Source organism: Esox lucius, chromosome 16 (assembly GCF_011004845.1).
Source record: "Esox lucius isolate fEsoLuc1 chromosome 16, fEsoLuc1.pri, whole genome shotgun sequence".
Classification (NCBI taxonomy): Eukaryota; Metazoa; Chordata; class Actinopteri; order Esociformes; family Esocidae; genus Esox; species Esox lucius.
This window is the reverse complement of record NC_047584.1, coordinates 17,619,699-17,861,969: the sequence shown is the minus strand read 5'-3', so window position 1 is coordinate 17,861,969 and position 242,271 is coordinate 17,619,699. Positions and strand designations below refer to the sequence as shown.

The 242,271-nt window shown below is 41.2% G+C and overlaps 9 protein-coding genes across 23 annotated transcripts; 5 read left to right on the top strand and 4 right to left on the bottom strand.

Annotated features, from left to right (window-relative positions):
• The first annotated feature begins 1,922 nt into the window (after positions 1 to 1,922).
• b3galt1b (UDP-Gal:betaGlcNAc beta 1,3-galactosyltransferase, polypeptide 1b) lies at positions 1,923 to 71,526 on the top strand. Of its 2 annotated transcripts, none has more exons than XM_010890897.4 (2): positions 1,923 to 2,017; positions 67,423 to 71,526. In XM_010890897.4, exon 2 carries the CDS (start codon positions 67,667 to 67,669, stop codon positions 68,654 to 68,656), a length of 990 nt encoding a protein of 329 aa, XP_010889199.1. In that variant the 5' UTR covers positions 1,923 to 2,017; positions 67,423 to 67,666; the 3' UTR covers positions 68,657 to 71,526. The 2 variants fall into 2 exon arrangements, with proteins under 2 accessions (XP_010889199.1, XP_034153560.1); XM_034297669.1 differs by lacking the exon at positions 1,923 to 2,017 and adding an exon at positions 65,338 to 65,940.
• A 1,354-nt stretch (positions 71,527 to 72,880) lies between these two features.
• stk39 (serine threonine kinase 39) lies at positions 72,881 to 108,379 on the bottom strand. 5 transcript variants are annotated; one of them, XM_010890898.3, is made up of 19 exons: positions 108,114 to 108,379; positions 106,538 to 106,650; positions 106,071 to 106,179; positions 105,611 to 105,752; positions 105,199 to 105,254; positions 92,940 to 93,049; positions 92,756 to 92,857; positions 90,956 to 91,089; positions 90,641 to 90,689; positions 90,472 to 90,537; positions 88,040 to 88,111; positions 87,651 to 87,773; positions 87,062 to 87,103; positions 86,832 to 86,888; positions 86,148 to 86,215; positions 78,932 to 78,984; positions 78,735 to 78,803; positions 77,504 to 77,568; positions 72,881 to 74,437 (listed from the first exon to the last, which is right to left on the bottom strand). In XM_010890898.3, exons 1-19 carry the CDS (start codon positions 108,217 to 108,219, stop codon positions 74,363 to 74,365), a joined length of 1,611 nt encoding a protein of 536 aa, XP_010889200.1. In that variant the 5' UTR covers positions 108,220 to 108,379; the 3' UTR covers positions 72,881 to 74,362. The 5 variants fall into 5 exon arrangements, with proteins under 5 accessions (XP_010889200.1, XP_019910667.1, XP_010889202.1 ...); XM_020055108.2 differs by having other exon boundaries at positions 88,040 to 88,108; XM_010890900.3 differs by lacking the exon at positions 77,504 to 77,568.
• A 1,241-nt stretch (positions 108,380 to 109,620) lies between these two features.
• Positions 109,621 to 128,189, top strand: cers6 (ceramide synthase 6). Of its 2 annotated transcripts, XM_010890902.5 has the most exons (11): positions 109,622 to 110,019; positions 111,769 to 111,874; positions 112,364 to 112,494; positions 116,755 to 116,812; positions 118,866 to 118,916; positions 119,088 to 119,180; positions 121,387 to 121,515; positions 121,860 to 121,966; positions 126,444 to 126,600; positions 126,696 to 126,719; positions 126,954 to 128,189. In XM_010890902.5, the coding sequence occupies exons 1-11, from the start codon at positions 109,850 to 109,852 to the stop codon at positions 127,119 to 127,121; spliced, it is 1,194 nt and encodes a 397-aa protein (XP_010889204.1). In that variant the 5' UTR covers positions 109,622 to 109,849; the 3' UTR covers positions 127,122 to 128,189. The 2 variants fall into 2 exon arrangements, with proteins under 2 accessions (XP_010889205.1, XP_010889204.1); XM_010890903.5 differs by lacking the exon at positions 126,696 to 126,719 and having other exon boundaries at positions 109,621 to 110,019.
• Positions 128,190 to 128,825: 636 nt separating this feature from the next.
• Positions 128,826 to 136,211, top strand: nostrin (nitric oxide synthase trafficking). 4 transcript variants are annotated; one of them, XM_034297671.1, is made up of 16 exons: positions 128,826 to 128,960; positions 129,162 to 129,247; positions 129,521 to 129,604; positions 129,706 to 129,768; positions 129,849 to 130,026; positions 130,107 to 130,169; positions 130,281 to 130,379; positions 130,524 to 130,649; positions 131,541 to 131,639; positions 131,739 to 131,864; positions 131,974 to 132,082; positions 133,772 to 133,860; positions 133,952 to 134,077; positions 134,782 to 135,019; positions 135,121 to 135,204; positions 135,309 to 136,211. In XM_034297671.1, exons 1-16 carry the CDS (start codon positions 128,934 to 128,936, stop codon positions 135,443 to 135,445), a joined length of 1,734 nt encoding a protein of 577 aa, XP_034153562.1. In that variant the 5' UTR covers positions 128,826 to 128,933; the 3' UTR covers positions 135,446 to 136,211. The 4 variants fall into 4 exon arrangements, with proteins under 4 accessions (XP_034153562.1, XP_010889206.2, XP_010889208.2 ...); XM_010890904.5 differs by having other exon boundaries at positions 128,828 to 128,960; positions 129,945 to 130,026; XM_010890906.5 differs by lacking the exon at positions 128,826 to 128,960 and having other exon boundaries at positions 129,521 to 129,581; positions 129,945 to 130,026.
• Positions 136,212 to 138,836: 2,625 nt separating this feature from the next.
• On the bottom strand, positions 138,837 to 150,060 carry abcb11a (ATP-binding cassette, sub-family B (MDR/TAP), member 11a). The gene is made up of 24 exons (XM_034286881.1): positions 149,999 to 150,060; positions 149,716 to 149,800; positions 149,470 to 149,603; positions 149,154 to 149,325; positions 147,045 to 147,169; positions 146,795 to 146,969; positions 146,581 to 146,694; positions 146,394 to 146,504; positions 146,183 to 146,305; positions 145,867 to 146,094; positions 145,602 to 145,772; positions 145,235 to 145,436; positions 144,467 to 144,539; positions 144,234 to 144,366; positions 143,960 to 144,115; positions 143,743 to 143,847; positions 143,471 to 143,632; positions 143,164 to 143,367; positions 142,821 to 143,062; positions 141,259 to 141,415; positions 140,818 to 141,015; positions 140,444 to 140,650; positions 139,434 to 139,580; positions 138,837 to 139,144 (listed from the first exon to the last, which is right to left on the bottom strand). The coding sequence occupies exons 2-24, from the start codon at positions 149,779 to 149,781 to the stop codon at positions 138,944 to 138,946; spliced, it is 3,606 nt and encodes a 1,201-aa protein (XP_034142772.1). The 5' UTR covers positions 149,782 to 149,800; positions 149,999 to 150,060; the 3' UTR covers positions 138,837 to 138,943.
• Positions 150,061 to 157,093: 7,033 nt separating this feature from the next.
• On the bottom strand, positions 157,094 to 164,038 carry spc25 (SPC25 component of NDC80 kinetochore complex). Its single transcript, XM_010890907.4, has 7 exons — positions 163,919 to 164,038; positions 158,533 to 158,692; positions 158,379 to 158,444; positions 158,112 to 158,258; positions 157,888 to 157,992; positions 157,676 to 157,774; positions 157,094 to 157,564 (listed from the first exon to the last, which is right to left on the bottom strand). Exons 2-7 carry the CDS (start codon positions 158,684 to 158,686, stop codon positions 157,437 to 157,439), a joined length of 699 nt encoding a protein of 232 aa, XP_010889209.1. The 5' UTR covers positions 158,687 to 158,692; positions 163,919 to 164,038; the 3' UTR covers positions 157,094 to 157,436.
• An 8,165-nt stretch (positions 164,039 to 172,203) lies between these two features.
• dhrs9 (dehydrogenase/reductase (SDR family) member 9) lies at positions 172,204 to 178,172 on the top strand. Its single transcript, NM_001303639.1, has 5 exons — positions 172,204 to 172,254; positions 175,242 to 175,556; positions 176,807 to 177,065; positions 177,397 to 177,560; positions 177,815 to 178,172. Exons 2-5 carry the CDS (start codon positions 175,244 to 175,246, stop codon positions 178,036 to 178,038), a joined length of 960 nt encoding a protein of 319 aa, NP_001290568.1. The 5' UTR covers positions 172,204 to 172,254; positions 175,242 to 175,243; the 3' UTR covers positions 178,039 to 178,172.
• A 3,997-nt stretch (positions 178,173 to 182,169) lies between these two features.
• rdh1 (retinol dehydrogenase 1) lies at positions 182,170 to 188,212 on the top strand. Of its 3 annotated transcripts, XM_010890910.5 has the most exons (9): positions 182,183 to 182,249; positions 182,842 to 182,897; positions 183,039 to 183,142; positions 183,336 to 183,407; positions 183,490 to 183,537; positions 183,625 to 183,955; positions 184,818 to 185,076; positions 185,248 to 185,411; positions 186,584 to 188,212. In XM_010890910.5, exons 4-9 carry the CDS (start codon positions 183,387 to 183,389, stop codon positions 186,838 to 186,840), a joined length of 1,080 nt encoding a protein of 359 aa, XP_010889212.1. In that variant the 5' UTR covers positions 182,183 to 182,249; positions 182,842 to 182,897; positions 183,039 to 183,142; positions 183,336 to 183,386; the 3' UTR covers positions 186,841 to 188,212. The 3 variants fall into 3 exon arrangements, with proteins under 3 accessions (XP_010889214.1, XP_010889212.1, XP_010889213.1); XM_010890912.5 differs by lacking the exons at positions 182,842 to 182,897; positions 183,039 to 183,142 and having other exon boundaries at positions 182,170 to 182,249; XM_010890911.5 differs by lacking the exons at positions 182,183 to 182,249; positions 182,842 to 182,897 and having other exon boundaries at positions 182,986 to 183,142.
• A 1,817-nt stretch (positions 188,213 to 190,029) lies between these two features.
• On the bottom strand, positions 190,030 to 239,676 carry lrp2a (low density lipoprotein receptor-related protein 2a). 4 transcript variants are annotated; one of them, XM_020055047.3, is made up of 82 exons: positions 239,526 to 239,676; positions 232,734 to 232,841; positions 232,386 to 232,508; positions 232,078 to 232,194; positions 231,155 to 231,265; positions 230,760 to 230,873; positions 230,464 to 230,580; positions 229,740 to 229,883; positions 229,510 to 229,629; positions 229,233 to 229,361; positions 226,466 to 226,635; positions 225,356 to 225,579; positions 224,122 to 224,328; positions 223,799 to 224,001; positions 223,562 to 223,702; positions 223,170 to 223,373; positions 222,212 to 222,404; positions 221,330 to 221,455; positions 220,893 to 221,023; positions 220,462 to 220,599; positions 220,075 to 220,359; positions 219,448 to 219,687; positions 219,207 to 219,326; positions 218,866 to 218,982; positions 218,755 to 218,775; positions 218,011 to 218,391; positions 217,719 to 217,733; positions 217,156 to 217,404; positions 216,226 to 216,437; positions 215,928 to 216,112; positions 215,611 to 215,839; positions 215,294 to 215,471; positions 215,015 to 215,143; positions 213,400 to 213,566; positions 213,182 to 213,325; positions 212,939 to 213,048; positions 212,229 to 212,406; positions 211,742 to 211,955; positions 211,210 to 211,449; positions 210,882 to 211,070; positions 209,486 to 210,406; positions 209,227 to 209,392; positions 208,898 to 209,056; positions 208,180 to 208,469; positions 207,769 to 207,969; positions 207,518 to 207,544; positions 207,369 to 207,407; positions 207,021 to 207,263; positions 206,773 to 206,898; positions 205,739 to 205,858; positions 204,675 to 204,806; positions 203,939 to 204,140; positions 203,312 to 203,607; positions 202,411 to 203,077; positions 202,144 to 202,314; positions 201,782 to 202,005; positions 201,422 to 201,599; positions 201,118 to 201,314; positions 200,734 to 200,979; positions 199,986 to 200,114; positions 198,849 to 198,968; positions 197,450 to 197,566; positions 196,921 to 197,037; positions 196,632 to 196,769; positions 196,294 to 196,416; positions 196,055 to 196,183; positions 195,762 to 195,893; positions 195,523 to 195,654; positions 195,248 to 195,391; positions 194,864 to 195,029; positions 194,652 to 194,780; positions 194,270 to 194,490; positions 193,733 to 193,912; positions 193,505 to 193,624; positions 193,259 to 193,349; positions 193,066 to 193,133; positions 192,373 to 192,490; positions 192,117 to 192,243; positions 191,650 to 191,760; positions 191,457 to 191,573; positions 191,297 to 191,368; positions 190,030 to 191,101 (listed from the first exon to the last, which is right to left on the bottom strand). In XM_020055047.3, exons 1-82 carry the CDS (start codon positions 239,632 to 239,634, stop codon positions 190,931 to 190,933), a joined length of 14,109 nt encoding a protein of 4,702 aa, XP_019910606.3. In that variant the 5' UTR covers positions 239,635 to 239,676; the 3' UTR covers positions 190,030 to 190,930. The 4 variants fall into 4 exon arrangements, with proteins under 4 accessions (XP_019910606.3, XP_019910610.3, XP_019910608.3 ...); XM_020055051.3 differs by lacking the exon at positions 218,755 to 218,775 and having other exon boundaries at positions 239,526 to 239,675; XM_020055049.3 differs by lacking the exons at positions 207,369 to 207,407; positions 207,518 to 207,544 and having other exon boundaries at positions 239,526 to 239,675.
• Between the last annotated feature and the right edge of the window lie 2,595 nt (positions 239,677 to 242,271).

The following is a 242,271-nucleotide window of genomic DNA, read 5'->3' as shown; positions in this document are numbered from 1 at the left end:
GAAAATAAAGAGGGTTTCAGACTGCATTGTGTTGTATTGGATTTGCCCCAAACCTGTTGTTTTTAGCTCATGCCACAAAGTGAACATCTTTACAGAGTTGTTTTGCATTATAACCTAATGGCCTTCTTGCAAACAGAATGGATGATTTTTAGTAGATTTTTAAAAAATGGGCAGTAAAAGAAATGTTGTTGATTGTTTTTCCTGCTAGACAGTTGCAAATACTGTAAAACAAAAGATACCAAAATTCACCAAAATGGCTTTTCAATGTGTTTAGTGTTCCTGGGTGGTCCAGGTATAAACAATGGAAATATGTTGCAGAATAGTTGTGGAAAGTTCGAAAATTATTAGAAATGATTCACAGCTCTAAAGGCTGTAAAAGGTGCTCCCAGCAAGTATTAACTCTTGAGTGGTAAGACATCTAATCAATACATCCTCATTTCGTATTTCTTAGTAATTTAGAAAATGTCAGCGGTTGTAGACAGCTGAAATGTTTGCTCTAGGAAAGTGCTTGATTTGCAGTTTTACATTTCTTATAATGCATATAATAAAATGAATTAATTTCTTGAATATTAGCCAACTTACAAATGCTCTGTTGACAATGTGGTTCAATCCTTTCCAGAAAATGCTTTGCAGGAATTAAAGGTTTTAATGTCATAAAACATTTATCATTATCCATTTAGATTAATTTGATAGTCAAACCTAAACGCCAGACACCAGTTTTTCAATAATAATACGCACGTGAATAATTTCTATTGAAAATGAGCAAGTTATAAGAGAGAGCACGAATATTCGTCCTTGCAATTCGTGCCTTTTCTATTCCGGTCTGATAGGCCACATCCGGGTTGATAACTTTTGAAAAACTGCATTAGGTGTGCAGAAAACAAGTTCAAGGTGTTTAGGCTATGTCACTCACACTAAAATATATCTGTAAATATATCATTGTTATGAGGAATCAAGAAAGGCAAGATATTCATGAGACTTGGCATGTGGACGGCACATCTCAGCCTTAAAATATACTGTACATGCAACTATGGTTTAAAATAGGCATAGCAGCCGGTCATCCTCTTACGCTACCTTTGGCATGATTCCAGTGCGTACTCCGCTGGTGGAGTCCATCCATTCCAAGCACAAATGTGCAAATCCGTTTCTATCTTTCAACTTGGCCACACTTCTGCTTTGTTTGTATGAGCACAAAATGTATACGATATACATGCTTTCTTCATGTTTTTAGTTTAGTCGACAACCAATTAGCAGGTATGGGAATATCAAATCAACACAATCAAAATTATCAATTGAAAATACATCCTGGAAGTCATCTTTCCTTATTTAAACTATGTTATTTTATAATATTTTATATATACTCTTCAATACTTATAATGGACTAGTTGGCGTTTCGAGCAGTTTCTAGCATGCCGGTCCTGCATGCCTGTCCTGATTCTGGCAGGCTGCATTTATGTGTCATTAATCCTGCCTGGGGATGAACACAGTGTGAGCCGAGTCTTCTGTAATGGAGGCTGCCACTGGGGTACGGATAGAGGGAATGAAATTGACGGTGATTTGCTCTGCAACGTTTTTATGTTAAAAAATCAAGGTAAATATTTGTATTTTCTTTATGTGCTTTCATTTTTTAGTCTTGGTGGGAATGTATACATGTATTCTATACATATAAATGTCACACTTCCCCCGTGATCAAACCTACTTGTGTTACTATTAGAGAGAACTGGACAGCAGTTCGCAAAACACGTTTTAAAAATAAAGCTGACTGGAAATACTCTTATAACGTCATTCGACCTTGCTACACTATGTAAAGTAGCTTTCTTTATTTCATGTGGATTGGCTACTACTCTATCGGATTACTCTCTGATTGGAGGGGTCTCTTGTCAACGTATGAGCTTCAGCTCCATGCTGTACGATCATGCTTCCTCGAGACATATCGACTTTTGCGTTAGGATGCTGATCAAGGCACCGCTGTCGCATCAGGACCAGACGTCTGAATGGGATGAAGACGGTAGAAGAGGTAGGCTCAGTTTGCGTTTCTATCGTTTGTTGCATTGTTTTAGAGGCACGTTCATTTGATGTTTTGCAGCCCGTACTGAGGATTTAACTACCGTTTAAAATATCAATGTAAATGAGTTTACTGCAATATTTACGGTTGCATTCCCGGTGCCAGTCAGCTCTTATGAGGCTACTATTCATTGTTCAAATCGTTTCTGTTCAGTCTCGAGGTATCTCGTTCTTTGACTCCCCTAAATGTCTATGGTGTAGCTCTGGTATCCGCGTGTTCCCGTGCCCTCCGCTGAATGCAAGCGTTGTAATGTAAGATTTCTGCTCAACTGTGCAGCACTGGGCATCCCTTATTATAGAATAAAGACTCTTTTGACCATGATTGGACTTGCCAGCTTCAAAATGAACAGTCCATGACTAAAATAGCTTATCACTTTTTCCCACTATTTTCTCATATTAAAAACTTTCTTGTTTGGGAATAAAACAACTGAAAACATTAGATGACAAAATTCTAAATATTAGAAGATGTTTTCTAATCATGAAACGAATAATTTTATTTTGCATTAATGTATTTTACTATTACTATTAATTAATCCTGAGTTGGTAAAGGGGGGACTTAAGACCATATTTTCACAGGCTGTTGTTACACTCATGCTTCTAGTAAAGTTATATTAGAGCATTCATCCTCTTGAAAATAAAAGTTATACTTTCTGATTTTGGCCTGCCACATGACCATCTCAGTTCCATTTTCAGCTGTGTACAGATGTTTCTTCTCATAGCTCTAGCGCTCTTGCTCTCCTTCTGGCACTTTCATGTCATACCATGGTGTCTGTCATAGCTCCCTCCCTGTGTATGTATAATCTCTTCACAGATGGGGAGACTGAAAGACATGTATGCTTAGGAGGCCTATTTCAGGCTTTTACTGAATGTATAATGTTGTAGGAGCTACTTCATGTAACGTAGTATACACAGACTGTGTCTGTGTACAATACATGATGACAATTTGGTAAAATTATATTATATTGTAGTTGAGTCATTTTAATGGTGTATTTATTAAACCTGCTTTGCTGCCTGCACACACAGACACAGACAAACATACTTTTATCTAGCTATCTATATGCGGCAATCACCAAAGTTGATTGCCCCTGAAAAATCCCTACTAATCTTTACCCTAACAATAAACCTTAACCTCAACGTAACCCAAACATTAACCTGGATAACCTAACATGTATGCCTAAACATAACCTAGGCCTAATTCCTATCCCTAAACATAACCATTATTGCTTAACCCCAACCCTAATTCTAACCCTAAACCTAATTTTTAGTTTTGCCCTAAACCGAACACTTAACACAGAAAAATTTATTTCTCAAAATGGGGACTGATAAAAAGTCCCAATTTATCATGTTTTGATCTAACTATAGTTTGGGGACATTCCTGTCCGCATTATGTAGTTAAATCAGAAACACTAACACACACACACACACACACACACACACACAATACATCCCAAATGGCCATCCATCCATGCATGCATATTATTCTGCATTTGGACAACTGTAGCATACATGATATGAGCTAATTCTCTCTGCATGTTATGTCTGATTCTTAAAAGCATAATCATGACTTAAAACATAAAGTCACTCATGAGAATTAAACAGCTAGTCCATTTTATTAATTACAATAGCAGTTACAGTATTTACCACCATTTCCATGCTAATCCAGTCCAAGAGAGTCACCGAGTCCAAGCCAAGCCAGCAGCATGGCCAGTCCAATACAACCCACATTGGCCTGGTCCAGTCACAGGGTGGTTCGCTGAACTGGCAGTTTTGACAAACATGATGCAATGTAGGACTTGTGAGTGGTGTTAAATCAGTATTCCTTGGTACTAGCACAGGTGTCCCACAGGGATAACATTTAGGGCCTGTGCTTTCTATTGTCTACATAAACAGCATTCACATTCATAGAGAGGACACGGTTGTGTATGGTAATGTGCCCCCATTTGACCCAGATCTTTCGGGAGCTACAATCTGCCTTTATTGACTTGACCAAGTTGAACTGATACTAGTATCTATGATTTATACATAGACTACGTACTTAATGGTGCCCTCGTATTGTGTGACCGCTTATAAATATCTGACCCTAACAATCATGTTGATGAGTTAGGAAATACAAGATTAAACTTCTTCTAGAGGAAACAGCATTGTATTTTGTTGTATAGCAAAAAACAAATTGTTCAGTAAGCATTCATTCAAGTTATAGCCTATGGCCATATAGTCTATATGAATGCAGCTGCCACTTTTCTGAAATCATTGGATGCAGTTTGTCATTCTGCATTACACTTTATTACAAGCAATAGGTTCAGTACAATTCAGTTCACCCAGGCACATGGATAGCTAACTCTAGTGCTTCCTGCAATTTCCACTTTGTTGCTTACTGCCTTTTGTTTTTCTTGAATCTTTTGTGTGGCTTGATCTCCAAAACTCACTAACATTTGAGAAATGAGTACCTCCAGGGAGTGTTTAACAGCTGTTACGGAACCTTTTTACTTAAGATTGTGTTTGTTTTTTCCTCTGTATGTGTTGAATAATAATACATTGTATAATATTGTAATGTGTAAATATGTTGTTTTGATATTTTTATATTCCAGTTGGATATGTTGTTAAAAACAAGGATAATCTGGAACAAATACCAATACTTGTCAGCATTGACTCAATGTTGAAATAGGTTTAGTAAAAAACTAATATTGAATAGGGGGATCAAACATAAGAATCTGTCCCTTAAAGACCAATGTCTGAGGTGCACAGAAGCGGAGGCCAAATGTCATTTCTTCTGCCAGAGCAGATTTTAGATCCTACTGAAGTCAGGATGAAAGACTAACACCTCCTTGGAGAAATTAGCTGGCTTTGATTGATCCATATAACTTACTACTTGTCCTGGCCGTACTGGAACTTAAAGGTACATTTTGGCAAAGTAAAGCATTTCAACTTTTCTCCATTTTAAATCCAAATTTGGATTTGCCTTTGATGGTTAATTAATGTTGGGAATAAGATACTCCCATGGGCCCAGTATAGCTCTAGTACCTGGATGGAGAGGGAGAAGTGTAAGTAAAGCGTAATACAGTCCTCATGAAGATGCTAGTTACAGAATGCTGGTCAGTCTTGCATTGTTGCAGTATTGTTTTGATGTCGCAAAAAGGGGTGACTACTTTTAGTACACGTGGTCAATCTACGCTCTTTTGTGTCACCAGAGTATATAAACTTGCTGCATGATTTCTTGCAAAGCCATGTGAGCGCTTTTGTTGCTTAGTTCCGATCTGATCTTAATATGTGCATCAGCATTGGCCATTTGCCGCCTACCAAACACATCTTCAGTAAACAGTAAACTCAACTGCAAAAAATATTATTTTAAGCAGTTATAATGATAGATTACAGGCTATTGTGAAATGGCAGAACGTGCTTTAGCCTCCTTGTTGACCATTTGCCTTTTTCTCGATGGCCAAAACATGATGAGGTTATTTTCAAAGCTGATATGTGAGTGACATTCAAGCAGCCTATTAACCTACAAAATGGGATGATGTTGTAGGTTCCATTAAGTATAGCGATATTTGCCAGGGCTTATTTTTTTGTTTGTAAATGTGATTATTTAACATGGTACATGTGGGCTTGTCTAGCTCAAATGCGCTCCGCTCCCGCATATGTGCAAAACAATTGTTTGTGGTTGAGCAAGCAGTGTATAAAAATCTGAACAACCTGGTGAGATCTTTGATCTTCAACTCTCCTGAACATACAGTGTTGTTGCAATGAGGCAAGGCAATAATCGCAAATTAGACATCATAAAATTAGTAGGCGAGAAAAACACGAATTAAAGGGAATAAAAAATACAACAAAATAACATATTGGATTTATAATACACTATATTTAATTAAAACAAGTTTATTTCAACCGCGGTGTTTGTACCAAACTGTTTTGATGAGGAGTCGATGAGCCATCCTCCCACACTATTCTTCTCACGTTCACCCGGAATGATTGTTATTTGAAACATAACCATGAGAATGTGATAGGCAGCAACAATACAAAGGCGTGTAGCCTATACCTCCTCAGTGTTTGTTTGACTATACCAATACAAAACTGGCACAATCTTCAGAGATTTACAAAGAAAATGAAAATGTCAGCCTTTGACTCCAATCACTTTCATTCACGTAGTCGTGTGCTTCTGTCAGAGTGCAGTTCCCTTACAAGTTCAGAGCCAATAGGTCTCTCGTCAGTGTTATCACCGCAATGCTTTTCAACAGGCGCTCACAGCCTCATATTAATGTTGAATGTGCTGAGTCCTTGGTTTTTGCCTTTGTGACCTCAAATATGTGGTGAATTAGTTTAGCAAAGAATCTATTCTGTTCTACTATATGTGATTCCTCTTGATGTCTGCACCAGATGGGTGCTGCTATTTCACAAGATCAATTTTCTCCCTTTGTCTTTTCATCCCTGTCAGTCATGTACTGTAGGCTGTGCTCTGCCTCAGCCTTGATGTGGTGTGTTTGGTGTCCAATTTCCTTCTGAGAATGGATTGGTTTGATATCTAACAGATTCTGCTGGGCACCTCATCCATCTTCCTTAGTGCACAACTCGATTGGATTACATAATGCCTTTAGCGATGACATCGATACAAGTCAAATGTCGCGCTCGTTCTCGCCACACATGGACCAACAAAACATGCATCTTTGCAGGCGGACACAGAGACACAGGTGCTTGGGAAAATTTCACACTCTTGTACACAAATACACTTGAAATGCTTTGGTTATGCCCGCATATCAAATTTACAAATAAAAATTTACGTAAAATATGTTTACAGTCTCTGGACAACTAAAACACAGATAGCGTCTCCTACAAATCTCTAGGAAAACACACACTCAAAAATCCAAAAAATATTAGATTTTCATTTCCTTATGTAATTTAGATCTGTTTTAATTAGTGTTAAATCTAGTTCCTTTACATTGATGTATTTATTGTATCTTCAATAACCCGGGGTTAATTGATTCTGCTGTATGTGTTCATATACAGTAACAACTGATGTACCAGGAGGACAAACAGGGATTCATACATATGAATGTGGGATGTGGGTCTTGTGGGGTTAACTACATTATATAATATATTATATAATTAGAAATGTAGCATAATATCTAGACACACACTTTTTATGAATAAAAAAAAAACTTGAATTACAATAAAATGTTATTGAATAATTAGTCACTTAATGAAATTATAGCATTTGCAACATTGCAGAATTTCTTTTATTTTTGTCAACGGTTTTAATTGAGAACATAAAGATTAATGACATGGACAAATGTAATGACACCTCTGAGCTAGTAGATAATTGAAAAGTCATTGGCCAAAATAGCTGCATACAAATTCATTTTGAGGCCATCACTAAGCGTGCTGTAACTTTCTACCAGCAAGCTGTCCAACTTATCAGCAAAAACATCTTGAAGTCTTATGAATGGTGCCCTCCAACTGCTGTTTTCAGATTTTGCCATAGGTTATGGATATGTTTCAAATATAGACCCTTTGCTGGACATTCTATGACCATATTAATATTAATATAATCTCCTCCATTTCTGGTTGCTTTTTGATGTGTGTTTGGGGTCATTGACTTGCTGGAAGACCCACAACCTTCAGTAGACTCTGTGTTTGGACATTGGGTTAAACAGTGGACTTTTAAACACTTCTTGATCTTCTACTGTCATTTCATTATTTATTTCAAGGCCACTATCATTTCATCCAGAAATTGAATCACCTAGGATCATCAAACCTCACCTATAGTTGACTATAGGTATTGTCTTCTTTTCATTTAATGCTTAATTATTTTCAACAGAAAAAAGGGAATTACATAAGAGGGGTATATATAATATATTCTGCCGCATCTGTAAATCTGCCACCTTTAAATTAATCAACAGGATGTAGGTTGGTCAGATTGAATACACATTAAGCAGGTTACCAATAGGCCATTCTGTTAGAGATTTGTTTAAATGCCCTGAGCCTTTTCACCATTGTCTCCTTCCCCCAATGGTTTCCTTTCCGCAACCCGTACTTGGATTGGTGTTTTGGAAAGAAGGTGTATTTTTGCAGTGCTTTAGGAGTTGCCTTCCTCTCTTCCTTTTGGGAGGTGCAGTATATTTAAAGCTTCTTCCTGAAGAGACTGGAGCTATAATTGGGTTTCTCTGAGGGGGATTTGGTAGCTCAGATCCAGCCCCACTGGCATGGTCATTTTGGAGGTTGGTGTTCCACAGCTCTTGGTGAAGTGGACCACAGAATCATTGTTATTATAACTACATAATGTATAGAGGCTATTCCAGCCACCCCTCAGTTCTCCTCTTAGACTGTCAGGTCTGAACATTTCAGCATGTTTCAGACTAGCTTGCTATGCTTGGGTGGGATGCATCGAAACATTTATCTTTACTGAGATCAGTTTCAGTTGCACATCTTCAGTACTTTCATGTTTCCGGACCTTAACGCGCGTATTAGGAATGTTGCCAGTAACCACTGGAATGTCTTTTCGATTTTCCAGATGTTGTTGTTTGTAACGTATTGTTCATAAAATGTGATGCTAAAGTGTGTAAGACGGTATGAGCTTATGAGGCACGTTCACTATTCACTACTTTGATTAGCCCCGATCTCATATGTTGATTCCATAGTTGGTCCTTAAACTTGACTAGGAACTATGTATACACCGTAATGTTTTTAGAAAATAATCTTCTTAGTTTTCCGCTTATCTGTATTTAAGATAGTATTTTGCATTGCTGTGTTATTCCTTTTGCATGATTAACCATAAAGTTAATCATGCAAAAGGAAATGATTTCACTTTAGTTAGACTCCCAGCTACACAGGCTTGTGCGCTACTCAGACCCACTGCACAGGGTTGTTATTTATATTTTCATTTCAATCATGTTTTTTAAATATTAGTGCATGTATGTTTTTAAAAATGAAAATAGAGAATTGCAATTATACTGAGGTGAAGATGCCTTGTTTAGAATGTGGTTAGAGGGCTTTTAAAAATGTTCCTGTAAGCATCCATCATAATTTGTTATAGCAGGGAAATCATTCTGCAGTAACAGAATATGTGAATTGGTATGTGGATTATAATTAATGGACATTTGATACATTCTTCATTAAGCATAATCAAGTCTGACAAGTGGAAATTACAGATATTGGGAGAACCTTGATTGCACAGTTGCAATTCTTGCTGCCTTCAACAGCATGATGGTTGATTTAAAGATATGCAAAATTGAATACAACTCTGTTTCCAAAAACTGTGGGACTCTAAGTAAAATGTAAAGAAAAACAGAATGCAATGATGTGCATAGCATTTAAAGCCTATATTCAATAGAAAATAATACAAAGACAACATATCAAATGTTGAAACTATAATGTTGAAAATATATGCCTCCTTCGAATTTGATGCCCGCAACACGTTTCAAAAAAGCTGGGACAGAGGCAACAAAAAACTGGAACTGGTGCAACATCTCACAACTAATTAGGTTAATTGGCAACAGGTCAGTAACATGATTGGGTATTATTAGAGCATCTAAGAGAGGATGACTCTCTCAGAAGTAATGATGGGGAGAGGTTCACCACTCTGATGAAGACTACATGGGGAAATAGTGCAACAATTTAAGAATAAAGTTTCTCAGTGTAAAATTGCAAAGAGTTTGAGGAGCTCATCATCTATCGTACATAATATATTCAAAAGATTCAGAGAATCTGGAGAAATCTCTGTACACAAAGCACAAAGCCGAAAACCAATATTGGATGGCCGGGATTTTCGAGCCCTCAGGCTGCACTGCATTAAAAACAGCGGCACTGCATTAAAAACACACTATGAATCTGTAGTGGAAATCACTGCATGGGCTTCAGGAACACTTCCGAAATCCATTGTCTATGAACACAGTACATTGCTGCATCCACAAATGCAAGTTAAAACTTTATCATGCAAAGAAGAAACCAGATATAAACAAGATGCAGAAATGTTAACGCCATCTCTGGGCCAAAGCTCATTTAAGATGGACTGAGGTGAAGTTGGACACTGTCCTGTGGTCTGACGAATCAGAATCATTGATGCCGCGTCCTCCAGACAAAGCGGATAGGGACCATCCGGCTTGTTATCAGCACACAGTTCTAAAGCCAGCATCCGTGATGGTATAGGGGTTATTAGTGCATATGGCATGGGTGATTTGCACATCTGGGAATGCACCATAATTGCTCAACAAAATATACAGGTTTTGGAGCAACAAATGCTGCCATCCATGTCTTTTTCAGGGAGGGCCTTGCTTATTTCAGCAAGACAATGCCAAACCACATTCTGCATGTATTACCACAGCATGGCTCTGTAGTAAAATAGTCCGGGTGCTGAACTAGCCTGGCTGCAGTTCAGAACCTGTCACCCATTGAAAACATTTGGCTCATTGTGAAATTAAATATATGAAAAAGAGGTCTGTTGAGCAGAAATCCTGTATCAAGCAAGAATGGGAAAAACTTTCACTTTCAAAACTAGAGCAGTCATTCTCCTCATTTGCAACACAGTAGTTAACATGCTCCTGTCCCAACTTTTTGAAATGTGTTGCTGGCATCAAATTAAAAAAAGAAATGTATTTTTCCCAAAAAATAAAAATTTCTCAGTTCCAACACTTCATATGTTGTTTTTGTACTATTTTCAATCAAATGTAGGGATAAATGATTTGCACATCATTGCATTCTGTTTTTATTAGCATTTCATGCAATGTCCCAACTTTTTTGGAAACAGAGTTTTATTTGAAACACAAAAGATTGCTCCAGTATATCTACCTAGGCAATTTACAAACATAAAAAAATGGAAAGAAATGTCCTTCCTTTCGTTTACTTATTTATCCCTTTAGCTGCCCCAATATCTCATCACACAGAGAGTGCAATCAATGTTCAGACAGCTGCATCGTGAGTTGGAAAGCAAATCCTGTGCCAGTTTCTCTACCCGCTCAATTTCTGACACCTCCCTGCTGCAGAATTGGGCATCACAATTTACTGGGAGGTGTGCAAGCAGGAGTGGTCTTAAAATCAAACCAATAACTCTGTGCACGCCAGAAACGGCCTTGGAATACATCCCGGCATCTAAACACCGTCTTAGGCTCTCTGTCAGCCGTGGGTGTGACTGCTGCATCCTGCCTTTACAGTCGTCCTGTTGTTATCATTCCACTCGTCCTGCACCGGCCTCATTACTTGTCTCTTCCGTCTTTAACTGAAGGTCTCTGAAGGAAATGCCGGCAATCAAATGGAACTCCAGAGCATACAACCCCAGCAGCTCGTGTTCCACTCAGCGCATACTGATGAGCAGGCGGCTCATACAGATGAGCCGCTAACTGGCTGAAACACTGCACTTGTGTGCCGCTGTATTCAAAAGATGTGGCGTTGATTGTGAAATTGATGTTGTTGCCGCTAAGTGTTCCAAAGTGAGGGAGGCCAGTTGTCACCCGTGAGAAAGCCCGGCTGCTTGTCTGCCTCAACACTCAACGTCAGTAATCAGAGCTTGGAGCAGACTTTATTTTGCTTGTTCCCTTGGGTTAAACGTCATCCTGAGTCTGAATGCATCATGTGATAAGCCGCTACACACTGTGTGTTTTATAGCCACAGCATGCAAAACGTAATAACTGACATTTTGATCTTTATTTACCTAACTTTGTTTTCCTTCGATTTGAGCAATTTCCTAATATTATTGAAAACCGTGTTGCACATAAACTAATCCATTTTCCACAGAATTGTGTTAATGCATTCCATCCATCTGTAGTGCAAATGTTCATAAGAAATGAATTCAAAAGTATTGACATTATGGGTCTCCCTCCCTCTGTCTCAGCTGCCAGATGGGAGGGGCCCTGAGGTCTCTGAGGTCTCTGAGGTCCTGAGGGTTGACTTGATTTCCCTTATGACCATGCACATGACACTCAATAAAACCCATGACCATAGCCCCGTTTTATACATGCTTCTACAGTAACATTTGTTCTTTGTCTGGATTTTGTCCACATTCTGATATTCCTTCCTTTCATAGACTACTGTACATGCTGAGTGTGATCAGATTTTGAGTTTATTTGACTAGATCGGGGGCCATCAGGTGTAGACAGGGCACTTGAGATGGTCTAAAGCCAACCGTGAAAAGATGAAAGGACATCAGGTGTTGCCAGCCACTGTAATAAATTAGCAATGCAAAAAAAAAAGGCATTCTGTTTCATAACAAAAGCACAGCAGGTGAGGAACTATTATTGCCTTGTTTGATGGGGTTGATGAGACAAACACAGATGTTGTTGTTTAGTCTGGGTTCTTTCTGGTGGCGTTTTAGACATGCTGCTCGAGCCTTGTGTGTGCGCAATAATGGGCTGTGAAAGACAGGATTTGCTCTTCTCATTGCGCTGCACACTCATTCATGTAAATCTCTGTCCGGTGCTTGCAGCCTGGCTGTTAAGGATTAAGCTGGGGAATCCAACTGAAGAAGCTTGTGACTTTTTAGCTCTTTTGCTTTTTTTGAGTTAGACTCCCAAGAAGCCGCCACCCTGTATGAATGATCACATTTCTTTTTTTCTCTGAACCCCCCCCCCCGCTTTAATTAACATAATTTTACACTATCATTACACTATCGTAGTCATATAAATATGCACATGTAATGTTCTATTTAAAAAAAAATGACTCAACAGTAATGATGCACACAATATGAAAGGTGTGCTTCTTACCGGCTCATTAGAATGCACATCTAAAGAGAGCAGCTGTCTCATTAAGGATAGAGCCCAGAATAGAAGTCCTGCCTCTAAAGGATCCCAGTGGGAAAGAATGGACTCAAACAGAAATTATCAAAGGAAGCATGCTGTATTCTGTCGGTACTGCTGACCATTTGATTAAATTCAGGAATCTGCGTCACATGAAATGGAAAAGAGTGAAAATACAGATGCTCTGGTTTGCACCACACAATCTCCAAACAAGATTTATGACGTTTGAGAAAGGCTAATATTTCTTTATTCAAAAATAAATGATTGATTTAGTTTTAAGGTCTGATGTGGGACCACAATCGGCACATTGCCAATCTTAACAGCTGAATAGGTCTTCTTGTATGTGCCTGCTGTGTTCCCATTGAAGAAGTGCAAACTAGAGCCACCTCTGGTATCAACAGTTTTCACAGTTGATTAAGTCCTGAATAGAATGATAATAGAGTTCAATTTATTTGAAAGGTCAGTAGTTTAATTATGCAATCATGTTGCTTTAATCTAAAACTGATTGGTCTGGCAATGATAATGACAATTGATCATTTCCTTTATTATTTATTATTATTTATTATACTTTCTTTATGCTACCGCATTGCTTATAGGAATCTGCATAAGTGTCTGAGTTTTATATACCATAGCTACAGTAGACATATTCACTTGTTGTAATCCTCTACATTCTCAACATTTTCACATGTTTCCTTCAGAAAGGAAATTTCCCTGCCCTGATGCTCTGAAAACTGAATGTAAGTCTGATTTCTTTTCTCCTCCTCCCAGTGGTTCAATTTGGAAATGGCTCCAGTCAATCATCAAAACTTACTATGTCTAATCTCAAGAGAAGATGAAAAATGAAAAATCTATTTAACAGATTCGGCTGTTGATTTCTTTTGTCCCCGTGTAAACAACCATAACAATTGTGCGTTCTCTACAGTTTTAAGAGACAGAACAACAAAAAAATAAGAGAAAAAATACCAGTGGTGGGGTTTTCCTTTGAAAGAAAGAAAGAAAATGCAAAAGAAGCTATTTTATACTTTTTATCTAGAATATTAATGCTGATACATTTAGGCCAGCATACTGATTATAATGTGTTTTTACTGCCATGTTTGTTTGCCATAGTGCTTCACAGGAGGTCAGTGTGGGATTTGAAGAAACCAGTAACTCTGTTGACAGCACCCCTCTGCCAGTTTCATGTTTTGCCTGACCATTAGTACAAAATGAATGTTGTATGCAAACAACGCCTCTGTAACATGAAGCAAGTATACACAGTTAATTTTGATCTTCCACTGTGTAACTGTGAACAGCCTATAACAGCTGTGGATTGAGTTGGCGTTTTCAGTGAAACTTTACACTGGAGGTATACACTTTTTTATTGTGGTGTATCACCTGCATTGTTGCTTAAAGTCTGTAGACTTATCGACATTTTCTCGAACACTCTTACACACCATACTGTACCATATTTGGCTGGTGAATTCAGATGAGTGATACATAGACACGATCCCTGAAGGTCAATAGTTCTCAAGCTAATAAGTGAAGTGAAGTTAGGTAACGTTCATTGTAAGTGCTGTTAACAATGACTCTGACTATCCACAACTCACAATGTCTGTTCTGGAGTTGTGTGTGTTTAGTTAGAATTGAAACATGCATAATTAAGCTGGCATTTTTGGGGGGGAAGCAAACCCTCATCTAGCGTAGAAGAGCCATTTGTGAAGTCATGGAGTAAATTAGCTCTGTATCTGACAGGAGAGGTAGTCCCACTGGAGTTAGGTCCCCTCATTTAAATTGCATGCCACTAAAGTTCCAATAGAAGGAGTCTGAGGACAGAGCTCAGCTAAATATTTTATATAACACGCCTCAGTGCCCAACTCAACTGAAACATCATCACATCAACCCCTTATTAGGAGTAAACAGCCGTAAGGCAAATTCTACTTCTGGACAGCTTTTCTTCCGCTCAGCTCAGGCCATTTTATGGCGCTCTTCTATATTTTCCATTCTGAGATGAAGATACCACTTAAATTCATGAACTGTACTGTAGTTGTTGTTCCGGGTGCTCAGCGAGGCCTAATGAGGCATCTGAGACGAGCTGCAGTGGGATCCCTGTTCCCTGACAACGTCGCGGGCCCTCTACCACCTGGTAACTGGGGGATCGCTGGTCCTTGTGAAGTTAAGCACTTGAACACAGTTTGACATTAAACAGTTTGAACACAGTTCCCCATTGTATATCTTTTAAGAAGTACAAGCTGTGGTTGCTGCGGGTTGTTGTTGGGAGGTGTTGCGGTAACACAGCTTGTGATTTACAACAGATCAGAGTTCGGAGCTGCCGGAACCCAGGAGAGATGAGAGTAGAGGCACACGCTCTTCCAATCACAGTCAACTTGTCACTGGGGGCCAGGGCTTGGTTTTCTCTGTGGCATCTATAATCTTACTCTCATGTTCCCTGTTCAAGGCTCAAGGACATTTGGATTATTAACTTATGTATAGCTTGCCCTCTGGCTTGTGTAAATTTGACCCTGTTGAAGTTTCTTTTACCACCTTAGACAGAGGGACTGCAGGGCTCAGTATATCCAGCAGTTGAAGCCACTTCACGTGACGAGCTGCAGCATAGGTTCGAAACTGGCCCTCTGCACTTCCAGCAAAAGCTGTCAAATAAATCAAGGAAATGCCTGAAAAAATATTTTTTTTCAACAAGGGGCTGTGTTGACGAAGGTGTTGTGTTTGCTTTAAAGCCTGGCCAATTGTTTCCTTAGCAATTTGTTTGATGCAGGCTCGAGGCAGCTGGCTTTATTTGAAACTTTTGATAACAGGAAACAAAACTCTCTCTGGTTGGAAGCAGCATGCTTGAGGTGTCCTGGAATCCTGGTTAGTTTGTCAATGACAGGTTCAAGTAACTCATTAATGAAATCCAAACTGAAAAATATTCAGAATTCTTAGTCGTTCATGGTGTCCTCCAGGAACGTATTGGTATTGTCCGATAGCTATAAAGGGCTGGAAGTATTCACAGGTCCACTCGTTGTTTACCAATTCCAAATGACGATGAATGAATGAAACGTGTTTGTCTCTTCTTTACACCTTCAGACCGACTAAACCTGGTGCAACGTCATGCCCACCGAGTGCCCGCCCTTGGCCGTTTTCTCCGCCGACAGGATGTCTGAGACTCTTCAGTCTCCATCAGTTGACATATGATACTGATCACACCAAGCACCTTCTGATGGCAGTGAGCCCACCTGTACCAGAGGAATGACTGTGCCTCTGAAGGTGACTCTGTAGCAGACTGCGACCTTTCCCTGGCCACGCCAGAGTCTGTACTGTAATTGATATTCCCAATGAGCGTGTGGCTGATACATAGGCTTGTCGCTGACTTTGCAGAAAATTCACTTGGCATGGTTCAGAAGAGATGACAGAGGTTTTTGCCTGGGTGACATATGATGTCCTTTAGGGCCATCATCTCAGTTGTGGTTACCTACACAGAATATCCAGTGGCGTGGGAGCTTTAAACCTTTTTGATTGCTTTAAACCTTTTTGTACAGTCATAATTGTAAGACTCATTGCTGATACGGCCAGCGGAAATGTGGGAAAGATGTCCCGGCACCACATAATCACTCCTCTCCCGTGTTTGTCAATCGTTTATCTTCCAGTTCTCCTCTGTTGCGGTGACTTGACATGTTTTGCGAGGTGCAGTAAAAGCCACCTATTCTCCGGTTGTATCCCATAGTAGCATTGCATATAGATGTTGAATGCATAGTATTTATCCCTTTTCACTTGAGCAGTTTAGATTATTAGGACCCATGAGCAGAATGATTTTTGTTCACTGAATTTGTGAGGCAACACCTCTCACTAGGACAATTTCACACTGGAGGGAAGAAAAGGTCAGCTAGTCAGCAGCTTTTGGTTTGTGTGCATTGATGGCTGGCTGGCGAGAACACACACAAAGACCTCTTACTGTCAAACTGCAAGAATAAATGTTCTCCAGTTAGTCCGGTTTAACGAGAGAGCATGATTGGTATTAACTGGGACCTGGAGTTGCTATTGATTTGTTATGGGAGACTGTAGACTTGTCATCAGAAGAATGTAGTGGAGAGTAATGGATTGTCCTTACAAGTTCGTCCAAAGAAAATCCTAAATTATGTGCGAGGCTAGAGTCTATGTTGTAATCTGAAACATATGGACTGCAACTGTTACACTGTGTTAATCACTTGAGAACACAACCACACGTCCAAAGATCAAACGGCATGTTGTCATTTGAGCTAATGGCCTGGGTATGTTGTCCATCAGGCCCTGTGGTGTAGTGTTTATTTGTCATCATAACCATTGCCAGTTTCAGCTATTCTCTCAAGGCGGGCCAGTAATTGCATCAATTAACGGTGATACTGAGGCAGAAGTATAAGCATTGGGCCCTTAACAATAGATAATAGTGGCATTTTCAAAGATGGAGGCGAAGGTAAATGCATTGAATCTTCAAGCTCCATTGGAGGCCATTTCATGCCAAGATTAAAGAGCATCTTAACGTAGGGTCTTGATGCCTGGATCAGGGCCATATTGGTTAGTAGAGGCTGAAAAGGGAGAGGAAGAGACAAAGGAAAAGTGAGAGAGAGAAACCAAAGGAGACAGAGAGTCAGGGGAGAAAGGCAGTCCTGCTAGTGGTGGGAAGTGATGAAGGTTGGACTGCCTGCAGTGGGGGAAGAGGCTGCACCACAGGACAGGGAAATTGGCAGCAGCAGCTTTTGGGAGATCAAAGGCATTTTCATCAGGGGAGGAATTGTCTTCTTTTCTCTTAACTATGATATGGTGTTAATGGACAGGGGAAGAAAGGCCTGGTAGAAACAGGCAGTGGAGAACGAGCAGGGTGTTGATCAATTGGAAAGAAAGGGAATATTCATCCCCCTGGTGTCAGCCTGAACGGTCATTAGTCAGAGCAATACAATTCAGCCAATCGTTTTCCCCCCCATGTATGTACACTGGGTTTCAATTGGAGGAAAGAAGCTTAGCCGCCATCATTTCTGCTGATTAAATGTTTTTGTTCTGTTCGGACAGATTTCTTGCTCGGAGTTGTGGTTTTCTTCATAGAAGCTCCATGTGAGTAGGTGTCCCCTGGCTGGGTCCTTCAGACACTGGCTGTGTATAGGTGCTCCATATGAGTATGGAAATGGATGGTTTCCATACGCCTTACACAATATATTAAATGCCTGCTGTAGATCAGAAGATTCAATCTGCTGTTCACAAGAAACATATTTCCATCTGCTTTATTCAGTTGCATAGCCTGCCTGGTTTCTGAATAAAAGCGTCAATTCAGTACAAATTTGCAAATAGATAAGAATCAAATCTAATGACGCTCATGTAAATACATTGAATTCAAAGAGGAAATATTAGCCCAAAAAAATTGTCAAACACATGAAAGCCTGGGTAGATACATAAAATTGAATGGGATAAAGGCTAGCCTCAATATTTGTATTATTTTTTAAAGATATTTTGGGGGATATTTTATTAATTTTAATGACAGGAAAACAGGAAGGGGAGGCTACAGAGATGGCCGTGCAGAGGGAGACGGGCGGGAGGGCCCAGACCTTTGGCTTGAACCCCTATCGCCAGAGTGCATGCGTGGTCTGGTGTGGGGAGCTTAGATTGCTACACAAACTCCACTATTGGCCTCACTATTGACACAGAGAAATGCTTCAAGGATATGAAGCCTTTGCATACATAAATTGCATTGCCAATGGGCCCTAAAATGTGGATGCCTGCATGAATACACTTTATTTAAGAAGTAGTGTGTAAGTCACAGACAGACAGTAAAACAGATGGACAGACAGAGAAACAAACAGACTTACAGACAAAACAGACAGAGAAACAGACAGATTTAGTCATAGACAGACAGAGACAGACAGATCAATAGCCAGATAGCAAGAGGCAGGCAGGCATACGGACAGAGAGGAATTCAGGCAGGTTGGCAAGGAAGCAGAAAGACCCAAATAGTTTATAAAAACAGAATAAAGCTATTTTTCTACAATTGCAAGCTTGTTTTGTCCATTGAAGGTAAAAAACATGCTTTTGAGTGAATTGCCTTAATGTAATGTGTTTGGTCGTGACGGTCCCACAACCTTTCAAATCTTTGGAACTGCTCCCATAACCCCCACAATGAAGCCATTTTCTGAAATTGCAGGGAGGTAAAATACATTGCAGTGATCTGAGCTCTAAGTATTTATATATAAGAACAGTGTTTTTATGTAACTGTATTGGTGGAGACTAAAGAACCAACCCGGCTGCAGTCCGCAGGGTGTAATGGAAATATAAGGCCTTTAGGTAATCCCTTTCTGTGGAGGAAAGTCCTTGTTATGTTGAAGGACGTTGTGACTGTGAACAGTTAGGCTGGTCAGGTACGCTTGGATTCATCGGGACACAAACGATCCGAACAATCCGATATGTACTCCTCAACCCTCCACATTCCCCTTATCAACCCTAACCCTAATAGGAGTTGTACTCCTGGCTCAACCTTAAACCTGTAATCTAAACCCTACCCTACTAATACCAGATAAGTATGACTGAGAACACGTTTCTTATTTTCCGCAATGCCGTAATAGCCATTAGGAGTAATTAGGGTTAACTGACTTGTCACCATGCTTGATTCAATCTAGAAATATTTTGGTCACTAGTCAGATGCTCACTACTATGCAACACTGCCACCCCAAACTGTAACCTAATGTCCACCTCCTGGTTGAACCCTGTCTGTCCATCTGACTGAGTGGGATCTCTTGACTAATAGGTGCAAATGAGACAGAGAGAGAGAGGGAGAGAGAGGGAGCAGAGGGGGTGAGATTAGGGAAGTGTCTGTCTTGTCAGTCTGAATCTTACAAACTTGCCTGAATGTAATGTATTGAGGGTGAGAGAGGAGAGGGAGGGAATTAGAGAATAAATGGAGTTGTCATTTCTCCAGACGTCCATAGTGTGAGGCTATCTTCCCTCCACTGAATGCAATCTATTCAGTTAATTGTCATGTCATTGATAATTATTACTATGTATTATTAACAATAATTGTATGTCATCTTTGGAAAGATTTTATTAACTCTATCCTTAAATGTTGCCAATCAGTAGCAGTACCACTACACCAAGTGCAATTCTGAGTATGTGTAAATGTATTCAGCGATTCAAGTTCATGTTGAAGGCTTGAGCATAGGAGGCTGGTCAAAGGATGGTAGATGATGGGGATGCTGGTGGTCTTGAAGAGCGCAAGTCATTGAATGACCATGAGTCATATAGTCACTGGACTCTGCCTCTTCTATTCTAGCGGCACTTGGTTGATGCCTCAGCAGCTCTGGGCAGCAGGAATGTCATTATACAAAGTTCTGGATAGTAGCCAGCCATGACTATTACAGGCCCTCTGCCCTAAGCCTTCTGTCCCACCCCTTCTTTCTCTGTTTCCTCAAAATGTTCAGGTGGTCGTTTTTCAAAAGTTATCCACTTGGATCTCTCCCATCTGACAAGACCAAATAGGGAGCATAGAAATAGAATGACTAGAGAACTGACAAACCTTTGACTTTATGCAGGACTCCTGTTCGATTTGTTATTTCCTGCTGTAACAACTTTGTGCAATCCAAGCACAGAATCCCTGAAGAAATTGCCCTAGGCGACTACTTAAAAGATGTTCTTCAAAGATCAAGAATTGGCAACACAAAAAAATTGCATTGTTTCAAGATGCTTCATTTAAACAAAAACATTAGCCAGGCGGCTTGATAGCCCAGCCAAAAACTGTATGCAATGTATTCGCTTATTCATCATGCCCTTGACATATTTCTCGATTCATCAATAAATGAATGCAATATATTAATATCTTGTTCATAATGCATATTCATAATGCATTATTTTATTTGAAGCAGATGTTTTCAAATTCAGATTGCACCGACGATTTCTACGATATCATGTTGGCATAGCAGTTAGATATTTGTCTGGAATCATCCAATCATAGAGAACGGAGAGTGTGCCTCACATTTCAATAACCCCATTTGTTTCTTTTAGTATCCAATCTCAGTGTTTCATACGATCATGGAACTCATTGCACTCTTGCATTAAAGGTACAAACTGGAGTTGCTGCAAAGTAAACCTAAACCAACACTACGTGGTTCAAACTATAATTTGGATTGATAGTCAGTCCTTGCATCCATAGCTCTGACTAGGAATGTCAGAGTGGTTATATTTCTCCAACCCCTTAAGCTTTCTTCAGAAACAGGCAGCTAGAACGCTTTATTTTTTCACTTTCAGTTCCACTTTAAATGAACTGAAATGTACCCAGACACTTTCCCACTGCACTCTCTTTGTGCTCTGTTCTGGCACTTAAGCTACCTCTTCCTGTCGGTGCTTTTCTGTCTCTCTGTGAGGGATAACTTTATTAGGGAATATTTCCCCTCCAGAGCTAGGTTAATAATTATCTTTCAATCAATGAACGTCAATCCTTGTCCCAGAGATCCTATAGCCCTAATAGGGAAATATATCACACGGAAATGTAAGGTCACATCTCGCTGGCCTATGGGGTAAAAAAGGACCCTTCATCATTTAATGGACCATGTTGAGGTGTGTCTTGCCTATAACACGATCTAATACACTGCAGGGGAGATATAGATTGGAGGGGACACTGGACACTAACACACGCTGTCCCTTCAAAGCAGAGGACAGCTGACTCTGAGGCCAGGGCGCGAGGTCCATGCATCTCTTCACAAATATTTATAATGATAGAGGCTAGAATGTATGTCTTGGTGTGATGGGTGAAACTGATGATGTGTGAATTACAAAAGACCTTTCAGCTTGACCCTTTCATCACACCCTACTCCAACAAAAACAAACTGAACAAGCGGCTATCTGATCGATTCACCTGCTGTAAACCTATCTGTGGATGTATACATCTTGCAGAATTTATTGTAATTTCATGTTTGGTGTTTATTTCTTTTTATACAGTCTTTAATTGTTGATTGTATTCCTTGTTGTCTTGTCCTCTTGCAATTGTACATCTTCGGCCAGGTTTTCATTAAGAATTTGTTTTGGTTCTCAATTTACTTGGCTGGCTTAATAACAGGTAAACAAGTGAAGTGTTGAGTTAGTGTTGAGAGGTTTTTCTCTAAGGGTTTTGATCACACTATACCCCTCACACTGTGCAGGCCAGTCTGTTATTGCAGCTTTCACCAGGTTGTAATGTATTTAGGTCATCCAGGGACTCGGGAGGTCAGAGGGTTAGGGGGAGGAGGGTCAGTGAGAAGCGGACCTAATGGTGTTACCCAGACCTCGGAACTATCAGCTTAGCCTAAGTGCAATTTAGAGTTTCCTAAATACAATTCTTCACTGACCTCAGGGAATCATTTAAGTGGTCTAAAGCCACTAGTATTAACTAAAGAGGTAAACATGTTGTAGGTGACAAATGGGGTACCTTTGCTTGTTCAATGTTAACGTTTACTCAGTGACCTTGTGCTTTAGTCATTATTTTCTGTACCGAATATCTTTGATAGTGAGAGCAACACAACATGGCATGAAGCTTTAGCAAATGAAAACAGCAAAGGATAACCTAGATGTAGAACCAGATGTAAGACTATGTTACCGTCTGGATAGACTATAGGCTACATGATGTTCCTGCTTGTTTAATGTCATCCATTCTGGAGAACGTCTTTGCCTTAATGATGTCTGACAGGTTTTTGGGGGGATGTTTTGAAGCTGAAGGTTAATCACTGTGTATCCCAAAGCTCACAGAGGACCCAGTGGTATCTCTTTCTGCTGCCATACTGCTCTATGAATTCAAAACCATATACACAGTAATCTGTTTCTGTGTATAATTAGCGTCCAGGAAGCTAACGTTTCAGGACAACATTTAGATGAAGTACTGATATGCTTGTAGCTTTTGAGATGCCTGTAATTGATATTATCTTAGAAGTGATTTCTATTGGTCATGCGGTTTTGACTGGTACTGGATGTTGGAAAGAAATGTTGGTAATGTATGTTTATGCACAGAAAAATAGCTACAAAATGTATATGATCCCACTATTGGACAATGGAAATGTTATTTAGTGTCCAGTCAATAATTTCTAGGCCACTGAAGTGGACTGAGAATGATGTTAATTTGAACTTGAGTGCCTAATTGCCTAAAGAACCTGTCAGCTTCCATTCAAGCTCTCACATCCAGCAGTGTGTGTTGGAAAGGAGAGTGCTGTGAATGAAGAGTAGCCTCTTAGCAGAGAAAAGCACACACAAGCGCACACACAGATGCACACACACAGTAGTATGCTATTAGCAGCCCTCACAGTGCGATCCATCACTTTACATGTCATACTGCTGTAAACTCTGGTGAAATCTGTCTTTACTACTACAGGTACCATATCTTAATTTGACCAATTTCTCATAGCAGTTAAATAACCATGCTGGAACAGTATATGGGAATAATTACATACATTAAAATGTAGTTGTTGACACATTAGGGCAAATCAAGTCTGGCATTTTGAAAATGATCAACTTTAGAAGCCTTTTTTAAACTTAAAACATTACAAGTTTGCATTTTTATGTACGTTTCCTGAAACAAGGCAGTTAAATACAGATCCTACATCAGTGCACAGGCATTCAAAGCAGCCATATTTAGGGTATTAATGACATGTCTCAACAGCAAGTGCCAAGCTGCTGCAAATTCAAACTATCCATATTATTCAAACTAATCTCCTCAGTGACTGCTTTGAGGGAATATGCTTTGAGATATTAGCTTGCTGTTGTCCATTTTTTTTTTAGGTTGAATTAAAGAAATTTTTCCAGTTTGTCAATGTCCCCCTTATAAAAAGGCTTAATGTATTATTATCAAGAACATTAATTTTCTGTAATTAGCACAGAGACTTTGGCTGAATGGTTTTAACTGTTATGTGTTACCTTAACATTAGAAATATTGTAATCAGATTACACATATTTAAGAAAAGTAAACAATTACTTTTTTCATTGAAAGCTTGGTGTGATTTTAGATACTGTTTAGAAAGCAAGGTTGTCATACGCTTTTAGAAAATGAGCAGGAACACCGTTTTAGCTAAGAGGTGGCTGCCAGGATGATGAAGAGCTTTGACTGGACCGAGTTAGAGCTGTCCTACTGCAGGGATGGGACGATCAAGGGATGTGGCAAAACAAATAGCTTGGGTAGGGATGTAGGGTTTAAACATTGGCTGAAGGCAGGGTGAGGAAGTTCCCCTTGCTGCTCCAAAGGCAGACACCAGGGTCTTATAGTGGAAGCAAGTTTTAACTGTAAGCCAGTGTATTGTATAGAGGAACAAGATGACATGGGAGAACTTGGGAAGTCTTAACACCAGACAGCCTGTGGTGTTCTGGATCATTTGCAGGGGTTTGTCACAAGCAGGGAGCCCTATCAACAGTGACTTGCAGTAGTCCAGAAGTGGGACTATTATCCCATTCAAATAAAATACAGTTTAGCAGTCTACTGAGGATGCATCTTTGTCAAAACAATGAAGGATTCATTCATCATTTTCATATTTACGACAGAACTTGCTTGAGTGGCTACTGGCTATGTATAAATATGGACACCTGTTATATTGCACTGCCTGAAAATGCAACATGTTTCAGGGTAATTTTGACAATATCTTAGGAAGAAAATATCTACAACCTTCGCTGAATGCAGGTGAGGCATATGATTCCACTTGCTTCTTTCGGTTCAAGAGGAAGAACCAGGTATACCTAGCTGATACTGGCTGCTGAACGTATTGACTTTAAGGTGATGTTGCAGATTTTAAACACGTTTATTTCTATATATATTGTTGTATGAAATTACATCCCCAGTTGGCTTAATCACAGGGTAGATTCAGGTGTCTGTGTTCACATTAGCATTCACGTGCGCATGAGCTTGCAGTGAGGGACGCAATAGTTGAGCATTTTAATGGTTGGGGTTGTGGGCTAAAACGTTTGAAAACCACTGGAGTAGTGTACAATATGGCTTTCTGTTCTGCCATGAGGTGAATCACACTGCTGATCTCACACATCGCTGATCACTGCTGAACAAGTGTAGCCTACATTGCCTATTAATTGCCTATCAATCAGTATGTTTGATTTGTTGACAGCCAGTGAGAAATGCACTGCAAGAACATACTAGTTTGGATTCAAAGCCATAGGTAATATACAGGTTTGTGGTAGTAGCATACCATCTACACTCCTCTGGCAAGCAGCATGTGTTTCAGAAGGTTTTAATGAGTGAAATAGCTTGAATAGCCCTCTAATGTTGATTTATCTTGCAATAGATAGAAAATAATCAGATGATGTTACTGAGTTTCGGAAATCCAAATGTTATGTTACTGATTGCAGTTTTTGGCACATAACTTGCTGCTGTAACCGAGTACATTTAGTAAGTCACATACCCAACCCTGACCCCTTAATAAGCTACTGCGTCCCAACTGGAATGGTGTAAAATGCAGTCAGTTTCACGTCATTTTGGTTTTGAAAAATCTGAGATCTGTGATCGTTTCATGATTGGTCAATTTACCTCTGACCTGGGGCATACGGCTCATTGAAAATATATATGACCATTAACCACCTGTCACTTACATTGAGTGTTTATGGCTATAGCGCCTTAGATTGCTATTGGCCTTTTGGGGATCTGCGAATAAGACACCATCAGCTATATTAACAGGGCTAAAGAGTCCTGGGTTTTGCCGGCGCTCAGACAGAATATGACCTGCTGGTGCTTTGGAGTGTGAATGGAAGAATTCCTCTGAGTTAACACAGACTTCGTCCTCCTACTGCTTTTCCCCTGGTAGTGACAGCAAGGGTTGCAATGACAGGGCATCTCTCAGTTGTCTGGGCTCACCACAAACTGCTAACCAGGGTTACTAATGCTCTGCTCTCTATCTTTTTTCTTTCAATGCTCTATTCATATCAGATTTGTGGTATGTTTCTGGTAAAAACACTTGGGTAATGTTTATGCTGTGATTGTTGCAAATAAGAGTGTTTTTGCACTACAATGCTGTATTTGCATTAGAGATACATTTTTTAGAAGTGTAAACATGTGAAAATGTCAATAGTTGTAGATCAACTTTCAAGGTAACGTAAGAGACTATCGCAGCAGATACTCCCTGTGATCTAAAGATGATGTTCAATGTGTCCTGGAGTGGAGCAGTGACATAGGAAATCTGTCTCCGGCTCCATGAATACACAGAATCTGAAAACAAATAGATGGAGAGTTTTCCTTGCTAGTGTGAATAGAAAATTAAATGTATATATTATGGACATTCTTCTCATTGCCACTCTCTCTCAAGTTAGACCTAAAGCTGACAAAAATACCATAGAGAAATGTTCACTGGGTGTCTGAGTGTCTGTCTTAGTGCACAACCATCCAGGACCCTGCGATCTAAAGAATGAATTTATGGGTAAAATTAATATTATGAAAAGGGCCAATGCTTCTTACCCTTTTCAAGATTTACTGGTTACATTTCTGTTTACTATATGCCAGTGATTCTATGCAGAGAAATTAGTTTTGCTTAACAGAGTTTGTTGAATAGAGTTGTATAAACAACAAATTAATTGGGACCTCAGTAATGTATTGCACATTCAATCAGCTGTTAGGGGAAGACTTTGTAATTGAATGCTTTTGGAAATCAGAGTCTCATCACTCTCACACAGTGTGTACAGTAATTATGATGAATGTCCCTCATACACTAATGTTACTGTCTACCGAATAATTGAGGTTATTTGCATGCATGAAGTTGTTCTTTAGGAAGTCTTTCATATGTGAGATAAATCCCACATCTGGACCCACTTCAATTTTCATTTGACCACAACAGATCAACAGACAATGCCATTTCCATTGCTATTCACATAGCTGCAACATGTGAGAATACAGTTAATAGAATATTGTTCAGCATTCAACAAAATGGTGTCCTCCAAAGTCACTACATGGTTACTAATTTTATATTGGACTTTATTTATGGGCAGACCTCAGGCTGTAATAATTGGCAACAACACCTCCTCCTCATGGACTCTTAACACTGGGGTCCCCCAGAGGTGTGTCCTCAGCCCTCTAATGTATGCCCTGTTGACCTGATGGAAATGACAAGTTGATTGATCCATACCTTGTGTATCTTGTTCATATGAAAAATAAAAGCTGAAACATTTAAACCTGAGACTATAGGTGGGGACAAAATTTGAAGGGATTTCTAACATGATCTGGTCTATCTCTGATCAATACCTTTCTTCTTTTCAATTTGAACAGTGGCAGCGATTACAGAAAGCTGTTTCTCTCTATCTATGACAGCAATGGAGAATTCATTCAATTATCAATCTGCAAAGGAAAATATTTATAACTTATGTCTCTACAAACAATCATAGCCTACATAAAACTGTCTAATTATCCCCCATGTTGATTTTATTAACTTTTTATTCTGTCAAATTATTTTGGTATGTGACAACCCACAGTGAAGTCAAATACAGAAAAAGTTTAATTAAATTGCCTAATGTTCCATTATAATAGGAATATTATGTATAAATCTATATTATATTATATTAATAAATTGTGACTGGAATCCGTCCAACCTCTGTGATGGATATGCTGGCATGACTAGTTATTTTGCTGTTTTCTCATTCAGAAATAATATTGACTATTAGTGTCCCATATTAATACAAAAACATCCATGGAAGAGTTTGTGTCTGCAGTTATGTGATTAGAAAGAAGGAAGGGTATTCTCATTAAGTAAACATTTTAAATTACTAATTTTAACTAGGGTTCTAGGATAACAACTTTATTTGCAGCTGATGTCTATTAACCAACAAATCAATGTTGCCTCATTTGGTCATGCCATGTATTTTTATTGACAGAAAGCTTTCCTGTAAAACAATGTACTGATGATCAGAGTATAAGTATGTTAAAACAGCACAGCAGCCCAGGAGCTCCGGATGATACTATTTGAGATCAGGACAGATAAGATGGTGGATCAGTCCATTAGTAAACACATTGCTTTTGAAATACCTGTCTTAAGTCAGATTAAATTCAGCCGAGCTTATTTGTTATATCCATTCATAAGTGAATAAATATCAACACTGACGAGTGGATTTGATGTGCATTGCATGTAGTGAGGTAAATGTCAATGCCGTCAAGCATCGAAATGTCTTTATTAGCTCAGAAACACTGTTTCATTAGAAAATATTCCATGTGACATTTTAAGGGGTTTAGAATACCAATATCCCACAGAGGAGCCAGCATCAATACCTTGACATTTTACGTTGGCTAAAAAAGTGATATGCTCCTGCCAAGGCTTGGAAAATAAACCATGTAGATAGTTGTTTCAATTAACTATTTGGACAAAATTGTATTATTCATTCAAGTTGTCAATATTATATTAATAACTTAGGCTTAAGTCTATACTTGCAATTATGATTTATAATCACCTGATGATGAGCATTGTATAACATGGGCCAAGATCAAATACTTACGCAGAGCTGACATTCAAATCGTGATGTTATTGCATCCGTGCTACAGAGTGGAAAGGTTACTCATATGCTGGCATCAGTTTAAATTCAGGATGCACATTCCTCTTCACTTTGTAATGAAGTGGAATTACCACTAGGCATTGAACAGAGACTCCCATTGAACTCAATTAAAGTTTCCCATTTTGAAATAATTCATATTATTGATGTAATGAGCTTTTTCCACTAGCGGTGATGCCTTAAAAAGCCTAATGGTCTGTAATTAACATGCTGAATTAATGAAGTCTTAGTTTTAATGATAATTAATTACATTTCTTATACCAATGGTCTGGCTAAGCCTTAAGACATTTGACAATTACTCTTTGACCATTTTGAACTTAAATCACAGTGCATTATTTCCTATTATTATGTGGAAAACAGAATAATAATGTTCTGTGTTTGTGATGATCCTGCTCAGTTTTAGTGTGCTTGAGTACGGTTGTGGATTTGAGTCCCACAGTGAGATTCAGTACAGAAAAAAGCATTTTCAAAAGTGTATGCATTAACTACTGTAAGTCGCTCCGGATATGCTTGTTAAATTACTAAAATGGAAAGTAATGAAAAGTCTAGGGAATGTGATGGATCAGTGCTGGTCCAATAATAATATAAAGTATATATAAAAATCTTGCCTGAGAAGGATCATGTTAAAGTTTGGTTTTGACTTGCATTTAGGAATTATTAGCATTCCTCACAAAATGAAATACTTTTTAGGTTTTATCTATTTTACCTGCAATGAGCTCTGATTTGCCTGTTTGTGCAAATAGCTATTTAGTCCACTGGAAAAAGAAGAATCAGTGTACAACCCCATTTACAAAAAAGTTGGGACGCTGTGTAAAATGCAAATACAAACAATACACAGTGCAAATCATTTATCCTTATATAATTGAAAATGTGGTGGTACAAAGACAACATATCAAATGTTGAAACTGAGAGATGTTATTGTTTTTTGGAAAAATACATACCCATTTTGAATTTGATGTTTACCACTGTGTTGCATCACCTATTCTTTTAACAATACTATGTAAGTATTTGGGAACTGAGGAGACCAAAGTTCTGAAAATGAAAGATTTTTGATATAGGATTTCAACTGCTCCACAATTCGGTGTCTCCTTTGTCATATTTTTTATTTCATAATGTCCCAAATGTTTTCAATGGGTGACAGGTCTGGACTGCAGGCAGCCCAGTTTTGCACCCAGGCTCTTTTACTATGGAGCCATGCTGTTGTAATACGTGCAAAATGTGATTTGGCATTGTTTTGTTAAAATAAGCAAGGCCTTCCCTGAAAAAGATGTCTTCTGGATGGCAGCGTATGTTGTTCCAAAACCTGTATATATTGTTTAGCATTAATGGTGCCTTCACAGATGTGCAAGTCACCCAAACCATGTGCACTTATGCACACCCATACCATCACAGATGCTGGCTTTTGAACTGTGCACTGATAAAATGTTGAATGGTCGCTCTTTAGTCTGGAGGACACTGTTTTCAAGATTCCCAAAAATAATTTAACATTTTGATTTGTTACATTTTACACAACTTTCAACTTTTTTGGAAACCTGGTTGTACATGTATTTTCTTTGAATCTCCTGGAACAATAGGATAATAATATAATCTTTATTTGACCACTCACTGACCTTTTGCTTTGCTGTTAGATTTACAGTAGGCATACATTCAACTGTTTAGGGTTCCAAAATGGATCTTTGGCAGTCTACAAATAATAACTCTTTATTGTTCCCTGAAGATCCATTTTTGGTTCTAAATAGAACCCTTTTACAGTGGGGAGAACAAGTATTTGATACACTGCCGATTTTGCAGGTTTTCTCACTTACAAATTTTTATCATAGGTACTCAACTGTGAGTGACGGAATCAAAAACAAAAATCCAGAAAATCACACTGCATGATTTTTAAGTAATTGCATTTTATTGTATGACATAAGTATTTGATACATCAGAAAAGCAGAACCTAATATTTGGTACAGAAACCTTTGTTTGCAATTACAGAGATCATAAGTTTCCTGTAGTTCTTGACCAGGTTTGCACACACTACAGCAGGGATTTTGGCCCACTCCTCTATACAGACCTTCTCCAGATCCTTCAGGTTTCGGGGCTGTCGCTAGGCAATACAGACTTTCAGCTCCCTCCAAAGATTTTCTATTGGGTTCAGGTCTAGAGACTTGCTAGGCCACTCCAGGACCTTGAGATGCTTCTTACGGAGCCACTCCCTAGTTGCCCTGGCTTTGTGTTTCAGGTCGTTGTCATGCTGGAAGACCCAGCCACGATCCATCTTCAATGCTCTTACTGAGGGAAGGAGGTTGTTAGCCAAGATCTCGCTATACATGGCCCCATCCATCCTCCCCTCAATACGGTGCAGTCGTTCTATCCCCTTTGCAGAAAAGCCTCCCCAAAGAATGATGTTTCCACCTCCATGCTTCACGGTTGAGATGGTGTTCTTGGGGTTGTACTCATCCTTCTTCTTCCACCAAACACGGCGAGTGGAGTTTAGACCAAAAAGCTCTATATGTGTCTCATCAGACCACATGACCTTCTCACATTCGCTGGCTTGAGCAGGGGGACCTTGCGTGTGCTGTAGGATTTTAATCCATGTTGTGGAGAGGTTGGAGTTTGTTTGATTGAGTGTGTGGACAGGTGTCTTTTATGCAGGTAACAAGTTCAAATAGGTGCAGTTAATACATGTAATGAGTGGAGAACAGGAGGGCTTCTTAAAGAAAAACTAACAGGTCTGTGAGAGCTAGAATTCTTTCTGGTTGGTAGGTGATCAAATACTTATATCATGCAATAAAATGCAAATTAATTATTTACAAATCATACAATGTGATTTTCTGGATTTTTGTTTTAGATTCCATCTCTCACAGTTGAAGTGTACCAATGATAAAAATGACAGACCTCTACATGCTTTGTAAGTAGGAAAATCTGAAAAATTGTCAGTGTATTAAATACTTGTTCTCCCCACTGTATGTTCCAAAAAAAGGAATAAAAGGTTTCTCATAATTTGACAGCAGAAGCAACCTTTTAGTTTCTATATAGCGCTTAATAATATTCACAGTACAAATTGAAAACACTTCTTATTTTTGTATTTATTGACCCCAGTCTGTGTGGCTCTGTACATATCAAACTCATTACTTCACAAGCCTGGCAATGAAACTCTGGAATGAAAATGTTAAACAGTGTAATCAATTCAACTTGGAGAAGATGATGAAAGGTCACCACAGTCACCAGTGTATTTCAGATTTGCAGTGAGCTTTTGAAGAATATGCCATTTGGTATTCAAATTCCACCTGTAATTATGGTGTTTTTTCCATAATTATTGTCATTAAGGCCACATTTGCTAAACATGAATGAGAAACATCCACATTGCATATAGATAGGAGTTGTTTGAAATATTCCACCGATGAACTACTTGACTGTTCATGTCCACACAGTTTCGATTCAGTCCTATAATGTATGAATAGCCAAATTCCCTCTCTGTCTTTCATCTAGACAAGGTGTCAGGACAATTGAGTGGTGGCCCAATCAGTGATGGTAGGCTTCTGTGTAGCAGTGTTTCTCCTCAAGTCCCAGTAAAGCTCAGTTAAAGAAGCCACCGGAACGGCTTAATTAATTACCTTTTTACCACAGCCCTCCTCTTTTTAATTAGTCAATCAATATTACCAATCAATTGTGTCTGACTTATAGAGGGTAATTAAGAATATGCACCATTAACACAGGCCCCTGGGAGTCCTTTTAGCTAACAGACATTTTTTCTGTACACAAATGTGTCCTTTAGCCTAAAGCTAAAATAACAACTTTAGTTTAAAGGTTAATTTGAGTTTTTTTTTTCGTTACTGCTGTAAAGAAGGAATATATACACTATAGAGAACTACAACCAATAGTAATCAGACTGGTGGTGCTGTCCTAACAAATGGTGTTTTTTTAGACTGATTGTCCTTGAAGTCCAAATTCATTAAACAGGTTCTGAAGAACTACACGCTGCAGCATTTTAAATAATCATCATTTGAATGCACTATAATTAATTCACAATATGCAAGCTCTCAGAGAAATAGTGTCTCCAGAGTAGTTTCAGGGCTCTCAGTCTCAGTACTTGATAGCAGTGACTGGCTGGGCAGGCAAGCTGTGGAGTTACTCATGTAAAACATACTCCTGTTTCTAACCCTTTAGGACTGAGAAGGAAAAAAAATCTTTACTTCTCTCTGCTCTAAGCTAAATCAAACATCTGTCTTACATTCCTATATGAGAAGTCAATGTTTTTTATGAGGAACTTGCAGCCAAGCATTTTATGATGGACAGATTCCTGTTTATTGGAGCTCATTCATGTTGGCAGTAGCCCGGCATGTAGATGTGAGAGAGATTGTTTTTCATTCAGCTACTGAATGATGCTGCTTTAGGCATTTAATGTTCCAGTCCATAGCAAACATGGATAGTCTCTTAAAATTAAATTCACTGAAGTAAAATGTTTATGGTGGACAAAAACTATAAAGGAGCTGCTGGTGGTGAAAATTAGGTGTTTTACAGGGTAAGTACTGCTTATGACTTCACTAACGTATTCCATCAGCTCTTAGTGGACACCCATTTATCATATTTTTAAGTATTTATTAGCCAAACATTGTGCTAGTAACATTTGACTTGCCAACTGTAAAACCCACTGTGACTAAAATAATGTTTTCTTTAGAAATAAATGTCTTAATGGGGTAAAAGACTTCTGTAATAATGAATGCCGATGAATCTTGACATCCCAAGCATAATTCATAGGTTTCTATCACCATTAAGAAAAAGTGTTAAATTGTAGCAACCGCCGTAAGGTCAACCAAGAGTCAAGTCCATTTGTCTGGAAAGCAATAAACGGCAATAAAAGCTAAACCGTCTCACATGATGTAATTCTAATAGTAAGAGGAAATTGCTGCTGACTGGAGTTTTTCAGTGTTTAGGAAATGGCCCGGATTGGATGTGTCCCATCCTTACTGTTGAGGTTGCTTGTGTATCATTAGGGATAATTGTCATCAACAGCATCTGCTCCTTTGCTGTTGAGGGTCTCACAACTCAGGGAAGTTCTGAAGAGCAGCACCCAAAGATTAAGACAAAAAATAGTAATGTAATTCATGTAATAAACAAAGTAAGATTTAAAATCACAAACGTATAATAAAGTCTCACTTAAACATCTGAGTCACTGTGTTCTTCATTTCGGGAGGTTTGAAGACATTCCACTTTACACTTATCCGAGCAACAATTGAATGAAACACATAGATTTGGATGCAGCATTTACTGTGTCCACGCTTCCTCCCCCTTCCATTCATCATCTGATTTGAAGGCTGAACAAAGCTCCAGACGTTATGACATACCTGTTTGGTGCCGAACATAAATCAGTTGCTTGTAGTGCCACCAACCAATAGTACAGATAGTATTGACTTTACAGTAAAGCTTTTAGCTGGCAGTGTTTTTTCTCCATGAATGGGGTGATTGGCTTTCAAATGATCTCGAAAATGTATATAAAAGTCAGACCTTTCCCATAGCAATGCACTCTTAAAGGCCGTTATGAATGAAAGCGGTGCCGAAGTTGTTGGGTTGTTGGAGAAAAAGTCCTTTTGCTGTCCCTGGGGCTCTGCCTCATCCCTCATCAGTTCCTTCTCCAAATGCTCCTGTATTGTACAGCATATGGCTGAGTCAGCTCTGGACATTTCTTCCGCAATATAACCAATAGTGTTGCCAGTTGGGATGTGTCCCATCTCACTTCCTCAGGACTTTTATTTGCAGTGGCCATGATTGCTGTGGCCATCTGCTCTTAAATACTTTCCCTATAAATCAAGACCAATGAAAGAACATGATTAGCATAACTCATGTATTTTATACTATACGTTTTCATTATTGGCTGCGCAAAGTGCATTGGGGAAATACCTTACTTGCGCTGAGAATGTGTTCATTAACAACCATACCAGATGCATAATTATGTCACTAGGACTGCAAAGCTTTGGATTGCTAAAATTTGTTAGATCTTTTCAACTTTCTTCATCCAACAAACCTCAGGCCTCCTTTTCTGTCCCTTACTGTTACTCATGTATTATTTCACATACTGTGATTTGGCCTGTAAGTGAAGTTTCACCGAGAGTGCTTTGAATTTAAGCAAGGTTACATTTCAGCCGGCATCACCTCATTTTACCCTGCAATGCCTTTGGACCTTGGTCCTTACATTATTCCACAGCAGCCGAAACCTAGTTGGAGCTACGGTTTCTCCAGAGGAAAACATGTCCTATGTCAGCTCCCTGCAATGTGACAGTGAGGAACGGGCCCAGAGCTCCAGACTCACCGTCCTATTCCCTGCAGCACCAGAGCTCTCAATGCTGATCCATCACCTCTCTGACAACACACACATACCCACACACAAGCACCCACATAACCGCACAGAAGCATTTGGAGGGCAAATTTAATTGAGCATTTGAGTGACCCCTAATATAGACACTCTCTAAACAGTCCCCACGTTTCTATTATAATTCATTTATTATATTTACTATTTATTTTATAGTCATTCAATGTTTTAAAAAGTACAATAATGTAAAGTAAGTCTAGAGTATTTGTATATAATCTGTACTTGTGTTTTTTTGATATTTTATGCTTTATTCAATAGTGGGAAAAGATAGGGCAGAGTATTTCCTGACAGCAGTACATGTTAGCAGTACATGTAGAAAGAACATGTGCGCCAAAGGCATCGACGTAGAACACTGGACTAGCCTAGGCCACACTTTATTCACATTACTTAATTGAAAGAGCCGGGCTAAAATGAGAGGGTGTGATTTAGAGAGGTGTGGACAGTGGAGGGAAGGAAAGGAAAGGGAAGCGGAGAAGCCATTTTTACAGCAAAAGTGTTCCATCTTCATAGCCTGGTGATTAATGCAGACAAAAGGTCTGAGCAGTTGACAGACTGACTTGCAGTGGCCCGTACTGTAATTGTGTTTGCCTCACAGCATTGCCATAAATTATAGAAGTGAAAGCTGTTTCCATGAAAAGGGTAGTGGAGAAATGGCAGGTTTTCCCATATGAGAATGGAAAAGCCTGTTTTGTTTTTGATTCCTAGCCTCAACAACAAATTGAAACTGAATGCATATTTACTTTACAGAGTTGGGAAACTAAAAGGTCAAGAAGGGGAGCACTTCCAAGAAGCTGCAGGCACACATCTTGTAAATAAGTCTAGAAACCAGACAGTGAAGTAATGTGATTGGACCAGATTTTCTCTCTTGCAGCAGCATACAACGAACATGTCAGTACAATTAAGTCACTTTATATGTAATTTGAGAAACCAATGAGTTACCTACTTTGGTTCAATTTAAAACATACCAGTTGTGAGTTAAGAGAGTTCAGTAGTTGATAGTGTTACAGTATGTGAGTCAAACCCTCATGGGAAGTGAAAATGGTCAAAGAAATACCTGCATTTCCACAGATGATTTTTAAAATGCACCTGTAGTCATTGTTGCCCTTTACATATAATGGCTGGCATGTGCCTAATATGTCTCTTGATTTTTGCCACAGGGTACTATTGTGATTAATATCCCTGTGCCATAGACAAGACTACAGACCCAGTGTTGTAATGTCTTGTGTGAAGGGCAGCATCTGCACACTCTGGGTAGCTGTAGCCTTACAGATAATCTGTGATAAAATTGCCAAATAGATCCTAACAAGGCTGGAGATCCATAATAACACTGCACATTTTAAGCTAATTCTTAATGGTTCCCAATTCTCTGCTTGAGTATGCGACACCAAATATTCAACAGGTTTCTATGAAAACCTACAGTCACTTATATGTAGACAATGCAGAATATGTTGTTGGTACCTTTATACATTTCTGTATGAATTTCAAACCTGATATGTAATAGTATAAAACTATTTGATGTGTATTTGTAGTGTAATGAGAAATATCTGTTGAGTAAGAGAGAAGGTGTATTTGATGAAGAGGAGTGTCTGGCCACACCAAGTCTCCAACAGACCAATGGTGATGTTTGTCAGGGGTCCTGCATAACATATGCTTCTATAAAGATCTGGAACACCTGGTGTGGGCAATCAGCCCCCACCCTCCGGAGCTCATCTGGAGAGGTGAAAAACACGGAGTAAACTGGAATGTAACTAAATGCATGCTATTGTGGACATTTATCTGTAGTGTTTGGATTTCCCCTGTTCCCCACAAAGGGATGAATATGGATCATACTTTAGAATGTTGTAGCATGTTATGATGTGTGATGTCCATGTTGCACGGCTGACAACAACAGCCGGCAATCCATTCTGTAATTTTGCATTGGTTAAGTGGGACAGTTCCTGTCCTTTGTGTTCATTGTGTTTGCCAAGGTAAAGTAATGCTAATGATTGTTGGGAGTGTTTTAGATATGTCTGCTTTTAGGATAAATAGCCATATCTCAAACAGTGATTTTAGTTTGTTCTCATTAAAGACGCCACCCAACATGTGTTGTAGCCCTGTTTAGGAGTTTGTTCTTGTTAAAGAGACCATCCAACATGTTGTATTGTAGCCTACTATTTACCCAAAGTCCTGTAACTATGTTCTGCATTCTGTAACTTTATTACTTTATTTCAATAAAGGGTATTACTATTATAGATTACAATTATAGATTACAACGGCATTCCTCGTTCATCTTCATACTTGTGCTCATAGGGCTACTGGTAATTACACACATATAAATATGTCTAAACGACCAGACTTGGCATCCCTGTGTCCTGGATAGTCTGGATAGGCCCAAGAACACATGCCATTGACTTGTCATCCCTGAGTCCTGGGTTAGTCTCATGCTGTGTAGCCCCAGGAGCAACTGCCATTTTAATGTACGGTTTGTGATAAATGACCTACACCTTATGGGCGCTTACAATAACTGATATAAGCACATGCACCTATGTGATCAATTGACTTCTGTGCTTGACTGAAGTGAAGCACTAAGGATTTGTGTAGGCTGAACACATGACCTTTTAATGTTTGGCTTGTGACGAACGTGCTACCTTTACTAAGAACTGTCTACATATTTTGTCACTACGATCGCGTATATTTCCCAACACTATGGAGTCAGATTATATACAGTATCTCACAAAAGTGAGTACAACCCTCACATTTTTGTAAATATTTGAAATGATGGTGGCCACACAAAATCTTGACACTTTGGGCCCAATTTGGACATTTTCACTTAGGGATGTACTCACTTTGGTTGCCAGCGGTTTAGATGTTAATGGCTGTGTGTTGTGTTATTTTGAGGGGTCAGCTAATTTACACTGTTATACAAGCTGTACACTCACTACTTTACACTGTAGCAAAGTGTCATTTCTTCAGAGTTAAAAGATATACTCAAATATTTACAAAAATGTGAGGGGTGTACTCACTTCAGTGAGATACTGTATACATTTATCATAAATGTTGCATTCCCTTGCACTCAGTTTCCTAGCTGTCCCCTTCGTAACCTTCTCAGTGGTAAACCATCAGTTCACCACCCTTACCACATATTTAATAAATGCTCTGAAGGGTTAAACAGATAATGATTTGCTATTTCATGTTGTTAATCATGAGACAGGTATAATTCCTTTCGGTATGGTATGTTCATTTGATAGAGTCATGGTTTTCTTTAGTTTCATACTGCTTTATACTCAAGCATGCATAGGCCTGTCTCACAGGAGTTTTCCATGCTTGTTCAGTACTTGCTGCTGTAGCGATACCAAAGTGGGATGAGATGTTTTTTGCCATCGGGCTGAAGGATAGGGGTAATCTCATGGTGGCAGGGGTTGTCCTAGACTGCAGACTGTCAGATAACGAGATAAAAACGCTGGAATCCCCTGCATAATAATACATAAATTAATACCAGTCCCATCGCTGTAGGGACGTATGTGACAGCAGAGACGAACAGAACCGGGCCTTGCTGTATGCACAGCCTGGCACTTAGAGAACCACAGGAGTGTGCAGAGATGAGGAACGATAGGTAATGCAACCTCAGTGGCCTCCCCGGCCATTTCCAGGTTCCGCCGCTGCTCTTGTTCTGCCTGGCGATGCATCACCATCCCGGGGCTGCCACTCTACCCGAGCTGACCGACATGAGCAGTCCGTTAGTCATTGGCTACCTTTGCCAGGTCACATCAATTCCTCTGCTTTTGCCTGGTCTGTTGTCTGTATGCCATCGTGTTCACCGTCCACGGGTCTGTGGGTTTACTCTTCTCTGATAATTAATTGGAGAGGATATGATAATGATGCATTAAGGCCGCATGGCAGATGTGTGATAACTCGGCTTTGGTGGCTCGTTTTAATCCATCTTCTTGGGCAGAGAGGACGTTGTATCGTACTGATATTCTCTTTGATGAGATGGTAGTCGCTACATTGTCTCCCGTCTTAAATATTCCTTTTGATTATGGTTATGGAAGAACCAGAGTAAAGCGTGTGCTCTGTCTGACATTCTGCCCATGTGGCTAACTGGTAAAGTAATTTCCTCCCAGCAACAAAGCTCAGTCGTGGTTGTTGGCCAGGGAATATGCTCTCCTCCAAGTGTGTGTGCCGGCAAGTACTTCCAGGTTGATGGAGCAATGTAAGTGGAGCAGTATGGCTTGTGTCAGAGGACACGTCTCCATCTCTGACTTTCCACAACCTGCTGTGGAGTTGTAGAGATGAAGCGAGGCCATAACTGCAAATTGCGAATTTGTGAGGGGAGAATAATTTAACATTGGCGACTTGTTGTCTTATTTAATCTGTAGGTTCTGTTCTAGGTCCAGCCTAATGATTTCAAAGAGCATAATAAGCGCTTGTGGTTGTCTGGGCATGACACACTTTCCCTAAGCATTATTATCCTGTGTTAGTAGGCAAGTAGACATGATGGGATCCAATGGATTCAGGATGCGTTGCAAATCTCAGAGTTAGAAGATACTGACCAATATTCTGCTATTTACACTTGCATTTTAACCTATTATCAATATATCGGATATAAATCAATGCAGCATAGACCATTCACTGCCCAATAATTTTGTTTTATGGTAAGTTGCTCTTTAAGGATCAGATGTTTATAAGTGAGAAGATAATCTAACTATATAACTGCTGTAGAGCCAACATTTTTTTTTATCAACACAGTCTAAGTCTGAAAAAACTAATACCTGGAGCTTTCTGAAGATTCTGTGCATGTGCGGATCACATTCAACAATGGCCGCCCTAAAATACACAGGTAGAAAGTTAAAATAGGCCAACAGTTTAACACCATCTCCTCAAAAATGATTTCACTGTAGGTGATAAATCAGATTGAAATTAATCCCCTGGAATGTAATCATAAAGGATAATCCAGAATGAATGGTGAATAATATTGTTGTTAAAGCAGTTACCAGTGCAATCTCTATTTTGTCATAATTCCGGTCAAAAAATTGAAATTGTAGTTTAGTTTCCACTTCTAAAGACTGATATATTCATGAGCTGGAGTGGGTGAATTTTGTTGGCCAACACGGATTGGATGAAGGTTACTGTAGAAATTCACTGGATGATTGCTTATCTTTTTATGTTGTTATAAGACCTTTTTTGAAAGTCGAATGCCCTCTTGCAACACAGTCCAAGAGCCTGACCTGAAAAACTACCCCTGCTCAGAGTCGGGCTGGGCAGACCACAGGATAGTGGCTATAGAAGTCTGCAACTAGAGATGCGGCTATCAGCGTTTTTCCAAAATGCCAGCAAATGACAATTTTTTTATTATACCGCAACACCTGCCTTCTACACAGGCACCTCCCAAACATGCAAAACCCCACTGAAGAATGACCTAACAATTAATACATTAATCATGTTAGCTTATTTGCTTGCCGAGGCTTCTATTGCAGTAATGTGTTGAAGGGCTTTGGCCATATTCACCAGCAAGAATTATGAAGCAAATGCAAATGGAGCCTGACTTCATGTCCAGGATTAGATATCAAGTTCTCATACGTTATCTTTACAGAGTTGTCTTCTAGTGCGACAGATAGTGGTGTGTGGCACTCAGTGGTGAAGCTGAGGAAGAACTAAAGCAACAGAGGAAGTCGCAGAGACCCTTACCACAACCCAGTTATGAAAGGGGTTCCCAAACTTGGGTCTGGCAAATGTGAACTAATATTAGCTGAAGTTATAAGATTGAACAGTCACTGATGTGACATTCTGAATCTATTCTCATGTTTGCATTACCGTGACAGTCATTTCTGTTTGTTTTTGCTGTTCTAGAAATTTCTTGTTAAACTATATAGTAATGCAGTAAATAAGTATGATCTTCCAACTATGCAATTTAGATGATTCCTTAATTTTCTGTTTCAAATCAGAAAATATTACTTCATTTCCTGGTTACCTTTGATGTATTAATTTATTTGACAGATAAAAGCAAATACTTTAATCAACAACAGAAACAATCAGAAACATTCTGAACTCTGGAAATGACACAAGGTTCTTGAGCTTGAGCTCTACTTGAAGCTCATTCCATGTTAGTGGGGCATAAAAAAATAAAAGGAGTTTCATTTAACTTAGTAACCACACAAGGTTTTAAGTCATTTTTAGTTTTACATTTGGAGTGATTTCTTTTGAGCTTGTAAAACAGAAACATCTTTTTTTTTACAGAATAAGCAGTAGAATATAATACTATACCATCAGTCCACACATTTTAAACTTTTTTACAGTATTCCCAACATTTTTAATACGGCTCTGAAAAGAAATATGAGACCACTGCACATTTTTCTTTCCTTTCCAAAAAGTTGAAAAGGAAAGTTTTGAGTGAGGAACAGAAGCGTTCAATTTGCAGTGGTCTCTTACTTTTAACCCTTCTGTTCCTCACTCAAAACCTTCCTTTTTGACTTTTTTTAGAAAGGAAAACCTGCAATGGTCTCATTTTTTTCAGGAGCTGTATATAGCGTAAACAGGAGAGGTCCCAGAATTTAGCCTTGAGGTACCCCTTTACATCAAGAAAATCAGTGGAACTGTTCAGAAAGTCATTATATTCTTATGTGCAAGAAAATTACATTATTTACCATTATTTTCTATTGGGTACAAAATAATCTAATTTCACAACCAAAACCTACTGCACATTTGTCCAATAATGCATCCATCTGAACTAACACACCTGGTTAATTATTGATGATTTGTAGCTCCATATACAAACCTGATTCCAAAAAAGTTGGGACACTGTACAAATTGTGAGCAAAACAGGAATGGAATAATTTACAAATCTCATAAACTTATATTTAATTCAAAATAGAATATAGATAACATATTGAATGTGCAAAATTACATTTTGTAATGTCATGCCAAATATTGGCTCATTTTGGATTTCATGAGAGCTACACATTACAAAAAAGTTGGGACAGGTAGCAATAAGAGGCCGGAAAAGTTAAATGTACAGATAAGGAACAGCTGGAGGACCAATTTCCAACTTATTATGTCAATTGGCAACATGATTGGGTATAAAAAGGGCCTCTCAGAGTGGCAGTGTCTCTCAGAAGTCAAGATGGGCAGTGGATCACCAGTTCCCCCAATGCTGCGGCGAAAAATAGTAGAGCAATTTCAGAAAGGAGTTTCTCCAAGAAAAATTGCAAAGGGTTTGAAGTTATCATCATCTACAGTGCATAATATCATCCAAACAATCTCTGTGCATAAGGGTCAACGCCGGAAAATCATACTGGATGCCCGTGATCTTCGGGCCCTCAGACGGCACTGCATCACATACAGGAATGATACTGTAATGGAAATCACAACATGGGCTCAGGAATACTTCCAGAAAACATTGTCGGTGAACACAATCCACCATGCCATTCGCCGTTGCCGGCTAAAACTCTATAGGTCAAAAAATAAGATCTAAACAGGATCCAGAAGCGCAGGCATTTTCTCTGGGCCAAGGATAATTTTCCACTGTGGCAAAGTGGAAAAGTGTTCTGTGGTCAGATGAATCAACATTTTAAGTTCATTTTGGAAAACTGGGACGCCATGTCATCCAGACTAAAGACGACAAGGACAACCCAAGTTTTATCAGCACTCAGTTCAGAAGCCTGCATCTCTGATGGTATGGGGTTGCATGAGTGCGTGTGTCATGGGCAGCCTACACATCTGGAAAGGCACCATCAATGCAGACAGTTATATCCAAGTTGTAGAACAACATATGCTCCCATCCAGATGTCGTCTCTTTCAGGGAAGACCTTGCATTTTCCAACATGACAATGCCAGACCACATACTGCATCAATTACAATGTCATGGCTGCATAGAAGAAGGATCCGGGTACTGAAATGGCCAGCCAGCAGTCCAGATCTTTCTCCCATAGAAAACATTTGGCGCATCATAAAGAGGAAGGTGCGACAAAGAAGACCTAAGACAGTTGAGCAACTAGAAGCCTGTATTAGACAAAATAGGACAACATTCCTATTCATAAACTTGAGCAACTTGTTTCCTCAGTCCCCAGACGTTTGCAGTCTGTTATAAAAAGAAGAGGGGATGCACAAAGTGGTAAACATGGCCTTGTCCCAACTTTTTTGAGATGTGTTGATGCCATGAAATGCCATTAAAATCAACTTATTTTTCCCTTAAAGTGATACATTTTCTCAGTTTAAACATTTGATATGTCATCTATGTTGTATTCTGAATAAAATATTGAAATTTGAAACTTCCACGTCATTGTATTCTGTTTTTATTCACAATAGTACAGTGTCCCAACTTTTTTGGAATCGGGTTTGTACAAAGATGAGTAGAACTGAAGTGCAGTAGCTCTGATGTCAAATAACATAAAAAAAAACAAGGATTTCTGGAACCAAGGAAAAGCCTGCATTTTGTTGATTGTTAATGCTATTTTTTAGTTGCATAAATTCAATGTTTGAATGCAGGCGATGGAAAAGGAGTTGTGTAATCAGCTACATAATTAGTTGATGTGTTGTATATGGAATGGCTGGGGATGCCTGAAGAGAGGTTTGAGAACCACTGCCGCAAATTGAAGGGTATGTACAAAAAGTGCTATAATATTCACAGAATCGGACAGTGCATTTTAATCCCATAGTCACTGTCATTTTAATTCTCAGGTGCAGGAAAACTGAACCATTACAAAAGAATCGCTGCAAGCAGCGATTAATGACAAGAGGAAACATTGAAGCCCTTTGGAATGTATAGGTTACTGTAACTAAGCAATTGTCTTTACATTTCCAACTTCAATTATAGCTGCAAGCAGCATTTAATGGTTTTCAGCATTTAGTTAGCATGAAAATTATGCAATTTGGTATGTAGGGTAAAAGATGTCTACAAACAGTAACTCAATGTTGGATGTTTCTTCCTCTCCAATGGTGACCCAATGTAGTTTCTTTATGGTTCATACAACACTTCTAGATCTTCATACATAGATACCAAATGTCAAACTACATCAAGATTTGTCATTTGCTGCCGTATTAGTAGTGTTTTAAGTGTTTTTCAAAATAACTAAGATGGCTGATAATCCATGATGGCGATGTTTTGGGTCTCAGTGGCAAAATGTTCATAGTGAGGAGAAACATCTATGGACTGATTTCCAAGACTAGGTCAAAAGGGATGGGTGTGGTGAACTTTCAAAAAGTCCAACTTCACAGGCTTGTGCCACCATGAGGGTGATTGGCATGTCCACTGCACCAGAAGTTGTGTTTCTTGACGCTTTACTATATTAATTTGGGTACCTTTACACCATTTTAACTCACAGGAATTTGCCAGAAGAATAATATTAGTGAACTGGAACAAACAATAGGATTTTGGCATACTGTTGAAACCCTAATGACACATTGTCAATTGACTTTGATTGTGGAATAGCTTAGATTATTACAAAAAAACATTCTCAGCATCAGTGTAATAAAAGTAGATAGTTGAGTGTCACACTCACAGAACATCTTGTATAGTGAAAAGCTTAATTTTTCTAAGCTACCCATTAAAAATGGAAATTACTATTTTAAAGTTAAAAATATTAAAACTAGCCGGGCTAGATAATTTAGTTAATAAATTAGAAAAGTTACTTCTGTACATTAATAGCAATCACAACATTACCAGAACTGAGTAGTTATGTCAAATCATTTTTATTGCCAATATAGCAAGTTTCTAATAAAGGAATCAATTTCCATTTGTTTTACTCCACTTTGAAGATTGTAAATAATAGTGTTTACAGACAATTCAAATGCATTAATATAAAAAATATGTACAGTATACATTTTAGTAATTTAACAGATTCTCTTATCCAGAGTGACTTAAAATAAGTCCAGGTACATTTTCCTGGAGTAAATATGGTAGAGTGCCTTGCCCTAGGACACAACAACATTTGGCTCAATTGGGAATCAAACAGAACTTTACAATTAAATTTCACTCTAATTATAGAGCCACTTGAACACATGCACAGACACACACAAAACACTCAGCATAAATCCAGGTTGGCATGGCATCTATAAAACAAATAATATTGTTAGTCAATTTGAAATACATTTTATGGAAACCTTTATTTTAGCCATGGAATTGATCTGAAATCTAACAGGACAATAAAAGTTATATACTGGGTGCCAAAAGTTTGGAATAATTTACAAATGTTGCAGCTTTGAAAGTACATTATTCACCAACGTGGTATTCAACTTTTCAAAGTATAGTCAGGACATCAATGATGTAAAAACATTACTATTTAAGTATTTTTGATAAAATCTACACAGGCCTCATTTCCTACAACCATTACTCAAACACCTTATCCTTGAGTGATCATGCCAAATTGCTAATGTGGTACTAGAACATCACTTAATGATATCAAAAACAACTAAAAGCTAGTACCAAACAAGTAGGTTAGAATTATTTAAGGATGAGGTGTTGTAAAAACGTCCCTTAATGTCTTTCAGAATTCACCTAGCAAATTTACACACTGAAAATGGAAAACACTTTTGCAAAGATAGTTAAAAAATATTTTTAAACTAGCCAAGCAACATTGACATTTAAGTTAGTCAAATACAGGGTTGGAACTTTTGTTTTTTAAGTGAGGGTGAAACATTTTTGTAAAGCTCCTGAATTCTCAAATTGTACACAATTGAATATCCTGCTGAGACATGGTGTACCAGGTCATGTAGGCTGAATTACCATGATAGTGAAACATGTAGAACGTCATTACAGCGTGAATTTTTTTAATATTAAAGAACATGGTACTTAACTGATAGACCCTCTGATAAATCTCCTTAAACATCTTAATATTGGTCGTCAATCTCTTACATGATTTCATATAGACTGATGCAAGAAGAGTGCTCTATAGCCTGTCTTAAAACAGCTTTGTTAGCTGTAAAGGTGCTGGTCATATAATTTAGAATATCATCAAAAAGTTGATTTATTTCAGTAATTCTATTCAAAAAGTGAAACTTGTATAATGTATACATTCATTCCACACAGACTGATATATTTCAAGTGTTTTTTCTTTTAATTGTGATGATTATAACTGACAACTAATGAAAATCCCAAATTCAGAATCTCCAAAAATTTGAATATTACTTAAGACTAATACAAAAAAAGGATTTTTAGAAATGTTGGCCAACTGAAAAGTATGAACATGAAAAGTATGAGCATGTACAGCACTCAATACTTAGTTGGGGCTCCTTTTGCCTGAATTACTGCAGCAATGCGGTGTGGCATGGAGGTTGCTCTGATAGTGGCCTTCAGCTCTTCTGCATTGTTGGGTCTGGCGAATCGCATCTTCCTCTTCACAATACCCCATAGATTTTCTATAGGGTTAAGGTCAGGCGAGTTTGCTGGCCAATTAAGAACAGGGATACCATGGTCCTTAAACCAGGTACTGGTAGCTTTGGCATTGTGTACAGGTGCCAAGTCCTGTTGGAAAATGAAATCTGCATTTCCATAAAGTTGGTCAGCAGCAGGAAGCATGAAGTGCTCTAAAACTTCCTGGTAGACAGCTGCATTGACCTTGGACCTCAGAAAACACAGTGGACCAACACCAGCAGATTACATGGCACCTCAAACCATCACTGACTGTGGAAGATTTACACTGGACTACAAGCAACGTGGATTCTGTGCTTCTCCTCTCTTCCTCCAGAGTCTGGGACCTTGATTTCCAAAGGAAATGCAAAATTTACTTTCATCAGAGAACATAACTTTGGACCACTCAGCAGCAGTCCAGTCCTTTTAGTCTTTAGCCCAGGCGAGACGCTTCTGTCTTGTTCAAGAGTGGCTTGACACAAGGAATGCGACAGCTGAAACCCATGTGTTGCATATGTCTGTGCGTGGTGGTTCTTGAAGCACTGACTCCAGCTGCATTCCACTCTTTGTGAATCTCCCCCATTTTTAATGGGTTTTGTTTCACAATCCTCTCCAGGGTGCGGTTATCCTTATTGCTTGTACACTTTTTTCTACCACATCTTTTCCTTCTCTTCGCATCTCTATTAATGTGCTTGGACACAGAGCTCTGTGAACAGCCAGCCTCTTTAGCAATGACCTTTTGTGTCTTGCCCTCCTTGTGCAAGGTGTCAATGGTCGTCTTTTGGGCAGCTGTCAAGTCAGCAGTCTTCCCCATGATTGTGTAGCCTACAGAACTAGACTGAGAGACCATTTAAAGGCCTATGCAGGTGTTTTGAGTTAATTAGCTGATTAGAGTGTGGCACCAGGTGTCTTCAATATTGAACCTTTTCACAATATTCAAATTTTCTGAGATACTGAATTTGGGGTTTTCATTAGTTGTCAGTTATAATCATCACAATTAAAAGAAATATACATTTGAAATATATCAGTCTGTGTGTAATGAATGCATATAATATACAAGTTTCACTTTTTGAATGGAATTACTGAAATAAATCAACTTTTTGTTAATATTCTAATTATATGACCAGCACCTGTATATAGCGTAGGTCTCCAGCACAGCACTAATCAACTAGCTAGCGAACTTCATGTAGCTCAATTAGTAAATTAGGCAGCTACAATAACGCATACAAAACAGCTGTAAGATGATTGGTCGTTATCTGCCATCAACCTTATTTAAAACAGGAACTAGCTCACTATATCAATGAGAGAGTGGGCACTGTATGCTTTACCTGCTTGTGTGCAACATTGTGAGAAATTAGGTTGCTAACTAGCTCAATCAAACTCACCTTTCTATGCGATATAATGCTTCGCTTCAGGAAAACTCACGCGCAAGCAGCTTCTGTTGCAAAGAAATCTAGCTGCACATACCAGTACCAGAAACGATTATGAAACAAAGAGTTGAGATGTCAGAGTTTGATACCCCTCCGCCCAGCTCAATTTCATTCGCTGATTTCGGCCATCCTTTTTGAGATATCAACTTTCCTTGTAGAACTTTTAAATATAATGGTTCAAAGGTCCTTCACACCAAATGGCATGCAAATCCATTCAGCAGTCTCGGAGGAGATGTCGTTAACGGGTTTTTCACAAAAGTAAAATGGAGGCCATATTTTTTGAGATATCAACTTTTCTTATATAACTTTTGAAGACAATGGTCCAGTGGTCCTTTACACTGAGTGTCAACCAAATCTGTTCAGTGGTTTCGGAGGAGATGTCGTTTAAGTGTGTTTTTGTTAACGGCAAAATTGTGAGAAACATCAGTGATGTTTATAGCGCCCCCAAGAGGTATTTCTGTATGGGACTTTTTTCTGTCCATTCCTGACAGAAACATTTACGAGTTTGTTTCGTTTCATACCTGTTTGATGTTCCATTTGGTATTAATGGACTTCAAAAGTCATAGACCTGCCCAGCTCAATTTCATTCGCTGATTTCAGCTGTACTATTTGAGATATCAACTTTCCTTATATAACTTTTAAAGATAATGGTTCAAAGGTCCTTCACACCAAATGGCATGCAAATCTGTTCAGCTGTCTCGGAGATGTCGTTAAAGTGTTTTTCACCAAATTCAAAATGGAGGAAAATCCAAGGGGCGAATTTGAAAGATCCAAGAGACTTTTTTGGTCAGCATGAGAACGGGTATATCTGGAACTTGGTTGCATGTCTCTACGACATTCGGTTCATGAGATCTGAGCTTCACTTTTTCCAATTTCGACTGAGTGCTACAGCGCCACCATGAGGAGTATGGGTACCATGATCTACAATCTACATCTACAATCAGGCAAAGTTTGGAGTGTTTTGAGCCAGAGGGGACCGAGCTATGGACCTCTGAAAATGACCCTGGAGAATAATAATAATAATAAAACGTAGAAACATAAAAGGGTTCCAGCAACTTGGTTGCTTGGCCCCCTAATAATAAAACCAACAAAAACAATTGGGTACCTGTACCTACGGTACTTGGTCCCCTAATAATGGTACAAAAAATCCATGTTTTTCACACAGGCCTGCACAGTTAGCTATGAACCGTTTCTAAATTGTTAATTACATTCCTTTTTTATACATGATCTTGCCTCGAGTTAACAACGTCCATGAAATGTATTTTTGACTCATTGATTAAAGCTATTATGATGGTAAGGAACGGAGGGAATTGAAAATGACCTCACAGTTTGCAAAGCTACCTCAGATGAACTATTGTTCCAGTCTCAAACTATAGCCATCAAGCTGGGCTGAAGTTATAGTCCTGACCTAACTGCAGCTAGCAGAAACCATCAGAAACCATCTGTTTGTCCCACTGTAATGTGGCCCTGGTCCCTTGTAAGGCCTCTGAGCACTGTTTTTTTAGGGACTGGATCATAAATCTGCATTTGGTCTTGAACTAAGTCTGTAAGGGCTGCACTAATCATGTTATTTTTTTACCCTTGCTATCAGAATCTGCTGTACATTTCCTCCAACCATTGTTTTGGAAAGTTTTGGTTCCCTCTGAATGCTGACTGTCCGGAGTACATCATTGGTTTAAGTAATTTAAATGTCTTTAGTTTGTTTTCTGCATGTTTTATACAGATGTATTGTTCTTGATGAACCAATGTCTGTAAAAAATTTTTCACCAATGGCAAGCAGTGTAAGACAGAAAGATCTCCTCTCTGTGTGTGTACTTGATTTTATAATTATCTAAGCACATCATTGGATATTGAAAATGTTAGATAATTAACAGTTTAAGACAACTGCTGAGAAGATCATTGCCTACTGTGAAAGCCCTCAGGCCTCGCTCTGCTCTGCTTACTGAATGAATGAGTGAATGAACATTATAACCTTACTCTGAAAATGTAATTAATTTGGCACAGAGGGATTCAGGTCTCTATTTTCATGCACCTTGAAGTCATGCTATTGTGGAAGTAGCGACCAGCAAACATTTTCAAAACTGAATTCTAATGCGATTGTCCCCACTTTACTACACACATCTATCTCACTTCAGTAGTGTTTGTTTCCTCACAGCTTTTGTCATATTCATTATATACACTTAAACTCAGTTGATTGATTGATTGCATGGTAGTGTTTTACAAGCACTAGTAAGCAGTTTGCTCTGTAAAAGACTGCTACAGTGGATTACACAAGTCTTTGTATTCATTTTCTAGAATTTGCTACGGCAGATGATGTGAGGAATGAAAGGATGAAAACACACCAGCGTACCAATCAGCAGAAGAACTGTCTGATGCATTAATGACTGCCAATCTGCTCAGTGCCCTTCCATGTTTAGTGGGAGGGATCTCTTCTCAAACACCCCCACATTTTCACGGGCTCCAGCTCGTGTGTAGGACGGGGACAGAGGAAGGGGTAGCAGATGACCTGGGCTGTCTGATTAAAAACACACCCTGACGCATGGCTTCGGCAGCACCTGCCTCCTAGAACTCATTGACCTCCCCTGAGATCCAGAGGGTTTTACTCTGCATGGTGACACTGTACCATGCATATAGCGTGCAGAAGTATGCACATCTCCATTATTGCTCTGTTTCAAGATAATGTCTTTTGGTTTTAACAGTCAACCAATTAAATGGATTTCCAGTTGAGGGCAAATATTATACCTTACTAGAACCTGAAATATGTATGTTGAACCTTACATTTTGTAAAACAAAAAAATATAGTAATGGATAGCATACTAAAATCTGGACTTTTGGTAAATGAGGATTTTGCTTGATTTCTTTTGTGGGAAAGTCACAGTCTTCAGATTAGGTTATAATGTCACTCAGAGCACTGTTTGCTTGGCATTTCAAGACTGATTCTCATAAATTTGACATTTCCTAAAAGATGAATATTTGCATACTATCTTGATAGTGTACATCTGTCAACAACCTTCTAGTTGTGATGCGTTATTGCACAGAGAATCATTCGGCCATGATGTACATTTCCCTGCTCAAATTTTAGCCATGCTCATTTAGACAAACATTCAGCTCATGATATTTTGCTTTGGGTCCGTGGGTAGGCTAATGCATATTAGTGAAATTGAGCTTGAAAAGACAATTAACAAATGGCTCAATAAAATGCTATTCATGAATACTAATACATCACACCATCACAAACTGGACAATGAATGGATACAACAGTATTTTAATAAGCCTTTTGTGAATGCATTCTTTATGCAGTGTCTAGATTATCTTCCCCTTTCCAAATACAGACAGTAGAAGCATGTTGTGTCCACTGCCTTTAATTCTCTGTATCAGCTCATACTCATGTCCAACACTAATCATCACCTATTGAAACAGACTACAAGAATAGTCAGAATCTGTAATACAATACCAATAGTAGTGCTAGTTTGATGTTAGAAGTACTGTCCCACAAGCTAACCGAGCAATCAATAAGCCGGAAAAGAGAGAACCAGCGATTCCATTTTCTCCTCATCTGAAAGCTGCCTGTCACCTGCTGGCAGATGTCTTTTATGCCAATTACATTTCAAAAGAGACCTGTACTCATTTGCAACAGCATCTGTAGTTGTTTGGGTACACTGGGATGTTTTCCCCTCCAAAGAATAGGCTTTGCTTGTTATGTAGAACCAGCACCATTCTTAGACGTGATTCATGAGCTTTTATCACAGCAGCTTGTGTCTCCCAGACACCAGGGTCAATGAATTCCTGTCATGGTACATTCACTCCAGAGGTTTGGATAATTAGCATAGTTTGATGGAGTTCTGAAACCAGCGTTTGTCTCATATGATTTTCCATATTGTAGATAACAAGTAATACAACTTTGGCCGGTGACTCCTGGCCTGACACCTCAGAGAAAATTTGCTCACTGTGGCATAACTGCATTTTAGGGATAATTTGCAAGGCTGGTGGCTACGCTTGCAAAACATCTTCCCTATCTTTATTTAAATTTGATCCTTTTCCACATTTCAGAAATTGCAATTATGGGGACAGCAAGGAAAGCTGGGAGCAGATTTACTGAAAGCTGAAAGGAAAGTCTCTATTAAGCTGATTCATAAAGAACTAGTCTACTCTGTAGAACTAACTCCTCCTTACCAATGATTATCATAATCTCAGTGTGTTGATAACTTAACACTTTGTATCTACCATGAGGAAGAAGTCAGCCTTGGCTCATTTATAGTAGACATTGTGCTTTCACCACGTTATAACGGATATTTCCCAAATCTCGGCCTACCTCTAAGGAGCTGTTGGGTTTTACCATAGGGATGAAGGCAGGGGGTAGGAGGATTGAAAATGGTTCCACATAGTGAAAAAAGGTCAGTTTCTCTTAAAGTACTGTAGTAACATTATGTACTGAAGGAGTTGGTTTAGGAAAATAAATATCAATATCAGTGTTTTCATCTTAATATGGTTTTATAAAAACTTTTATTTAAACTGTGCATGTGAAATATATATTATATCAACGATCACTGTTAAATGGGAGATTTCATATCTATATTCAAGGAAATGGTAATAGCCTAATGTCTTTGCATGTTTACTATGTTTCAATAACTCTGGTGTCCTACAGTAAAGGTATTTCTTTATAAGGTTAAAGAGTGCCTTTTGGGCAATGACAATTTCTTCAGCAGCTTGTCATTTCCACTTCAGTGAAGTCTGGGCAGCTCTTGTCAAACCAGCAGTGCATACCACAGACACATTACTGTACAATGGCCTACACAGCTGCACCCAGCCTTCACAGGAGCCCCATGGTCACAAGTATTATTTGTGCCACAAAAATATTCCCCAGCTATAAGACCATGTAGGGTAAACAGAAGAGAGAGAGATGGAGTAGGTAGAGGACTTGTAAGACAATGGCACACTATACTGTCAAGGTGTAGTGTATTTTTTAATAAATAGGATGTCCATGACGTGTCCTCCTTTGGCTTGGTACATTATTGGGCCCTACATGCCCTGGGAGAAGAGAACAAAGACCAATGGGCAACACCATCTCTGCAGTTTGACTGTTGGCCTCATCCCAGCAGGTATACAGCTCTGTGTTGGTGAGAAGCTCTGCACATAGCAGCTCATTGCTGCTCAATGTTTCCCCTAGGATTTTTTTCAGCAGCGGCGGCAGAGTTAGCGTAGTAGGCCTGGCTAATGGCATGCTTTTAGAGTCCCTTCTCTTGGCAGCAGAGACAAAACGCTGCTATATCAAAACTAATGTTCTGCAATTCTAGACATTTTCCATGGGGCTGAGAGAAAACGTGTGCTTTTAAAGCTAATTTTCTGCAATTCTACACATTTTGTTCTGATGCTGAGTGGCTCAAACATAAACTGTGTGTGTGTGCCCCATCCAATTTAATTTTTTGAACTTTTTCCCTTTCTATTTTTATTTTGGTGATTTTTATTTTTCAAACATTTGCTTATTTATAGCTCTAATAGTTTTCTCTATTATATCTAGTTTTGCTAGTTCAAATGCACATTGGAAAAGCTTTACCATCAACATTATATTCAGAAAATGATTTTTTTTTGGAATGGCAGTAACAATTTAGCAGAGAAAACTGCTGGTGGAAGGAGTACAGAAGGAGGAGATATAGTATGTCACAAACAATCTTTTAAAATAATAGGTTCCCTGCAGGCTTGGAAGTTAGGATCTTTGACTCATCTCTCTAGACAGACAGATTCCCTCTCTCTCCCATTCTCATCACCACTCCCACAAGCCATATCTCCACACCACTCACTGTGTCGTCTGAGAGATGAGCCTTATTGTTTGAGACATGCTTAATGATTTATTTACAGCCTCTGCTGCGCCATGCTTAAAATTAGCAACAACAGCTTTCCCACCAAGTGGGCCTAGATAGGATCTCCTAGAAAGCTTCATGTACTGCCTGGCATCGGGGCTAAATAAGTGATGCTGTTGGGGAGGGAATTTAATAGCCCCACTCATTCCACTTAAAGTGGATCCTATTTGCCAGTCCTTTGTGAGATTTAAGAGGATTACAATTTATCCACAGTGTGGTGTCATATAACTCACCAACAAACTTTGTATATTATGCCCAGCCATGCCCTTGCTCTGTGCACAGTTTGGAATATAAAAAAAATACAAGTACTAAAAGGTATGTTGTAAATTCTCACACCTAGTTCCGATGAGTTCAGTCTCTTGTTTTCATGGATGACCTGTCTTGACCTGGAAGGTGCTTCCAAACAACTGCCTTTTGATGGTTGTTGTTATGGGCATGCTCCGTTCATTCAGTCATCTCCATATGACATGTCCAACTATATTTGATTGGGCAGGTTCTGCATTGGATGCTGTATTCTCAAGAGACCATGCTCTATTTGTGGGGATGCCCTATCTGTATTCTCAAGAGACCATGCTCTATTTGTGGGGATGGTCTCCGCCCTCCTGATTTGTGAGGTGGTTGCATGCGAGCAACCTGACAGCTGAAGAGCAACCTTGCATGAGACCTAGGCTTTAGTTTACTTGGCTAACCAGCTTCTGAGTCATGCAAACAGCAGCTGAGAGGTCTCTGGCAGGAGTGGAAGTCATGTGGGAATTTTTGCAACCCAGTCTGTAAGTAACACATTTCCCCACTTGTTTTCCTTTTTCATTTGAGAGATTCCAGTTAACCTTCCACCTGCAAATTGATCCTGGTGTACTAACAGTATCTTTATCTTCATTACAGAGAAACTTGTTGAAATCCACTAGTGCCCACTGGTTCAGAGAATTTTCACACATATTTTTTTTTTATTACTTGAGCACCGGCACCTTTTATAGAATACGGTGTCTAAAAAGTGTACCGGCACTTAGTACCGGTAATATTTCCATTCTGCTTCAAGCACTGCTTAGAAGCCCAATAACCAGCCTGTTTGTGTGTTTGCTATTAATTCAGACTTGTTATGTATTATTTATTTATTTTTCTAGCTTTTTGCACCGTAAAGAGGTGTTTCATTTCAGAAACAAAGAGAGTACCAGCCTCAACAAAATGTGACTAATTCACCTCAGGGCATTAGGTGTGCTAAAGATTCAGCACAGCTTTTAACCTCTCTCCAAAATGAATCTTGCCTGTGCATTCCCCCTGTATAGAGTAATATAGCAGTGATGCTAAGTTTATGAGCTTGTTGTTCTTTCTCATTCCTTTGCAATCTATCAAATGTTTTCATTCAGCTCAATGTGGCTTTTCTTGTTAAATGCTTGATACATTTTCTCTTTTGTTTTCCTTGCTGTAATTGCAGAACTCAATTTAAATCAACCACTTAAGCATACCATAGTGTATGTAATTGGCATATATTTCCCTAATGTTGCAGTGATAGAGCTACAAATAACAGAGGAGGCTTCATTTTTCAAAGCAAGGATATGGATCATTTGATTCCCACTGTTTGATTCACAGCGTATCTGCATGTCATTAGTTTGAATCCCTTCCTCTGAAGGCATGGAAGAAAACAGAGAATTTGTCATGTTACCCAGAGATGTAGTGGAATATCGAAAGGTGGAATTCAGAATTATGTATAATTTACTAACCAATGGCATATCTTAAAATTATTGAAATTGGTTTGGATTTTGCTATGTAAAATATCCCACTGGCTGCCAAGATGGCCTATTTTGAGAAAGATCATTGTTTGGTTGATAAGTCTAAGAGCTTTCATAGGCTGCTGCAGAATACGATTACATGCAAGTAAATGTACCATTTAAGGGCTGGTGTGCATTTTGAAAAGGAGTAAAGTTGAAACATATAAAAAAAAGTATGGATCCCTAATGTTTCAGAAAATTGTAATGACAGAATATTAAATCACCATTCTGTTTATTGTTGAATGCCAACTGGCAGAGGGCAATTCCTTAGAAAGGTCAACTTTAATATTTGTAAATTAATCATTTCCAAACAAAACCATGTTCAATATTATCCTTAAAAGCTATTACCTTTTTCTAATTAATGTTCAAGCATATGCACAGCTGTTTTAGTATCACTTGAGTTAAAAAAAACTACGATTCTGGATTTTAATGTAAAGCCCTAGTATTCGGCTATTAATAACAGTATTAATAATGGGAGTTGTTTTAATAACATTAAAATCTCCCTTAAGTAACATCAAAATTAATATTGAATTACTCTTAAATGTTTACATAGTATGTTGGATTTTATTTCATTTAAGGACAACATTTTATTAATTAAGACCATTACAAGGTAGAAAGCTTAGTCAAACTACATTTTCTTTTAAACCGTCTCAAAGAGAGTTTTCCTGCTCACAGCTGTCAAACACTGTAGATTGCCATTACACTCCAAATTGAGTTCAGATGCATTTATGTCCTTTGATCATCCTTGAGATGTCTTTAGAACTTGTTGGAGTCCAACTGTGGCAAATTCAATTGATTGATCAGTATTTAGAAAAGTACACACATACAGCTCCGGAAAAAATTAAGAAACCACTGCACCTTTTTCTTTCCTTTCCAAAAAAGTAAAAAAGGAAGGTTTTGAGTGAGGAACAGAAGGGTTAAAATTAAAAGACCACTGCAATTGAACGCTTCTGTTCCTCACTCAAAACTTTATTTTTCAACTTTTTGGAAAGGAAAGAAAAAGGTGCAGTGGTTTCTTAATTTTTTCCGGAGCTGTGTCTATATAAGGTCCCAGATGTTTGTCCACAAGTCTCCTGGAACTAACCCAGCCAAAGCCGGGCTTAAACCCCATTGAACATTGGTGGGGAGATCTGAAGACCCTATGTCACCAACACAAACCAGCCAATCTGACAGAACTTGAGAGGATCTGCAAGAAACAATGGGAGAAACTGCCCAAATGCAGGGGTGCAAAGCTAGTATATGCATACACAAGAAAACTCCAAGCTGTGATCGCTGCCAAAGGCACTTCTACAAAGTACTGAATGAAGGGTCTACATACTTATGTACATATTTAACATTTTTATTTTCAATAAATTGGCAATGTCTAAACATTTGTTCTCGCTTTTTTATTATGAGGTAGTGTGGGTAGATTGATAGCAAACATAATAGATGTAATTTATTACAAATTAAGTCCATAATAAAACTAAATGTGGAGAAAGTGAAGGGGCCTAAATACTTTATAAAGGCACTGATATACACTGTCTCTGTATTCCAGCACTTTTGAAATGAACTGTTTCATGCCGGAACAGCCCATTTAGACACAGATAAAGCTACAGTACCATTTACATTAAATGGCTCTACTAAATATTCTAATTGCAGCCCAAAGTTCCACAAATAACTTACAAGTACTGACAGCTATGCCACTTTCTATGAGACACCTCCTGCTCTCCGACATTTATGAAATGTTTTCCACACCAAATCATCTCACCTGGAATGGATTTCACGAGGTCTGTCTGCATTGGAACTGTCAAGTTTGCTGTCCTCGTTTTCTATCAAGCTAAATTAAGCTAAATTGGTACTGTAACTGTATACAGTCTATGGTTGGCATGACAAACTTCTTAGCCCTCAAACTCTAGCATGTATATTTTGACTAGATACTGCAACAAATATGACTGTTGCACCCCAATGGTAGGAAAATTGAACCCCAATGGTAGGACGAATGTACCCCAAAGACGCGACAAATAAACCACAGTGGTAGGACAAATGGACCACAATGGCAGGACAAATGCAACACAATGGCAGGACAAATGCCCATTAATGGTAGGGCAAATGCACCACAATGGTAAGACAAATGCACTCTAATGGTAGGACAAATGCACCACAATGGTAAGACAAATGCACTCTAATGGTAGGACAAATGCTCCATATTGGTAGGACAAATGCACCACAATGTCAGGACAAATGCACTCTAATGGTAGGACAAATGCACTCTAATGGCAGGACAAATGCACCACAATGGTAGGACAAATGTACTCTAATGGTAGGACAAAAGCACTCTAATGGTAGGACAAATGCACTCTAATGGCAGGACAAATGCACCACAATGGTGGGACAAATGTACCCCAAAGATGCAACAAATAGACCACAATGGTAGGACAAATGCACCATAATGGGAGGACAAATGGACTATAATGGCAGGAGAAATGTATTATAACGGTAGGACAAATGGACTATAATGGCAGGAGAAACGTACCATAATGGTAGGACAAATGCACCCAAATGGTAGGAAAAAGCTCACTGAAAACACGCCACATTGTCAACTCATAACAATTTTCTCACGTCTCTTCTCTTCCTGGCTGTCTCACTATCAGTATTTCATACCAGTAATAATTCAATTATGTGTTATCATGAGAAAACAAAGAGCCATGTCACATGCCACTATGATTTATCAACACAATTTATAAAGGAAGGGAATTGCTGTAGGAATCCAACCTTGAGAAAGACCTTCATGGTGTGTCATTAAACTTCAGGGGAGCTGTATGATGTTTAGCAAATGTAAAGCAACAGCCAGTCTCACAAGGAATTATAAGCAAGGGATAATCAATGGGAGGCTATGTGTTCTCTGAAAGATGGAAAGACATAGAAGTGTATAACCTTCCACAGAGTTAAATTATTTTCCAAAAAAGCAGAAACTTGAGATGATTTTGCCTTTTACAGATAGTTACAGAAGTTACAGAAGTTGAATGTAAAATTGCAAAGAGTTTGGGGATGTCATAATCTACCGTACATAATATAATTTCTAAATTCAGAGAATCCGGAGAAATCTCTGTATTCAAGCGATGAGGCTGAAAACCAGTATTTGATGGCCGTGATCTTCGGGCCCACAGACGGCACAGCATTAAAAACAGACATGATTCTGAAATCACTGCATGGGCTCAGGAACACTTCCAAAAACCATTGTTTGCGAACACAGTACATCACTGCATCCACAAATGCAAGTTAAAACTCTACCATGCAGAAACCATATATAAACAAGATCCAGAACCGACACTGCCTTCTCTGGGACCGAGCTCATTTAAGATGGTCTGAGGCGAAGTGGAAAACTCTCCTGGTCTGACGAATCCAAAGGTGAAATAATTTTTGGGAATCATGGACACCGCGTCCTCCAGACTAAAGAAGAGAGGGACCATCCAGCTTCTTATCAGTGCACAGTTCAAAAGCCAGTATCCGCAAATGTATAGGGGTGCATTAATGCACATGGCATGGGTGAATTGCACATCTGTGAAGACACCATTAATGCTGATAAAAAAAGGTTTTGGAGCAACATATGCTGCCATCCAGATGATGTCTATTTCAGGGTAGGCCCTGCTTATTTCAGCAAGACAATGCCATGGCTCTCTAGAAAGAGTCCAGGTGCTAAACTGGCCTGCCTGCAGCCCAGACCTGTCACCCATTGAAAACATTTGGCGCATTATGAAATGAAAAATATGACAAAGGAGAACCCAAAATGTTGAGCAGCTGAAATCCTTTGTCAAGCAAGAATAGGAAAACATTTAAATTTAAAATTTATAGCAATTGGTCTCAGTTCCCAAACGCTTACAGAGTATTGTTAAAAAAAAGAGGTGATGCAACACAGTGGTAAACATGCCACTGTCCCAACCTTTTGAAACGTCCTGCTGGCATCAAAGTCAAAATGGGCGTGTATTCTCCCAAAAACAATAATATTTCTCAGTTTCAGCATTTGATATGCTGTCTTTGTACTATTTGCAATTAAAGGTAGGGATAAATGATTTGCACATCATTGTAATCTGTTCATATTAGCATTTTACACAGCGTCACAATCTTTTTGGAAACGGGTTGGTACAATAAATAGATGCAATTAAGAGCTCCATGGAATGCAGACCACTGGTGATAGAAAGAATGTACTGCAAAAAAAACAAAAAATTTAACAGCAGATAATCGTCAAATACATCATTATTTATTTTATAACAGGCTCACAGGTGTGGTCACTTAAGTTTAAATTTGGCAGCTTCGGCTGCAGAAGTTCAGGTTTAAAGGAAGTGATAGTGAACCAGTTGATTGGTGACAATGGTATGAAGATGTATTAGGGTTGACATCGATGTAATTGCCATACTCTGAGTTTTATACAGTACATACAATTTTTCAGACATATGAGATGAAAATGGTTAAAGATATAAGAAATTATTTTTCCTGAAAGGGCAGTAGGTCATATGTGAACCCACAGAGAAGCATTACATATGGACTGGAACAGCAGCTTAGACAGCTGGCCCACCCTAGGCTAAACATGAATATAATGTTAAATACACCCACTAATAATCTCACAAATGTAGGCATATTTTGCTGTGGGCAATGAGGAGATTTGGGATATTTCCCCAATGGCATCTTCCCTCCACCCATGGCATTTCTAATGTTTTTGCTTGTGTTCTACTGACCTCTTTACAGCGTTTGTAGTTGAATGGGAAATAGAGGAAGAGCTGAAAAATACACTCATGAAAACCGGTCTTGTACATAATTTACAGTCTGTTTCGATCAACAAAGTACTTACCTGTCTTTCCATTCCAAGATATTGTTTCTGAAGGAGAAAAGTGACTGAGAAAAGAAAGGTGGTCAAGTGTATTTTGGTGTCCCTTTTCCAATAATGGGTGGATCAGCTACTATCAGCTAGAATCTAGCATCTATTAGGCCAGATACGTTGTTATTGAAAAAACATTTAAAAGTAGTGTCCATAGATCAGCATGAAGCTATAAATCAAGTAATTTCTTGTTGTGTACACAGGAGCGTATAATAGCAATTTTTCCAAACGCTTCACCTGCAGGCTCGGAGAAAGGCATGTCACTTTATGATGAATTGGTTGTCTTTGTACCGCGCTCCTTACACAGCTTTGCCCCTTGCTATACAATAAATCATGGTAAATTGGATCTTTTTGTGTTGCTTTGCCTAATCATTTCACTACAATTGTCATATATATACACACACACACACACACACACACACGACTGTGAGGTGCAGCCCACCAGCCACATTTCAAACCAAAGTTCAGTAGATTAAAGCTCCGGAAAGAAATGTGTGTGTCTCTGTCTGAAAAGGAAAGAGATAAGGTCAGTAGGCTTTTTGTTGTAATGTCCTCTCTGACAGACAGTCAGCAGCCTGTCCAGTCATATGGCAGGCATTATAATCGGCTCTGCATGACATCCAGCATTATGGAGATGGATTGAAGTAATAGCCCTGCAAAGTTCTGGCTGGCTGCCCAGGCCTCTGCAACACGCTACAGTAATCTAAACAGAGTCTAAGACACCAACACAGATCTGACAAACATGCAGCAGCAAAAAAGTGGGAAATGCATTCAGCAGGAAATATACAATGCCAGAGAATCTACAGTACAAACCATTTGATTATTTATTTGAAATGCTATGTCCTCTTAACACCTGTAGTGTTGATGGAAGCAAAGATGCTTTGGTTTTATTAGATTCCTCGAATTGCGTAGTTTCTCTCTTTTCCTATCTCTCTCTGTCTCTCGTCTGTCTGTCTGTCTCTCTCTCTCCATCCCTCATTTCCTGCTTCCATGGCAACTAAAAGCTCCTGTCTCTCACTCAAGTTGGATTTGATTTTGACATCCTAAATTTGGATGGATGCCTTTAATTGCACAAATGTTGTGTTTGAAAACAAGGACACTGAGTCACCTGAATGCCTATGGGCTGTAGTCACTCATACGCTTTGCTGGTAACTCTTTCATGGCTTAACCACTAATGCTACTCTACAAACTTCAGACAGAGATTAATTAAACTTTTTAGGTCTATCACAGCATTTTATAGTGGCATCTTAACCAAGCAAATCTAGTTATGAATGATTTGCATGGCTGGGAATTCATGAGATATCACCTTTGAAATGGTTCAATCTAAATACATACTAAAGGAGTTTATGTTTTATGAATTGCCAGCTAAATGTGCTGTCACGCAATGAAGATTGTCAGAGTCCTCCATTATAAAATGTAGTTAGTAGAACAATGGATTGGAAAGTGACAAATCCAAATGTATTTTTTACTAATCAGTACTGTGCATGTGTGTGGGAGAGAGAGCAGTGCAGGCAGCACTACTGTAATGTCTTTGTCTGTCACCATCCATTGTTTCGTGTTACGTTTAAGCTAACAAGAGATTACGGTTACTGTCATTATGTTTTATACAATAGATGGACGTTCCAGCCTGAAAATAATTCAAATATTTTCTGTTGACTTTCAATTTTGAGTGGAAATTTCTAACAGAAACCAATAATACATTTTCATCTCAAAGACTTTGGCCAGTTTATTTAATAGAGAACATATGAATTGTGAACAAGATGAAGAAGTCAGTTAATAGAAGACAGTGTGCCTTTACAGGGACATAACCCGTTTGTACCACTCGCACAGTGTACTAGACTGATGCTTTGCTTCATCTAGCTCTCTCAAGACTATCTCAGGAATTGCAATCCCAGAATCGTGACAAAAGAACACTAGAGGACAGAACAACAGTGAGGGAGACAGGGAGATGATGGCGAAAGGGAAAGTGTATTGTTGACAGTGAAAGGTGAGAATGAGGAAAGATTTTGTGGAAAGAATGGAGGTACAGTAGCTACAGAACACAGATAGACTGACATTGAGAGGGATTCTGACAGGATGGTTGCCAAAAAGGAAATATATACTGTCTGTGATTCTACAAATGGTGACAGATAAAAAAAATAAAATGTTGGTAAATTGACGAAGAACCATGAACAGTACTTTATACATGAACACTATCCAATGATGTTTACTATTGCTATCTATTGAAAATGTCTGTTTTATTCTCACAATACACATACTTCTTTTTGACATTAACATAACATTTTTCAGTACTTTCTATGTGGTATTTGTTCTAGTTTGAACAAGTTGTTAAATCCCAGACTAGCTTTAATAGAAAACTATATATGTATTTCTGAAATACTATTTATTCCATTGCCTCTGGTAGAATACAACTGTGCACTACAAAACAATCTCAACATCTTCCACTTATGGCTTTGGCAATATATCATGAGGCCAGATGATTTTATCCAGGCGGTATATGGGAGTGTAATATAGTCAGGTTAATATGTCTGTCTGGTGGTGGTTCTGTCTGTTTAAATTCTGAGTTATATGTCAAGATGTTATCAGAATACACAGTTTCACCCATCATACTGACAGACATGCCAGAATGAAACCAATCCAGGTTTGCATTGACATGCTATTCCCTATTATGTCCTGTGTGGGTCTGAAAAAATATCCAAAATAGAATGGCAATGAGACAGCCTAACCTAAAAACATCCCTAATATGGCTGCAGTACAACTTACGTGTTATGCATAGATCTACAAAAGGACAGCATATTCTAGTAGCTCTAGTATACTATCTGACATCTCTAAATGGCTGAAAGATATAAGGCTGTTATATTGGTGTGAGATTTCAAAAGGCTCAGTAATAGCACCATGATAGTAGTGAATTATTCTCCTCGTCCACTCCAGGGGAAAAGCTTATTTCTGAGCAATGTTCCCCTTCACCAGCATATCACTCTGTCATAGAGAGCTGTCAGGCAGAGCACTGCCAAGCCAGAGCTTCTCTGGGGCATGGGTACAGAGGGCTAACACCATCACTGTCATGATGGTACCTGTCGTTTTCTTCACCTCCGATGTTATCTTTAATGGTAAATTTGCCCATGCAAGTTAAATGTAGAGCATTATTCATTGTTGTCGACATGTGCAAACAAATAGGAATCTGTTCCCAAACACGATGAATAGGCTAGATATCTAAATTGATTTAGTAAATACAGAGCACTAGGTGCATATTTGCATACAGCCATAGACATGCTGTTGACTTTTACATTGGTCATTTAATCAGTTTGATACCAACTGGACTTTTTAACCCTAGGTTGTTTTTCCATGGAGAATAACTAGTGGTATAAATCACCAGGGGCTCATAGAGAGCATTTATAGTTATAAATAGCATGCAGGGATGTGTCCTCAGCTCACAGCAGTGTCAATTAACAGTTACTTGCCAAGGTTGCATATTCGGGTGATAAACAATGTGCCTGTAATGTCTCGGTCTGAGGCAAAGATTTACAGGAAACCATGCTACTTCCTTGGAACTCTTTCTCTCCCATACAGGATTAAAATACACTGCTCAAAAAAATTTATGGAACACTTAAATCACACATCGGGTCTCGATCAGTAAAGATCAAAATCTTTACTGTACACTGTGTGATTTGTTGAGAACAAAATGACGTAATAACAGTCAGTGGAAACCAAAATCAACTGACTGAAGGCTGAATTCAATATCACACCGAAAATCTAAGTAAATAATTGAAATCACAGGCTGTTCCAACTTGCGTGTATTTCATCACAGCAACTCATAATGTGACTCAGTAGTGTATATGACCCCCACGTGCCTGTATGTACTCCCAACAACGTCTGGGCATGCTCCTGATGAAACGGCAGATGGTGTCCTGGGTGATCTCCTCCCAGACCTGGATCAGGGCATCAGTGAGCTCCTGGACTGTCTGTGGCACTACTAGGTGGGGTCGGATGCACCAATACATTACATCCCAGAGGTTCTCAATTGGATTCAGGTCTGGGGAACGTGAGGGCCAGTTAATAGCATCAATGCCTTCGTCATCCAGGAACTGCCTACACACTCTGGCCACATGAGGCCGGGCATTGTCCTGCACCAGGAGGAACCCAGGGCCTACTGCACCAGTGTTAAGTCTGAGGATTTCATTCAGGGTACCTAACAGCAGTAAGGGTACCATTGGCTAGCACGTGGAGGTCTGTGCAACCCACCAAGGATATGCCTCCCCAGACCATCACTGACCCACCACCAAACCGGTTATGCTGGATGATGTTGCAGGCTGGATAATGTTCACCACGGCTTCTCCTGACTCTTTCACATCTGTCACATTTGCTCAGCGTGAACCTGCCAATTCTGGTGTTCTCTGATGAATGCCAATCAAGCTGCACGGTGTTGGGCTGTGAGCGCAGGTCCCACTAGGATGTCGGGCCCTCATGCCACCCTCATGGATTCTGTTTCTGACAGTTTGGTCAGAAACATGCACACCAGTAGCACGCTGGATGTCATTTTGTAGGGCTCTGGCAGTGCTTCTCCTGTTCCTCCTCGCACAAAGGAGCAGATACCAGTGCTGCTGGGTTGATGCCCTTCTACGGCCCTGTCCATCTCTCTTCGTGTAACGGCCTGTCTCCTGGTATCTCCTCCATGCTCTTGAGACTGTACTGGGAGACACAACAGGAGCAGTCGAGAAGCTGGACTACTTATGCAACCTGAATGGCCTGCAGGTACCGCCTCATGCTACAAGCACACTAGCAAAACGCAAAACTAGAGAAGAATAATTCGGCTAGGATAAGGAGAGAACAACTGTCTGTTACCGCCACCTGGAAAACCATTCCTTTTTTTGGGCTTGTCTTGCTTTTGCCTCTCCAGTGCACCTGTTGTCACTTTCATTTGCAGCAAAACAGGTGACATTGATTCACAATCACTTATGCTTCCTCCCTGAAGTTTAAATTACTTGATGTTACAGTGTCCCTTCATTTTTTTAACAGTGTATATACAGTGGCTCTCAAAAGTATTCACCCCCTTGCACATTTCATTATATTACAACATTAAATCAAAATGGATTTAATTAGGAGTTTTTTGGCATTGACAAATACAATCTACAAAATGTTAACTATTTTCAGATTTTATATTTGACTTCATGGAGTTTTTGTGTTTTGTTTTAGGATACATGTGCAAGTTACCAACTGATGTCGTTTTTAGGCATTTTGAAATGTATTTTAATATGACCAACATTTAAATGTAAATGTATTTCCAACACATGCATACATTTTGGGGGAAACATGTATTATTATTTGACTAGTATTTCGAACTTATGTAGATGTGTCTCTGTTAATGGATAAAATGTACAAGAGACAAGTTGTTTAAAAGATTGGAAATACTGGAAATATTTAGATTGGAAAATGTTTTTAGTGACAGATGGACAAAATCATCAATCATTTTGAAGTAGTCTATTCTAATAATTGCCTTCGTAAGCCTTAAAAATGTGTTGTGCCAAGTTCATTGTCATTACTTTAATATGCTCTTGTACTACAGATTCCCGTTCAAAATGTGTATGTCTGTCACTCTGTTACTGTTATAGCCATAGACATTATCTGGTGTTCTCTGGCGAATGCCAATCAAGCTGCACAGTGCTGGGCTGTAAGCACAGATTCCACTAGAGGACATTGGGCACTCATGCCACCCTCATGGAGTCTGAGGGTGGTGTTATTCTATAATGTGCATTCCATTAATACAATTAAAATGTTGAGATGTGTGCAGTTGAGCCGTATAACCTTTTACTAACCCTGGCCCGTCATTGTAGGGTTTCATAAAGCCTAAGGGCTTTCTGTCCAGTGGGTAAGCTCTATACTAAGTAGGCGGTCTGTAGCCAAAGCTTTAGCAACATGCACTTTGTTTTAGTATGTTGTGGCTTAGACAGTAACTGTCCAATTATACAAACCCTAGATATTAGAAAGCATGTTTCATAACTACCACTAATACAAATAGAATGTTAACTGTATTACTGCACAACTGTTATTTAATGTAAAAGGTGTTTGTGTTTCAGTGACATTAATATATGCAGTGAATGGAGATACACTCTTGGTGAGAATTCAGGGGAAGAAAATATAATTTGACTTTGGCAATGTTTAACCATTTACTAAATGCATTAGTCAGAGTGTTAGCGATAAAGAATCAGACGGTATTCCTAATCCCTCTGAATATATCCCTCAACACTTCTGATATACAGTGGATATAAAAAGTCTACCCACCCCTGTTCAAATGCCAGGTTTTTGTAATGTAAAAGAATGAGACAACGATAAATCATGTCAGAACTTCTTCCACTCTTAATCTGACCAATAATGTGAACAATTCAATTGAAAAACAAACTGAAATCTTCGAGGGGGAATATTTTTAAATAAAAACCTTAACCTGGTTGCATAAGTGTGCACACCCTTTTATAACTGGGGATGTGGCTGTGTTCAGAGTTTACCAAACAAACATCAAGTCCCCCAAAAGCACGTGGGAAAATGTGGTAAGGTCTGATGAAACCAAGGTTGAACTTTTTGCCCATAATTCCAAAAGGTATGTTTGGCACAAAAACAACACTGCACATCACCCAAAGAACACCATACGCACAGTGAAGCATGGTGGTGGCATCATCATGTTTTTGGGCTGTTTTTCTTCAGCTGGAACTGGGGCCTTAGTCAGGGTGAAGGGAATTATGAACAGTTCCAAATACCAGGCAATTTTGGCACAAAACCTTCAGGCATCCGTTAGAAAGATGAAGAGAAAGTTCACCTTTGAGCACAACAACAACCCAAAGCAGACATGCAAATCCACAAAAGCATGGCTTCACCAGAAAAAGATTAACGTTTTGGAATGGCCCAGCCAGAGCCCAGACCTGAATCCAATTTAACATCTGTGGGGTGATCTGAAGAGGGCTATGCACAGGAGATGTCCTCGCAATCTGACGGATTTGGAGTGCTTTTGCAAAAAAGAGTGGGCTTATATTGTCACGTTAAGATGTGCCATGCTAATTGACTCTTACCCAAAAAGACTGAGTGCTGTAATAAAATCAAAAGGTGCTTCAACAAAGTATTAGTTTAAGGGTGTGCACACTTATGCCACCAGGTTATTGTGAGTTTTATATTTTTTATTTTTCCCCCTCAAATTTGAATGTTCATGTTATAGGTCACATTAAAGGTGGAAAAGTTCTGACATGATTTATCTTTGTCTCATTCTTTTACATCACAAGAACCTGGTATTTTAACAGGGGTGTGTAGACTTTTTATATCCACTTTTTATATCCACTTCAGTAAGCTATCCAAAAGATCAATAGACTTTTTCAATTTCCCTGAGCTTTCTGAACTTTTAAGAACTCATACAGCTCTGCATTACAATTGTATTTCATGGTGCACCTTACTGTTGGTTAGAACGTTTGATTGTACTGATTTTAGACATGATTTTAGACATTTAGACATGTATTATTGAATGTAGGAGATGGGAGAGCTGTTTTTTCCAAACCTTTTAAAGCTTTTCCGTTTGTTCTGTTGTTAATATATTATTTCTATCTTTTGTTTTCAGATGTAAATGGAGAAACACAAAAGTCAAGAAGAAAAACAGCAAATCGGTGCAGTTTCAGATTGGATTTTCATTAAAAGGCAAACAACAACCGTCCCATCACGTGCCTCTAAAACAATCCATTACTGACAATTGATGTCAAGCAGCACGTTGTTGCAGCATAATGCTGCCTTGCGAGAAGAAACACTGCTAATGGACAGAAAGCCTTATAAGATTCAATGCATTAAATATATATAAATGTGGCAGAATGCCTTCAAAGGTCTCATGCTTGTACGTGTTGACAGTCGTTTGCTGGGCAAGTGCTCTTTGGTACTTGAGTTTATCCCGCCCGACGTCCTCCTATGTGAGTGGGCAGCTTTCTTTGCCTATCCGGAAGACTGTGAAAACCCTCAAGAACGGCACATTCAGCAACATCCGCACACGAACGCTGAACCCACACGCCTTTGACTTTGTCATCAACGAGCCTAAGAAATGTGAGACCAACACGCCCTTCCTGGTCATCCTTATTAGCACCACGCACAAAGAGTTTGACGCCAGGCAGGCCATTCGGGAGACGTGGGGAGATGAGAGCACCTACAGCGATATCCGCATCATCACCCTCTTCCTGTTGGGCCGCAACACGGACCCGGTCCTCAACCAGATGGTGGAGCAGGAGAGCCAGATCTTCCACGACATCGTGGTGGAGGACTTCATAGACTCGTACCACAACCTCACTCTCAAGACACTGATGGGCATGCGCTGGGTGGCTACCTTCTGCTCCCAGGCCCAGTACGTCATGAAGACGGACAGTGACATCTTTGTCAACATGGACAATCTGGTGTACAAGCTCCTGAAGCCCGCCACCAAGCCCAAAAGGAGGTACTTCACGGGCTACGTCATCAATGGAGGTCCCATCAGAGACATGCGTAGTAAGTGGTACATGCCCCGAGACCTGTACCCTGAAGCCAAGTACCCGCCGTTCTGCTCGGGCACGGGTTACGTGTTCTCAGTGGACGTGGCAGAGCTCATCTATAAGACCTCTCTGCACACCAGACTGCTCCATCTGGAGGATGTATACGTGGGGCTGTGTCTGCGGAAGCTGGGCATTCACCCCTATCAGAACAGTGGCTTCAATCACTGGAAGATGGCCTACAGCCTGTGCAGGTACCGTCGTGTTATAACTGTCCACCAGATCTCCCCAGAAGAAATGCATCGGATATGGAATGACATGTCCAGCAAGAAACACCTCAGATGCTAAATAGCAGCACCTGAGGACTTCAAAACTTGGACCCTTCTGTTTTCATTTTTATCTTTTTAACCCTGTGTTCTGACAAAGTTACTTAAAGTTTCAGATGTCTTTATTTTCTGACAGCATTAGTTTTCAATAGGCCACTATTACAGCACAAGCCTCGGAGGCCTGAGGAGGCATGTTCTCTGAGGCCCGAGGAGGCATGTTCTCGCGGGCCTGAAGAGGCATGTTCTCGGAGGCCTGAGGCTTGTGAAGTGCATGTTCTTGTTGGAAACATTTTAATATACTGTGGTGTTACTAATCATTTTGCAATCAGTGGTTTCAACCAATGACTTCACAAACTCATTTTGATTAACAATTACTCTGTAAATGTAACATTTTGAAGTAACATTTACAAGCAAGGGAGATATTATTAAATGAAAAATAGACATTTGTATCCACTTTATGCCAAACCCTAATGCTGTTTTGGGGACACTAGTTCAGCTGGACAAAGCTTTGCCCATAGACATGTCTTATCCCTCAAACAGGCTTAAGGCTCATCAACTAAAATACACAGTTCATTGAAATAAATTCCACAATGCTGCAGCACGGACAACATTTAGTATACTCTGCAAAATGTAGACCAAGTGTGAATGTTACTGGTTATTTTCTTATGCCATTTAATAAGACATGAATACATCTCTGCTCAACGTACACGATTGGTAGTGATGTTCACTATTACAAAAACTATATGTGTAAGTGAAACAAATGTTCTAAATGTGAATTTGCCTGGGACTTTTTGTTTACATATTGATGTAAATGTAACTGCTTATTTTGGAAACATTTACATGTAATGTATTATTTCTACACTCAAATAATTTTCTTAAGGGGTTGCTTTGAGATTCTGGCAATGAAAGCCTTTATTTGCTTCCCAAGATAAACTCATGAATAACATTTGTACAGTGCCTTTGTAACGTCCCCTTAATTTTCTCCACACTTTGTTGTGTTAGAGACTCAATTTAATTTAATTACAGTTATTTTTGGACATCTATCTACACACACAACACCTCATAAAATATCTCATGTAACAAGTATTTAGACCCTTTATTCAATACTTTTTTGAAGCACTTTCGGCAGTGATCAAAGCTTTGAGTCTTCTTGAGTATGCCCCTACCAGCTTTACACTACTGGATGTACACAGTTCTTCCCATTATTGCTGGCAGATCCTCTTAAACCCTGTCAGATTGGATTGGGACTGTGACTGAACTGTGACCTTCAGGTCTCCCCACAGATGTTCAATGGGGTTAAAGTCCTGACTTCAGCTGGGCCACTGGGCTATTCACAGACTTGTACCAAAGCTACTCTAGCAAGGTATTCCTCTTTATTTTGCTCTGTTAATCCTTCCCTAAATCCAGTCTACCAGTCCCCTGAGAAGCATAGCATGATGCTCCCACCACCAGACTTCACCGTAGGGATAGTCTAGTGATAAGCGGCACCTTTTCTTTGGACAGACGAGGCTTGACATTCAGTCCTAATAGTTTGATTTTGGTCTCATCAGACCAAATAATCATTTTCTTCATGCTATGAGTCCATCAGGTGACATGTTTACTAAGGTGGCATGTCACCTGCTTCCATCTAGCCACAGAAACATAAATGCCTGATTGATGGAGTTCTGCAGAGATGTGAGAGTGGCCAATGGTTTCTTGGTCACCTCCCTCCAAAGCCCAACTGTTTGGCCAGACACCCAGCTGTAGGAGGTCTTGGTGGTTCCGGTTTCCTTCCATTTCAAAATGACAGAACCCACTGTGGTCCTGGGAACGTCCAATGCATTAGCACATTTCTATGACCTTCTCTAGATGTGCACAAATCTCAAATGTCTACGCAGAGTTCTTTGTAGTTCATGTCCAGGGTTTTGCTCTAACAGGCACTGTGTAGTGTGGGACCTTATACAGACAGGTTTGTGCCTCTAAATAATGTCCAATCAATTGCAATTGGCTCAGGTGGACTCGCGTTGTACAGACATCTCAAAGATGATCAAAGAACAGGATTCATCTGAGCTAAATTTTAAGTGTCATGAGAAAGGGTATAAAGACTACGTATGAGATATTTCTGATTTTGTTTTCCAGATTTCCACAAAAAGTCATTAAGGGTTATTGTGTGTATGCTGATTGAAAAAAATACATATTTAAAAATTAAAGTCTATAACAACAAAATGTGGGAAAAGTGAAGGTGTCTGAATATTTTCCGAAAGCACTGTGTGTCTGCATGCACTGTGTCTCTGTATGAAGGGAGTTAGAGAAACAGAGTTAGTTACATGAGTCAACGCAAGGAGCGAAAGTCTAGAGGAACAGCTTTCATGCCACGACTTAGCAATTGCACTAGTTAGCAATTGCAGACCAGCTGGCAACTTCCTTCACTAAGTGCAGAAACAAAATTGTATCTGTGAGTAAATTTGACTCTGGGGAAGGAGACAAAGGGCTTGATTTCCAAAATGTCTAACTATTCCTAACGTGTATTTTAGGTAAATAAATGTGTCATACTACAAGCTTCTGAATCTGATAAACCTGGCTACTATTACTGTATACTGTATTTAGAGAGCTGATTCATTAACACTACCTTTTATCAACAGACATAAATATCATCTTGTGCAAGTGTCAACTTACAGTGTAACTACTATTTACATTCCCAAGTGAATGTATTACCCTGTGTATTTGGCATACCAGCCTTTACTGAAGCACTGCTATTGTAATGTAAAGTAACAGGAAATAATTATATTTGGTTATGGCCATTTTCAAGTGCTTTTTAAAGTCTAGTATTATAAGCTATTGTGACATTTGACTGTGAAAGCATCCATATCTATCCTGAAGAGGATTGTTGTGATATACAATGTTTGTTTTTTTACATAAAAAATATACATACTTGAACAGTAATGAAACCTATTCTGTTGACCCCTAAAATGCATTCACGTTGACAACCTTAGTTTGGAAATTTGATTTGTAGAAATATAGCTGCTTGTGTGGATTTTCATGTTCATAAAATTTTATTGTGGACAGACTCAAGTATCATCCACACATTTCTTCCAGCAAGCAATATAATGTACATGTATGCATTTGTAAAATGTTGATTTTCAGTGGATCCAGCCACTTGAATTGACATACCAAATAATTTCACTTGGAGGTAGGGCTGGGCTATATGGGCCAAGACTTACATCAAGATATATTCAGGATTTTTCATCAATAAATATTAATGATGATTTATTTATTTTGAAATTTTTGTTGCCATTATAATCTTAAAAAATAGAACCCTTTTTTTAATATATAGTTTAAGCTTAAAGTTAAATGCAAGAAATCAAGAAAGAAAACAGATTTTGTTTTGTACAACTTTTAATAATACAATTCTCTAAAACAAAAACTGAAAATTGGAATAGTGCAAATAAAATAACAATGGTGAGCAGCATTATAACTACTTAAAAACTCAGTAATGATATTTACCGAATTATCGCCCAGCCTTACTTGGAGGACATCTTGACAAGTGTCAGTGTCTGCCAAATGGTGACATTACCAGATTCCTTATCCCGTTTTTAATAAATGGAGGCATTGTTTGGCTGAAAGGACACCTCATGGTTTCATTGTCTCCCCCAAACAGTTGCACTTGGGATATGGAAGGAGTGACCTTGACGTGGTTGTGCACAATGACACAATCTCCGTTTTGACACATGTTGTAAATGAGAAAATCAATGCACATATTGGTTTACATCACCCAAAGCCCACTGTTACATATGTGTAACACACTTTAAAGTGATCATACCACCAAAACTAGAGTTTTTCCTAGTCATGGTAAGAACATTCTACATACATTGCAGAAACTTACCTTTTTGGCAATTCACTAGGCCAGTAGAAGAATTGAAGCAATCTTCTTTTGTGAAGTTTTAATTTCCAGTGTAATTATTCACAGTGTAATTACAAAGGAAGCTCATCAAATGGTGCCACAAGTGTTCATTATGATCTCTTCTTCCAAGTATTGCTTTCAATTTATATACTGATTGCTCACAAACCCTTTACCTGATGTGTAAAGACAGACAGTATTACATACTTTAAACGGTTAATACCATGACGTGTAGATGCTACAGACTTTGATCAGTTATGACTTCAACAATAAAGCTCCCCAAAAAAGGCTATTGTGATAAATGTCTGTTGAGCTAAGTTAGTACATGTTTAAGACAATAAGCAGTTAAATCACTACCAGAATATCACATTTGATTTAATAATAGCATTTTTATTTTATTCGTTGCTCCTTAGCTGAAATTTTTAATAGGCTGATTACAGAAAGGGAACAAGGATAATATGCGGAAATGGTACACATACTTGAACATAGAAAACACAATAACTTACCTCTTAAAATATTTAGTACAAGTTAATATTTATTCATCACTTCAATACTTTAGAAAATAATTTAGAGCTACTGTACTTGTTTGGACAAACAAATGGCTCATCAACTTTCAATAGTTGCCTTTGGGTTTCGTTCGCAGATGCTTTGTTATACAGTACATTTCAGAGAATAATATATTTAGGGAAAAATATGTTGTAGTGCAGAAAGACAGAGCAAGTAACAATTTTTAAAGATTTTATCAATTAATTTTGCTTCTGAAAACACATAAAATGAAGCACATTACAGGATTATGGTTTGTGTTACGGTTCAAATGACCATTGTTGTCAGATAACAAACAGGTTAAATACTCATTACAGTTTATACCGTGAGTCTCCCCGGGCCAAGCATTGTTTTGTAGGGTGCTCTGCCTAAAAGTGCATTGTAGCTTTTTCTTTAGAAGATAACTATTGATTTGAGAAAATACTATAATTGAGTTGTATCAATGCTGGAATATATGCAATTTTGTGAATTGTCCAAACAATTGAACATAAACAAGTTCTGCTGTTTGTGGTCTCACTCATTACCTACGTTCTTAGGCACAGATTAATGAACAAGGCACCTCTAGCATCTTTTAAGCATCAACACTGTCGTATGAAGAAGCAGCAAATTACAGACGGCAGCATCTAGGTTTTACCTGTCCTTTACTTTCACCGAAAAATGGGTCCCCTAAATGTGTTGGTTTATGCTAATTTATAAACCGTAGAGATCATTCTGTTGAAACATTCATTCTGTTTTCATGAAAATGTGCTTCTTCTACAAATTAAATAAATTGTACATTCTGAACAGAGACTACAGAAGTATGGGGAACTTGATCTCAAAATGAGTGGCCTGTGAAAGGAAGCTGAAGAGGCAAACATTTTTACTGCAAAAAGTAACACTGCGAAACAAATAAAATGCCTTTTCTATTCAATGAATAAATAGTAAGAGCTTCGCTTAAAGCAGAGGTAACATAATGAAAAAAAAGGAAAACAACAACATCTCCTAAGCCACTTTGCTTTTCCCCAAGCAATCACCACCAGAGTACATCTTTAGTTTCCTGGGCTGAATCATGGTTTGTGCGCCGGGCCTGGCTTCTGTGGGGCCTGGAGTGCCCATGAGAGGGGCGGTAAGGAGTGGAGGGGGCAGTGAGCCGGGGGCAGGGGAGGAGCTAGCTGAGCGGAGCTGCGACGGAGCTCGGCTTTGGGGCCGTCGAGGGGGGGAGGGGACAGTGGGAGAAGGGCAAGGTGTGTGCGCGGTGCTTTTCAGTCTGTCTGTCTGTTAAGACCTGCCTCCTCCATCTCACCTGCTGTGACCGCGAAGAGGAGGGCATCAGCTAACGCTCAGCTGGGCAAAGCCGACCAGCTTCACATCATCCAGATTCTCTGTGTCATCACAGCCAGAGACCTGATGGGGAAACATAATCAGAAGAGGTATCACCAGACATAATCCAACACCCAATCAAGAGCTGTATCTTTATTGGTTTTGTCACTGATTATTCACTTTAAGTAGTAAGCCACAGTTTAAAGGATTAATAATACTATTTTGACCTCTTAAATTCTTCAAAACCAAGAAAATGTAAAGCCCAGGAGAAATGTGTCCTATTGTAGCAGGGCCATGAAGAACGAACTGAGTGGAGGAATTAAACATACTTAAAAGAGGATTCGCCAATGAAACTTTAATGAAAAAGGTTTGGGAAAATGTCAGCAGCACGTCCCGACAGCCAATGCAGAACCATGTCATTTATCCATTTAATAATAGAACCCGTTTCATTTCCTCAGAGACAGCAGTGTAATAGCGCTTACAGTAACTAAATCGAGTTAGTCTTCATTACGTTGGCGACTATACCATGTCTCTGGCAAAGCTTAAGTGATGCAAAGTGCACCAGGACATTTTTTCTTTTACTTCACTTCGTCTATGAATTCATAAAATGCAACAGGGTCCAATGTGACATACTGTAGTCCACTCCACATCACTTTCATATTTCAAAATGGTTGCGTAGATGTGATCAGTGGCGTAGTGAAACGCTTATGGATTGGCTCCTAAACGGTGCAGTCGGCTTAACAAAGTCTTACATGTCACATAAAACAATTAAAGGGACAAAATGAAACATTTTAAAACATTTCAAACTAGGGATGTCACGAGAACCGATACTTCAGTACCAAGTCGATGCCAAAATTCTGAAAACATGACTGTAATCGTTTTTGTACAGTACCATAGGTACTGGGGATCCGAAGCGTGACAAAGGGAGGCAAGTGCAGCCGCATCTCCGGCGGATGATCGGGGGGTAATAAATTCGCATAAACCAGTAAGCAAACGGTGCCTTCAAACTTTCGAGACTAAAGGTGGAAAAACACTTCCAACTTAGCAAGGCACCTCAAAGACAGACATGCAGATTTATTTCAAGAATTTAAGGTGAGTCTGTTTCAATTCACTTTACATTAACGCATCCAAAGTATTTTCCTTGTTATCCTTATCCTGAAATACACGGTACCATTATTTTTGTTTGGGACAGCTGGCATTGCAGTGTAGCCTAGCCAACTATTATCATAAGACGTTTGCAATGGCTTAACCTCTTAAACCAGGCCTAGAATGTCGCTATGAGGCCAGGCGGCCAAACGAGATTGGAGTAATGTATATGTAAACATAGTTCGTAGTAGTAGGCTACGGTCCTCACCTTTCAGTCTGTGTCATCTGTCATCAAAATGTAACATTAGCGTTTTAAATAAATATTTCCGGACTAATGGTCTGTCACCATATCAGTAAATTTAAATTAAAGCTTGCACTTCGAGTAGAGGTGTGTGTTTGTGTGTGTGTGTGTAGCCTCTGCTTTTTTCGTAAGTACATGGGATTTATTGTTTTGTTTTAGTTTTCTTACCGTGGTATCGAATTGGGTATCAAGAATCCTGGAATTTCGCTGGTATTGGTGTCGACTACTACATTTCTGGTATCGTGACATTCCTATTTCAAAGTAATTGATACAGTACGGGAATCTGCATGTATCACTGTAGCAAAAATATGTAATCACATACATATAAATCAATGGAATGTAATTAGTGTTCTGTGACAGTTTTTAAAATGTACAGTAAACTTCAAAAGTATGTGGACAATGACACATTTTGCATTGTAGCACAGGGAGAACCACTGAAAGCCAGTGGTCTCACAACCCTCCCTATCATGTTAAACTAAATAAGCTTTGATGTAAAAAAAAATAAAAATAATAAAAACTGAATAATTTTCTCTGCAATTCAGTCACAGGTATGGATAACTCCATGAAAGCTCTACGAAAGCTAAAGAAATGTACCTTGTGTTTTTCATTTCATTTTATTGACAAATTCACCTGAGAGTGAAGAATTTCTAAGGCAAAATTCCAAACTACTTATACTCCTATGCTGCCCCACAAGGAGGCCTTATTACTGGTAACACGAATTTAGATTGGTTTAAGTGGAGTTCCTGAGAGGCAATCAATATCTCAATTTCACTTTGCTATTCCCCTGGAAGTGGTACAGCGTGAGTCAGTGGCCCAATGTTTGTCTGCTTCCAGGCATTTACAGCAAAGCATGTAGCAGGGCTCAGCCTCTCCCCGGCGTCTGGGGTTTCAGCTGCCTGATCTACACAGAGAAGAGACCATAGGCTGTGCTGATTCCTCTCACAATGCCCACAGTGGCTGCTCAAACCACTGGCTGAGTTTGATCATAAAGCTGCTCACCGAGTCCTGTGGTATAAATCCACTCGGTCAAATGTAACAAATTGTTCTCCAAGTGAAGATAACTATTCTCATTGTCCACGTGTTTCATGAGACTGCCAACATAATTCATTGTTTTGGTCGATATTTGGAGTTAAGTGGCTGGGTGTGCGTTTCTGCTGCCTGGACATGAGCAGTGTGTTAACAAATAGAAATGAGCAAGTGCTTTGTCCAATATCTTTACCCACTGGCCAACTGCACAGCCTGGCTCCTCCGATGCAGTTCTGCACCGCAGAAGGTCTCGGGCGACATTCACCATCTGCTGATAGACGTATGTGGTAGAGAGGGCCAGCAGTGATGTAACTGTGACCCACCGCACAGATGCTGTTTACCTCATCCACGCCTTCTGAAAGGCAGCCAGAAAATAGCCCCAACATTCCGGCAAGTCCACCGGGATTGCCATAATTGCTCCTTAATTCTCCTCTGGAGAGAATTTGCATTGTTCCGCTTGGTGTGGATTCAATTTAAATCGCATAGCGGGGTGCTCGCAGGGCAGCATATGCGCAGATTAGGAGCGTCAACCATCAGTATTCCACTTAGAGGACAAAGTTAGTGATGCGATACGCCTGTCATCACAGATTTTCTCTAGGACCGCTATTCATTTGGGATTTGAATAACGTTTGTCTATTTTCAGACAGTAGTGGAAGTCAATCTAAGCGTCCCTCCCTTATTTCACGTGGCCATTTCCAGACATTTGGTTTTGTGACATCCCTCATCTGGTCACTCACCAGTTTAAAGGTCAACACTTTGCAGGTAGTCGGATCATCTACTATCTTCTGAAGGTTATCAGCAACTGAAAGGTAATTAATAGAGAATGTAGGTGTTCATTTGGATGTTGCACATTCCCGTCCTAGATCAAGAATAAATCAAGACTGCTCTCATGCTTTGAACCTGACTTTCGAGACATGCATGTAATTGCCAAAAAAACGGAAAACTCCAGATATATGTTTGTGGTACACAGTAATGCACTCCATGTATAGTACTGCCAGATCAGCGTGTTGTTTGCCAACATAGCTACCATATTTTAACATTGCCAAATCTACATGTGATCTTTTGAGTGCATTTCCCACTTCTTATGGATTATGATTGGATTGTAAGATTTACAAGAGTCATGATTACTGTAATGTTTCATTTTCACCCATCAAACGCATTATACTTAAAACATGTCAACTTCAACTAGTACAAATATCCTTTGGATAGCTCAGCTACTAGCCTGTGTGTGTTGGTTTTTGCTTGGTCATTATGGGGTATTGTGTGCAGATTTTCGAATAAGGCTGTAACTTAACAAAATATGGACAAAGTAAAGGGGTCTGAATGATTTCCAAATGCACTGTAGCTGAACTGCTGCATCTAGAAATATGTATTTTGCAATGATCACACCTAAAAACAATGTTGTTTTGAAAAGCCAATGTTATATATCATCAATATTATTGATAATGATTTAAAGCTACTCTAAACTAAAAGCTTTACAGTAGTGTAATTACAGTGCTATTATTTAATTTTGTTAAAAACATTAATCAATCCATTCAGAGAATTCTGTTATGAACTCGCACTGTACATCCAGAGAAATACCTGGGCTAAAAGCCACCTTTGAGAAAAAAAAAGTGTTTGATTTAGTAAAATAGTTGTAACATATAACCTCCAAACCAACATAACCTCCAAACCAATATTCCCTCCAAACCAACATACACCCTCCAAACCAACATACACCCTCCAAACCAAAATATAACCTCCAATCTAACATATACCTTCCAAACCAACATATAACCTCCAATCTAACATATAACCTCTAAACTAACATATAACCTCCATATAACTAACATATAACCAACATATAACCTCCAAACAGCTTTTAAGTATTTGACATATCTGTATTTGCCCAATGCCTGAAAAATATATGTTGAACATGTACAGTAGGTTTAAATAAGGCCTGCAGTACATAAAAATTGAGACATTTACCAACAACAACATCGTGTCCATTGACAAGTCCAGCTGAGAACAATTCCTGGGAAACGCCATCGGCAGTGTCTATGAGAAGAGCAACATACACCTTTACAGCCAGGTGAGAGGTTAATTACTGCATTTTGTACCAATTGCTACACTTCAACAAAAACACATTATCAGGAAGATAAGCTCATTGATACAGAAGTTCTTACCTCGACCTGGTGTAAACTCAAACCGGATATCATTTAACTCCTTCCTGGAGTTCCTGGAAAGGGAGATGAGGAGGTGATCAGCAATTGACAACTCATGTTTCCTAGGAACCCTCCAGGATATATACCATAAGGAGTCCCAGGACATTGTTAGTCTGATTCCACATCTGTTTGTGCTTTCAACAAACCAATGCACAACGACAGCAGTCGGACAAGTTGGCTACAGCACATACTAATGTAGTACCAGGCAAAGAATGGCTGTATGGTCCACTTCACTCTGACTGTCTGAAGTCGCTAACAAGCAGAACCATGAAAATGGAAAAAGATAGCCTGGCTGTCACATTCACAATTTAACAATAGTAGTCTCTGGGCCTCACACACTGGGACGTGATGATAAACTCGTCGTTATTTTCCTTACTAACTCTGTGTTACTATTATCTACCATAATATGATCCTGTATTTACTGACAACACAGATGGTGTAGCAGTAGTGTGGAAATATGAATCCTTGCATGCGACTCAGCCTGCTGTGGTCACTACACTGTCAGCCAACCGGGGAGATGAGGCGATCAGGAAATCAGGTGAGACGGCTGAACCAATTCAACAACGGAGAACAGATTGTGTTTTGACTGCACTAGACGGCTGAACTGCAAATGCGTGAGTGACGCCTTCAGCCGTTCTAGAAGTTAACTCTGTACTGCAGGCAGTAGATATATATCATGACTCTGCCAAGAAACCTTTGATATTGTGTATCAGCAGGAATAGAGTAAATTTTTTGAGAATCTCAGTGCGTTCCAAGAAGCTGATATGGTAACTATGTTCATGCAATTTAGTTGTAACGGATTTGGAACTGAAGGTTTCTTAGTGTATTAAGTAAAATTCCATTTGTATGCCTATATCCTGTGACCATTTCACACTGTGCAACAACATCTTCTCTAACCTGTGGATTGTTATAGTACATACATGAGATCATTCGAAAAAAGCTCCCTACAACGACTGATGGGTGTGACAGCTTCAGAAAGAGATGAGCGGGTGGGCAGGGCCCTGTAGGATTACCTTGGTCTGTAATTAAGCTGCATAAACCACAGCCTTCTCAGCCCGCCTGCTAGCCCTCGACCCACATTTTGGAGATTTTGCATGTAAGGAACATGCTCTGACAGTTTTGCGAGAGAGAGAGGCAGTAGGAGGAGAGAGTGGGAGTGAATTTCCATCAGCAGCTTGTAAGTTTACTTTACTTGTCCAATCCTATAGAGCCACAGCTAGAGAGAAGTCAGGGGTGACATTTGGGCTTAGCCGATGGATGTTGGATGACTGTCATGTTCACCTACAAACACTGGTAGTGCCTACTGGGGATAAAGCTGTTAAATTTACAAAAAGGTTTGACTTGTATTATTCTAATATAAAAGTTATTTTAAAATACATTTCTATTTGTTTAGTATACATACTAAATATCTGATACTGTATTTAAACGCTGTGTCTTTAAATGGCTAAAATGGCTAAAAACCTTTACACATCTAGAGGAACAAAGCCAAAAACTTTGGCTGTGTATTTTTTTGTTGGTGCTAACAGACGGTTTCAATTGTTGTGAAAACACATTGGGGATACAACTAACTTCTACGCATCCTTTTGAGGGAGGTACTTAAACATTAAAATCTCATTGATCAAAGTTTCAACCAAATATTACCCTAATGTCCACCTTAGAACGGTGTGCCTAGTGGGAGCAGGCTGGAAGGTCTTCGCTAACCACATCTGGCAGAGGGCCTGAGCTCGTATCTCTATCTGCCTACAGTACTTAGTCCTCCTCCGAGAGTTTAGCAACAGATGCCTGGAAAGTCTCCGTCAGATTACATTGTGGGAGGTTAATAGATTGGGTAGCACAGTTGGAGCTAAACCGCACGCACAGACTAGAAACCCATTTGAGAAGTTTGGGGGATATAGTGTGCATCTTTAAAATGTAAATCCTCCAGAGTGTTAAGAGTGTTAGGATTTTCCTTAATAACTGTTATTATCATCCCATCAACACAGGAACCGAGGAAGACCATAACTTTGCTTAGCCATCTTTAAATCCCAGCATCCCACACCATCCGAAAGTATCACTAGAGATGACAGTGTGCACAAACCAGCAAAGAAGAGTGGAGTGTTTACCAGGTAAAACATGAGCTCTAATAATTCATGGGTGTATAAAGAGATGTTCTATCTACTAAACCAGATTTCACCTGATAAGCAAAGATACTGTAGTCCAGCTCAAACACTTTTACAAAGAGAGTTCTAGTCAAGAAGGGGAGACAAGTTCCACTGCATCACACGACAGAATGTCATCACTCCCAGGTCCCCGGAGTACATAAGGTAATGCTCGTCACAAAACACACGAACGCTTCTTAACACTCAGAGAGTTCGGTGTGAGTTCAGGACAGAGGTCTGTCGTGTATAGACTACACGGGAGTACTCTTGAGTCCTGTCACGCTGACAGGGTGGTCACTTCTTAACACTCAGAGAGTTCGGTGTGAGTTCAGGACAGAGGTCTGTCGTGTTTAGACTACACGGGAGTACTCTTGAGTCCTGTCACGCTGACAGGGTGGTCACTTCTTAACACTCAGAGAGTTCGGTGTGAGTTCAGGACAGAGGTCTGTCGTGTATAGACTACACGGGAGTACTCTTGAGTCCTGTCACGCTGACAGGGTGGTCACTTCTTAACGCTAACAAGTACAATCAATACGCAACATTTGAGGTAAACATGAGTGTTAGGAGACTAAGTATTTCAGAGCTCCAACCTTGAAAATGCTTCATGAATGGGGCCCACTGTTTAAGATGACACAGTGTTAGTGTGTTAGTAATTAACTTTGGATGGATTGAACTGTGAAAATAAAGAATAGCAATTTGTCTTCCTTGCGTAGGAAAGCATTGTTCATAGTTTCCCATATATTATGACTCACTGAAAATGGGTTTAATTAATTAGTTTACCACACTTCGATGCACAATAGTCAGTTTTTGTCTGAGTCTACTGTTCTGGAAATTTTGAACTAAGGTATATTTGAGAAATGTCTGTCTTTCTATTGCCTGGTATGTAAATCTTTACTTTGATTGTGACACACACGTCTGTATAATATCAAAGCACCACTAGGTACTTTGACCATCTATTTCCTGCCTAGACCAAGAAGGGTGCCAGGCCTTTGTTTCTCAGGAATGTGGTCCTTGGGGGGAAGTAAGGTCAGTTGGCCCCTTTAGGTAAACACTACAGTAAACATTATGGCAGGAAGGATACCATTTGGGTAAAACCTATGTGACAACAAGACAGATGGGCAGCATCTTACCATACCCCTTTTTCCACTGTAAGTACTGATGACTGTTCATGTATTAAGTTAGACACCTCGGATGATTATGTTTGTAAGCATTTGACGCGTCTCTCTATTTGCAAATAAATGTAATTATGCCATTTTGTCTCTGTACTTCCTCTTTAAGAGTTCTGATCGATGAAATTGCCATCACACTACACAAAGCCTTCTGGGCATGATAGCACCAGCCCGTGGACAGTAAGAATAAAAATCTGAGATCTGTGCCAAAGTACACTTTCACAGAGCATATCAAACGCTCAATTTCTTCTGTACAAAATACACATTTCAACTCTCAGGTCATTCAAACGTTTCCTGTTGTTGTTATTGTCTTTTATCTTTGTTTCCTGCCAGTTCAAGTCCCCCCCAGTGTTTGTAATGTCCCTTGTCTGTTTCAGACAAACATCAACTGCACCCAGGCATCATGACCTACTAACAATAACATCCCATCTGAATATGTCTCTAAAGAGCCTTAACTGACAGGTTCACAATAGCATAAATCCATTTCTAATCAGCCTTAATACCCTCATTGGTTTTGGGAGAATTGATAATTGTGCTGTGTTTGTTCTTTTCTGATGCAATTACGTTTTTCTCTTATTTGCTTTTTATCTTTCCCAAGAGAATCCCCACCACAAGATCCAGCCTTGATACCAACAGCGCTCTGTTCATGATTCTACTATTCAGTGAAGCAACTGTGGGATTAAACGATAATTATCTTTTAATCTGTATTGATTATAATGATTACTAAGCTGAAAACTAAAAATGCAACTTTCTTCTTTCAGAATAACAAGAGAAATCAAAACATAAATGTAACCATGAATGGATGTGCATTACAACAGAAGATTATGAGAGGTGGAATGTGGCTTGATCTCTTAGCTACAGATCAATCATTGATTAATATACAAAGACGTATCCATACGAGAGTCGTTGCTGTAATGCCACTCTGACTGGAGAGAGACTGGAAAGACATTGCTGGCACGATTCCATATGGCCTTTACATACGTAATAATGCTATACATTTGGGTAAAATCAGTTTGCAGAACGGTAACATGCCTTCTTCCCCGGACTGAATTTCCATAACGTTAATGAGCTTTGAATGTAAATGAACTACAGTGATCTCACTTGTCCCACTATTACGTTAAGAAGATAACATTCTCCAAGCTCCCTGGGGATTTCCTCTGAAATGCACAAAAGAACATTCATTTCTGTAAATCTTTTTGCTCCACCTAACAAGCTTGCTTAGTATGCTCCCAGTCTGTTGGCCTACAGGGGCCACCCAGTACCTCGCTCACTCTTTCCTCTCTCCAACTCTGACTTCTATTCAGTTTAGCGATAAACCTGTTGTCAAGATCTCACAAAATACACGTCAACCCCTTGGTTGACAAGCAAGACTTTAAAAACATGTTGCCGAATCTGAGGTCGTAAGACCGCCCATCGGAGGTCGGAGAATTTGGGATTTGCGAAAATGGTTTGAGTGGCCTACGCCACAAGGAAGATATCAGGCCAGCTGACACTACCAGTTCTTTGTTGCTGTTTTAGACCAGGTAGGAAACATCTTCCAAAGAGTTGTGACATAACCAGAACATAATGGAAATCAGGACAAAACTGCACTTGGTTTTAGCAAATATAAATATTCCCTATTTGCAAAATTACCATACATCAAAAGATTTTAATTCAATGTTTAGGTTTTAATCAGCGATTTCCTGGCCATCCTAATGCACTTCTCCAACTCCACTGATCTAGTAGATATCTTTGTGCTCCGCCCACAAATGGCGTTTTATTAATTGGACGTGTTGTGAGGTGTCACCAATTGGTTACCATTTCTCTACCATGGACTGAACTGTGTCCAAACATTTCTGGAATGTGGTCCCAGTTTTTCCACATGTGATCTATCTGGATTCTACAATAAATCCATAGAGAGCATGATGTACTGAACTGAAAAAGAATTGTTCTAATGTGGATTGGATGTGCCGAGGGCAACCCATAAAGACGACAGGTAGCCTATTGGTTAGAGCATTGTACTGATAACCAAAAACTCTTAACCCTAATTGCCCCAGTAAGAAGCTGTGGATAACAGCACCGGCTGAAAATGTAAAAAGACTCTTACAGGTGGAGGCTGTGTACAGCTGACGTCTTTGGACACAAGCTTTACAAACAGCGAGTTGATGAGGGCACATGGTGTGATGATCATAATGTAAGCCTCTTGTTTCATTACACAGACTCAGGACTCTGGGGATACAATAAATTGTTGCAGACATCCATCAAAGCTAGCTTATGGCATACTAAAAGCTGTGAAATGGGACCGATGGAAGTTACCCGCGTATAAAGGTATCTTTCCTGCAAATCAAATGTCGTGTAACGCTCTGTCAAATGCTTCCAGAACTTCTTTAACAGTTCATGGAATAAACAGGGTTATAGAGAAACTGCTGTGCAAATACTTCTGCATACTATTTCTACATGACGCTTGTCAAGTGAACGCAACAAAGCTGCATTACGGCTCTGTGAGAGATGGGAGTTGACAGGGCTAAGATGAGTTTATCTGGTCCTTACATTTGGAGTAGTCTTAAAATGGAGAGGCCTGGTAAAGGAGCTGCCCTCTTTTGCTACTGCGTGACATCGACTGACTGTTTCAGCACAGATCAGGGTGTGGATCTTGTCAGTTGGCTTTTTTTCCTTAATCAAGAGACACATCACTGAAATCTATTTGCTGTGGCGAGACCATCCTATTAAACCAGGACTAGTTTAAAGCATTGCACCTACCGCAAGACACTATCTCTCTCTGAGTCTGGGCTAAAAACACATTGCTCCTCGTACACTACCAAGGGAAACTGGATGAAAAAACTGCAATGAATGGAACCACGGGCAATGAAAAATAGCTCCAGCTCTACTGGTCTCAAGACTATCCATTTATTTATGTCAGGGTTAGAATAATTACAGTCTACCTCCAGTTGGCCTGTTGTTGGTGTGCAGTGGAGGGGTGGCTTTGTGTGGTGTACTGGGGGCCTGGGGAGGGCCCTTCAGATGGTGCCTGTTATCTCATCAACCCAGAGCTGCAATGCTACTCTGCATCCAGCACTCTATTCAACTAATCAAGAGAAGTCCAGAACTTTCCAGATGCACTCTATTGTCTGTGGCAGTTCCTTTGCATTGTGTGTGCGTGTGTATGTGTGTGTATCACCGTTTTCACATTTCCCTTGCATATCCTACTTTCAGACATTATGTTTAAATCTGCTTCCATTTCGCTGAGGGGGAAGTAACAGGATCGAAAATCAATGTAATAAATGTAAACTGTCTTCCATTTCTGTCTGAAGCCAAAACTACACTAGTTATCGCATCATAAAAAGACTGAATATATAAACAAGTCGGAGCGTATTTCTAATTCTAAACGTATTCTATATAAGTCTCAACCTAAATCTAATACTGAAACCTATTCAACATTGGTCATTAGTCTAAGCCAAAATCTAATCCTATAGCTATTCCATATCGGTTGTATATCTAGCTACAATTGTGAAATATAATTTGAAGAAAATCTGTTTAACCTAGCAGCTCCGTTTAAGTGGCTCGAAGTCCCTGGACTCAGTGAAACAGAGGTCAGGTCAGATCAGGTTAGACTTGTTAAGTCTGGTGGCAGCGGGGGCAAGTCATTAACAGTCCCTTAATTCAGTCTCTCAGAAAACACAATAACGTGGAGTCAATGGAAACTCAATGGATCTTAATACTCCCTTCCCTCCAAAACAATCTCTTTGCTAGATTAGAGCGAAGATCATCTCTTTAGAAGGCCACGACATCATTAGGTCAACATTGGGTCTATTAGCAGCAGAGCACATGTCTGAGCTCTGTTTGGGTGGAACAGATAAAAGGAGAATGAGAACCAATTTAAAGTGCATTTACCTCAGTCGTAAGACCATATTCAGAGCAACAGGAATATAGGGCCCTGTGTTCTTCTCAAACGGTTGAACCTGTAAGTTAAACAGAGTCTAGTGAGTTAATAAAGCCAGCAAGTCCTCAATATCTCCTGTACTATAAATATATCTGTTGCTCGCACAGTGCTGAAATGATTAAACTTCCAATTCAACAGAAGAATACATTAATCACACAAAACCCATTCCATTTCTACAGAGTAAATACTTGTATTGATGTATTCTGACAAGATAATTGAGTTCTGTTTGTGAGGAGGCACAATCCTTTGACGCTGACTCCAGTAGATCCTGACTCAAACAAAATAAGAACTGCGCACTTATAGCCTCCATCACTGTCATACAGGGAGGGGTGTGCGTGTGTGTGTGGGGGGGGGGGGGGGGTGTTGTTAAACCTTAAACCGCTCCGGCTCATTTCTGAAATGACAATGACTGGCCAGAAAAAGGCTCTGCGCCTTTTAGATGACAAACAGCCTGGACCTGAGCCGGCAGATGGACAGCCATTCTCTGACTTATTACTGCTGAAAGGTCTCCTCCAGGAGCGGGGAGTGAGGGGGGCACAGCGGGCACAGGCTCAGCGGTGCGTCAAGGTCACTGAGTCATGACAAATAACATCTGCCTCTGCTGGTGGCGGCGAGGCTACTTCCCAAATCCTCACCTGGGGATGCTGAATGGACAGTCCTTCCATGGGAACTCGGTTGGCGTTTTCCACATCCTGAGGCACAAAACAAAGTTATACTGTGGTGAAACATGCAAAAGGTAGAACAGCTATGTAGCGGTCATTCGTCTGTGCTGGACAACCTGTTTTGTGGGGAAACCTGGTTTAGAGTGGCAAATCTTTGCAAGAAATTAAGAAATTGGTCATCTCAGTCATTTTAGCTGACTTACATCTTTGTCTTCCTCTTCGTTTTCCTCTCTGACCCTTTGTGACTGCAAATGAAAATCAAACACAAACATAATGATATTCCTAGTCTTGACTAATCTAAATATGACTCAGAGGTAGAGCGCAATCACCTTAGAAAGCAGTCTCCGCAGGATAATTAGCATAATGTAGCGTACAGGAGGCAAACGAAAGATTCTAAGCTGACGAAGATGAAATATTATTATCAGCATTTCATTCATGCCATCTTTGCTTTGCGTACATTTTCCCTGTAAGAGACATTCAGGTAAAGCCCCTATATCAAAGGCCCATTTGATCACTTTGATCATGCCTGTCTCCCTGGCCCCCATGCAGCTATCTTACAAACCCTTACCAACTGCCTCCTGCAACACATGACAGGCTCTTTTCTGAAACAAAGCTATCTCTCAAATATCTAGTCCACCAGAGAGGGAATGTACAAAGGCAAAAATAAAAAAGGGAGGTATAATTGAGTCAAAGTACAAGCCACAGATTTAGAGAACATCCCTCAACATTGGTTGTCCGTTACGGCCCACGTGGCTAGGTTGGCGTTGCGTCTCTCTTCCTGGTCTCACCTACCCTGCCCTGATTGACGGCCGCCTTGCCCTCCTCGCTGCGCTCGTCCAGCTCGTCGTCGCTCCACTCCCAGTCTCCGTCCACGGTCTTGTGCAGATGACCACTGGACCCGGGGACTCTCCTCACCTGGGACGGACACAGCGCAACTGTTACACGCCTTCAAACTGAACGAGGAAAGCAATATATTATGTTTTGTAGTATCCATCGGGCTTACACAGCCTTCGTAAAGGGTGCAGAAAGATGCCGGTAAACAAGGCACCAATTGGACTGTTTACAACAGTGCACCGAAACTATGCACAGGGAAAAGTAAACACGGGAATCCTTAAGCAGCTAACTGGATTGGTCTAAGTGGAGGCACCCAGCATTCTAGGGCTAAGTCAAAGAACATGTACCCTTCTGATGGCATCAGGTTCTTTCTCCGAGCCTGAGACAGAGCCCATGCTCCTGGAATTCTGCCCTGGCTCCTTGAGCAAAACAAAAAAGCATCAGTCCACTCTGATCGTCATCACCTGCATTGTGTGGATGCATGGGAAAGTTCAGAGGCATGCAGGTCTCCCCGAAACACACACGGCAAAACCACACTGTCTAACGCCGAAGCATGGGAACAACTCAAATTAGTACATAGTAGGAACAGGAACTGCAATTTGTACTGGCATGCACACTTGGAGAAAGAGGCGATAGAGAATATATGGGATAAAGATGTACGTTGAGTCATATACGGGAGCCTCCTATGGATGTTCTGTTTCTACGCCGCGTCATCTGTCTCTGTGCGTGTCAAATCGCTCTCAGTGTCGTATCATGATTCTTTTTCAGCGTTCAACTGCGGAGCACATGAATGACTGCTGCAACCCACCGCCCACGATAACAGCTCAAAGGAATAGCCTTTGATCAATACCTCCCTATGAGATCAACTAAAATGTTAGCCTGCCCCCTGCTGGCGAAACGACAGCTAAAATCCTGTAATTGCCCAGTTCAATGCCTCACATATTTGTATATTTATTCAGTGGAGTTGAGTTAACACACTGGCACAATAATGGCTGACTGTTCATTGTCCGATGCAGCTGTGGCCAAATGTTTTCGGGGCTGAGTGGCTTTCATCACCCATTGGACACCTGCATCTTCACCACCGGTCACACATGAACAAGAATCCAACAAGACTAATTAGAATTTGGAATCATTTTGGCCCAGTTTTGACTGAAAGTGCATCTCACTGTCAGTATATCGGGAGGGAACTCAAACAAATCCATGTGTGAACACCAAATGTTTTTTGTTTTTTTATTGCAACTAATCACTTAGAAGAAGTGCTTGTGCAACAGTGCCTTTAGATTAGCCAGCATCCGTAGATGCTTCTCCGTGACTGCAATCATCATATCAGTCTACCAATGTTTAGAACATTACTACTGATGTTAAAATAGGTTCTGTAACTTTAGGCAATATGGCTCTTGTGTGTCTACCGCTTCACCTTCAAAGTCTACCTCTCCCAGCTCCCCTGGGGAGCTATTCCAATATTTACCAAGCCTACATCTCATGGGAGCACATTCTGCTAGATCAGACAGGGAGAGGGTTAGGAGAGAGGCAGGAGAAGAGCAAAGCTCAGAGATGAGAGCTGGGGAGGAGATGAAGATGACCTGGGGGAGGAGAGAGGAGGGCAATGAGGAAAGAGTCTGATCTGGTCCCTGATTTGGACAGGTCACAGAGTCCTGAGATTACTATGTTTCTGCCAGGCTGCCTCTGTGCAGGCTGGCCTTTGTCTATGGACGGGAAAACACTCCCCTACTGGTCAGAACAGCACACAAACCACTCTGCAATAACAGAGGCGACGTGGAGGACACAACTTTCTGCCTCGCAACCCCCATCTACCAGCCCGATCGTTTGAGACAGAGACGACCAAACGCGAATGGCGTGTCTGTTTTGCTTTGAATTCCGTGGTGGTAGGGAACCGGATGAAAGACCGGGGCGTTCCGGGAAGATGACAGTGAACTGCAGTGCGGAGGGCGTTCTGATTACATTACAGCCTCAGGAAAAGGACGCTCGTTATCCCACTGTCACGCTCCAATCAACCATAATCTCTCATTCAATCGTGTTCCTATCCTAATTTCATTCAACCACACACGATCTGAATGGATGGGACTGTTGTTTTGACCGGGGAACCGTGCAGCGCCTCTGACTGACGACTGTGTCACTTCCCTCTCTGTCGATGTCATGCTCTGCTAAACGACTGGTTCACATGACACCCCCAGTCCCCCCCGTGTCCTCCAGTCGCCCACACCAGGCCAGTGGATTTCTATCCAATGCATTCGCGCTGGCCTCTTCGCCTTCTGGCAACCGGGCCTTTGAGCCCACTCCGCTCACCCGTTCAGTCGGGAAGGACGGTGTGAGCCAATACCAGGCTTCCCGTGTTGAGCTGCGGCTCAGATCCAGTCAGCTGTGATGGCAAGGCAACTGAGCATGCAAATGGTTGTTAAAGTGCCCCTCCCTGTTACCTAACCACTCACTTTAAACCCCGTTTGTCTTTGTGTGCCACTTGCAGCGGGCGTCTAAGCGACACTGCGGACCACTAATGCAGGAGTTGTGAGCACATCGATTCTGACTGACAGATCGCGTTCCAGGAGTGGCCCATATCCGCAGCCCAGGCTCCGCAGAGCACAGAGCGAATGAAGAATAGGACGGAGAGGCAGACAGAGGGAGAGAGACAGACAGAGAGGGTGTATGGAGGGTGTGCTGCCGAACAGCTAAAATGCGTCCATACTTTGTTTCTAATGTTTTGTCAATAACGGAGCTGCTTCACTGAGGGCTACAGGTGTGACGTTTGTTGAGACATTACCCTTCTGGCTCTCTGGGCAATGTTGGGTGCTCTGCATAGCAGCTTTTCGATCAGATACTCTCTGTTCTGCAAATGAAAGTCACAACACGCGTTACAAACACCCACCACCAAACCCATTAAGTCTCAAACAAACAAATAGAACAGGTGGAATCCTGCAGGGAAAATGTACCTTGGCCTTCTGGAAAAATTTACATTTTAAAAGTTCTGCTGCTGTAGGCCTATGGAGAAATGAAATAAATATAAGAACAAGCTCCGATCATGCCCCTGGGACTGTATGTTCAAGTCCTACAATCTGTTTGTGGGAGAATGTTCTTCTTGGGTTGGTATGACTGAGCCCAGTAAACATGATTATTGTTTTTCCGGAATCTCGTGAAATGTGTCTGCGCCATCTGTGCTACTTTCTCCTCAACCAGTGACAGATTTGACAGATTCACAGTGAACTGTAGGTTGGATGCAGCTCACAGATGAAGAGAAAGGTACCCACCTCTTGGCGGGCTCCTTCTGAAGGCACAGGGTTATTAGCTTCCTAAACGATTTCCCATATTTCTTCAGCATCTCTTTGTCCTCCACACCTGTCTCTAGGGTGGGAGGATCGTTCTGTAAGGTTAGCATTAAGACCTGGGAGAAGAAGAGGATAAGACCGGTGAGTGTTCTCTGAGGCTATACAGACTGGAGGTTTTCAACCCTGAGGACTCCCCCAAGCGTGCCAATGTTTGGCACGCTTGGGGGAGAAATGGTATGCTTTGCTGAATGTTTTTTCCTCATATGAAATGTTTGCTTTGCAGACCTTTTTCATAATGTCGTTGCAATATATTTTTGTTATTTTCCTTTAAGAGCTGTTGATCGTAACTAGCCCGCTAACTAGGTTAATCCAAAGAGAAGCAATTAAACACGCTGTACCACCAAGCAAAGACAACAAAGTCTTTCATATCATGAAAATCTGGACAGGGGCAACTACCAGGGTGTGTCGTCTACTAGGAGCAACTTGCTAATGCAGCAGTAGTAAACAACATCTAGAAACAAAGACAAACATTACTTCAAAACATGGCCTTGGTGTCAGAGCTTCGCTGAAACCCTAATCATACCTGCTTGTAAGCAAATAGTTTGTATGGTGAAAAAACAAGCAAAAGTCCCTTATTCAGACAACACAGTTTAAAGAATAGATGGCATGTCTGATGATATCAAGGTCAGGCAGGAAAACATTGGGATTTTAGTCTTGCAGGTAGATGCGTGTACATATATTCATCTGGAAATGTTGCCAGGGGTGGTGCTGAAATGATAGCTTGCCACTTACCAAGGGAAATTCCGGTTTCAAAATCCAGCCAATTGAAATTGTAATGTCTTGTCCTTTGCTCGTGCCATTTCTCAATTGAAACTGGTTGATTCATTTATGTTATTTATTTCAATTTGTCTATTGGACATTGGTTAGGCAATTTTCCAATGGGATTTAATGAACTGAGGTTATAAATGTTTTTTAATCGTCTTTTTCCCTTGCACTTTGGTTAGACATAATAAATCACAAAATGAGTTAAATGAACTGATGTCTGGAATACATTTTTAATGTCGTTGCTTTCCTATGTGCTGGTTATGGCATTTTCCACTGCAATGGAAACAGTGTTGAGTGCTATAATCTGGGGTGTTTTCATTCTGCCAAAGAAAAAAGTTGCAGTTTCAAAATGTTTAGTCAAATTAAGTTAGCCTAATATCGAGCAAATATAGGCAGGTCCCTCTCTGTGTCATTCTGTTTTACAAAACGTTAAGCCCCTTAGATATGTTTTGCGGAATTAATGCGTCCCTGCGCTGATTGGACTTTGATGATGATACAGCATTTATTAAATGCTTGTCAAAAATGAGATATAAAACCGGTATAATTAACTGATGTTGAATATGTTTTGAATATTGCCCTTTGTTGCCTAAAGTTTCAATAAGCTATTTGTGGATTAATTAATTTAGAAATGATTTAGTAGATCTGTGTGCATGATTTAAATCCGGCACCATCTGCCACTTTATCTACTTTTCTAATTTTATCACATATCCGGCAATTACCTTGTAACTAGCTATAATGCAACCCCCTCTTAGTATGATAATATCCACAGTACATCTGATATTCAGCAATCAGTAAGCCTACAATATGTTGCTACATATGTTGCTGTGTGTCCATTTCTGGTATCATCCAGGCGTACTACATCTTTAAAAAGCCTGGGAACAATTGGCATAGACACAAGCTTGTAATCTGCCTTTGATGATTTGTTAGTTAAAATGTAGGATATTCTGTGTGTCTCACCTTCATGGGTGGGTATTGATGGTAAGGTGCAGAGCCTGTGGCCAACTCGATGGCTGTAATTCCAAAACTCCAAATATCTGCTTTGAAGTCATAACCTCGCACCTGTGGGCAGAGCAGCACTGATTGTATTGTACAGTCCATGAACACAGCTAACAGATGTTATAACCTGGCCAAAAGGTCTCACTTGTTCCATCACTTCAGGGGCCATCCAACATGGTGTGCCCACAAAGGTCTTGCGCACTTTGTTTCTGGTCATATCTCCTCCAGTGGCCAGAAATGCACTCACTCCGAAATCTATGGAGAAATAGGAATAATGAATAGGTGGAATGTTATACCTTATCAACATCCAATTATAATAATGAAGTGTGGTAATTTACTGAAATGAAACCAGATATTTGGACTCCGTAGTGTAACTATCGGGGGTGCAGGAGGTGCGGTGGCACCAGGGCATACGGTGGGTGCTTGGCCTCTACCATAAAATTATTTGGTATTTTTATTTTATATTGTGTGTTTCTATGCTGTTATCAAAGTCAGACGTCAGCTGGTAGGTTAATCTACAGCAGGATCGGCATCACATAGCTTATGTACCGCACCAAAAAAGTGTGTCGTTTTCATTAGGACATCATGCCCCGCCCTCCCCACACACACACTCCACCTCCCTAAATGGGCTGGTGCCCAATGCAACTCCTGGGCTGAAAATTAGTCCAACTGGCTTCCTCTCTAATATTCGTTACACAGACATTTACCTCCATCTTGAATCTGAAGCATCTTGAATCAGCTTGCACACAGAAGCCAGGCATAGTCTCGAAGGCACCATAATCATGCCCTGAACATAACCAATGTGATTCTGAGCAGGCTCTGACATACCCAGTTGACAGCATTTCTAATCAGACTTGTTGATGAAGTAGCATAGAAGAAAAAGTAATGTTTCAAACTCAGTGTACTTTAAAGAATGTTCTCTTAATCTTATACTCTATAAGTAGGCAGTGGGTTTCTTTTCCCTGTAACCAGCTGCTCTCTGTTCGGCACATCTGGCAGCAACTGCCAGTCCATTTGACTGTCTGGGGAACCATTGATGTTTAGAAATGAAGACAGCGAGCTGATGGATCGGCTGCATTGGCTTAAGGTTGAGACTTGGGGAATCTGTGGACGTTTTGGGTAAACCTACAGCAAGGACAATGACTCTATAGAGCAGGAGGACGTGTAGTTAGGAGGCCGGGAGAAAAGGCTCTGGGGTAATGCTGATCTTCTTGACTCAACAATTACTCCCACTAGTGTGATCTGGTGTTTTAGATCTTGTTGATTCTCTGTTCCTGTCCTTAGAGTTTCTGGCATTTTCTGGGTCTAGAGTCCACTGATTATTTTTCCTTTTTCTGGACGACTTTGGACATGTTGACTGGGATTCTCCATAATCATGGTCCGTGGTCCTGGTTCCTGGGGTCTGGTCTGGTGGCTTTCCCCTGCCTGAGGAAGATCTCGGCTTACCAGAGGAAACAGCCGATGTTGAGCTGCTATGGTTCTCTTTTAGATTTTGAGCATTGGGCAATAATCCTCGCAAAGCCACCCCCATCGTTTGGGGAAACTTGGCAGTTGGACAGCCATTAGAAATTGCCACCATTCAGCGCTCTCTTTGAAATGGTCAGAAAACTAATAAAATGCCAAAAAGTTGTTGCGCTCTAATAAGCGCAAATACCCAGAAGTTTTTTTTTTCTTCATTACCATATAAAAGAAAAGGAAACAGATAAGCCTAGTTCAACCAGGCAGCGATGAGATTAAATAAATGTTGTTGCCCTCGACAGATTAGAATCTGGATCTACTATGTGTCAGGCACTGTCTTTAACCACTACGCCACTAAACTATACACATGTAGAGTGTTCTGCATTGTTAAACCAACTGGACGTTTATCAATCCGTGTTTTTGTCCATACTTGTGTTCTTGTGAACTCGTTTGACGTCATTTTTCACGGTTCCAATCCAAAGAACTCAAATTACCAAGAACGCCTAAAATGCTCGGATGTGTACTTGATCCGCCTCTTTTCAATCAATCAATCAAATTTATTTATAAAGCCCTTTTTACAACAGCAGTTTTTTACAGTGCTTTACATGGCTTTACAGAGACACCCGGCCTTAAACCCCAAGGAGCAAACAACAGTAGTGTTGGATTTCAGTGGCTAGGAAAACCTCCCTAAGAAGGCCGAATTTTAGGAAGAAACCTAGAGAGAACCCAGGCTCAGAGGGGTGACCAGTCCTCTTCTGGCTGTGAGATATTAAGAGTCCAATTAGAAGAATAAATAAATGTCTCTGGGCTAAATCCAGAGTCTATTTGATTCTAGACTAGGTCAAAAGTATGACCAGGTGGACAAGGACAGGTACAGCAACGGGCCCCCCAAACCAGGTACTCCGCAGGTGTGGACCAGGTCCTCATCTCCTCCTAAAATTTAAAACTGGGGGAGACTGAGAAAAGTTAGAAAGTGCATTCCTCATATCCCCCAGCACAATAATATAGCAGAGTAACACCTTGGAACTGAGACGGGGGGGTCCGGCGATACTGTGGCCCTACCCGGGGGAGGCCCCGGACAGGGCCCAACAGGCAGGAAATCCATCCACCCACATTGCCAGGCATCAACCAAAGGGACACCCACTAACCGCAACCCCCCTGAAAGAGGGCCAAGTATTGCCAGCAGCGTACAGCCCAATTGCACAAGTGCGCAACAGAGAGACAACAACAAGCCAGTGACTCTTCCCCCGAAAGGCATTTGAGGGAGGGCATCCCAGTGGCGACGAGAGCCCACCTGGCAAGACAGCAAGGGTGGACAGTATCAAGCCTACTGGTCACCTTCACGCCCCTGGGCCAGGCTACACTTTATTATAAACCGTGAGGTGAGTTTTTAGTAGACACTTGAAAGTTTGCACTGAGTTTGCATTTCTAACCTTAATTGGCAGATCATTCCACAGTAGTGGAGCTCTATGAGAAAAGGCCCTGCCGCCAGCTGTTTATTTAGAAATTCTAGGTACAATTAAAAGGCCTGCATCTTGCGATCATAGGTTACATGTAGGTATGTATGGCTGGATCATTTCAGCAAGGTAAGTAGGAGCAAGTCCATGTATTGATTTATAGGTTAAGAGTAAAACCTTAAAATCAGCCCTAACCCTAACAGGCAGCCAGTGTAAGGACGCTAGGACAGGAGTAATGTGTTCGAATTTTTTTGTTCTAGTTAGGATTCTAGCAGCCGTGTGCAGCACTAATTGAAGTTTATTTATTAATTTGTCTGGATAACCAGTGAGAAGAGCATTTCAGTAATCTAGTCTAGAAGTAACGAAAGCATGGATAAAATTTTCTGCATCAGTTTTTGACAGGAAGTTTCTAATTTTTGCAATGATTCGAAGATGAAAATAAGCAACTCTTGAGACATATTTTATATGTTCTTCAAAGGAGAGGTCAGGGTCAAGGGTAAGGGTAAGGTTTTTTACAGTTTTTTGGGATACGACCATGCAGCCTTCGAGGTTCACAGTGAGATCTGCTAACAACGCTATTTGTTTCTTGGGTCCTAAAACAAGCATTTCTGTTTTCCTTGAGTTTAAGAGCAAGAAATTCTCTGTCATCCACTTCCTAATATCTGAAACGCATGCTTCCAAAGTAGCTAATTTAGGGGCTTCTCCATGCTTCATTCAAATATATAACTGTGTCATCAGCGTAACAGTGAAAGTTTACATTGTGATTTCGGATTACATCGCCCAGAGGGAGCATATATAGAGAGAACAATAATGGGCCCAGAACCGAGCCTTGAGGAACACCAAAGCATACCTTTGACTTGTCAGAGGCTATTTTTAGTGAGTTTGGTACACATCCGGAGGAAAGGGAGCAATTTATTATGTTCAGCATTGGCTGACCTACCACAGGAAATAGCTCCTTAAGTAATTTTGTTGGAATCGGGTCTAGCTGAGAGTTTGTGGGTTTAGAACTCATTACAAATTTTGTAAATGTGTCGAGCAATACGGTATCAAAAAATTCAAGTGTCCCCATTGACACCTGGTCAGTGAGGTTCAGGACATTTTTAGGACAACTGAGATTTTGAGGACCATAACTATTTAAGGAGGAGTCAGTTATTTGTTTTCTAATGGTGATGATCTTTTCATCGAAGTAGTTCATGTATTCATTACAACTAAAGTGAAGACCCACTTCACTTGCTAAGCATTGCTTTTTTGTTAACTTTGCAACTGTATCAAAGAGAAATTTTGGATTGTTTTTGTTCACCTCAATCAGGTTGGAGAAATAAGCTGATCAAGCAGACGTGAGTGATTTTGGGTATTGTAGTGTACTGTCTATCCAACTTGGTGGAGCGCCACTTTCGCTCCAATTTTCTGGAGGCTTGCTTAAGTGCTCTAGTATTGTCTGTGTACCAGGGAGCAAGTTTCTTGTTGCGTATTTCTTTAGTTTTTAGTGGTGCAACTGTGTCTAATGTATTTCGCAGTGTTGAGTTTAGATCCTCGATTTGATCCTTTACAGATTTATTTACTCTGTCGTTAATGAGTGAACTTGTAAGAATATCAAGGAATTTATTTGTAGTCCGAGAATTTATAGTACGGCTTTTGAAAATCATTGTTTGCGGAGCAAGTGGATTGCTTGTTTTAACGGTAAATGTAATAAGACAGTGATCCGATAATCCAGGATTTTAGGGGGAAAATATTAGATCTACAATATCTATTTCTCGTGACAGGACTAAATCTAAGATGTGATTGTGGCAATGTGTTGGACCTGAGACATGTTGGATAAAACCCATTGAGTCAATTATGGCTTCAAAGGCTTTTTGAAGAGGATCATTGGACTATTCCATATGAATATTGAAATCGCCAAAAATTTGAATACTATCTGCCATGACTACAAGGTTAGACAAGAATTCTGGAAACTCAGTGAGGAACATAGTGTATGGCCCAGGTGGCCTATAAATAGTAGCAATGTAAAAGGATTTATCGGCCTGGTTAACTTTCATTACTAAAACTTCAAAAGAATGAAACTCAGTGATATGTTTGAGAGTAGATTTATATTTACTGTCATAAATATTAGCGACACCCCCTCCTTTTCGGGATGCACGAGGGATATGATCACTAGTATAACCAGGAGGAGAGGCCTCATTTAAGGCAGTGAATTCATTAGGCTTTAGCCACGTTTCACATAAACCAATAACATCTAGTTTATGGTCAGAGATTAATTCATTTACGGTAACTGCCTTTGGAGCATGGGATCTAACATTTAGGAGTCCCATTTTGAGATGCGAGGTGATAGTCATTTTTATTTTTATTTGTGACCGTGGCAGAGGAAGGCTTTATCTTAATAAGGTTGTTTTTGTTAGCACTACCTTGTTTAACTTTTCTCAACCTGGAATGAGTCACAGTGGCAATAGGTAAAGCTGTACTAACTACTCCACTATGCTAGCAAGCTGGCTAACAGCCTGCGGCCTGACCTGCACCCTATCTCATGTTAAGGCTATAGGAGTGAGACTCCTGTCAATGTTCCTAGATAAAAGAAGAGCACCACTCCAGCTAGGATGGAGTCTGTCGCTCCTCAGCAGATCAGGCCTGGCCCTATTTCTGGGAGAGTCCCAAAAAGAAAGCCAGTTATCTACAAACTCTACCTCCTGCGACGGGCAGAACTCAGCCAGCGATTGAGTTGCGCAAGTCTGCTGTAGAGCTTCTCACCACCCCTAGCTGGGAGGGGGCCAGCTGGGAGGGGGCCAACACATCTTTCTAGCTAGTTTACACGCTGATGCTATGTTCTGCTTCGTAACCTCTGACTGTTTCATCCTAACGTCGTTGGTGCCAACGTGAATAACAATATCTCTGTACTCTCTATACTTGCCAGTTTTAGACTTCGCTAGCACCAACCCCGGATTTGCAGCTACGTCGGTGGCTCTGCCCCCCGGTAAACAGTGTACCATCGCCGGCTGATTCTTTAGTCTAATACTGCGGGTAATGGAATCGCCAATGACTAAAGTTTTCAGTTTTTCAAGCCCACCGGTAGAAAATGTGACCAAGAGAAAGTTATTGCCCGGCTGCAGGAGCTGTGCCGGGGGGCTAACAAAACTATAATTTCTTCCTGGTGGCACTGACACAGTTTTTTCTATTTGTACACTAGCATAATCCTTGCCTGACGTATGCGTCAGAAGCCAAGCCTCTAACTCTGCTATCTTTAACTGAAGACGATAGTTCTCCTCCATCCTCTTTTATCGAGAATGCGTGGGTTGGTGACTTGTTCAGTGAGAACGCATCTGATATCCCAGAAGTCATTTTAAGATGTCAGGAAAAACTCCACAACTGTAATATGTTTTACCTGTAAATCAGCATCTGAATTTTTTTTAACGAGAAATGGGCATTGTAGTCGCTGAATATTTGCTTATTTTATTTAAGAAACTTAAATACATTTTAAGAAACGTATTTAATTTAAGAAATGTATAAATGTATTTATAAATCTGCTCCGATCTTTCGATCTGCTAGCTAACGTTATTCAGTGCAGTGGAGAGGCTAGTTAAAGTTAGCTGAGTTAAGTAATTGTAAACAGTACCAGTAGAGAGGGACAGCTTTTTATGAATTGCAGTTAATTTTCACTTTCCAAAAAAAATCATATATCATATAATTATGGCTATAGTCTCCATACAACCTTCTGCCGTTCATCTTCACATTAATATTTTATTTAGGGACTTCTGAGGAGGTTACAGCCCTCAGAGTGGAGGGGTATTGCTCAATAGCCAAGTACACATGTAACCCAATCCAGATAGTCGCGTTCTGACCTCGCGAACTTGCAAGACCCTACTCGCAAAGACGCTTGGCAATAACTTTCTTCTCAAGGATACGTTCTTAGCGTACTTGGAATTGATAAACAGCCAACTACTCAAAACTCCACGGTTCTCGAAACTAGTTCCCTAAATTAACTAACATCCAAACCAACAACAAGTATAACAGGGTTGATACGCTACATTCAACGCATTTAATTAGAAAGAGATTGCTGTAGGGACCGATTGGGACATGACCTACTACCTCGTCATAAAACTGCGTCTCGACATTAGATCATTTGGTCAGGCATTACCATCTCGACAAGTTTTAATATTTTGCTAGTCACCATTAAGCATTGCGTTAAACTGTTTCTTATTAAGTTTACTTCCACCACAAATAGAGTGAACTTAACAGCTTATTAGCCAGTAGGCCTAATAGGCATAGTATCTAGACTGCTTACTGGAATAGTCATAAGAATTGAGTAACTGCTAGCGAGTATAAAGATGAACTTTACACTTTCAATTCATGCCACAACAACATTTGTTTTTCGTTCATTCATGAAAGACTACAATAATACAATAACTATCAATATAGGTCACGATAAATGACTTTTTCGTCAAGTGAAAAGACGAGAGAATTGTGGAAACAACAGTATATAAATCCAAAAAGCATGCACGTATGCCCTACTATAACGTGTACACTGAAGCTTGTAGCCAGCGAAGCAGATCACTGAACAAAACCAAATGCATAGCCTATTTCCCAAGGCGTGGATAGAACCGGTCTCCCACATAGGAACCTGCATATCTAACCACTGCTAATTAACAACAGGTAGTCAGTCAGTAAGAGACATTCGCTCTTCTTGGCCGGCACTTTTTATGCGGTCCGGCAAAAACATCACCGCTATTGTATGTACAGCTCCGGAAAAAAATTAAGAGACCATTGCACCTTTTTCCTTCCTCTCCAAAAAAGTTGAAAAGGAAAGTTTTGAGTGAGGAACAGAAGCGTTCAATTTCCAGTGGTCTGTAAATTGCATTGACTGTTAAAACGGCCCCCTCCATGAACTGCCACCTTAACGTGGTGGAGGGGTTTGAGTACCCGAGTGACCCTAGGAGCTATGTTGTCTGGGGCTATATGCCCCTGGTAGGGTCTCCCAAGGCAAACAGGTCCTAGGCGACGGGTCAGACTAAGAGCAGTTCAAAACCCCTTAATGATGATAAAAATGTTGAGGTCCGTGATGTCGCCCGGTATGACGCAGCCCCGGTATGGCGCAGCCATGTTCGAGCATAAGGGTGTCCATCAGTGCACGTGGCACCAGGACACCCTAGGCCGCAGGTCGATGATCGACTTTGTTGTCGTTTCATCTGACCTGCGGTCGTATGTCTTGGACACTCGGGTGAAGAGAGGGGCGGAGTTGTCAACTGATCACCGCCTGGTGGTGAGTTGAATCCGATGGCGGGGGAGGAAGCTGGACAGACTCGGCAGGCCCAAACGCAACTTTAAGGGTCTGCTGGGAACGTCTCTCAGAAATATCTTTAATTCCCACCTCCGGCAGAGCTTCGACTGGATCCCGAGGGAGGCTGGAGATATTGAGTCCGAGTGGACCATGTTCTCCACCGCCATTGTCGAAGCGGCTGCTCAAAGCTGTGGCCGTAAGGTCTCCGGTGCCTGTCGAGGCGGCAATCCCCAAACCCGGTGGTGGACACCGGAAGTAAGGGATGCCGTCAAGCTGAAGAAAGAGTCCTATCAGGCCTGGTTGGCTTGTGGGACTCCTGAGGCAGCTGACGGGTACCGGCAGGCCAAGCGGACTGCAGCCCGGGTGGTTGTGGAGGCAAAAACTCGGGCCTGGGAGGAGTTCGGTGAGGCCATGGAGAAGGACTATCGGCTGGCCTCGAAGAGATTCTGGCAAACCGTCCGGCGCCTCAGGAGAGGGAAACAGTGCCCTACCAACGCTGTTTACAGTAGAGGTGGGCAGCTGTTGACCTCAACTGGGGATGTCGTCGGGCGGTGAAAGGAATACTTTGAGGATCTCCTCAATCCCGCCGTCACGGGATAGTAGAACCTCCGATTCAGGAGGAACAGTGTGGTTTTCGTCCGGGCCGTGGAACACTGGACCAGCTCTATACCCTCTACGGGGTGTTGGAGGGTTCATGGGAGTTTGCCCAACCAATCCACATGTGTTTTGTGGATTTGGAGAAGGCATTTGAAGGTGTCCCTTGCGGCATCCTGAGGAGAGTGCTTTGGGAATATGGGGTCCTGGGTCCTTTGCTAAGGGCTGTCAGAGCCCTGTATGACCAAAGCAGGAGCTTGGTCCGCATTGCCGGCAGTAAGTCAGACTTGTTGTTCCCAGTGCATGTTGGACTCCGGCAGGGCTGCCCTATGTTGCCGGTTCTGTTCGTAATTTATATGGACAGAATTTCTAGGCGCAGCCAGGTGCCGGAGGGTGTCAGGTTTGGGGACCACACGATTTCGTCTCTGCTCTTTGCGGATGATGTTGTCGTGTTGGCCCCTTCAAACCAGGACCTTCAGCATGCACTGGGACGGTGTGCAGCCGAGTGTGAAGCAGTGGGGATGAGAATCAGTACCTCCAAATCCGAGGCCATGGTCCTCAATCGGAAAAGGGTGGCTTGCCCACTTCAGGTTGGTGGAGAGTGCCTGCCTCAAGTGGAGGAGTTTAAGTATCTAGGGGTCTTGTTCACGAGTGAGGGAAGGATGGAATGGGAGATTGACAGACGGATCGGTGCAGCTTCTGCAGTAATGCGGTCGATGTATCGGTCTGTCGTGGTGAAGAAAGAGCTGAGCCGCAAGGCGAAGCTCTCGATTTACCAGTCAATCTACGTTCCTACTCTCACCTATGGTCATGAGCTTTGGGTCATGACCGAAAGGACAAGATCCCGGATACAGGTGGCCGAAATGAGCTTTCTCCGTAGGGTGGCTGGGCGATCCCTTAGAGATAGGAAGAGAAGCTCGGGCACCCAGGAGGAGCTCAGAGTAGAGCCGCTGCTCCTCCACATCGAGAGGGGTCAGCTGAGGTGGCTTGGGCATCTGTTTCGGATGCCTCCGGAACGCCTTCCTGGGAAGGTGTTCCAGTCCCGTCCCACCGGGAGGAGACCCCGGGGAAGACCTAGGACACACTGGAGGGACTATGTCTCCTGGCTGGCCTGGGAACGCCTCGGTGTCCCCCCGGAAGAGCTGGAGGAAGTGTCTATGGAGAGGGATGTCTGGAAATCTCTGCTTAGACTGCTGCCCCCGCGACCCGGCCACGGATAAGCGGAAGATGATGATGATGTTAAAACGGCCAGTGGTAAAAGAGAATTTGTTCAGAATAGACAAAAACTTCGCTGGCTACAACCTTCTGTAGCTACGAGAAGACTACAATGAAACTGTTTACTGTAGTGATGGCCAAACAAGGCTTCATTAGCATTATTTTAGCAGCAGGATATTATGCTGGTAGCACTCAGATTTTAATTATCACAATACAAGCCATCATTGAAATGTATAAGGCCATATAGTATGTAAAAACAATCTAGTATGTAAAAAATGTAATAAAAAAGAACAACATTGGAAAGGACATTAAACATAAAATGACAGACTAGATTGACAGACAAGATTGTTAACTATATCGCCTTATATATTTCAATGATGGCTGTTAAAACATCCAGTGTCAAAAGCCATACAGTTAATATGTGCTATTGTGGTGGTGTTAAAATGTATAAGAAACGTTACAAAGTTTAAACACAATGCGTAATGGCGTCTAGCGACATATTACTGGCTAATAAGCTTTTAAAACGGCCAGTGGCAAAAGTCATGCAGTTCATAGATACTATTTGTGGGTGGAGATAACTTAACAAGAAATGTTACTCAGTTTACACGATGGTTAATGGTGTCTAATGAAATATTCAAACTTGACGTGATGTTAATGCATGACAAATATTATATAATGTCAATATGCAATACTGACAACCCTGCAAATGATCAGTTTTGTGGCATAGTGGTTAAAGACACAGCCTTTCACGGGTGTGACCTGGGTTCGAATCAACAACGTTCTATTGCAGGCCGGCTGAACTAGGCTTGCCTGGTTTCTTGTTTGGAAAGGAAAAGAAAAAGGTGTAGTGGTCTCTTAATTTTTTCCGGAGCTGTAACTGTACATCACATTCCATATAATCTTTTGTGTTACAATAAAAAAAAATATTTGGTTTTAAATGTCAGTACTTTTGATAAACTTCCTTCACAATAGTTCTGTTTTGTTGTATGGCACCGAAAGGTCTTTGTGACAGAAATGAGAAACACTCATCAGCGAAGATTCTGTATATTTTCCAGATTCATTACTACATTAATCTTTTTTTTACAAGCATACATGATTGTCTGACTGGCATAATGATGGCATAAGGATGCAGATTAATTAGCCAAATATTTGGAAACTTCATTGAAAAGGGCCTGTGCCATGGTATCAGCAAATAGGGAATTGTGCTGCCATGGACCAGAGCTAGGCTCGTTTACCACTACAGAGGCTTTTGGGGAAGCTGAAATTCAAAACAAGAGTGTTTTTTTCTTATAACATTACAACCTAAATGAATGAGAATATATCTTAAATCTGAAAGTTAAGGTAAGCAACAGGGCTCTTTTCCCAGTTCTCTCTCCTTAAGTGAGGGAAAGCCCAACAGCTGATAAGTGTGCTGCTGATTGAGTACCCCCCCCCTCTCGGAGACCAGAAATGGTTCCAGCTGCATTGGTGACATGTCCTCTGGGACGGGTTTAGCGGGGATTCAGGCCATGAGGGCAGTGTGCAGGCTCGTCTGGCTGACGCTGTGGACCAGCCAGCAGTGTCAGCACACCCGGGACACTCCTCTGCAGAGTCAAAACCTGTGCCTGCTAAACTGGGTTCTGTCTTGGTCACAGCTCCAGCAGTCAGTCATATTCAGTAAAAAAAAAAAAATGTGTTCACGGGACACTGGGGTTCAGGGGGCTTGGGGATTCATGGGACCTTGGGTTCAGAAGGCTTGGGGGTTCACGGGACACTGGGGATCAGAGGGCTTGGGGGTTCACGGGACCTTGGGTTCAGAGGGCTTGGTGGTTCACGGGACCTTGGGTTCAGAGGGTTTGGGGGTTTCACAGCTGCCACGCCAGACACCGCAACAACGGGACCCGCAGTCCATTGGTGTGTGGTTCGCCCTCGCCATGCGTCAGTTAAATAGCCCAGGGTGGAGCTCACCCTGGAGGGATGTAGCAGCCAAAGGGGTATTTCCACAGACCACAGCTAGGCTAGGATACTGAGGCTTATATGGTAATTTCAAAACTAGAGGGCTCGTATCACCCAACATTAAGCTAAATTATGACTTTGAGAACCAAACCTAAAGCTCAAATAAAATTAGCAAACAGGGTTCTTTGTTTTCCCAGTCCTCTCTCCTTCAGTTAGGGAAAACCAGCAGCTGATAAGTGTGGTGCTGATTGAGTATCCAGCAACACCCTTAATGAGCCTATTAGAGTCAGCTGTGCCTGTGTTCTCTTTGAAGCCAGTGTGCGGTTTCCAGGCTGACTACCTTGCTTGTGGTGCTGGTAAGGGCATGTACATTAAGTGGCTGCCCCTCACAGTGCCACAGTCATCGAGACACTGAGCGAGCTGTGACAACAGAATGGAACAAGTGACGATTGGTTGAGGGTGTAACCTTACATACATACCTGCAATCTGAACAGAGCCGTCCTCTCCCAACAGAATGTTCCCAGCCTTCACATCCCTGAGGTCACAAACACATAGCAGAAACACCCTTGTCATGCTCAAACAGTATCTATCTATTTAAGCAAAATCAATTACATCCATTTGAGTGAATTAGTTTGGCTTCCTGCTGTTATCTGGAACACAGCTGAAGGCGGTAATAGTTGTTCAGTTCTTTTTGACCTTGAAATCCAGGCCAATTCAACCATGTGCTCAAAGCAAAGTTCCAACAACACCATCTATGTCAATAAATTACATTTTACTGTTAGTCAACACAATCTAAATAACATTATGTAACTCTTAGATTATGTTATAGATGAGTATGTACATAGAAACTCTTAATGGAAAACATTCAGTATGTTTCCAACTCCATCTTACCTGTGTATCTGTCCATTTCTGTGCAGGTAGTCCAGGCCCTCTAGGACCTCTTTCAGTATGGTCGCAATGATGAGCTCATCTAGTACTCCATTCTTGTGCTCCCCTCTGCTGAATGTATGCTTGATTATATCCAACATGGATCCTAATAAGAGGAAGCAAAGAGAAAAACAATGCCAACCGCTGATAGGATCCATTTACAAATTTTGCCTCAAGCACGTTTTAGCTTCATCCTATGTTGCATTATCACCTCCATTTTAACTGCCCAGCACATAAAGCAGGTTTAGCAGGAACGGGTCAAACAAAGTGTCTGAACAAGTATCTGTTACAATGAGGAAGTGAAATATTGTCAACATTTTGTCTATAACAGTGTTATAATGTTATGGCCACTTCTGATGTTTAGCGCGAAAGTACGACATAAAATGCAGTTACATTTCCTAAAATGTTAAAAGCCAGAGCTTACCTCCACTCAGAAGTTTCATGACTAACCAAAGTTCGTCCTTTACCACAAATGAGGTGTAGTAAGTGACAACATTCGGATGGTTGCATTGGCTCATGGCTTGAATTTCTTTCTAACATATGAGAGAAACGAGGCTTGCATGAGACAGAAATAAAGATATCTTTGAACCAACTTTCTCCTGAGGATTGTTTACAGGTGATTTACTTTACTACAAAAATGCAAAATACATTACAGAGAATAATATTCCTGAAGCGCAAAGTAATAGATATGTAAAAACAAAAAAAAAAAATGTTCAAGGTTAATTTGTTATTTATTGTCACTCGGGTGTAACACAGCCCTCACAGTTTCTAATCACACCAAAGAGAATGCCAAAGTAGAATTAAATCTCAGTCAGGAGGGCGTGGGCCAGAGGCCATTGGCTATGGCAAAATACACAATGAATATATAGCCGTATTTATTGTTGATCTCACCAATAGCTCATCCATGCTGGTCTGGCATTTTTCCAGGTTGATTCTCTTTACGGCCACACGTTCCTGTCTGGGGGTGCAGAGGGCAGCCTGCACCACAGCAGTCGCCCCACTGCCTGGAATAAAAAAAGACAGGACAGTACAGTAACATTGAACATGACCATGGTGAAGAATGACAGGTGTCATTGCCAAATGCAGGATCATTGTGTCCATATGTACGTTATCCAATCACGTGCGATGAATAACAGTCAGTTATGTTTACTAAGATAGTGACACAGTTGCTCATCGAGCCAACTGCTAGGGACAGATTCAAATGAGAGGAGACTGGACTGCTTAACTGTTTAAAATATCTATATCTAGACACAGCAGCTCACGGCTGTAGTGATATCCCTTATCAGAACCAATGTGGCTTTGGCTGTCAATGTGGGCCCCTCTTTTCTACATGCAAAACGAATATAATCCATCTCTGAACAAAAGCAAATTAGACACATGAAAAAGTTGTACACAATTTTCTTCAATGAGTATATGTATGTGGGAAATAATCATATATAACTATACTATAAGAAATGACTGCCAAATGAAGTATGTGGTTATCACCAGTAGATGGCATAGAGAGTGTCACCAACCAGAAGCTAATGATCTCGGTATTGTAAAAATGTAACAGGGTTCACCCTTCTTGATAAGAACAAATTAACCTCATTGACATATTAATCTTGGCTGACATGTGAAAACAATAAACAATACATTTCTACAGTTTAGCTATGGAAAACAGAAAACTCAATTGCTTACTTTTCCTGTAACTAAAGTTTTCAAACAGCTCCAGATTTAAGCAAATATACATTGAAAATGTTATTTGATAACGTTTTTACAACTATTATAACACATTTACATAAGAAAGAGTATTAATTATACCTATAGGCTATTTTGCTTTTCTTAGGGCTAAATTATTATCAAACAGTAGACCAAAATGTGTCTTATCCTATCTATCATAATTGGCCAATTCATAATCATAATACGCTTTAATAATAATAATAATAATCAATTATAAAATGTAACTTTTACTGACTTTAATCATGATTGAGGAAAAAGAAGGCCTAGATTCTCATTCTAACTTCAGAAGTAGTATGCAATTCAACATCTGAAACAGACCATGAGAAATTCAGACAGGACCAAGACATGACCTGCCATTTTCATCCGGGTGATACAGTACATCGTGCGTATCTATTTCACTATTAGCCTACTGGACACGCGCCATAAATGAGCATCGTTCCGCAAAGACGAAATCGAACGCATTAAAAACGCATTTACGTGAAATGACATTCCTACCCATATGCATACAACTTTACAATGGATTTAAATATATGTCAGTCTTATTAAATAAGTGTTTTTCTTCTTATGAGAACAACCACATAGCGGTTGTTAACATCCGCATTGCAAATCATTACAGAGACGCTGTTGAATATGAAAAAGCCGGTAGGCCCTCGTCGTCATTCACCACTGACAACCACCCGATCCATATCCATGATAAAACATGACATAATTATACTATATAATATTCAGAGATAACCTAGCTACTAACCTATGACTTCCTGTAACTCGTAAGACTCTCTGGTAATTGGCCAGTTCGTTGTCAGCACTGGTTGCGGATTCTGGACAGGAGCCGGAGATTCGCCTTGCTCCGCCATGATGCTGCTGCTGCTGAGCTACTTAGCGACCTCAGAGAGTCAAATGAGAGACTGTAAATTTGTCTGCACTCCTGACTACAGAAGTGTCAGCTGCTAGCTGGAGCATGCCTACTACCGCCTGCGATGAAAACATCCGGAAAATAACGGGCCACATTTATTGTGCAACTTTCAGCACAGCTAAAATGTGTAATTTGACACAAAAAAAATGAGAAATAATGACAAAATCCATAACCAGTGAGTGATGACTGCGGTTATTGTATTGCTACTGCATTTCAAGCATCAATCTTTTATGTAAGGGTCGCATTGAAATAAAAATGTTACTGCAGATATTTTGCAGTTTTAATATACTGCAGTTTTGCTGCAAGTACTACATGACTGGAGATACAGCAGTTTTAAAACTGGAATCTTTTTTCTCTAAGAGTTGGTCTAATAGGGTAAATTGAAAACTGATTTTTTTAAATGTCATGCCTAATTTAGAAAAAAAGAGCAGGCTACATAACAGAATATATGTGATTGATTTAATAAAGTAGATTGTTTTAAAAGAAAAATACATTCAAAAAGTTTTGTCTATTTGGTTGCAGTTCTGTTCAGAGGAGGTAGCTGAAGCTGACAGGATATTTGCGTTTGCAAGTCGGCCCAAGGCAAAACGGAGGCCCAACCTCCGGTGGCAAGGCAGAAGATCTGGGATAAATGAGCTTGTGGTATAAAGGTTACTAGTGCCATATATTAATAGATGTGGATATACAGATTTGAACCCTGATTCTATTTTGTATCCCGCAGTAATGAAGCAATAACACTGACCACATTCGAGAATATCAAACAGAAATGTATCATACGAAAACTGTGGTTGACTGACTGCAAGTATCATTTGTGATGCAAATATTATTTGTGAAAGTTGTTACCAAGTATTACAAAGAGTACTTATATAATCAATCCACTAGATGGCAATATTTTACAACAAAATTGTGATGACCGAAAGGGTAGTAGCTCCTGTTGAGAAAGTACACGTATTTAATGTTGAACTTTTTATGAAATGAATACAATAAAAAATATAAATTCCCATTCTGTATTCATACGAATATATTTATTTATGATATAATTTCCTCGACATAAATATTACACAGAAATATATTTTATAACGAGTGTACTGGTCAGTAGATGGCATCATTTAGGCTAATATTCGCGTTAGCTTCAAACGGGACTTTTACAACTGCCTAATCAAAACGTCCTAGGAAACGACGGATGTATTAATTTGCATTTGGTTAACCAAAAAGGGAACGCATGACATTCCAAAATTAAACTCAAATCATGTTTTTAGATTTCCTGCATTGTAAGTGCCACACAACTTAAGCATACAAATATACAAATACCTTTGTGTGGCGACCGCATGTGTGACATTTCAATGAACCAATCACTTACGGAGGAGCTGAAGCCTGATTGAGTCTACTTCCCGACACTGGAAAGACCGAGGGGGGAAATAGACAGGCGGCGCATACACTGATCCCATCACCCTGTAAAAACCTGCAAAGATCGCCCGTGAGAGACTGCTGCAACTACGCAATAGGCCGTTGATATCGTTTTTATTACTGGTCCATTGGTTAGAGGGACACAGCGTCCATAATATAAGGAAATGGCAGGTATTTTGTCATGGTTTTGGAACGAAAGATTTTGGCTCCCTCACAATGTAACCTGGGCTGACTTAAAAAACACAGATGAGGCAACCTTCCCGCAAGCCGAGGATTTGTATCTGGCTTGTCCTTTAGCCTTCTGCATCTTTATGATTCGGCTGGTTTTTGAAAGGTGGGTGCATTCAGAAGTGATAATATAATATTGTTATAACTGAAAATGTGTGCTTTTAATTTACATGTAGCATAAAGGAAGCCTTTTAAAGAACAATGTATTGGGTGTTGGAGCATGTTTCGCTTTTACCGAATTTCTAGACAATGCACAAGAGGATGCGATGTGTCCAATCTGGAAGGTAACATGGTAGCTTCTCAATAGGCCTGCCTGTCAGTTACACTGTAATAATTCTTCTCGAGATAAAATCATTTATCAGAGCTGCATTTTGTATTTTAATTATTCTCTCCATAATTAAGAGCCTGGCCTAGTGTCCAAGCTGCAAGTTGCAGCTGTCAGTGGGAGGCAAGGGCATTATTCGAGTCATGCTTGTCTAATTTCGCCTAATTGACCTCGCGAGCGCTTGTAAGGGTACTTCTGCTGCCTACGTCTTGTTGGCGATCATTGTATGAGCTTTATGTAATGATTGTAAGCCAGCCTGTCCCAGTTGTGTATATCATACCAGTCTGTGTTAATGCTAGCTTGGGACACCACACAGACACATGGGATACCCGGTACAAAAAACAAAGGACATCTATAGCAACCAGACAGGCTGCCACAGGAGCGTTTCAATGCTTACTAACCTCTACAGCATAACTTCGCGTGGTGTCTCAAATGTCTGTCAAGATTTGTATGCAAGTTTCAGTAGGCCACAGAGAAACTCTATCTCACTGTAGGTTCTTTAGATGTTACTGAACGGATGTATGTCATAGGGCTGTACAGCTGTCACTGCCTTAACAAGTCACTCATCAGCTCACCACAAAATGGTCACAAAGGAAATTTGACCTTTTACTGAAGTCTTTATTGGGGAGTTGGGTGGTTTGCTTATTACTGCAAATTTTCCTCATTACTGATAGTTTGACCCGTGATCAGACTACTAGGCCAAACAAAGTAGTGAACACTGTGGTTTCTGCTGTGAGACAATACACACAGCTTGCTTATGCATACACAGGTCTACCATTTACTACTTTCGGAACCTGGGTCTCTACTATAGTATTTACTAAAATAACATGTGGAACTACTGGGTTGTCATCCACTGATTGATAGCTAGGAATAGAAACAATGTCTAGACTGGCTCAGGGTTTGCCGTTCACATGTAAGACAGCCTTTACCAGGGGAGTTTTTTGTGGCTTCAACTGAACCACTGTGAGACATAACACCTATTGAAAGGTCTGTTTAGTCTGGTCCCTCCAGGTTACATTATCTGAATGCTGACAACATACTTCATTTGCAGAGTAAGGACTTTTTATGAATGGGCTGTTACTAGACAGCTCATCGGCCATTCTCTTCTTTCTCTCTCCATCCCTCCCTCCCTCTCTCTCTCTCCCAGCCATCAGCAAAAGGAGTTTTCATCTTGGCACGTACTCCCAGCGATTAAACCTTCCATAACCCTTTGTCTATTAACGGGACTTTATCGTATACCGTCATAGATGACGTTTTGCATTTGAACATACAGTTGTCAAATGTAGCTAAACTCTTGCGTTGTGAATCGCTAACAGTACTGATTTCAGCAGTTCACACATATAGATTTCACAGATAGATTTAAAGCTTTAGTATGTGTTTTAACAAGTGGCTGTCCAAATCGGCCGTGCAGCTGCCACTGGGGTGCCCATTTATCACATTTAAAAATGATCTCCTTAATTATAACAATTAGGTAATAATGATACATCATACACACTGTGAGAATGTACGTTGTTGTGTTACTCCTTGCAGGTTTATTGCCAGACCTTGTGCCTTGGGCCTGAAGATACAAGCCAATGGACCCCAGAAAGCCCAGCCCAATGCCATTTTGGAGAAGGTTTTCACTGCTATCACCAAGGTAAAAGTAGTTCCTGGGTCACCCTGACATTTAGATATGGAAAACTTTGTTTGCATTTTAGTACTGATAACATACTGTGGAATAGAAGCGGTGAATTTCCATGAGGCATTGAATTCAGAGTCCAGAAAGCAGAATGCCAGGCTTGAAAGTATTTGTGCCTTGTTTTATGTATGCAGCGTGGTTAATATTAGACCAGAGAGGGAGTGAATCCTGTAACAAATACTCAGACACATACCAAGCAACCTAACAGACAAGGTAGACATCCTCAGTCTTTGCACATCCTCATAGGTGAAAAAAGGCACTTGAGTGCAAATAAATGCCCTCTGTTTTTCACATAGGTCTACTACTAGTGGATAATGCTGATTAAACGGTCAGACACCGATTGCCTTTTATTTCTGCTTATATTAGGGCTATCGTAACCTCTGACATGTCTGACTATTCCCACAAAAACAGTGTCCTTGTTCAATGTCTGGATCATGTGTTTTCTAGCATCCAGATGAGAAGAGGTTGGAGGGCCTTTCAAAACAGCTGGACTGGGACGTACGGACCATCCAGCGCTGGTTCAGACAGCGTCGGAACCAGGAGAAGCCCAGCACATTGGCTCGCTTCTGTGAGAGCATGTAAGAGATCTTGACAGCCTCAGAATGCCTGTTATTATCGCTCGTTATTTATAGATACAGAGATTGCACAGGTGGAAGCAGTTTTGGGTGTGGATACATAGAGTTTCCAGTCATTGCCGTCGGAGGGACACTGATGTGGAGGGATAGCTAGTGTACTAGTTGACTAGGCCTGTCAGAGTGGGCTCCTGTCTGAAACCAGAGGATTCAGGCTGGCAGTGAGAGAGGCAGCGAGGAACCGCGCAGGTCTCTGATGCCCTGGGGTTGCTCACACAGGAACTTACTGCTGGAAAGGCTCCCTGCTTAGAAAACAGGCGCAGTTATTATTCCATCATCTTCAAAGGGAAATATCAGATTTAGTTTGTCAGTTTGAACAATTTGATTTGGTTTGGTGATATATTAAGAGAGCGAGAGAGAGAGGGGAAAAAAAGCATACTTCTGGGTAGCTAAAAAAAAGATCTCTGACAGGTTCTTCTACATTTTCAGCACAAATCAAATTGAAAAACTGAGTGTCACTGTTGTGCCCACATTATAAATATATGCAGTGCTGTGGCTGTGGGCAGAACGGAGTGGACAGATTGGATGCCGGAATCTTTTCTCTGTTGTCTCAGTTGTTCACAATGCAATTTCCTAAAACAGCACAGCCGCATTCGTCTCAACAGTAATCCTACCGTAATTAGTGCCTCGTATACAGCTGTTTTTGGTTTGATAGGACGCTGTTGTCTCAGACACTTCAGGATGGCCCAGCTGAGGCGAATGTTCCCTTTTTCAATATGCTAACAAAGGGAGACACATTGAGACTGAAGGAAGAAGAAGCTGCACACAGTTATTTATTTTGCAGCCAGTTTCATCAGGCCTGTCATGTCCCCAATCCCTGGTGGGGCATATGCTTAGGTTTTTACCACAAAGGAGGATGTCTGAACTGATGGGTCTCCATCCCTCAAATCCTCCAGGGGTTACATTCTGACAGGAAGAAAAGAACCAGAGGCAGCAGATTATAATCTGCCAAGCCTTAACAGACAAAGCTAAAATTAGTGTTTTGGAAAAGGGATCGTCTGGAACATCCTAATGCGGGTATTTGGAGAGAAATAAACATTTGCAATAACATCAAAAAATATGATAAAGTAGAAAAGAACAGAATGTAAACTGTTTTGGTCTGCCACATAATATCATCAAACTGTAACAGTAAGGATATGCGTATCATTATGCTTTAAAGGCACCAACACTGTATTTAACAGGACCATTTGTCTAGTACATGGTCACCAGCAAAATTGTATTAAAAGAAAGTCTTGTGAGTCATAATTGTACATAAATAGCATTGATTCAGCAGCACTTGGAGGTACTCTTTTACAGTGTTTGACAAACTAGTTGCCAAGCAACCATCATCTTGACCTATCATTAGGTAATCTAGACCAGCCCATTTGTTTTTACAATTGGGTCTAATCAAGCACAGAGAAAATTACCTTTTGCTTGACTATTTGAATGTCATTAATGGTAGCTTTCTTTTCATTCTGATTTAAAGTTGATGTTCTATTTGCAACCAGAGCACAGGTACAGCCTCAATCTTTATGTATTGCTAACTGACATTTGATAGCTCAAAGATTATTTGCCTCCGAGACAGGACTTAACATGGATTTACTGCAGTGTTGTGTACATCCTTGCAGGCTACGTAGTGTATACTCTCTATGGCTGTTAGCAAGCCTTTCTTGTTGCAAGGCCAGCTAAAGCTTTCCACATTAAACCAATTGGGGTGAATGCAGAACTCCCAAGTGTCACACAGCATGGTCAGAATTTGTAAATGTACGCCTCTGAGGCAAGTCTGTGGCTATTAGCTTCACACAACATCTCTGTCACATCGCGCTAGTTGTAGTTGGAACTTCCTGTCAATGATCTCTAGCCTGGTGAATTATGGCGTACCGGAGTACACCTGCAGCTGGAAGGTGGTTCTACCTGTGAGAGGCAGTATTAATGGAAAGACTCATTCCATGCATGTTTTCACCATTACGAACCAGAAATCTAATTCAAGTGTTTCTATTAAATAATTAATGTAACAACCGCACTAATTTCATTATGAAAATCCCCTTGGGATGTCTGACAAGGACGTATGTTAGTTGTAGGCTCGCTCTGTGAATTTTCAGTGCCGTAGTCGATCATTGTGTGCTGTGCAGAGGCAGCGTCTCCCTTCTCGGAGTGGCTTTGATCTCTGAAGTGTCAACTGGAAGTGCTCCTTCTCATCTCTGCCTGGGAGCTATAGAAGCCTCGTGATTACGGGATAAACTTTCTCATCCAATCAATGCGCAGTTGTGGCGGGTACGCCCTAGGTTATGTTCGTTTTAGAGCCGAGGTTGAGACCAACCAAGAGGGCCTGTGTCTCTCTCTGCCGTGCAGCTTTGCGCCCGGGCACCGATGGCAGTGACTCACCCTGGAATCCAGACGTGGGCATGTGAGAGCCCTGGCCACCTCTCTGACAGGCCAGCAGGCCTTGGGGCGGACCTGTCTATGGTTCTAATCTAGAGTAACCTCTCCTGGGCTGGTTGAATACACGCGCGGCGCTGGCCTCTTCCGGTGGAAACTAAGCAGCGGCTCAAGTTGACTCACTTGCGGGGTGTTGTTGCGTCAACATTCAAGGCCCCTCCTCATGTCGCGGTTGTTATAGTAAACTAAAACAAAAAGCGGAGGAAAACCTTTGTCAAACTGAAATGGTCCTTATTTTTACTGATTGTAGTGTTTGTGTTTCATATGTTATTTTACTGAGAAAATTGTCACATTTTGTTTAAGTTTACTATACTATAATTGCCCTGTTATCTAGAATTTAACAATTAGTTAGGAACAGCTGGTACAATAAGTGAATTAATGTTTGAATGGTCATGAGTCATCAATAAATAAGCTATGCCGTAGGCTACCTAGATCATAAAGATCGACCACGAGAGTTTAATCAAGCCCGGGCTACACCTTGTCCTTTGTCGGGAAAATAACATCAGTCAAGTCAGGTAGACAACATAAAAAGCAAACACAATTTGGTTACACTTTATTTTGAGTGTCACAGTTTCCATCTGTAAATGTTCTATAGATAGTAAGACTTTCAACAAACTATTAGTTGATAAACAACTGGTTGCTACGGTTAGAGTTTTAGAATAAGGTTTAGTGTTAGGGTTACAGTTAGGCATTGAACAAAGGTTAGAGTTAGTATATAGTTAGGTGCGGTTTAGGGTCTGTAGATAGTTAGTTAAAATGTTACAGAGTCAATAGACAATCTGTAGAGCATCTGCAGGCACACTTTTGGCACTCTCAAAAAAATGTTATAGCTTATTGCTCTCAGTATATTGGTGCAACAAAGAACTGAATCCTGTATGTACAGTGCTGTAAAAAATGTAACCTTTCTGATTTTCTGTAATATTGTAATCTATATTTGTTTTAGATATTCAACCAAAACCTAATATTAAGTACAGGGAACCTGAGTGAACAACTAACATAATATGTGTATATGTATTTCATTTATTTAAAATATGCAACCCTGTGAAAACGAGGTTTCCTCCTTACACTCTAACTGTTGGTGCCCAATGACTGCCACCAAAGACTTCCTGTATTTAATCAGTCTCTCATATCACTGTGGTAAACTATGTGCAGTCATTAAATGGGCAATTGTCCATCATTTTAAGTTCCCATTCAGGAGACGCTTTCAGGCATTAACTGCACTTGTCACTTTTCTCAGTTGGAGGAGTTCCTACTTTATTGCCCTTTATATTTTGTTATTTTCTTACTATAAAATGTGTTGTCTTCCAAAAAAAAACAACCACCAGTACTGGAGTCCAGGCCGGGGCCCATTCAAGGGGTTATGGCTACAGACAGCTAGAAATAGCTAAGTAAAATAAGCTGTTACATAATAATTCAGCCATGTTTTATGGAGTTTTTGTCCCATTTTCATGTTTTTTAGGCACATCATTGGAAATAAGAAATATTTAATAAAAAGCTCAAGGAAGAGAGGAGTGGGCCCTCAGGTGGCTGCAGATTAAGAAAATATGAGATGGTAATAAAAAATGCAGACATAAAGAAGTCTCCTCCGAAGTAGTATGGAGCTTTATGTGCCATCTGAGTCTGTATTGTTTTCATGGTATTAAATAAAAGCCAGGGCAGACTGATGTTTCTGGGTGTTCTTGAAATAGCCTCCCTCACAGACATGGCCTCTTTGACATTCCACAGAGGAGTGCATCTAAACCACTCCTGACTGTTACTGAGTCACCTTCTGTTCTGTTTTGTTTACAGGTGGAGATTTACATTTTACCTTTATATATTTACCTACGGAGTGCGTTTCCTTAAGAAGGTGAGTGTGCTACTTTCCAAAATAATTGAGGGGGAGCGTGTGTGTGTGTGTGTGTGTGTGGGGGGGGGGGGGGGGGGGGGGGGGGGGGGGGGGGGGGTTATAAATAGCAAAAAGCGAACTCAGCATTTCTTGTATTGAGGACACGTTCTTTAAACAAGAGCTATACCAGAGCCTTGCACCAAAGGGTTTGTGAACCCGGTTAGATTTAAAGGATCTTGTTGTGCAATGGTATAAAATGACAAATAATGTAAACAATCTAAACAGTAATCACTAGATCACTAAACATGTCATGTATTTAAGATATGGTGCTTCATAGTTTGGAGAATAAATCCTGTAACAGGCAGAGACACAGGGAAGGGACTCAGTGCAAGGGTTTGGGGTGAGGAAGAAATCCCAACCAAAAGACCAACCCTTTTATGGGGAGGCGTCTTTGTCTCTGGGGAAGCCTCCTGGATGTCTTCCCCCCACCTCATATTCCAGCCTTGTCTGGTTCCACATCTTTTTTCTCCTGGTTATTTTTGCCCTCGCCCCCGAGTTGCTCCCTGGGAGCTCTGAAATACCTCCCAATACGAGGTCCCAATAGGAGGCTGGGGTTTAGGGGCTGCCTGGCCCTGCTGGCTGCCCCGGAAAATTCTGGAAACTACCAGCATTCTCTGTCGGGAGCATTGGTGCAATGCTGATTCATTGGAGGGGGCGCGTTCAAACTATAATGCATATAACTGGAGGACAAATGTTTGTTTGCAACATTGTCTTTTTCCCCCAAGTTTAATTCATTATTATTTTCGCCCACAATACGAGCGAGTATCCCAAAGTGGGTCTTGTTCCGGTCCTAGCCCATTTGCCCAAGAGTGTAGGCTATCCATCATGCAGATATCACTTTCTGTGAGCCTGTGCGGAGTTGACAAACGTGTTCCCCGCCAACCTCCAGTCTAATGTGGTTGATATACGGATATATGAAGGAAATAACTGGAAATCCCATCCCTTTTGAGGGTATCTTGTGTTTCCTGTGCGTCTGTCTGCCTCTCTGCTCCCTGGGATTGTGTCGTGTCCCAGGGCATAAAGCCTTCTGACTGTCTCTAGTAATTGAATGCTGCTGATACTGCCACCGTGGCTGCCATTGATCGGGGTGAATGGGAAACGTGGCCTGAGAAATTCTCATTGCAACAACTTGCATGACGAAGCACTTTGTGGAGTGAGTTCATTCCCTGCAGCTGGGCCGAGTGAGTCTCTCGGGAGGTATTAATAGCAGCAGTCTGCAGAGGCAGCGATGCAAACTCAATAGACCTCCGTACACGTTTCAGCATTCCTGACGTCTCCGTCTAATCAAGGTGTACCTTTAGCTGTTCACAGCTGTTAACATCACCCCTCAGCTCTACATTGATGGCGATGATTGGATTAACAGTGCTGTAATATAGCTTTGCCATTATTCCACCAGGAAACTCATGCCAAGATCCTGTCTAGCGCTAGTATTACACGCCTGCTGTTTGGAAGTAACAGCCCCTCGATTCATTTGACTTCATGCCTGGTATATCCAATCAGCTCCCTAATTTCGAAGTGTGCAATTGCATGTAAACTGAAGGAGTTACCATATAAGACGTCTACGTTTGTTTTGGTACGGAATACTGTTTGAAGCCAAACTGGGACACCCGAAGCCAAAGCAGGTCATTAACCTGCCTCTATAGTTGAGGTTGTGCTTATGGCCAAACGTAAGCCAGTCTTAACCACTTCCCACAAGTCACGACAGCCTTAGTAATGCAGTCTCGGCCCGGAACGAACATTCTCCAGCAGGTCCCCCGGGCTAACGCATGCATCATTACTTTATGCTTCTGGCGTACCGCAAAAGTGTGCTTTGATTCAATTAAATGTCCTCCTTAATGAAAATACAATCTGATGTCACTCCGCTCCCAAGGTTATTGATGTGCCGGATCTTAATTAAACATAGTACCGAGGCAGCATTCAGGTGTGAAGATCAATAGCACTTTATGAATATAAATACACTTCTGGGAAGGGCAAAACAATACATTAATACTGTTTTGATGTACTTCCTCTGCAGACACCATGGCTATGGAACACTAGGGAGTGCTGGTACAACTACCCATACCAGGTAATGGTTCAATCAGATGGCCAACTGGTGGCCCTCTGCCCCAGCCAGGGAGGGTGGGGGGGGGTGTAATTGGGGCTCCAAAGACCCCCCAGCTAAGCAACTTTTTTTTAACACCAATAACACTGACTGAATGAACAGGTGTTGATCTTGCCTCTGTGTTTATGTCCCCAGCCACTGACAGTGGACATACACTACTACTACATATTGGAGCTGTCTTTCTACCTGTCCCTGCTCTTCTCCCAGTTCACAGATATCAGGAGGAAGGTAGGACAACTGACAAGTCTGATTCATTTACCTTTGGAAGTCATTTGATGTTTTTTCAATTGTTTCCCATTACCTGCTCCAGGGATTTTTGCTTGCATGTGATTTAATACCCCTTTTAAACACGATCGTTGTATCAATAATATAAATAAATGAATAAAAGTCATTTTTAATAAAGCCAGTATGTCAATAGTAACGGCCTGAGATGTTTTTATAACGCTTTGAAGCCAGCAGATCTATTTTTCCATTGTGAATCTCCAACTTTGATTTACACGGTAGTAATTGCATAGAGAAGTCCTGACTATTGTTTGTCTGCACTTTAATTCAGCACTCCTATTGTTGGTTCTATGAATGGTTTTTAGTGGGTCTTTGTGCCCGAGAGCAGTTCCTTTGGTGTGGAGTCTAGTCTCTGGTGTGTCACAAGCCTCTGGGAAGAAGAGATGGATTAACTAGTGTTAGCTCATAACCTTTATGACTGTAATTTTCTGGCAGTCATACTGAACTGTCTTCCGTTCATATTTGTTTTGGATTCAGTCCTATTCAGTTTTCAGTTCCTAGAATTATTACAATTCTCCATTTTCAAACAAAGTCTTGGCCTCACTGATGAAAACAAATAACTGTCAGTGGTGTGGAGATGAGGTGTGTGCGTGCGTGGGTCTGTGTGTACTTCATGCCTTTTGTATCTTGGCTATATCACTATTGTTACCTACAGTGTACTCAACCTCTACTTCAACTAGGACAGTGTTTAAACAAGCTCATTCAGGGTCAAACAGGCAGTTGATGACATCAGGGCCATTTTTGTGACCCACTCACACGTAGTCCCCAGACTAAAGATACATAATCCTTGAAACATCCATGTTTGAGTGGTATGAAAAAGACGGCTTTAGAATTGCTCATGTGGAGATGTTCTCATGTTTGCAGATTTGATACATGTGTGCGTACCGTATATTCTTTCTAAAAAATCCTGTTTTTACAGGTCAGGGTTTTACAGGTCAGGGCTTCTCTGAGGTTGAGCTGTTAATATTGCCCCTGCTTCTATTCTTTCCAATAAGCCACGCTATTAACTTTAGTACTGTTGATATGGCAAGAACAAGTGAAAGCACTGCCTAAGCTTTACAATTTGAAATTTGTTTAAGCAGTATTTTCCCAATTCAAATCAGCAACAACCGCCATTTTATTTCCATTACCATGTTTTGTTGTTTGTGGAGTTGCCAACTTGGCCATGGCATTGACCTTAATATTTTGGGGATAGATCTGGATCACTAAAGGTCCATTTGCATGGCTCCCACCACAGACAACAGGATCCGCCTCTCTTCCTCCTCCCTCTGCCCAACTCTGTCCACTTCGCGGCACACATAACACTCACCCACTCACATCTGTCCCATGATGTCATGGTGTTTATTCCCTCACCTCTCATTTCTGTGTTGACTGTTGGCATGTTGTCTGTTTTTGTTTCTCCTTTCAGTTTTTTCATGCACAACCCTGCGCATTGAGGAGCTCCTCTGCACCCCACTGCCAATTCCAGTATGTTCCCCGCACTCTTGCCATGCTTCCATTCTGTATTTCTTACCGCTCCTCTTCCCCCTCCTCGTCCTCCCGTTCTGGGCCGGCTGCTCAGCTGCTGTAGCCTGGGCGTGGTGTCCCGTGACAGCCACATCCGGCCACTGCCACAGGCTCACTCCCCAGGACCCCTCAGCCAGGCTAGCTCCTTTTAGTCGGCTTTAGTTGTGTTACACAAGACCTCCCGCTTTTCCATCTAGGCCTAGACTCAAGCATTATTAGTTGATGTGTTTCCTTTGCGGAAAGACTAGCCTGTCAGTCAGCCAAAGGTGACGGGAAGGAAAGCTGCTGCCCTTGATCCGGGCAAACGGCAGACCTGGCAGCAGAAAGCAAAAGCAAATGGGAAGGAATTAAATTGCACGGTGTACGGCCCTTTGCAGAGCGTTAGCGTTACCACGGAGTCAATGCCTTTGTCCCGGTGACAGTGACCTGACATCATGTCGCCCACGCCGTGTCAGTCGGTGTCCTACTTAGCGTGCAGCCAGCCAGTGTGAGGGACTGAGGAGACAGAATACAGCAGCGGGGTCATGTTCTCCGCAGGACGCAGAAGCTCTCAGAGAACCCATGCTGTGAGTCAGATGACGGAGAGCTGTGAACGCTTTCTCTCTCTGTGTGACGCCCCTGTGACGCCTGTCCCCAACCCCCCCAGGACTTCCCCATCATGTTCCTGCACCACCTGGCGACAATCTCCCTCATTACCTTCTCCTACGTCAACAACATGGCCCGGGTGGGCACGCTCGTCCTGTGTCTTCACGACGCCTCCGACATCCTGATGGAGGTGAGACATTGGACTCATTCGGCAAGCCACAGCGTTCTGGAATGCTCCAATAGAATTGTGTAATGTAGAACAGACACAGAATAAGGAATTGTCATGTGTCTAACGGTCCACAATGTTTGCCTACTGAACGCGGCCCTGGTGAGTGTTCGTCACACCCCGTGGAAGGTTTGAGAACAGTAGCCACCAAGAGAAAAATCTCTTGTGCAATTATATACTGCCAAGAGCAATTTCAGTGTATGATACCATGTTCATATATATATGCATATAAAGTGTATATATAGTATTTCCCTTGTTAGTCTAATAAGTTTGCACGTGAACCTGAATCTGTCTTGTTGTTTTTGCAGGCTGCCAAAATGGCCAATTATGCCAAGTGTCAGAGACTTTGCAACCTTCTGTTTGTCATGTTTGCAATGGTTTTCATCAGCTCCAGATTGGGTCTCCTTCCTGTCTGGTAAGGATGCTTTCTCTATGTCGACTCTATCTCTGAACAGCTATTGCTCAATTGATACAATGTCAGTTGTCAGGAGCACTGGTTTGCTGTCAGAAAGAGACTTCCCTATGATGTGTCTAAAAGTGGTTTTGTGTTTCATCTGTCTTTGAATACAGCCATGAATGCACATTTCTAAATATTAGCTACCCATGTCAAATAGGCTTTGCATTTGTTTTTCATTTTATACAGGTCTTGCTGAGGTTTGTTGCTTAGTAATAGTTACTATGGATACTACAGCAACAATATGAACATATTTTCTCCAATAAATAGAGGGGGATGAAAGCAAGACCATTATTTTGAGTTCATCTAATAATGTAAACCAGAGTAAATTTGAGATTTGAATAGAAAATGACACACTGAAAACCCCAATTAACTATGTTTGCTATTACAGTACAGTGTTTGTGTCGTATAGCTTTAAAACCACACAGTTTACTTTCATATTGCACTTCCACATGAGTGAAGTGCTTGTGTACTATGTTGTGTTATATCAGTATTACCATAGATGGAACCCTGCTTTATATCCATGGTTGTTTCATTCGTACAGCACAATGAGGGGAAAAGGAAGCGGTTTACTCTACTGCTTGATCACGACACCGCAACTTTATCAGCCTAAAAATATTGATTCTGAGACCCCACTGGAGGACAGAACTGTCTAAATGACAAACGGCGGCCTCTCTACTGAAGATATTAAACCATAAAACTCTCCACAGCACATTGTCTTCAAAGGACAGTTACTCTTGAATTAGTCATGTAAATCCTTTAGAAATGTCTTTATAGTAAACATTTTGAACAATTCAGACAAAGTGCACCGCGGCACTCAGAAAGGCGCTGTAACTCCATAGCTGTTGCCATGGCTTCAGTATCTACAGGATTCATACCATGTACTGGTCCAACAATATCTCTGCCTTCAGAGATATACAGACGTGCTCAAATTTCTTTGTACCCCTCCACAAAAAATTAAGAATGCACAATTTTCCCTGAAATAACTTGAAACTGACAAAAGTAATTGGCATCCACCATTGTTTATTACATATTTAATAGAAATCAGACTTTGCTTAAAAAAAAAAATGTATTCAACATAATATTGTAAATAATAAAACAAATGAAAATGGCATGGACAAAAATGATGGGACCACTAACCTGATATTCCGTTGCACAACCTTTAGAGGCAATCACTGCAATCAAATGTTTTCTGTAGCTTTCAATGAGACTGCTGCACCTGTTAACAGGTAGTTTGGCCCACTGCTGTCTCAGGGGGTGCCTTCTCCAGACTGCAAGTTTCAGCTCTTTCCATAGATGTTCGATAGGATTCAGATCAGGACTCATAGAAAGCCACTTCAGAATAGTCCAATGTTTTGTTCTTATCCATTCTTGGGTGCTTTAAGCTGTGTGTTCTGGGTCATTATCCTGTTGGAGGACCCATGACCTGCGACTGAGACCGAGCTTTCTGACACAGGCAGTACGTTTCGCTTCAGAATGCCTTGATAGTCTTGAGGTTTCATTGTGCCCTGCACAGATTCAAGGCACCCTGTGCCAGGTGCAGCAAAGCAGCCCCAAATAATAACCGAGCCGCCTCCATGTTTCACTGTAGGTATGGTGTTCTTTTCTTTGAAAGCTTCATTTTTTCATCTGTGAACATAGTGCTGATGTGACTTGCCAAAAAGCTCCAGTTTTGACTTATCTGTCCAAAGGACATTCTCCCAGAAGGATTGTGGCTTGTCAATATGCATTTTAGCAAATTCCAGTCTGGCTTTTTTATGTTTTTCTTTCAAAAGTGGAGTCCTGGGTCTTCTTCCATAGAGCCCACTTTCGCTCAAAAAGCGACGGATGGTGCGACATACCTTCACCTTGGAGTTCAGCTTGCATCTCTTTGGCAGTTATCCTTGGTCCTGTTTCTACCATTCGCACTATCCTTCTGTTCAACCTGGGGTCGATTTTCCTATTGCGGCCGCGCCCAGGGAGGTTGGCTACAGTTCTATGGACCTTAAACTTCTTAATAATATTTGCAACTGTTGTCACAGGGACATCAAGCTGCTTGGAGATGGTCTTGTAGCCTTTACCTTTACCATGCTTGTCTATTATTTTCTTTCTGATCTCCTCAGACAACTCTCTCCTTTGCTTTCTCTGTTCCATGTTCATTGTGGTGCACACAATGATACCAAACAGCACAGTGACTACTTTTCTCCATTTAAAAAGGCTGAATGACTGATTACAAGATTGGAGACATGTGATACTAATTAAAGAAACTAATTAGTTTGATATATAACTATGATCCAGTTATTTATTATCTTTTCTAAGGGGTACCAACAAATGTGTCCAGGCCATTTTAGAATATCTTTGTAGAATAAGCAATAATTCATCTCTTTTCACAGCTTCTTTGCTTTATTCTATGACATACCAATGGCATGCAAGTATACATGATAAAATATAATTATCATAATATAATAATAAAATAGCTTTCAATTTCATCACTTTTCAGGAGGAATTAAGCATTATTTCAATGAGCTGTAGGGGTACCAACAAATTTGAGCACGTCTGTATGTTTTTAAAATAATAAGTCATTTATGGAGTGTATTCAGTGTAAGCAGAAATTGCTGAAGCTACTGTATATCTTTTCAAATAAGATCATCTTTGAAAATGAACAACCACCAAAATATAAACTAGTCAGGAACAATGGAAAATAAAAAGAGTTTACATGGGGCCCTATGATTTTGTTAATGTTTCTAGAATTGCTAGGAATTACCTTTAAAAAAGCAGAGACTGCATAATTGGCTGTGCCCACTCTTCTGTTCACCCCACGTTCTAGGAGCTTGTCCCTTACACAAAGGATTTTAACAAGCAACTTCATTAATGACAGTTGCCTCAGATGTGGTTGTATGCCATGTATTTTAGTTGACAGGTTTTCATTCATTTTAAAACAAGATAGACAGTATTTCCAGTCTATTACACAATACCCAGTATAGACATGCTGTTGTTGTAGTAACGAATAGATTAATCAACTAATTTGCACATCCTGTCACTAAGCATATTTTTCCACAGACAAACCAATTATGATCATTAGTACAAGTATTCTTTAATACTTTTGCCGGACCGCGTAAGTGGAGCTGGCCAAGAAGAGCGAATGTCTCTTACTGAGTGACTATCTGACTGACTGACTGACTGGAGCCATTGTCCCGTGTTTCGAATCTTGTTACAGTCAAAGCAAATTATGCATTAGGATTTGTTCAAAGTGGATTAAAACTTTGCTGGCTACAACCTTCAGTAGCTACGTTATAGTAAGCCTAAAATAAAACTATTCATATTGTGACTATTTATGGTGGATTTTCAAAGTACGCATCCTTGCATGATTTTTGGGGTAATATAGGCTAGATAAAAACCCCTTCGGCAGTAATAGAGGAGGGGTTTCCACGATTCTCTCCTCTTTTCACTTGACGAAAAATGTAGTTATCGTCACCTATATTGATAGTTATTCTATCCATGTCATTCACGAATGTGTGCCATGGAATAGCTTTGGCCGTGTTAAGTTCATATTCAGTCTCGCTAGAAATTGCTCAAATCTTATGACTATTCCAAATAGTTAGATACTAGTCTATTACTGGCTAATAAGCTGTTAAAATGACCAGTGGCAGAAACCATACATTTCATAGATGCTATTTGTGGTGGAGGTAACCATAATAAGATACGTTAGTCAGTTTAGCACAATGCTAAATGGTGTCTAGCGAAATATTCAAACATGGCGCAATGTTAATGCACAACATAATTATTTAATGTCGAGATGCTATAAAGTCCCTGGGTAAACATGTAGCACTGTGGCGTAGTTGTTAAAGACACAGTCAGTCACATGGGAGACCCGCGTTAGAATCCAGTGAGGGCAACAACGTTTATCACTTTTAATTGCGGGCCGGCTAAACTATGCATGCCCGGTTCCTTTTCTGATTTCACAATTATGGCCCTAGCAAGTTCAGGAGAGTCGAAGATCAAGATGTGTCATACGAAACAAATCCCTTCTGCTTCTTATCACACTGCTCACTCAACCAGGAAGTATTTGTCAGTACAAGGCATTTTCCTGTGCTAACAACCACGATTGAACTTGCCGGCATCTGACCTACCACAAGGATTTGCAACAGGTGGCCTGTCCGACATACTATCCATCTAACCCAGATGGGGCTGTGCCAGTTTGCACCATCTTCTGCTGAATGTGCTCTCAGTATGCCGCAACCAGGATTTTAATTCGGGGCTGTAATGCTGTACTGCGAGGCGGTAACGTAGAGCACTGTGCCACATGGGAGGACCCACTAATTGGCGAAAGTACCAATTAGTGAAAAATAGATAAATCAGGCTGCCTTTGTAGACAGCCTTGAGAAAGTGTTTGTACAGGGTGGTTTATTTACCATGAGTTATCAAAGGATGTTGTCTGTCTCTCTCCTGTCTCTGTCAGGATTTTAAACACTACCTTGTTTGAGAGCTGGGAGATTATGGGGCCATACCCCTCTTGGTGGGTGTTCAACCTGCTGCTGATCCTGCTTCAGATTCTGCACTCCTTCTGGTCTTACCTCATAGTGAAGATAGCCTGTCGAGCCATCTCCAGAGGAAAGGTGAGAGTACAACTCACACTGTTTCCCTAAATGACCTATTTTATTGAATTCATTTGACTTTTCTCTCCTTTTCTGCTAACCTTTCAACTGTCAAGGCGGGGAAGTGGAATCCTTTACATGTAAGTAGTTGGAATAGAAGGAAAACCGACTATGTATTGTCACATGCCATCGCACTATCATCTGCAGGGCAATGTGTGACTGTGTCAAGTCACATATGGCCCTAACATGCAAGACATCCCTTTTATTGTATTTGTAAAATAATAAAAGCAGTAAGCCCACTGGCTGGGAGAATGATCACCATACCATCAGGCTTGTATGCGAACCGCTATGACACAGCCTGCACGTCTCCACAGGTGTCCAAAGACGACCGCAGTGATATTGAGTCCAGCTCTGATGAGGAAGACAGCCCTCTGCCAGCCCCGGTTCAGAAACATCACAACAGCACCACGAACGGGACCAATAAAGCCCACGGGACCAATGGGTACCTGACAGCAGGGGCCCCATGTCCAGACCAACACTGACTGGCGCTACGAGACATTACGAGCACTAAAGCCAAGCTGCAGACACCATACGTAGATACTATACGAGTGCGTGTGCCACATGAACAACATTGCCTGTCTGGTACTGGAAGTTCTCAATAGAAATCTGTGAATGCAGTTCAGTTTTCACTTTGATTCTTTCATGTTTCCTCTCTCATTTTATCTTTCTCTATATTTGCATCAAAATGCACTCAATGGAATATCAAGACACTGCAGTCGGTACAGCAACTCGCTCTTTTTATCCAATGAATGGAAGCGTTCCACTTTTCATGGTGAAAGCATGCTATTTAAACAGTCTGGAGTACTGGGGGAGGTAATTATGTTGCTGTCTTTTTATGTTATTTATTTTTTATCAGTATATGTTTGCCAATTATGTCTCAAGTACTTTGTCACTCTTAGGATTGGGTAATTATGAACCAACACACGTTGCTGTTCAGTCTCCATATTCCACGAACTGGTAGACACATTACCGTATGAGCCGTCATTAGCAAAATGCTAAACAACTGGATTTGCTTTCAAGGCTTCAACCCACTACACTTGTTCAAACAGTGATTGCATTTGTTTTGCCCACAAATTAATAGTAATGTGGTCTCATAACACAGCATTATTATGGCAAATAAAACACACATTATCCATCCATAAACTGTAAATGAGATCTCCGTAACAGTATTCTGTATGAGACAAAAACAAGGCCATGCTATTTCAACAAGTATTCTTTAATATTTCTGGTAAGTATTTGATGGACAAGAGTGGAGAGCACTCAACCGACGTGAGTTGACGCGCAGCCAAAACATTTGATAATCATTGAAGAGGCGCAATGTTAGCTCACCATTTAAAAGTCATTACTTTATTTGTGTAATTATTAAGGAAGGCCAAAGCTTTTAGTTTTTAATTGTTTAAAAAGTAATGAGTTGTAATGGCCGAGCAAGCACCGTTTCCTTTTACAATGCAAAGTATTTCTTTAAATGGTAATGTCCCTCTTGGAAGACATTATGGTACTAAGAGACTCAATTAAAACCCATGACAATATTAAAGATTGCAAGTAAGAAAGTGTGTTTGTGGATCTGATTATTTAACTGCCATTTTACATAGATACTTGTGACAAGCAACTGAAGAGTATTAGCAAATTAAAGAACTGGAATTTAATGGGAATTCCAGACAGAATAGTTTGCTATGAAACCACTTCAAGTTAATGTTTCTCTTCTCATTATTAAGACAAACAGTAACAATGCTGGTTTATTTAAAATGTCATTCACCTCAATGCATTCTTACACATTATCTTTGAACTGTAAATAGATATAGTGTCTGTTATGTAGCATTTGTGCTTTAGAGGAAAATAATTGTGGTCCAGGTGACTTTCATTCCTCTATTGACTTGTATGGACAAATGTGAATAATCCAAGGACAGACTACAGTTAAGTATTGGATACATGGGTGTCTGATGCAGAAATATTGTGGCAATTAATAGACCACTTTCTTTCACTGATTGTGAAAACATAATACTATTACCAGTATTTCAATTTTAATGGGCTGGATTTACTTTTCCTGCAAGAATGTGGATGTTTTGAATACTATTGAAAATAGATTTTCATGAATAAGAATTGCTACAAGTAAAACTTAAGAGCACAAAGTGACAGTGGATAGGTGAGGACATAAATGGTTGATTTATCCAAATTAGTTTTCTTTGTTCACTAGCTATTTGTCCACTGGCTATATGAGCCCAGGTGGTTTCTGCATGAATTACTTTTAGTTGAGTGTTCAAAGTGCAAAGTCAATAAACGAAGTTAGACGGAAAATGCCAGACCCTGTGAGCACCTGTACTGTGAGTAACTTACCTCCTTACAAAGTCTATTCTTAGTCAAATAGACCAAGGAATATCATATGTATATATTAGTATCCTTTAATTGTTAATATGAAGACTTTTTGGGTTGAAATGTATAGATTTTGTTCATAGCTGTTTGCTTCATTGGTTACCAAACCACAGTTTCATGAAATCATAATTTGTTGAATGTGTTTTATTTAGTACAACCTTTTATACCAAGATTTGAAGAGGTTTTCCAAAAATGGGGAGCATTTCTGCAAGGAGCTCATGACAGTATTTCAGCAAAGGTATGCTCTTATGTCTATGCACACAAAACTGCGGGAGAATATCCTGTAGTATTTCTTTGAGAATGTCATTACGCTAGAATTGGAACATATCAAGCATTGCACTTATTTGTATATTCATGAAATTTGTAATCATTTTTAGTTTTGTACTTAAGTAACTCAAACAATTCAGAACAGCATGCTGCAGTCCGTAACTTCCGGATTTCATTTTTATTACCTGTAGTTAGTGTTTCATCTCGTAACTAATGTCCCTTGTTGACATGGCTCTCACTGTAGGGCTGAGCTGGAGATCAGTTATGCCAAAGGACTACAGAAACTGGCAGGAAAACTCCTCAAGGTATCCAAAGGAATGAATGGCAAGTGAGTTGGCTAAATTTTTATGAAATGTCTGTAGTAAATTACAACTTATAATTAATCTAAAAGTTTTACTACAGCACTCTGTTTTTCTTATTTCCTTCAAGTTCCACGTACCAGGCTTGGTGCCATGTATCTGATGAAATGTTCTCCACAGCAGACACACACAGGTAGACCTTAATATAAGTATTTTCTGTAGTATAGATGAATATTATGTGGTCTAAGGAATTATATTGTGGTTTGTTCTCAGGGCACTAGGGAATGCTCTTCAGGTGGTTATATTGCGGTTTGTTCTCAGGGCACTAGGGAATGCTCTTCAGGTGGTTATATTGCGGTTTGTTCTCAGAGCACTAGGAAATGCTCTTCAGGCAGAAGCTATTTCAGATATTCGGCAAGTCATAGAGGAGCACAACAAGAGAAAGAGGACTGTGAGTAACTTCGATCCTATCGACACATTTTACACCATTGTACGTTGACACTAATGCTATTCTTATTCATTACTGTTTAGCTCGATACTGTTGTTGAGAAAACCAGGAAAAATGTTAACACAAACTGGAGTGAACAAATCAAGGTAAGCCATCCAGTCAAAGAAGTCTACACAGTAAAGAAAAAAATATATAATAAATAAAGTTTACTGATTGTAATTCGTATTATAAGTGTTTTATCACTTTTTCATCCACAGGTGAAGAAAACATTGTTTGGATTAACAAGAGAGCATGAGGACCTGTTCAATTTTGTTGAAAATAATGCTCACATTTGCACGGAAAAAGAAAAACAGAAGGTACTGCTCTACATATTTACTAACGTCCTGTCTGTTAAACTATTAATGCTTGATTATTTGAAATGTCCCATGTAATAGAAGTCTAACAATATTCCATTTCTAAACTCTGAAAAACACTAGTTGACTTGTTGACTTGTTGACTAGATGCTGAACAGACTGACAAAGTCTGCTGAGGCTCAGACTAGAGCAGATGAGCAGTACTTCAACATCAACATGGATGGTCATCAAATCAGACTGAAGTGGGAAAATGCTCTGAAAAACTGTTACCAGGTTCCTACAGTACATTTCTTTTTTAAACAGATTTTCAGGCATTTTATGCTTCATTGGACAGGAAAGTGGTGAAAGATTGTTTTTGCTGAGAGCTCTAAGCCATATTCAAACCCACTCAGCAAATATACATGAGCTCCCGAGATTGTCACTTAAAACATAATACCACCTTAAGCTACTCTACAGTACATTTCTTTATTGATATTGAAAATATACAGGGGGTGGACAAAATAACGAAAACAACATATGGAAAAGGACTGTTACTTTGAAGTAACTGAATCACAATTACAATTGAAGGGGGTGGAAATCAACTTAACACTGCGCTCCAGAACTTTCCTTAATGGTTCAATGATGTTCAATGATCTGGTGATTGGGAAGGCCATGGAAGTGGTTTGATGTCGTCCTTGTGTTCATTAAACAAATTTTGAATTTCTTTAACATTGTGGGCTGAAGGCATCCTTTGGCTTTATCTAAACATAAACCCGTCTGGAAGTAGGAAATAGGGTGAAAGATGACACATCAGACCATATAGGTTTTTTCCCTTGCTCAGGGATCCAGGTTTCCATCTTTTTGCACTTCCTTTGGATGAAAGCGGTTTCAGCCATGCCATTAATTCCAACTTTGTGAAACTCACGGCGTGCAGTTTTTCGATTTTGGGTCATCTATCCTTATTATGTCCTTTATTAATATATTGTCAGGTGTTTCTGTTATTTTGCTCACCCCCTATATACATGCCACCTCTATATCACTCACCTGGAGAAGGGGTTAAAGTGCATCATTTCATTTTGTCATTTCAGTTGTATGTGTCTTCTCATTATTTTGTTTAGTTACACATAGTTAAGAAGGGAAGAAGTATTGCTGCATCCATATTGTGTGATTACTTTATAATTTCAGATAATCCAGGAGCTCGAGAAACAGCGGCTAGAAGTTCTATGTAAAATACTGAATAAATACAACCTGTACATGGCAAGCTTCAGACAGACCCTCATACATGTGAGCTCCATCACTAAATAGGTTTTTGCAAATTGGTTGACCAACTTTCATCAAAGCCTACTAAGGAATCTGTTATTTGTGTCCTCTCGTATGACTTAGAGCCAGAAACAAATAGAACAAGCCATCCAGAGAGTCGATGTGGAAAAAGATATCCTAATCCTGTTGGAGGAAACTAGTGGAACAGCAGAGGACAACAAAGCAGAGTTTTTAATGACCGATTACTTTGTAAGGATTCATTTGTTAATATAATTATCAGCATTTTGTTGTTCATATACTTGTGTGATTTTTCCAGAGACATTACAATGACCAATCCTTAATGACCTAATGTTAATAGGAGGAGAACAGTAAGTCATTAATGGAAAAAGGCAGGAGAAAAGAGGCCATCAGGTCCAAACTCCTGCGTCTGGAGGACTGTATCACAAAAACAAAGAAGGACTGTGATGGTAAATGACCCAGTGTCAAAAAAATATCCACAGAAAAAATTGACATTTATATGTGGTTTTTTTTATGAGATACAGTGGATATAAAAAGTCAACACAACCCTGTTAAAATGCCAGGTTCTTGTGATGTAAAAGAATGAGACAAAGATAAATCATGTCAGAACATTTTCCACCTTTAATGTAACCTATAACATGAACAATTCAATTGAAAAACAAACTGAAATCTTTGAGGGGGAATCATTTAAAATAAGAAACTCACACTAACCTGGTTGCAGTAAGTGTACACACACTTAAACTAATACTTTGTCGAAGCACCTTTTGATTTTATTACAGCACTCAGTCTTTTTGGGTAGGAGTCTATTAGCATAGCACATCATGATGTGGCAATATTTGCCCACTCTACTTTGCAAAAGTGCTCCAAATTTGTCATATTGCAAGGACATCTCCTGTGCATATCCCTCTTCAGATCACTCCACAGATGTTCAATTGGATTCAGGTCTGGGCTCTGGCTGGGCTATTCCAAAACGTTAATCTTCTTCTGGTGAAGCCATGGTTTTGTGGATTTGTATGTGTGCTTTGGGTCGTTGGAGTGCTGAAAGGTGAACTTCCTCTTAATGTTCAGCTTTCTAACAGACGCCTGAAGGTTTTGTGCCAAAATTGCCTGGTATTTGGAACTGTTCATAATTCCCTCCACCCTGACTAAGGCCCTGGTTCCAGCTGAAGAAAAACAGCCCCAAAGCATGATGCTGCCACCACTATGCTTCAAACATACCTATTGGAATTATGGGCAAAGATTTTGACCTTGGTTTCATCAGACCATGACACATCTTCCCACAGGCTTTTGGGGGACTTGATGTTTGTTTTTGCAAACGTCAGCCGGGCTTGGATGTTTTTCTTTGCAAGAAAAGGCTTCCGTCTTGCCACCCTACCCCATAGCCCATTCTTATGAAGAATACGGGAGATTGTTGTCACATGTTGCACACAGCCAGTACTTGCCAGAAATTACTTTAATGTTGCTGTAGGCCTCTTGGAAGCCTCCCTGACCAGTTTTCTTCTCGTCTTTTCATCAATTTTGGAGGGGCGTCCAGTTCTTGGTAATGTCTCTGTTATGCCATATTTTCTCCTCTTGATGATTACTGTCTTTATTGTGTTCCATGGTTTATCTAATGCTTTGGAAATTCTATGTGTACCCTTCTCCTGACTGATGTCTTTCAACAATGAAATCCCTCTGATGTTTTGGAAGCTCTCTGCGGACCATGGCTTTTGCTCTGAGATGCAACTAAGAAAATGTCAGGAAAATCCTACTAGAACAGCTGAACTTTATTTGTGATTAATCAGAGTCACTTTAAATGATCCAGGTGTGTAATGACTTCTAATTAACATGAGTTGGAATGTGATTGGTTAATTCTGATTTCTGAACAGCCACATGCCCAGTTATAAGAGGGTGTGCACACAAATGCAACCAGGTTATTGTAAGGTTTTTATTGAAAAATGTCCCCCCTAAAACATTTCTGTTTTTCAATTGAATTGTTCACATTATAGGTCACATTAAAAGTAGAAAAAGTTCTGATATGATTTATCTTTGTCTCATTCTTTTAAAACACAAAAACCTGGCATTTTAACAAAGGTGTGTATACTTTTTATATCCACTGTAAATTTGTATGTGTTTGTCCTCTAATATATGAATAATAGGTCTTGACAGACTAATTAAGAACTACTCAGACAACCCATCATTCTCCAGCAAAAATAACCTGGAAGAAACCGAACAATTACTTGAAGAGGTACATTTACATACAGCAATGGATATGACTTAAATATTTATTGATTTTCCTGTATATTTCCAATCATTGTGTGTGCTGTTGATGTCTGCAGGCCACTTTAAAACTGGACCTTCTAGAAGCAACCCATTACAAACTTTCCACCACATTGGCTGAATTAGATGGAAAACCTAAGAGTTCGCATAAATTTTCTGACAGCATAACAAAATGGAAAGAAAAGGTACGTTCATTTGTGAATTTGGCAAGGCATTTACACAAATCATCTAGATCGTCTAGATTAATTTAAGACTTACAGGTAATACTATATAGTGTAAGTTCATATATTTTTAGGCATCTCAAACATATTATTGCATAAACTTTTTGATGACAAAAAAGACGAGCTAACTCCAATTTAGTAAGTACAGTAAGTTGATAGAAGTACAGTTCCTTCAGAATGCATTCCAGCCCATTCACTTTCTCCACGTTTTGTCACATTTAATTGAGAATTATTTACATTACTTTTTTGCCATCAAAAAAAAAATATGTTTTCAGACATTTGTGCCAATTTATTAAAAATAAAATATGGAAATGTTATTTCCATAAGTATTCAGACCCTGCTGTATAATTTGAATAGAAACGCATTAAGCAGTGATCACAGTTTCAAGACTTTTGGGGTATGCCTCGGGACTTTTTAAATGCTGTCCAATCAACTGAATTTACCACAAATGGACAATCAAGTTCTAAAGACATTTTAAGGATGATCAAAGGAAATGTGATGTCATGGGAAAGGGTCCGAATCCTTATGTACATAAGATGTTAATGTTTTTTTCATTTTAATAAATTGACACACATTTCTGAAAACGTGTTTTTCAAATATACATAATATACATAATTATTTACTTTCTGAAGGCAGTGTATCCTAACCTGTTTATGCTGTTTTCGAAGGATTGTGAGCACAGTATTGTTCAACTGGCCCGTCCAGTCAAAATCAGGAAGACACCTTTCAGATTGCATTTAAGGAGTTCTGTAAATTACAAAAGACCCTCCGTTAGTGTAAAATTAACAGAACCCTCATCCATGAAAGACAACGATAACTACAGAACCGGCATTCAAGATGGTGCAGCTTCACAGGAATGCATGTCTGCCAATAGGGCCATGTCCAAGAATGAAACAGAGGAAAGAGGTGACACCCATAAACATACTGTTTTATCAAAAACATGTACAATTCTAAACTTGAGATTAAGTACTAAGAAACACACTAACACAATAAAATGTCTCAATCAGGTGCACAGTGGATTTGCATTGGGAAATGCAAAGCTCTTTATGATTTCACATCGGACAAAGAGGATGAGTTGAATATGAAAGAGGGTAATGGACAGAAGCACGAAATATACTGTAACAAAGACGAAACACTTCCACTTATGGAACTCATTACTATACTAACACATTTTCTTTTTATTGAAATGTCACAGGAGATCTTCTTGAGATCTATCAAAAAGAAGACAGTGGATGGTGGTATGGGATACTGAATGGACAGATAGGCCATTTTCCTTCCACCTATGTTGAGGAGCTGCCAATGTTAAGTGTCGTAGAAACATTTGATGTATGATTTGGTCTGTGCAAGTGTGTGGCAAACCTCCCAGGGGGAATGGCATGTTGTGGTGGGCCAGAGAGTTTCAGGGGAGGCATGAAAACATTTGAAAGCAGTCATATCCTTTTTTAAATGTTTCATAAACAAGTCAAATTGTAAAGCCCAAGTGAAGCTGTTGTCTATTAGTGAGCACATATCATTGGTTGATGAATGCATTATTTCATGAAGTTCCATCACTTCTTCCCAGTTAACAATACAGCCATGAGCTGCAGGGGAACGCTGATCTTGCAACTGGCTCTATGTAATGTTGTTTACAGTTATTGACTGCTATTTAGAGAAAGCAGGGTTGTTTACTTGCTTATCAGCACTGATCAAAAATATTTGCTATAGTACGGTATTAAGCATAGCTGTAAAATAGGGACCTTAGCTGTTTTAAGGATGACCAGGATTCACCAGGAGAGAGGCAGATGGACAGACCGGGTTAAAACATGGATTCATATATTTACATGGTTATACCCTGCAATACTAAAATGATAGGTTATGTAGACTTCATAGTAAGTGTATGTTAAGAATTCAGTCTTGGAAAAACAATGCAGTTGCCTGGCCTCTTGTTTAAAACTTAAAGAGTAACCTCCTCCACTCTTATCATTAACTTATGCAGGATGGTGGTTTTATTGATCTCAGTTTGTCAGTCGGAGAGAATCTTGTCATTTCTCTTATTTGTGTGGTATTATATAAACATTATCAGTCTTGGAAAATTACTCAATTGTGGGGGGGGGGGGGGGGGGGGGGGGCTTTTCATTTAGAAACACATAGTTGCAGTGTTCAATCAACCCACTAAATCACTGAATGGGAAGTTTATCTAATTAAACAATAACATGACTGGCAACACTACAATGGCCGGACAAAATCAACAAGAGGAAATCATTGCAGACACAAAATCTTTTGAGCTTACAATAAGAAACTACTTCTGAAATACTCCATTTTAAATTACATCGTTCCCCAATACACTTCCATAATTTCCATTTTCTGCAATTGTGTGGTGGAAATCTAACAAATGGCTCTTTTCAGTCCAGCACTTGGCACTGTCCCTTTAAGGGAACATAGTATAAGGTGCAAGGTATGGTGAGATTGCACTTACACACAGTGAACTAATAAGGGTGGAGAAAGTACACAAGACTTATCTGAAGTCTGAAGTAGCTACTACCATTTGTTCAATGTATTAGATGTCTAAGAATGTTATTGTACTAAATATTTCACAGAATAAACAACCCCAAATAATTTTTGTGTGGGGTTCAGTTTCACAAGGCTACATAATGTTTGTCAATCATTTATTTTCTTCCATAACCATCAAATAGACCGGAGTTCTTTGTTCATTTTCAGAGAGGGGGCCACTTTTTGTTGTTGAGTAGCCCCACAAGACAAAATACTGCAGTTTCTAATGCACATAATGGGCCATGCTGAGCCCACAGGCCTTGCAATGAAGACCACTGAATTAGATGTACTTGTTTTCCAGAAGGAAGGAAAAAAAAACATTGCTGGATGCTATATGTCATTTAAGGTCTCAGCTTACACTATAAAAACTACAATATGTATCAAAGAACTGAATCTTCCTGAAGGTTAATGTACCTTTATAATTGTATGAATCAAATCAATGTAATCATTCATTTCAAAATAGTGAATATTTCATAAAAGATCAAGTATCAAACATCAAACATTCAGTCTTTCTAAGGTTAATAAAGCACACAGTTTTTTGTAAAAATAAATACTTATATCTAGGACAGACAAGCCACATGATTCATATCAACAATTGTAACCTTTTGAAGCAAAAGAAAGTCTTACTCTAGAAAACTGTATTGGCCTATGTAAATGTCTATTACATCATAAACATTCATTATACAGTACCAGGCAAATGTCTTAGACACCTCAAAAGTCAAACTAAAGACATTTATTTGGGTAATGAGTACAGTGAGGGAATTTTTTTTTTGATCCTCTGCTGATTTTGTATGTTTGCCCACTCACAAAGAAATGATTAGTCTATAATTTGAATTGTAGTTTTATTTGAACAGTGGCACAATAACAACAACAAATCCAGAAAAACGCATGTCAGAAATGCTTTGTGAAATAATTATTCAAAATAAGTATTTGACCCCTCTGCAAAACATGACTTACTTGGTACTTGGTGGCAAAACCCTTGTTGGCAATCACAGAGGTCAGACGTTTCTTGTAGTTGGCCACCAGGTTTGCACACATCTCAGGAGGGATTTTGTCACGCTCCTCTTTGCAGATCTTCTCTAAGTCATTAAGGTTTCAAGGGTGACATTTGGCAACTTGAACCTTCAGCTTCCTCCACAGATTTTCTATGGGATTAAGGTCTGGAGACTGGCTAGGCCACTCCAGGACCTGTCCTGGCTGAGAGAAGGAGGTTCTCACCCAAGATTTGACAGTACATGGCCCTGTCCATCGTCCCTTTGATGCGGTGAAGTTGTCCTGTCCCCTTAGCAGAAAAACACCCCCAACGCATAATGTTTCCACCTCCATGTTTGACGGTGGGGAGGGTGTTCTTTGGGTCATAGGCAGCATTCCTCCTCCTCCAAACACGGCGAATTGAGTTGATGCCAAAGACCTTGATTTTGGTCTCATCTGACCACAAAGTTTTCACCCAGTTCTCCTCTAAATCATTCAGATGTTCATTGTCAAACTCACTCCATGAGGTGAGATCTTGCATGGAGCCCCAGACCAAGGGTAGATTGACAGTTCTTTTGTGTTTCTTCCATTTGTGAATAATCGCACCAACTGTTATCACCTTCTCACCAAGCTGCTTGGCGATGGTCTTGTAGCACATTCCAGCCTTGTGTAGGTCTACAATCTTGTCTCTGACATCCTTGGACAGCTCTTTGGTCTTGGCCATGGTGGAGAGTTTGGAATCTGATTGATTGCTTCTGTGGACATGTCTTTTATACAGGTAACAAGCTGAGATTAGGAGCACTCCCTTTAAGAGTGTGCTAGATTAGGAGCACTCCCTTAAAGAGTGTTTTTCTGGATTTTTGATTGTTATTCTGTCACTGTTCAAATAAACCTACCATTAAAATGATAGACTGATAATTTCTTTGTCAGTGGGCAAACGTACAAAACTTTTTCCCTCACTGTATATATTTGTACTATATATATATAGCTCTGTAAAAAATTAAGGGGCCACTGCACCTTTTTCTTTCGATTCCAAAATGGTTGATTTTCAAAGGAATATCTACATAGGCGTATAGAGGTCCATTATCAAAAGAAAATGGTAGTGTATATATAATATATACAGTACAAGTCAAAAGTTTAGAAACTCATTCAAAGGTGTTTCTTTTGTTTTTAATATTTTCCACATTGTAGAATAATAGTGGACTTTTGCACACTTCTGTACAATGGGAAAACACAGAGTATATCAAGTAAAGAAAACCTTTTCCTCTATAGAGTTTAATGTGCTGTCAACAAACTCATAAAGCATCCCCTTTTCAGAAAACTTTTGGTTTAGCTGATCGGAGCACCCGTTGTGACTAGTTTGTAGTAGGCAGCCCTCTTATCCATGAGTGTTTCGTGACTGCCACTTTCTATAACAGCGCCTTGAGACATGACTGCTATGATATCTGCATTCTGGATGGTGGACAATCTGTGGGCTATGACAATGCAGGTGCGTCCACGTCTGGCCTCATCCAGAGCCGCCTGCACAGTCTGTGGAGGAAATAGATGGCAGAGTTGAGACCAAGGCCGGCTAAAGCCTTTTGGGGGCCCTAAGCCAAATTTGATCCCTAGAGGTTAGGAGTCCTAAGCGACTGCTTATGTCGCTTATGCCTGGAACCGGCCCTGGTTGAGGCTGTTCGACCATTCTATAATACATCACACAGTATATGCCATGCTAAGAACCTTTTCATTTAAGCAAATGCATCAATGAGCTGTAGAGAAGATGAGTCATCTCATGAGAAGGAATAAGCAAGAAGTTATTGGGGTGGCCTATGGGTACCTTTTCACTCTCTGTGTCCAGTGCAGAGGTGGCTTCGTCCAGCAGCAAGATCTTGGGGTTCCTGACTATGGCCCTAGCAATGGCGATGCGTTGTTTTTGTCCCCTTGAGAGCTGGGAGCCCTGGGCACCAACCTGAGTCTCGTATTTCTGCCAGAGTCGAACACATTAGAGTACTAACAATATGATGAGAGCTCACAGTGTCAGCGTATGTTTCATTGCAATTTCTTTTACATTTTTTCATATGCTACTATTCAGAGTAAAATACAATTAGTTCACTCCCAAAGTAACTAGGTTGGGACAAATGCTTAACACATTCATTGTTTAGTACAACTTAAATCAATAAACTAGCTATCATTAAGTCAATGCTAGTAGTGAACAGAGTCAAATATTAGTGTTAGTTTACAAAAGGGAACAGCATTGGGTGTGGGATTATTTAAGATCCTATTTAAAGAGGTCAGGTTTTAGATATGTTCAGAAGATGGAAAGGGACTGCAGTCTGGGTATCAAGGGGAAGCTGGTTGTAGCACTGTGTGGTTTTTTGTTTTGCTCTGAGATGCATGGGAAGTTGGTGAACCGGGCTACAGGCCCGAATAAAGCAGTTCCTTTTGTACCCCACAGTGGGTTTCCTATCTAATTTTTTCTAACACCTGTCCTGCGAAGAGGGAGACCCGACGCCAAAGGTTCACAAGAAATATTTGCATTCTTATATTAAGTGAAGTGAGATAGTATTGCAAGTTACAGTCCATTTTTTGTCCCAATTTCCATCTGTAAATGTTCAAAAGATAGTTTGTTAGAAATGTGTTGATAGTGTTACTATCTGTGGATAAGCAAGTGCCTGCTAAGGTAAGAGTTAAGGTTTAGAATAAGGCTTAAGGTAAGGGATAGAGTTAAAGGTAGGATAAAGGTTAGAGTTAGTAGATAAGTTAGTAGGGACTCTCAAAATAAAGTGTTACTGTATTACTTATAAGAAGCACTACAGAGACAGCCTTGTTTCAGTTAACAAAACTCACATCTGGCAGTGTCATCACAAAGTCATGGAGAAATGCTTTCTTGGCAGCGTCAACAATCTCCTCCATGCTCACGTTCCTAGTGTTGTCACCATACTGGATGTTTTCAGCAATACTGCAGTCAAAAAGCACTGGCTCCTGGGAGACAATGCCAATCTGAGCCCTCAAGAAGGGCACATTGACAGTGTGTGATGGACGTCCATCGATTAACTACAATAGAATGGGAACATGGATAGAATTATTTGTACAGTACCTGACAAATAATTGTAATAGGCTGTGAAAGACACAGGGTGTACACTTAAATAATTGATCCTGTAATTATGTACCATCATTACATACTAATGACCACATAAATTAAGTCTTGCGTAGGGACTTACCACTGTGCCCTCATCTGGATCATAGAATCTCTCCAGCAACTGCACACTAGTGCTCTTCCCACAGCCACTACTGCCCACAAAAGCTAGCGTCTGACCCGGCTTCACAGACACAAGTAGTCCATTTAGCACCTGGATGTCAGGCCGGGTGGGGTAGGTGAATTTGCAGTTGATGAATTCTAGCTCACCTTTGAAATTCTCCTGGAGAAAGGGCACAGCGTGATTAAACACTTTGGATGTAAATGTAAAAGTCAAGGTTTATCTTTTTTATATTCCAGGACAACAGATAAGGAAAACTGGCAGTCTATTCAACATTTAAAAAAGGCTTTGAAAGTTTTTCATCTGAATTAAAAGGGATATAAGACACAATCATTTTATATTTATACTAAAAATAACAGCTGTAGTGCAGCTTGTAGTAGAAAGCTTAAGACAAGTTTTTCTTACCCATTTCTCTCCGTCTGTCTGACTCAGGCTGATTTTGGGGACTCGGTCCAATAATATGAATAACTGGGCTGCTGCAGTCTTGGCCTTGGCATAGTCTGGGGTGAACGAGGAAGCCTTTCCTAGGGCAGTGCCACTGATCACAATGGAAGAGATCACTCTGTGGAAATACACACACAATTGGCATAAGGTTGACAATAGCGTCTATAGCATGTTTAGAACGGTTAACAGCTAAATGTGTATGTTCTCTATTCCACATAAGCAACTGCCAAGAAACTGAAAGTCTCATACAACACTTTTCAGGCTGGGTGTTTTGTAAAAACACTTTGTGAGCACTGCTGATGTGTCTAGTTTGAGAAACAGACACTTCACAGGTGTTCAACTGGCACCTTCATTAAATAGTACCCACAAAACACCAGTCTCAGCGTTAGCAGTGAAGAGGCGACTATGGGATGCTGGGCTTCTAAGCAGAGTTGCAAAGTTAAAGCCGTATATCAGCCTGGCCAATAAAAAGAAAAGATGAAGATGGGCAAAAGAACACGGACACTGGAAAGAGATAGACTGGAAAAAGGTATTCTGTCTATAATTGAGTGGCCAGCACAGTCACCGGATCTCAACCCTATTGAGCTGGTGTGGGAGCAGATTGACCGTATGATATGTAAGTGCCCATCAAGCCAAATCAACTTGTGGGAGGTGCTTCAGGAAGCATGGGGTAAAATCTCTTCAGATTACCTCAACAAACTGACTATAGAATGCCAAAGGTCTGCAAGGCTGTAATTGCTGCAAATGGAGGATTTAAAAAAAATAATACTAAAAATGTGTAATAGTCCAAAAGGGTGAATACTTAAGAGCCTATGTCTTAAAAAAAAAAACATCCATCATTCTAGACCATTATGACAATTTTTTTATTTGCTGACTGTAGACACTAAAGCACAGGATTAATATTATTTCTTACTCCAACTTGAAGCAAAGTAGTTTCCTTCTTCTGTGCTGATGTGGTATACTGTATGTACGCAATAACAGGATTGTTTTTCTAGGCTTTTTTGAGATTTTTGAGTGGACATTCTGCTGTAATTTTAGCTGAGTCACAACCCTGCCCAGCTTTACACTCAGTTGCATGTTGCCATACCAACCTGATAAATATAGATCTGAGTTAGAGATGTGATTTCTACCAATTAGAACATGGCATGTTTTTAACTCCTAAATTATAGTGCAGTTTCTTTGAGTTATAGTGAGTTTTTGTGTAGTTATATTTCAAGTCTCTGAGGTAAAAATGTGTCTAGCCTGCCAGAGCCAGGCATGTCTAGAGAGAAGTTGTTGTTGTGTGGTTATGTAGTCACCATAAGTCTCAACATATTCATTTATTTGGTTGCAAACTTATTGTAACTGCAAATTGCACAAACATCATATTGTTGCCATATATTAGCTTTTTTTTTTAATAATGTAAATCAGGAGAATGTTTTGTTTTGGGTGGATTACCTCTTTAACAGGCTTTCCTTCTAATGATATAGATACTTCATAATTTAGCGAAAACACACATCATTTAGCGAAACAAACAAGCCTACCTGAAGACCACCAAGTAATGCAATCCTTCCGAGCTGACCAGGTAGCCTCCATATCTAAAAGCGGCAGCATACGTCATAAAGATAACACATTGAGAAAAGGCAAAACAGATGCCATAGATGTTGGCCTTCTTCTTGGCAGAATTATAGGGAGCCTCCAGCTGCTGTTCGTATGTATCTACAAATGTGCTTTCCTTGGCCAGCCCTGCTATAGTCCTGATGTTGGCTAGAGCCTCGCTGGAAACCTGTGGGGGGAAATACATATGATAACGTCTCTAAATCACTACAGAGAATAAGCAGAATCAGTTTCCTTAATTTTATCGCAATAACAGGGTTTTTAACTTACCTGTCCTGCTGTTTCCATGGCCTTCTTATCCTCATTTGCAAAACCTGTCAGCATTTTGGCTTGGAAGGCCCCAGACAGCCCAATGAGTGGTAAAAAGCACATAACCACCAAGCTTAACTTCCAGCTGAAGTAGAAAGCAATGATCAAAGCCGCTCCAATGTTGGTCAAGGAGTTCACAATCATACCAATTTGCGATCCAGTGGCCTATAGAGGAAATACGTTTACACACCATTCACGCAAGCAAAATACTTTTTTACTGTAATAATTAAATTCCATTAGATACAAATGCTGTGTCCCTGACACGCACCCCCTGGACCATGGATGCGTCGCTGGCCAGCCTGGTGGTGAGAGCTCCAGGGCTGTTTCTGGGATCATCAAACCAGGCCACCTCCTGTCTCAGCATGGCCTGGAAGCCCACCTTTCTCAGCCTGCGGGTCAACAGCTCCCCAGACTTCCCAAAGGCGTAGCCCTTCCCGGAGAACAACAACATGTGTTCAGACACATCGCTACGGCCTGTCGTCAGAACGCATACTGTGAACTGCAAATGCACGATTCTACTCAAGAATGTATAGACGCTACCTGTAAAAACTGAGAGAAGAAACTTGTTACCGCCACAGCACAGAACAGGATACATATCCCATTGATCTGCACTCTTTGTTCATCCACATCAAGTATAGAGAACGTCTGGGAATGTAAACAACGACATTGATGAAATAACTTTAATGGAACAACTACCAGCACCGGCTGATAAGACATGTATGCATTTGATATCCACAACATCTTTTATCCATCTCACCCCAAGAATCTGGCTGAACAAAATAGCATAGATTGGATTGACAGAGCCATTTATGGCAGCTCCTATTGATCCTATTAACATATAGGGCCATTCTGACTTGTTGTACTTTAGAATTCGTGCCACGGGTGCTGGTTCCACATGTTCACTTGCTTCCTCCTTAAAATGCTGTAGGAAAATATTAGGGACATTCAATTATTTTACATTTTTGAAGGAGGGAAAATGTATGAAAGTGTATTTAAACAAAATGGAGAATATAAGGCCTTGAGTTCAATACCTTTAAACTTTGAGGGTTGATCTTGTTCTCCATTGAAGCAAGGAATTGGTCTGATTTAACTGTTATACTGCCAGCTATGGCATCAGGGATTTCATTTGACAGTTGGGTGTGAGATCGCAGGCGAAGAGATTGCCTTTAGGAAAAATAATGAATAATACAGGCTTAAAAAAGTTGCTCTGCTTAATCACTTTCTTTTTCAGAAGCACTGTCTATTCTGCAGTGACTAGGTTTACCTCAACACAGATTCATAGCTTCCATGACTAAAACTCGTCACATTCTGAAGGACTTCTTGTTCAACATCCAGACCTATAATTAAACAAATGACAAAACATGAAAGTTAAAATGATGCACCACACATAGTGCTTTGCGTTTTGGTCTCAAAATGCAAGCTGTGGTCTCATCTTACCACAAATCTTGCCACCTTCCATTTTAGGCCAGTTTTGCACTTGTAATATGGGGGCACCTTTACTCCAATCCCAGCCACTAAATTCTGTAGCTCTTTGGAAGTGATTATTGACCTCTATATGGATTCTCCCAGAAATGTCTCTGTTTGAGTGATAGATTTTGAGTGAGCTTTTTCTTGTCAGTGCCTGGGTGGTTAGATGCAGTTTCTACTTCATGATTATTTGAACCAACTTAAATTATATTATTTTGTACTCTTTACACATAATCAGTGCATTTGTATTTCTTAATCTCAAATTTCTGTAGAATGCTCTTTGGTCCTAATTTTCTTTTAGATTCACAAGGTGGCTAATGGTCCTTTAACAGTGGGTTTTTGATCACATGTGGATGGCAGTGGTAAGACAACAGTTTCATTGTTAGGGCAATTTATTTAATATGTGTAAACTGTAATCTGTGAAGGCAAAATATTTTCATTATATTTTTACAAATATATCACAACATAAAACCAATGTCAACGTACAATATATATGTAAATTTAAATACACATGTATAAACAAAAGTAAAAAATGTATCTGTATAAAATGCTTGAATTTACCTACCTTGGCTTGCTTTGTCATTGGGCAAGTCATTTCCTTGGTTCTGAAGGGTGACGAGGGTGAAGAAGACGCCTTTCTTTTCTAGAAGCTCATTATGTGTTCCTCTCTCCACTGCTTGTCCATGTTCAAAACCAACAATGACATCTGCATTGTGAATAGTGGAGAGACGATGGGCGATTGTAATGGTTGTTCTGCCCATTCGAGCCTAGACATTGAAAGATTCAATCAAATACGTAAGTCTGAGAGCACATCTACCATCTAACAGTACAACATAGGCAAGTAATGATGTGAAACAGGAATCAATATATAATGCACTTAGGACTGGTTTTATTATTTCAATGATGTTCTCTGCTTTGACTGAGTTACCTACATTGTCAAGTGCCTCCTGTACAACAGCCTCACTCTCATTATCCAGAGCTGAGGTGGCCATGTCCAGCAGCAAAATCCTGGGTTTTCGGATCAGAGCTCTGGCGATAGCGATCCTCTGCTTCTGACCTCCACTCATCTGGCCACCGCCTTCACCCACTAGTGTATCAAACCTCTAAATAACCACAGACACATTTTCTCTGTGTTTGTGTTTCTTGTAAGCGCCAGTCTCAGGGATACTATTTCTGTGCTAATGGTGTCTGTAGTACCTGTGGTAGTTCCATGATGAAGTTATAGGCGTTAGCCTCCTTGGTAGCCTGGATGATGTCGTCCATGGTGACTCCAGGCCGTCCGTAGCGGATGTTCTCAGCGATGGTTGTTGAGAACAGCACTGGCTCTTGCTCTACTATTCCAATTAGTGAGCGAAGCCATTGGAGGTTCAGGCTGCGGATGTCATGGCCATCCAATGTCACCTTCGAACAAGGAATATTAAAGGTGTGTGCATTTGACAGAATCAAACTGGACTTAGCTTTAATCATATGTTAAGTACCCTAAACATGTGGGTTAGGGGTGGCCTTTTACCATTCCATCCTTGGGGTCGTAGAATCTCTGAAGTAGTTGAATTGCGGTGCTCTTCCCTGATCCACTTGGCCCAACAATAGCTGTGGTTTCTCCAGCTCTGATCAGCATGCTCAAATTATTTAAAATCTAAGCAAATGGATGGTGGTTTTATATTGAGAGCTCTTTTTAGGATGAAGAAAATGTTTAGAAAAGGTGAGCAAGGAGACCAATTTACCTTCACTTCTGGTCGAGAGGGATAGTTAAAAGTGACATTGTGGAATTTAATGTCACCTTTGACCTTGTCTAGTCGGTGTCCCTCCTCTGAGAAACAATCAATTTCTGGCTCCTGAAAGTTCACAGGTTTATAAAATACTGAAATATAGTGATTTACAGTTCATCATTCTCCGAAATGATAGCCTTACCCGGTCAATGGTATCAAATATGGTCTTTGCTGCAGCTCGACCTGAGGCGAAGGCTTCCAGGCAGGGTGAGGCCTGACCCAAGTTCATAGCTGCCATGAGAACTCCAAAGAATACCTGTAGACATAGATACCAGTCACCATATCCTTAATGTTTACCATTCCAATTATTATGTTTTTGAAGCATATTTATTCTGTGATAATGTTTGTGCACATACCTGAACTAGTGTGCCAGGGGAAAGCTCATTGGTTTCAATAACGAGTTTGGAGCCATACCAGAATGCCAAAGCATAGCAGAGGAAGATTATACACCAAAGGAATCCTTGAAATACTCCAATGACCGTCCCCTTTTTTACACCCCAATTCTGAGCCTCAATAAGGTTTTTGTCATACCTGTTGAAACGTGAAAAACACTTTAATTATATGCTATATGATTGAAGTCTGTAAGGAAGGGGTATTTCAAGTTACCTTTCTGCTTCCTTGTCCTCCCCTCCAAAGGCTGCCACTGTTCTGATGGATGACAGCACCTCATCAGCCACAGCCCCAGCCTTGGCATAAGCCTGGAGCTCCCAACCTGTTAATCTGGCCACAGCCTGAGAAGTGAATGAATGGAGAATACTTTAACAGCATTTTTATGTATTTCTATAAACCAGACAGTTTCTTTCTATAGTGCACTTCATAAGTACAGTGGTGGTTAAGTCCAAATTGTATTTTTTCTGTATCTCTTCCTCTCTTTCCGCCGCTAAAGCACATTTCTTCCAAATCCAGTCCTGTAACCAAAAAAACACTTGCTACCTTCTCACTCCTCAACCCTGTCTTTTATCTTCCTTTTCTGCAGAGGACTACGTTAACTATTTAGAAAAGAAAGGCAAGGACTTTTACCTGCTCTCCTTTCAACTTTGCCTGCTCTCTTCAGGTGAAATCCTGCAATTAGGAGTGTCTAGATTAACGGACAAGCTGCCCTGTCAACCCTAGCCCGTACTCCTTCTCCCTATCATTTCTGGAGACCAAATATTCTCTCAATAGAATATTCTCTCATCCCTGATCCGCTGAAGTCACTGTCTCTGATTTCAAGACCAGAAAGACAGATGCTCTCTTTTAAAAAATTAACAGCACTTGACCCCTCTGATATCAAAATTTGAGGTCAAAACCCTCCTTTATTATGTCTTGCATTTATAAACCAGTGTAATGTTCCTGACCAACCTGTCGAAGTTGCATCGATTTCAAACATGATTGACAACTTCATGTCGTACTCCTCAAAAATCTAGATAACACCATGGTCCTAGACTACACCATGGTCCTAGATGACACCATGGTCCTAGATGACACCATGGTCCTAGACTACACCATGGTCCTAGATGACACCATGATCCTAGATGACACCATGGTCCTAGACTACACCATGGTCCTAGATGACACCATGGTCCTAGACGACACCATGGTCCTAGACGACACCATGGTCCTAGATGACACCATGGTCCTAGACGACACCATGGTCCTAGATGACACCATGATCCTAGACTACACCATGGTCCTAGATGACACCATGATCCTAGACGACACCATGATCCTAGACTACACCATGGTCCTAGACTACACCATGGTCCTAGATGATACCATGGTCCTAGACTACACCATGGTCCTAGATGACACCATGGTCCTAGACTACACCATGGTCCTAGATGACACCATGATCCTAGATGACACCATGGTCCTAGACTACACCATGGTCCTAGATGACACCATGGTCCTAGACGACACCATGGTCCTAGATGACACCATGGTCCTAGACTACACCATGGTCCTAGATGATACCATGATCCTAGATGACACCATGGTCCTAGATGACACCATGGTCCTAGACTACACCATGGTCCTAGACGACACCATGATCCTAGATGACACCATGGTCCTAGATGACACCATGGTCCTAGATGACACCATGGTCCTAGACTACACCATGGTCCTAGATGACACCATGATCCTAGACTACACCATGGTCCTAGATGACACCATGGTCCTAGACTACACCATGGTCCTAGATGACACCATGATCCTAGACTACACCATGGTCCTAGATGACACCATGATCCTAGACGACACCATGATCCTAGACTACACCATGGTCCTAGACTACACCATGGTCCTAGATGACACCATGGTCCTAGATGACACCATGGTCCTAGATGACACCATGTCTGGTGTTCATCCTTCCCTAGTGCAGCCGTCTCCTCAGCTAACTCCACTGGCTTCCATCTAAAGCAAGTTCTTCATTCTGAGGTTTTTCTGTTCTACAGGAGGGAAGCTCCTGTTTCACCCAGACAAAACTCTTCTGTGTCCTTTCACTCCAATGATGGAACCAGAAGCTTGGACAGCTGGGTCCCTACCTACCCTATTTTCAGAAAACCTATAAAATCCATTAATTTTTTTAGGTTTTTGTTTTTCACTTCCTTCTAGAACTGTCTTTGAGGATTACTGGTATGTATTTTTGTCCCACTGAGCTATCTTAAGATAAACTGACTCTAAGCCATTGTGGATAAGAGAGTCTGTTAAATGAAGACAATTTACCAAACTTACCATGGCCATTAGTCCAGCAGCAAGTCCAATAAGTGGGCTTACTGCGATGACCACCAAGGTCAACTTCCATCCTCCAATGAATCCCACCATGAAGCCAAAGATGAACGTGGAGATCCTCTCAATGAAGATAGACACCTGGTCTGCTATAGCATTGTTGATCTTGTTGATGTCGCTGAGGTGAGGAAAATAAGTTCAGTAACACAATGGTCTGAATAAAATGGGTCAGACTCAAAAAGGGGCATTTCTAGATTTTTTTTTCAAAAATCCTCACTGATGCACAGGTCTGAAGAAAATTGTCCATGAGTTTAGGACTTACTCTGATATCCTGGTGTTTAATTCTCCAACAGAATTGCAGTCAAACCAGCCAATCTCCATTTGCATGATCTTCCTAAAATAAGTTTTTCTTATTCTCTGGATTTGTTTGGCAGCAGCAGACACCCAGAGGGCAATCTACACAGAACAGGATTGGTTATATGTTTAGTAAAATCAGTTTTAACTGGATTGACCTAATAAAAAGAACAAAACCTAGCGGAGAGACAAGCTTCATTATGAACCTACTTACTTGAAAATAACTAACAATAAGGACCCCTAATCCAATTCCAACATAGTAATATGCAAACATGGTCATCTGTGCTTCAATATCCACCCTGCAAAATGAAGAGATGCTTTACAAATAAACTGTATGTATTCGTACAGACATTTCCTTATGGTCAACCTCGAAAACATGGAGCTTTTCCTGCAGGCGAATTAAAAAGTGCAAATGTAATGTGAGCCATAACCAATTGTAATCCGAATCTTTAGCATCAGCATTGCTAGTTGTCTGCAACAGGAAAGTGTCAACTCACCCGCAGAAGACTGTTGTGTTCTCCGCTATTTCAACTATGGAGCCGTTGTTCCATGTGATGGTGTTGTTGCTGCAGGTTTTGTTGGGGTCAGCTAGTTCTTGGACCTCCAGCTCGTATGCCACAAATGTGTCCGTCATCATGCCATACACCAGCAGCATGAGAGGAGAGGCTGCCCCATGGACTAGTGCACACAAGCCCCCCACCACCATCATCAGAGTGTCCTTCCATGTTGCAAATCGAAACTGGGTCCAATAACAGCTTACATTATTTGGAAACAAGTAAATAAAACATTTTGCAATCATTTCAGAATAAGTGGTTTACATTTTCTTTTATGTTTAATTTACCAGCTGAAAGTATCCAACACTCAGTAGTTTTTCTTTTTTCTTTTCATCTCTGCAATCAAAACAGTTAAATGATTAAAGAAAAATATTTACAAAATGTATTAAGAAGAGCAGTACTGTTAGTGTAGTTAAAACCAGACACTTACCTTTTTTCATTCTCTGTTCGAAAAGAGAGATCAACGTTTACTGTTAGTGGGGCATAATCATGTTAGTATCATTGTATTTCTGTGGTAATTAGAGGAAGAAACAGGCCTCTTACTTTCTTCTTTTGTTTCTGGATTTGTTTGCCACTTTTCTTCATTATTGTCTTCCGGTAGAGAAGCTACCTTCTTCATATTTATGCCTGTAATTCTGCCAGGCACCACTGAGGACCACTGGGCCAATTGGGATTAAACTGTTTAGCTCACAAACTTCTTCACCCACAGAATATATTCACCATCTGAATTGTAAGGTCTGCTAATCCAAATGTAAATTTATGATTTTGTATGATAAAATGTATACACCAAAATCCATCTTGACATTTTTGGAATTTTGTTGTGGAATATTAGGCTGCCATAACCATGTATTGTAAAAGCCCTAGTGGGATTATCATCTCCTGACAATGAGGGAAACGTATTAAGTATACTTCTAGATTCATATTACGAGTCCCGGATCATAGGGGAAAAAAATGCAAGTAGCGTCCCCAATTTTCTAAATATATTTGCAAATATGAAAATGACAGTAGATGTATGTCCATGAAAGAGGGTAGGCTAGTGGTTTAAAGTATCTGCCTGCTCCCAGGTCATTGCTTTAAAGGATAAGTTATTCTCAATAAACTCACCTGGTAAATTAAGGCAAAACAAAATTATGTAAAATAGACATATCACATAGTTATGAATTAGTTCTGCTCATGGCTCATTTCCTAAATTAAAGAATATATTAACATAGTACACAAGAAAATGTAAATCAAATATTTAAAGTATCTACCATGAAGATCCACCCCTGTTATGTGGACTGAAAAGTATTGCCCATTTAAGCATTCTGCCCCATCTTACTAAGAACAAATGTACCTGTTTTCTCTTCTGTCAAGGACTCCTCTGATCTGAACAAGCCTTGGGTGTCTATTAACAATGAAAAAAGTCCTTCCTACCAGAGGAAATTCCTATCTTATTCATAGTGTACGCCTTTTACACTATCTCCCCCTCTATTGGACTGATAAGAATGATGTCTGACTGAAGAGCCTTTGTACAGCAAAGGTTCATTCATCTAGCCAGTTCTGGTTATGTTTAACCATGTATTGATTAAAATTATAATTTACGCCACACCTTTCTGACAATTTGATCAGTTAACTGCGGACTAACTGCTGTATGCTTTTATCAATGCATTTTCATTAACTTGGTTAGGTGAAGTGCTTGCATCAACCTTAACCCTAACCCTACAGAATAATACAGAATGTGCGTGCAACCAAAGTGATTAACCAATGCCATAAAGGTGAATTTTATCAATACTATTTCTATGTAAGTGAAAAGTTGGAATGTTGAAAGAACCTATCCTGTTCCAGTGATAAGTGTCACTTTGTTTTCATCTGTGGAACATTGTAAAATAAGTGTATTGGTCTGTAGTCTGTACATCCCACAGGGCCACCATGACAACTTCTATTAAGAACAGAATCACAGACCAGGGAGTGTGTAAGGAGTGTAATGACCTAGCAATCATTAGCCTGTAGAGTTGATTCACATTGGAAATAAACAACATCCACCAATCCATTAAGCAAAGTTAGAAGGAACATCAGAAGAAATAGATCTCATGAAAAGAAACCTGAAGACATGTCAGGTCATTATGTGAATGCGTGTAAGTAGTTGAATGCCACAGGAAGATCCATTCCATAACATAAGGGGCTGAATAGTTTGAGGTCAATGCCTGCGAGGGCAGATGTCAGAATAGATAGGAATTTGTACTTGCTTTACAGCCTGTTATTAATCACCCCCTGTAACTGATTAAAAATAATATCAAGTGGGAAATGGCCTGTAATAAAAACATGACAGGTCATCATGAGTAATGATACACGCTGACTTACAATGTAGTTCTGTTTTCTAAAATGGTGGGTGCATATGTATGCAATCAATTGTTTTCTGTTTAATATTTCGAATGAATGAACCTATTTTAGATTTTATTTTTCACTTTTTACATTATGGTCAACAGAATGTGGAAACATCCAAAGGTGTGAATACATTTGAGAGGCACAGTAAGTTGGAATGTCAGGTCCGTGTTATTCTTCATTTTTCTGCCATCACTGTGGTACGTTACTACATATCTGTCCACAATACCTTTGCAGGCACTTTTCTGTAAATAGCCATCCCATTTTTGAGGCTAGCTAGTGTTTTTGCACCCTACAGTTCAGCATCTGTAGTTTAGCAGGTGAAGTAGACTGCGAATGGTGGTGACAGACACATTCACACCTACCTCCTGTACTGTTCCTGATCTGTCAGACAGTGTTTTTTTTGTTTTCTTTTCTTCTTCTTCATGGTGAGCATTCTTTGGACTAGCGGATGTAGAGACCAGATGTAGAGGCCTTCTTATGAAGGAAATGTACCTTTGCTGAGCTAACCAATGCTTTCTTTCTTCTTCCTAGTGTACCAAAACGTGTCACTTTTCAAACACCTATGGACTCCACTGTGTAGCTCCATGTGTGCTCATGATGAACATCTTTTTTTTTATCTCAGTTGGTTTGAAGAATGTTCCCGGCAGGCACACACTCAATCTCTCCAAACACACAGACATTTCAAGCATTCTTTTAAAGCAGCTATTACTCTAAAATGTCATTTTTGGTTACTGTTGCTTCACTGTAACTTTTTTAAAACCAATAATTCTAGGTGAATGTATTACATGCAAGACCATATATTATGACTTTTCTGTGAGCTATTCCTGTAGCAGGGATATATGAATATTTGGTTGTCTGAGAAATAATAATATGAAAGTTGAGTTGGATGATGTATAAACCAACACATTTGTAATGCATGCATCATATTATTTTGTTGTAATTCGTATTGGTTTAGAAATGTCTAACCCCCTTCCCTCCGAGATGAAAACGTTGTGGGGTCCTGTTCAGTTAAGTTGAAAATACACACTTATGCACTTGGAAAGAGAAATGAAGACAATGCACTTGTGTTCTGCAAGATTTACCTTTAAAATGTCTGTTATCCTTATAATACTGTATCTACATAAGTAATAGAAGTTTTGTTTCTGAACAACAAACTTTTCAAACTCTGAAAAACATCTGTTGTTGAGTAGATGCTGGGCTGATTGAAAAAGTGTGTTCCTGTTCAAGCCAGAGCAGATGAACAGTACGTCAGCATGGATGGCAATTAAATTAGTCTAAAGTGGAAGAACACACTGAAAAACCGGTAGCATGTTTGGGGGAAAGATCCCTACAGCATATTCCTTATTTGTTATTAAAAACATACATGTCATCTCTCAAGGGGAATTGTGTGTCTCATTCTGTTGTTTGGTTACACCTAGTTAAAGATAGTTAGGTTTTGAGTGTTGCGACATCTATATTGTGTTGCTGATAACTTAATCACTTAAGATAATCCAGGAGCTTGAGAAACAGCAGATAGCGGTCATGTGTAACATTATGAATAAATACAACCTGTACATGGCAAGCTTCAGACAGACCCTCATACATTTCAGTAAAGCCTAAACAAAAAATGTCATGGTTTTGTTTGTATCTTGGGTACACTGGAATTCATAGTTGACCAACTATCCATCCTGATTTTAATACAGAATTGTGTTGTTATAATTCATGTGAATGTTATATACACCGATCAGCCATAACATTATGACCACTGACAGGTGAAGTGAATAACACTGATAATCTCATTATTATTGTGCCTGTCAGTGGGTGGGATATATTAGGCAGCAAGTGAACATTCTGTCCTCAAAGTTGATGTTATAAGCAGGAAAAATGGGCAAGCGTAAGGATCTAAGTGACTTTGACAAGGGGCCAAATTGTGATGGATAGACGACTGTGTCAGAGCATCTCCAAAACTGTTCCCGGTCTGTAGTGGTCAGTACCAATCAAAGGTGGTCCAAGGAAGGAAAAGCAGTGAACCGGTGACAGGGTCATGGGGGCCAAGGCTCATTGATTTACGTGGGGAGCGAAGGCTGACCCGTGTGGTCCGGTCGAACAGACGAGCTACTGTAACTCAAATTGCTGAAAAGGTACATGCTTTAACTGACAGAAAGGTGTCAGAGAACACAGTGCATCACAATTTGTTGCGTATGGGGCTGCATACCCAGTCAGGGTGCCCATGCTGACCCCTGTCCACTGCTGTAAGCACTTACAATGGGTACGTGAGCATCAGAACTAGACCACAGAGCAATGCAAAAAGGTGGCCTGGTCTGATGAAACTTTTTACATCACATGGATGGCCCAGGTGCCTGTGCATCGCTTACCCGGAGAACACATGGCACCAGGAGGCAATATGGGAAGGAGGCAAGCCAGCGGAGGCAGTGTGATGCTTTGAGCAATGTTCTGCTGGGTAACCTTGGGTCCTGCCATTCCTGTGAATGTTACTTTGACACGTACCACCTACCTAAGCATTGTTTCAGACTGTGTGCACCCTTTCATGGCAGCAGTATACCCTGATGGCATTGGCCTCTTTCATCAGGATAATGCGCCGTGCCAAAAAAGCAAAAATGGTTCAGGGATGGTTTGAGGAACACAACGAGTTCAAGATGTTGACTTGCCCTCCAAATCCCCCACATCTCAATCCAATCGAGCATCTGTGGGATGTGCTGAACAAACAAGTTTGATCCATGGAGCCCCCAGGTAAAAGGTGCAGGTGAGTTACATGTCTTGTCTCATATGTATAGCACGTTTTCGTCTTAAAAAATTATTATTACAATGTCTGAACAAAAATATACTTAAATTAGTATTTGTCCCCTATTAAAATGGAAAAATATCTAATTATCTGATAAACTCTTAATGTTCATCTTGAAGTGCACCAGGGTTTGGACTTAGCCCCAAATGTCATCCCAGAAACAGTCTTGGCGTACTGTATGTGGATGGGGGTGGCTGTTGAAGTGGAATAGGGATGACGTCAAGCAGCGTGGTGACTGAGCGAAGGTGTACGTGTACTGAGGAGTAGGCTTACCAGCATGTTAAATTGCTCTGTGAACTCTGTGAGGTTGGGACTCTTCTCCCAATTGTGCTGCTTAGCCCAAAGCAAAACCACAGCCTAGAAATTTCTGTTGCTGCTCCCATGCTCTGGAATAGTCTCCCATCCCACATTAAGTCCCGTTCCATCATTGACAACTTTACATCAGATTTTGAAGACCTTTTTCACATACATGATTAAAGGAATAATACATACAGTGGGGAAAACAAGTATTTCACTTACAAAGCATGTAGAAGTCTGTTATACACACATACGGAGGTATGTGTGTATGTGGGGAGGGGTTATAGATTGGTCCAGTTGAGGGGTGTTTGTATGTGTGGGAAAGGGTTATAGATTTGCCAGGTTGAGGGTTGTGTGTAGATATGAGGAGTGGGATATAGTCAGTTTTGTTCTGGGTGCATGTTTATGAGGCCTATTGCTGTAATAAAGTTGAACTTGAACAATTCAGTGCTAACTCTACACCATATTGGCTGAATTGAATGGAAAACCTAAGACTTAGAATACAATTTTACAAGCACAGTATTGTGCAGTAAAATCAGAAAGACACTGCTGTTTGATGAGCTCCATTATTTACAAAAGACGCACCCTTAGTGCGAAATCATTATCAATGCAAGGCAACCAAGCCTCCAACGCCATCATGCAAGATGCTGTAGCTTCACAGGAATGTGACTGTCAATTTGTCCATGTGCAGGAATGAAGAGGCAGGAGGTGAAACCCATAAAGGTAGTGTAACAATCACAGATAGAGAATATTATTCTACACACCCCCTTAAATCAATGTTTCTCAAACCTGCTCCTGAGCGGCCCTCTGCCCTGCATGTTTTAGATCTATCCTAATAAAACTCATTATTAAGTCCTTCATGAGCTACATCAGGTATAATTGGACAGGGAGTGATCTAAACTATGCAGGGCAGGGGGGCGTCCACGAGCAGGGTTGAGAAACACTACCTTAATAACAAAATACTTGTACAATGAAATGGCTCAATCAGGTTGAGCATGGTCAATAGACAGAATATGAGTTAAATATGAAAAAAAGACAACAATCATGTATTGAAAAGAAACAAACCTCTAACCTTAATACAATTCTCTCTTATAAAATGTTTTTCTAATTGGAGCGTCTCAGAACGTCTTGACATCTATCAAACAGAAAGCAGTGATACTGATTTGACTGATTGATTGACAGTCATTTATACATATTGATACTGAAGTGACAGTCTTTTTCTATTCATATATACAGGGAAACTATTCAGTCTCCTTTACTATCTCCACATCCTGTGTTATGGACTTACTTCACAATTGATTAAACACTTTTTGCCCTCAATCTACACACAATACCCTTAATGACAGTGAAAACAATGAGAAATGTGTGTCAATTAATTTAAAGAAAATACTGAAATAAACCATGTACATAAGTATCCAGTACTTAGTAGAACCACCCATGGCAGCAATCAAAGCTTCTAGTCCCTTTAAGAATGCATCTACCAGCTTGCGCACCTGGGTTTGGATTAAGGTCAGATAAATGACGTTTTGTACTACAGCTAATGGAAATGATAAAGAATTTGTCATCTTAAATGTCATTGTGAGGTAAAAACAATGTGGCGGGTGTACAAAAAGTTTATTTACAAATTAAAATGAGGGCAACAGAGACAACCCACCAACTTGCACAATTCAAACGTTCATCGTGTTAGTTGTAATAAGTAAAATGTTATGACAGCACTGACTGCAGCTGAAACAACAAAACTGAAAAAGTAGGCACTGTAAGCTAACGGAGTCCCAAGGAACAGCCCAATATTGTCTAGCATCGCTGCCTGAACAATGCACTTGAGAACTCTTCCCAAATTCACCATGATGCTTTCTGATCAACACAACTAAATAATAAAATACTGAGCGAGTGTTATGAGTAGATACATATTTACACTTTTCAATTGACATAATGTTTTTACTTCTCAGGTAGAAGATTGACAAACTCTCTCCGAATGTTTGCAAGGAAGGCAGAGAAGCTGTTAGTCTCCTGAAGTCTCTTCTCCAAGTAGGACATACGCTCCAGTGGTGGATCACTCGACAAAACTGTGGATACATTTTTGGATGGTTTTATTTACCCCTTTTCAGTTACCACCCGTGATAACATTATATAGTTGCTGAAGTCCTTTTCGGTATGATACTGTCTAAGGTACTCACTCTGGTAGGATCCACATTCATTAATCCTTAGCCTGAAGGTGTAAGCACACACCGGGTCTTTAGGGTTGATGTTTCGGAAAATAAATTGCAATGTATCACCTTGAATGAAATAAAAACAAGCATTTAATTTTGTGTTTTCACACTAGATCAACACTGATTTTTGTAAAGGGTACAGTAATATAGCCATTGCCAACAGATCTGTTCCTGTTTACCGTTAATTTTTCTTATTTCCAGTCCTAGGTGATCCTGAAACACCTGCTTGGCTCTGTTGAGATTCTTCAGTCTGGTTTTGTTAGCTTGGTTCTGAGAAATAATCACTTCAAACAAACATAAAACAATGAATAAAAACAATAATTGTGTGTGTGTGGATGTGGTTAATGTGTATGTGGTCTCTGTGTGCATTAGAAAATCCACTCCTCTGTTTTAAATAGCCTACATTCTTTCTTCTTGTCTTGTTCCAGTCTGAGCATTTCAATCTTTTCAATGACCTTGCTTTTCTGGCCACTTTTCCCTTCAAGTTCAGACAACGTTTGAGCAATGGCTTTTTTCTTCTCCGCCACTGAGGAGTTTGTGTGTTCCATATCTAGTGGGGGTAGAAAAAACATTGCTGAATGAGTAGGAATAGGCAGGTGCCAAGGCTATGATACAACTGATAGTTGGTGACACTGCAAACGACGTCAAAATGACACGCCCACAATCTTACCTTTGTGGTAAAACTGAAGAGTTTCAAATAACATTTCATCCTCCTTGCATTTTTTTGAACATTTATCTGCAATTAAGATAAGGTAGAATATTATAGCTCCGAATATTGACAGAATTAGGATCATTTATAAAGAAATCATGACAACATTTCATACCACGACAAGATTCGAAAAACTGCTGGTTGGGTTGAACCCAATCCAATCCTGACTCCATCACCTCTCCTGAGACCTGAGCAAGCTTTTTGTTGCGTAGTTCTTCCATTTTGTTACTAACCCAACTCCCAATGTGTGCATCCTTAATGCATGCCATGATGATCTAGGTGAAAGGAACACAAAACATTGATACGGTCAGTTTCCATTTTTGTAAATTCCAGAATGGCTAATGAAGGCAGCAAACTGCAGTTCAAACAAAAACAAAGCCCATCCAAGCCACTGTTTAGGCAGAGCAATGGCTAAGGACTGACCATTTCTTGACAATTATATTGGGCGGGTTCCTGCAGGAGCTCCTTCACATATGGTCGAAATGAGACCCAGGGGGAGCTGAGCTTCTGCACTTCGACTGGCCAACAATTTTACATTGAAGATACAACACTAGGGCTCCCCAACTTTGAAAACCTCAATTTAACGCCTGATTATATGGAACAATAAAGTACAATAAGTTTATACGTTTTGGGTGGTAACAGATATTTCAGTTGAATTAATCTTAAATAAATATGTTAATATTCTGCAACATTGTATAGTATATTATAAATTTCTAAGAAAGTCAATGCGGTGCAATTATAATCTCAACCATTCTAATTATTATTGATTGTTCAAGAGTATAACCAAGATGATATTTAATCAAAATGTCTTATGAGCTTAGAACAACTATGAACAACCAAACATTATGATTACATAACTACCACACCAAAATGTGCTTAAACCATAATCATGAGACAGCTCTGAAGTCTGGTAAGTCCTTGCATCTACACTGATGTCTTGGTAAGAACATTATTTTCCCAGCTGTGCATGAACAATCTTCATACATCAAAACAACAGTTGTAAATTCAGAATTATTATTTTGCCGAAAAACAAATACCAAATTGCCACTTTAAACTTGAAAGATAGGAACTCACAAAACATAGCTACCATTAATAAAATAGATTGTATGTGTGATTGTTACCCATCTCCTAGCTTATGGCAACCCATTTTAACATATAATCCATAAAACGTACTAGTAACTATTTTAAAGTTACTAGTACTTCTTTAGTTACTAGTAACTATTCCAGTTTTACTAGCAACTTCTCATTAGATGCTAGTACTTATTCATTAGTTACTAGTATCTATTCCAATAACTACTAACTATTCAACTGTTACTATAGTGACAAATTCCAAGTTTTTGCACTTGAATTCTACAGGGATCTGCCATTATGATATCTACTATTTGCTTCACACTAGAAACTATTCAAATATTCATTAGTTCTATTTCAGGTTTACTACTAACTATTCTATAGATACTAGTACTTATTCATTAGTTACTAATATACACTCACCTAAAGGATTATTAGGAACACCATACTAATACTGTGTTTGACCCCCTTTTGCCTTCAGAACTGCCTTAATTCTACGTGGCACTGATTCAACAAGGTGCTGAAAGCATTCTTTAGAAATGTTGGCCCATATTGATGGGATAGCATCTTGTAGTTGATGGAGATTTGTGGGATGCATATCCAGGGCACGAAGCTCCCGTTCCACCACATCCCAAAGATGCTCTATTGGATTGAGATCTGGTGACTGTGGGGGCCATTTCAGTACAGTGAACTCATTGTCATGTTTAGGAAACCAATTTGTGACATGGTGCATTATCCTGCTGGAAGTAGCCATCAGAGGATGGGTACATGGTGGTCATAAAGGGATGGACATGGTCAGAAACAATGCACAGGTAGGCCGTGGCATTTAAACAATGCCCAATTGGCACTAAGGGGCCTAAAGTGTGCCAAGAAAACATCCCCCACACCATTACACCACCACCACCAACACCAGCCTGCACAGTGGTAACAAGGCATGATGGATCCATGTTCTCATTCTGTTTACGCCAAATTCTGACTCTACCATCTGAATGTCTCAACAGAAATCGAGACTCATCAGACCAGGCAACATTCTTCCAGTCTTCAACTGTCCAATTTTGGTGAGCTTGTGCAAATTGTAGCCTCTTTTTCCTATTTGTAGTGGAGATGAGCGGTACCTGGTGGGGTCTTCTGCTGTTGTAGCCCATCCGCCTCAAGGTTGTGCGTGTTGTGGCTTCACAAATGTTTTGCTGCATACCTCGGTTGTAACGAGTGGTTATTTCAGTCAAAGTTGCTCTTCTATCAGCTTGAATCAGTCGGCCCATTCTCCTCTGACCTCTAGTATCAACAAGGCCTTTTCGCCCACAGGACTGCCTCATACTGGATGTTTTGTCCTTTTCACACCATTCTTTGTAAACCCTAGAAATGGTTGTGCGTGAAAATCCCCAGTAACTGAGCAGATTGTGAAATACTCAGACCGGCCCGTCTGGCACCAACAACCATGCCACGCTCAAAATTGCTTAAATCACCTTTCTTTCCCATTCTGACATTCAGTTTGGAGTTCAGGAGATTGTCTTGACCTGGACCACACCCCTAAATGCATTGAAGCAACTGCCATGTGATTGGTTGATTAGATAATTGCATTAATGAGAAATTGAACAGGTGTTCCTAATAATCCTTTAGGTGAGTGTATATTCAAATTCTTACTACCAAAAGTTGTATTGTTACTAGTAAGATTTTTTATTAAACTACCATCAGTAATGATTAGTCATTACCGATGATGAGTAAAAAAGCTATTATTACTCTACCAAAGCCTCTCCACCAGACTACCTGAACACGTTTTTAAACTACGTTATTTCTCGTCTCTCCACTATTGCTCCCTCTCCTCAGCTGCACACGTTCCACTGTTGAACCAGGAACTGAAGGGGAGAAGGAACCAGGAAAGACAGGAGGTATGAGTCTATCTTAACAGAAGGAAGACAGCACTGAGGCAGAACAAGCATAGGTGAAAACTACAACAGATCAACCAGGAGGAACAAGGGCCACATCATTTTTATCAATTTATAAACCATACAACAATGGTAAATCAACTTATAAACCATTTGAACCATGTATGGATTTCTCCAATCCAATAAAAAGTATTTAAAGGGGAAAGTTTTAATTTAGCTTTTTTAATTTAGCCTTTTCTGTTTGTATTTGTTTTCTACCTAGTAGACATGGATTAACTTGAGTGTTTTGACCACCATCAGATGCCATACTTGCTCTCAATCTTGTGTTCAAGTCAATCTTTGATTTACAGGGGTAAAATATTATATAATATTTCATATTTGAAATTCACGAGGTTGAAGTGACAATAAACTACACTTGGTTGACTCAAGTAGACTTGTCTTTTCTTTAACACAACACAATGTAAAATAGGAGATCACATGGATTACACATAGATAAAACCCTTCTACTATGATATGACTGGTAGGCCAAAGACAAACCAATTGAATGAAACATTCAAGTTAGCTATTGAACTTCTAATAGAGCCATGTTTTACGGAATTCTCATGACAATAAGTCTCAATTTGAAGTTAGTAAGATTTTCTTTAAGTTGTGTAACTGCATGGCGGAACAAGACCGGCAAATGGTAAATGCTCAGTCCCATACATCATCTCTATGGGGACCATTTATAACCCGAGAACACCTCCATGACAAGCTATCCCAGATGAATGCTGCCAGATCTCTACATGTCCCTGATTACCAACTACTGACTAGACAGGAGGTACTGTTTTTGACTAGTTGACCTCTCAGACACCACCTGCCTGAGAGAGGTGGACAGCCTTGCCTCATGATTTAGTGAAGGTATGGAATGTAAGGACTTGAGTTTATGAGGCCAAATGGCAATTGTTCTGATATTTTAAACTCAACCAGTTGCAAGAACTGAACATTTCTCAAGTGTGGTCACTATTGGTCACTGTGTCAATAACTATAATTCTAGAATGGTAACCAATCAAATTGACTCAGATTGTAGGATACAATTAAACATACAATTTGTAACGGTTATTGTTGTAATTAATAGAATTTATTTAAATTTAGAAATGTTTGATTCAGCGTCTCAGATCAGCCCAATCCTCAATCAACCAGGGACTACCATTTCAAGCTCTCCTAGGTAATATTACAACATCTTTATTATTCACAAAGAAGGCTCACAGCACATTTTCTTACAGCATCAGACCAACGAAATGCCATATCTCCTGCCCTGTTATGGTCCAGTTTTACAGGGTATTCACAGAGGACATCCTCATTGCCTTCATCCCGTCTGGTCTGAAACTGACAGTCACACTGCATTGCATTGTGTTCATATTATATAAAGCACACAATCACTCAAAATTATCCAATGTACACAATCACTCATTATTAATTCATTTTATTAGTGTACATGAAGCTACAGTCAACCTCTTAAAATTTATTTATTCGGTTTTGTTACAGCTTTCTTTATTGCACTATGCAACCTATGCATGTGATTTATTGTTGTATATTATGAAAAGACCACTTCACCTAATAAAAGCCGTCTGACAGTGGCGGTTCCTATGACCAGACATACAAGAGTCATGCGGTTGCAGCACAGCCAAAGGCATTTAGATTGGCATTTGCAGGAGCTTCGCGTTAGTATCTCTGATACATGTAAAATTTTCAATAACACATAACGAATTAGCTGCACAGCCACCCAACATAAGCTGCAGTTAACTAAATGAGTTTAGTCATTTAGTCAACTGGCTTTTTTCTTACCAACAAAAGTAAATGTATTTAGCAACGTGAGCAAAGTGATTCAGCTCTAAAAAGTTTTAAATACACACAGTAAGAATATGACGACCGTCGTAACATTTCCCGACAAGCAATCAGGTTTTATCGTTTTTAGTAAACGAATAGGGTGCAAAATACACGTTTATATTTAACAGCTAATTTGCATACAATGTAGATATCACGTTGTAAATGTTACTAATTCTTATAGGATTGGGGATATCTTTCGTCTGAATAGTTACTAGTAAATAAAGAATAAATAGTAGCATCTAAAAAAAAACACCGACGGGTAAAACCAAAATAGATACTAGTAAATAATGGATAGGTACTAGTAAAACTGGAATAGATACCAGTAACTAATGAATAAGTACTAGTATCTAATGAATAGTTACTAGTAAAACTGGAATAGATACTAGTAACTATTATTGTAATAGTTTCGAGCAACTAAAGAATAAGTTAAATTCACTTAAAAATAGTTACTAATATGTTTTTTTGATTAAATGTTAAAACTGCTTGCAATAGTAGCTAGCTAGCCAAGTTCAGAAACAAGCTGATTAACATAGCTAGCCCAGCTAACCCAACCTAGCTAAAACACAGCTCATTACCAAATGTGGTCAACAAAATGTATCTAACAACCACTATAGTTATATCCGATTAAAACGTTAACTAACACTTGCTAATAAAATATGGATAACTGTATTAGATAGTTACCGTAGGGTTGTTTAGCTATTCTTCACCAACACAACACAGTTGCGGTTCGCTGTTGCTTTTCAAAAATCCGCGCTCAGTAGGACCCAGTGACGCGACACCGGAAATCGTGTTCTTCTTCTTTTCTTTCGAGTTTGGTTGGCACATATCTATGGGTTTTCCAGATAGCATCCAACTGAAGGTGCATATACCGCCACCTACTGCACTGGATTGTGAGGCCGGTCACGGCCTCCCAACTTTACATCCTCATAATAAGGCCTGTATTCCTAAGAAAAGAAAACGCCTTTATAACTACCCCCTTTCTTTTCCCCCCACAAGAACACCACCATGTTCCACCCCTGCTTAGCTTCCATTACCTTGTCATACAATCAAAGGCATACCTTTCACAGAAAGAAAGTACATGCTCCACTGTTTACAACACCAAACTCATCAAACAATCCCATTTCATGTTCTGCTACTACACTCAATGTGGTGTTCAAACCTATGTGTCTATACCGCAACCTGCTTCTTACCACTCCCTCTCTCCTACACCCCACAATTCCCATAGCTGTCCTCACAGACCTATGTGCACTATAAAAATGTCTCCCTTTACTACCCCACCCCACTGTCTCTCCCAAAATTCAACCACCGCTGCCCGAATCAAGGACTTGAACTCCCTGTGACCAAACGGGACCCGGACAGCCACATCCTTCCATTTCTTAGCACTTTTCGCCACCAAATAAGCCTCTTCAAGTCCCTCCAATACAGCATGCGGTAGAACCCAACAAAACCTCACTACCACCCCCATTCTCTCCAAACCCAGAATTATGCCAATAATCTCACCTAATCAGGCCTACCATTTTTCACACTATTCAATACCGCCGCTGAGTGGGAACAAATTCATAAACAGTATTTAAATTGATCCCTTCATAAATACACTCATACCATACAAATGATAATGCACTGTATTTATATATTTGTGTCTGTCCCTTATGTTCTGCATAAAATCTGATATAAAAAAGTATTTTGCCTGCTTGCTATTTCTGTTTTCCCACAATGCAAAGTTTTGGTTGTCTCTAATCGTGAATTTACGCCACCCTGTGGCCTTGACAAACCAATGTGTAAGATAATGTGTTTATTTTGGAAACATTTTACGTGTATATAGTAGAAACTGGATGAAACCCATTGTTGTTGTAATGTTCATTCAACCCACCAGAGAATTGCTAAACAGGATTATGTAATAAAACAGTGGTTTGAATGGTGTATTTGGACTGGGTTATTTTACTTGTATTATAATAGTTATGAATGATTCTTTATTGGGCCAAGACAATGTGGAAAGGTTTGCTTTTCGGAGTAAAGATTTCAGTTTTTGTAATATTTTTCAACTGAATCCAGTTGAACCATAATGCATTAGCACATGTGCACCGGAGGCATTAGCATTAGACCCCTGGGCCACCTGTCACCCACGTCATATAACAGCTAATATTAAACCAATAATACAATAGTCGGTGGAAAATGTATATCCAGGGAATCATCCCTTAAACAACTAAAACCAAGCTTAACATTTTTCATTTAGTATGACACCCCAGATAATCAAACCACCACAACCCATACATGTTGTCTTTGTTTTATAAATATTAGGGTCTTCATTATTATAGTCTTGTTCCAACGTTTAACAAGTGGGATACATAGCTATTCATGCTCTGCGCTTGTGCCACAGTAAACCCAGCCCAGATTGACATACACAGCAGTCGGGTGGGTTAGGCGATTTGGTCTTTTTAATGTTGATATCTGCCATATGAGTGAACTAAAAGCACTTCAATATAATATGTATTCCACTGAACCATAGATAGTAGCCTACTGTTTCACTTTAGAACATTCTGACTCTCTAAAGAAATACACGTAAATACGTCCACTACTTTAGGCTAATCGCTACTTCGTGTGACGAACTAGCCTTTGGCATCATTCTTTGGAGAGGAGTGGGACAACGATATCCTGTCTCTATTTCTCCTGTTCTGCAGGTTGGATGTACAAACACAGAATGTTGTAACAAGTTATTTAGACTTACAGTAGGCCAACTGCAATTGAAAGTGTACTGGAATGTGTGTATTGGTGTATATGATGGATTAGAATAATACAGTGCGCCATGAAGTACTGCCAGTGGACTACTGAAGACTGGAAGAAGGTCTTATGGACAGATTAATCCCATTTTAAAATCTTCTGTTCATTATGCAGGGTTTTTGTACACCTTTGAGTAGGCAAATTAATGGTTCCTCAGAGAGTGACACAACTGTCAAATTTGGAGGTGGAGCGTGATGGTCTGGGGCTCATTTGCTGGATCCTGAGTTGGTGACTTGCACAGTGTGAGTGAACCAAAACGACTGCCACATTTTTTGGATGCCTAGTTGGTCAGGGTTTCATCCTCCAGCAAGATATTGACACAAAACATACCTCCAGGCTGTTTCAGAAATACCTTAGAAGAAAAGAACAAGAATGGGAATGGGCAGCATAGTCTCCCGACTTAAACCCCATCAAGCTGCTTTGGAATGAACTAGGCAGAAGGGTGAAAGCAAAGCAACCTACAAGTGCAACACATTTGTGGGAACTTATGCTTCAGTGTTAGGGAAAAATGTACAGTCCTAGGCTGAATAATTTATTTTTTGTCTCCATTTGTGTATTTGTTCTATGCTTTAATTTCAGAGTACAATAAGATATGAAACAGTGTACATTTCTATAAAACCTGGAAAAATGTAGGTGTTCTAAAACCTACCATTTACCAGTTACCATAAATTTGTATACGTTTATTACATTGTTATTGAGGAATGAAGAATGAAGAATGACAGATTTTATTTAAAGAACTAAAACATAACAGAACTTGAAAAAAGAAAAGCACATCAAAACAGAATAACAATTTAATTGCTATACTGCCAGCTATACCATCAGCAATGATTTCATTTAACAGTTTGTGAGTCAACAGGCAAAGAGATTTAGGAAAAATAGTAAATATCACAGGCTTAACAAGTTAGCGTTGGTGTTTTCAGGTGTCATTTCTTTGTAGCCATTGCCTAATACATGAGAGACAAGAATGTTTTGTCTAATTTATTTAGTATTCTCTAACCTTTCGCATTTTTATAGATGACTACGGGAGTTTGGCAGGTGTGTCACCTGCTATATAACTCAATAGTGATAGGGGACTGCTTATGAGTTCCTAATGACTAGTATATTTAATTGTGATACTTCTTCCGAAATTTCTCGTTGTGCCAATGATCATGGAACACCTGTTTTTTTTAATTAAGAATTAGATTTCTTTAGGATTTTTTTTTTTTTTTGCCATTTCAATGTCCAGTATCATACCAGAATGCCAAACCTTAGCAGAGGAATATTATACACCAAAGGTATCCTTGAAATACTCCAATGGCATTCCCCAAATCTGAGATTCAATACGTTTTTTTGTCATACCCGTTGAAACGTGAAAAACACCTTTGTTGTAATCTACATCACTAAAGTCTGTACAGGAAGGGAACATTCAGTATTTTGAAGTTACCTTTTTGCTTCCTTGCCCTCTCTTCCAAAGGCTGCCATTGTTAATAGATGACAGCACCTCATCAGCCACAGCCTTGGCATAGGCCTGGAGCTATGAGCTCCCAACCTGTTTATCTGGTAACAGCCTGAGAATTGAATGGATCCAGAGGACTAACTGTTAAAACATTTTTACATACAAACTAGACTGGTTTGTCTGGTATATTTAGCAGACCCACATTTCCCTCAACCCAATGTACACAAAGAATACAAAAGTGGTGTGAGCTCTACCACACATACTTAGATTTAGAGACTGTTACATCCAGGAACACAATGACTGATCATCAAAGTAATATAACACAGTATGTTGTATTTGATCTCAACGTGGCCACTAGTCCAGCAACTAGTCCTATAATAAGTGGGTTACTGAAATGACCAACAGGGCCAAATTCCACCCTCCAGTTAGTCCCACCATGAAGCCAAAGATGAACAGGCAGATCATCTTGGTGAAGATAGACACCTTGTCTGCTGTAGGATTGTTGATCTTGTTGATGTTGCTGAGGTGAGATTACAAGTTCAATAACACAATGGTCGGAAGAAAATGGGTCAGACTCAAAATATAAGGGGCATTCATAGAAACATCCTTCAAACATCCTCCCTGATGCACAGATCTCTTTAGATAATTGTTCATGGATGTGTCTGATATCCTGGTGTTTAATTCTCCAATTGAATTGCAGTCAAACCAGACAATCTCCATATTTGCATGATCTTCCTAAAGTTATTTGTCCTGATTCTCTAGATGTTTTTGGCAGCAGCAGATACCTAGAAGGCAATCGACACAGAACAGGATTGGTTACATGTTAAGAAACATCAGTTTCGGGTCAAAATAAGACTCCCTGTTGAATAAGCTTGGAACAACAGACGTCCCCATGTTAAATGGTCCGCTGCAACATAGTAAAACCCAAGGTGGTTGGGCGTGCCCGAATTTTTAATTATACCACTAGGCCTTTAACCTACACAGCCTATCCCACTGGTTGGTTTCTGATATCCATGCACCCTGGAAGGCCGTAAAACAGGAACTAGTATATCTACTCAGGTTGCAAGACCTAATGTTTTCTGGCACGTCTTGCAAACAGTGCATTTTAAGGTTTGGCAATATAATCGCTTACTCCGTACAGATTTTCTCTATAGTTGAACACTTTCTGAAAATACAACTGTATTGGCACAAATCGTGTCCTACATGTATATGGTGGAATAATAATCTTCTGACAGGTGGCAGAACATTCATTCAAGACTCACGGGCCCAGCAAGGCATAAGTGTTTTAGAAGACATTAATGGCCCAACCTCATTACGTAGGATTATTATCTGCCTATGACATAACAAAAAATTCAGTGTTTCTCTATGTCAGGCTATGATGTAAATGCATTGATCTGTAGTCTGTACATCCCATGGGGCCACCATGACAACGTCCATTAATAACAGAATCACAAACCAGGGACTGTGTGAGTGTAATAACCTAGCAGTCATTAGCCTGTACAGATGATTCACACTGGAAAAACACAACATCCACCAATAATTGAAGGATAGTTACAAGGGACATCTGAGTAAATTGATCTCATGAAAAACATTTTATATAATGATACAAAACAGGTCTTTATGTGAATGCATGCAAGTGGTTGAATGCCACAGGAAGATCCATTCCATAGGCATGGTGTTCATACATGGGGAATTAATTTAGACTTACTATATCCAAACGTGAAGAAATCAACAGGATGCATACTCATCAATAACTCATTATTCAGATTTCTGGGGGGAAAAAACTTGATTATCCTCTGAACGGTTTCAGTTTAATGCCTAGGAGGGAAGATGTCAGGATAGACAGGATTTTGTACTTTCTTTACAGACAGTTATTAATCACCACCTGAAACTGATAATTAGTAATAAGTGGAGATGGCCTGTATAAATCATAACAAGTGTTCCTGAGTCATTCCATTCACTGTCTCTTACAATGTAGCTACAGTGCAACAGTCCTATTTAAAAAAAAAATGTGATCTATCATAACTATTTAAACTAAATCTATTGTACATATGTGACCACGAATGAGTAACAGTGGTGAGAGATGGAAAGGTACCTTTTTGCCCTGGATCACTGTGTTTCCTATTACAACCCTGTTTCCAAAAAGGTTAGGTTGCTTCATAAAATGTAAATACAGAATGCAATGGTCTGCCAATCATTTAAACCCTATATATTCAACATACACCAATGGTCTGTCAATCATTTAAACCCTATATATTCAACATACACCAATGGTCTGCCAATCATTTAAACCCTATATATTCAACATACACCAATGGTCTGCCAATCATTTAAACCCTATATATTCAACATACACCAATGGTCTGCCAATCATTTAAACCCTATATATTCAACATACACCAAGTGTATTCGCATTCTTTCTTGATATACTTTGTCCTATTTTCTATTGAATATAAGGTTTTAATGATTTGCACATCATTGCATTACATTTTATTTAAACATTTATCAACGTCCAAACTTTTTTGGTTGTGCAAAGACAAGATATCAAGTGTTAAATGTGAGACATTTTATTGTTTCTTGAAAGATATTTACCCACATTGAATTTGATGCCAGCAAAACCTTTCAAAAAGGTTGGGACAGAGACAACAAAAGAATGGAAAAGATGTGTAATGCTAAAAACTAAACCTGGTGGAATATCACACAACTAATTAGGTCAATTGGTAACAGGTCAGTAACATGATTGGTAATAAAAGATCATTCCAGAGTGGATGTCAGAAGTGAGGATGGGGAGGGGTTCACCAGTCTATGCAAGACTGTGGGCAAATAGTGCAACAATTTAAGAATAACGTTTCTCAACGTAAAATTGCAAAGAGTTTGGGATCTCATCATCTACAGTAAATAATATCATTGGCTGGTTCAGAGAATCTGGAAAAATCTCTGTATTCAAGGAACAAGGCTGAAAACCAATACTGGATGGCTGTGATCTTCGGGCCCTCAGATGGCACTGCAGTGATGTTCTCTACGATTCTGTAGTGAACATCACTGCATGGGCTCAGGAATACTTCAGAAAACCATTGTCTGTGAACATTACATCGCTGCATTCACAAATGCAAGTTAATACTCTACCATGCAAAGAAGAAACCATATATAAACAAGATCCAGAACCACCGCCACCTTCTCTGGGCCCGAGCACATTTAGGATGGAAAACTGCTCTGTGGTCTGACTAATCAAAATTGTAAACTAGTTTTGGCACTCATGGACGCCATGTCCTCCCGACTAAAAACGAGAGGGAACATGTGGCTTGTTATCAGCGCACAGTTCAAAACCCAGCATCCATGATGGTATGGGGGTGCATTAGTGCACATGGCATGAGTGACTTGGACATATGTGAAGGCACCATTAATGCTGAACAAAATACACAGGTTTTGTTGCAACATATGCCACCATCTAGATAACATATTTTTAAGGGTAGGCTTTGCTTATTTCAAAAAGACAATGACAAACCATATTCTGCATGAATTATAACAGCATGGCTCCATATAGTAAAAGAATCCGGGTGCTAAACTAGCCTGCCTGCAGTCCAGACCTGTCACTCATTGAAAACATTTGGCGCATGATGAAATGAAAAATACTACAAAGGAGACCCCGAACTGTTGAGACGCTGAAATTATATATAAACCAAGAATGGAAAAAAATATGTTCAAAACTACAGCAATTGGTCTCCTCCGTTCCCAATCGCTTACAGAGTATTGTTAAAAGAAGGGGAGATGCAACACAGTGGGAAACATGCCCCTGTCCCAAAAGAATAACATTTCTGTTTGATATGTTGTCTTTGTACTATTTCAATTAAAATTATTTGCACATTATTGCATTCTGTATTGATTAGCATTTTACACAGCATCCCAATGTTTATGGAAACAGGGTTGTATACATCTTTGGTGTAATAATTAATATGATTGTGTATTCTGTATTATAAACCAATTTTGAATGCCATGTGTCTGATAGACATGATATACAGTGGATATAAAAAGTCTACACACCCCTGTTAAAATTCCAGGTTTTTCTGATGTAAATGAATGAGACACAGATAAATCATGTGAGAACACCTTTAATGTGACCTATAATGTGAACAATTCAATTGAAAAACCACCTGAAATCTTCGAGTGGGGAAAATGTGTGTAGACTTTTTATATCCACTGTAGGTGAGCAATAAGTCATGAGGGGTTGGTTCAGAGCTGTTCTTAGGCACAAAGTATCTAGATAAAACGAGATAACGTTTTAAACAAATCACTTGTCTTTACTATTACAGCACTAACGTAGGCTTAGCTAACAAGTTAATGTAGGCTACTCAAATAAAAAATGTAATTCATATGACGTGTCTTGTGTCAATTGGCTATCTTAAAATGAATCAGTAATTGTAATTCGCTCTGGAATAGGGCGTTTGCTGAATTCATATTATGTGCATTTAAATACTGCCGATATAATGAATAATGCACTATTCACCCCATATGACGGCCTAGAGTAGAAATGTTGTTGACTAGGTAATTATTTAAACTGCTTAATTCAGTATATATTTGATGCATAAGCCTTTGAAATTATCAAGTGGTTTCAAAACATAATATGTAAATATAGTTACGAAATGTTTTCATGTCCAGTAGATGGAGTATATCGACGGTCGGTCAAATTAGCCTATTTCACACCGGAAGATAACGAAAAAACTATTGGCCAATCGCACTAAAGTCACAGTTTAGTGATTCAGTAACTCGAAGAACGCTTTTAGGGAACTACATTTCTGTTGCTGTGGTAAGTACCCTTTTTACAATCGGACAATTCAATATTTACTGAAAAGTTACACATCTGTACAACAGGTGAGTTGCGGCATCATGGACGAGTGTCCCTTTTCTTAAAGTAGCAACTGCCAACTGTCTTGGAGAAGCAATTGCTATTTTAAGCTTTTGCTTTTCCGCTTTTAGTGTTTCTTTAGTTGAGAAATAGGAATCTGAAGTTGTCATTGATATTAGTCACTAAAAGAAACAAATTGGCACCCGAGAAAATGTGTAACTAGAACATTAGCTAATTGGTCTTATGATTAGTTTTGCGTTAGGTTAGACGGTTAGTCTTAAAAAGAATATACATTGTATCTGATATGGGCGTTTCTGAACAGATTGTGGGCGCATACCAGTTATTACTAATTCATCTGTAGGGTTCAACACGGTATAGCCTGATTGATCAGAGTTGCGTTCGATTCGTTATGGTAGGCTAAGTTCTGGACTGTTTATTTGGACGTAATTAATGTTTTGAACGAGGTGTTAAATCATGTAGTTGTGACGTGGGTTCTGAAATGCTGTCAGCATGGCCACTTTATTTTAGACATGTTCTTTGTTTCAAGCCACACCTCATCACGCTCAAAACAAGCCATTTTAACTCAAAGTAGATTCAAGGAAGTTTTTCAAAAACATGTCCTTCAGTACATATTGTGGAGCCCATATTCCTCTAGACTTAATCCCAAATGATCCCCTTGCCTTCACCCCTTAATTAGTTTTTCATGACCCTGTCGTTTCCGCAAGTGTCCCAATGTTGAGGGAGTCAAAATGATTGTTAATTAGACCCTCCAGTGGCCACTTCCAGAAATGCAATGATGCAGCCTTCAAAAGCTGCATCATTATTTTTTTAGTTTACACAATTACACACAAAATAGTGAAAATGCATGCCCAATTATATGACACATGCATGACATCTGACACACATGAGATAAAATAACCTCCTAAATTAAATGGTTATGCAGCCTTTATGTCAGTTACACTATCCTTTCTCAGCTTGCACTAGGGCTGGGTGATAATTAGATAAATATCATTATCAAGTTTTTGAAAAAATTAAGTAATTGTTTATATTGCATATTTTGCTTATAATTTATTCAGAGTAAGAAAGGGTTATTCATTTGGGATGTAGTTATAATGCTGCACACCAGTGGTATTTTATTTGCACTATTCTGATTCCGAAGTTATAGAGAATACTAATTTAAAGTTTAACAAAACAAATTGATCGCTTGCATTCAACTTGAATCTTAAACAATATATAAAAAAACAAAAGGTTGTTTTAAAAATTTTTTATATAATATAAATCATTAATATTGTATCGATGAAAAACATTTGTGATGTATGTTTTTGGCCATATTGCTCCGCCCTAACTGGAACCTTACTGAATAATGTGCTGTACACCCTACTTCAATAATATCCAACTTACTTATTTTGACCTCCCAAAAATACCTCAACCTACCTGACTCCCTTTGCCTTGAATGGGACTGAGTGTGACACCTACAAATACCTTGGCATTTGGCTTCATTGCTGATTTGATATCCGTATATCAACAACTTATATTTAACAATGCAACAGTCTGCGTCTGGCAGTCTGCTTCTCTAACCACTACTGAGTGAGTAAGTCACTGTCTAGTGTAGTTCCCTGTCCAGTATAGGGAACATGCATGAGGCAAAAATATCTGTGAAGACCACACTCAGCAACTTTACTTTCCATATTGGGTCACATTCCCTTGGGCGTTGTTGTTTGTAGTTTGTCACTACTAGTGTTTTGTAGCCTGTTGCTGTCTGGAGACCGGGCTCTGGGCCTTTCTATGCTAGGTGTAGTCCTGTCTCACGATCCCATCGGCTTAGAACACGCATCTGCTGTTCTAGGCTGTTTCAGTTAGTGCAAGTCCTATGTCTTTGGCGTCTGCCGGTCAGGCAAGACTTGCTGTCCAGGCTCTAAAGTAGAATCCTGCACTGACGGCCCGAGAGCAAGACCTGGGGGCCAAGTCGACACCCATTTTTGGCATTTGCATGGCTGGGAACATGATGTATGCCTCTGGCCACTGAGTAGCCGTTACTCTCCAGAATACACAATGTGCGCTCCCGTTAACTGGACAGTCCACACCAGTCCCTACCCAGCAGTCGGTTCTGAGAGTGAGACAGGAGGGTAATGGCCCTGAGCTGGCACGTCTCTTTGACAGAGGCTCCCCCTGGACGTCATTACATGGATGTGCCTAGCTTTGGATCGAACTGGGGATTTCTGGTCCTCTGATACATTTTTGTTGTCATTTTTGTGGTGGGCATTCTGTGCGGCAAGCCTGTCAGCCATGCCTGTCTGAGTTTTTATTTTTATTTTGTTGTGTTCCCCCAACCAATATACTAAATGTTTAGATAAAATAGTTGAAATCTGTTTAAAGGCCGATTTTAAAAACCGTTCTGCCAATGTACAATATACAGTAGATCGGTAGACAGATCCCTATCTTGTAAACATATTAAGGCAGGCAAACAGCGTTAAATGTTGTGTGCTGTTTTCACAATAGTAGCCATATCTAAAAAGAGTAGGCTGTGCGTTCTACAGCCACTGTTTGGTAAGAAGCAAGGCATTTTATTTGAATTAACTTACATACCTTCTTGGTCCTGGTAAAACAGTTTTTGTCAAAATGCAATTAGTAAATACATTCTTTCAGTTGTATTTGAACTCATTGCACATATACATACATGAATAACATACATTGTTCTTAACTGTTTCACTTCTACATTTCTTGCACTTTTATATTTGCACTTTTGGTTAGATGCTAACTGAATTTTGTTGTACTGTGCTTGTACTTGTTCAATGACAATAAAGTTGAATCTAATCTAAAGTTAGCTGATCCTGTCAGTAAATAAAATATGCTGCAGATGAACCATACATTTGCATATCTTTGCAAATAGAACAGGATTATTTGTAATATGAGGAAGGATAATCTAAATTAACCCTTTTCTGTCTCAGAAATGTTCCTGATTATCCTTGGACTGGTGGCTTTATGGTTTCTCTTCCGCTGGTATAGGGAACTCGCAAGAGTACCGAATATAAGAGAGAAATATGTCTACATAACTGGCTGTGACTCTGGGTTTGGGAAACTTCTGGCTAAACATCTGGACAAGCTGGGCTTCCGTGTGATTGCAGCCTGCTACACTGAGAGGGGTGAGGAAGAACTAAAGAAGGTCTCTTCTGAACGACTGAACACAGTCCACCTGGATGTCGTCAGCACTGACAGTGTCAACAAAGCGACAGCATTCATCAAATCCTTGGTTGGGGAGAAGGGTGAGTGTCTTTGCATGCCACTGTTAGAAATCTGCGGTTACGTATAGTGGTCAAATAATGTAGAACCTGTATCAAATCGAGGGAGAAGTTCGCTCAAGTTTATTGGAAAATTGCAGCACAGATGTCATTCGGTGAACGTTCCATTATCTGCTCACTGTAATGTTAGTTTCACGCTGATATATACTTTGAAGGGTGTGTCTAACTAGCAAAGATCAGGTTTCCAAGACAGTAACCCCCCATGCCAAATGGTCAATGTGAACATTCCTGGGGTTCGTAGAGCACAACCTACAGAGAGATAATCTAAACAGAGATGTTTCTGTTGTTCTCATTATCTAGGCACATTCACTTCCAATGAAACGTACATATTGTAATTGTTAATGCTCAGATTCCTCACCACTTTAGACAAATGTTACACCTTTTTATACAAACTGCATCCAAAATTTCAAAATAGGATAAGTATTTGGTAATTCTATTAAGTAATTATCCAAATATCTAGGCTGCCTTCTGGGGCTTTAAAAAACAATTGTATAGCCCCAGAAGGCAGCCAGGAATTTTGCCAAAGAGAGAGGACCAAATGTTAGGAGTACATAGAAGTATAATAAATAGATTGCATAGTAATAGGATGACAAACTGCACTTGAGGGGGAGTCCTTTTCTAAGAATGCACTACTTGGAGTACAGAGAATGTGAACTAAAGAAGCTAATAACCGTGCTCACATAATAATATCTCAGGTACATGCAGTGCTCCTGAATGGCACAGCAGTTTTTGTCCTTGTAAATTGGGTTCTTATCCTGACTATGGCATACCAGCAGTGTTCGGGAGTCCCAGAAACATGTGCTTTGGCACAACTCGTCACTTTTTGATGATGACGCATGAAGTATTTAAGGGACTATTATTTTTTTAATGGAAAACAATCAAAGTTAAAATAAGATGTAGATGCTTTCGGTTTTCTAGCTTGTAGGCAGACCAATACTTTTATTTTGACCCATTAGAATGAGTAAAATGCCTGTGTTCTCAGTACTTTTCCACACTGGGGGTCGGATGCTGCCCCAGCTATATTCTTTTATTGTACTAACATGAGTCGGCATTGGTCGTGTTACTATGGAATGTACAACCACATACCTAATTTCACCCGACAACTCTGACCACACCCTGCTCAACAGCAGTGACTTTCCCCCATGTGCCACAAGTGGCATGTAAGCCGTAGCTGTGATTTCTGTACTCATTGGTCTGCTTTCTTACTGTTCTAGGTCTATGGGCTGTGGTGAACAATGCTGGAGTCTCTGTACCATCTGGTCCCTGTGAATGGATGACTATTGAAGACTACAAGTCCATGCTGGATGTGAATCTCAATGGGGTCATTGGCGTGACGTTGAGCGTCCTGCCCCTCATTAAGAAGGCTAGAGGCAGGGTGGTGAACGTGGCCAGTGTGTTTGGGAGGATAAGTGCGTTCGGGGGTCCGTACTGTGTCTCTAAGTTTGGAGTGGAAGCTTTTAACGACAGTCTAAGGTGAGATGCTGTGCTTGAACACCTCATAGTAATGTCTGGATTAAAGTAAATGGGCTGGTATTAAATGCTGCAAAACCGCGTGTTTGATGTAGGGGACACCATTCCATTAATTCGGTTCCAGCCATTGCTGTAAGCCCGTCCTCCCCAGTTAAGTTTCCACCAGCCATGTGTTCTTTTCATTTTATATCAGTTAGTTGAATGTAATATTGCATATTGAATGGTGATGGGCAACTCCGAGCCATATTCACAAAATGTATGGCGCCAGCTGTGATACTGTATTGCAAATACGCATTTATCTGTTTGTTGTGGCACATTTGTTTTTGAATTTCAGAATGAACATGGCAGCATTTGGTGTCAAAGTCCTGTGTATTGAACCAGGGTTTTTCAAAACAAGTGTGACTGACATACATCTCCTGAGGTCAAATTTGAAGAACTTGTGGGACAAACAGCCAGATGATATCAAGGAGCAATATGGTCATGACTACCCAGAGAGGGGTAAGATCTTTTCTTCTTTTACACATCAACATGTGTATACTGCAGCAGTATATTAGGTTCACATAGGGCTATCATGACCTGTGTGAAAGAATGAAATAAACTCCAAATGCATCAGCAGAGATTGACATCAAGGAAGTCAGGCAAGATGCGCTGCATGACTTTTTAATGGTATTTCTTTATATAGATCTGAAACAGGCAACAAAATGTATTAATGAAAATCAGCTAGTTGACAGGATGCAATACTTTTCTTCCAGCGAATGTGACTTTGGAGAAGAATGTTGTGAAGTGGCTGGATGCGGACCTGATGAAGGTTGTGAACTGCATGGAGCATGCCATCTCGGCAGTCCACCCTAGGACTCGCTATTCACCTGGCTGGGATGCCAAGTTTGTATGGTTGCCACTGTCTTACCTGCCATCTTGGTTTTCAGACAAAATGCTCCTCAAAGATTTAGCCAAGCCGAAGGCATCTATCCATTAATGTTAATTAATTTAATTTACTGAAATTAGAAATAATTCTTCATTCACACTAACGGTAGTGCAAGGAAAGTCAATTTTTTATCATTGGAAAATGTGATTCAGCCAATGAATAAAAATAAACACACATTTTCAATCTAAACAGCTATTTGTAATGTATTCAATTTGTCAACCGCCTACAGAATTCAACCTACAACATTTGGTTGATGTAGCCATAGCACATAGTGAATTTGTTGGGATGTGACTACAAAGGTTATTATGCTCTGATTAACCTTTATTTTCAGAAACACAAAATAACCATACAAAGGTTTGTGCCCTAGTAAGCTGTAATATTATATCCGTATAATGTCTTGCCAATTGACACAGTGTTTGCACTTATTAGGATGGATTCCTCAACAAATGCAAATTTACCACATTTCTAATGGCCAAACATCATTGTGGCTGCCTTTTTTGTCTTTTAGATTTACAATGAAAACTAGTCAATCATGTAGCTTCATTTACTTTGAATGGAAAAATCAAACAAAAGATTGTTTAAGATTGTTTATCTTATCTCAATATTTTAAAGATGATAATACATGTATATAGTTGCATTCCTGATGTATTTTTTGAGGCTAGGTAACAAAAATCCTTTAAGAATTCGCTACAGGGTGTTATGGGAACAATTTCAATCTGTTACCGCGGTTTAATGGACATAGCAGGCTTTTTGGGTAATTTCACCATTCAGGTTTTCTGTAGGGGATTCAGATCCACTTCACATTAGTTCTGTGGTGTGACACCTTTTTATCAGTACCAGCATTAACTTATTCAGCAATTTGAGCTATAGTAGCTCGTCTGTTGGATCGGACCACTCGGGCCAACCTTCGCTCCCCACGTGCATCAATGAGCCTTGGCCCCCCATGACCCTGTCGCCAGTTGACCGCTTTTCCTTCCTTGGATCACTTTTGATAGGTAGTGACCACTTCAGACCGGGAACACCCCACAAGGGCTGCAGTTTTGGAGATGCTCTGACCCAGGCATTGGCCCTTGTCAAAGTTGCTCAGATTCTTACGCTTGCCCATTTATCCTGCTTCAAACACATCAACTTTGAGGGCAGACTGTTCACTTGCTGCCTAACATAGTCCACCCACTGACCGGTGCCATGATAACCCAGATTACCAGTGTTATTCACTTCACCTGTCAGTGGTCATAATGTTATGGCTGATCGGTGTACGCCACAGCATTTTGATATCTGTGTAAATACCTGCAGGACAAGGTGACTTAGATCAATATTGGCTATTGGAAGAGTTAACTGAAGCAATTAAGTTGACAAACATCCCCTTGTCCTGACAATATTTACACAGTGGTCAAGTATGCCTTAACGAAACACAAACATTTAAAGTAGTTATAAAATTCATTAAGGGATAAATCAATGGTGAAATGCCGGAAGTAGCTACCAATACCACATTTTGCAGACAGGTTTTATGGGGATTATTTTAAATCCATAATCCAGTAAGAATATGTGTATATATTTTTTTAGTAAGCTTTGTGTCAAATATGCTTCAATACAGAGAAGAATAACTGGTAAATGACTTTTTTTTCCACAGCTGACCTGATCAACACAACAAAGATTTTTTAAGAAGTTGTTTACCACCCCCTCAAGTGTATAATTTTTTATGTAACAGGCTACCAACATTATATTAAGACCATGAGTGACATCTGTTCTTTAAAAATGTTATTTGATAAATGCATTGTATTTACTTTGGTTGTAAAATACTACACTGCACTTATGTTTCAAACTGACTGGTCCTTTATTTGATTTATTCAAGTTGCTATTGGCATTGGGTAGTCAGCATGGCACTGTTGACAGCGGTAGAGCTGTGGTCAGGTAGCACAATACCTGTCTCGTCAAGCAAGCAGATTCAATAAGCTGGCTTTCAATGTCAGAATGAACATGGCAGCCTGTGGTGTCGAAGTCCTGTGTATTGAACCAGGGTTTTTCAAAACAAGTGTGATTGATATACATCTGAAATAAAATTTTGAAGACTTTGTGGGACAAACAGCCTGAGGATAACAAAGAGCAATATGGTCATGACTACCCAGAAAGGGGTAAGATCTTTTCTTCTTTTACACATCAAACTGTATACTGCAGCTGTATATTAGGTTCACATAGGATTATCATGACCTATGTGAAAGACTGACAAGAACTCCAAATGCATCAGCAGAGATTGATATCAGCATCACATCAACCTGTGCATGCTGCAGCAGTATATTAGGTTCACTTCAGATTACCATGATCTGTGTGAGAGTTGCCTGTTGCAGTCAGGCAAGTTCAACCTGAATGCCTTTTCTTCAAATGTGACATTGGAGAAGAATGTTGTGAGCTGGTTGGATGCGTACCTGATAAATGTTGTGAATAGCATGGGGCATGTCACTTCTCCAGTCCCCCCCTAGGACCTGTTATTCGTCTGGCTGGGACCTGCTATTCATCTGGCTGGGACCTGCTATTCATATGGTTGTCACTGTCTTAAGTGCCATCTTGGTTTTCAAACCAAACGCTCCTCAAAGATTTAGCCAAGCCAAAGGCATCTATTAATTATTGTTAATGTTATGGAAAAACTTTCCATAACATTTTTTTTTTTTTTTTTTTTTTTTTATTTACACCAACAGAAGTACAAAAAAGTACTTTATTTATCATATGAAAATTGTATTCAGCGAATGGGGAACTTCATTCATTTGTCAACAGCTTACAAGATGCAACCCGCAAGATTAATTTTGCAATAGCACTTAGTGAATTTAGGGTGTGATTACAAAATGATATGCCCTGCTCAACCTTTATAACATTTTATTTGAATCATCGTAAATGTGACTCTTTGCTCTATATAATTACTGATCTGTGATCTGCTGAAACAGCCTCGGTTACAGTCAAACAAAATATAGTAAATCAGGTATAATGGCATTAAACAGTAGAGTTAATGAATTTGCTATACTGAAATTGTGTTATAAACAAAAACCTTTTGGAACCCTTTTGAATTGCCAGCAGATTCTGTTCTTTGTCACCTCCTTCACCATTTCACTTGGTGTGATCTTTGGTGGACTCACAGACCTTTTCCATTTGTACAGAATCTGTCTGACTGTAGACTGATTGACGCCCAAGTCTTTGGATATTTTTTTGTAGCCTTTTTGCATGTTCTTTGTTACACTACACTGTGTTTATATATGTATTTATAACTTAGATCAGTAAAAAGTAATGTGATGTCATTCCGTCATACACGCCTCATACTGTATACCACAGCTTTCAGCCAATCAGCATTCAAGATTATTTCCACCCTGCTTACTTAGTTTATACCAGTTCAGGAGGGACTGCTGACTACAACTGAGTTGTGTTTTTTTTCAACTAGCTAATGTATGCAATAATCGTTAAGTAGATCCAAAAAGGGCCGTCTGCTAAATCATTAAAATGTAAATGTAAGTCAAATGTTTCCAGAGTATTCTACTGAACTGGGTTCCTTCTACATTAATCTTTAACCAATGAATTGAAAAGATAAATAAACACATGGCCTTCCCCTGTTGGCAAATCAGATAAAAGGGGAAGCAGTTATAAGATCTCTGTAAAGCTTGCAGCTAATGTGGGTTAGTACACTGCTCCAACAAATTAAGGGAACACTTAAATCACAGATTGGGTCTCGATTCTCTTTTTTAATTAAAGATCAAAATGTTTACTGTATATTGTGTTTTCGTTGAGAAGAAAATTACGTAACAACGGTCAATGGAAACCAAAATCACCAATCGATTTGAGGGCTGGATTCAAACTCGCACCGAAAATCAAGATCCATCTATCATCATTCTGGTGAAAAAAGTGACATTCTCCTTTAGGCCTTGGATAGTGTATACAGTAACTACAATGTTCAACAACCAACTTGATTGAGCATGAAGAATCTATTGTGTTGTATAATCCAGGTCTTCAAACCCCACGGAGACTTACCCAAAAGGTCACAGCTTGCTCGAAAATGTTTCTGACTTGTGGACTCAAATACCTCCGTAGTCAATATTACCCAATCAAGTCTCTAGGAAATGTTTATCAGAGCCACCTCTATGCAAAACAGACCTTTGACATTACTGCTCCAAATCCGCAGTGAATTCCTTAACTTTGTAGCCACTCTGAAACATGTATAAGTAAGACTGAGGAGCGCCATATCCTGCATTTCCATATACAGAAGGATAATACCAAAAGCCATGGTAGGTCTAAATTATAATAACACATTTCTGTAGATTTTTCAATGGGGTTGTAATATATTCATAACAATTGTAGTTAAAATTACGGGATTTGGGGAAAGTTATCAGAATATAACCTTCAGCTTCTGCAGTAACCTATATTTCGAGCTGTATTTAGATCAAAACCTTAGGTAACTGAGCATGCCGGGCGGCTTTCATTACACCGCGGCCTGTAAAATGATTTCCGTCTCGACTATCGAACATACATGAAAACCGTGACATTTCCTGACCAACAGACACGCATATTGGTTCGGTTATTGTGCACATGCAGTGATATCCATTAGAAAGATATAGTGTCCCATTATACTACCTATCCCATTTTCAGAATGATCAACCAAATACCTTCGATCCAAAACCCAAAACGTTTCGGATAATTGCCTATATAGTGCACCCGTTATTTATCATTCAATTTTATAATTACGCAGTCCCTAACAAATATTGTTAAAGAGGTAATTTTTTTTGGCCTAATTCTTGTTTTCTTACTAGCAAAGGTCTCCTTCAAAACCACAAATGCCCAAAACATGCTTATCTTGCTTTCTTCTTTTTAACCCGCTAGACGTGTTTGTCATGTGAATGCTTCGTACACACTGAAGCATGCAAGCACGTGCACAGGTAAGGCTCAACCTGTGCAGTGCACATGCCCCTTTGCCATACAGTTACTTTCCAGTTGACATTATACAGGTTGGTCTCTGTGACCAGCGTCGCGCACCCCGAAGGGCAAGCGTTGTCCGACAACTCTGCCCATTTTCTCAGTTTCAGCACCCGCCTCAAGAAAGGTCTGTGCACCGCTCCGAAAGCATGTGCGTATGATCAGATGGATTTCTGCATGCGATTATGACAACCCAATAATCCTTCAGGTGTGTAGGCCTAAACCAGATAGACCCGGATTATTTAGTTAAAGGGCACACAGGCCTACAAGCAACTGCGAAAATTTACGGAATAATTATATTGTCGGACACAGATCTGTCCGGCAACATTTGTTTTATTCGATATGGTTTATCAGATCCTGTTAGTCATATTCGTAATCGTAATGCTGTATCTTTTATACAGGCAAACACGCAAACTATATAAATGAAGGAGAAATGACAATATAGGCCTACAATGGAGGAAGCTGTCCCCGATGTAAGTGTGATTTCAAAAGCAAAACCAAAAACTAGGTGTTATTAAAATTATGATAATATAAATTAAATTTGTTTGCTTACAGGTGTTCCCTATGGTGTCTGATGATAATATACTAATAGAGTTTTGTCAGGTAATATAGTTCTATTGATGTTTTTGTAACATTAGGACTACTTTGATTATGCAAGAAATTAATTTGTTCTTTCTTGCGTCTTTTTAGGCAATCCTGTCAAACTTGGCCCTATCTTGCGTACTTATTTCCGTTACAGCCATCGCCATCGCCTGGTTTATTAGAGATTCTTTCATTGTTGAAGACTTGGACAAGAAACATATATTTATCACAGGATGTGATAGCGGCTTTGGCAATCTGGTGGCAAGGCAACTTGACAGAAAGGGAGTTCATGTAATTGCTGCTTGTTTCACGGAGAAAGGTGGCTTGGATTTGAAGGCTGCTGCTTCTCCCAGACTAAAGACGGTTCTATTAAATGTAACTGACAGTTTGAGCATCGAGAGAGCGGTGGAGTTTACGCGCACGGAGGTTGGGGAACGAGGTATGTATGGACGGCAGCAAGGCTGAGTCGAGCATCGTGAAAGATGCAAATTGGGTAGGGTGCTTAGTACTTTGAAATAATTTAAAGCTTCGTTCAAATAGGAAGCCCAATTCTTATATATAGTTAATGTGAAAATACTTGGTTATTGGTCAAAGGACCACTTAGTGGAAATGGTCTTGCTGTCTGAATGGAGCCTTTCTAGCGCATGAATCTTACCCATGCATCTTTTCAAACCGCTTACCGCCTTGGAGGAAATACAGCTAATACCTAGCACACACATTTCTCTGTAGACTTACATATTACTGATATATAGCCTACCCAATAATTTTTGAGTAATATTACACGTAAATGCATTATGCGGTTAGTTCAACTGCCGTACCTCATCATAGCATAATATATAGTGTTTTACTCCTTTGTAAATAATTTAAAAGTAAACAAAAACGGTATAGCTTAACAAAAAAGTTCGGCTTACTAAACCACATTGTTAATTGCCTATCATGTATGATAACGCTTCAAATGTGGTTTAGCCAATATTTCCAAGAGTTTTCTCACACCTGCTCGGAAGGCAGCAGTAGCCTAATCCTAAGAGTTTAGGACAGATTAAAAGAGACTGTCCAGATAGCAAAGTAATGTATGTTTTATTCTCATTTCAATTGAGCTAATCAGCTGTCTGGATTCCATCAATGGGGTCACTCTAAGACATGATCAGAAATATTTTCTGTGTTAAAAACTGTGTGTTATTTTATTTATGATACATAGCCATTGCAGGTATCTCTTTCTACCCACATTTTTCAACATATAATAATCAGGCAGTATCACACTTCTTTGGAGTCAGAAGCCAATTGCCCCCTCTGTGTCCCAGGTCTGTGGGGGCTCATCAACAATGCTGGGAGAGCCTCACCTATGGGACCAACAGAATGGATGCAGTTGGAAGATTTCGTGAAGATCCTGGACGTCAATCTAATAGGTCTGATAGAAGTGACTCTAAAGTTCCTCCCACTCCTAAAAAAGGCTCAAGGAAGGGTGGTCAATGTTGCCAGTATCCTGGGTAGGATTGCCCTCAATGGAGGAGGTTACTGCATATCCAAGTATGGTGTGGAGGCCTTCTCTGACAGCCTCAGGTACCGTGGCATTTAAACTACATTAAAATCAGTGAACTAGGGATTGATTTCCAAGCACTTTATTATGCTTGGAAATGTGATGTGCCGATTTACACCACAGAGTTATTAATAGATTTAAGCATCTTATTGTATTAGCTAGGTCACGCCTAAGCTGCATGCTCTTGTGTTCAGACGGGATATGCATCATTTTGGTGTAAAAGTAAGCATCATTGAGCCTGGTTTCTTCAAGACGAATGTGACCAGGCTGGACATCATAGAAGCGGACCTGGAGAGACTGTGGAACCGTCTCCCAGAGGAAGTCAGGCACTCATATGGACCCACCTTCTTTGATGAATGTGAGCAAATGCTGCATACTGTATGTTGGTTGTATATTGAGTCATGTACCAAAGCATTCATACCATACCTCAAGTTCAAGTTGATTTGTCATTACACATTAACAACAGTGCAATTGCTTGGTTTCCAGTTCAGGCATAAGTAACACAATATAATATAAAATATAATACTTTTTTTTGTAAGTAATAAAATAAAGAAGTGGTAAGTGCCTGACTTAAAACTAGCCGCAAGCATTGTAAAGCAGGTTGTAGTATACAGATGGTAAGTTATTTTCTCTAGTCCAATAATCCATTATGAAACAATCAATTGAAATAATGAATGGTGAAATTTCCGATGTGCAAAAGATGTAATAGAATGACTACATAATATTACCAACAATTGTAGACTGATGCAATATTACCATGCTAATTAATGAGGTGCTCCATGGGCAGTAGATGCAGGAGAATGACCATGTTCATAACAGCACCAACCAGAACGATCCCAGGTCAGTGTAAGGTGGCTAGTTGAGTGACCGTAAGGGACAAAGTGTAAAGGCTCCCGTGTTTAGTCCAAGTGAGTGGGAGCAGATGTCATGCCTGGAAAGTGTTCAGATCCTCTGGCAGAGAAGCAGAGCCTTTCCTCCACACTGCTGATTTTCAGTGGTCAGTAATAGTTCTTAATCTGTTCACATGTTCCTGGTGTTAGGGACTCACTAGAGAGATTCCACGTTGTCCATGTATTGCTTTTAGCGGCTTTTATTTCCTTCTTAAGATCACACCTGGATGTACTGCAGTCATCCGAGTTACCAGAGTCAAAGGCTGCAGAACGTGCTTGGAGCATGTCGCGGACCTCGTCGGTTACCCACGGTTTCTGAATAGGGGATGAATGTACAGGAATCCGTGGTCCAACTTGGTCAATGCGCTTTGTTATGTAATCAGTCACTGCGTCCGGGTATTCTTCAATGTTTTCACCCACAGCTTTGCAAAACCTTTCCCAGGCTGATACGCTGGAGCAGTGACATAATCTGAATGGGCCCTGTTTATAGGCAATTCCTGTTTTAGTCTCTGCCTGTAAGCAGGGAGTAGCAGAATCGAGGCATAATCTGATTTGCCGAAGGCAGGAGGGCCTTATGTCCATGCAGAAATGAAGTGTGAACATAATCTAGAATGTTCATGATTGCTGTTTCCTGTTACAGATCTTAAAGTTCAGGATTTCACAATGGGTCTGCTGTGCAGTGCAGACATCTCCAAGGTGAGCAACTGTATGCAGCATGCGCTTACAGCCCTACACCCACGGACGCGCTACTCACCTGGTTGGGATGCCAAGCTCATGTGGATCCCAATGTCTTACCTCCCTGCATTCATAGTTGACTTCTTCATGGCTGTTCTACTTCCTGTCCCCAAAGACTACAAAAAGATTTATGCAAACCAAATTGGTGTGGAAAGCCCATAAGCTACCAAACCTTTTATTTAGAAATAACATCTACATGTGATACTTTAGATAAAATTACATGTATCAGTTTTGTTTCTGGGAATATTGAATAATAGTGAAGCCATCAAAATTATGAAATAACATATAGAATCATGTAGTAACCAATAAAGTGTTAAACAAACCAAAATACATTTTATATTCTTCAAAGAAGCCACGCTTTGCCTTGATGACAGGTTTGCACACTCTTGGCATTCTCTCCACCAGCTTTAGGAGGTAGTCACCTGGAATGCTTTTGCTTCACTTTGTGGTCCAACTTATCCCAAACCATCTGGGTTGAAGTTGGGGAGATTATGGAGGCCAGTTCATCTGATGCATCGCCATGACACTCTCTTTCTTCAAATAGCCCTTACACAGATGGGTGGTGTGTTTTGGGTTATTTTCCTGTTGAAAAACATGATATTCCCACTAAGCACAAACCAGACAGGATGGTATATCACTGCAGAATGCTGTGATACCTTTGCTGGTTGTGTGTTCCTTGAATTCTAAATAAATCAGAGAGTGTCATCAGCAAAGCATCCCCACACCATCACAGTTCGTCCATGCTTCATGGTGGGAATCACACATGCGGAGATCATTTGTTTTACAACTGTTGGTTAGAAGCAAAAATCTATAATTTGTACTGATCAAAAGACTGATTTCCACTGGTCCAATGTCCATTTCTTATGTTTCCTGGCCCAACCAAATCTCTTATTATTGGTTTCATTCAGTAGTTTTCTTTGCAGCAATTGTCACCATAAAGGCCTGATTCACACTGTCTCCCCTGAACAGTAGATGTTGAGATGTGTCTGTTACTTGAACTCTGTGAAGCATTTATTTGGGCCCAAATCTGAAGTGCAGATAATTGACAATTTCTGAGTCTGGTTACTCTAATTAATGTATCCTTAACAACGCACACATGTTAATTGAAATGTATTCCAAGTGACTACCTTATGAAGCTGGTTGAGAAAATGTAAAGTGTGCAAAGCTGTCATCAAGGCAAAGGGTGGCTACTTTTTGTAGATTCTACAAAATGAAATCTGTTTAATAATGTTTTGGTTTGCTACATGATTTCATGTGTTATTTCATAGTTTTGATGTCTTCAATATTATTCGACAATGTGGAAATTGGTAAAAATAAAGAAATACACGTTGAATGAGTAGGTGTGTCCAAACTTTTAACTGACCCTATATATTTTCCTAATAAAGCAGGTAGTGGTACATATTCATTACACATACGGTGAATAGTGTACTGAATATATTTTATGAGGATTGATATACAGTGGGGAGAACAAGTATTTAATACACTGCCGATTTTGCAGGTTTTCCTACTTACAAAGCATGCAGTAATTTTTATCATAGGTACACTTCAACTGTGAGAGACAGAATCTAAAACAAAAATCCAGAAAATCACATTGTATGATTTTTAAATAATTAATTTGCATTTTATTGCATGACATAAGTATTTGATCACCTACCAACCAGTAAGAATTCTGGCTCTCACAGACCTGTTAGTTTTTCTTTAAGAAGCCCTCCTGTTCTCTACTCATGACCTGTATTAACTGCACCTGTTTGAATTTGTTACCTGTATAAAAGACACTTGTCCACACACTCAATCAAACAGACTCCAACTTCTCCACAATGGCCAAGACCAGAGAGCTGTGTAAGGACATCAGGGATAAAATTGTAGACCTGCACAAGGCTGGGATAGGCTACAGGACAATAGGCAAGCAGCTTGGTGAGAAGGCAACAACTGTTGGCACAATTATTATAAAATGGAAGAAGTTCAAGATGACGGTCAATCTCCCTTGGTCTGGGGCTCCATGCAAGATCTCACCTCGTGGGGCATCAGTGATCATGAGGAAGGTGAGGGATCAGCCCAGAACTACACAGCAGGACCTGGTCAATGACCTGAAGAGAGCTGGGACCACAGTCTCAAAGAAAACCAATAGTAACACACAACGCTGTCATGAATTAAAATCCTGCAGCACACGCAAGGTCCCCCTGCTCAAACCAGCGCATGTCAAGGCCCATCTGAAGTTTGCCAATGACCATCTGGATGATCCAGAGGAGGAATGGGAGAAGGTCATGTGGTCTGATGAGACAAAAATAGAGCTTTTTGGTCTGAACTCCACTCGCTGTGTTTGGAGGAAGAAGAAGGAGGAGTACAACCCCATGAACACCATCCCAACCGTGAAGCATGGAGGTGGAAACATCATTCTTTGGGGATGCTTTTCTGCAAAGGGGACAGGACTACTGCACCATATTGAGGGGAGGATGGATGGGGCCATGTATCGCAAGATCTTGGCCAACAACCTCCTTCCCTCAGTAAGAAGATGAAGTTGAAGATGGGTCGTGGCTGGGTCTTCCAGTATGACAACGACCCGAAACACACAGCCAGGACTCCGTAAGAAGCATCTCAAGGTCCTGGAGTGGCCTAGCCAGTCTCCAGACCTGAACCCAATAGAAAATCTTTGGAAGGAACTGAAAGCCCAGCGACAGCCCCGAAACCTGAAGGATCTGGAGAAGGTTTGTATGGAGGAGTGGGCCAAAAATCCCTGCTGCAGTGTGTGCAAACCTGGTCAAGAACTACAGGAAACATATGATCTCTGTAATTGCAAACAAAGGTTTCTGTATCAAATATTAAGTTCTGCTTTTCTGATGTATCAAATACTTATGTCATGCAATAAAATGCAAATTAATTACTTCAAAATCATACAATGTGATTTTCTGGATTTTTGTTTTAGCTTCCGTCACTCACAGTTCTTAATGATAGAGCTTCATAAAGACCTGTTAGTACCTATGATCAAAATTACAGACTTAAACCTGCAAAATCGGCAGTGTTCTCCCCACTGTATAATTTTCCTGTGGTGCCTAGAAATAATGGGTGTAAAGTTCCTAGGTATATGAGTTATTTAACTTTCTTAAGCCTATATTTAGTTAATTGCAATACATTTTGAGGAAAGAAAACAAGCCTTTTGAGATTGTATTACAAAACCAAAATTTTATTCATTTTACAACTCAGCAGCATAAATTTAAATCCCACTTTGCTATCTATAAAACCATTTGGGAATATTTAGAATGGTACAGCCTTAATTTGTCATTTTCATTATAATATAAAAACAATCTAAGAGCATAGGTTTTGCAACCCATGTTTTAAAAATGACAGACCAAATTCATTATCTCCAGATATTTTACTGTTGGAAGATAACCACTTAGATGTCCAAAACGATACAGCAAGATACATCTTCACACATTAAAAATCATGTGCATATTCAAGTATTGTTCCAAATTAATTTTAAAAAGAGGCCATTGTTATTCATTAAAAACATGGAAAACATGATCATTTTGATTTCAAAATGCAAGTAGTCTGGGAAAATAAAAATTTGACCTTGTAAGTAATACCTAGAAAACCTTCCTTTAAGATATTGTGCATTTTCATATTTTTTACCACATCTATAGGTTTAGAATAACTAAGGTGAGAGCACAAGTATTGAATCAGTTTGTATCTGTTGATCAACATTTTTATAGTTTTTAGCCCTGAAATGAGGTATATAAACATAAGATGAAATGCATACATCTTCAGTTTTGTTCAGTGGCAAAAATAGTTCATTGTCCTTTCAAATCATTGTCCTAACATGATAAATCTACTGCTGTGCATTCTCAATAAACTCACAATTTACTTCACATGTTATGTGTTATTTTGTTTATGAAGCTCTATCATTAAGATAATCTATTTCCAACCGCCAGAGAATATTATCAACAAAAATCTTACTCTTCAAATTTACAAATGTACAACATATTTATAACATTTCTATCAGCAGCTTCAGTGCAAAGATATACATATAGTACATCACAATAAAAAAAATCATGAAACAAGAATTGGCATAAGAAATATCAGAAGGCATCTTTTCTGTATGCTAAAGAAATGTTTTTCTAATTTTCTTTTCTCAAAACAATCGTAGTTTTGTACACAGGCTGCATATAAAAATAGATTCTGTGCAAAGGGGAGTGTGTCTTTGATTCCAGTCTGTGACAAAGTGTGTGTGTGTGTGTGTGTGTGTGTGGGGGGGGGGTTATACATCGCTGTCCTCTTTGACAAGGTTTGCTGTGTCTCGGAAAGTGTCTTCCGTCGGTGAGTAGGTGCTGGGATGATCCCTCTTCAGGGGTTTGATGGGAGGGCCGAAGGGAGATGGCTCAGTGGAGGAACTGTTCTCATTGCTTCCTACTGCTTTTTCATTTTGCATCTGAAAATTGAAACTGGAATGACTACCACAAAGCCAACACAATTCCAAGACAATTCACTTCAGAGTAACTGTCAGCAGCAGACATAAACCTATGTTCTGTGTGACACCCTGCTGTAAAACCGCAGATTACTGTAGTCACTGAGCAAAATGAAGGGTGAAGATAAAGCCACCATCAGGTGGCAGTGTTGGGCTTACCTCGGAATAGGTGGGGTTTTCAAAAGTTGTGCTCGGCTTCAATTTTCTTTTGAAAAAACTCCACCTTGACTGCTGGAATTATGAATGCAGGGCAACATTGTTATTAAGTTGGGGTTTAATACCTTTAACTAATGGTACAAGTATAGTGCAAGAGGCTCACCTGAACAGGCTTGGCTTGGATTATGGAGCGGTCTACAGTGCTCACTCTCTGTTCTTTATGGTACGCTGGGTTCGTAAAGTTGTTCTGTATCTGCTCCCCGCCTACAGTGACAGTCACCTTTTCGGAATCAGAACAATTAGTTTTGTTTTAATGGGTCAGTCCGACTGGATCGTTTATGTACCGGCTTGGTTACCTGTGAGGCGTGGATGACAGCAGGATCACTAGGCAACCCAGCTGCTACCGTAGCATACAGAGGGTTCTCAAATGTGATTGGCTGCCTCCCTGACTCCGCAAAGCTCTCATCCTGTAAACGACAAGGCATTTATTAGCATTTCCATCAAAAGTGATTCAGACTGAGTTGAGATCTTTTAACAACATGGATTTCAAGTTGAGCACGAACCTCAACGCCAAGCAATCTGTTCCTGACTTTATTAACCACACAGCAAAACCGCCCCTTGCTAGGAATGTGTTGACTAGTCTGAATTGTCCTGTTAATAAGTCTGATTAGTCTTCATAATAATCATGTGGAAAAAAACGAGATGTCTAAAGGGTCAGAGGTAATCGAGTCTCACGGGCCTAACAGAATAAAAAAACACTGACAGCGCAGTCTGAAGGGGCAGTGACCCCACAACTGCCATACAAACATAGTCCAGTGATTACCAGCTGATTGGCCCTGTCAATGAATGACACCCCGATGGGTGGAGGTCCCAGATCCATGGTGACGTTGTCACCCGAGCGAAACGTCACCCCGTTGCCAGTGTCTCCAGATTTTACTAGACTGCTCAGGCTACCAAGGAGAGACACAGGAACACGGTTTCTTCATGAAACATAACACATTTATATGGGGCTCTTGTTTGAAACGATACGAGAGATGTAGGCAGAGGTGGGTGAGTTCAGGTCAACGCTCAGGGCCTACCTGGGTAGTTTCGGCATTGGGGGGATTAGGGACCCCGTTCGTTTGTAGTTGAGGAAAACGCCAACGGCCAACGCTCCCGTGATGAGGATGAGGATCACCGCTAAAAGTACAGCGATCGCTGAAGATGAAGATTTTAAAAGTTTATTCCAGAACATCATACTAATCATTTGTCGGTTTCCAGCTAAACTTATTAGATGTCCCGTAGCAGAATCAACTCCTTCGTTTTTTGTAGTAAAATATAAGCAGACTCCCTATGAATTTGCTGACATGTCTGCAACTGAAGTTAAGAGTATGGTGATATTTGGTTGTTCATTAGAGAACTGAGTAAACCTTTACTGGAAGATGAAAGTCTCTGCTGAGTCAAAACAAATCCCAAGGTGACTGTCAGGTGACTGTCAGAAAACAACTGTCTACAACCAACAAATTAGGGTAAAGTTAAATAAAAAGAATTACAGCTATGTGACCTATTTTGTTGCTTCAGCATGATGAATGTTAGAAGTTAAATGGAAAGGTGCAGCATTTGAAAACATTTGACCGGAGTGTGTGTTTAGATAAATTTTTCAACAGTATCCTGAACCATTGATATGTGACACCAGTATGAAGACCGGCACATTGTTCTGCCGTTTTTGGGAAGAAATGGATTGGTGTTTGAAGAGATACACTTTACAGGTTATACACCATCCAACGCCATACCTGTTCCTGCGGGGGCACCCCTGGACTTCCCGATTTCACAGTAGCTTCCTGCATAGCTATACGGACACCTGCACATCAAAATAACAAAAGGTGACTTCCTCGGGCGGAATGAAACACTCCTCTGACTCGTGGCTTTGCTGTTAAAATAACACAACAGGGAATCTACTTTCCGGGCCCTGCTGGCCGAACTCACTTGCATTTGAGCAGGCCCCCCTCGTCAGTGTAGCAGGTCCCACCGTTCACGCATCTGCATGGAGTGAACATGTCGACCTGAGTCTCAATGGCTGCGGGAGTGAAAGCCAAGCACAGGGTCACCAAACCATATCAGAGCAGCCGTGCGGGCACGGAGTGCCAATTCAATGGCGCGCGGCGGTGCGGTCAGCGCGGCACGAAGGCCGCTGCCGTCCGTTGCCCCCCGGTTCATTTAAACAGAGCATACCTGCGTCGCATACGTTGGGGTTGAAGTCGACTGGGGAGGACCCCTGAGGGCAGGCGCAGGTGTAGCCGCCGGGACGCAGCAGACACAGGTGGCTGCACACGTCCTTGCAGGGGTTGGGTACTGAGGAAGGGGCACAGGGGTATGGCGACAGGCCTTATAATCACCGAACAGGAGAGGTGGTGTGGTGGTGGGTTTATTATTTTTTTTCTCTGCGGGACAACCTCTGACCTGATCGGCTGTATCTGTGTTCCTGGTAGACGCGTACTTGAGTCAGCCAGGGGTTGACGGTCAGCACCTTGACTTTGTCCCCCTTTCCGAACTTCTCCGTCTTCCACACTTCGCCCCGCTCCTTGGTCGACCAGTACACATGGCCCTCGAAGACGTCCAGGCTGTAGGGTTTGCCGATATCTGAAGTAGGGAATTACCATGGTTAATTAGAGACCACTTGGTTGGATTTAATAGGTAATTATTAAAGGAGTTCATTTTAGATAGTAGTTATTAAAAATAATGGATCACCAGCATGTCAGCGACTACTGCTGCACATCACAAATAACAAGTTATACCCTTCATAGCACAGTTCAGACCGGACACCTTCAGGTCCTGGTCAGGAGTAGTGCACTAAAGAGCTAACAGGGTGCCCTTTGGCCTGCAATGTTGAGGATGTCTTAGAAACCAAGCATTCAATTGCCAATTACACTGTTAATGTGTAATGACAAATACAGTTGAACTTTGGGACCCCTGAGAAAGGTGTCACTGGGTTCTGACCTCCCGACATGATGATCTTCCTCTCCGTCCCGTCTGGCTTCATGGACTCTATGATGTTCTCCTTGGAGTCACACCAGTAGATCCTGTTTCCGTTCAGGTAGTCCAGAGCCAGGCCAGTAGGCCAGCCCAGGTCCTCGTCCAACAGAACCTGCCTGTGCTGCCCGTCCATCCAGCTGGATTCGATTCTGGGTCTCCTGCCCCAGTCTGTCCAGTACATCATTCTGGGAAACAGGTTTTATTAGCTAACGTGTTTCCTTGCCACTTATTTCCATTTGCCTTTTATCGCAATGCCATTGTAGATGTAAACACATTGTATTAAATAATTACAAACACTGCCACACAGCCACACACATTCTTCCATGTAACTGTATCCAATCCCTACCCAGTTGCTGGGCTGACAACAATAGCAGCAGGCTGGTCCAGGTCAGTATATATTAACCACTTCCTGTAGCGACCATCTAACTTCGCCACTTCAATTCGATTGGTCCCTGCGTCTGTCCAGTAAATGTGACTGTAAAACCAAGATAATGAGATATATAAGTATTGAATGCAAGAAAAGTGCAAAAAATACTAATAATGGGTAAGGCATGGTACCCTCCAATCCAGTCCACAGCGATCCCATCAGGGTTGGAAACATATTTCAGGTTCAGATCCACCTCCTTCACCGGGTTATTGCCGTTGTCATTGAACGTGGGCATGTAGGCCCGCTTGATAGAGCCAAACTCATTGCCTCGGCCCAGGACCGTCCAGTGCACAACACCTGGAAGAACAACAGGGTCAAAGTTTCAAATAAAACAAAGTAAAACAAGGGTTTCTTTTTGGACACAGTAAGTAAGTCTCTTCCCTTTTAAGCCAATTTGGTGTCAAATGAAGGAAAACATGTACAGTCTGAAAACCTCTCCAGTTACTGTACTTCATTGCTTCCGGTATTTCCACTCCATTACCCAAGTACAGTTTGCTAGTTGCTAAGAGTCTTACTGAAATCAATGCCCTCTGGATCCCACTGGTAGTCCAGAGCCTGGATGTGCTCTGCGTTGTCCACGAAGTCGGAATACTGTCCTGAGGACAGGTTGAAACGCCGAATCCGCACGTTGTCAGCCAGAAGCAGCACCGGTGGGTTTCCTGAAATGGAGAAAGGTCAAAGGCGGTCATGTGACACATTCAGCCGCCCTCCTCGGGAGGGCGAAGGTCGCATCTCGAAGCGGCACCCAGTTCATTATGTAGTCTACTGCTTTCGCCCGGAGCTGTCTTACCTTCGGCAGCACACTCCACGCCGTGCTGCTCGCTGACCGAGCGGAAACCCTGGGCACAGAAGCACTCGTAGCTGCCCTTGGAGTTCTTACACTCCTGCGGACACGTCCCGAAGACCTCGCACTCGTTCACGTCTGAGAACGAATACGTAAACAGGAGACACAAAGGTTACGGATGGCACAAGCGGAGGCTGCGGTAGAGATAACCGCTACAGGGTTTTTCTGGAAAAACGCCTCCGTACCCTCGCAGTCGTTCCTGTTGGTCTGACTAGGCTTGTATCCGGGCCTGCAGGAGCAGAGGAAGCCTCCGTCGGTCAGGTTGGTGCAGTTTTGCTCACAGATGTTCTCACTGCAGGAGCGCCCACTGCCGTGATCTGAAGAGAGCGCACATGCAACAGTGCATGTCACGTTAATGGCAATCGCTCCGCTCTCTCATCAGCTAGAAAATCACGCGGTTTCTCCAAACAGTCACATGGGCAGCTGAGCGCTACAAGAGATGAGGCATCCGCGGCGGTTAGCCGGCCTCGTTACTCACTGCAGCCCAGCTCGTCCGAATGGTCTCCGCAGTCGTCGTAGTCGTCGCAGGCGTACTGCAGGGGGATGCACTGGCCGTTACTGCACTTGAACTCTTCTGTTGAACAGGGCCCGTGCGTGGGGGTTTGGCCTGCAACAAAAACACGTCCACCATTTTGGGACGATTAAAAAACACGGGCGACCCCCCCCCCCCCACCCGTGGCCATGCAGGCCAATTCCTGAGGACGGGCGTGTACTTACAGTGCTGCTCTCTCTCGTCCGTGCCATCGCCGCAGTCATCCACAGAGTTGCAGAGCTCGTGGCTGTAGATGCAGCGGTTGTTGTCGCAGCGAAAGCGGAAGGGCGGGTCACATGGGATGTCCACTAGGGAGACAGGGTTTACCAAGGGTCACAGAGTGCTGATCTGAGATCAGTTTAGACCGTTAGATTCTATTGAACCAGACCGTTAAGGAGGGGGTAATCGAATCATAAATCTGCACACTTATTCTGAGGTGTGTGATAAATACAGACCCAGGACGCAGCCAGGCTCAATGTCAGAATTTCATTTCTCATTGTAAAAAGACTGATGGGGACCTTACAGCAGAGATGGAGCTCCTCGTCAGAACTGTCCCCACAGTCGTTGTCTCCGTCACATTTCCAGTACTGCTGCACGCACACATGGTTTCTACACTCAAACAGGAACGGTGGGCAGTACGTGCCATTTGGATAACGTGTCGCTGCAAACGCAAGACATTCATAGACCATTACAACTGGAATTCACGTTTGTAACTTTTTAAAACTGTAGAGGGCGCTGTAGCAACATAACATTCATTCTGGAGTTAAGAGTGTCCTGTTTGATGTCAGCCTGTAGACACGTGTGGAACTTACGACAAGATATCTCGTCAGTATAGTCCAGGCAGTCAGCATTGCCGTCACATTTGAAGCGGTCAGCGATGCAGTGGCCACTCCCACACTGGAAGTAGCCTGGGTGACAGGTCCGCAACTCTGCGACACAGCCACCCCACGCCAGCATGTTAGTCATTATCACAAACAGGCATTTATGCACTTATTTTAAGTGAAACCTAAATTCAAATTACATTCATGTTGAACAAGTGGCGCATTTCTCAGATTCTGACTTTTGTGTTCACGGCTACAGGAAACAACCGTTTAAAACGGACTAGAATTTACAGCGAAAACAGCCAATGAAGGAAGAAAAGCAGTGTTTTACAGAAAACCAAGTCAATTCATCCTGGTGGTCTTTTTAATGTGTCCTGTGCCTCAGCATATCCTGGTGGTCCTTTGAGTTTTATCCTGGGCCTCAAAAAGGTGAAGTTTTACCGCTTCTTAGCTTAGTGCTTTATTCCTTCACCCGCATAAATAAGCAGAGCCAGAGCCAAAACAAAGAGCCTCCACTCACCACAGTCCCTTTCATCTGAGTTGTCCTCACAGTCGTTGTCATGGTCACAGACCCAGCGGTCGGGAATGCAGTTCAGATTATCGCAGCGAAACTCGCTCTCGGAGCACACACGCGGGCCTTTAAAATCAGAATACTAAATTAGTCCTCATTACCACAGTGCAAACAAACGACATACAGAGACAGATGAAAAACGTGATTAAATAATACCTCATTTTAGTGGCAAAAAAGCTTTGATAAACATTTTCTATACGTAAATAGTGCCCCCCCTTCAAACTGGGCAAATGCAATAGCTGAGTTGGTGCTTGTTTCGCCATTATCAAAAAACATATAAGCACCCAACCAATAATGCAGCCATTTTTCTGCAGTGAGTTAATCAAGGAATTCACTGGAGGCGTTCTCTCAATCTCTAAGTGTTAGCAGAACAGTTACAAGAGGACTGGCCAACAAAAAAGCTAAGCAAATTTCATCATATTACAAAGTGATTTAGAGCGGGACATTGGTTGTTCTTTGAAGCAGAAACATTATCCTCATTAGCTGGCATGTTTTCAGACCTGTTTAAATTCTCCAGGGCAGAGGTGGCCAACTCCCTGACTCCCTCCGACTGACATGTTGAGGACAAGCTGTTTCTCTAGCAGCTGATAAGCCGCCTCACATAACACTGTCCTGACGACAGAAGTGTTAAGTCTTTTACCAGAGTACTTTGTTATCTGATAAAACAATGACACGTCCATTCTTTGCCATCAACAGCCCTATTTCATCTGTGTGACTGGCAAAGCTGCACTGGACTACCCAGCCAGAAATGCTATGAAAAGACGAAACCAAGCCCCAGCGCAAGCACATGGCGGTGTGGGATCGCACCCGTTGGAATAAAAAGAAAAGTTGGTCTTGAATCAATGTAGAGTTCCAACCTAGTCACGCTCCAACTAGGTTGGTGCTACCAGACCATGATGACTCAGTGTAGAAGTCCAGACACCAGCCAGCCATGACACGATCTGAGATCCCAGAGATGCTTTCTTTTCAAAGAGTTGGGTGCCTAAAACCTGGCCTAAATTACCAAATAGAAAGACTGGGGAAATACACTCTTGTGTATCTACGATACATCTTGTAATCTACGAACCAATCATCTTCCAAAGGACCTTCCCACTCACCAATAAACCAATCATCTTCTATAGCACCTTCCCATTAGTTTGTTTCAGACGTGGCTTGCATCTAGTTAAAGCCATGCTTCTAAGCAGTATGGTTCACTTAGGTTAAATACTAACAAATACTTTTTCTTACTTATTAAGGAAACAACCATACTGTTCTACGGTCCCTCCTGCTTAGGCCGACTTTGACTCGTTCATACTGTTTCCCCGGGGTATATATGTGTCCCGGTGGTTAGAAGTACTGTAGAACTCACTGCAGGCGCGCTCATCCGATCCGTCCCCGCAGTCGTTATCCCCATCACACCTCCAGCGCAGAGGGACACACTGGTGGTTGTCACAGCGGAAGTCCCCCAGGGGGTCGCAGGTCAGCGCCTCTGAAACCACGACCGACACACTGTTGTCAAGGACATGTACACCACGCTGTCATCCTCCTAATCAGAAGTTCCTCTGTTCAGTTATTTACACCTTAACATTTCACTGCTGAACACACAAGAGATGTTTTACCAGACACGGGTTCAGCAATAACAATGAAGAGATACTCAATAACATTTTCTTTAGTCAGGGACACTGCCCTTTAGTCATTCAGTAGATTCTTTTTTGACTCAGAAAAATTCCAAGTCTCCTTTAAGATTTCAAGACATTGACGCAGTTACAGCTGTAACCTCTCCGCTGGTACCCCAAGACACTCTCAGATTAATGAGAAATTCTTCAGCACTGTGCATCATCCTATTAAATATTCTGATGTCCATTACTACTAGAACGCATAGCTTTGGACTGAGAGGTGCCCTCTTTAAAAAAGAAAGAAAGAAAGAAAGAAAGAAAAAGAGAACAGAGCTGGTCACGCAAGGGGGGGAGTGCAGCATGTCTGGAGTGGGTGAGTCCTGATCTGTGGGTGAGTCCTGATCCGTGCCAGGTCTATGGAGCCCAGGAGAGGAGGCAGGCAGAGCCTTGCTGAGCCGTCTCTACCACACAGGGATGGAGGCTGGGGAGATAGTGGTCCTCCACCTGGCCCGCCCGCTGCATTCTCCAACACAGATTAGAACCAAGCTCCCCTCTAGCGCAGGAAGGGCACTAATGGAGTCAGAGCCTCTGATAAGAGACGGGAGGCTGCAGTCTGTGGATCAGGGTGCCGTAGGAGGGTGCCGTGTGAACCTCGAACACACACGCACACGTACACACGCGCCATAAATCCAGAGGAAGTAAATGGAGCTGGTGGTAAGACCCTCTCCGTCACCGCCTCCCGTTGCCAACAAATGTAATGGTCTGCTAATAACCTTTCATTCACACTAGACACACACCGTTACCTCATACAACAACCAGTATCATTCAGCGTCATGTGTTCAAACTGTCGGTTGATTCAGGTCAGGATGCAGGGGTTTTAGTGGACTCACCGCAGCTCTGTTCATCACTGTTGTCCCTGCAGTCGTTGTGGCCGTTGCAGACAGACCATAATGCCACACAGCGGTAGTTTGTTCTGCAGGCAAACTCGGTGTGGTTGTCACAGCGATAAGACGGCCCCACTGTGAATAAGTAGAGGAAGTCGTTCAGTACAGTGTTGAGGAAGACTTTCAATACAGTGTTGAGGAAGTTCAATACAGTGTTGAGGAAGTCGTTCAATACAGTGTTGAGGAAGTTCAATACAGTGTTGAGGAAGTTCAATACAGTGTTGAAGAAGCCGTTCAATACAGTGTTGAGGAATTTTTTCACTACAGTGTTGATGAAGCTTTTCAATAGTGTTGAGGAAGTCGTTCAATACAGTGTTGAGGACGCCTTTAAATACAGTGTTGAGGAATTTGTTCACTACAGTGTTGAGGAAGCTTGTCAATACAGTGTTGAGGAAGTTGTTCAATACAGTGTTGAGGAAGTCGTTCAGTACAGTGTCAAGGAAGTCATTCAATAAATACAGTGTTGAGGAAGTTGTTCACTACAGTGTTAAGGAAGTCATTTACTAACATGTGGAGGAAGTCGGTAATTCATAACGGAAGCAAACTATTATCAATTCAGATATATATATATATATTTTTTTTACTTCTTGCTAATAGTCATTAGCTTAACTGTAACTATCAAACTCAGTTCCTAAAGCAGTCAGTTGTGTGTGTTTGGCCACGCGTTTCTCCGTGGGATGTGAGCGTCACTCACTGCACTCTTCCAGAGGCTCGTCAGAGTTGTCTCCACAGTCGTCATCCACGTCACACTTCCAGCTCTGGGGGATGCAGCGTCCGTTGCGACACTTGAACTGTCCGGGCCTGCATGTCCTGCTGGAGCAGTGGGCGGGCTCCTCGTCAGAGCCGTCGCCACAGTCGTCCTCCCCGTCACACTGCCACGCCTCAGGGATGCATTTCTTACTGGTGCACTGCCACTGGTGGGTCTCGCACTGATGAGTGACTGATCAGACAAACCAACACACCACAGCTTAACCACACTACTCGTCAAGTAATCTCTGTACTCTAACAACAACCTCCTTATAATGGGAAATCAACAAATGTACAGAGTAAATGATAGAAAAGACAACACGCCACCCACCACACAGCACTGGGTCTTCATCAGAGCCATCATGGCAGTCCTGGTTACTGTTGCACAGAAAGTGTGGGCTGGTGCAGTTTCCGTCGTTGCACTGGAACTGGCCCAGTGGGCAGTGGCGACTGGGGCAGGTGGAGGGCTCATCAGAGCCGTCCCTGCAGTCTCTCTGACCGTCACACTTCCACCAGATGGGGATGCAGCTGTGGAGAGCAGGAGGGGCAAAACTCAGGGACCTTCAACATCACCTCAGGACACATGATACAAAGGGAGCGTGTGGTAATAATTGAAAGGGAAACCCCACGCATACCGCTCATTATCCGCACATCTGTACTGGGTGCTGGTGCACATGGGCAGGCAGCGAGCCACGCCCCCCAGCTGTACAGTCAGGAAGTGGTCGGGGCATTCACAGGTGTGACCCCGCCCTCCGTGGCGGATTAGACACAGGTGGGAGCAGCCGCCGTTGTTCACCGCACAGGGGTTGGTCACTGGGGGGAGGAGATAGGGTCAGGGAATCGGGCAGACATTCAGTGCCGCTGAGCAAACACAGGCCCCCGCATTGTCCCCATGTTAGCCCTCGACAGGCAGGGAACGCCAGGATGATGAAGCCACAACCGCGATTCGGGAAGGAGACACCACTCGGATTACAGGCTCCTGGACTGTGACTCACCTATGGGCTGCCTGTATGGATGGCACACGTGGATGTCGAAGGGTCTGTGCGTGGTGTTGACCAGAGCCTGCCGGCCAGAACCGTCGTATTTGTTGCCTTTCTCCACCGTACGGGTGTTCCAGTCGGTCCAGTACACGGTCTCCTCAAAGACGGTCAGAGCGAACGGGTGTGGCAGCGTCCCGTCGTACACGCTGTGCCGGTGATGTCCCTCCAGGTCGGAGAACCTGAGGAGGCATAAGAGGAGGACGGTTATGGGAGGCCTTCGGGCATTTAGGAAACATTTAGGAAACATTTAGGAAACATTTAGGAAACATTTAGGAACCCATCGGAGACTCTGAGGGTGACGTGAAGCGCAGACTCACTCGATGTAGTTGAGATGGGCGTCGGACCAGTAGAGTTTGTCGTTGCTATAGTCAATGGTGACACCGTTGGGCCACTCTATCTTGGTGGTGATGATAGCCGTCTTGTTGGTGCCGTCCATTCCAACACGGCCAATGAATGCTTTGTCCCCCCAGTCTGTCCAGTAGACATATCTGACCGGAAACCGAAATAGGTTTAGGTTACTAAAGACCATATCTCTACTTTTCATTATTTTGACCGCATAACATCCATCCGTTTGATTTACTCACCCATATTTAGGGTGCAAAACGATCGCCCTGGGGTTTTCAAAGCAATAAGTGTTATTGGCGTCCGCACAGTGTTCAGCCAGTTTCCTCACAAAGCGGCCGTCCAGTTCTGACACTTTGAGACAGTCCAGGAAGCTGTCCACCCAGTAGAGTTTCCTGGCCACCCAGTCGACCGCCAGGCCCTCGCCATGCAGCACGCCGTTCACCACCACCTCTCGGTCACTGCCGTTGTACAGCATCCGCTCAATGACCCTCCGGCTTACGTCGATCCAGTAGAAGCGCCTGTCCACACGGTCAAAGTCCATGGCCACCACGCTGGTCAAACCCTGCAGGATGAGGGAGTAGGCCTCTCCGTCTGTCGACAGGTTACGCAGATAATAGCGGTTGCTGAAGATGAGGTAGGGCGTGATGTCGCTGTTCTGACGGCAGCTGCGCCCGTCCGGTTCCCGTAGGAACCCGGGGGCACATTTGCACACGTAGGAGCCCACGGTGTTCTCGCACACCTGGCTGCACACGCTGGGCGTCTCGGAGCAATCGTCGATGTCATCGCAGGACTTGCCGTCGGACATGAGGCGGTAGCCCGGGCGACAGGTGCAGACGAAGCTGGTGGGGGTGTCGGTGCAGTTGTGGTCACAGTGGTGCATGGAGGGATCAGTGCATTCATTTATACCTGCGACCGGGACAAGAGAGAACAGGCCAGAGGGACTTACTAGAAATTCATAAACCCAACACCGCAACGTTGTGATACAAAAGGGCTACATTAGCATTCTAGTTGACATTTCAGTGTGACGTTTATTTCTCTACTTTTTCCCCAATTATTTATTTTTTTATACACTGCGGACCAAGGTTAATGAAATTTCCGTTAATGCTTTTACGATAACGTCCGCATGATATCGTCGCTCACCACAGCCCTTCTCGTCGCTGTTGTCTGAGCAGTCGTCCGACCGGTCACACACTTTGAAGAGGGGGACACAGTGTCCGTTGTCACACTGGAACTGTCCGGGGGGGCACGTGGTGGTCGGCGTTCGGCACAGGGTCTCCAGTTCATCCGAATCGTCGCCGCAGTCGTTGTCCCCGTCGCAGGTGAAGTCGCGGGACACGCAGCGTCCGTTCTGGCAGGTGAACTGGTGCTGCTGACAGGGCTGGTAGGAGCAGGCCTGTTCGTCGCTGCTGTCACCGCAGTCATTCCTCCGGTCACACCTGCCACCGAACACATCAGCACTCAGTGTGCCTCCTTCTCCACCAGGTGGAGCCGCTATTTCCATCATATTTCTATTTTCTCGTCGCCTCATCTAAACAGCACTGATACAGCACATTCCCCGCTTCAACCAACATTCTTTCCACTTTATTTCAACAAAATAATAAACATGATTTTGAATCAACATTGGAGACAACTAATCAATATAAGGGAGCTTTGTGTTTTCGACCCCGTAGTGTGTTTCTTATTTTAAAAAAAGAAATGGTGTGTGTTGAACTGACATCTGTGCCCAGTGGGTCAACACATCTGTAATATGACCTTGTTACATCAAACCTGTAGGAGCTGCGTATGCAGAGGCCGTTGCTGCAGGTGAAATCGTTGAGGCCGCACGACCTGCGCGTGCAATTCTGGTGCTCGTCCAGCGCATCCGCGCAGTCCGCATCGCCGTCACACACCCAGTCACGAGGTATGCACTTCCGCTGCTGCGCGTCGTTGTTCACACAGGTGAACTCCAAGGCGGAGCACGTACGGTTGGCTGAAGTTAAAAAAACCAACAAAAAAACCCATTAAAAACAAAGACACAAAAAAAAACAGACGGGCAGCTAAATTACAATAAATCAAAGATGTCTCATCACGACGAGGACCCCTGAGACGGGACCTGAGATTTCTCGCGGTCCAAGCATTCCTAAGTGTATTTCAGGACCTCTAGCTAGGACTTCAGTTTCCTATCCGTCTAATGTGATTGAGCCCCATTGTTTGAAGTGAGTCTCCTGCAGAGGACGGCGGTGTGCTGCAGCCATCTGCTCCGGGCTCCTCATTGTCAGGGGCCACATTGGTGAGCGATGACATAAGAGTCTGGATCCACCCCGAGCCAGGAAGCAGAGACAGGCACAAAGTAACGACCGAGGCGGGGGAAATCAGGAATGTGAGCTCCTTGGACTCTGGCCGGAGACCTTCAACCGGGAGCCAAAGACACCCCGTGTCCTCACTCCCTCTCGGCGCCGCGTCTCGGGTCTGATCCGCCAGTGATCCGACGCCGGACAGGGGAGAGGAAGACACGGTCACTCACCGCAGCTGTGTCTTTGGTCCTCATCACTCATGTCTCCGCAGTCATTGTCCCCGTCGCAGATCCAGGAAGAGGCGATGCACCTGCCGTCATCACAGCGGAACTGGTCAGAGTTGCAGGTCCTCACCAGGGTGGCTGGACAAACCATACACGGGTTACAATCACAGTGTCGTTAATGCTGTTTTGCTCTAAATAAAAAACTTTTCTTCGCTGACTTAGAGGAGTAAAGACAACAGGTAATGAAGTGAAGCTAGGAAAACAGCAATGGCATCTACTCCACATTCCAATCTACGGTGCCCGGATCCAAACACAAGATAAAGTGAGGCTGTGTAATCACACAGGAACAAAAGGAAGACAGAAAACAGACAGAAGAGGAGGGGTAGTGTTTGTCAGAGGAGGCCGGTGGGCGTCAGTCGGGAAGAATGTCACGGACAATGGGAGGCCTGACTGAATGACTGACTGACCACATCCCTAACAAAGACACACACAAGTGACCCATCACCAACAGCACACACAAACACACACACACATTTAAAAAAAAATAATGTTTTATCCAAATATCCTATTTTGGATAGAATTTAGGTGAGCCCAGACAGGGATGCAGAGAGACAGCAGTCTGGATCCCGGGCACTGTGAGCCTTTGTCTGTGACCAACAGGCCCCACAGCCGGCACCCGGATCTCAGGCTCTCCAGGAGTGATATGAGGGGTTGGTATGGACCGTTCCATACAGTGGAATGGGCAGCCCACTTCCAGGATCAGCACCTCCCCCACAACAACAACATCAATGCTTGATGCCAGAAAATACACTATCCTTGAGATCAAACTTTCCCTGAAAGCAGAATAATTAAGAAGCGTGCTAATAACGACTGTCCCGCATCAGTAGCTAAGTCTACAAGACAGTCGTGTCCGGCAATGAATGTGTCATACACATACGCACACACACACACACACACACACACAGAACATATCCATCATTAACTGACTCTTTTACTCAGAGGAACAAATGAATAAAACATTGGATCTCTCCGGGTTGGCATAATGAGTAAGGGAGTGTAGTTGTTCTTACTGCAGGAGGACGGCTCATCTGAGCCATCAGCACAGTCCGTCCCTCCATCACAGTACCAGTGCGCGGGGATACAGCGGCCGCTGGAGCAGCGGAACTCACTCTGGGCACACGTGGAGGTGGCTGCAGGCAGATAAAGAGACATGCATAGGGTCATTAGGGGTCACTTCTCTCTAAACCCAGCTTCATACGAGGAATCTTGTTCTGAGACAGTTTTCCACAACAAGAGGATCACCCTGGAGCAACAGGAAATGTGAATTTATATTTTATAGATTTGAAATGATTGGATATTTGTCATTGGGAAAAATCAAGCCTTACATTTTAAAGTGTAAATTATACAAATTACAAGGCTTTTCAAATTTCAACAAGTTCTATTTCTTGCTGTGCAGATCAAATTAACATTCCACACAGTCCTATTCCACACAATCCTGTTCCATACAGTCCTATTCCAAACTGTCCTTTTCCACACAGTCCTATTCCAAACTGTCCTATTCCACACAGTCCTATTCCTATTCCACACAGTCCTATTCGACATTATCCTATTCCAAACTGTCCTATTCCAAACAGTCCTATTCCAAACTGTCCTATTTCAAAATGTCCTATTCCACATTATCCTATTCCAAACTGTCCTATTCCACACATTCCTATTCTAAACTGTCCTATTCCAAACTGTCCTATTCCACACAATCCTATTCCACACTATCCTATTCCACACAGTCCTATTCCAAACTGTCCTATTCCACACAGTCCTATTCCACATTATCATATTCCAAACTGTCCAATTCCAAACTGTCCTATTCCACACAGTCCTATTCCACATTATCATATTCCAAACTGTCCAATTCCAAACTGTCCTATTTCAAACAGTCCTATTCCACACAGTCCTATTTCAAACTGTCCTATTCCAAACTGTCCTATTCCACACAGTGCTATTTCAAACAAAGTCCCAGTGAAAAGCAGTTCACTATATACTATATAGGGAACAGGGGGTCATTTCCAATGCAGCCTTACTGTGTGATCAGCTACGGGTGACTTACCACAGTGTGTAGGGCTCTCGTCACTCATGTCACCACAGTCATTGTCTCCGTCACACAGGTAGGAGCGGGGGATGCAGATGTTGGTGGAGGCACACTTGGTGTGTTCTGGCTGACACGTTCGCTCCGCTAAGATGCACAAGGTAAAGACCAAAATGTGTGTTCTCGTCGGATTAGTGTTAACGTCCGCTTTCCTCTGTTTCACTTCAGTGAAAAAAAGACTGAAAACCAAGTTGTGCTCGGGAACTTACGGCAGTTTTGTTCATCCGACGTGCCGTTGTCGAAGCAGTTGTTGATGCCGTTGCAGACATAGTCGTGGGCGATGCAGCGTCCATTGTTGCAGGGGAACTCGGTGTTGGGGTCACAGGGCCTGAACAGGCAGCTTACCTCATCGCTGTTATCCCCGCAGTCGTTGTAGTGGTCGCAGCGATAGTGGTAGGGCACGCAGCGACCGTTCCCACAGGTGAACACACTGGGCTCGCAGGTATGGAAGGCTGTCAATTAAACCAGAAACAACATCATCGGGGCTCTAGAGAATGGCCTTGGAGAGCTGGTGAAAATGAGCAGGGTGGCGGTGAGGAGGTTAGGGAGGACTTTACCTGATAAGGCAATAAACGACGCCACCATTGGCACTTGAACTGCATGCAAGATGTAAGTGCATTCATGGATTAGTTTAGGAGGCGGTTAGTAGGCAAAAACAAGCATCATTAATAGTTCTGTTAGATTAGTGAATTCCAAGCATACACACCAAAAGGTTGGAAATCATTCTTGGGTCCTGAAAAAGAGGGGTCGCAAGTAAGAAACAGAAAGCTGGTTAGAGGCACCAGGCTAGAGACAAGTCAGAGCGAGAAAGACAGAGCTGGTCGTAATGATAAATCAATTGGGAATTAGCTGTAAGGCACTTTCAAGGCATGCAATGTAATCACAAGAAATGTCTGGAAAAACCAGACAAACGGACTTGAACGTAACAGGCTGACTGCGGGTCACCAAGCTCCATACCACAGACTCGCTCTAACTCGTCACTTCCATCCCCGCAGTCGTTGTCGTTGTCACACTTCCACTGGGCGCGGATGCAGCGTCCGTTCATACAGGTGAACTGGCCGGCCTGGCAGCGGGTCCCGTTGTCAGGGATACAGTGCTTGTTGTCTGCCAGGTACCAAAGACCCTCTGCGGGACACTGGCATTCAGCACCCTGGGGCCCTGAGGAGATGGTCGGGGGGGACAGGGAATTAGGCTGAGTGGGGAGCAGTTATTACATGTCCTAAAGACGTATCACAGCAGTAGCACTCTGGAGAAAACTTTCTCCAAAAAGGGAGCTGGTTTCAACTAGCGCATTAAGCGAAAAATCTAGCGCCTGCTTTGATTTTGTCAGGAAACCTTAGGGTATAAACCCAGCCTAATGGCCAGTACCTGGGGTACAGATGTGACTGCAGCCTCCGTTGAACTGCTGACAGGGGCTGCTGCACTGTTGCTGCTTGTTGCTGGCCAGGACATGAATGTCCATGGGCCTAGATGGAAGGTTCTGCGTCATGACCAGCTGGTCAGAGCCATCATGCTTGTTGGCTCGGTAGATGCTGCGTGTGTTCCAGTCAGTCCAGTAGATATACTGACCGTACATGGTCATAGCAAAGGGGTAAATGGCTGTGCCGACAATGACCTCACGATTGGCCCCAGTGAGAGAGCAGCGCTCAATCTTTTGCCTGATAAAAAAAACAGCACATTAAAGGGATAGTACAGAATTTTGGCAATGCAGCCCTTTATCTACTTTTCACAAGTTATATGGGTTTGTAGATGCCAAATGTATGTCTCTGCAAGCAGTTAGAAGGAAGCTGCCATCTAAAGTTTGTGCAGGGGTTCTCTAATGTTAGCTGAAATATAAAACAGCTAGCATTAGACCAAAAATGCTACTATGCTAGCTATTACTCTAGACCTCTAGTCATCGTGCTAATATTAGTTTGCATTGATTTAAGAATCCAGCTCTTTTTTACTGTATACTGGACATTGACATGTTAAATTGTATCCTCCAGTTCACTGGATGCATTGTAAAATCCAGAACTTCCCCTTTAACATCAAAATAATCTGACATGGAGTGGTGTGAGAGTAATAAAGTATTGTAAATGTATCTTACAGGCTAGCATCTGCCCAGTAAAGTCTTTGTTCTTCATAGTCCAGGGTCAGACCATTGGGCCACACCAGACTGCTGTTTACAACCTCTGTCCTGAAGTTGCCTCCCAAAGTGGCACGTTCAATCTTCGCATTGGTCCCCCAATCCGTCCAATACATGTATCTGTGTAACGTTGGAGTAAAATTATTGTTTTCTCATTGTTAATGATTGATGGTATATTGTCCATTCATACATGCTGAATATCTGTTGAAAATAGTGAGTGAGAACTTTTGGTATCACAACAAAAGGAGGGAAACGGTTCCAGCATTCCTGGCATTTGCGGCTAGGCTTACCCCCTGCAGGGATCCAGCATTATGGCTCTAGGCCGGGGCACATGGGCGATGATGGTCCTCTGAGTCCCATCCACTGCCATGGAGCTGATAGTCTGGTTGACATAGTCGCTGTAGTAGATCCTTCTATTGATCCAGTCATAGGCAATACCATCAGGAGCCCCGAGATCTGTACGAAAACAGAACGCAGCACATACAAACATGACACAAATCGTCCACAGACGCTAAAATTGGATGATTATGGTGGAAAAAAGTGTCTCACCTGAGGCCACCACTACAGGAGGCGAGGTGGGAGACGACAGACCGATGTAGCTGATTTTGCTGCTCCCAGCCCCTGAGCTCTGGGTGAAGTAGATCCTGTTGTCAGTGCGGTCAAAGTCCAGGGCCACAGAGGTACGGGGCACGTTGACCACGGGGAAGGGCAGAGCGTGGTCCTCCGGGTCCAGACGCAAGCTCCGCACAGTGCTCTCCGTCGTGTAGATGAGGTAATCGTCCCGCGACACCACACAGCCCGCGTTGTCTGCCCCCAGGTTCCCGAAGGCGCAGCCGCACCTCTTGTTCTGGGCACCGGGGAGGGCAAAGCAGAAGTGGGCGCAGCCTCCGTTGGCGTCGAGACACGGGTTGTTGTTGAGCTGCTGGGCAGAGGTGGCCTGGGTGCGCTGGTCGTAGATGGTCACGTCCCTCAGCATGTTGACGTTGTCTCGGATCACGGCAGGCTGCTCGGTACTGCCAGGCTCTTTGCTAGCCTGGAACACCTTCTTCAGGTTCCGGTCCACCCAGATGATGCTAGTCTCAAACACAGCGATCCCATAGGGAGTGGGGTAGCGGCTTCCGTAGCGAACTATTTCTGTCTCGCCCCCCTGGGGGTTGACCCGAGCTATCATATCCAGAGAGTCATCCACCCAGTAGATGTATCCAGTCTGGTAATCAAGTGCCAGACCTCGTGGGGTTATAATGCCGGACGACACCAGCACTGTACGGTTGGACCCATCCAGCAGAGCACGCTCAATCTTGGGGTTCTGTCCGTAATCGGCCCAGAACAGGTACCTGTTTTTGGGGTCCACCACGATGTGGCGTGGCATGTCCACCTGGGTTTTCAAAAGCACCCGTCGGAATGTGGTATTCAGGCGCAGGACCTCTACATAAGTCTCTGTCAGGAAAGCGTTGGTGAAATAGAGGTTCCCTGAAAAACACAGCCATGTTGGCATAAATAAGTGAAAGGGTAATGGTGATTAGATGATCTCGTAAAAGCTTCTGGTCATGCAGATCTTATTGGGGTGTTGTGTAAGGACAGAATAAGCCTGCTAATTTGCATGGTCACCTGGGACTGGGTTCTCACACTCAGATTAAACCTATTCCTGGACTATACTGTAATCTGACTAACCAAGTTTGTAATAAGAGATCATAGTCAAGAAGTTTAGTTTGCATTTGGAAATCCTTCTTTTATTTGATAAAGCAATCCAAATTCCTGTCATTCAGTTTCACTCCAGTCACCTCAAAGAAAATAGGTCAGGCTGCTCTCTTGAGTCAGGCCTTGTGCCAAAGCCTCTTAAACTGTATCTCTGGATAGCTACTGCTGGCTGACCTTAACTTTCACCACCTGCTGTGCATCGACCCTTTTCTCCTGAGCCGGTCCCTAACCAAAGCTGGTCGTTTACCTGCGGCCCAATCTATGGCGATCCCTCTTATCCCGTTGCGACCGATTCCAGACGTGACCACACTACGGAAGCCGGCTCCGTCGGGCTTGATCCGCCGGATCCCGTTCTGAGACGCCGCGGTGCTGCTGAAGTCACACCAGTAGAGGAACCCGGAGGACATGTGGACATCCACGTGAAGGGCATTACGGCCTGCACCACGCAACCACACAGGTCAGACAGACGGATCACGGCGGAACGACAAGCCAACACTAACAAGGTGTTTTATCCTTTTTCACATCACATCGGAAGTCGGCAGCAGCATTCGTGTGTCTGACCGTTTAACACCCACCTCTCCCAGCCACAGGCACCATGGCCTCAGAGTGGTCAGCCCCCTCCAGACTGAAGCCTTTGAGGGCCGACAGCATGGAGATGACCACGTACGACTGGTAAGGAGCGCAGGTCCTGCTGTCGCCGTTGAGCTTGAAGCCTGTGGCACACGCGCAGCTGAACAGCATCCCGGGCCGCGGGAGGCACAGATGCTCGCACGCACCGACATTGTTGCTGCAGCCGTTGGAGGTACCCGCCGAAGCTGTGAAGTCACCCATCATAGTGGATTAGAATACATATTTTACAAACGTAGACCTGGACAACCTTAAATAAAAGAAGGTCAAGTTGAAGGAGAACAAAGGTGACCCCCAGGTACGTTTTAAAATCGACACTAAACTCTATTTGAAATTACAATGAAGGGACTAAAATAACCTAATATCTTACGTCTATAGCCCAAAAACCAAGAACACAAAAGAAGAGCCTTGTTAATAATTGGTGCATTATAAAGGGAAAGGGGTGCCGTTTGGGACCGACCAGCTCCCTAAGATACTCACTCTCCCTGAAGTGGACCTTCAGCACCCTGAGTCCAGACACGTTGTCCCGCAGGATCACCCTGTTGGCGCCGGTGGCCTTGTCCACGCGCTCGATCACTTCAAAGTCCCGGTCAGTGAAGTACAGGTGGCTGTCATACACAGCAACACCCCACGGGTGGGACAGGCCTGTCACCATAGTGATGCGATTGGTCCCGTCCGGGTCGCCGCGCTCAATCTGAGGGGTCACAGTGCAGGGTCACATCGAGACTGCCCTCAAAACCAGACTCCAAAACCAGTCAGACAGAATTTCCATCGAAGGTCTGCTTTTAGAATGTCAATCATAAGCGTCTTCTATATGGCACCCTTTATTCTGTATAGTGTGCAATTAAATTTTTTTTACCAAACTCCCGAATAGGACCAGGTCATGAGCTCTAAGAGTGTTCTACATGGGGAACAGGGAGCCATTGGGAACACGGCCACAGTGGTTGAGTGACTGATTGTGGCCCACCTTTCCTGTGCCTGTCACAGCCCAGTACAGCTTGTTCTCTCTGATGTCCACAGTAATGAACTCCACGTGGTCCAGGTTGTCAGTGAACAGGGTGGCTGGGTTGGACCCGTCCATGTCGGCCGACGCCACCTTAGCCGGGATTCCTCTCGCCGTGCCTTGGTCTGTCCAGTACAGTTTCCTAACAAAGAGCCACAGCCGTGAATACAGCTCCTTCACCAAGTTTCTCAAACACCTCCTTTGAGTACATCTACAACAGACCAACCGTAACTATGTCATTAAATATAAGAAATGCCTGGTGGCAGCTTGTTGTAGAGTGTTGTTTTTTGTGTGTGTTTTTGTGTTGTATTGTGTTGTAATATGTGGTGTTTCAGTGCACTGCATTGTGTGTGCTCTGTAATGTGTTGTATTGTGTTACGTTGGGATGTTTTGTATTATGTTGTTCAGTGTTGTATTGTGTTTATAACATTGTGTTGTATTGTATTGTAACAGTAGGGCTCTCTGGGGGTGTCTCTTGTGTTATATTGTGTTGTGACATGTCATGTTGTGTAGCTTGCATAGTGTCAGTGTCACATCTAAGGGTGTTATGAAGTGTCTTTTTCTTTCAGTGTTTGTAGTACGTCTCTCTGTGGATAGAACAGGTGGCAGGTTGATAGGGTTCCGTGACTGTTGGGATGAGTGGCCGTGCCAGGGCAGTCTTAAACAGGGCTTACCCACGCGCCGGGTCCACAGCAATGCCAACCGGGCTGCCAGCACCAGTCGGGGAGCCATTATTGGTGATTAGGGTCTTTCTGTACTGCACCTCCCCTCTTAGCCTCAAAACCTGACAGAACACAAACACACACATCAGACACACACATCAGACACACACATCAGACACACACATCAGACACACACATCAGACACAGCCCTGACAGAGGGAACATGACAGGGACAGTATACATGTTGCACCTCACCTCAATTGACTGTGTGGCTGGGTTGGTGTAGTACAGGTTCTCTGTCATCCAATCCAGGGCCAGGCCCACTGGGGAGCCCAGAATGGCTGCAGGGGCAAATTCTGTCCGGTTGGTGCCGTCCGACTTCACCCTGTGGATCTCACCCTACAGAGGAGACGGCATAGGGTTGGTATGGTTGGTCAGGCTACCGCGGTATCCTTCCAGGTCACTACACTCACCGGGTGCTCCACCCAATAGATGGTCTGCTCATTGTCGTCAAAATCCACGTCGTATCCGTTCTGAAGCCCGGCTACAGGCACCATGGCATCGTTGCTCTTATCCTCCGGTTTTAAAGAAATGCCGTAGATGATACTGTCTCTCACCACCACCAGGAACGGATCCTCAACTGCAAGAAAACCGACATTTTCATCACCGAACAAGACGAGATGGCACTCATTCACATTTACTATAGCCTGCTGGGTGGTGAAAAATGCCACTTCTACATTGTCTTCCTACAGATGTGGTATCTTAATTTGATCATTCTGTTGTTGTGGGAATGTTCTTGCAGAGCAGGAAGTGCAAAGTGTGAAGTGTATTCTCGCTATATAAGAGATCGACTTTCTTGCCCCCAAGACATCATGATGTTAATACATTCTGGGTTTATTATCCTTGTGTGCTAGGGTAGACCTTCTGTTTCCTTCAGTGTTCATTAAGCTTAACCCGAATCTGCCAGTATAAACCATTACTGTATGGAATTGCATAGGGTTTGGGAAATGTTTTATCAGGTTAAGAATATACGTTTTCATCTGGGACTATCACCTGATTGAAGAGAACAGATTGATTTATTCCTAAGTGGTGTTATAAAACTGACTATAAGAATGGTTTGGACTAGTAAAGGACTAAAGGCCAATTTCACAGTAACCTGTAATTTCTAATAATTATCAAATATTTGGTTGGTACTTCTACATACGTCCAAACTCCAAATTCAATTGGTAAATGATTTATAACATGATAATCCTAAAATAAATCCAGAATATATGTTAGTAGAAATCTCAAATTAAGGGCAAAGACTGGCTTCTAAAGTTGTAATTTCTACTTTAAAAATGTCCTACATTTTTTGCTCTAATGAAATTGTACAAAGGCATAGATGTCCAGTCAGTATAATCCACATTTTCCAATCACATTTCCTGTTGCTGCAGAATTATTTTCATGTTGTTTGAAACTTGCTAAAATGAAGATACGGCATCAGTAAGAGCTTTTAGTGTTGAAAGGACGTTGAAAGAGAAGGAGTTTCAGATAGGCTGGTAAACGTTGGTTCCCAATCTGATTTGTTTTGTCATCAAAGATTAGAATCAATTGATAGCTCAGAGGCATTTTCATTCTTGGGTAATCATTCACTTCCCAGACGGGAATGTGTTCTGCATGGCTAGAAAAAGCTCAAGCCCTGCAACCTGAGAAGGGTTAAGCTGTTGACCTAAAGAGGAATCTCTGGACTCGGCATTAAAGGTCCCTTGTCTTATTGAAACTTCAGCCACACTATTATGATCCTTAATGTTTACGTCTTGAAAGGGATTTTACAACAAAACTAAAATGGGAGACTGTTGACAAGTTGCTAGCATCTAAAATATGAGTCTGGCATTCCAATAGATTTTATATTTGACCAACTGAGAGCTGGACATACTCCTTTTCTTTTTGCAAAGACCAGGTCTGTTTTTACATTTGAGAACAATTAATAGTAATTGTTTTACTTCGTAAAAAAAGATGAATATGCCATGAATCTATCTGTTCAGTCTGATCTCACTTCCTTTTTAATCAAACTGAGTGATGTTCCCCTCTGGTTGGCATGGAACTCACCTCTGGCGCAGGTGACTTGGTCTGCAGCCAGGTTCCAGCCTGAGGGGCAGGCACAGGAGAAGAAGCTTGGTCCCACGGCAGAGAGCAGACAGATATGAGTACAGGGGCTCCTCAAGCAGTGGTTTTCACCTGCATACAGAGCCGATGACACAAGAAGAAGAAGACAAGGGTGTTCCATCACCACACAGTTCATCCTGAAATGTCATTGTGAAGTACAGAATAACGACATACAGTGATGATACCAGAATGCTATTGATCAGTGGTGGGTCCTTGTCCTACCTGCTGGCTGCCGGGCCGGGTGTAACACCACCAGGCCCATGGGCTGAGGAAGGTTGTAGAGCATCACCGTCTGGTTCTCCCCATGCCACTTATTGGCTCGGATCACGCGGTTGACATATCTGTCGGTCCAATACACAAAATCCTCAAAAATGGTAATTGCGTGGGGATGTTGCAGTACCTTTTTATCGAGAGCGGCAAAAGACAAGAAGTGCATTTTATTTATATTATTCCACACAAAGGGAAAACAAGCACATCTGAATGTTTGTAATGGAGGTCATCTACATCCACAATATCAGAACAACATCTATTCTGCTCACCAGATCACTAGCAAGTACTTGTTTCCTGTTGGTGCCATTGTAATCACAATAGTCAATGAAGTCCAGATAGGCATCAGCGAAGTACAGCAGATTGTTGGGGTAGTCAATGGTTATGCCGTTGGGCCAGTACAATTTGTTGCTTACGATGGTCATCCTATTTTTCCCGTCCATACTGGCCCTCTCAATTCGAGGGTTCCTCCCCCAGTCTGTCCAGAACATCAGGTGAACTCTGCACAAGACGTCCACTGTTACAACCAATTACAATTTGCATTATTGTTTTTACATTAGCGCTGATCTCCACTAAAGACGATCCTCACCCTTCCCTCGGATCCAGAACCAGGGCCCTGGGATTGGTCACATTCTCACTGACCAACACGGTTCTGTGTGTGCCATCCAGTTTGGCCACCTCGACGGTCTCCAGAACATAGTCAGTCCAGTATAGGTTCCGGCCCACCCAGTCCACTGCCAGGCTCTCTGTCACCGTCACTCCACTGTCAAAAACCTGTCAAATCAACAGGTTCTCTGTTCAGGTCAATGGAGTTCAGTCATTACACTAAGGAATGGAAGAAAGGGAGAACGTATTGTGTGCGAAAAGGAAGGCCATTCTGGACTTACTACAATCCTGTCGCTGCCATTTTTGTGAGCGCTCCATATTTTGTCCTGGCTGGTATCAGACCAGAACACACGGTCAGTCACAGAGTCAAAGTCCAGCGCCACAATGTTTCGTCCATCCCGGACCAACGAACGGACCACATTGGGCTGAGTGGTTATGTCATCGGACACGATCTGATTTCGGCTGGCGACTAACAGGACAGCCTCGCGTGAATCTGCAAACAGAAAACCATTCTCTTGTCACCTGTACATTACAATTGAAATAAGACGGACTGGCGATCGAGCATTCTAAAGAGGGCCGTCCAAAACAAAAAAACAAGATAAATTGGGCTCCACAGCTGTCAACAGGTGGGGATCAATGCAGCCTTGTTGGGAAAATAATGGCAGATTAAATTACAGGGCTTTTCAGCAGGTTATCTGTGAGGTAGATGGACTCATGTCAGGCACACTGCTCATAAACTAGCCCTTTGTTGCCGATTATGTCCTAATTACCCCGAGCGAGTCAGTGAGTGACATGTATGTTATTTGTCTTATCTAGGGAAACCTGAGCAGAGTGGGGAGAGAGGAGAGTATGTCCGCCTGCCGCGCCAGTGATCTGGGACCAACAGCAGATCCATTTAGGCCATTCCTGTCCTGTCTTGTCTTGTCTGACCACTCAAGGGTTTCTCATGTATGTGTGTAATCAGGTGAACTGTATATCCACCTCTGTCTGTGGCCTGGAAGACAGAAGCTAATACACTAACAGAGGACCGGCCTCAGTTTGGAATTCGGCGTTTTTAAAGAGGAAACGAATAGAGGATGTGGTGGGTTAAATGGCTTCGTTGGATTGGTCGAATCCAATGCATTTGTAGCAAAAGGCGAGTGGGCAAAAGGAAATGTAGGAGACACAACCGCCCAAACAAACACGGAGGCATCGCTCGTCCTCCCCCTGACCTGAGACTTTGCACGTGCGTTGGTCAGCCTCCAGAGTGTATCCGTCCGAGCAGTGACAGCGGAAGGAGCCTCTCTCGTTGTGGCAGTGCTGGCTGCACAGCCCAGGAGGGAAACACTCGTCCATGTCATCACACGTCTTGGAGTCATTGCTCAGCTGATAGCCGACAGGGCATGTGCATTGGGCCCCGAACGGCCCCTGGATACACCCGTGGGTGCAACCTGCGTTGTTGTCCGTGCAGCTCTCCTGATCTAGAAAAGTGGAGGGAAGAAAATCAAACCCCTTGTCTGAATGCAAACCTGGGGGAAAACATTAAAGAGAGCAGTGCATCTACTAATAGCCAGCTGCTAAATGAATCACGGTGTTAGGAAGACAGCGTCATGTTACAGTCTACATTCAGAAACACATGGCTTACATTTGTATCTACATACTACAGTTTACTTTTATCCGGCAATTGTGTATGGCAACGTTCTACCCATTTTTGGATGGTTAGTATGGACGGCAGGTTTTGGGATGAATCAAAGCTATATGTTTGGGGGTTACCAATGATTGAGGTTGTTCCTACCTGGCAAGGGCTCGTCTGAAAGCAGCGATGAAGGCAAGAAAGGAAAATCATAGATCACTTTTAAGTTGATACAAACAAAATCAAAACATGCGTGATTTAAACACAAGATTCCACAGAAATTCCTCAAAAACAGTGGTGCACTCAATTGGTTATGTGACCCGGAATTACGTGAAAATATGCAAAGATTTCCAGTGACCAGTGAACCTAGAAAACATACGTGCACTTCATTTCGTAACATGATGTGTGTAGCAGGCTGGCCCACGAGGAGAAGGATCAGAGGCGGGGGACTTACTGCAGAGCGGGGACTCATCTGCACCGTTGGGACAGTCAGGGGTGTTGTCACACACCCTGGTGATGTTGACACACACACTGTGGCCCGGGCACTGCCACTGCCAGCTAGGGCAGTGGAACGGCGGCGTGGGGCAGTCCCTCTCGTCGCTCATGTCCCTGCAGTCGTTGTCGCCGTCGCAGAGCCAGCCGCGGTACACGCAGTTTCCGTTGTCACAGCGGAACAGGGCTGAGGGGCAGGTGCGCGGCGGGCAGACGTGGTGCTCGTCCGAGCCGTCCTCACAGTCAGGGTGGCCGTCGCACTCCCAGCCGGAGGGGACACAGCTGCCATCAGACTGGCACTGGAATTCGGTCTCGTGGTGGCACATGCCCGGTGGTCTGGTGGCTGGGCACAGCAGGAGAAAGATGAGGTCAGACGGCAAAGCTAAAGCTCAGGAGGAACACACCACAGAACCTTGGAGATGATATCACTTTCCCGAGGCGTGTTGAAATTGCTGTGTCACAGACCAGCTGGTCATTAATCTGCATGTAGAAACAGGTCTTTTTTTTTTTTTTTTATGACTCAAAAGGAGGTGGATGGGTGCTTATGACTGTATTACAACACGCCACACGGGGAAACACAATTTCCAAAACTAGATTTCATTGAATTGTGTTTGGCCTCATGCTACCCATTTTCAGACGGTTAGTGATGACGGCAGGGATGGATGAAAGCTACATGCATTTTCCCAGTGATTGGGGCTGTTCCTACCTGGTAGGGGCTCGCGACCCTCTGAAGGCAGCGAGGGAGGCAAGAAAGGAGAATACATAAACTGATGATATATTTTTGTGCGGGTCAAAAACCAAGAGGTGGAATACATACGGCAGCCGGACTCATCAGAGCGATCGCTACAGTCGAACACCCCATCACAGCGATAGTAGGAGTTGACACACTGATGCCCACTGGAGCACTTGAACTCGAAGACCGTACAGTTGTAAACTGATGAGAAAAAGTAGTATAGCGTGCTTAGGCGAGACACTGTAGCTAGCCGCATAGACAAAGGGCAATTTGAACACACTGAGTCATTGTGGTTGCTGCGTAACGCGCAGAAATGGATCAATGGCATAAAAGGCTTATTCAGAACATGACTTGCTTGTGATCAAGGCGTATTCAATTGACTTTAAAATGTGTGCCACTTGTCGGAGAGAGAGAGAGACACTCACTGCACCCCTGCTCGTCAGCACCATCCACGCAGTCTCGGTCCCCGTCACACACGTAGCTGGGGCCGATGCAGCGGTGGTCTGGACACTGGAACTGTTCCGGGTGGCACGTACCGCTGAGATCTACCAACAGAGACCGCTGGTTGGTTAGATGTAGAAGTGACGGCCAATCACAACGAAGGCCATCAGCAACAGAAGACCAGACCGCGTGGAAAAGAAAAGAGATTGATAACCAGCGACTCACCGCAGTCGACTTCATCCGAGCCGTCCCCGCAGTCGTTGTCCGTGTCGCACAACCAGGTGCGTGGGATGCAGTGGTGGTTGGCGCAGGTAAACTGGCCGGCGGTGCAGGTGCCAGGCGTCTGGGTGGGGCAGTCCCGCTCATCACTGCCGTCGAAGCAGTCATTGTGCCCGTCGCAGCGCCAGGCGCTGGGCACACATTGATGGCTGGCACAGGTGAATGCCCTGGGGGAGCAGGTGGTATCTGAGGGGAAACAGTGCTGATTGGTGAACCACTTTAAGTTACGCTTGCTAATACTCTAACGAGCCATTCAGTTTATATGTGTACTAAACAGCGTTATCAGAGCCTTGATAAAGTGTCACGAGTGACTTGCTAACAACATACTGAATATATACACTGTAATATAACAACATGCTAACAATATACTGTATATATCCATTGTAATATAACAACATGCTAACAACATACAGAATATATACACTGTAATATAACAACATGCTAACTACATACTGAATATTTACACTGTAATATAATAACATGCTAACAACATACTGAATATATACAATGTAATATAACAACATGCTAACAATATACTGCATATATCCTTTGTAAAATAACATAATCCATTACTATGAACTCCGCCGCAATTGGCCTCATCACTGTTATCGTGGCAGTCGTCAACGCCGTCGCATCTGTAGTTCCGAGGGACACATTTCCCATTGGCGCAGGAGAAGGAGTTGGCGCCACACTGCAGCGTTGGGGGCTCATTGGAAGGATCCTCCACGCACGTCTGCTGGTTGGGCGCCAGCTTCATGCCATATGGACATCCACACACCCTCTGGGAGTCCGGGGCCGGGAAGCAGAAATGACTGCAGTCGCCGTTAGGGTTGGTAAACATGCTGCAGAAGTTGGAACCTGAGAGTGGGGAGGATTTCATGAATGACAAGTGACGGACGCATAGCTGTCCTCGTATCACGCAAACAATATGGCAGGGAAAGCTGCGAGAGAGGTGCTCACCAGTTTGGGAGTTGGAGTTGAAAGATTTGACATGCATGATGTGGCTGATTCCCCTCCTGATGACCATCAGCTCTCCCCCGTCAGTCTTGCGCACACGCACGATCCCACCGAGGCGCCAGTCGGTGAAATACGCGTACCCTGAACAGACGAAGCAGGAATGCGTATGAAAGTGAGACCCAGCACTGGGAATACTGGGGCACAACCTATGACATTAGGTATTTTATCTCTCGTCGCCGGTCAACTCATGTTTGAGAGGATACGGTAACTGCCCTCTCTAATGATCATCAATCGGAGTGGATTGACGGGTAATGAAATTCCACCCATGAAAGCTTTCACACAATGACAGGGTAGCTCCCTTTACAATTGGTGGAGCCGTGCTGTATTCAAAGCCCTGTATGAATTTAACTCATGAGAAAATTATATGTAATCACCTCCAAAAATAGTGAGTCCAAAAGGATGTGAGATCTGGGTGATGCGGCCCAGAGACAGCCTGTTCTGTCCGTCAAAGGTGCTGTGTTCGATCTTATCAAAAAAGGCATCCACCCAGTACAGGCGCATGGAGCTGGGGGAGACAGGGCCAGAGGAACAGACATTATTAAACACTGTTGCACAAACATATTGCCAGTAGAAGGATTAGGGAAGATCATTCAGATAAGAAGCTTACTGAGATCTTAGACGGGTGAACAATAGCATGATGTCAACTCAATTCACATAGTGGCACAGTGTCGAAATATTGTATTAAAAAAAAGGCCAAAAATCAGGTGAGTTGTGAATAAATGTATCCTTTCCGCTGCGTTACTGGATGAAAGAATGGCATATTGTGGAGTTATTGCTTAGTTCCTGCTGGGCTGTGGAACCTTTGGCTCACCTCCAGTCGATAGCCAGGCCATTGGGCCAGCCAAGAGTAGTGTTTACAATTGACAGGGCATGTGACCCATCACACCAGGCTCTCATAATCTTTGCTGGACGGTACCAGTCTGTCCAGAAAATATACCTGTCCAAGGAAACAAACATTAACCAACACTCATATTTACATTATATATCTTCTTAACTTCAATAAAAGTGTAGACTCTGGCTATTTCCCCCCCAAATAAAACGCTATGGACTGTGAGATATAGACAGTGCATTTGAGAGCTCCACAGGGCTTTTTCCAGCCAAGCCAAGTTCTTAGTGTTCACTACAATACTGGCCTTCATGCAGCACTAATCTTGGCTATTGGACCCAGAGGCCTTATGACTTTGAAGCTATTGGTAATGTCCCACTAGCACTATATAAAGAGTCTTTTTATCAGGCTAGGGGTTTAAAGTGCGAACAATCTATGAATGGATCGGTACCTCTCCTATTATGCTAGGTGTGGCTAGACACAAGTGTTCAATTGCCTAATGCTTGTCATGTTCTTAAGGTGAGGACTGACTGTAGACAGCCCTGCTGTTTCAGGTTAATGCCCTCACTAAATTGTACATGCTCATGACACTGAAATACTTGACAGATTTCTCACATTACATCCATACCTTTAAGTTACCTTATGTTAAATAAATACTGTCTAATATTTTTAGCACATACTGTATATGAATACTTTTGAAAACAGAATCAAAGTGGTACAGTGAAAGTAGGTGTTCAGGAGTTAAATCTACATTCTGAATCGACCCGTAAGACACATACAGGTGCTCGTTCTCTGGCCCTCCCTTGCTCTTGTTACGACAGAGGCTGGGCGTGGCCCACTCCTTAAGCCCCACCCAGCTGTATTTACCCAATCACAGGGTGCACCACGATGGACCTGGGATTGTTCAGGTTGCGTACGATGGCTCTCCTGGACTTATCGGCCAGCTTCATGACTGAAATGCTCCTGTAGCGCGGGTCCGTCCAGTAGAGGTTCTTTGAAATCCAGTCGTAAGCCAAGTCCTCCACGCCATCCACTCTATTGGCCGCTAGCACCTCCCTGCCTGTGGAGATCAAAGACAAGACAGCACCATTAAACAGAGAGACGGAGGAGATAGACATTTAAGTAAATAGACTGTCAGCTTGCATTTGCCTCATGTGGAGGCTGTAGGGGCTGGTTAGCCCTATTTTGCAATCAGGGCCGTGGCCCCCTGATTGGAATCCTGGCCCCCTGAAAAGATACATGCCTGGGCAACATTGACATTGTTACGATCAGCGGGCCCCCCAAATCCATGGGCCCCGCGAATCATATCGCCACTGCAATATCAACATCAGTAATCAGAGTAGTTTGTGGTTTAAATCAGTCGTTTCTTCAAACTTACTTTACAGGGAACATAATTCATAAATTGGAAGATGAATAATAGTCCTTAATAAAAACGTGCCCAGCATTTGGTCACTCGCATTGTGGAGGCTGACATTGAGCTGCTGTCCATTCTCCTGTCCATACCCTCCCCCTCTCCCTCCCTCCCTCCCTCCCTCCCCCATTGCACTGCCCGGCTCCATAAGACACTCCATTAACTCCCGACATAATCTCTTCTGGATCACATGTTTGAGCTCTCAGTTCGGAAGGATATTACGTAGGGATATAAATATGTGTTAAAAGAAAATACTGAATGAAAACTATTTCACATTCTGAACAACATTTTAAGAAATATAAACTACAATTCAAGAGATAAAACAAATGTTTAACACCTCATTTTCAACCAATTATTGACACCTTTCAGTGTTTGTTTGTTATTAAAGATGCATATAATATAAGATGCTCTCACCGGTTCCATCCACTTTCTGCTTGTAGATGATGTCTTTGGCCGTGTCTGAGAAGAAGATGGAGTCGTCCTCCGCGCTGAAGTCCACCCCAACGTAATACGAGGGTGTTCCCGTGACCGGGAGTATGACATCCTCCTGAGAGGACAGGTTGAAGGGGATACCTCGGACAGCCAGCTGACTGGAGAAGAGAAGGAACTGCCTCACCGCTGGGGAGGGAGAACAAAACATCCACCGTTGACCTCCGGGTAACCTCTCACATCTCACATGTAGAAAGGATCTGTCTTGTCTTTGATCTCCACAGGCAGGGAGGTGCTAGCGGCCAATAGAGTGGATGGCGTGGAGGACTTGGCTTACGACTGGATTTCAAAGAACAAGGTTCGCATGGTCATCTTACCCACACATCTCTTGCCATCCGCATGCAGGTCGTAGCCCATGCGACATCTGCAGCGATAGCCTAGCCCTTGGTTGTCTGACCGGTGGCTTAGAACACAGATCTGTTCACATCCACCCATGTCTGCACCACAAGGGTTGGTCACTGTCAAAGAGAAACACCACGTACACACTCAGCCACTGCCAGAACGCACACTGGCGAGACAGAGATGTGGATTATCTGCATCAAAGAGACTCTTACCGTACGGTTGTCTTAGTCGGTGTATCACCTGAACTCCGTGTGGGGTCTGGGATGTCGTGTAGACCACCTGAGGGCTAGTGTCACTGAACTTGTTGGCCTTCATCACAGCCATCTTGGTCCAGTCGGTGAAATACACAGAGTGCTCAAAGAGACTGATGCCAAAGGGGTGTGGGATCAGGGCACCCCCGTGGACCACGGTTCTCCTGAACGGGTGAGAAAGGAAACTGCTTGCTTTTCACTCGTTACACAATGTCCCTCCAGACATTTAGACAACATTTAGACAACAACAACTGTTTTGAAAGGAAAAAATGCAGCGTGCTGACCTATGAAGGCCATCATATGTAGTGGTTTCAATGTAGTCATAGCGGCTATCAACCCAGTAAACGCGCTTCGCATCAATATCCAGTGTGATCCCAGCCGGCCAGCCCAGTTTAGTCTTGATGATTCCATAGCGATTTGTGCCATCCATGTAAGCTCGCTCCAAACCTGGTTCCCCATTGAGAGACTCCCAGTCCGAGAAGAACAGAAACCTGATAAGAAAGTGTATTTGGTTTTAGTGAGGTGAAGAAAACCGGTTCAGCATCAACAGTATAAACTGGATGCAATAAAGACCATTGGCAAACTGGACAATCATCTATCCCAGTTTTGGCTAAAGGAATAATTATAGAGACATAGAATGAGTAGGGTTGACCAACACTAAACCGCAACTAGTCACTCAGTTTCACTTTTTTAATAAACACTGTTTGTTATTCATTTACCAAGTAAAATTTGAAAAATATAACAGCAACAAATTGTCCCAATGTGAACACACATGGTAAACCTGTCACCTACACTCAGGACTAAGTGGCATCTTAATCTAAATGAGATTTAGTGGTGCACTCCCATTATCATATATATTCTAGGGCTGTGTGTGTCTGTCCCGGCACCCAAGCCGGTGGGGGGGAGGAGACTGTGGGAGAGTAGGAGGGGGTGTGGAGGGTGGGAAGGGAGTTGTGGTATTTGGGGGTTGGGTCTTAAATCCTGGGACAACTGGCGGGGGCGGAGTCTTTCTTGTTTATTTGGTATTTTCACGTAAAATAAAGTAATTCCTTTGTCATTCAGCGTCTGTTCAATAACATGTATTTCCAACAGCAGAACAGGTCCCGGGTCCTGGATTCCACAGCAGCAACGTTTCATATCCTTCTAGGTATAAAATGACAAACATTGCAGCCCAACAAATCGTGATTTCCGTTTTTTAATTTAATTTGAAACGGACCATGTCCTCCGTCGTACAGGTGGGCCCCACCAGGGAAAAACTGCATAGGTTCATTATCACTTCCAGATCTACCTGTGGCAGCCCGACCCAGCCACCACTGTTGAACTGGCCTCTTGGATTTCAATAAGGCTCATCTCTTTTATTACTGCTCACTAATCCCCCTGGACAATCTACCAATCGCGCGCACACATACACACACACACACACACACACACACACACACACAATACTCCCTGCAGGTGCAGTATGAGTGAGAGGGAGCAAGGGTGGAGGTCAGAGGATGGGGGCGGTCCTCCACTCACCCGACAGTAGGGTCCACAGCCAGCCCTCTAGGGTTTCCCAGGTTCTCTGCAATCAGCGTGACCCGGTTAGCGCCGTCAAAATCCACCATGTCAATCCGGTTGACGCTGGCTTCCACCACATACAGCTTGTTGTTCACCCAGTCCACGGCCAGGTTCTCAGGGTAGTCAACTGATACATTTAAAACCACCTGCATGTTGGAACCGTCCATATCCACCGACATCACCTGCACACAAAAGAAAGCCTTGTTTCTAATAGATCAGCCCCGTTTGGTGGTTAAGACTCCGGAAATACTGGGAGATGTAAAAAGCAGACAGCCCGAGAAACAGGGATGGAAATATGTCACCAGGATACTCATGGAATGGGTAGGAAATTACTATTATTAAGGCTGGGATTTGGTTGCTTGTCTGACTTCCATCTTGTCTGTCTAGTGGCATTTTAGTGGTGCCGGTCGGATAGTGTTCTGAAACCTCCACCGGTTCCAAGATGGCACCGGTTTGTCAGGCTTGAAGCCTTGGCACCTAGGAAGGGATAGTGCTCTTTTACAGCACTGGCTCGTTTGAAACAAGATCCAGACGTCTAAAAAGCAGGATTTTCAGCTGACCTGTTTAAAGAGAAACTGAAGATGCGGAAAGAGGCTGCTAGTATAAACTGCCCAGCGCATTCTCATGCCCTGTTTGCGGACACCCCCACTTAAAATCGTCTGACCTTCCTCCGTTGAGGTGGCTGATCTACACAGATACTCTGCTCCTGGTATGTCCCTGATTTTCAACCACATGGCTAGGGTTCAAACCATACAGCAGCCAAGAGGCTGAACAAAGCCATCTGAGCTGGCCAAAGAATGCATATAACAAGGTCAACTCTGTAAAAAAAAAAAGTGTGATTACCACAAACACGATAGGGTTACAAGAATTACACTGAGGTATGCAAACATCATACCAACATATCAGACAGTTTTCCAGATTAGCCGTTTTGGATTCCATTCTTGTTCTACTACAGGCTGCCATTCTTACTATATTAACTCTGATAACCAAGTATTGATGACAAAATAGGGCCACAGGAAACCAATGATAATGGGACTTGAATGAAAAGTATTCAAAGGCCAGTATTACCTTGTTCTGAATAGTATCTGTCCAGAAGACCCTGTTGAGGAGGTAGTGGAAGTCCACCCCCACAGCAACTCCTCTGTTTTGGGAATGGACCAGGGTGCGTGAGCTGTGTCCATTGATGTCACCAATCAGCAGATCACGACCATTGGAGAACACTAGTGTGGCCACTCCAGCTACAGGCAGTAGACAATACAGTCAGTAAGTCTACATGCTCAGACATTTCCCCGTCTCTGGTTATAAATGTCTGTCATATGCTGTTTCAGTACATTTATTTTGTTGACTGTATATCATTAATTTTAATAATTTACACACCCGAGCAATAAATAAATTACACAGAATATTCTAATCTACCCTATATTTGCATTTTGGTCATTTAAGCTAGTAGGGTTTTGTCATATTTGTCATATTACATTTATCAATTTCTTTAGAAACTCACATGAGACAGATCAATACCACACAAGTTTCCAAAGAAGTTGAGACACTGTGTAAAATGCAAAATGCATATCATTTAATCCCTATATTTAATTAAAAGTAGTCCAAAGACAACATTTTAAATATTGAACCACAGAAATGTTATTGTTTTTGGAAAAATATATGACTGAATATGATGCCGGTAACACATTTCAAAAAACTGCTGCAGTTTTGAAAGTGAATTGTTTTCCCATTCTTGCTTGATATAGGATTTCACCTGCTCAACAATTCTGGGTCTCCTTTATAGTATTTTTTGTTTCACAATGCGCCAAATGTTTTCAAAAGGTGACAGGTCTGAACTGCAGGAAGGCCAGTTTTGCACCCAGACTCTTTTACATTGAAAATACATTGTCTGTATGGTAGCATTTATTGCTCAAAACCCAGTATATATTGTTCAGCATTAATGGTGCCTTCACAGATGTGCAAGACACCAGTGGGGATTTCTTTAAGACTGCAAGGGAAGCTCGTCTTCCCCTATAATGTCAAAAAAAAAAGGTCAAATATGTACTATTGTGTAAACATTTTATTGACTAAAAGTGTGTTAAAACACGTTCATCTCTAAAACTAGTTAGTTCAGAATCAGCTACAGGTCATACAATCCCGCAGCGTCACAGTGCATTTCCCTGTTGAAGCCGAGCGTCCATTGACTTCAATGGGGCTGCTTAGAACAGTTTTTTTCAGTGCTCCGAAAGTAGATGGTGATTGGATAAATGCTGCGATTATGTCCCGCCCACGGACGCTCAGTGTCTCTGGGGGTGAATGAGGAGGGGGCTGGCCTGGACTCCGGGCTTCCGCGTGATGATTGGAGGATCTGACGATCTGTCAAACTGCATCTCCTTTTCACTGACAGCCGTCTGTACTATAAGAAGTCACTGAAGCTATTTCGCGCTCAGTCCCATCGCGGATTTCTCAAGTGTATTCGAAAGACAAACGGCTGCAATATTTCTTGATATTTGTTTGGTGAAATTGCTAGCCGATTTGCATCATACATTTCACACAATTATAGGCTACACCACAATCCTTGTTTCAGTTTTACAAAGTTTAATATATATTTTTTAGATAGTTCATTCATTCATTCTAATACTAGGCAAGGCTAGCGTCGTACGCGGGTGAAACTGCGCACGATGGCAGACAGTGGCAATATTGTCGACCTGATTTTAGCGAAGCCATTAATAAACAGAGTAAAATTATATTTGTAAAAAATATATGTATATATATTGTTCTGTTATAAAATTAAATGTTATTGTCTGGGGTCCAAAAGACCCGAGTGTATAATGTAGGCCGAAAATGAGCTTCCCCTCTTTGAAAGACCAGCAGCCGCCACTGCAAGACACCCATCCCATGTGCAATAATGCACCCCAATACCATCACAGATGGTGGCTTTTGAACTGGGTGCTGATAACAAGCTGGATGGTCCCCTTCTCCTTTAGCCCAGAGGACACGGCATCCATGAGTCCCAAAAATTATTTCACATTTTGATTTGTCCAACCACAGGACAGTTTTCCACTTCACCTCAGTCCATCTTAAATGAGCATGGGCCCAGAGAACACAGCCTTGTTTCTGGATCTTGTTTATATCTGGTTTCTTCTTTGCATGGTAGAATTTTAACTAGCATTTGTGGATGCAGCGACATTCACAAATATATTCACAGACAATGATTTGTATTCACAGACAATGATGTATTCACAGACAAAGTGATCCTGAGCCCATGCAGTCCACTACAGATTCATGTCTGTTTTTAACGCAATGCCATCTGAGGGCCTGAAGATCACAGTGATCCAATATAGTTTTTTTGGGCCGTTTCCCTTGCGTACAGAGATTTCTCTGGATTCTCTGAATCATTTAATGATATTATGTACCATAGATAATGTAATCCCCAAACTATTTTTGAAATGTGTTGGTTGCATCAAATTCAAAGTTGGCATATATTTTTCAAGGAACAACAACTAATTTCAGTTTCAACATTTGATATGTTGTCTTTGTACTATTTTCCTTTGAATTTATGGTTTTTGGAAACGGGCTTGAAGATCTATTACCAACAGGGCAACTATCTGCTCTTCTGCTGGCCTCATCTTCAAAGGCAGAGATGTCTTTGTCAAGAGCTATTCTCTGGTCCACAGAAGCAAACGACTGACTAAAACAACACTCAGTGCGCAAGAATACACCAGAAAGCAGAGCGGGCTGACAGGAGGCTGGCTGACGGGAGGCTGGCTGACAGGAGGCTGGGCTCAGGGCCTCTGGCCTAAAGGAATGGGTTTGTTATGTTGAAGAACACTGAAGCTCAACACCGGCCACTCACTTGTAATGTTAGCTCTGCAGTATCGGTGCTGCTCCAGAAAATAGCCTTCTCGACAGCTGCAGTGATGGGATCCTATCCTGTCTTCACAGAGCTGATCGCAGACACCCCACATCTGACAGTCTTCAAAATCTTCCCCCAATAAGAAAATAAAAAAGCAACAGAATGAGTGAAAAGGACATCTCCCCCCCCCCCCCCCCCCCCCCCCCCCCCCCCCCCGGTCGTCTGAGTCTGTTGTTGTTCTTTTCAGAGGTAAATTAGTTAACGGGTCAGTATTTACCAACACAGGAACGGCTGTTGTTGTTGTTCACAACATATCCAGGAGGACATGAGCAGGTCCCTCCCGCGGGGGACGCATGACAGCGATGCTCGCAGCTCAGAGAGGCACACCTCCAAATACCTGACCACAACACGCAGACACACATTAGTCCTGACCACGCAAAACAAAGGCTAGTTTCTGTGTTTGCGTGCGAGTGAGTCCACTTTAAAACGGCATGCATTGGTACTGACTACAGTTGCGTCCGGCTGTGATGTTGGTCTCATCCTCTCCGTCTGGACACTGAGGTGTCCCGTCACATAGCTGTTCCATGGGGATGCACAGGCCCGAGGATGGACAGGGCCATTCTCCCGGGTAGCACTCACGGGGCACGGCATCTGCAGGTAGAACAGAGCAACTTTCAGTGCCTCGCTCTGACAAAACGGCAACAACGTGTCCGAGGCATGAAAGGCCGCAGCCTTATCATCAGCAGGAATGCATGGACGCCTGGGCTGAACTCAAGGGCACTGTCACACCAACCTCATTGTCTGGGAAAGCACTGTGTGGTATAACAACTCACTTTAAATCCTTGGGGGGGGGGGTCACACAGGGTCTCTGGGGGACTCAGAAACCCATCCTCTAAAAACACACTCTTCAGAGCAGAGTGAAAGAAATATCAAGTTCTTTGGAGGGCTGAGCAGTGTTACACCACCAAGAAGGCTTTGACTACTTCACTTAAAGGAGCACAAGCATAGCGTCCAACTTACACCAACCGTGGAGACCTAAAGGTCAATCGGTTCTGACACAGCAGAGTTTTTCACTCACAAGTGCGTTGCCCCGCTTTCTGAACCCACTTTCTGAGCCTGCTTTCTGTTTTTTCTTTGCCTGACTCTGGTCACAATATTAGAAAAGGTGGCAAGCTATTTCTATGACAGGAACGAGGAAAGGGTGGAGCAATTCTGTAGAGTACATCCATACCACAGCCTTTCTCATCTGCATTGTCTTCACAGTCGTCCTCCCCATCACAAAGCCAGACCTGGTGAATACAGCGACCGCTGGGGCATGTGAAGTAGCTTCCTCTGCAGGTGGGATAAGCTATAAGGAGAGAGAAAGGCAGAGACAGAGAGGGAGAGATGGAAAGAGAGAGCACATTGAAAGGGTCAGATTAAGTCCAAGTTAGGGGGATATCTATCTGGGTTACGAGTTGAGATAAGAGGTGCCAACTGGGGGTTGACAGATAGCAGTGGTGGTGCGAGGAGGATACAGGTACGCACTGCAGCTCAGTTCGTCACTCCCATCTCCGCAGTCGTCGTCGTGGTCGCAGGCGTAGCGCTGAGGGATACACTCGCCGTTGCCACACTGGAACTGGCCGTTGATGCAGTGCTGTGCTGGAGAAAACACACACAAAACCCCTTCAGTGACCGACTGTGCTGAAGAAAACACACAAAACCCTTTCAGTGACTGACTGTGCTGAAGAAAACACACACAAAACAGCTTCAGTGACTGACTGTGCTGGAGAATACACACACAAAACAGCTTCAGTGACCGACTGTGCTGAAGAAAACACACACAAAACCCCTTCAGTGACTGACTGTGCTGGAGAAAACACACACACCGCTCCTTCCCATAACTCGGCTGTCACGCTTTCTGGCCAGAAGTGGACACTTACTGCAGTTGGCCTCGTCTGACCCGTCGCGACAGTCCAAGGCCCGGTCGCAGCGCTGGCTCTGATTGTAGCAAGCTCCATTGGCACATCTCAGCTCTACACACTCGGGGTAGTCTGAGAAGAAAATGATTGTGTCAGAACTGATTAAGACAAGTTACCATAACATGAAGAACAAGCCCATCTATTGAACACTCAAGGCTTACAAGGAATAAGGCATCAATTCATAACAATTAATTACATTAATACAGTACAAATCAATTATTTAAAGAGGCGTATGAATAACGCTTCCCACTGAGAACTGTCTCTAGTAGTCTTCAAAGTCAAACATTTCTATAAAAAGTGTGTATGTACACAAGTATTAATACAAATCCTTGCAATTAGTCAAATGTAACCGTCGGCTGCTAGCAGATCATTATCTTAGCCGCCACGTTGGCAGCTCTAAACCCTGTTAATCTCCTTAACAGTAGAAGAGCCCACCCTATTTAAACCACTTGGTAATGTTAAATACCCTTTGTTGCTCCCCAATGAAGTCATGGTGGCAATTCAATTATGAAATATAAAGCTTTGTAAAGAATTAAGGCTCAGCTTATTCAGTCACAACAAGAGAAAAATTGCAAACAGCCAATTGGAGGATAGAAACACTTATGGTACATTTTCTATTCGCACCACAACCGACCTCTGCATTTTTTCTGCCATTGTGAGATTACCAAAAGTGTGCGGCACTGTGATTCTAGCATGTCGGCACAATAATGGAATAGCAGCTGAACACCAGCTTGACTAATCCACCTAGGAATCTGCAATCAACCTCTGACAACAAGAAGCATATTGTGGCCGTTCTGTCAGTCAGCGAACCTCTTAATCTTACAAATTGATTAAAATGCCATAGGAGCCTGAGGCAAGAATGTAAGTCACACTAGGGAACTTACGGCAGTTTCTCTCATCGGCCCCGTCGGAGCAGTCGGGCAGTCGGTCACACCTGTACTCCCCTGGGATACAGACCCCGTTGCTGCAGCTGAACTGCCCACTGGAGCACGTCCGACCAGCTGCAGAGAGATTGAAGAGCGACTTAACCACAAGTGCAACAGTCCTCTACCCCCTTGATTGATTTTTTTAGTGGGTTAACACTTGGGGCACCTGTCACACGGGTGAGAATTACACACAAAATATTTGAAACAGCGTACAACACGATTATGGTGTGTCAGCGTTCTCTTTTGCGCAGGGTGTGAGTACTCACGGCAGTGCTGTCTCTCATCCGAGCCGTCCTCACAATCCTCCTCGTCGTCACAAACCCAGACACCTGGGATGCACTCCCCATCACTCAAACACTGGAAATGACTCTGGTCACATGTTACATGAGCTGAGGAAGCGTACAGTAGCCTCACATTAGTCTTCACGTCATCAGCAACAACAGCCAACAGGTAATGGTTCAAGTAAGACAATGTCATGGGTTTGTTGTGCGAGACACTTCAAAGGAACAATGCCCTTTCTGAACTTGGTACAACTGAACAGAGCCAAAGGTGAGCCAGTTTGATCACTGCGAATTAAACTCAGAGGGAGAGAGGGTTGTAATCCAGTTACTCACGGCAGTCGGCTTCGTCTGAGTTGTCTACGCAATCTGACGTTCCATCACAATGCCAGTCATTTGGGATGCATCGCCCGGACCTACAGCGGAACTGCCCCGTCTCACAACCTTAACACAGGACATTGATCGTTGTTGCTTAACCACATTTTGGACAATCCAACACCACTGTAAAACATTTAGGTGCATAATTCCCCAAAGATCAGTTAATCATATTAACGTGTACTTTAAAAACAAGGTCAGAAATTTTGAAGAGGTGTTTTAATTTATTATTGGACAAGAAAGTGGTGATGTTGTTTTTTGGCTGTTAGAGCTGTGAGCCAGAACTGAACACATGCTGCAGTAGAACAAGGGCAGGAAATATAAGCTTACATTGCTGGACCACCCTGGAACCCAAAAATAAAATTAAAATCATCTAATCACTTTTACATTTTCTCTCTCTACTTTGTTAAATACATAGCTAGAACTCTTTACATCTTTATCTAAACACCTAAAAAGTGTGAAGTGCATTTAGTAGTGTCTCTTATTGATTTAGCATGCCGTAAACTGCATTGACAGGACCTGGAGATGAGCGTGCCAGACATCATCCAGAAAGTTACACAACCCCTAACACACTCTTCCCAAGCCTCCTTTTGATCTTCTCACTGAGTGGCATCTGAAGAGATAAGATACGCCACTCCACCTTCCCTGACATTTTCCAGGAGATATTGACCGGGGAAGCATAGTTCAGTGGCAGAGCGCTCTGTCAGACCCCTCCGAATTGGAATGCGTAATTGTGATTGTCTCTCTCTGACAGACTGATTTATGGTGCATGCTGTTCCTTGTCAGAAATGTAATTGGGATAAATAGTGGTACCGGGTGGTACCGCAACCCTTAAACCCAAATTCTTTGCTGAGGGAGATGCAAGGTGGTGGTTGGTGGTGCATATCTGGGGTTGGTGGTCTACCGTGTCTTATCCACTACCATGAAACACACTCCCTGCTTTGTCAAAAATGTGCCGAAGAGAGAGATTTTGCATTGCGTCAACACCTCACCACAAACTGCTGGAAACAAACAATACCAGCACCAATACAAACAACCTGCTTTTGATTTCCAATATATGAATCAGGCTATTCCCCTCAATCAAAATACATGTACAAAACTAAATGAGAGGAAAATATGAAAACAGAACATTTCCAAGCATTGGACATTTGATTTTATTATTCCAGATTAATTTCCAAGACATGACCAGACAACTAAAGAGATAGTGTTCAAGAGCTGTCAAAAAGAAAACAATGTTTTCAACAATGTTTTCTTCTGCACCATTTTGTAAGGAAATTATAATATGACTTCTCTAACAAAAAGCTAAGCATGAGCTTTCATGAGGTAAGAGACTGTACTGAGAATGTATGAGGTCATCTTGCCCACGTTGAATGTATCATTTAGCGGTATTGAGACACCAAGACCTATGCAAGGCCACATTAAGACTGTTGGACACATATTATTATTCTGACCCTTTAATTACAGTACAAGCCTGGTGAAGAATTAACTTCTGACAGGCTGAAGAATATGACAGACAGCGTAAGTAAATGTTTGTTGCTTTTCAAAATACATAAAATCCCTTACCGCATGAGCTTTCATGAGGTAAGAGACTGTACTGAGAATTGATGAGGTCATCTTGCACACGTTACATGAGTCATTTAGGGGGATTGAGATACCAAGACCTATGCACGGCCACACTGAGACTGTTGGACACATTATTATTCTGACCCTTTAATTACAGTACAAGCCTGGTGAAGAATGAACCTCTGACAGGCCAAACAATAAGTCAGACAGCTTGAATAAATGTTTGTTCCTTTTCAAAAACACATCAAATCCCTTACCACATGAACTTTCATGAGGTAAGAGACTGTTGTTCCTTGTCAGAAATATATCAAATCTAATTAATTGACTTGTAAAATCTCAGCCCATTCACTTGACACATTTTGTGTGAGCAGACAGTTTATTATAGGCTAGAGTCAGCAGTTTATCAGCCCCTTTATGTAATGCGCTCTTCAAAGATAGATCACTTCCACTTGAGTTGTGGGGTCACTGGCTGTGCTACTGCACTAAAAGCCTTCTGAGGGGCTTCTCATATCGTGAGGTCTTGTCTCATTGAGGTTTTTTCTCATTAATTAGCCAACACCAACAAACTGCCTTTAAACCATGCCAGCCAAATGGGCATCATATTTAACTCCTTCAGCGGCCAATTGGAAAGAAAGCCTTTTCCTGCTCAGTTTACTAATGATAAAATTGCTACCACTTTAGCTCAAAGGGTGCCTTTGTTGGGAATCAATGATCCCAGGAGGTTTCAGCATCATCTGTAACATGCAAGTAAGACAAGCGCCGCATACAGTATCAGAACTGCACAATGACACCAGTGAAAGACATTTAGGTTTAGCGTTGTACCTGTGAACAGACAGTCAGTAGTCTCATGCTCAATGCCGTCATTATAAGATCAACCCAGAATATGTCAAATGTTTTGATATCTGATTGCTTTGAAAAAATCTGTCAGATATATAAAAAAAATTGGATGTCTGACAGACTTGTTTTTATAAAACCAGAATCACTGCAAGAAGGATTGAACGTGGTGTCCCCCTGCTCATCAAAAAAACAAGACAACTTAAATGCTTTTCCCTCTTCACAAAATCTCCCCAACAGGTTCAGGAGAGTTAAAGACTGAGACATGCATACTCCAACACAAATCCCGCCAAGCTGTTCTGCATCTTATCACACTCTGCTTTATCAAGTATTTGCAGGCACATGTGCAGGGAGGTGAGACTACTCCCTGGCTAACAACCTCGATTGAGGATGTGGGTGCCGACCTAGCACAAGGAGTCAGTAGTGTGACCGGACAAGGCAATCCTGTGCACATCATAGGGCACAGCCAATTTTCTGTATGCGAGATGCCTGGGTACTGCCAACACTTGGCTGCACGGCAATGACAGACCACTGCACCAAAATAATTGTTTAATCTCAAATATATAATTGAACACAGTGTAATAAGGGGAAGAACACAATAAATAAATACATATATATATATATATATATATATATATTTATATAAACACACAGTATGGTTGTTTTCCATCAACATATTTTTTAAAGTGCAAATTGTTAAAATTAAGCAATACTGGATTTCAGTTTCAGAGAAACAATGCACATGTTTATAAACCCTGCCCACTATACATTAGGTTAACAGCTTTCAACAACCTTTGCCAAAAGGAAACCAATCTTCTGAGACTTTCAAATGAAGCCAGTGTTTCCTGACAGTATCAGTTCTGGGAAAGGTGACTAAAGTGGACTTTTCAATGAATGTAAGCTGCTCTTACATTCAGCCATAGTCTTTTTCTAAGTCACTGGAGTAACTATTCCTTCAGTAATAAATTGGTAAATTGCTATTTTTTTATGCCAACATTTTATAACAAAAATCAAACTAGGTTGACTCTGTCAATCAATTACTTTCAAGAATAAGTTAAGAGAAAAGTGGCCAATATAATGCAAATATGCTGTTAAGAATGTGGGGTCTAAGGATTTGTACTTTTTCGTTAGTGTCTTTGTTTTGCCTGTTTTGTTTAGTTTGGTGTTGTCTTTATGTCACTCTCTCTGACCATGTCTTTTCTAATTAGCCATCTTAAACCCACAGCAGGCGAGAACCCCACACTATCCACATAGAAAGATAAGGACGTCCTACTACAGCCAAACAAAGAGTAGCACCGGAGGAATTTTCATTAGAATGAAGCCTCCCAATGCCTCAGACCCAACTGTGAAATCACAATGGCACAATGGAAGAGCCAGCAGGGCTGCAACCTCATAAGTGGAAGTGTCACCACGCCAAAAGGACTACGGAGATGGATAGCAGAATGCCCAATACAGTACAGCTTATTCCAAAAAGTGGAGCCGAAGACCCCACCCCCACCAAAAAGTGTCCATTCCCCAAAACATCTCTTTCCAATCACATGGGGCCCCTATAAGATGTGAAGCCACTTCCATCAATACTGCATTGTTGTGTTGCGTCCTCCCGCGCTCTCTGAATGTGTGTCTAGAAAACGTCTGGCAGCATGGAACTCTGGATCCTTCCATGCTGTCAGAGCAAAGTGCTGCCGCACCGTTTCATATGGAAATTGATGCAACAGAATGCAGTCAATTGCTGAACAACTGACTTTGGCTCTTACTGCCACACACAAAACAGAGAAAAGCCCAAGGGGGTTTGGCAGAGTTACAAAAGGAGGCAGGAAATACCGATTGAGGAATTAAGCTGTACTTCTGATTCTTACAAAAAAACACATACATTTATAATGATTTTAAAAAATTGTAACATTAAAAATGTGTAACATTAAAGATTTTTAAGAAATCAGCGGAAACTGAGACACTGTACTTCTACTGGAGGTCAAATGTTTGGGTTCACACTGCCTCTGATGATGTGTCAGTCAATAGACCAAGAGCAGGCTGTTAGCCATACCGTTGCTTGTAGATTTATCCTGAAAAAGGCAGCAGCTTATGCCAGGTTTGGCACACACATGCTTGCTAGGGTTTTTGTGCATTGTTAAATGTCTACATCAACCTATAGCCTTAGTGTTTTTGTTGTGACACTAACACAACTTATTATAGGCTATATTTATTATGTGAGAGCAACAAACTAACTTAACCAGTTTGAGATAGTTCAGCAAGTATTAATATTAAACCCCACATTCCTCCACGCATTAACAAAATGATGTATAAAGCCAAGGACAGAACATTTTGTATATCTTGGTTTACATAGTATTCATTTTTGTATCATGTTTTTCACAAGACCCTGAATAACCAACGCTGTTAATAGCAAATGATTGAGACTAAAGACAAACTTTGACCCAATATTGCATAAATAAACCTAACAAACAATTAACCAGCAAAAAACATGTTTTGAACCACCACAATCTGCATACTTGCAAAAGATAGTCAACTAGCCATTATGAAGGTTATTCATCCACCAAGTCCAGTCCCTTTGTTACCTATTGTGTTAACATGAAATCACCCTGCAAGTGTGTCTTATTATCTATTATGCAGACACATGCATTTTACAACACATTTAAATGATAATGAGTCACAAAAGATTGTCTGTCACACATGAAATGATCACCAAGCTTAGCCACATTAGCTTTGGTTAAACTTTGACAGGGCAAAAATTAGTGTGAATCCTATCCCTGGAGGACCCAGTGGAAATAAGGCTCAATGGATTAGAGAAAGTAACCTGTCCTTCTGCATCAAGGCCCTTTTAGTCATTTCCTCTCAAACACATGCTAAATAAATCTGGATTAAATCAACCATTCCTGCCTCACATTTCTGAGGAGATCAACAAGTGCCATTATTCAAAACTGCAAAAGATGCAGGAAGTGCATAAGGCTTTGTTGCTTGTCATTGAAATGCGCCTAAAACTTGGTATATGCCTAGACTAAAATAGACTAATTTGTGTTTTCAATAATGATGACATAAATATTTGATAAATCATTGTTCATTTGTGAAGAGACAACCCTGGCTACTATTAACTTGAAAAGTTAATAGTTAATATTCAATCAGATTCGATTGAATATTATAATTAATTCTGGCCAAGACCATGCTCATAGTCTAATAGAGATCCCTTCTATATTATTAAGAACAAAACTGGATAATTTACATTGATACATTTGATTAAAAGTTTTTAATTTATTTTGAATGACTCTTTTACTGGTGTATTGTCTTGGAATGCAGTTATTAATATTTAAGAAAAGAATCACTGACTATTTAGCCAAAACTGTCTTCCTTTCAGGTAGTAAGAACTTTTCCTGTGTTGTTTACATGCACTCTTTTGCCGGTTGTTCCTAAGGTAGAAACAGTTGCTTTCAACAGCAGCTGCAGTGTAATTAGTTGCTCGATTCACACTAAGGAGCTTACATACTAAGGGTTGAGCAAAAAGAAAGCAGATTACAATTTGAGATGTAGGGTATAGGCTACACCAGTAGGCCTGTGCATCAGGGAAATAAAACAGAATATTTTACATCAATCAAAACAAGTATATGATTCGTTTTCAACAACATGTTAGGGAAAGGGAGTGCTTGAATTAATGCTAATTAGCTAACATCTTTAGGTTTTGCACTATCAAGCCGTTGAGTTTCTCTCAGTAAGATTTGTAGGCCTACTAGTAGCTTGCAGTCCACACAGATTGTCTGCAAGTCACATGCTCCTTCTGTTACCTAGCAACAGCAAAGCTCAGGCAAAAGTTCTCCAAGAGAACTTCAAATCTGTCTGAGAAAGGCTTTGTAATCAATACAAGCTTTAATAACGCTTCGGGTTGGAATAGTTTTGTTAAAAAATATATATATTAGAAATACATTACATTATATTTTTTTTAAGTTTGAAAAATTTATTGTGCAGGGAAATTAACTAATTGAAGATTTGTCTGATCATGCACAATATTGTTTTTTAAAATATATAGAGAAAATGCACATACATTTATTTTAGACCTAAAGAGTGATTTATATAGTATAAATAAAATAAGCCAAGCATTTATCACACATGTCTGTGAGTTGTGGTTCTACAGATAGATAGCCAAATTCCATTTATTAACTATCTACCTTTATTTGACAAAATTATGTATTCAAAATCCCCAATAAAAAAAATCAGGGCACTCAACCATATATGCTTTATGGTCTATAAACGACAAGTGGTTGATATTTTCTAATCTAAGGCAAACGTTCACAAATAACTATAAGTATGTTGATAAATAAAATCCATGTTTAGCTGAGTTTAGAATAATCTTACCTTGTGAATGACAACGGAAAGTACACAAAATCAATATTACAAGAAGTTTTGCAAGCACTGCTCTCCACATTCTGATACTAGGTCCCGGCTGGTCCGTCCAGCTCCTCATGAAGCCGGGCAGATGGAGGTGTTCTAGGGACTGTGATGCTGTGGCTTGCCTCTTTCTTGTCCCGCTAGTTGATGAAAAGGGGCGTATACAAAGCCAGACACCGTAGCTCCCCCAACCACCGCCCTCCGGATAAAACCCTTAAACCGCGCGCCCTGGAATCGGCATAATTTTATAACAGGGATGTCTCATCTGCGCGTGACTTGACATTTCGTTGTCATCCCACAGCTACGTACTGTGGAGGCCATATAAATAAGAAATCATTATTTACAGGATGGTGAAAATTGGGGAAATAATAAGACAACCTTTTCTTGTCTCATTGTCTAGCTATCTAATTACATATAATAGTCTCAATTTGCAAATTATTGTCAAGGAGCCAACATTTATCAGGTGAAGTAATTGACATAGCTATGGCTTTGATATTTATTTGCTATTCATTTAGCTGCTGATTGGATTAACTAATCTAGCAAACAAAATAAAAACACAGCTGTTGCTAGTTTTATACTACTAGGTAATTTGGTTTAATCCATGTAAGACATTTTACATGCAGTGAAAATGATTAGTATGTGTCATAATGGTAAAATAGACGAATCAATCCACATTTGCTGTGGAGTGTTATTCTTTGTTCTGACCTCAACGTTATTCAGCTTCAGGGTGACCTTTTCGAGTGTTGGTACGGGACTACACCAGGGTCAAGGCTCAATTACATGGGGGCTAGGATCAACATGTCAAGGCCAGGCTCATGATAAATGCCCCCCCCCCCAAAAAAAAAAAATCTAGCCTATTAATCACTTAAGGTTTCGCCAAATGGTTTTACTGAATATCCAAACAAGTCTTACTGTATTTGAAACAGATTTCCCTCCAGCCTTTCATTGCCAGCTATCTCAGACTAGGTTTGAGAGCATGTTCGGGTCAATTTTAGATGGACCTCGTGTTGCAAACCGACTTTAATAAGAAGCGCAGGAGCACCACCCTGTGGTGCAAACAAGGACATTCAAACTGTTGCGCGCGGTCTAAAGACAAATTCCACCTGCACCACTTCAGAAGAGTAGCCCTAAGCGGATACACCTGATGCCAACGGTGATGACGGCCTGGTCAGTGATTTTAACTCTGTTGTGAAATCCGTCCTCAGAATGTCTGATTAGTCTAATGAAAAGTCACCTCAGCCATGATAGTAGTTAGAAAGCCTTTCCAATAGCTTATGTATGCCTTGATGGTGTTGGCTTTCTTGAGAAATCTTGCTGTAACACATATTTAGGCGAATGTTATTATTCAAGAAACTTTTAAACCTACAGTTCTTTATTCCTGACATTTTATGGAAAAATAATGTATACCTAAAAATGCAAATAGGTACTCTTCAAGATCCTACACAATGGATATCCATTCAATAACATCAACATTTTTAACATTGAATTGTATTCAGTGGGAGATGAAAGGTGAAAGTCTTGAGCATCCTTTGGTTGAATGTAATTTTATGATTGATTATTGAAAATAATACTTATTCTGTTTCATAAACATTACTTATGTTTTTGACATGATATATATTATATGTCATTACTATAATGATGATAAGAAAGTTGCTTTTGATTCCAAATACACATACAACATTTCTAAAAGTCTGTACTGAAATTAAATTATTCTTAATTTAATTTTTAGTGGGGAGGTTGCACATATTAGTTCTGTGATACTTATCCCATAGCTTTCAAGCTAGAAACACAGTTCAAACCTGGAAACGTTTAGACTGTTGTACATTAAGTTGCTGTTATTCAACATTTAAAATAAATGTAATACTTAAAAAGTACAATTCTTAACACTTTTAGGACACATTCTTCCAAACTTTCAATCGCTAAATGTAACACATTATGACATCATCTGCTCTAACACTGGGAAAAAACCTTTGACATAATGAATCTACTCCTACCACTTCTACCAACAAGTTAGAAAATAATGTAGCATATCAAGATCTTCATCTTCCTCTCTTCTATTCAACTGTGGAATAAGTGCAGAAATACCATTAACCATTCAGAAATTACAGAAGTATAAGTAATTGAACCATCAACATGTTCAGTAAATATTTTAATAACAGCTCCCGTTCTTACCACTTCGGAAACTAGATAGACAAAAAGCTAGAGTATTTCATAGCTTTTTGTCTAATTCTCTAGCTATTCATATCTCTTCAAATCTAAAGTTATAAAATAAATATATGACGTTAGTAACCATAGCAATGCAAAAACTGTTATACTCTGTAAAACTATAAATACTAATACCAAAACTACTGCTCCTATTATTGACATTACCACTGCGACTACTACTATTACTACCACTATCAGTATGACTACAAGAACTACAATCACTACGATTATTACTAATAATACTGCCGCTACAACTAATTATACTTATTTTGCTGACCCTACTACTGCCCCTACTACTACAACTATATTTAAATACTTGTAATAGTTTTCATACTAATAGTTTCATCACCCTTCACATGTTTAATACTACTTCTAAAACTCTTATATTTAATAATGTTAATACTTATACAATTATAATACGTTCAACACCTCTAAGACTTCTAACAGTCCAGCACTAACAACAGCCTATAACAGCTTGAATACTTCTCAAAATATATTTTCAAGACAG

Coding starts and splice junctions, on each gene's coding strand:
- b3galt1b (XM_010890897.4), top strand. CDS start 67,667: ATGCCTTCAAAGGTCTCATGCTTGTACGTGTTGACAGTCGTTTGCTGG.
- stk39 (XM_010890898.3), bottom strand. CDS start 108,219: ATGGCGGAGCAAGGCGAATCTCCGGCTCCTGTCCAGAATCCGCAACCA. Junction 90,538..90,640: donor AATTTTTCCAGAAGGCCAAG/GTACATTTTCCC, acceptor TTTCATTTGCAG/AACAGAGAGTATCTGATCGA. Junction 86,216..86,831: donor TGTCCATTCAGCATCCCCAG/GTGAGGATTTGG, acceptor TTTAACTTACAG/GTTCAACCGTTTGAGAAGAA.
- cers6 (XM_010890902.5), top strand. CDS start 109,850: ATGGCAGGTATTTTGTCATGGTTTTGGAACGAAAGATTTTGGCTCCCT. Junction 110,020..111,768: donor ATTCGGCTGGTTTTTGAAAG/GTGGGTGCATTC, acceptor TACTCCTTGCAG/GTTTATTGCCAGACCTTGTG. Junction 116,813..118,865: donor GAGTGCGTTTCCTTAAGAAG/GTGAGTGTGCTA, acceptor CTTCCTCTGCAG/ACACCATGGCTATGGAACAC.
- nostrin (XM_034297671.1), top strand. CDS start 128,934: ATGCCAGACCCTGTGAGCACCTGTACT. Junction 129,248..129,520: donor ATGACAGTATTTCAGCAAAG/GTATGCTCTTAT, acceptor CTCTCACTGTAG/GGCTGAGCTGGAGATCAGTT. Junction 130,027..130,106: donor ACAACAAGAGAAAGAGGACT/GTGAGTAACTTC, acceptor ATTACTGTTTAG/CTCGATACTGTTGTTGAGAA.
- abcb11a (XM_034286881.1), bottom strand. CDS start 149,781: ATGACCATGTTTGCATATTACTATGTTGGAATTGGATTAGGGGTCCTT. Junction 146,695..146,794: donor CCCCTGGCACACTAGTTCAG/GTATGTGCACAA, acceptor CTATGTCTACAG/GTATTCTTTGGAGTTCTCAT. Junction 143,063..143,163: donor CCATGGAAACAGCAGGACAG/GTAAGTTAAAAA, acceptor TTCCCCCCACAG/GTTTCCAGCGAGGCTCTAGC.
- spc25 (XM_010890907.4), bottom strand. CDS start 158,686: ATGGCATGCATTAAGGATGCACACATTGGGAGTTGGGTTAGTAACAAA. Junction 158,259..158,378: donor TCTTCAGTTTTACCACAAAG/GTAAGATTGTGG, acceptor TACCCCCACTAG/ATATGGAACACACAAACTCC. Junction 157,775..157,887: donor GGAAATAAGAAAAATTAACG/GTAAACAGGAAC, acceptor ATTTCATTCAAG/GTGATACATTGCAATTTATT.
- dhrs9 (NM_001303639.1), top strand. CDS start 175,244: ATGTTCCTGATTATCCTTGGACTGGTGGCTTTATGGTTTCTCTTCCGC. Junction 177,066..177,396: donor GCTTTTAACGACAGTCTAAG/GTGAGATGCTGT, acceptor TTTGAATTTCAG/AATGAACATGGCAGCATTTG. Junction 177,561..177,814: donor TCATGACTACCCAGAGAGGG/GTAAGATCTTTT, acceptor CTTTTCTTCCAG/CGAATGTGACTTTGGAGAAG.
- rdh1 (XM_010890912.5), top strand. CDS start 183,387: ATGGAGGAAGCTGTCCCCGAT. Junction 183,408..183,489: donor TGGAGGAAGCTGTCCCCGAT/GTAAGTGTGATT, acceptor GTTTGCTTACAG/GTGTTCCCTATGGTGTCTGA. Junction 183,538..183,624: donor TACTAATAGAGTTTTGTCAG/GTAATATAGTTC, acceptor GCGTCTTTTTAG/GCAATCCTGTCAAACTTGGC.
- lrp2a (XM_020055047.3), bottom strand. CDS start 239,634: ATGAGGAGCTGGACGGACCAGCCGGGACCTAGTATCAGAATGTGGAGA. Junction 226,636..229,232: donor CTGCAGAGCTAACATTACAA/GTGAGTGGCCGG, acceptor TACTGCCTGTAG/CTGGAGTGGCCACACTAGTG. Junction 195,392..195,522: donor CGTGGAGTGTGCTGCCGAAG/GTAAGACAGCTC, acceptor TCTCCATTTCAG/GAAACCCACCGGTGCTGCTT.